The sequence below is a fragment of the Eptesicus fuscus genome, chromosome 8, assembly GCF_027574615.1.
Source record: "Eptesicus fuscus isolate TK198812 chromosome 8, DD_ASM_mEF_20220401, whole genome shotgun sequence".
Classification (NCBI taxonomy): domain Eukaryota; kingdom Metazoa; phylum Chordata; class Mammalia; order Chiroptera; family Vespertilionidae; genus Eptesicus; species Eptesicus fuscus.
This window is the reverse complement of record NC_072480.1, coordinates 12998451-13267809: the sequence shown is the minus strand read 5'-3', so window position 1 is coordinate 13267809 and position 269359 is coordinate 12998451. Positions and strand designations below refer to the sequence as shown.

The 269359-nt window shown below is 41.4% G+C and overlaps 1 protein-coding gene, 1 non-coding gene and 4 pseudogenes across 2 annotated transcripts; 2 read left to right on the top strand and 4 right to left on the bottom strand.

Annotated features, from left to right (window-relative positions):
- The first annotated feature begins 49771 nt into the window (after positions 1-49771).
- WDFY2 (WD repeat and FYVE domain containing 2) lies at positions 49772-263649 on the top strand. Its single transcript, XM_008152072.3, has 12 exons — positions 49772-50138; positions 136611-136678; positions 154573-154646; positions 194284-194338; positions 210148-210298; positions 217960-218072; positions 232749-232875; positions 247151-247256; positions 253061-253162; positions 253978-254108; positions 256403-256511; positions 257562-263649. The coding sequence occupies exons 1-12, from the start codon at positions 50002-50004 to the stop codon at positions 257589-257591; spliced, it is 1203 nt and encodes a 400-aa protein (XP_008150294.2). The 5' UTR covers positions 49772-50001; the 3' UTR covers positions 257592-263649.
- Positions 97491-110513, bottom strand: LOC129150068 (60S ribosomal protein L11-like; annotated as a pseudogene).
- LOC114235343 (U6 spliceosomal RNA) lies at positions 121307-121409 on the bottom strand. Its single transcript, XR_003621527.2, has one exon. It is a non-coding gene; the product is annotated as a U6 spliceosomal RNA (small nuclear RNA).
- Positions 178619-179336, bottom strand: LOC114235336 (40S ribosomal protein S3a-like; annotated as a pseudogene).
- Positions 203910-204488, bottom strand: LOC114235337 (60S ribosomal protein L9-like; annotated as a pseudogene).
- Positions 263650-267227: 3578 nt separating the features above from the next.
- LOC103295615 (60S ribosomal protein L10a-like) lies at positions 267228-267845 on the top strand (annotated as a pseudogene).
- Positions 267846-269359: the final 1514 nt, after the last annotated feature.

Below are 269359 nucleotides of genomic sequence, written 5' to 3'. Positions count from 1 at the left end.
AAAGCCTCTTAAATGTGGGACAGTGAGGCCATTACCATTCGGGTAAAAATGTCCCAGAGAATGTAATGTGTGACCCTGAGTAAGGCTGTTAGTATTTCAGTAGATGCAGTCTTAACCCAAGATAACGAATTCCTGATTTTCAAAGTTTCAGGCTTCAACACGTAACAGGTAAGAGAGGCTTTGGGGTCTTGCCGATGGCAGCTGTGTACTCTACCTACTTAGATGGCTGTTGTGTCTTCAATCTTAGTTTCTATTTTTTAAAAAATTTCGTTTCTTTTTTTTTTTTTAAGTCTCTTCTTCCATAAAAATTTGCCTAGGGTTCTGGCCCCTTAAAAAATACAATCACGTGTAATACTTTGAGAAAAAACACAATTATGAAAATCTTGGGGTAATCTTCCATCCAAATACTTTATATTATCTGAAATTATAAAAAATTAACCACATCCCACTTCCCACATCAGAGCAGAGGGAAAGGGGTTTTGAATCTAACAGTTACTCGTCAGCTAAAATCATTCAGGAAAACAGCCAACATTTAATCAAGTTTAGACAAGACTTTCATGGTTGCTGCAATGCTTTCATGTTAGGCTTCCTTGTCCCATTCCAAATTGTTTACAATCACCCCTCCCTCCCCAGGGGTTTTGGAATGAATCATCAACTTTTCTTTTTCAAGTACACTATTAAATTAGGCTGCAGCCTAGAACCAAACATTTGTTCTTACAAGCCTTCCTTCCATGCCATTGGCTGTAATGGAAACCGGAAACCCAGTAAGCAGTCCTTATCGCCAACAAAGCAGAAGCAGGGACATTCAGGCCACACTTCTGCTGTCACGCACCATCTGGACTAATTTCAACATCGTTTTTAAGGTTTGGAAAATTCATGCTAAAATTAGAAAAGGCCAACTTAAATTTAGATACAAATTCGTAATTTCTTTTAATTCATAAGTAATATAAAGGGTGTCCCCCAAAATGTATACACACTTTAATAGCTGATAGCTCAATTTTGAAAATGAAATGTATTTTAATAAATACTGCCTTTATCATTATTCAAAGTGTGTGTATACATTTTTGGGGGGTACCCTATATGTCATTTCTATTGAGTAAGAAGTTAAAAACAACTTCTTACTCTGAATCTCGATCTTATGAAAGATGCTTTAAAGGACATTCAGACATTAAAATAGAATTTTTCAAGTTCTAGTTTTCAGAACTTAAAGTTGTTTTCAGTCTACTTTTAATTTCAGGAAACAGCAATTGTTTAATATAAAAATACATAGTTGTAATAGTGGCTACCACTTAGTGATATATTCTGAAAATCAGGCTTTTGCGGAAAGATGTCAATGAATACCATATGTAAAAGCACCTATCACCATTCAGGAATTCATTCATCCATTCAACTACTAGTGCAATCAATGAGGCAGAAAAGTTAGAATAGAGATCAAAGGCTTCAAGCTCTCCCCTCCCCTTTTCCATCCTGGCTGGGACATCTCCCGATGTGACTTTTACTGACCACCTGTGCCCCACTTCCCCCTCCCCAGTTTCCTGTAGTTGAGACAAAAATGAGTTTCAACCAGATTCCGCAGCCATATTGACCATCAGGGCCATTATAATATCTTTATAATAAATTTGCATTGTGGTTTCAGACCATACTGCCAATTGAATCGCCCTGACGGCTCCTGGAGGGCCAGAAAAGAAATTGCTGTCTGGACTGGAGGGAGGAAAAGGAGGCACCTGGGCAGTCACACCACCAGCAGGGAAGAGTCGGCAGAGGACCGCCCTATCCCCGTTTAATAACAACCTTCCAGCCAGACCCCATCGGTCACTTTTATCACTTCAAAAGCTATTTGCCCACTGTCACTTTTAAAAAAAATTGATTTCAGAAAGGAAGGGAGAGGGATCAAGAGATAGAAACATCAATGTTGAGAATCATCAATCGGCTGCCTCCTGCACACCCCACACTGGGGATCCAGCCTGCAACCTGGGCATGTGCCCTGACTGGGAATCAAACTGTGACCTCCTAGTTCATAGGTCGATGCTCAACCACTGAGCCACACCAGCCGGGCTCGCTGTCACTTCTTGAGTGCATACTTTCCCTTTAATAAATCTACTGTGCTTTGCTAAACCTCCCCATCTCAATCTTGAATCCTTTCTTGTGCAGTGACAAGAACCTGGACCCCAATATCGGTGCCCCATGGAGGCGTCCCAGGGAGGCCTCCCTCCTCCCCATGTGTTGCTCAGCTTCCTCACTATGCTAAGGATTAATGTTGCAGCAATAAAACATACAAAACCCCCTGTTTTGTGGAGCTTATATTGCAGGGAGGTGGGGTAAGATATAAACAAAACAAATCAATCAATATATAGAAAACAGAGTCGGCGTGGAGACTAGAGAGTGGTGGGATGGGGAAGAAGTTAAATTTTAAATAGGAAGGTTGAGTAAGGTGGCATTTGAGTAAGATCATAAAAGAGATGTGACTTTGCAAAAGAGAACTCCAGGCAGAGGAGACCACAAGTGCAAAGGCCCTGAGGTTGGAGTACCTGACACCGTTAAGGGACAACAGAGTCCAGTGAGGCCTGTGAAGAGTAAGGGATTAAATCATAGGAGTAAATGTGGGAGGGGCGAGCAGATTGTATAAGGCCTTGTAGGACACAGTGAAGACATTGGTTTTTATTGTGAATGAGGTAGGGAGCCATTGAAAGATTTTGAACAGAGAAGTGACAGGGTCTGGCTTAAGTCTCCAAAAGATGATTTTGGCTGCTGTGTTGCAAACAGCTTTAAGAAAGGCAAGGGTAGAAGCAGGAAGACTAGCTGGGTACACACTGGGCACTTCAGAAAAAAACTTGTTTGTTGCTAATTACATTTACATATTAAATTTCCTCTTTTTTACTTATTGCACCCTTTAAATTATTTCCTACTAGAGGCCCGGTGCATGAAATTCATGCACTCGGAGAGGGGGGGTCCCTCAGCCCTGTCTGCGCCCTCTTGCAGTCCAGGAGCCCTCAGGGGATGTCCAACTGCTGTGTAGAGTGGGCCTAAGTGCCCCATGGGAAGCGGGCAGTTGTACATCTTTAGTGCTGCCGCGGAGGTGGGAGAAACTCCTGCCACCGCTGCTGCGCTCACCAGCCATGAGCCCGGCTTCTGGCTGAGTGGCACTCCCCCTGTGGGAGCGCACTGACAACCAGGAGGCAGCTCCTGGGTTGAGCGTCTGTCCCCTGGTAGTCAGTGTGCGTCATAGTGACTGGTTGTTTTGCCATTTGGTTAATTTGCATATTAGCCTTTTATTATATAGGATTCTCCATGTTATTTGGGGTTGTAATATATTCAAATTTGGAAGCAATACAATTGTATTGCTTTGAAACATTGAATACATTTCAGACTTTACACCAGCAAATCAAACTGGTTTCTCATTTGACTTCTCTTCTTTTCCTTAATTTAGGCAGAGTTAAATATTGCTTATTCTCTGTGAGTAGAAACAACTACAAAACAACACAAGTAGCCTTAATTAGTAGCCTTCCTCTAATAGCTAACTAACATATTTCAGTGTTCTGCATACTATATTAGGCACAATGCTAAGTGTTCAACATGAGTTAGCTCATTTAGTCTTCACAATGACTTCCTGAAGTAGATATTGTTATCATTCCCATTTTCATAAGAAAAGAGAAGTTAAATAACCACTTGAGGTTACACAGCTGGCAAATGATCCGGCCTGGAGTGGAACTAAGCCCGTGGGGCTCAGAACTTGTGCAGGTGACCACCACATTATATCACTATTATCTCCCAGCAATCCACTGATATGCCCACACCAAACGACTGAGCAAGAGGGAGGACCTTAGGGAAACTGCCATGTTGTAAAGTAACTCTGGTCCACTGATTTTATTGTATCTATCTGGTTAATGAACAAATGGTATTTCTGTTTATTATTATTCTGTTTTGGCCTTTTGCAAGTTTGGTTTGCCTGGATCAGTACCTCCCCCTCCCCTCTGCCTCCCATCCCCTCACCTCCTACCTGCACTAACCCTCCCTGACCCCCTCCACTGCCCAGAGCCTGGGCCTGGACTACTAAAGGTGCTAAAGCGATTCTACTAAAGCCAGCTTACCCTTTACACACCACGGTTCCAAGTGACTATTTGGAGTTGTTTACAACAGATTTATTTGGGGAAAGGCTTTTGAGTTATTTTTGTATCATGATTTTGATTTATTTAGACTTCTCCCATCTAATTGGTAAGAAGCTTAGTACGTTTTGGTACAAAAATATGATTTGTCATTTTGCATTCTTGATCTGTTGCCTCTCAGGAATGCACAGTTCCTCTTATTTGCCATCTGAGGTAGGGGATGCTGAGGTGGTGGACATTTGTATTTAATGCAGCTAATGTGTATGGATTCTAGATTTATCTCTTGCTGTATCTTGGTGAGAAAAACAAGTTTGGAGTTTAGATAAACTGGTAATTTACAATATTGGAAAAATACCAGACAGTTTTCTCAGCTGCTTCTCTCTTTTTTTGTGAACAGATTCTTTATTAGGCCTTTGCCTTCCATCTGACTCCTTCTCATATAAACATTTGACATATTTTGTATATATTGCATATTTTTATATAGATGTATGTGTGTGTTGTATAGTTATATGTTTTACTTTTTAAAATTCTGCTCTTTAATAGAATATAGTAGTTGCTTGCAGGGAGAAGAATGTGACTAGGAAACAGGTGAAAAGGAGATTTTATTCCACTGTATATACTATTTTTTACCTTTAGAAATCTATATAGTATTTATGAATTATCTATTCAAATTCATTAATGAATTTACTTTTAAAATAAATTCATTTAAGATTAAAATAAATTCTCTACGTAGGGTTAAAAGCACCATATTGTTTATGAAGGAAAAATTAATTTTAAAAATTAGAATAATAAACTGCTCTGGATAAATATTGTTTTAGAAAAATCCCTTCAAAAATTATTGTTTGACAAATATTGTATGATCTCACATCGTATAGGTGGAATCTAAAAAAAATATTTTTTAAATTCATAAATACAGAGAATAGATTGGTAGTTGCCATTGGTGAGGTGGGGGCATGGGGATGTGAAATGGATGAAAGTAGTCCAGAGATACAAACTTTCAGTTATAAAATAAATAAGTCCTGGGGATGTAATGTATACCATGGTGACTATAATTAATAACACTGTATTGCTTAATTGAAAGTTGCTAAGGGACTACTGGTAGATTTTAAAAGTTCTCATCACAAGACAAAAATTGTAACTATGTATGGTGATGGATGTTAACTGGACTTGTTGTGGTAATGATTTTGCAATTATACATATTTTGAATTATTAAAATTGTATACCAGAAACTAATATAATGTTGTATGGCAATTGTATCTTAATTTTAAAAAGAAAATGCCTCATGGTCAGACAGCAGACAGCCAAATAGAAATCTTAGTTCTGCTACATACCTACTGAGTGTGTCTTTGGGCATATTACATAAGCTTTCTGTAACTTATTTATTCCCATCTGCAATTTGAAGATCTGATACTCTCTACTTCACAAGGTAGCTATGAAGAGTAAACGAGATCCTTTGTGTAAACCCATAGCACAGTACCTAATACACAGTAGATTCTTAATAAATGTCAACTACAAAACAAAAACATGCATAATTATTTTAACTAAAGGTTACATTAAAAAAAGATTGTTAAAGAAGACTTCCTCTAATAATATTGTCATATTCAAGTAGATATTACAATAATATATTCTTAAAAAATAATTTTAAAGATGTTTTACTATAGTATCATGTTTTCTCAGCTTATACCAGTAGCAGCAAAATATGAATACAGTAGTAGATACTGAAAGGCATTTATTACTAAACTAGAGGCCCAGTGCACGAAATTCATGTACGGGGGGCGGGGGGGTGTTTCCCTCAGCCCAGCCTGCACCCTCTCCAATCTGGCACCCCTTGAGGGATGTCTGACTGCCCGTTAAATGGGCAGTCGGACATCCCTCTCACAATCCAGGACTGCTGGCTCCCAACTGCTCACTTGCCTGCCTGCCTGATTGCACCTAACCGCTTCTGCCTGCCAGCCTGATCACCCCCTAACCACTCCCCTGCCAGCCTGATTGATGCCTAACTGCTCCGCTGCCAGCCCGATTGCCCCTAACTGCCCTCCCCTGACAGCCTGGTTGCCCCCAACTGCCCTCCCATGCAGGCCCGATAACCCCTAACTACCCTCCCTTGCCAATCCCCGCCCAACTGCCCTCCCCTGCAGGCCTGGTTCCCCCAACTGTCCCTCCCCTGCAGGCCTGGTCCCTCCCAACTGCCCTCCCCTGCAGGCCTGGTCACCCCTAACTGCCCTCCCCTGCTGGCCATCTTGTGGCAGCCATCTTGTGTCCACATGGGGGCAGCCATCTTAGACCACATGGGGGCAGCCATCTTGTGTCCACATGGGGGCAGCCATCTTAGAACACATGGGGGCAGCCATCTTGTGTGTTGGAGTGATGGTCAATTTGCATATTACTCTTTTATTAGATAAGATAGGGAAAAAAGTGTCATACTTGTAGTGGCAAACTAAAAAATTCCCTTAAAAATAAAGAGAAATACAAAGATGATGTGATCACCAGTATTTTTTTAATATCAGACAAGACAAACAATAAGTACAAATATTGTCAAAAAGATAACAAAATTATCATTTGTACATGATAATATCTACTTGGGAATAATAGAGAAATCCATTAGATCTATTAGAATTAATGTTAGGTGGGTAGTTACAAAACATTTAAAAGTCAGTAGACTATGCCCTGGCTGGTGTGGCTCAGTAGTAGAGCATTGGCCTGAACACTGAAGGGTTGCAGGTTCGATTCCCAGTCAAGGTCAGGTATCTGGGTTGCAGATTCATTCCCTGCCCCTGTCAGGATATGTGCGGGAGTCAATCAATCAATGTGTTTCTCTCACATCAAGGTTTCTCTCTCTGTGTGTCCCCCTCCCTTCTTCCGCTCTCTCTAAAAATCAATAGAAAATATAACCTTGGGTGAGGATTAACAACAACAAAAAGTCACTAGACTAAGTAGTGGGACAACAGGATAACCCCATGCAAAAGAATGAAATGGAACCCCTACCTCACACCAGGCACAAAAATAAACTGCAAATGGATGATAGACTAAAAATGAGAGCTAAGAAAAAAAAATGCAGTAGTAAATCTTTGTGACCTTGAGTTAAATAATGGCTTATCAGATATGACACAAAAGCACCAATGACAAAATAAATAATAGTTAAATGAGACTTCACAATGTTAGAAACTTTTGTGCTTCAAAGGATAAGTTCAAGAACATGAAAAGACAATACACAAATAGAAGAAAATATTTGCAAGTTATATATCTGATTTTATCCGATATTCAGAACACATAAATAACTCTTACAACTCAATAATAAAAGATAAATAACTCAATTAAAAATGGAAAAATGACTGAATAGACTTTTTTTCCCAAAGAAGATATACAAATAGTCAAAAAGCACATGAAATAAGCTTATTGCATTTCAATCCCAACTGGATGTACTACAATTCAATCCTGGCACCAACAACCCAGAGTCAGCATAGATCCTGCATGGTACTGAGCACAACACTCATAAGACTGCCCTCGCTTCAGACTTCAGTGCATTTGACCAACGGGCTGTAAGTTCAGGGGTTTCCTTACCCACTTCAGTTTAATAACTCACTGGAATGATTTATGAAACTCAAGAAAGCTATACTTATGATTACAGTTTAACTATAAAGAACACAGGTAAGAAGCCCTGCCAGTGTGACTTGGCTAGTTGAGCACCATCCCATGCACTGAGAGGTTGCCTGTGATTCCGGGTGAGGGCACATGCCTGGGTTGTGGGCTGGATTCCCAGTAGGGGGCATGCAGGAGGCAGCTGATGGCTGTTTCTCTCTCATGTTAATGTTTCTCTCCCTCTCCCTTCCTTTCTCTCTCTCTCAAAAAAAAAATATCTATAAAAACATTAAAAAAAAAGAGAATACAGTAAAGAAGCAACTAATGAAGTGACACAGAGCTGTGGGGAAGAAGATATGGGGAATGATTGCTAATGGCATGGGACTTCTTTTTGGGGTGATAAAAATGTTCTCAAGTAGATAATCCACAACCTTGTGATAAAAAAAACAACAACCATTGAAATGTACACTTCAAAAGAATGAATTTTATATTATGGGAATTATATGTCAATAAATCTGTCATTTAAAAATAAGTCAATAGGCTAGGTAAGAGAGAGTATAATGAAAAAAATATCCCATTTAATAATAACAGTATAACAAATTAATTTAACATGAAACATACTAGGCCTATGTGAAGAATTTACAAGCTCTTACCAAGGGTCATAATCAAAGACCTAAGTAAGTGGAAGAATAAACTATGTTTCTGGATTTTAATATTGTAAAAGTCAATTCTTCCTAAATTAGCATATAAATTTAATGGTATCCCTAAGGATTTGGGTGAGGGGAGATAAAATGTGCCAAAATTAGTATAAAAATATATGAAAACTTCCTTCCTTCCTCCCTCCCTCTCTCCCTTTCTTTCCTCCTTTGTTCCTTCTTTTCTCTCCTCATTCCTTCTTTTTTTAAAATATTTTTTTATTGATTTCAGAGAGAGGAAAAGAGAGGGAGTCAGAAATGTCAATGATGAGAGGATAAATGATGGTAGTTTAAATATTTATATGTAAAAGAATATTTTTTATAACGAGTTCATTAATTATTGGAAGAAAATATAGTTTCTCTTAGATTATTTATATAGTCTTGAATACCAAATGTCTTTCTTTTTTAGCATTGTAAAATAGGCAGGATTATAAAGAAAATTGATAAACTTGAATACTTTAAAAAATCTTTATGCCCACAAAATTAAACTTAAAAGTAAGAAAATTGAGGGAAAACTAGATAGAATACATATAATTTTCTATGTAGAACACACATCCTATCTAATAAAAGAGTAATATGTGAATTAAACATCACTCCACTACACCCACAAGCCACGCCCACCAGCCAATCAGGAGTGAGTATTCAAATAAACCCAACCAAGATGGCTGCAGTCACAGAGAGAACAGGAGGCTTGGGTTTCCCAGGCAAGAAAGGAAGCCAAGCTTTCCGCCCGCTCTGGACTCTAACTCAAGGCTACAAAGTTTCAATTATAGAAGATAAGTCCCAGATACCAGGGCCACCGCTTGGGTTACTGGGTGGCGTGGCCGGCCTGCAAACCACCACAGGCCCCTCACCCAGGCCTCCCCATGCCCCAAGGGAACCCCCACCCTGATTCAGGATACCCTTCAGGGCAAACCAGCTGGCCCCCACCCATGCACCAGGCCTCTATCCTAACTAATAAAAGGGTAATATGCAAATTGCCCATCACTCCAACACACAAGATGGCTGCCCCCATGTGGTCAAAGATGGATGCCCCCATGTGGACACAAGATGGCCACCACAAGATGGCCAGCACGGGAGGGCAGTTGGGAGGGACCAGGTCTGCAAGGGAGGGCAGTTGTGGGCTATCAGGCCAGCAGGGAAGGGCAGTTGGGAGGGACCAGGTCTGCAAGGAAGGGCAGTTGGGGGTGATCAAGCCTGCAGGGGAGGGCAGTTAGGGGTGACCAGGCCGGCAGAGGAGGGCAGTTGGGAGGGACCAGACCTGCAAGGGAGGGCAGTTGTGGGTGATCAGGCCAGCAGAGAAGGGCAGTTGTGGGGGACCCAGGCCTGCAGGGGAGAGTAGTTGGGGGAGACCAGGCCTGCAGGGGAGGGCAGTTAGGGGTGACCAGGCCTGCAGGGGAGGGCAGTTAGGGGCAAACAGGCTGGCAGGGGAGCAGTTAGGCATCAATCAGGCTGGCAGGGGAGTGGTTAGGGGGTGATCAGGCTGGCAGGCAGAAGCGGTTAGGGGCAATCAGGAAGGCAGGCAGGCGAGCAGTTGGGAGCCAGCAGTCCTGGATTGTGAGAGGGATGTCTGACTGCCCATTTAGGCCCCATCCTACTGGGTAGGATCAGGCCTATATGGGCAGTCGGACATCCCTCGAGGGATCCCAGATTGGAGAGGGTGCAGGCTGGGCTGAGGGACACATCCCACGTGCACGAATTTCGTGCACCGGACCTCTAGTATATGTATAAGTATGTAAACAGGGCTCTTAAAATTCAATAGGAGAAATACTAGAACTCAATATTTTCTCTCAGAGGATATGAACAAACTGTTCACAAAAGAAGCAAAATACATGGTCAATAAACATTTTTTAAAAATCAGGTTCACTAGAAATCAAAAAAATGCAACTAAATAAAAGATCCTACTTTTTATCTAATAAATTAGAAAGATGAAAAAGCATGATATACTCAGGGTGACAAGGGTGTGGGGAAAGAACATAATTAACCACTGTTGGTGGGAATGTAAATTGAAACAGTTTAGAAATAAGTGTGTTTTTTTTAATCTTAAATACGGTCACTAATCATCCAAGAGATGCAAATCAAAACAACAATGCGGTACCATCCACACCTGTCAGAATGGCCATTATCAACAAATCAACAAATGACAAGTGCTGGCGAGGATGTGGATAAAAAGGAACCCTTGTGCACTGCTGGTGGGAATGCAGACCGGTGCAGCCACTGTGGAGAACAGTATGGAGTTTCCTCAAAAAACTAAAAATGGAACTGCCATTTGACTCAGTGATCCCACTTCTAGGAATATATCCCAAGAAACTAGAAACACCAATCAGATAGGATATATGCACCCCTATGTTCATAGCAGCACAATTTACCATAGCTAAGATTTGGAAACAGCCTAAGTGCCCATCAGCAGATGAGTGGATCAGAAAATTGTGGTACATCTACACAATGGAATACTATGCTGTGGTAAAAAAGAAGGAATTCCTACTATTTGCAACAGCATGGATGGAACTGAAGAGCATCATGCTAAGCAAAATAAGTCAGTCAGAGAAAGATAAATATCTCATGATCTCACTCATTTGTGGAATATAATGAACAACATAAACTGATGAACAAAAACAGATCCAGAGACAGAGAAACATTGATCAGACTATTAAACCTCAGAGGGAAGGTAGGGGAGGGTGGGGGTAAGGGGGAGAGATCAACCAAAGGACTTGTATGCATGCATATAAGCACAACCAATGGACACAGACACCAGGGGGGTGAGGGCATGAGTGGGGGGCGGGGGGGCAGTGAGGAGGGCAATTGGGGTGGGGGGGTAGGGCCGCATATGTAATACCTTAATCAATAAAGAAAAAAATAAATAAAACCAAAAGTTGGTTTGTTGAAAAGATTAAAAAAAATCTCAAGTATGTACTTGTTTTTTTTATCTAGACATCCCACTTTTAAGAATTTGTCCTAGGGACATAACCAGTCATTTATACAAAGCTTTATTTACAAGTATTTTCATTTACTTATTGTAAATGAAAATTTAATGTTCATAAAAGTAAAAAAGAAAACAATATAAATGTTAATAGTAGAGTATTGATTTAAAAATTATGATATGGCCCTAGCTGGTTTGGCTCAGTGGATAGAGCATCAGCCTGCGGACTGAAGGGTCCCAGGTTTGATTCTGGTCAAGGACACATGCTCGGGTTGCAGGTCCACAGGAGGCAGCTGATCAATGATTCTCTTTCATCATTGATGTTTCTATCTCTCTCTCCCTCTCCCTTCCTCTCTGAAAATAAAAATAAATAAATAAGTAAATAAATAAATAATTGTACTTTAAAAAATTATGATATACCATATTATAAAATATTATGCATCTATTAAATAATATTTAAATAAAATGCATTTATGGACATGGACAATTTTATTGCATGTTGGTGAGTTAAATTATAAAATGGCATGAGTATATTTTATAAAAATGATAAACACTATACACACTATTATGGCAAAAGTCTGGAAATAAATAAACCATCAAGGTTGATTCTGGTTTATTCTGGTGGCAGGATTATGGATAATTTTTTTTTCATTTATCCTATTTTCTTGTTGTTGTTGTTAATCCTCACTCAATGATATTTCCCCCCCATTGCCTTTTTAGAGAGAGTGGAAGGGAGGGAGGGGGAGTGGGAGAGAGAGAGAGATCAATGTGAGAGAGATACATCAATTGCTTGCCACCTACACACTCCCCAACCAGGGCCAGAGATTGAACCTGCAACTGAGGTATGTACCTTTGACCAGGATTGAACTTATGACCTTTTGGTGGACTAGTTGACACTCTAACCACTGAGCCATGCCAGCCAGGCCTATCCTATTTCCATATTTTAAAAATCTTTATTGTTGAAAGTATTACATATGTCCCTTATTCCCCCCACCCCCCATTGACCCCTTCTAGCCCACCCCACCCCAGGCCTGCACCACCCTATTGTCTGTGTCCATGGGTTGTGCACATATGCATACAAGTTCTTTGGTTGATCTCTTCCCATCCACCCTCCCCCACCTTCCCTCTGAAATCTGTTCCATGCTTCTATGTCTCTGGATCTATTTTGTTCATCAGTTCATTTTGTTCATTAGATTCCACATGAGTGAGATCATGTGATACTTGTCTTTCTCTGACTAGCTTATTTCGCTTAGCATAATACTCTCCAGGTCCTTTCAAGTGTCTTCAAAGGGTAAGAGATCCTTCTTTTTTGCTGCTGCATAGTATTCCCTATTTACATTTTAAAAGTAAATATGTAATAAAATGATTTTTAACAAAAAATGACAATATTCAAAAATTGAAAAGGGAATAGAGAGATATAACTGTTTTAAAAAAAAATAGATGACCCGTTCAGCCCCCACCCCTCCTAGGCATCTCCCCTTCTAGAAACCACATATAAGGAACACTGTAAGAATAAAATTTCGAGGCTTGATCAGAAAAAAAAAAAAAAAAAAAAGAGGGAGACTAAATCTCTGAATATAAGTTAGGTTACATTGGTGATGAAAAAATCCTTTAGGCTTTGCCAAATGGTGAACTAGACCTAACAAGTGACCGACCAGAGGGGAAGAGGAGAGCCTGGACATTCTTTATGAAAGTCTGTCTGCATGATTCTATTTTTAAACTTGTTTTGTTGTTAAGCTTCACCCGAGGATATTTTTCCATTGATTTTTAGAGAGAGTAGAAGGGAGGGGGAGAGACAGAGAGAGAAACACAGATGTGAGAGAGACACATCAGTTGGTTGCCTTCCACATGAGTTCTAACCAGGGCCTGGGACTGAGCCTGCAATCTAGATATATGCCCTTGAGTGGAATCGGACTGCAGGCCAACACTGTGTTTATCCACTGATCCAAACCAGCTACGGTGTGGTGCTATTTTTTAAATCTTACTAATGGTCATAAAAGATCTTGAAAAGTGAAAGCTAAATAAATTACACTGATGGAAATGAAGTAATAGAAAAAAATCTATGATCTGGGAATTGTTATATGTATGATAAATCAACTCAGCATCAAAGTCCTATTTTTTAGATGCAGCCACATTCCACTGCTGGGAAACTTTTATGGAGTGCTGCTGAACTGGCTATTTCATTTTATTATTTACTCTTCATTTCTTCCAAGAATACTTGGACTAAAATTGGACTTCCTGTTACTATACTTCTTTAAGAAACAAAAATACATTCTAGCATAATGGGATCAAAACTGGGTTCTTTCTTATTGTAATGAATTCCAAGATCAATCATAATGAGCAAAGAAACTACTCCCTGTGATAGATAAAAACTTGTGGTTCCACATAGGCCTAAGGGAGGGTTTTCTTTCCCATAATGTGAAAAGTGCATAAAGCAAGCCGTTGGCATATCCCATAGTGTATTCTATATTCTGGCCATTATCCATTACATTTGCATTTTACACTGTGTTTCAGTCTACACAAAATGTAGAGAAATCTGCATGATTTGGTTATTTATTTAATCTAGAGGCCCTGTGCACAGATTCGTGCAAACTGAAAGGAAATTAATTAGAAGAAATATTTTAGAGACTGGGGAGGTACCACAGGAGGTTGGCTCCAGGGCATGTCCGGCCCATCTTGCCCAGTCCCTATTGGCCGGACCCCAGCAACAAGCTAACTTACTGGTCAGAGCATCTGCCTCCTGGTGGTCAGTGCGCATCATAGCGACTGGTCAAACAGTCAGACACTTAGCATATTAGACTTTTATTATATAGGATATATAGGATATGCTCTTAATGAGGTCTACTGGTGTCTTAGGTTGGGTCCCCTAGGAAATAGACTCTGAGACAGAGATTCATGTGCAGGAAGTCTACTGGGGAACAACACCTGTAAGGGAGTCAGAGGAGCAGGATAAAGGTAGAAGTCTGGGCTCAGCTACCCCCAGGGGAGCTCAGGAGGTAGATGACTCACCCAAGTTGTCTCATATTGAGACAAGGGAGTGGATCTTTGTACTTGCTCCCCTTTTGTGTCCATCCCTCATTCACATAGCAAGGGGTCCTAAACTTAAAGGAGCTGCTTCCTTCAGGGAAGTCCTTGGGAGGACTCAGTTGTAATCTCAGCAGCCAACATCCCAGGTACCTGGAGGTGAGAGGGCCTTGAACCTGAAGGGGGATCTGGGTTGAGTACTATAGACTGAATGTTTGTGTCACCCCAAATCCATGTGTCAAAATCCTAATTCCTTACGTGATGGCACTTGGATAGGAAACATTTGAGAGGTAGTTAGATTTATATGAGGCCATGATGGGATTAGTGCCCTTGTAAGAAAATGAAGAGACTCATGGGATCTCTCTGTGTGCATACACGCACTAAGGAAAGGGCAGGATGATGGCTCTCACGAGAACCTGGCCATGTCTAATCTCAGACTTTAGCCTCCAGAACTGTGAGAAGTAAGCATTTATTGTTTAAGCCTTCAATCTGTGATAATTTGTTTTGGCAGTCCAAACTTTCTAAGATGCTGGGCATTGCAACAAATACTACAACCAGTAACAGCCTGACTTTATACTAACTTTGGGACATTTTCAAAGTCTGTCCTACTCAGGGTATACACACAAGAGACAAATTATTAGTTGAAGATAAAATTCTTTTAAAAAAATCTTTAAAAAATTTTTTTTAAATTAATTTCAGAGAGGAAGGGAGAGGGAGAGAGAGATAGAAACATTAATGATGACAGAGAACCATTGATCGGCTGCCTCCTGCAAGTCTCACACTGGGGATCGAGCCTGCAACCTGGGCATGTGCCCTGACTGAGGATCCTATCTGTGGCTTTCTGCTTCATTGGTCGATGCTCAACCACTGAGCCATGCCGACTGGGCAAGGTGAAATTCTTGAGAGAAATGTTGCATTTTTACCAAAGATATTTATTTTACTTCTAGAGTGGTAAGGTAGGACAAATTATTACTCTCTACCTCCTGCCCTGTTACCAATCCAGGATATGTAGGACATTATTCTAGTATAAAGTTGTGAATTCAGTATCCAAGAGGAAAAGTTTGAATTATATTTGTTTCCTGTGTTTCTGCCACGGCCCGGTTCTGTCCTTTGGCACTTTGTTTAGGCGCCTGAAAAGCCCATAGTAAATAGCGAAAAAGCTTTGATTCGAACTTTATCTTGAAAAATGAAACGCAAATGATGAAACTATATTTCACCTTATATTTAACAAAATGTAGGATATAATGACAACTACGTGCTTACTCTATATGTCACATGATTGTTTAAAAATTTTAGACAAAATTTTTTCCCAAAAGATTTTATAATAGCACAAATACATGTTCCCTTTATAATTTATTTATGCAGCATGGAAATAAAGATGGGCCTCTATTTGAGGGTTTTATTAGTTTTACTAGGGTCTCTCAGTTCTTTAATTTGAACTCATGGGGAGTTGAACTCATTTTTCCAAAAATCTCTCTAGACATGTTCTTAATGTATTCAAAGCAGAACCCTTGATTCCTGATTTTCCCTGCCCACCCCCACCTCTACCCCATCTTCTCTCCTCTACTTGCTAAAGACAAATATTAGGAATTAACCTTGATTTCTTTCTTTTTTCTTCTTCTCTCACACACTACATCCAAATCATCAACAAGTCCAATTGGCTGTATAACCCCCAAACCAACTCCTTACAAGCTCCACTGCTACTGTCCAGTGCCAACCACCATCAGCCTTGCCTGAACTACTTTAATAGCTTCCAAAATGGTCTCACAGCTTCTTTATATCCCTACAATCACTCTCCACAGAGCAGCCAGAGTGAATTTCAAATGTATTTATTTTTATTAGGTATTACATGATTTAAAAGTCAATATATTATAAAAATTATATGCCCAGTGAAGTCTTGCACCCACTCCTATATTCTTCCCCCTAGCCCTCTAATAATAAGCACTCCCTTCTAGAGTTTTTAAGGCAAATGCAAGTATATACAATATATCTCCCACCTTATTAATCACAAGGTAGCCTACTATATACACTATTCTATACTATTCTACATCATCCTTTTTTCACTTTCCAATATGTCCTAAAATTCTTCCCATATCAGTACATGGAGATCTTTCATGTTCACTTGTGCAGTTGCATATTGTGCCATCATTTATTGAACCAGGCCCATTTTTCTGAACATCACAATTGAGTCCATTTTTTGTTCTTACAAATAATGCAACAATAAATAACCTCATATATGTGGAGATACATCTGTGGGATAGAATCATAGAAATATACACTGAGTAGCCAGATTATTATGATCTCTGAATGCATAATAATCTGGCCACTCAGTGTATATCCTGTATAATAAAAGGCTAATATGCAAATTGTTCCCTTGACCAAGAGTTCGACCAGCAGGCAGGCCGGCCAACCGCCCATGTCCCCTCCCCCTGGCCAGGCTGGCCGGACCCCACCCATGCACGAATTCATGCACCAGGCCTCTAATATATATACATGTATGTATATATATATATATATATATATATATATATACACACACATATATATATATATATACACACACACACACACACATATATATACACATACACACACACACACACACACACACAGAGTGGCCAGATTATTATGCGTTCAGAGATCATAATAATCTGATCACTCAGTGTAATTGAAAGATCATATATTTTAGTGTATTTGCCAGTTCAAAATGAAAATTGTAGAGATGAATCTGATTGTTACTTCTCCTGCTTAAAAGCCTCGCAAAAGTCCCCATCCCAATCAGAATGAAAACCACTGAGACCTACAAGGCTCTCCCTAATCTGGGTTTTGTCTACCTCTTCAATATCACTCACATCTTTCCCTCTCTTTCACCATGGACTAAGCACATTGGCCTTCTTTCATAAATCTCATAAAATTTTGCAGGTTGAATGATTTCAGTTTGCAATTTATTTGCATTGTAATGTACTATATTGTCAAATATTTATAAAAACCTGACTATCAGCCAGAGATCTGACAAAAAAAATTGATTTTAGAAAGGGAGCACCTATACTAATGTTTAATGGAGATGGATATTTGAATGGGTTTTATAACCAGTCATTTGATAAGTAAATATTTCTAGGTTATGATAACTTTTACTCTCAAGGGCTTAATGAATGTTGAGATAACGAGGAAGTTCTATCTTTCTGTATCTATGTCCGTGAATCCCAGACACATAAAGGTAAAAGAGTAACTTTCTGTGGAAATGCAGCATGGTTGGGAAAGAGCACTGTTCTGGAAGTTATGAGTGCTGTGTCCCACTGTAGACTCTGCCACTAAGTAAGCTGTGAGGGAGGGTGTAAGCAGGCCATTTAACCTTTCCCTGCCTCATTTTATTTCTATGAAAAGGAAGAAAATGGAATTCATCATTATTCTCAACCTTTCCACTCCACAGGGATTCCTTTTATTACATACCCCCAATTTTCATAATATGTTGAGAAATTTTGTCTACTAACAATTGTTAGCAATTTATGTTACCATATTCATTGTTAACATATCCATGTTCATTGTTAATTTTTCAAAAATATACATAGTTTCCCATTCTGGTTAGCATTAAATAATTAATTGACATTAGATGAATTGCCCATCAAAAGCAAAGAAACGTCATATTTAATTTGCCTGGCTGGCTTTACCTTGTTTAACTAAGAGGCTGCAGGTTGGGACTCTCTGGTCCCAATCAGCAATGTTTCTTTGAAAGTCTGGAAGCAATGTTATGTATTCAATCATCTAGTCTAATGGTTTTTTTTAGATGATGCTTCACAGTGTCCTGGGGCTCAGCAGAGTGGCTCAAAGCAGAAATGAGGCTGGAAAGAGGAGGTGAAGCAATTTTACCTATTTTATCTAGAGTAACCCACTTTTTATCTAGAGTAGCCCACTTTTTTCTGTTTGATATATTGGGGTTTGCCTAAGACTATTTGAAGAAAGGGTTTAAACTACTAAAAATAATTTGAAAAATTTAACCATTAACTTGATAGCATACATGAGGATGATGAAGCCTAGGAAAGTTAAATGAAAATTGTCCAAGGTTACAGAGCTAATTAATGGCAAAATATTCATTTAGTCTATCAATAAAAATCTATTGAACACTATGGAAATAAAAATTATAAATGTAAAACTGATTCAGTCTTAGTCTAAAAACAACCTGTGGGTCACGATGATATTTAATAAAAATCATTGGGGTGAAAGAGTCTTTTCTTCTTTTTTAAATTTTATTTTGAGAGTACGTTTATCAAAGCTGGGGACATGGAAGGGCTTAGGATAGAAGAAGCAACAGGAGAGCCGAGGCGGGGCTGCTGTGAGCTCACTGAGGAGTCAGAGAAAAGGGGGCTTTAGAGACAGGCTCAGGGGGTCAGCCTGGGATGAGCCGGAGCCGTGGCTGCCCATTGCTGTCCTGGTTGCAAGTCTCCTGGAGTCCCTTAGAGTTTAGGAGATGCAAGTCTGTCTGCGAAGGAGTGGAGGAGGAGGAAGGCGCAGGCGTGCTCCTGGGAAGGAGAGCGCACAAGAATCTTATTTTGATACACTGATGAAGAATTGACATTATGGTGTGTGTCTACTACTGTTCAGTAAAACAAGGAAGAGAGGGCAGGAGAATATTTGCATTCTGATTATCAAAGGAGAGCAATGAACAAAGAGCCGTTAGGAGACAGGCCAGGTGGGGTAAAGGTCTTATTTCAATTTAAATCGATAGGGGCTCTGCCTCTGATTGTCAGACTTTTGGTCTGTTCAGTGTCTCCATAGGAGGAGACAGGAGCTCTGCCTCCCCAAGGTTATTTATAAGGTTTTTGTTCCATTTCCCAGATTGAGCATGTGATTACCACTGAGCTTGGAAAAACATGGTGCTATGAGAAATGTGTCAATTTAATCTATAAAATATATTTGTAAAACTCAATTGGTTGAATTTGCTCAATTTAAGCAGTTAATAAATTCACTGGTAGGATGATAATTTACCCATGACTGGGTATTGGGTATGTTTTCTTGTTAGTCTAAAAACTACAGACCCTCTGGTTCTAGCTTTCTCCTTGCAGACTATTTGAAATAAAGGGTGTCGTTAGCAGATTCGTTACAAACCTAACACAAAGCCTCATTCCTTCTCAGCACCAAATCAAGCACCAGCCCTTCTAGGCATTGAGGATGCAGCAGTGAACACGTGGGGAGTTTCCTGTTTCTGTGGACCAATTGGTTCTCTTGCTTTCTGACCCAATGCTGTTCCCACTGCACTATGCAAAGTTGAAGGCTCATTTTAATGTTTTGCAAATACTTATCATTTCAGAGTATGCGCGTGCTTACATCTCCTCCACATTATTTATTCATTTATTCAACAAATATTTATTGAGTAGCTGCTATTACCAGGCTCTCGGCTAAGTGCTGGGCACACTTAACATGAGTTAGCTCTCAAAATGCTCGCGGGCTAATGGCAACATAGACTTAGAAACAAATTTCAAAGCAGCAGCATAAGAACAACTGTGAGAGAGGAACGAGGTACAGACATACTACACAATAGTGGGAATATGATTAACTCTCTCTGGCATGATATCCAAACTTGGATTTGAAAGGTTGACAGGGGTTTCCAAGGTAAATCAAGGATGGTGGGAGCAGGACTGGCATATAGAAAGGTATAGAGACAAGTGAGAACATGCACATCCTGAGAAGTAAACACTGGTATTGAAGGAGTTTGAAGTACAGGTGGATGCGAGGCAGAAAATTGATGGAATCTTTATCTAATGGTCTCTGTTTGCTCTGTGAGTTAAGAGAGATGGACATTTACTAGTACTTTTATTTTTACTTTTTTACAATGAAGAAGCAGAGGCTGGGTAGGAAGTTTGTAGGGAGGTTTTAAAAAGCTGCTAAATTTTTTATAAGGTAGAAAGGATTGGAAAAAAACTAAAGGTCCATTAATAGGGGACTGGTTTAATAGATTATAGTCTACCTATGCAATGGAATACCCCACAGCCAGGAGAAAAAGACTTGTACTGATATATACTTATATGAAAAGTTCCACAAGATATATTATTTGGTGAAAACAAAGCAAGCTGCAGAACTGTGTGTACTAATTTCACTTTTAGAGTAAAAGGCAGTAGGAAATAAGAATATTTTCTTACTAGAGGCCCAGTGCATGAATTTGTGCACCAGTGGGGTCTCTCAGCCTGGCCTGTGGGATGGGGCCGAAACAGCTCTCCAACATCCCCCGAGGGGTCCCAGATTGCGAGAGGGTGCAGGCCAGGCTGAAGAACCCCACCGGTGCACGATCGGGGTCAGGGAGGGACATGGGAGGTTGGCCAGCTGGAGAGGGACTGCGGGAAGGCTCCAGGGCATGTTCAGCCTGTCTTGCTCATTCCCAATCGAACGGACCCCAGCAGCAAGCTAACCTATGGGTCAGAATGTCTGCCCCCTGGTGGTCAGTGCACATCATAGAAAGTGGTTGAGCAGCCTTAGTATATCATTAGCATATTATGATTTGATTGGTTGAACGAACGACCAGACAACTGGACACTTAGCATATTAGGCTTTTATTATATAGAATATGCATAAAATATCTCTGGAAGAAAGCACAAGAAAATAATAATAGCTTTGATTGTCCATGGGGAGAGAAGATGAATGGCTATAGCACAATAAGGTGAGGGAAGGTGGACACTTTATTCTGTATGGTTTTGAATTTTGAATCACAGGAATGCATTGTTTATTCAAAAATAAATTTAAAATAAAATTTCTAAAGTATTTTTAATAAAATGGAAAAGAGTAATTTCTGAAGGCAATGGAAGATAAAACTAATTAAATATTGACTTCATGGTTATGTTCCTCTGGAAACTTGTACTTAAGCCTAACTTTGGGAAATATTTATTTTCATTAGCAATTCCTATTTGGGAAATGTGAGTTGGTTGAATCACGTAGATCAGAGCAGAAGAGTGTCTACAGAAAAACCTAACCAAGCTGCTGGTTTGGACCCTGAAGCCCGTGTCTCCAACCAGGGCTTCTTCAGCATACCAACAACAGCATTGCTTTGGTTACATCAAAGCAGCACCTCAACAAGGATTCCAATTCCTTTATTGTATGTGTTGGTGCAAACCCGAGTTAAAACAGAACTCTGCCCTTTAGGAGCTAGGAAGTTAAAAGGACACTAATTAGTACTTAATACATGAACAAATAATGAATATGACTGACTTGTGTGTGTGTGGATTGTCAAATCACGTTTCTTATCTTACAGTCATACCACTTTATCTCTAAGCAAATATATAAAGACATCTTCTGGGTATTTGATAATGAGCCTGTGAAGTAGCATCTACCTGCCAGATAATGTCAGGCAATGGTGATACAGGGTTGACCAAACACTAGTCCCTGGTATCTGGGACCACAGAGGGCAATAAAGAAGCGAGACGTAGAGAACATTAGAATAAAATGTGGTTCCATCAGAGAGGCACGAGCAGGTTTCTGTGGGAGCCTAGAGGAAGGAATGAGAGCTCTGCCCAGAGGACTTAGGAAGGGTTTCCTCAAAAAGAAAATCTGTAACCCAAGTTTTATTTATTTATTTTTAATATATTTTTATTGATTTCAGAGAGGAAGGGAGAGGGAGAGAAAGAGAGAGAGAGAGAGAGAGAGAGAGAGAGAGAGAGAGAGAGAGAGAGAGAGAGAGAGAAACATCAATGATGAGGTTAAGCCCGCAACCTGGGCATGTGCCCTGACCGTGAATCAAACCGTCACCTTCTGCTTCATAGGTCGATGCTCAACCACTGAGCCATGCCAGCTGGGCTGTAACCCAAGTTTTAAATGAGACGTTGTGGTTGAGGGAGGATGAGAAGGACATTCCAGGCAAAGAGAATACAATGTGCAAAAACAGCGAAGCTTAGAATAACATGATGTGTTCGTGGGACTCCAAGCAGCTTGATATGACTACAGTGTCAGGTGCTTTTCTGGGAGTGGCAAGTATCGGGCCAGAAAGGCAGGTTCAGACAGGGTTATGAAGTGCCTCATGTGCTAGGCTAACAAGTTTAGACTTTGTCATGTCAGTGAAATACTGTGGTCTCAGTCACCATACTGAGAGGTCGGTACTTTGCCGTTACTGTCCAACCCTCTTTGAAGCAGGCCATCCTTCTGTTGGCTTTCGTAATATGATTAGAGGCAGAATAAGGTTGTGGAAGGCAAATTTCTAAACTGTTACCTCTCCCATTCTTCCCTTTTGCTTTTCTTCCACATCTAATTAGTTACCAAAGTTTGTGACTATTCTGTCACAAATACTTTCTTTGTTTTTCTTAGAATTTACCTGTTTCAGGTACTGGGGTAAGGGCTTTATATACACCATCTTATTCAATCCTCAAAATAGTCCTGTTTTATTCAGGGTTCTTGGTAGCAAACAGCAGGTAACTTAAGCAGAAAGGGAATTTACTGGAAAGGTATCAGGCAACTCACAGAATCCATAGGGAGTTGAAGGACGGGGTTCAGCGGGGAGCCAAGAGAAGAATCAGAGCACAATTTCCCAAGACATGCCCCTCCACACCTCTGGATTCTAATCTCCCCAAGAGTCCTTGAAGATCTCAAACTGACCCCAGTGCCTTTGTATCACTGTCCCCCAGTACGGAGAGGTGTGAGCATCAACTGGCCCTGCTCAGAGCACATGCCTATGCCCTGGATGCCGGAGGCAGGCAGTAGACCCGCTTTCCCTTTGAGGCTCTCACTTACATTTGGAGTCACTCAAATTAGGGAAGATGTTCAGTTACTGGACAACAAAAACGACAAACACCCACAGTGCGTTTTGTAGACAAGGGAATAGACTTAAAGCAGGTAGATTAGTTACCCAAATAACAAAGCTAGTCAGTGGTGGAGCCAGGACTGGAGCCCAAGTCAGTTTTTCTGCAAAGCCCACGCTGTTATGCAATCCTCTGCATGGCTTTCTCTGAACCATTCCAGCTCTATTTCACAGCCCACACACCAGTCCTGCTCCTATCCCCCCGTTTGTATGATTGCCTCCTACCTGGTTGCCCTGCTTTGTGCTCCCCCATCTCAGTTTATTCTCTGCACAGTTGCTAAGATAATATTTTTCGAGTACATCTACATCATGTCAGCCTCTAGTTAAAAAACCTGTGACTCACCCCTTCAAGAGCCTTTCCTGACTAATACCATTCCACACTGATCACTCCCTCAGACAAACAATGTTGCCACAGTACCATAACAGATGTCTAATTTATACTAGACTGTCTTATACTTATTAACAGTCTTTAGCTATCACATTTAAATGTGACTTCACTAAGGTCAAAGAGCCTGGTCTCTGCTGCTTTTACAACTCTAGTGACAGATACTAGCATCTTATCCACAGAGCACTATCATTTGCTAATTCATTATTAGCTTCCCTGAAATTTCCCAGTTGCTTCATATGTTTCTCTGTCACATATACCAAGCCCCACTAACAGTGTGTCAAAAAATTTCTGACAAACAAACAAAAAACACACAAACAATTGCTGACAATGATAATATTTTTTATTTCATTTTTGAAAATGTTGCTTTATTCCATCCTCAGATACTGTAAGTTAAGCAAAGGTAAAAATGATATTCTTTTTTCAGAGCTACGAGGTGAGAGGAAATAATATTTAGAGCAGGCTCCCCCTTTCTGGTTAAGAATAATAAAAGTAACATAAGCATGGAGCATAACATGCAATTGGGTCATCTGGCTGGCCAGGTTAGCACTTTGACACTCCTGTAGGAGAGCCTCTTGCCTGATTCTTGAATTGCCTTCATATGGCAAAGGGCATCATTAGCAACTAATACTACCCTGTACCCTCAAAGACTTCTAGATTCCTCTGAATCCAGACCAAGGAGGCCAAGAACCAGAATGACACAGGCGTTTCACTTCCTATCTGCCTGTGCTCCAGTTACTTTTTTTTGAGAATCTGTCTCTTTTTTGAGTTTATAACACCAGAGGAGGTCATACCTACACACAGGTGACCACAACTTGAGGTCAATGCTTCCAGTAGAATGAACAAAACTCAGAATTTATTTAAAGGATACTCCTATATGCTCTGGTCATTTTATAGGTGTCAAGAGTAAGGATAAAAAAATATAGGGTTTCTGTCTTCAAGGAGTTAACCTTCTATCTGGGGAGACAAATCTATTAAATAAATAACTGATGAACAATCAGATCTGCAATAACTAAGTCTGTACTGGGTATAAGAATGGCCCATAAAATTCTTCGAGTATTTAATGTAGGAGATCAAAATTTCAGTTATGTTATTTGGGCTATCAATAATATCTTGGCCTCCTTCTGTTTGTCTTTAGGACTTCTAATTTGTTCTACAGTTCCTCCAAAGTCTTTTTCTTTTGTTCTTAATTTCTTGTTAATCCTCACCTAAGGATATTTTTCCCCTTGTTTTTTAGAGAGAGTGGAAGGGAGGGAGGTGGAGAGAGAGAGAAAGACATCTTTTGATGTGAGAGAGACACATCGATTGATTGCATCCTGCATGAGCCCCAATGGGGGCCAGGGATCGAACCTGCAACCCAGATATGTGCCCTTGATCAGGAATTGAACCCATGATCCTTTGATGTGTGGACTGATGCTCTACCACTGAAAAACACTGGCCAGGGCTCTATATTTTTTATTGTTGACAGTATTACAGATGTCCCCTATTTTCATCCCCTTTGCCCCCCTCCACCCAGCCCCCACCCCATGCCAGGCCTTCACCAATGGGCTATGCATATGTGCATATAAATTCTTTGATTAATCTTTTCCTGCCTCTCCCTGCCCCCCCCCTCCACTCTGAGATCTGTCAGCCTGTTTCATGCATCCATGCCTCTGGACCTATTTTGTTTGTCAGTTTATTTTGTTCAATAGATTCCACATATAAGTGAGATCATGTGATATTTCTCTTTTCCTGACTGGCTTATTTCACTTAGCATAATAATTTCCAGGTCCATCCATACTATCTGAAAGGGTAAGAGATCCTTCATTTTTATGCACACATAGTATTCCATTGTGTATGTACCACTGCTTTTTTATCCACTCACCTACTGATGGGCACTTGGGCTATTTCCAGATCTTAGCTATTGTAAGTAACACTGCTATGAACATAGGGGTGCATATATTCTTTCTGATTGGTGTTTTGGGATTCTTAGAATATATTCCCAGAAGTGAGATCTCTGGGTCAAATGACAGTTCCATTTTTAATTTTCTGGGGAAACTCCATACTGTTTTCCACAGTGGCTGTACCAATCTACATTCCCACCAGCAGTGTACTAGGGTTTCCTTTTCTCCACATCCTCACCAGCACTTGTTGTTTGTTGACTTATTGATGGTAGCTATTCTGGCAGATGTGAAGTGATATGTCATTGTTGTTTAAATTTACATCACTCTGATTAGTGACATTGAGCAATTTTTCATGTCTATTGGCCATCTGTATATCTTCTTTGGAAAAATGTCTATTCAGGTCCTTTGCCCATTTTTTTTTTTAAATCCTCACCTGAGAACATGCTTAGAGAGAGGAAGGGAGAGAGAGATAGAAACATCAATGATAAGAGAGAATCATTGATTGGCTGCCTCCTGTACGCCCCCTACTGGGGATCGAGCCTGCAACCCGGGCATGTGCCCTTGACTGGAATCGAAACCGGGACCCTTCAGTCTGCAGGCTGACGCTCTATCCACCGATCCAAATCAGCTAGGGTGCTTTGCCCATTTTTAAATTTGTTTGTCTTCCTTTTGCTGAGTTATATGAGTTCTTTATATATTTTGGAAATTAACTTCTTATCAAATGCATCATTGGCAAATATGTTCTCCCATATAGTGGGTTCCCTTTTAATTTTGATGATGGTTTCTTTTGCCATGCAGAGCTTTTTAGTTTGATGTAGTCCCCCTTGTTTATTTTCTCCTTACGTTTTCTTTGCCCTAGGAGATGTATCTGTAAACATATTGCTACGAGAGATGGCTGATAGAATTTTTATGGTTTCATGACTTACATTTAAGTACTTTATCCATTTTGAGTTGATGCTTGTGTATGGCGTTAATGATCTAGTTTCATTTTTTTGCATGTATCTGTCCAATTTTCCTAAAACCATTTATGGAAGAGGCAGTCTTCACTCCATTGTATGCTCCTGCCTCTTTTGTCAAATATCAATTGACCGAAATATCATGGGTTAATTTCTGGGGCCTCTGTTCTGTTTCATGGATCGATATGCCTGTTCTTATGCCAGTACCAGGCTGTTTTGATTACCATGGCTTTGTAGTATAGTTTGATGTATGGTATTGTGATCCCTCCTACTTTGTTATTCTTCCTCAAGATTGCTGCAGCTATTTGGGATCTTGTTTGTTCCATATAAATTTTTGGAATATTTGTTCTACATCTGTGAAATATGGCATTGGTATTTTAATAGGGATTACATTGAATTTATAGATTGCCTTGGGTAGCATGGACATTTTGATTATATTAATTCTTCCTACCCATGAACACTGTATATGCTTCCACTTGTTTGTACCTTCCTCTCTTTCTTTTTTCAATGTACTATAGTTTTCCAAATATAGTTATTTTACCTCCTTGGATAAGTTTATTCCTAGGTATCTTATTTTTTTGTTGTTGTAGCAATAATAAATGGGATTTTTTTGTTTGTTTCTCTTTCTGAGAGTTCATTATCCTATATACTAAAGAGCTAATATGCAAATGGTCATCACACCCTCACATCATCATGCCCTCATGCCATCATGCAGTAACTGCTCAGACACTCAACACTGGGGAGAAAAGAATGGGGACCAGCCAGGCACAAATGAGCTCTTGAGAGAGGAATGGGGACCAGCCAGGCTGCGGCTTGGGAGAGGGCAAACCTGCGGTGGTGGCTGGCCCAGGTGAAGCCAACCTGGGTCCTGGGTGCCTGCGACTGGCCAGAGGAGGGAATCCTGGGTCCCAGGTGCAGGGCAAGGCAGAGGCGGTTAGGGGCAATCAGGCCAGCAGGGGAGCAGTTAGGGATGATCAGGCAGGCAGGCAGAGGTGTTTAAGGGCAATCAGGCAGGCAGAGGTGGTTAGGGGCAATCAGGCAGGCAGGCAGAGGTGTTTAAGGGCGATCAAGCAGGCAGGCAGGCGAGCGGTTAGGAGCCTAGCAGTCCCGGATTGCGAGAGGCAGTCAGACATCCCCAGAGGGGTCCCGGATGGGAGAGGGTGCAGGCCAGGCTGAGGGACACCCCCCCATGCAGAATTTCGTGCACCAGGCCTCTAGTTGGTGTATAAAAATACCATTGATTTCTGGATGTAACTTTGTATGTAACTGCTACTTTGCCAAATTTATATATTAAATCTAGTATCTTTTTGTGTGGAATCTTTAGGGTTTTCTATGTGCAATTTCATGTAATCTGTGAATAATGACAGTTTTATTTCTCCCTTTCCAATTTGGATGCCTTTTACTTTTTTCTACTTCTGATCTGATCGCTGTGGCTAGGACTTCCAGTATTATGCTGAATAAAAGTGGTGAAAGCAGATATCCCTGTCTTGTTTATGTTTTTAAGGGAAATGCTTTTAGTTTTTGCCCATTGAGTATGATGTTGGCTTTAGGTTTGTTACATATGGCCTTTATTATGTTGAGTTATGATCCCTCTATTCCCACTTTGCTGAGAGTTTTTATGAAAAATGGATTCTGGATTTTGTCGAATGCTTTTTCTGTGTCTACTAATATAATCATGTGATTTTTATCCTTCATTTGTTTATGTGATGTATCACAGTTATTGATTTGTGAATATTATACCAACCTTACATCCTTGGACTAAATCCTAGGGAATTATTGGTCATGGTGTATGATCTTTTTAATGTATTTGCTGGACCCAATTTGCTACTATTTTGTTGAGGATTTTTGCATCTATGTCCATCAAGGATATTGGTCTGTAATTTTCATTCTTTGTGGTGTCTTCATTTAGTTTTTGAATTAGGATAATGCTGGCCTCGTAAAAAGAGCTTTGAAGTCTTCCTTCCTCTTGAATTTTTTGGAATAGTTTGAGGAGGATAGGTATTAGTTCTTCTTTGGATGTTTGGCTAAACTCACCTGTGAAGCCATCCCACACAGGACTTTTGTTTGGTGAGAGTTTTTTGATTACTGCTTCAATTGCATTAGTTCTTATATGTCTATTCAGGTTTTCTGATTCTTCCTAATTCAGTTTTGGAAGATTCTAGGAATTTGTCCATTTTGCCCAGGTTGTCTAATTTGTTGGCATATCGTTGTTCATAGTATTTGCCCACAATCCTTTGTATTTCTGTGATGTCAGTTGTTACTTCACCTCTTTCATTTCTGATTTTATTTATTTGGGTCCTGTCTCTTTGTTTCTTGATTAGTCTGGCTAAAGGTGCATCAATCTTGTTTCTCTTCTCAAAGAACCAGCTCTTGATTTCATTGATCATTTGAATTGATTTTTTTTTCAGTCTCTATGACATTGATTTTCGCTCTAATCTTTTTTTTAATATATTGTTATTGATTTCAGAGAGGAAGGAAGAGGGAAAGAGAGATCAAAACATCAATGATGAGAGAGAATTATTGATTAGCTGCCTCATGCATGCCCCCTACTAGGGATCAAGGTCACAACCTGGGCATGTGCCCTTGACCAGAATCAATCCCAGGACCCATATGCTGATGCTCTAGCCACTGAGCAAAACTGGCTAGGGCTACTCTGATCTTTATTATTTCCTTCCTTATATTTAATCGGGGCTTTTCTTGTTGTTCTATTTCTAGTTCTTACCATTTTTGGCTTTGATCATTTATTTAAGGCTTTTCTTATTTCTTGAGGTAGGCCTGTAATGCTATGAACTTCTCTCTCCAGACCTCTGTTGCTGTGCCCCATAGGTTTTGGGTTGTTGTGTGTTCATTTTCATTTGTTTTCAGGAAGTTATTGATTTCTTCCTTGAGGTCATTGGTAGCCATTCATTGTTTAATAACATGCTATTTAACCTCCATGTGTTTGAATTTTTTATTGTAGTTGATTTCTAGTTTCATGCCATTGTGATCCGAGAAGATGCATGATATGATTTAAATTTTCTTGAATGTGTAGACTTATATTGTGTCTTAACATGTGGTCTATCTTTGAGAATGTTCCACATGCACTTGAGAAGAATGTATATCCTGCATCTTTTGAATGAAATGTTCTGTAAATATTAATTAAATCCATCTGATCTAGTGGGTCATTTAATGTCACTGTTTCCTTGTTTATTTTTGGTCTGGAAGATCTATCCAGTGATGTCAGTGGCATGTTAAAGTCAGCTACTATGGCTGTGTTGCTGTCGATCTCTCCCTTAAAGTCCTTCAAGAGTTTTTTCACATCCTACCTAATAATAGACATATATGCAAATTGACCGTACCTTCGCTATGCCTGCGATTGGCCAGGAGGCGCGGGGGGGCGGGACTCGGGGTGGCCGGGGTGGCCGATTGGGCCGGCGGGAAGCTGAGCTCGCGACACCAGCAGCAGCGAGCTCACGTCCCACCGCGGACCATCAAAAGTGGGGGAGCTGGGTACCTGTCCACTCAGGCACCAGGCCTTTCAGAAGCCTCCGCCACACCAGAGGCTTCTGAAAGGCCTGGTGCACCAGCGGACAGGCACCCAGCTCCCCCGCGATCGAAAGTAAAAGTGTGGGAGTTGGGTGCCTGTCCGCTCAGGCACCAGGCCTTTCAGAAGCCTCTGCCGCGCCAGAGGCTTCTGAAAGGCCTGGTGCACCAGCGAACAGGCACCCAGCTCCCCCGTGATCATGAAAGCGAAAGCATGTAGGGGACCCTACACGTGAAAGCAAAAGCGTGTAGGGACCCTACACATGCATGATTCAATCATGCACTGGGCCTCTAGTATATGTATATTTTAGGTGCTCCTATGTTGGGTGCATTTATGTCTACAAGGGTTATATCCTCTTGTTGAATCAATCCCTTCAGTATTATATAGTGATATTCTTTGTCTCTTTTGTGACCTTTGTTTTGAAGTCTATTTTGTCATATATAATATTGCTATCCCCACTTTCTTTTCCCATTTCCATTAGCATGGAAAATTGTTTTGTATCCCTTCACTTTCATCCTGTGTGAGTCTTTTGTTCTGAGATGTGTCTCTTGTAGACAGCATATACATGAGTCTTGTTTTCTTATCTATTCAGCTACCCTATGCCTTTTGATTGGAGCATTTAATCCATTTTCATTTAAGGTTATTATTGACTAGGGGCCCGGTGCACGAAATTCGTGCACTGGGGGTGGGGGGAGTCCCTCAGCCCATCCTGCCCCCTCTCACATTCTGGGAGCCCTCAGGGGATGTCCTACTGATGGCTGAGTGGGGAGCGGGCCTAAGCCGCAGTCTGGCCTCCCTTTGTGGGAGGCAACCAGGCTGATCAGGGGAAGGCACCAGCCCCATCACCCCACTGCTGCAGCCACTGCCAGTCACCACAGCCACCAAGGTCTTTTCATCACCACGGACTCCAGTCCCTTCACCAAGAAAAAATGACAACTTTCTTTAGGCATTTCCAAGATGTGTCTTTCATAGGATATGCATTTCTTTCTTTATTTTTTTTTTTTATCCTCACCTGAGGATATGTTTCCATTGACTTTTAGAGAATGTGGAAGAGAAAGGGAAAGACAGAGAGAAACATCAAAGTGAGAGGAACACTTTGATTGGTTGCCTCTTGCATGAGCCCTGATCTGGGCCCTGGCCAGGGAGGAGCCTGCAACCTAGGTACATGCCCTTGATTAGAATTGAACCCAGACCCTGCTGTTGGCAGGCTGAGGCATTATCCACTGAGTCAAACCGGCTAGGGCAGGATATGACATTTCTTAGCCCTCCAGCAGTGGACCTTTGTTTTTTTCTCCAGAAGTGTGGTGGAAAAACCCTAGATCACCTTTTTGGATTCTTATTACCCAAGTTACTAAGAATATTGCCAGTGGCATACAGGAAGCTTAGCCAATGTGCAGTCAGAAAAGGTGTTTCCTCTATAGTTCACACCAATCACAGGCTGGGCCCTACCCAGGCCGAAAGCCTCTGGCCGAAGCTTTAGGCCTGGGCAGGGGCCCTCCAGCTCCCTCTGATTGTGTGCTCCGCCCCTGCCCAGGCTTGCCCAGGCCAAAAGCCTCTAGGGCAGGAGCGGAGCCCCAGCTCCCTGCCATTGATCACAGGGGGTCCGCTCGTGCCCAGGCGATCGATCGCAGGGTGTCCGCTTTCGGCCTTGTGCAGGAGCAGAGCCCCATCTCCCTGTGATCGATCGCAGGGGGTCTGCTTTCGGCCTTGTGCAGGAGCGGAGCCCCATCTCCCTGCGATCGATCACAGGGGATCTGCTTTCGGCCTTGTGCAGGAGTGGAGCCCCAGCTCCCTGCGATCGATCGCTGGGGGTCCGCTCCTGCTCCAGGCCTTACTTCACAGTGACCTGGGTGCCAGGATGTTCCTAGGACACAGGCGCTGGGCGCCTATGTATGCAAATTAACCGCCATCTTTTGGGGGGTTAATTTGCATAGTCACTCTGATTGGCTATGGGCGTAGCGAAGGTACAGTCAATTTACATGTTTGTCTATTATTAGGTAAGATAGACTAGAGGCCTGATGCATGAAATTCATGCAAGGAGCTCGGCCCTCACAGGCCTCAGCTGGCCCTTGCTGTTCTGGTTGCCCTCGCAGTCCCTCACAGTCTCAGCCAGCCCTCGCAGCCTCGGCTGGCCCTCACAACCCTTCACAGCCTCAGCCACAAGGTTGTCCAGACGGTCGTTCTGCTGTTCGGTTTAATTAGCATATTAGCTCTTTATTATATAGGATACTTATTTATTGCCATTTTTTATTCTTTATGCCTATATTCCTCTCTCTTTCTTCTTATTTTATTTTATTGATTTCAGAGAGGAAGGGAGAGGGGGTTGGAGAGATAGAAACATCAATGGTGAGAAAGAATAATTGATCAGCTTCCTCCTGCATGCCCCACACTGGGGATAGAGCCTGCAACCCAGGCATATGCCCTGACTGGGAATCAAACCGTTACCTTTAGGTTCATAGATGGACGCTCAACCACTGAGCCATGGTGGCTGAGCTCTTTTTTCTTTCAGCAATCCCTTTATATTTCTTGCAATGCTGGATTGGTGGTAATAAGCCTATAGCCTTTTTTTGATCTGGGAAGGTCTTTATTTCACCTTTAATTTTGAATGATAGTCTTGCTGGATAGAGCAGTCTTGGCTTCAGATCCTTACTTTTTATTACTTTGAATACTTCATGCCCTTCCTTCTGGCCTATAGTGTTTCTGTTGAGAAATCAGGTGACAGCCTTTTGGGACCTCCCTTGTAGGTTTCTTTCTTGCTGCCCTTAAGATTCTCTCTTTGTCTTTAATATTTGTCATTTTAATTATGATGTGTCTTGGTGTGGGTCTCTTCAGTTTCATCTTGATTGGAACTTTCTGTGCTTCCTGAACTTATGTGACTTTTTCCTTCACCAGGTTAGGGAAGTTTTTTGTCATTAGTTCTTCAAACTGGTTCTCTATCCCTTGCTCACTTTCTTCTCCTTCTGGAATTCCTATGATGTGGATGTTGTTCTTTTCCTGTTGTCCCAAAGTTCCCTCAAACTGTATTCAAACTTTTAAAGTATTTTTTTTTCTTTTTGCTGCTCTGCTTGATTTTTTTCTACCTTGTATTTAAATTTGCAGATTCAATCTTTTGTTTTTACTAACCTACCTCTAATTCCTTCCATTGTATTCTTTATTTCAGCTCTGTCATTCTTCATTTCTGACTGGTTGTTTTTCATAGTTTCTATGTCATTTTCCATGCTGTTGAGCATTCTGAAAAAAACATTACTTTATACATTGCTTGCCTCCAATTCATTTAGCTTTTTTTTTTCCTGTTGATTCCTCATGTTTCCCCATTTTTGCTGTTTCTCTGTGTTTATTTCTGTGTATTGGATAAGAATGATATGCCTCCTAGTCTTGGTGGGGTGGCCTTATTATGGGAACCAGTTGTATAGTCTCCTTGATCTTATGAGCTGGGTACTCTAAGAATGCCCCTTGTGTGAGTTATGTGGGCCCTCCTATTGTATTTGGGTCTTGATTGATATTGTCCCTTTAGTGGGCGGGCTCAGCCCTCAGGCTTGCTAACTATGAGTCTTAACTCGACCACATCGTGCCAACTGTTATACAGGTGCTAACAGAACAAAATAAGATCAAACCAAAAGCAACAACAAAAGACTAAAAAAGAATATTTTAGATCTACTATTTGTGGAGCTTGCTGGATTTTGCCTCAATGTTGTTGAATCTGGCCCCTTAGTGTGTGGGTCCTGGGAGGTTCTCTGGTGTAAGCCAATGTGAGTCACTGTCACTTCCTAGCCCTGGGTAGGCAACTGAAGCACAGTAGGGTGGATCCCTAAGTTGTGTGGCAGGCAGGGCCTCCATAGCCTAGAGGCAGGGCCTGCCTCAGGTGTTGTACCTTTAATGTCCCTGTTCTGAGCTGTTCTCCCTTTCCCCACAGAACTGGGCTCTGCAGGTGTATCTGGGCCCTGGCCAGGATGGTTTAAACAGACTTGCATTGATGGTGATGCCCATAGCTTGTAGCAGGGCGGGTGAGTATTTCCTATATTTCCAATGCCTCAGCTCTGCCTTGCTTGCTGGCACTCCCTTGCCACCACACCAAGCAGGTGGGGTCAAAATATAAAAATTGAAAAATTAGTCACACTTTGCACTTCAATCTTTGATTGCAGTCAGCCCCCACTGTATGGGGCCTTCACCCAGACTCCCATCAATCCAAATGTCCAAGTCCTCTGCACTGCCAGACCTAGCCACATGGACACAGAATTCCAGACCAGAGTCATTCCTCCTTGCCTTGGGTCACAGCAGGGTTGGGCAGAGCCAGCTGTTCCACAGGTGGGGAAAGGGCCGCCCCCTTTGTGCTCAAGGTGGGCAGGATGGGTCTTCTTTCCTGGGCCACACTGTCCAGCCCCTGTCCTGCTCTCTGCCAAAATTCTTCCAGAGAATAAAGGGTCCCTCAGATTCACTGATGGGTGTACAGGTCAGACTTATTCTTAGCCCCAAGTTTTGCTGCATCGCCCCTCCCACAGACACTGATCGGTAGGCACTTCCCAGGCTGGTGTTGTAACAAAGCAATTGCTTTTTGTCTGAGATGGTGAGGTCTGAGTCTCCCACATGGACCAAATCACCACTGATTCATATCACCCAATGCTATGCGGGCTCCCCTTCCCTTCTTTGTTGCTCTCCTCCTTTTCTATTTATTTGTCAATGCAGTACTTTTCATCATTGAGGCGTTTTTTATTAATTGTTTGTTTTTGCTACCCCCCACTCCCTAGAGACAGAAAGGCAGTTAAAGGATAAGTATAATATTGAGTCAATTGGCACAAAGGCTCTTTTCCCATGGTATGTATTGCTCTTGAGGAAAATTAATCTGATCTTAACCAATTTTACTCAAGAAGAGGCATCTTTGATAACATTTGCCCTGATCTCTTTGGCCTCCATTATTAGCTGCCAAATAAATTCTATTGATAGGAAAAATATGGCTATGTGACTCTTCACTGCTCCATTTGAATGGAAACTGTTCTGCAAAGATATTAAGATTCATTTAATTTTAGTGCTCACTGTCATTACTGAGCCCCTTCATGCCTTTGCACTGTGCTTAATGCTAGGGGCACTACAACAGGAGAGAAAGGCTGGGTTTCTGTTTATAAAAGGCTGAGTACACATTCTGAGGATGGGAAGTGCTTTTCATAAAACCCTGTTCAGTGAGGTTTACACATATACTACAACAGTTGGTTCATATGTACGATGGCTGTGCTGTGTCAATCCTTGAAGCTTGCAAAAAGTTTTTAAAAGTGTCATCAGATATATTCAAAGAGTTTCATATGCCATTTTGCCAGGACTCCTGTGACACCATTAGAGTTTTGTTCATTAACCACTGACCTTCAGTCAAGGTCCTTGAGGATAAAGATGATCTCATCCTTTGTTAACAGAATCATTTATCTTCCCCATGTGTATAATTATAGGTGTAAAATGGAACCAAAAGCAGGTACATGTAGAAAAATGCATTATCCCCAAAAGTTGTCACAGAGACAAAATTTCCATCCCTTAGTAAGAAACTGCAATTACATATCAAAGTTAGGGACTGATTCCTTCCAAATGAATAAATCATTTTGCCTAAATGATATATTTCACACAACACACACAGCCATGTAACTGTTTTATCTGAGGAATATTCATTCCCCATAGATTCCATTTAATTCCTTCATACATTCTATTAAACATTAGTTGATGCAGCAGATTCACAGCAGAACTGACCACATAATTGTGCAACAGAACCTGAGCACAGTCCTGACCTTTATTTTTAAACCTAAAGCTTGTCACACCAAGTCCTCTTTTCTTTTGAAAAAAATATATTTGTATCGATTTCAGAGAGGAAAGAAGAGGGAGAGAGAGATAGAAACATCAACGATGAGAAAGAATCATTGATTGGCTGCCTCTTGCACGGCCCCCTGGGGATCTAGCCTGCAGCCCGGCATGTGCCCTGACTGGGAATAGAACAGTGACCTCCTGGTTCATAGGTCAATGCTCAACCACTTGAGCCACACTGACCAGGCCAAGTCCTCTTTTCTTCTTGCTCATTGTGCCCTAGAGCCAGTGGCCCTCTAATGATGAAATCAAGATATGAGCTGAATCAAGCTTGGGCCTTGTTTTCACAAGAGTTAATCATATCTAGCACCTAGCTCACTCCCTTGCACATAGCAGGAGCAGGCACTGAACAAATATTTGCTGGAAATAAGAATGAACAAAGACAGTGTCCATGGATTTGTAAAGTGGTCTGAGTTTTCTTGGGCTAAACCAAAGATTCTAGTAGATTTATGATCTTCGAATGGCAAACTGATGAGTTTAAGTTTTAATTTCTGCTTTTGAGAAACACCATGTTCTAGGAAGAGTAGATTCACTTCCTCTTGACCAAATGCACTTGGTGTTCCTCTGCTCTAGGTCATCAGTCAGTCCCCACCTCTCACTTCAGTCCAATTCAGGGCTAGTGTATGGGCAGATCCGTGATAGCATGAAAGTTATTAGTAAAGAGGAAACAAAGAAACAGAAATGTATATCCCTTATTCCTTATCTCTTTTCTTTAACTATTTACCCTAATTGTTATATTTTTTGTAAAGTTGGTTTCTACTCCCACTTCATCCTGTCCTGCCCTCTTAGTTCCTCTGTAGAAAATTCTAGGAGAGTTGTTTTTCTCCTGAAATATAGGTGACCTAACTCTTGTTTATTACTGGTGGAAATACAAAATGATACAGCCACTTTGGATAACAGTTTAGCAGTATCTTACAAAAATAAATATACTTTTACCATATGACCCAGTGATTGGCTCCTTGGATTTGCTCAAAGGGATTTAACACTATGTTCACACAAAATTTGAACATGGGTGTTTATAATGGCTTTATTCATACTTGCCCAAACTTGGGAGCAACCAAGATGTCCTCTGTAAATGAATGGAAACATAAACTGTGGTACAGTCAGACAATAGAATATTACTTAGCACTAAAAAGAACAGAGGTACTAAGCCATGAAAAGACATGGTGGAACCTTAAAAGCATGTTAATAAGGGAAAGCAGCCAGTCAGGGAAGGCTACATATTGTATGATTCCAACTATAGGACATTTTGGAAAAGGCAAAAGTATGGAGATAAAAACAAAAAAATAGTGGTTGCCAGGGGGTGGGGGTGGGAGAATGAATGGGCAGCACACAGAGGATTTTTAGGGCAGTGAAGCTATTCTATATAATATTATTATGGTGAACACATGTTATTATACATTTGTCTAAACCCACAGAATGTCCAACACCAAGAGTGAACCTTTGGATGATAACGATGTATCAATATTTGCTCATTTATTGTAACAAACATACCACTCTGGTGGGGAATGTTTATAAAGAGGAAGTTTGTGTATATGTGGATGCACGGGATACATGGGAACACTCTGTTCTTTCAACTCAATTTTGCTGTGAACCTAAAACTTCTCTTAAAAAAGTTTATTTAAACAAATACATAGATATAGAAATTTAGATATATATATAGATGAACCTTAATCCAACCCTTTGTATACATAAAAACCCATTGTTAGCCCAAGCTTGTCTCGGCTAGAGAGAACTAGAGAGGACTGGAGAAGAAGATTAAGAGAAAAGCCTTGCAAACGCCTTGTGCTTACTTCCATTCCAGTACAGGGAAAGCCACAGGCTGTGTTCTGTTACTCGGTGGGGCACACAAAAAAGACACTGGTCTGATCAGAAACACTAGATGCTACCTGTGCAAGAACAAGAAGTTTGGCTAGTCTCTCATGCTGGGAAAGAAAAGGAAATGAGAGATGTGCTCATGGCTGGAGGCCCAGCCCTCCATACTGCTGATCACCTTTTCTGCACCCTTCCATCAGATTCCCAGGTCTGTGGTTCCAAGATTAGACTAGATATCTAGGGCCACTTGCATTAGAATCACCCAAAACGCTTTATAAAAATTCAGATTATCAGGCTAAGTTTCCAGAAAAACAAAATTAGTTGTTTGGTGATAGGGGGCAGGGATCTGTGTTTTTAAAAAGTGCAGCCAGGCTGAGAGGGTCCATGTACCTACTACTGGCAAGGGAATGGAGAAAGGAGAAGGAAGACAAAAGGAGGAATGCTTATATGATGTTCCTAGAGGTAACTTCAAAAATATTCTTCCGGAGAAGTATTATTCGTAATGGTAGGTCTATATCAAGGAACCATTAGTCTTATTTGTAGGGATTTTCGTAAGCATTCCTGGGAACCACTAATGTATATTTGAGTCAGCAAGAAAATTTAAAGTTCAAAACAATGAATTTTAAATTTCTGATTTCAAAAAAGAGTGGAAGTTATCTTTAATTCTCTAGTCTCAGATTTTAGTCATTTGAAAAGTCAGAACTTCTGTTGCAAGAAGGTCTGGAATTGACTTGCGACCCACTTCTGATAATTAGATTTCTCCCTTGTTTTGAGCCTAAATCATCTCCACTTCTTTTCTTTTCTCTATCTGTACGCCGTATGGTTCCTTTTCAACTCCTAGTCTTGCCCCTCTCCCCTTAGAGGAGATACTTGCCAGGCACTGGTCTGTTTCTTCAAATGAATGTTCTTATTCATGTTTCACAAGTCCGTAAGATTGGTGCTGTACTTATTCACGGTACTGATGAAGAAAGGGGGACTCCAATAGCTTAAATGATTTTCTACAGGCCACGGTTAAGTGGTTATACTCAGACCTTGTTCCCTAGCGCTGACATGTAAGACCCTGTCTAGGCCTCCTGCTCAGAACACCAGTCTTGACCTGGGGGCTGGCATTGCTTTCCTAAGTTGTTGCTGCAGATGTGAATCTCCTGCTCTGGACCCTGGCTGGCTATCAAATGTCCCTGATGCTGACTGACTGCTTCTCTGGGTTTCAAACTAGTGACCTAGATTCTTCTCACTATGTGTACATTTCATCTGAGGAAGCCAGGATCCCCTGCTCCCTGCTGAAGAAAAAATCCTCCTCCTGTGTGGCTCCTTTACTCTGACACTACTACCACATGCACAACACTTCTGACACCAGCTGGGTGTCCTACAGTTCAACTTACTGTCTACCTGGAGGTAGCATCAAATCCAGATCAATCCCATAACAGGTTGCTCTTCACTTCAGATGCCATTGCAAGTAGTAAATCCCCAGGACCCAAACTTCTGTCCAGTCTGGCTATCAGTCGGAAGTTCCCATGACCAGCTCCTTGAATTAGAATAATTTGCTAGAACTCAGGGAAACACTTAAGTTTACAAGTTAATTAAAAGATTTGATAAAAGATACAAATGAGTAGCCAGATGAAGAGACACATAGAGCAAGGTCTTAAAGGATCCTGACCATAGGAGTTTCCGTCCCTGTGCACTGGGGGTGTGTCACCCGCCCTACACATGGATATGCTCCCCACCTGGAAGCTCACCAAACCCTACACTACTGGGATTTTATGGAGGCTTCCTCACATAGGCACTATCAATTATTAACTCCATTTCAAGTCCCTTTCCTCTTTCTAGAGAAGTGGGGGAAGGTAAAACTTCTAATCATGGCTTGATCTTTCTGGTAACCAGCCCCCACAAAGGAGCCCACCCGGAGTCACCTCATTAGAACAAAAGATGCTCTTATCATGTAGGAATCTATACATGTTTTAGGGGCTCGTGTCAGAAACATGTCTGTACTTATTCCACATAGTACTGGAAGTCCTAGCCACAGTAATCAGACAAGAAGAAGAAATAAAAGGCATCCAAATTGGAAAGGAGGAAGTAAAACTGTCATTATTCACAGATGACATGATATTGTACATAGAAAACACCAAAGACTCCACTAGTAAACTACCAGACTTAATAAATGAATTCAGCAAGGTAGCAGGATACAAAATCAACAGCCAGAAATTGATGGCATTTTTATACACCAATAATGAACTCTCAGAAAGAGAAACTATAAAAGCAATCCCATTTACCATTGCAACAAAAAGATAAGATACCTAGGAATAGACATAACCAAGGAGGCAAAAGACCTATACTTGGAAAACTATAGGACATTGAAAAAGAAATAGATCAAGATACAAAAAAATGAAAAAAAAAAAAAAAGATACAAAAAAATGGAAGTGTATACCATATTCATGGATTGGAAGAATTAAATCATTAAAATATCTATACTACCCAAAGCAATCTATAGATTCAAAGCAATCCCTATTGAAATACCAATGGCATACTCCACAGAGCTAGAACAAATACTCCAAAAATTTATATAAAGCCATACAAGATGCCGAATAGCTGCAGCAATCTTCAGAATGAAGAACGAAGTATGAGGGATCACAATACCAGATATCAAACTATACTACAAAGCCATTATAACCCAAACAGCCTGGTACTGGCACAAGAACAGGGGTATAGACGAATGGATCAGAACAGAGACCCCAGAAATTGATCCACACCATTAAGGTCAATTAATATTTGACAAAGGAGGCAAGAACATACAATGGAATCAAGGCAGTCTCTTCAACAAATGGAGCTGGGGAAACTGGACAGACACATGTAAAAAGATGAAACTAGACCACCAACGTACACCATAAACAAGAATAAACTCAAGATGGATAAAAGACTTAAATGTAAGGCAGGAAACCATAAAAATCTTAGAGGAGAACATAGGCAGTAAAATCTCAGGCATCTCCCATAGCAATATGTTTATGGATATATCTCCTAGGGCAAAGGAAACCAAGGAGAAAATAAACAAATGGGACTACATCAAAACAAAAAGCTTCTGCACAGCAAAAGAAACCACCATCAAAATGAAAAGGGAATCCACTGTGTGGGAGAACATATTTGCCAATGATACATCTGATAAGTGGTTAATATCCAAAATATATAAAATACTCATACAACTCAACAAAAGGAAGATAAGCAACCCAATTAAAAAATGGGCAGAAGACCTGAATAGACATTTCTCCAAAGAGGACATACAAATGGCCAAGAAAAAAATGCTCAAAGTCACTAACCATTAGATAAATGCAAATTAAAAACACAATGAGCTATCACCTCACACCTGTCAGAATGGTTATCATAAAAAATAATTAACAAACAACAAGTACTGGTGAGGATGTGGAGAAAAGGGAACACTAGTTCACTGCTGGTGGAAATGCAGATTGGTGCAGCCACTATGGAAAATAGTATGGAGTTTCCTCAAAAAATTAAAAATGGAACCATTTGACCCAGTAATCCCATTTATACCATGTAATACTATGCAGCCATAAAGAAGAGGGATCTGTTACCCTTTGGGACAGCATGGAAAGCATGGATGCACCTGAAAAATATGCTACATGAAATAAGCCAATTTGAGAAAGACAAATATCACATGATCTTACTTATTTGTGGAATCTAATGAACAAAATGAATTGACCAACAAAGTAAGACCCGAAGCATGGACCAGACCGACATACCTCAATGTGGGATTGGGGGGACGAGGAGAGATAAACTAAAGAACTTGTATACTTATATGCATAGCCCATGGACACTGTCTATAGGGTAGTGAAGACCAGGGGGCATGGGTAGGGGCTGGGAGGATGGAGGCAAAGAGGGGTGGTGGTGGGGGGGGGGAATGGGAGATATCTATAATACTATCAACAATAAAAATTATATTTAAAAAAATAGTAATGAGAGAAAAACATCATTGACCAGCTGTCCCCTGCACGCCCCCTTCTGGGGATTGAGCCTACAACCTGGGCATGTGCCTTGACCGGGAATCGAATCGAGATCTCTAGTTCCTGGGTCGACGCTCAACCACTGAGCTATACCAACTGGACCTTTTGTCACTTTTTAAAATAGAATAATCTATGTTTTAATTCTAATCTGTAGAAAACTTGTTTGATCCATCTTGTAAGTACACTTGAAATATATTTGCTGATAAAAACAACCAACATTCTGCTTTTACTTTTATTAGCATTTATTTTATGCTGAATTTACTCCCAGTCCATAAGTTTTGTTTCTTCAGTTTCTTCTGGGATATCTTTTTCTCCGATGAAACCTCCTCTGTTTAGAAATAACCTGCTCCTTTTCAGTAAGGATCATCTCAATGTGGCATGAACTCTGTAAGTTCTACACTGCATCTTGGGAGTTTTGTTCACCTGGATGTGCTCAGTGACCAGAGAATGTACATCTAAAGCTTAAGTTCAGCAGTGCTCTGCATTTTTAAGCACGTGCAGCCAAGATTCAGCACTCTTTTGGGGCCACCAGCCCTGTGTCCAGCCCCACTGTTTTGCCTCGGCACATCTACCAACTCCACCATTGTAAGGACAGAATGGCACATATTGCTTCTGTAAAGTGACATCTTTCAGATACCTGGTGGCTTTTCAAATATGCATACCTTGGTGGCCTGGGCAGTTTCTCGAGTGTTCTTAAAGTGAACACGAAGAGTTGAACCTCTTGATTTGCATGATTTTGTGGGGTTTTCTGGGTCAAGTGAATAGTGAGCCATTTTCAGAGGTCACCTTTCTTGCTTTACCAAAATTTATAATTTAAGCCACACATTGTATTACATTAGGTAATAAGAAAAGCATAATTGTTTTCATACTTATTAAAAATTGATAAATTAACTATCTGAGATCTACATAATTGAATTCTTGACTACACTTAAAAAATCCATCTTACAGGATGCATTCCATTATATTTTTACAATATTACTCAAAATACATAATAACATTTATTTATTTGAATGGAAAAATAAAGTCAGAAAGTAAGTTTGTTTTACCTAATTGGTTTGACAATAGAACTTTGACAATTAGGCTATATGGTGGACTTTTTCCATAAAAAGTCTGCAGCTCTAGGATTTGGAGGAAAATATATTTAAGAGTGTGATGAGATAAAAGCATTTTATTTAAAAAACTGTACTGAATTTAAAACATTCTAAATTTTCCCTATTCTCTTTCAATATATAGGGTTAATTGTAAGAATAACAGATAGAAGAAATAGTCATAAAATATGTTTTTGTATACTTTTCAGAAATTGAGAAATAAATTACTTTAATGAATATGTAAACAACTAGAGGCCCAGTGCACGAATTCGTGCATGGGTGGAGTCCCTCAGGGTGGCCTGCAGAGATCAGGCCCCAGCTCGCGCTCCCAGCCTTGCAGCTCCAGCTCATACCCCCAGCTTTGCAGCCTCGCCCTGCCTGGCACCCCGTCTTGGCCTGGCGCCGCCCCCTCACCTGTTCCACCATACCACCTGTAGGGCGATTGATTGGGGCTGGGTTCCCCACCCGGCTCCCTCAGTGCCTGGGAGCCGGGTAGCAGCCCTGCCCCTGCTGCTGCCGCTGGTCGCGGTCTGCAGGGTGATTGGCAGGGCGATCGGGCCCCTGCTTGCACCCACCTTGGCCTGGTGCTGCCCGCTCACCGGCTCCACCATCCCACTGTGGTCCCACTCCTGTTGAAACCCATTCGGGCCAGCAGTGCCTCCACTGCTGCCCACTGCCAGCACCATGTCGCTGACTCCTGCCATGTTTCGCGCTGCCCCTGGTGGTCAGTGCATGTCATAGCGAGCGGTTGAACTCCCAGTCTCCTGGTCAAACTCCCGGTCAAACAACCGCCCGAGGAGACAATTTGCATATTAGGCTTTTCTTATATAGGATTCTTTCAGAAGTCAGGTGGTTTCCAATAGTTTGCTTTCAATAAAATAGATATAATAGAATTTGTCAAGGGATCATAAAAAATAATTTTGGGGAATAAACAACTGAAATCCATATAGCATAAAATTCACCATTTTTAAGTGTACAATTCAATGGCTTTTAGCATATTCACAGAGTTGTGCAACCACCATGAAAATCCATTTTAGAATATTTTTATCCTCTCAAAAAGAAATCCTGCACATTCTTCAGTCAGCATCCTTGGCCACCCTTACACTTCTTTTCCCCACATTCTACTGGCAACCACAAATCTGCTTTCTATTCCTATGGATTTGCCTGTTCTGGATGGAATCTTAAAACATGTGATCCTTTGCAAGTGTCTTCTTTTATTTAACATAACATTTTCAAGGTTCATCCATGTTATAACATGTATCAGTATTTCATTTATTTATATTGCCAAATATCCTATTGTATGAATATAGTGTAGTCCCTCTTTATTTGTGGTTATACATTTCAAGACCCCCAGTGGATGCCTGAAACTTCAGATAGTACTGAACCCTATGTATACATGTTTTTCCTATACATACAAATCTATAATACAGTTTAATTTGTAAATTAGGTCCAGTAAGAGATTAACAACAATAGCTAATAATAAAATAGAACAAGTATAATAATATGCTGTAATAAAAGTTATGTGAATGTGGTCTCTCTCACAGAATATCTTATTGTACAGTACTTCCCTTTTCACATTATAGAAACACTTTATGACTTCTCTTTGGCATATCATAGCACTACTACTCTTGTGCCTGGGTAGGGAGGGTACAAGCATGGGTACACTGGACAAAGGAATAAATCATGTGCTGGGTGGTATGAGATTTCATCATCCTACTCAGAATGGTGCACAATTTAAAACTTATGAATTATTTATCTCTGAAATTTTTCATTTCAAATTTTCAGACACCAGTTGACCTACGGTAACACAAACCTCAAAAAGCAAAACCATGGACAAAAGAGGACTACTATACAATATTTGATCCATTTATCAGTTGATGGACATTTGAATCATTTTCATATTTTGGCCATTATGAATAATGTTGTAGGAATATTCTTGTACAAGTTTTTGTGTAGACCTAAGTTTTCCTTTCACTTAGATATATATAACTAGAAGTTGAATTACTGGATCATATGGTAATTGTTTAAACATTTGAGGAAATGCCATACCGTCTTTTAGGAGGCTGCACCATTTTACATTCTCACTAGCAGTGTATGAGGGGTTCTAACTTCTCCATAATTTTGCCAACATTTGTTATTATCTGCCTTTTTTATTATGGCCATCCTAGAAGTTCTGAAATGTTACATCATTGTGGTTTTGATTTGCATTTCCTTGATGGCTAATGATGTTGAGCATCTTTTCATGTACTCAATAAAAGATCCTCAAGTATAAAAATATCCTATATAATAAAAGCCTAATATGCAAATCGACTGAATGGCAGAACGACCGGTCACTATGACGTGCACTGATCACCAGGGGGCAGATGCTCAATGCAGGAGCTGTCCCCAGCCTGCAGGCCCCAGGCCAGCCAAGGCTGGTGCCAGTGGGGGGCCCCCTGGTCACCCCACCAGTCATTCCGCAGAGGGAGGTGACTGATGGAGGTGGCGGGGTGATCAGGGGTCGGGGGTGGGGTTGGGGGCTGGCCGGTGAGCAGGGCTGGCAAGCAGGGCCGGTGAACGGGCAGTGTCAGGGTGGCCAAGGTGGGTGCCAACGGCCCCCCATCACCCCGCCGGTTGCCCTACAGATCAGCCCTGATCGCCAGCCAGGCCTAGGGACCCTACCCATGCACAAATTTCATGTATTGGGCCTCTAGTTTACAATAAATGTTAATATTTACAAGCCACTAGAACTCAGACTCTTTAAAATATTTATACTTAAATTCTCCAAAATTCTTTACTATATAAACAAAGGAATATGATAATCAATTTTTCTAGCAAGCTACTTCGTTCTGTTCTTGATCGCCACCAAAATGCCCTTTCTTGTGGGTGGGAGAGTGGGGTTGAGCAGTTTTAATTCCTTAGAGCAGGCAGGAGTTTTCCACTTGGGCTTCTGATAGTTTTATGCTTTCTGAAATTGCATGCTAGGCCTTTCTCTTGGATACCAATTACTCTCACCTTGCTACTATCATCTGTCTGTTGTATGTATTCTCCCAAGAGTTTTCCCATCCCAGGATTTAGGGCAAGGTACAGATTCCAGTCTTTCCATTATACTCTAATGGAATAGAGTTAAACAAATTTGAACCTCTTTTTCTTTCTATTCATTCCTTCAACAAATACAGTGTGCCTCCTAACATTCTAGGTACTATTCTAGGGGCTAGAAATATAATAGTGAACAGTCATACAACATCCTTTCTCTCTTTTATTTCTCTTCTAGTGGAGGAAAATTATGAAATAAATAAGAAACAAGCAAGGTTATTTTGGGCAGAAGTACTGTGAGGGAGATAGGAGGGTGATATGACAGTGTTATGAACAAATGGAGCACTGCAGAGGTGGAAGGGTAAGACTCTTTAGTGAGCTAACTTTGTAGCTGAAGCCTGAGTGTTGAGAAGAAAGTAGCCAGGAGGTGAACACAGCTGGTGCAAAGGCCGTCAGCAGGAAGGAGGTTGGGTGTTTCTTGGGAATTTCCAAGCCAGGGCTTGGAGAGTACTGAGTAGAAGAGGTGAAGTTGGAGATGTATTTTATCCCAAGTGCAATGGTAAGCCATTGATGAGTTTTACAGCAGAGGTGTAACTGATCTGGTTGATATTTTAAAACAAAATCCTCTGGCTACTGTGATAAAAATGGATCGTGTAAGTTTGGAAGGTCGGGCTCAAAAAGGAGTAAGGAAAGGAATTAGCTACTGTGGCAGTAGAGGCCATAGATTATGATGACTTGGGTTGGGGTAGAGATGATATAAGTGAGAAAATTCAAGATATACTTTGGAGGTGGTGCTGATAGGGCTTGTTAATGATTTGGATATGAGTTGTGAGGAAAAAGACAAAATCAAGAACAACTCCTAGGACAGTGGTCGGTAAACTGCGGCTCGCGAGCCACATGTGGCTCGTGAGCCGCGGTTTGCCACTCTGTTGACTAATGAGCTTGCCGACCACTGTCATATACTACCCTTTACCTCTTTTCACACAATATGCCACAATTGCCTAATCCTCACAGCTTCCAACTACACGGTAACATTTAGTCTACCAGTGGTTGGCAAATTCATTAGTCAACAGAGCCGCAGTTTGCCGACCACTGTCCTAGGAAATTAGTTTTGAACAATTGTGGGAGGCAACTGATCAATGTTTCACTTTCACATCAATGTTCCTCTCTCTTTCGGTCTCACTCTAAAATAAATAAAAGTACGTTCTTGGGTGAGAATTAAAAAACATTTATAAAGATACTGTCTGGGGATATTTGAAACATTTAAGTGACAAAGTGGAGTAGCATTAGATATATGAATCTGGAGTTCAGGGATGAGGTCAGCGGTAGAGATAAGAATATGAAGTGTAAACCTTGAAGGGAAGAAAAAAAGACATCTACTAAGAAGGGCTCCTGGTGGCTAACTGGGCTCAAATTTTAAAAAAACACACACAGAGCCTAGCAGCCACTTCTGCACAGGGGCCTCTCATGCAAATTGCACTTCACAGAGAAGTCTGCACTGAACCACCTACCTGCACTGTGTTTCTGCTGAGTCACCATTATAGAGGAGTTCCTAGAACCCTATTTCAACCAATAGGACTGAAGCTTTCCCCATTCAATGGGAGCTTCATAGTTCCGACCAACCAGAGTGGATCTTTTCCGATGAATCAAGACAGTGAGTTTTGGACCAATCAAACTGTAAGGATTTGGAGTCCTCATTTGCCTAAGAACTGACCAATCAGAGACTGGCTAATATGGGCCGGGATTTCTGCCCATATTAGCCAGTCCCCCTATGGCTCTGAGTTTTTCCACTGAAAATGGAAGACTGTCTCTCCCTGGCTGAGCTAAAACACAAAAGATGTCTTTCTAGAACAGAGCGAAGCAGGCCCATGCAGAGCAGACCACTGAGGAGCAGAACAGAGATGTCCTATCTGGGACAACCTTACAGCTGTGCTGTTTTCATCCATGTTTAACAATTGAGTTGTTCTGCAGTGTGCTGTTTTCACGGCCATGTCATATCACAAAATTTCCTTCTTCACCACACGTCAAATTAGGGATTCCTGTTGGTGTTGAATTGGTGCCAAGGATGATTGGTTGACAGGAGTCAGGAGCATATGGATAGTATTTAAAACCAAGGTGGTGGGCTCAAAAATGGCCCCTCAAGTATGTCTGTGTCCTAATCCCTAAACCTTAAAGGACCTATTGTGCACAAAAGTACTTGAAATATGTAAGCCTGACAACAGCCACCCAAGATAGGTGTTATTATCCTCCACTTAATAGATGGGAACCCTGAGGCTTAGAGAAGTGGGATGCTTTGTTTTTATAAATAAAATAAAATTTTAATTACAAAATAAAATGCTTTTATTTCCCAAATTGGAAAATACCTCAATTACCCATTCAAGGCCTTAGAGAATTTCTGCAAAGACTGGAGGTGGTAGAGTTGCACTGTGCTTTGAGAGAGGTTCTGTGAGCCAGGTCAGTAAGCCAGGACAAGAAGAACAGGGAAACTGAAACAGATAGTTAAACAGCAGTTTGCAGCCATATAGTAAATCCTATCTTCCCTAAACCAAGGACACTTAAGAGTAAATGGTTTGTACCTCACCCCAACCAGAGGGTAAATAGTTTAAATCCCCCTACTGAGGGAAACAGCTAGCAGAAATCCAAATAGCGCCATTTGCCAACCACACCCAAGGGTAGATCAAGTTAAGAGAATAAACCTAATTTTGATACATTAGCATAAAGCTGATGAACATTCTATTGAGGTCCTCCTCTAAATGCCCAGCCTTTAAAACCCCTCCAAAGGAAGATCCCAGCATCCCTCTTCCTTCCAGGAGCATGTCCTCAGTAGTTTGTCCCAGACAAGCCCCATGAACCTGTCCCCAAGGCCCCCATTTCTCTGACTTCTTAGTGAGCCAAAGCAGACCAGTCTAGGCTCATTTCCCAGCCCTTTGTTTCCCAGTCCCCAGCTTTATTAAATGTCCTCTAAAATTCACCTGGGTTCCTGTTGTGAAAATTTTTCTGCACCAAGTCAAGAACCCACACACTACCAGCTGGCCTTAGGCAAATCTGGTCAGGGCCAGGTCCCCTTTCTGGTAACATAGTCACAATAACTCCATTGTCTCTGGAGCAAGCTAGAAAGGCTGGATTGCTAAGGAATGGAAAGGAGTCAGAACCAGGAGCAATGAATGGGGCCTGGGGTCAAGTTTGGGGGGAGGGGGGGAAGGGGGATATAGCCCTAACTTGGGAGCTAAAGTAATCTTAGGCTAGTAACTACCTATATAGTTCGTTGACACTACATAGGATCTCTAAACTCCCTCAAAAACACTTACATGAGAGTCTCTTCTTTTCTCACCCCTAGAGTTACACTATTAGGGGCAGCGGCCTGAACCAAGGGCATAGGACAGCCTGTTCAGCCCCAGCTGTCCATCAGTTCCCTGCATTTAGAGGTCAGTCCTGGCCGCAACTCGGCCAATGGCCAGGGAGGCTACGGAGCTCCCCAGGCCAGGAGCGCAGAGAATTGGGCAATAGGTCACTTAAAGCCAGGGGAGAGAAGGCTCCGAGAAACTACAACTCCCAGGAGCCCATGCAGTGTCACTCGGTGGCCAGTGCAATCTGAGAGAGGTCAGCCGACTCCCGCCGTACTTCACGAAAGCCGCTCGGGACAGGTAACCTGTGCGCATGCTTAATCACGTCGCAACTACTTTCCCTCCAGCTGGCTTCTTCTTTTTCCGGCCTCGCCCGGGCGCGCTCTTCCTCTCCCCACCCTCCGCCCTCTTTAGAAGGATTTTGGGGCGGGAAGGGGCAGGCCTCTGGCAAGCGCGTTCCCAGGGGTGTGGACATGCGCGGTCACGGGAGATTAAAACGGGAGGGGACTAAGCATTGGGTGTGGATGGTGGCGAGGATCGGAGGAAACCTCAGCGAATAGAAGGCGCATGCGTCCTGGGGAAATGTGCTGCGAGGGTTTGGGAATTGCAGAGGGGCGGGGCGAGCGGGCGGAAATGGGCTAGCGGGCAGACGCACGCGCATTGGGCGCCAGCGCCCCGCCCCTTTTAAGGTTTCCTCCCCTCTTCGTCCTCCTTCACCGCCCTCCGGAAGTGCACCCTCCACCCTGGGCCGGACCAGCGGCCACACCCTGCGGCAGGCCCCGCCCTTTCCCGGCTCCGCCCTCAGCTCTCCGCCCCCTCGGCTGGCGGTGGCGCTGGGTGGCTGCGCCGGTCCCGGCGGTTTCGGGGCTCCAAGCCCGGAGCGCAGAGTCGTTCCCTGAGGCGGCGGCCAGGCTATGATCGCGGGTCCCCGGCGTCCCGCTCGGACCAACCAGAGTCCTTGTTTCAGCGTGCGCCTCTGGCCGAGCGGTCCCCTCCACACCGTCCCACCGCGCGTGTGGCAGCGGCGCTCCCGGCGCGCCCCCTCCTCTGATGGCGGCGGAGATCCAGCCCAAGCCGCTGACCCGCAAGCCGATCCTGCTGCAGCGGGTCGAGGGGTCCCAGGAGGTGGTGAATATGGCCGTGATCGTTCCCAAGGAGGAGGGCGTCATCAGCGTCTCGGAGGACAGGTACGGACCTCTGCCCTTCGGCCGCGAGGAGGGGCGGGACGGGTCGGCGGTCCCCTGACCCGCGTTGGGGGCTGTACCTCCTAGTCGGCACCAGTGTAGACGTGCTCCCTCAAGTTTCTGTTAAAATGCGCATCCCGGTGAGGCCGGTGTCCGCGGCGCGCCGCCGCTGCGTGGCTCGGGGCAGCGGAGCTCGGACAGGGGCGTGATCTCTGGGCTTCCCAGGGGCCGGGTGACGCCCGCCGGCGCCAGGGTGGCCCTGGGACTAACGGTATGCGGGCCCCTGGACCTTGGTCCCGCTCTGAGGACCGGAGCGGGAGAGGAAGGAGCCGCCGGACCCTGCAGGTGTGCGCGTGAGGAGGATGCCCCCAGCTGCCTCTGCGAAAATAACTGAGGGTTTCTGAGTGCTCTGGTACAGTTCTCAGGGCTCCAAACCGGGAAAGCAAATGCCACTCTTCTCCCAGACATTCCCATCGAATCCACATCTACTAGACATCTTAAACGGAAATCAATGAGCATTGCAAGTTGTGGAAAGAGTAACTTGGGGCTTCTGGCCAAAGGAAAAGTGCCTGTCAAAGAAGCGCCTTCTCTCCTTTGCCTTCCTTTTCAGAATTTGCAGGGGACCAGTGCTGCAAATAGCTCTTGAGTTCCTTCCCTTTGCTTGCTTCCTTTCTTTTTTTTTTTGCTTTAATTTTGCTTAATTTGCAGAAGTGGAGTCATTTGTTCTGCCTTTAATATTCTCCCTTATTTGTCAGACAAAAGGGTTTTTTATTTAGTTTAATGTCCGTTAATATGCAGATATTATGTTGACGAAGCTAATGTTCACCGGAATTCTGCTTGAATCTAGTAGTTAGGATATTTTCTGGAATTGTAGTTTTGATGATATCAACTAGCATTCTAAAAAGTTTAACACTGTAGAGGTATATGACAAGGGACTTTAACATTAAAACAGTAGGTTTTCTTAATGTAAGTTCAGATTATGCTGAGGTAGAGAATACCCTAAAATTGTAGGCAGAAGTAAAGCAACAAAGTGTTCATTACTGTCTTTATAGTCATTTCAGCACTTTATTTACAATGTAGCCACAAAAAATTTTCCTGTTAGGTATATCATATCATAGGTTCTTCAGTATAACCAGGATGAATATGTTGTGCTTGTCTACATCATACTGCAAACAAATGGCCAAATGAATTTATTTTCTGTGCAGATCCAATCGAAAAGATTGTAAACATATGTCAATTGCAAGCAGTGTGCAATAAACAGAAGAAATTCATGGCTGAAATGGAATACATTGATGTAGAAACCTTTTGAAATCCACAAAGAAATCTATGAGTGTTTAATTTTTCAATAGAGACACAATTCTATTAAAGAGATTGCTTCTGGACCTAGAAAGTTTTTTGTTACAGAATTGTTTCTAAAGGAATATAGGATAGACATCGTTTTTCTCCATTCTGTAACTACTAGAGATGAAACTGTCAACCTGACTGCTGTTAGGAAATTTGTAAGTAAGTTGGCTGAATCAAGTAAAAGGAGAAAGGTAGTTAAACCTAAGTTCCTTTAATATTAGTTTTGAAACTTTTTGCTTTGGTTGATGGTTTGGGAGTAGAGGTAGGCTTTGAGATTGTTTTTTTTTTTTTTTTTTAACTTCAGAGGGATCTTAGAGGTTATTTGCTCTTAACAACTTATTTTACATATGAGAAAATTTAGGCCAGAGAATTTACCTGCCCAAATTCATGTAGCTGGTGGTAGAGCCAAGCCTAGCTCCTAAGTCAATCTGATTCCCATATCAGTGTGCTTATCTTGAAGGAAACAGCTTTAGTGGGGTGCATTCAAAGTATTTGGAGAAGCTGAAGTGTCATATATGAAAGAAACTTAAAGATAAATTTCATTTGATTATAGAACAAAAGCAATGTGATTTTTAGCTATATACTACCTTAATTTTCACTTTCCTAATTTACAGTGTAAATAATAGAATTTATTATAGAGTTACGGTTAAATATAAAGCCCACTCATAAATCCAGGATTATTCTTTATGTGTATTTTATTATTACATTTTATTATGTATTTCTGTACTCACACATGAAAATAACTGTGTTATTTAGAGCCCAGTTTTGATTATGATCTTCATGAAAGGAGACTGATCTGTATTCTTGCTTTTCAAAATCTAATATCACTGTCACTAAAGATATGAAGATAGAATATTGATTTTTATCTAAACCTACAAAGCCATTTTCATTAACTGCTTCAGCCAGAAACTAGTTGTTTCATTCCCAAACTAAGGTTAAGACACAGATAATGTCCCCATTCTTCAGTGGCAGTGTCCCATAACCCATAAGTTCTTTTGAAACCCTGGTTTCCCTTTTGACCTCAGACTCTGGTAGCCTTTATCTATACCTTTGAAAACTTAACATTTTTCTATTTTAAACAGTATCATGGGTACTTGTTCTTTATCTTGTCCATAAGTTCCCTAAGGTGCTATGTGCATCTTTTTTTTTTTTTTTTTTTTAAGAAAAATTGATTCTTTAATAATCAGTGCTGGAAAAACCAGTTAGTCATTTGGATAAAAAAAAAAAATAAAGCTCAGTGTCATCCTTAATTCTTAATCTGTATTCCAGATGGTACAATTACTTAAAGGTAAAAATTGCATAAAAATGCTAGAAAAAAACATGGATAACTTTGACAGTGAATCATGAAGATATTTCTAAGTTTGGAAATATCCCCAGACACCATAAATTTTTAAAAAATAAATTTCACCTCTTGAAAATTTTATTTTAAACTTGACTATTTAAAAATTTAAATTTTTTAAATGAGAAAAACCTCCAGCTAAAGTCCAAAGGCAAATGACAAAGTGAGAGAAAACATTTGCAACATATATGATAAAGACTAGTTTTCTTTGTGGCATACATTAATAAAATATAGGATTATTCATAGAAAGGAAATAAAAATGGCTGATAAACTTAATACTAATTAAAGAAGAGTAAATTAAATCAAGGAAATACCATGTTTCACCTATCAGATTGGCAAACACTTTTTAAAAAATTGAATTTATTGGGGTAATATGTGTGTCTTATTCATTGTATTATCTTTGGGGTCTAGTATCCTGTTTGGCACACAGTAGGCCCTCAATAAACATTCACTGTCAGTGACTGGTAGACTTATGTTGTTCCTGAAAGCATAGCATTTTAACTATTGTAGACTTTAAAAATATATATTTTTATTGATTTTAAAGAGGAAGGGAGAGGGAGAGAGAAATGGAAACATTAGTGATGAGAGAGAATCATTGATTGGCTGCCTCCTGCATGCCCCACACTGGGGATGGAGTCCACAACCCAGGCATGTGCCCTGACCGGGAATGGAACCAGGACCTCTTGGTTCATAGGTTGATGCTCAGCCATTGAGCCACACCAGCTGGGCTATTGTAGACATTTGATTGACATTTATTGAGTGAAGTTTATGACCACCTATAAAGCACTGTGTGGACAGATATATACACTTGTGAGGAAAAGTTTGGAGTGGGCGATCTTAAAACTTTGGAAGTCAATGCATTACTTCATTCATTCTATCAACAAACGTGGGTTTCTATTGTGTTTCAAGCACATGTGCACACTACATTGGTGGAAATGACAAGGTTCTTTCAGGAAATTTTAGAAGATAATAAAACCACAACCTCTAAGTTTCATTATTGAAAAAAGAATTTTCAGAAGTGCAAGAGTGGTTGAATTCCATAGTTCTTGTTCTCTACATTTTACTTTTCTTTATTTTTGGTCGGTTGCCTCCTGTATGCATCCTAACCAGGGACCAAACCTGAAACCTGGGCATGTGCCCTGATTGGGAATTGAACCGGTGACCTTTCAGTGCCTAGGATGATGCTCAGCCAACTGAACCACACCAGCAGAGGGTTCTAAAGAAAGGTAAAATGGTTCCATAGTGGACTGATAATGTTTTAATCTGCAGGCTCAAGAGTGGATAAAACTGTACCCTGAATCCACCTTAGCACAGTTAAAGAATGCCTGGAACTTTACTGGATACCAAGGGAAGAAATATAAGATATATAAAACAATCTGACTTAAGGGATAGATTTCTGTTGCTATCATAGAACAGAGCTTGTTCCACTGGCTTGTTCTGTTGCTATCATAGAACATAGCTTATTCCATTGGCCTTTTCTGAGTATCTCTGCTTTGGCTTTAATTGGGTTCTATCTCTGAAGGACAAGCCCAGCTTTGGTACTTTGGGTTCCTCATTTTCCAGCTTCTTTCTGGACTGTCTTTTCTGAGTGAACGCCATTTTAACATTATTTGCCATTTTAACATTTCTTGCATAGGAGCTTCCTCCCTGACATCTTAGCTCAAATTTGTTTAAGACAAATCTTAATACAAGTCAACAATCTTAGCATTCATACAGAGAGTTTTTAGTAACTAGATAGTTAGTATTAGACAATTATAGAAAATTGTTCCTTTACCAGGAGTCTATACCCATGCAATAGGTAAAAGGGGGCTTTTATCTCAATAAAAGGAGATGTGCTAAATGAAAACAGTTACAAACATTGTCCTCTGGGGTTGTCCTCTGTTTGTGGTGGTTAGAGAGGAGCTCTGTTCCAGATGGGTCTTGCAGGATGAATAGTTCATGTGAAAAAGCTAGAGTAGAGGAAAGGGCATTCTAGTAGAGGAGGAAGAGAAAACTCCCTTTCATTAGAGGCACTAGAATGGACTGGTTAAGAGTATACTCAGGAGCCAGTATGCTTGAATTCAGAATCCAGCTGTGTCACACTTTGAAGAATCTGGAACATTATTGTCTCCAGATGAATAACTATAATATGAAAATTCACAAAACCTCTGGGTGCAATAATTTGGAATTCTTTTTTGGATAAAAGGCTCTGAGGAGGTGGTGGTGGGTTATAGGGTAGGAGATTCTGGGGAATTACCTCCTTATATTCTGACTTTATTCGGGACCAATTTATGCAACATGGCTGTATTCTGCAAGCCTGGAAGGCAGGCAGAACCTGCAGGTAAAAGGGAGTGAGTTTTTTTTTTTTTTTTTTACCTCCTATAAAGTGATCTGATTCCCAGTGCTTAGCTCAAAGGAGATAGGCAATATATGTCCATTGAATGAAATCAAACACTGGCTGATTAATCATCTGTTTGGAATGGAATTCCAAAGCAGAATGCCACAATTAGCCTAGGAATTCCCTAACGCAAAAAAAATAACTTTCCTTGTGCAACTTTAATAAGCAGTCTCTCTCTCTCTCTTTTTTTTTTTTAAGGGCAGGGGGCATCCTCATTCAAATGTTTCATTTAGTCATTAGTAAAAATTAACTCAGTGGTGTAATAAACTCACAAATAGGACCAAAAAGGAAAAAAAAAGTCATTTACTTGTCTCCTGGCAGGGAGTACTGCAGTGTGCTGTGTGCCTTTAATTTAAGGATTCTTGGAAAAGAACTGGGACTGGGAGTCTGATTTAGCTGTATACTACATTGACTTTGGACATTTCCTAGGGCATCTCATCACTCTAAGCCTCAGTTTCTTCATCTAACAAAGGAGAGCATAGCATTTCTTAGCTGTGACTGTCACTATGATTTGCTCACATAATGACTAGGTAAATGTAATTTCTCTGCATCACATCATCCTAAAACCTCAAATGGTGAAAAGTGCACAGAGGGCAGAAGTGGTACGCACTTTGTGAGGCAACTGTAAGATGTATTTCTGAGCCTTGGGATGGCAGCAGTTATTTATTCCTGGATGAAATATTGAAGAGGTGTTTGTTTTGTATTGGTACCTGATACCTGGTTGAACTGGATTCACTACATTTCTACTTCTTGATGAATCCTTTCATTTCAAATACTGAGTAGTTTAGCTCTGGGTTGTTTGCAGGCCCCCAAGTAGGGCCTGGGTTGTCTTGAGTAATGCTTTTGAAACTTTTTTGATCACAAATCATAGTGAGAAATGTATTTAGCATTGCTATCCAAGACACACACTTTGACACATACACACATATATAACTGAAACAAAAGTTATATAAAATGGTATCTTTTTTTTTTTTTAAATCCTTACCCAAGGATATGTTTTTAATTGATTTGAGAGAGAGAGAGAGAGAGAGAGAGAGAGAGAGAAACATAGATCATTGATCTGTTGCCTCCCATATGCACCCCAAGTAGGGATCAAACCCACAACCTAGATATGTGCCCTGACCAAGAATTGAACTTGAAAGCTTCCAGTGTACCTGATGACACTAACCAACTGAGCCACTAAAATGCCATCTTTTCTTTTTTTTTTTTTTTAATATATTTTATTGATTTTTTACAGAGAGGAAAGGAGAGGGACAGAGAGCTAGAAACATCGATGAGAGAGAGAAACATTGACCAGCTGCCTCTTGCACACCCCCTACTGGGGATGTGCCTGCAACCAAGGTACATGCCCTTGACCGGAATCGAACCTGGGACCTTTCAGTCCGCAGACCGACGCTCTATCCACTGAGCCAAACCGGTTTCGGCAAAATGCCATCTTTTTAATAGGAGCTGCATTGCCGGTATTTTCTGTTCTATTGTAGCCTTTTAGAAATCATGGTTGTAATTCATTCAGTGGATTTCATGACATGTAATGGGTTGAGAACAATAGTTTTAAATACAGTACATTAGAGTAGCGATTTTCAACCAGTGTGCTGCAAGAGTTTTTAAAACATGCAATACCTACTATTTAGTCAGGGGCACTGACCTCTTTTTCCTTAGATTGTCAAGTAAAAAAATGATATCAGCCAGCACAATAATAGCAATCTGATGGGAATGAATCAAAATTATAGGTATTTTTTGTCAGATCGGCAAAAAATAGAATGTATTTTTGGTGTGCCACAATTTTAGTAATCCTACCTAATAATAGAGTAATATGCAAATTGACCGTACCTTCGCCACACCCACCAGCCACGCCCCCCAGCCACGCCCACCAGGATACCGTCGCAGGGATGCTGAGGTGCGGCTGAGCCCAAGGCACCAGCGGGGAGTCTGTACGAATCGCAGGCAACCACCGGGGGTCGGCTCCTGCGATCTGTAGCAGGGAGGCTGGGGTGCAGCCGAGCCCAAGGCCGCCGCCCGGGGCCAAGCCCGGACCCTGAAAGAAGGCAGAAGGCGGTGGCCACAACCAAGGCCTGGGTCCCTGGTGCCGGCAGAAAACTGGTGCAGGCAGCCAGGTGAATGAAGGTCTATTGCATGAATCTTCATGCAAACGGGCTACTAGTTAGTTTATATGTGCCATGAAATGAAACAGGTTGAAAATTGCTGCCTTAGAGAAACTGTTGAAGTTTTGTACCCTCTTTCTCTGTTTGTAATTTTAGTGTTCTAAAAGATGGAAATGCAGTTCAACTTAAGGACCCTCACTCCATCCAGCCTGACTTATCCCTCGCCTTTCTGTATTCCCACGGGGATCATCATAAAATTGACCTTGTCTCACTAGAAGGCTCCAAGTCAGAAGAAAATAAGATAAGCTCTTTCAGCCCAGAGTCAGAGAGAGTTCAGCAAAAAACAGGAGTGCATGTGTTTTGGCTTCCTGTGTTCATTTATTACTGAGTTAGGACTCAGAAATGATGTCTTATGTAAGTTATAAATGTCAGTTGTTAACCTCTCTGTATAACTATATTTTTTAATTGGGCAGATTTACCTATAATATGGAGCTGGTTAGGGATTTTAATCATTTTCCATTAGTTATTAAAGGTTTTAAAAAATATTTTTATTGCTTTTTAGAAAGAGAGGAAGGAAGAGGGATAGAGAGATAAAAATATAAATGAGAGAAACATCGAAAGGCTGCCTCCTACTTGCCCCCTTCTGGGGATTGAGCCTGAAACCTGAGCATTGTGCCCCGACCTGGAATCTAATAAGTAACCTCTTGGTTCATGGGTCAATAATGCTCAGCCACTTAGCCACACTGGCCAGGCTAGTTATTAAATTTTTTTAGCTTTTCAATTTCTGAGGATCAGCTTATATCTTCAGTAATCATAACAGTAATCCTCAGGTATGTTTACATTTTAAATAAAGATAATATAACCATAATAAAGAATAATTGCTTATTAACCTCTTAGCACAATGACTAATTGTACTTTTATATTCTTGCCCCCACTTAAAATTGAGCCACCAGCTATCTAATCTTTAACCATCATTTTGAGAGGCGGTATATTTTCCTTTTCCTCAGTATTTACTTATTTATCTAATGTTTGTGCTATTATGAACTTGGCCCTGGATTTTCCATCATGAACAAGGCAGCCCTCTCTCAAGGTGCTGATAATGTGGTAGGTACATAGTAATTTATCTGTCACTTATTTTTGGCTATTTACATTATTTTCAGTTTTATAAGTGTTATAATGAACATTGTTGTGCATGTATATGTTTTTTCCCCTGATTTTTAGATTATTTCTTCAGGAAAAATTGTAAGAAGATTGCCATATTGCTTTTAAAAAGATTTGTGGCACATATAATATTTATAGTGACATATGAGAATATGAGTTTTGCCACATCTGACCAGCCATGGTTATTATTTAAAAATTCTTTAGAATTTACTTGATAGTGGCACTTCATTGATATTTAATATGTATGTTTTGATTAACTAGTGAATATTTTCCTATTTACTTGTTTACTTATTATTTTTCCTTTTGTGAATTGTTTTTTTCCTGTCCTTTGCCCATTTATCCATTGAATCATCTCGGCTCTTTGAACAATTTCTTGTATATACATTCCATACATATAGTAAGGATGTTAACACTACATCTATTAAAATCCAGGTAAAGTCTTATACTCTATTATTTGCCTTTATTTTTTTACATAGAAAACATTTACTTTTAATTTAACCATGTACTCTTTTTAAATTGAAAAACTTTCATCATTATTTTTTAAAGTAATTCTTTATCCAGAGATTCATTGAATGTTTATTTTTTTTTCATCTTAGTTATATAATTTGGTGAAAAAACTTGTTGATTTATTTGGACTGTATTTTTTTTTAAATATATTTTATTGATTTTTTACAGAGAGGAAGAGAGAGGGATAGAGAGTTAGAAACATCGATGAGAGAGAAACATCGATCAGCTGCCTCCTGCACACCCCCCGCCGGGGATGTGCCCGCAACCAAGGCACATGCCCTTGACCGGAATTGAACCTGGGACCCTTGAGTCCGCAGGCTGACGCTCTATCCACTGAGCCAAACCGGTTTCCGCCATTTGGACTGTATTTTACTGATTGGTATAAATTGAAGATTCTAATGATTTTTAAAAATTTTACTGTTGAATTACTTAAAAATCATTTATTGAATGGCCCTTATGCTTCATATTTATTTGTAAAATTACTTTAATCTCAACATTAAATTCTCATAATGGCCTACTGTGGGTTCTATTATGTTTAGAGGATCTTTGCTTTTTTAAATACTAGTTCCATACTTTTAATTATTCTAGCTAATGAGTTGTTCTTGACTGCTTGCTGTTTTGTGTCTACAATAATAGCCTGAATCTCTCTGGCCAGGTCAGTGAGTTAATGGGAGAGGAATCACTTGACTCCAGATGATCGGCTCTTTCCCACACTTTAGAATTGCAGAGTCTCAGTTTCTGCATCTGTAAATTGGGAATAATGTTTCTTCCTAGGGTTGTTGGGAGGTTTACATGAAATGATATTCCTGCGTTACCTGGCATTGTTCTTGGAGCATATATGTTCATTAGAAGTTTTATGTTTTGTTTATGATATCACTATGCCTCTCAGTAGGCAAGTTTATTTCTGTTGCTGTGGTTCCATTAAGGACTGTCTTAAGAATCTACCCTGGCTACACAAATGGGCGGGGCTGTTGAATTTTTATTTGCTTTTGTATAGTTCTGAGCCCCGTTAGTTCTCTGGATATATAAGGGTGGGGTTACTCTGTCATGTTTTGACTGCCACTTCTGAAACTTACCCTGTGAGAGCCAGTGGTCAGGAGAGGTGTATAGCAGGTGGGTGCTTTGTTGTCCTTTGCAGGCTTTTATCTCTCTCTCCATTTGCCACCTTGTCTTGCAGTAGTGTGTCCAGTGTCCTCACTAGTTTGCTGGAGGGCAGGACTGTGTCTTCCATAGGGAGTATGTTGAGGTAGGGATGAAATTCTAACTAAGCCGCGCTCAACGGGAAGCCTGGGCTTTGTAAACTAGCAACTAATGGGCCAAAGTCCCTCTGGAACAGATTTTGTCCATACACAATGTTTTTAGAAGTTTGAATGAATGGCCAAGGTTTAAATCTCTGGATTTCACATGAAAGTCCATTCTTATATATGTGGAAAAGTGAGGTTAAAGCTGGTGGCAAATACCAGATGGATTTGTTGAGAAAATGGGTCAAAATTTTGAAACAGTTATTTGATATGCACTTTAGCTAGGAGAGTGCCACAATTTGAGAATTAAGTAACCATAATACAAAAGAAATACGTGTTTTTTTTAAATCCTTGCCTGAGGAAATTTTTTCCATTGATTTTTCAGAGAGAGTGGAAAGGAGGGGGGAAGTAGGAGATAGAGAGAGAGGGGAGAGAAAGAAAACATCAGTGTGAGAGAGACACATAGTTTGGTTGCCTCCCACATGAGTCCCCACCGGAGCTAGGGATCAAACCTGCAACCCAGATACGTGCCCTTGATTGGGAATCGAACCTGTGACCCTTCAGTGCCCAGGCTGAGGCTCTAACCACTGAACCATGCCAGCCAGGGTGAAACAAGGTTTTAAGGTTAAGAAAAAAGTTAGCTACTTGGTAATTTATTTCCCATAGGGAATGATTAATTCATATATCACAGCTGAAGTTTTGAATATTTGAATGCAAAAACTCAGGTAAAGTAGTTAGATACTTATAGTTACATTTAAAAAATAATTATACTTCTTTTTAAGGTGATAGTACATGCCTATGTAAATATCATAAAGGCTATCCTGAGAAGAGTTAAGCTCCCTCCCACTTGTGGGTTTCAAGATTTTGTGAAAGGAAAACTGATAGGATTTGCACATGTTCTGACAGTACCCTGATATGGATCTCTGTGGGCACTTCTGCTTTAGCAGCTATAAACTTTTACTTGTAGAACTGCTCTGGGGATTAGCATGTGGCTGCTTCTTCCTCCCTCAGCACACTTTTCATGTATTTATCAAAACACTTCCTCACATGCATTGGTATTTTTTATTTGTCTTATGCTGTGGTCTCCTCATCCCTGTTTCTCAAGGCCTCTAGCTCAGGACTTGGAACATAATAGGCAAAACTGGAGCAATAGAATTTTGTGTTATGTGTTAGTTCACAGTGAGGGAGAGGGTCACTGCAAACAAGTCGCCTTCTAATAATGTGTAATGGTGGAGTCTCTTAGGTTTTCTTGGTACTGTGAACAGAAACCAGCTTTGGCGTTTCCTGGGAGGAAGCTCAAGTATCTTGCAGAATATAAGGACAGACATGCATTTGGGCCTTAGGAATAGAACTAAAAACTGGAGCATATGAAGAACTAGGAAGTTCCCTCTCCTCATGGTTTTCTGTCTGCTCATTCTTCTCTCTTGCTCACACTGACTTCCTGTGTTTCTTACTTAGTAGTCCACATGGCAGAACATGGCTGCCAGCTGCTTCTGAATTTTACCTGTTACAATCTAGATAGGCAGGGAGAGATTAACATCAGGCTCCCAGTCCCAGATCTAGCCAGGGTCAGCTGTCCACTCTGAGATTGTGGCCAGAAGTGTGGTCGTGTTGCAGGCATATGGCAATCACTGTTAAGCCTGTGGATGGGGGGAGAAAGGGTAAGTCTCAGGAAACAGATGAAGGTTAACAATTCAGGATGTGGCCACTGGGTGGTGTGGGCATGAGATGAGCCGATGCCCTTGTAGCTTGGTATGTTGGTTATTGCTCTAGTAGCAGCAGAATAATGAGCACTGACTCTTGCTTTTCTCATGACTTTCATTGCCCTGTTTTCTTTGAAATCTGTTCATATAGCACTTGACATGTTTCAGATAACCATTTTCTCCTCATTTGCTGATTTGACATGTTGACCTCTATTTTCCTTTAGTAAATATAAAGTGAGGAATGGGTAGGTATTTCACTATGAAAGCTTGCTGAGCAAAAGGCATTGTGATGTGACAAATTTCTGAACTAATAATTAGAGTCCATATGGTAACCATATTTTCTAAACTCCAAATCAAAACACATGGTGAAATAAGAGATTTTTTTCTGTTTAAAATATAATATTTAAAATTTAACAAGCAAATTTTAAAAAATGACATAAAACTAGATTCTTAAGCACACATGGACACAGTATGCATCCTATTTCAGGGATGAGGCTGAAAAAATTCAAGGGTATTAACAGTATATAATAATAGCTAACATTTACTGAGTGCATCCCATGCGCCAGGCCCTGTGTTAAGCCCTTTATATGCCTTTTCTTATTTAATCCTCAATAAGATTTTATGAAGCTAGTGTTTTACTCTGATTTGAAAGGTGAGGGATCAGATGTCTGTGCACCCTGGTTCATCTGTCTCCAAAGCCTTTCCATTCATTCTCACTGTGCTACCCATCTCTCAGTCTAAGAAGATATAGAAGGACCAGTATGTAGCCTTCTTGGAAATCACAACAGGCTAACCTAGTTTTTCAGAGGAAAAGCTAGCTTTTCAGTTAACCAATCAACAACTGACAATACTAAGTAAGTAGAAAGAGTATAGACATCCATTTTTACACCTTTGTGATGCCCCTTTTTTCTTTTTTTACCTGCTGTAAGTATTGGTATTACAAAATTGTAGATATGACTGAGTACTACTCAGGAAGACTGTGCATTTATTGATGGAAAACAGGGTCTGTGAATGAGGAAGGCCTTGTAGGCTGAGTGGGGGCATTTTTCAGTTAGGCTTAACCAAGTACAGGCTTCTTTCTCTCACCTAACAAAACGTCTGGAGATAGGTGGTCTTTATCTCTTTCTATTCTGCCATCTCCAGCATGTGGCTTTCATCCTTATGGTTGAATATGGCTCTTTGGCTTTCAGCTTCACATCTGGTCATAACTTTTATCAAACTGATTATAACTCTTCCCCTTACACTCAACTCTGCCACTCTACTATTATTGCAGGACTGCCTTTGTTTGGAACACATTCCCAGATTGGCCTGAATCCTGTAATCTAAATCCTGATATCTGGGATCTGTGGTTTCTTAAGTTCATGAATATAGACCTGATACTTTATGATTAATGTATGTAAGTGCTTTGGCCATGGACCACTCTAAAGTTAATCAATTAATCTGGTAAATAGAAATATCAGGAAGTTTGTCAATTCTTGACAGCCTTTTAGAATCACCTGAAGTCATTCACTTGCTTTTCTTGTTTAGATGCCAGATATTGAACTGCTAGAAGAATTTGTAAATACACAACCACCATGTTTTCTTCTTTTTTTTAAAAAATATATTTTATTGATTTTTTTACAGAGAGGAAGAGGGATAGAGAACTAGAAACATCGATGAGAGAGAAACATCGACCAGCTGCCTCCTGCACACCCCCTACCGGGGATGTGCCCGCAACCAAGGTACATGCCCTTGACCGGAATCGAACCTGGGACCTTTTAGTCCACAGACCGACGCTCTATCCACTGAGCCAAACTGGTTTTGGCGATGTTTTCTAAACTTGCTTTATGTTTTCTACTATGTTTGTTCCAGAATATCTGAATCATAAGTTCCCCTGTGGGGGTTTAAGTTAGAGGTGTGATGAGCTAATGATGCTTTCAGTCCTTAGGGTTGCCTGGTAGGGCTGAGAGCAGCTGGAGCCCCAGGGCTGTGTGCTTTCGGCTGGGAAAACCCCTGACTAAGTTACTCAGAGTGCTGTAAAAAGGTTGGGAAGCCCTTCTCTGGGGACACTCAAGACTTTTGTGTTGTATGTAAAACAACCAAATCATCAAATCTGGCCATATTTTCTCAGTGACATTTTGAGTAAGATATTGAAGGATGTTTTCTTTACATTATAATGTGACTAATTTGCCCCAAATTAGTAGAATCATAGAATTGTTCATGGGCTATTGTCAAGCAGTGTCCTCTGGTAGAAAGAGTATAAGAGGGAATTGTAGGACCTACATTAAAACCACGCTTTTATCACTTAGTCTTCCTGTGAAAATTATTTGTAAAGCAGTTAGGGGTCACAGACTCACATGTCCATGGGCACCAGAGGGAAGCAGCATGCTTTGAGAATAATAATTTACAACTGGTTGGGGTATCAGTGTCAATAGTATAAGAGGGAATAATGGGGATTGTAGCAAACTAGAGAGTGTTTGACTAATGGAAGAGAACAGCTGCTTCTCAACTCTTCGCTGGATTTTTCAATAACTACTAGAAATCCAGATTTTCATGTGAAGCCATTTAATTTTTAGACTTAATGCAAAAATGTTTTAAAAAACTTTTCAAGCCAAGCAAAATACCCACATGGGCTGGAATCCATCTTTTGTGTTATAAACATTACTTTCTTTTGAAAATAATGCATGGCAATTTATAACATTTATTGGCAAAGTTTCCATTTAGTTTAAGTGTTTATATTAGAATTGCCCCCTTCATTTTGTTCCCTCAGAAATTTCTGCTTCATGTTCTTCACTGAAAGGTTCTTCCCTGAACATGTTGAGAGGAGCATCTCATTATGACCTTGCCTCTATCAAATAGAAACTCTTGAAGAGAGGCTCTTTTAGTAGTTAGGATCAGATTAAGTCATAACTTCTATTTAAGAAACAGTCATGCACCCAAAAGCCTAAGGAAAGGGGAGTTTATAGTGAGCTTACAGGACAAAGGGAATGTGGCTGAGCCTTATGATGTCAAGGCTTGGGAATAGGAGAGACTTGAGGACTATGTAGAGCTGTATTAGCTGATGTGGTAGCCATTAGCCAGGTGTGGCCATTTAAGTTTAATTAAAATGAAATAAAATTAAAAATCCTTTAGTAGCTCCAGCTACATTTCAAGTGCTCAGACACCACATGCGAATAGTGGCTACATATTAGTACAGATAATAGAAAGTTTCCATCATTGCATAAACTTCTGTTCGGCAGTGTGGATAGAGAAGCATGAAGTGGGAGGTCAAGTTAAAGGTTAAACTAAATGATGGTGGTGCCTGAACTGAAACATTGGCATTGGAGCACGTTGAGAAGGATTTCAGAGTTACTGAGGCAAGTTACCCTTGGGGAGGCAGCATTGTGCGGGGGTTAAGAATGAGGATTGGGACCTCCTAATATAAGGGAGAAGATTTGACTTTAGGTGGTGGGCCCACGGTGCAATATACAGATCTTGTAACATCGAAACCCACACCTGGTTCATGCTGACTATATCACCCCAATTAATTTAATTAATAAATATTTAAAAAAGAGTGAGAATTGGTGTCAGATTTGAGTCTCTCTTCTATCATTTATTAACTGTATATTCTTAGTCAAGTTAATTAAGGCTCCTAGACTGGCAAATGAGGATTATTGAAGCCTTAGGAATGGATGCAATAATCCAGGGAAAATAGATAGAATGAAAAAGTAAAAATGGAACTGCCATTTGACCCAGTAATACCACTTCTAGGAATATATCCCAAGAAAACAGAAACACCAATCAGAAAGGATATATGCACCCATATATTCATAGCAGCACAATTTGCAATAGCTAAGATTTGGAAATGCCTAAGTGCCCATCAGCAGATGAGTGAATTAGAAAACTATGGTACATCTACACAATGGAATATTACGCTGCTATAAAAAAAGAAGGAATTCTTACCATTTGCAGCAGCATGGATGGAACTGGAGAGCATTATGCTAAGTGAAATAAGCCAGGCAGTGAAAGAAAAATACCACATGATCTCACTCATTTATGGATAATAAAGAACATTATAAACTGTTGAACAAAAAGATAGATACAGAGGCAGAGAAGCATCGAACAGACTGTCAAATTACAGCAAGAAGGCTGGGGAGTGTTGTGGCGGCAGGGGAGGGGGGTAAGAGATCAAACGAAGGACTTGTATGCATGCATGTAAGCATAACCAATGGACACAAGACACTGGGGGGGGAGGTGAGGGCATGTGCTGGGGGGTAGGGGAGACCGGGGGAAGGTCAATGGGGAAAAAAAGGAGACATATGTACTACTATTTGTAATACTTTAACCCTTTGCACTCGCTTGCTTTTTTCTCGATTCCTTTATTCTAATGCTAACCGTGTCGAGTCACACTCAACATCCGAGTGCAAAAGGTTAAACAATAAAATAAAAATTAAAAAAAAAAAGAAAAAGGAAAAGGAGGAGGATTAGCAGTAAGATCATAGAAAATGCTGGGGAAGGTTGCAGGGAGGAATGTTAGTTGGGGAAGATGTCAGAAAGAGATGGATGCTAACCAAGTTTCTAAAGATGAGTGGATTCTGGATTTTAGAATTGGGCAGTGTCCAGTGAAATGGAATTTATCTCAATAGGTTATGAGAATTAGGGGATGATTCATGTAAGGATTTAAAGAGCCTGATATGTAGTGAACACTGAGTAGATGTTAGTTCTTGTTATTAAGAATCCATCCTTGCCCTAGCTGGTTTGGCTCAGTGGATAGAGCGTTGGCCTGTGGACTGAAGGGTCCCAGGTTTGATTCCAGTCAAAGGCACATGCCAGGGTTGCGAGCTCGATCCCCAGTATGGGGTGTGCGGGAGGCAGCCAATCAATGATTCTCTCTCATTATTGATGTTTTTTTTTTTCTCTCTCTCTCCCTCTAAAATCAGTTAAAAAAAATATATATATAAAGAAAAGAATCCATCCTTGAAAAGTGAAAGTTCCATATCACATAATTGAGAATCATGGTGGACGTGGATTGTACAAAGGAGGATTTTCACCAAAACTAATTAAAACTTAAGGGCACCCTGACAGAAATTTTGAATGTGAAGAAAATAATTTTGAGTGTAAGTGAAAAAATGTTGCTTTTATATACACAATTATTACTTGTGGAACTCATTACTCAGAGTCTTATAGAAAAATACATTTAATAAAGTTTAGAATAGTTGGATTCAGAAATGATAAATCCACACTGGACAATTGAGGAGGATGCAGGGGGTATTTGGTGCATCCAAGAGAGGATACCAAAAATGTGGCTCAGTGGTTGAGCATTGACCTATGAACAAGGGGATGTCACGGTTGGATTCCCAGTCACAGGATAGGCTCGGGTTGGGGGTTCCATCCCCAGTAGGGGGTGTGCAGAAGGCAGCCGATCTATGATTCTTTCTCATGGTTGATGTTTCTATCTCTCCCTCTTCCTCTCTCTGAAATAAATTTAAAAAATATATATTTAAAAGTGCAAGAGCCATTTTAAATGTTCTCATTGGGGACTAATGGCCACATGCCTTACACCAGGGGTGGGTAACTTCTGGCCCCCAGGCCATTATAAGGCCCCCCAAATAATTTGGTCTGGTCCTGCCAAGGCATTAGGGATAAGTTCATTAAATGTTTGACCAAATATAGCAGGCTAATTTTGAAGTTGATAGTTTTGTATGGCCTGCCAATGATGTTATAAACATCCACATGGCCGGTGGCAGAAGAAAGGTTCCCCACCTCTGCCTTTCAGGTACCGGAAGCAGACTTTCCCAGCATTTTAGATATTAGAAAATGCATGAATTTAGTTTACATCTCATATTCAAAGTGACTTCCCCCCCCTTTGTTACTTTATGAATTTGTTTTTCTCTTTTATTCTAGCATAATTGAAACAATTATCTTCTCATTTTAAATAAAAAAGTACAAGGCAGAGACCGCAAAAGGCAGTATTGGGTAGTAAAGAAAGCCTGGTAGACTACCTGGATTACATTCCAGCTCCTCCACTTACTAGCTGCATGCCTTCTCTCACAGAGGTTAAATTCATTTTTAAAATGTGCCATGATGTTTGTGAGGATTAAAGAACAGAAGTAGTTGTGTATACAGCTCCTGGCACATGATAAAACTTTTAGATATTAGAAAATGCATGAATTTAGTTTACATCTCATATTCAAAAGTATAGGAGATTTGTTTTTTGGTGGCTACTTTGTATCTGTAGTCCCAACCACGGTGTCAAGTATATTATAAACATCCAATACTGTGCATTAAATTAATAATCTGTGAATTTATGAAATTCTTTGTATATGTAGAGTTATTTAGGGGTAAAGCAGCTATTTCTCTTGCTTATTTACTTTCAATGATATACCCAAATCAGGTATTATTATAACTAGTTATTTGGGAAATGAACACTCTGTAAATGATAGCTATTATGATAATCCAGAAACTAGATTTTAAAGTAACAGAGTAGGAAATTCACCTTTCACAATGTAGCTGTCATTTGACCTTTTAACAAAATATACAGTTGGGGCAAAGGTAGGTTTCTGGATTCTGGATTTTAGAAGTGGGCATTGTCCACATAAGGAAGGTGTGTGGGATCCCTTGTCATGTCCCGCGTGTTTCAGGGTTCCCGTTCAGGTCCGGTTTCTGGAGAAGGCCGCAATCAAAATGAAGAGAAGCTAGAAAAGAATTAATTTGGGAAAATGTGGGGCCAGGTGGGAGCCACCTCTAGTGGGAGGACTCCCAAGCTCTGGCCTTTGCTCTATCCCTTTTATTAGAGTTCTGAGATACACCCATTGCCCTTAGGCAGGTAATTCCAGTAACAGACAGATGATCTTTATCAATATGGATTTACATGATTATTTGGTGGGGAAGTTGCCTCAGTTACCATCGTCTCAATTAGATAGGGAGTGGTTGGCTCTGACCTTTAGCTTCAAGGTTGACCAGCCTTGTCGGGTTCCCTTTTCACATAACTACCAAGTGACAATGTTTGGTTTCCGGCAGGAAGGCACATTGGATTGAGAGCGTGGACATTGAAGTCAGACCTGGGTTCAGCAGAACCAGTTACTAGCTCTTAACATCTAAGTTCTCAATTACCTGGACCTTTGTTTCCTTATGTGCAGAATGGGAAGAGTAATAGGTTTATATCAGTGAGATATGAACAAGAAGGTCACAACAAGACTATAAATGCAGCATTGTAATGAGAGGGATCTAGAACCTCTTTTGTATCTAGAATAATTTTGTTTAAAAAATTACAAATGTAATAATGCTAGAACTTACACTATGACACTGTATTTTCAGTTTTGTAATAAAGCTATACACTTTTAAAAAATATGTTTTTATTGATTTTAGAGAGAGAGGAAGAGAAAGGTAGAGAGAGAAAGAGAGAGTGAGAGAGAGAAAGGAAGGGAAGGAGGAAGGGAGGAAAGTAAGGAAAGAAGAAAGAAAGGAAAGGAAAGAAAAGAAGAGAAGAGAAAAGAAAAAAAAAAAGAAAAGAGAAAAAAGAAAAACATCGATCAGTGCTTTTTGCATACCCCTACTGGGGGAATCAAGCCTGCAATCCGGGCATGTGCCCTGACCAGGAATTGAGCAGGTGACCTCTTGGTGCATGGGACGCCGCTCAACCAACTGAGCCACACAAGCCTGGGCTTTTACTCTTAATTTATGATTCACAGTAACTATTTTAATGAGAAATTAATAATTTTTTTACCATTTAATTCTAGAGGTTGTTAGTTTCTTTTCCATTGAATGGACACGATAATTTATCTTGCTCTAATAATCTGTGGCAGAAAGCAGTATCTCTGCCAGTGATCACTTATTCAGTGATTTCAACTATATGAAAAGTACAGTAACTGAAAACCAGAAAATAAGCAAAAGTAATCTTAAGCAGCCAAAATGTGGCGTAAAAACTCTGCTCACTTTATATCCTCTTCTCATATACATACTGTTTATAGATACCTACTTATATGCTGCTATTACACTGAAAAGCCATATTTCATTGATTTGAAGATCCACATTTTTTTCACTGTTAATGTTTTTTGATGTCAGGATTAGTGGGTTGCAACAATTATTTTTTGCGTAAGATTCAGTGAGTTGGGTGGAGCGGCTGGTAGATCTGCCTGGACTTGTTCACATGGCAGAAAGGCAGCAGCAGAAAGAGAGGGCAGCCCCACTGTGCACGTACTTTTTCCAGCTTCTGTATGAGTCAGTGTCCCATTAGTGAAAACAAGTTACAAGGCCAAACCCAGAGTCAAGGAGTGAAGAAATAGACTCTGCCTCTTGATGAGAGGAGCAGTCAAGTCACATTGCAAAGGAGTGGGATTTCTGAGGGCATTTTTGCAAACAGTTTACCATGATATAACAATGGTAAAGTAAGTATTTTTAGTCAGTATTTTTTTTCTTTCTCAATCATAAATAAAATAAATATGATCCATGGAGTCTTACGGCTGATGAAATATGGTATATATATTGGGTTTTTAATGAATACTATGTATTCAATGTAAGAATCCTATCTAATAAAAGAGTAATATGCAAATTGATCATCACTCCAACACGCAGATGGCTGCCCCCATGTGGTCAAAGATGGCTGCCCCCATGTGTACACAAGATGGCCACCACAAGATGGCTGGCAGGGGAGGGCAGTTGTGGGCAATCAGGCCAGCAGGGGAGGGCAGTGGGGGGGACCAGGCCTGCAGGGAAGGGCAGTTGTGGGGGGACCAGTCCTGCAGGGGAGAGCAGTTGAGGGGGGACCAGGCTGGCAGGGGAGGACAGTTAGGGACAACCAGGATAGTAAGTGAGGGCAGTTAGGGGTTACCAGGCCAGCAGGGAAGGGCAGTTGGGGGCAACCAGGCCTGCACAGGAGGACAGTTAGGGCGACCAGGCCAGCAGGGGAGGGCAGTTAGGGGCAATCGGGCAGGCAGGGGAGCAGTTAGGCATCCATCAGGCTGGCAGGGGAGTGGTTAGGGGGTGATCAGGCTGGCAGGCAGAAGCAGTGAGGGGCAATCAGGCAGTCAGGCAGGCGAGCGGTTGGGAGCCAGCAGTCCTGGATTGTGAGAGGAATGTCCCAGATTGGAGAGGGTGCAGGCTGGGCTGAGGGACACGCGTGCGCGCGCGCGCGCACACACACACACACACACACACCCCATGCACGAATATTGTGCACCGGGCCTCTAGTTTAAAATAATAATGAAAGTGCTTCCCCTCACCCCTTTCCCACATCTCAGATTCTAGAGACATTCACCAAGAACATTTTGGCTGAATGGTACCCCCTCCTCCCAAAAAAAGATGCCCCCATCCTAATCACCAGATCCTATGAATATGTTACCTTACATGGTAAAAGGGACTTGCAGATGTGATTAAGTTAAGGGCCTTGAGATGGGGAAATTGTCTTGGATTATTGGGGTGGGCCCAGAGAGATCAGAACGTTTTTGTTTTTCTTTTGTATATATATATAATTGATTTCAGAGAGGAAGGGAGAGGGAGAGAGAGATAGAAACATCAATGATGAGAGAGAATCATTAATCGGCTGCCTCCAGCATGCCCCCTGTGGGGATCAAGCCCGCAACCCGGGCATGTGCCCTTGACTGGAATCAAACCCGGGACCCTTTAGTCTGAAGGCCAACAACGCTCTATCCACTGAACAAAACTGACGAGGGCAATCAGAAAGGTTTTTAAAAGAGGGAGGCAGGAAGATTAGAGTCAGGATAATGCTATATGCATATGGAATCAGAGATTGGAAGGATGTGACCACAAGGCAGGGAATGCCAGCAGCCTCTAGAAGCTGGAAGAGGCAAGGAATAAATTCTTTCCTGAGGCCTGCAGGAGGAACCGGATGCTGACACCTTGATTTTAGCCTCTTAATGAAGACTCATTTTAGACTTCCGACTTCCAGAATTCAAAGAGAATACATTTGTGTGTTTTTGTAATAATTTGTTACAGCAGCAAATGGAAACTAATATATTTATTTAATTTTTTACTTTTAAAGAAATACATGGTTATTAGCTAGGAATTCAAAGGATAAAAATAAAATCCCTTTTTTTCTCATCAACTATTCCCACTTACTATAGGATACCACTGTTAATAGTTTCTCCTGCATTTTTTCAGAAATAGTAACATTTATTCTCATGTACAAATAAGGTTATGTAGATATGCATATTATATTATACAATTTGCTTATTAAGTATATTCTTGGACATATTTTCATATTGAAATAAAGTGAGCTACCTCTTTCAGTACCATGGTTAATTTTACTATTCCCTTTTTAGGGAACATTTAGGTTGTTTCCTTTTTAAAAATAAAATGTTTTTATTGATTTTTAGAGAGAAAGAGGAATGGAGAGGGTTAGAGAGATAGAAACATCGATGAGAGAGAAACATCACCAATCAGCTGCCTGGGACATCTATATATTAAGCATAAAAAATGTTATTTAAGAAAACAGGAAAGTATTTTAAAAAGAACACCATAAGGATGATTAAAGGAAAAAAATAGAATTTGAAAAGACAACTGTCTGTTACCTTGAAAATTCACTCAGAGAGATTGCCTTAATGTGCTGAGATGTCAAATATATGCATTCATTATATGGTGCATTAGGCAAGTCAACCTTGATTTTTAAAAGCTGAATTGATTTTAAGGGAAGTTCCTAGGGGACTTGATTTAGAGCAAGCCCTGAAATTCTAGTTCTTTGTCTATTCTGTTTTGTAAAACTCTCCAAAGGAGTCCTTTCTGATAAGTGCTGATTAAAGTTGGAATTGAATCTTAGGTATGTATAATTCTTGTGGGGTTTTTTTCTGACTTATACCCAAGCCCAGAAAGTAGCATTAAAAATGGCAAATACGAGTTCCTGCTGTAAGAAAGTCTTGTTTGGGGTGGTGAATGCATGGAAATGGGTATGCCTAGATAGAAAGGTAACATCCCTCATCTGAAAGAGTGGATAGCCGGGAATGTCTTCTGAGTCCGATTCAGAGTTATATCATCTTGGCTGTTTTGCCCCCAATCTTGCTGCTTTCTTTGGCCTGATAGCCAACTGTCTTAATTCCTTCCACTTGATAATTTTTATGGCTAAAGTTTCAGGGATTTGGGAAATAAGAAAAAAGTTAAAACTGAAAGTTTAAGGGAAGAGTAGTAAGAATTTGTTCTGTGCTTGTCACTTTGTGTGTCGCACACACTAATAGGAACAGGGGAAATGGCTCTATTAGCACAAAGTAATGCTTTCACACTGTCCTATACTGAAACACAGATGTAGGAAATAATGTATCTTTCTGAATAAAAAGAGAAAATTTGATATGGCCTTGAGTATTTTTAAAGGAACTAAGTAAAGTGAATCTTTAAACAGCCTAGCTGAACACTTTTTTTAAAGGAAATAGTCTTGAGAAACCAAGATGGCGGCATAGGTGAAACACCTAACCTGCAGCCGAGCACAACAATTTCAAAGGCACAACTAGAGGTCAGAACGGACATCGTCCAGAACCACAGGAGAGCTGGCGGACTGAAATGCCCACAGCTGGGGGCAAGGAGAAGGCCACGGGGACAATCGGGGGAGCCGTAAAAGCCTGAGGTATGGAGAAACTGGCGGAGACACGAGCACGCGCGCCTGCGGGGAGGATGGAGCCGGAGAGGAAGGGGCGGCTGACGGCCTGGCCGGCGTTCACTGGCAGGAAGGAGATAAAGGCTCCGGAGTGCGCTAAGCGCCGGCTCCGACTGCACTGAGCGCCAGTTCCGGGCGAAACCCTGGGAAGCCAGGCGCAGGCTGGGGGAATGAATCTGGGCTGTGGGGCGCAGGCACAGAGGAGCGGGGGAAGGCAGACCTCCAGAGGCGCGCACGGGAAGGGGCGCAAAGGACGGACTGTTGCCTGCGCCACTGAACTGCCCTAGCGGGAAGGAGACATAAGCTCAGGACCGTGCTGAACCCCAGTTCCGACTGCACTGAACCCCAGTTCCGGGCGAAACCCTGGGAAGCCAGGCGCACGCTGGGGGAATGAATTTGGGCTGTGGTGGCGGAGGCACAGAGAAGCGGCGGCTCCAGACGCGCGCACTGGAAGGTGCGCAGAGGACGGACTTTTGCCTGCCCCACTGGGTGGCCCTGCTGGGAAGGAGACAGGGACGCCAGACTGCGCTGAGACCCAGTTCCACTGCACTGAAACCCAGTTCCAGGCGAGAATCTGGGAGTCCAGATTCATTAGGGGAGGGACTGGACTGTTTGGCAGTGGGCGAAACTCCAGGGCGCATTTCTCTCGGGGGTGTTTGCAAGGAATACAGAGGGACACAGACACAGGAGCCTCATAGGGCGGGGCTGACAGGAAGCCAAGGTTGTAGGCTCCACCCTGTAGCTCCGCCCCAGCCAAGCTGAGCAGAAGCTTTTTCCTGCTGAGTGCCTCAGGTAGTGGCTGACCCACACTGCATTGGAGACCCAGAAACGAGGGCATCTAGTGGTTGGTGGGAGATGACACCAGATTTCAATCACTTGCATAAGGGAGGCATTCTAGAGGCAGACTCAGTGAGCGCCAAGGCATTGCTGCATCAAGACCCAGCCCATAAACATGTCTCCTGCACAGCAACTCTTCCTATATGGACAAAGAGGGTCCTCACGGCCAATTGGCCTGGAGGACAATTCCTCCCAGTGACACCAACAACAATCAAGACTTAACTGTACAAAGGAGGACCAAGATGGAGACATAGGGCGGCAGCCTGATCGTTGCCTACCACAACAATATTGAGACTACGACGGGAGAGCAGAGCAGACACCAGCCAGAAAGACCGGGGGGCTGGCTGAGCAGATGCTCTACAACTAGAATAAAAGAGAGGGGTACGCAGGATGATACTGATGCCGGTGACCCAAAGTCCACACTTTAAGAACTATGGCTCAGGCGACACAATGGTGGCCAGGAACGTGCTCGGCGCAGTTCCCCCGGCGGTCTCCGGCTGAGGGGACGGCTCCACTCGCTGCCGAGCACGGACAGACGAGCCCCTGGGAGACATGGGGTGGGAGACTCCGTGCTTGCTGACCTCCGAGTCCTTCAAGAATCTCAATGCCCCGAAGTAGCCAGGTGCGCACGCTCAGCGACAGGCCACCGTTGCAGACCCAAGGGCCGACGCAGCGACACCGGACCAGCCCACCGCCGGGCACCGGGCACACCGGAGCCTTGCCGAGCCCGCCGCCCAACGAGTTCTGCGGCAGCCGCCCTGGAGCTCTGAGAAAATGACCGAAGGAATTGCTGAGAGGGAATTGACCAACAGGAATTGGGATCAAGAAGACGAAACCCCGCTGAGACCCGTGTCCAGGCGAGCCTGCGAGCCTCTGGGCTCAGATGTGGTCACACGCCTCTGGGTCTAGATGAGGCCTCACACCCCTGGGTTTGGGTGAGGCCACGCGCCCCTGGGTCCAGGTGAAGCTGGATTCCGGGTTCGGGTGAGGCCATGTGCCCCTGGGTCCGGGCGAATCTGAACCCTGGGTCCGGGTGAGGCCGTGGGCCCCTGGATCCGGGTAAGGCTGGATCCCGAGTACGGGTGAGGCCGTGAGCCCCTGGATCCGGGTGAGACCACGCGACCAGGGGTCTGAGAGAGGTAACGCGCCCCTGGGTCCGGGTGGCTTCGTGCACCTAGGTCCAGATGAGGCCACGTGCCCCTGGGTCTGAGAGAAGCCACGCACCCCTAGGTCCGGGCGAGACCATGTGTCCCTGGATCCGGGTGGGGCCTCGTGCACCTAGGCCCGGGTGGGGCCGCGTGCCCCTGGGTCTGGGGGAGGCCAGGCATCCCTGGGTCCGGGTGCGACCATGTGTCCCTGGAGCCGGATGAGGCCTCGTGCACCTAGGCCCGGGTGAGCCCAAGTGGCCCTGGGTCTGGGAGAGGCCAAGCGTCCCTGGGTCCGGGTGTGACCATGTGTCCCTGGATCCGGGTGAGGCCTCGTGCACCTAGGCCCGGGTGAGCCCAAGTGGCCCTGGGTCTGGGAGAGGCCAAGCATCCCTGGGTCCGGGTGAGACCATGTGTCCCTGGATCCGGGTGAGGCCGCGTGCACCTAGGCCCGGGTGAGCCCAAGTGGCCCTGGGTCTGGGAGAGGCCAAGCGTCCCTGGGTCCGGGTGAGACCATGTGTCCCTGGATCCGGGTGAGGCCGCGTGCACCTAGGCCCGGGTGAGCCCAAGTGGCCCTGGGTCTGGGAGAGGCCAAGCGTCCCTGGGTCCGGGTGAGACCATGTGTCCCTGGATCCGGGTGAGGCCGCGTGCACCTAGGCCCGGGTGAGCCCAAGTGGCCCTGGGTCTGGGAGAGGCCAAGCGTCCCTGGGTCCGGGTGCGACCATGTGTCCCTGGATCCGGATGAGGCCTCGTGCACCTAGGCCCGGGTGAGCCCAAGTGGCCCTGGGTCTGGGAGAGGCCAAGCGTCCCTGGGTCCGGGTGAGACCATGTGTCCCTGGATCCGGGTGAGGCCTCGTGCACCTAGGCCCGGGTGAGCCCAAGTGGCCCTGGGTCTGGGAGAGGCCAAGCGTCCCTGGGTCCGGGTGAGACCATGTGTCCCTGGATCCGGGTGAGGCCTCGTGCACCTAGGCCCGGGTGAGCCCAAGTGGCCCTGGGTCTGGGAGAGGCCAAGCGTCCCTGGGTCCGGGTGAGACCATGTGTCCCTGGATCCGGGTGAGGCCTCGTGCACCTAGGCCCGGGTGAGCCCAAGTGGCCCTGGGTCTGGGAGAGGCCAAGCGTCCCTGGGTCCGGGTGCGACCATGTGTCCCTGGATCCGGATGAGGCCTCCTGCACCTAGGCCCGGGTGAGCCCAAGTGGCCCTGGGTCTGGGAGAGGCCAAGCGTCCCTGGGTCCGGGTGTGACCATGTGTCCCTGGATCCGGGTGAGGCCTCGTGCACCTAGGCCCGGGTGAGCCCAAGTGGCCCTGGGTCTGGGAGAGGCCAAGCGTCCCTGGGTCCGGGTGAGACCATGTGTCCCTGGATCCGGGTGAGGCCGCGTGCACCTAGGCCCGGGTGAGCCCAAGTGGCCCTGGGTCTGGGAGAGGCCAAGCGTCCCTGGGTCCGGGTGCGACCATGTGTCCCTGGATCCGGATGAGGCCTCGTGCACCTAGGCCCGGGTGAGCCCAAGTGGCCCTGGGTCTGGGAGAGGCCAAGCGTCCCTCGGTCCGGGTGAGACCATGCGTCCCTGGATCCGGGTGAGGCCTCATGCACCTAGGCCCGGGTGAGCCCATGTGGCCCTGGGTCTGGGAGAGGCCAAGCATCCCTGGATCCGGGTGAGACCATGTGTCCCTGGATCCGGGTGAGGCCGCGTGCACCTAGGCCCGGGTGAGCCCAAGTGGCCCTGGGTCTGGGAGAGGCCAAGCGTCCCTGGGTCCGGGTGCGACCATGCGTCCCTGGATCCGGATGAGGCCTCGTGCACCTAGGCCTGGGTGAGGCCACGTGCCCCTGGGTCTTGGAGAGGCCAAGCGTCCCTGGGTACGGGTGAAGCCAGATCCTGGGTCCGGGTGAGGCCGTGCGCCCCTGGATCCATCCGGGTGAGGCTGGGTCCCAGGCCCGGGTGAGACCACGCGCCCCTTGGGTAGGGGTGAGGCCACGTGCCCCTTAGTCTGGGTGACGCCGTACCCCTGGGTTCGGCCGAGACCAAACCAGAGGGAGTCGGACCTCCATTACCACCATTTGTCCACCATCCAGAGCTGAGGGGTCAGTGCTGACATGTACACATAAGGAACTACTGGACATTGAAATTGGGTCTCAAAAGAACTGTTGGTCCAGGGGGAAGCTCGCTACAGATTGATTCATTTGCCTGTCAGCATAACTATTATTGCTCGTCTCACATTCAGTTCTTATCAGTATATATCTAGTGACATATGATCTCGCTCATCTAGGGGAAATGATGAACAACATAGACTGAGGAACAAGAACAGAACCAGAAGCAAGGAGGCATCGATCGGACTATCGGGCCTCAGAGGGAGGATAGGGGAGGGTAGGAGGAGGGTGGGGGGAGGGAGAGAGTTCAACCAAAGGACCTGTATGCATGCATATAAGCCTATCCAACGGTTAAGTTCAACAGGGGATTGGGGCATGCGTGGGGAGAGGGGTGGGATGGGAATGGGGGGATGAGGACAAATATGTGACACCTTAATCAATAAAGAAATTTAAAAAAAAAAAAAAAAAAAAAAAGAAACATCGATGAGAAAAAAAAAAAAAAAAAAGGAAATAGTCTTTTCCCCAAATGTACTTAAGTATTATGTATTTATTGTGTGAAATTATTAGCAAAAATTATTTTAACTAGAACCAGGTGATGGGTACTTGCTTAAGTACACATATTTCATTCTCATTTCTAATTTTTGTGATTCCTAGATATTATATAATTCTATCTTTGCAGATATGAAAAGTAAGGCAACCAAGCCCTCTCTGCATCCAGTAATGCTATTTGTTTGGTAAGGATTGGTGTGAATGTAACATTTACTTGCAAGATTCCCGGAAAAAAAGTATAATGTCAAATCTGTTAATGGACAACAATCATGAAAAACATACATTGTAGATTTGTTCTTAGGGTTCTCTGGTTATCTGTATTTCGTCTGTATTTGATTGTTTTTGGACTATGGTCATGCACCACTTAACGATGTTTCTGTCAACAGCAGACCATACATATGACAGTAGTCCCATGGGATTATAATGGAGCTGACTGGAAGAAATGAGAGGAGATGTGGTTCAGGAGGAATTTCTTTTTTCTTTCATGGAAGCAGTACCTGTGGGGCTTGAGAGATTCCCTCTCACTCACACCACTTCAATTCTGAGTGCACTGATTACATCCCAGGGGGTTAACTGCCCCCCTCCAGGGATGTCCCCCCAGAGTTAAATATTCAGAGGGTACTACAACTTGGTGGTCCTCAGAATACACTGCTGTAAATGCCTTGTTGAGGACCTAAGATCCTGTACAAGGACACAGGTCCACAGGAGCTACCTTAACAGGTTTTAAGTGCCACTGCCACTTCAGTAAATGCCTGCTGCAGTAGTGTGGAGCCAGCCTGCCCCTGTACTTTGGAAATATTTTCAGGTTGTATTGATGTTTTATTTCTTTATTAGTTCAACGCCAGAGAAGCCTGTTGTGCCAAATAGGGTCAATGGAACCAAACACAAATTTTCAGTCAAAATATTGAGTCCTCAGTCTTATACCCTCTCCATGTTAAAATACCATCTTTATTTTTTAAATAAATACCACAAAGGTTCTTAATCTGACCACTGCTCCAACATGCAATAGCCAAAACCACATTGCCATGGCAACCCCCTGTGTTCCTTTGTCTCTCCTTCTTGATTTCTTATTCCTGTGGATTCCCAGGCCACCTTTCGCTCCCTCCTGATAGCCACTATTAGAGTGATTTACACTTTACCTAGCCAATTTCTCCTCAATATTTCCAACCATTCCAGCCCACAAATCCTTTTCATGGAGTAGCATGGACAGCTTCAGTGTTCTATTCTGACCCTGTTGGAAGGAAGCAGTAGGAGGGCTTGTGGGGCAGAGTTTATAAAGCCCACAGTAGTGTGCAGTAATGTTCTAGCCTTCAGATTCACTCACCACTCTGACTCACCCAGACAGAGCAGCTTCCAGTCCTGCAAGCTCCATTCATAAGTGCCCTATATAGGTGTCATTTAAAAATCTTTTACACTGTTCTTTTACTGTGCCTTTTCTGTGTTTAGACAGACACTAATTAAAATTGTGTTACAATTGCCTGCAGTATTCAGTACAGTAACATACTATACAAGTTTGCAGCCTAGGAGCGATAGGCTATACCAATCATATAGCCTAGGAGTGTAGTAGGCTATACCATCTGGGTTTGCGTAAGTGCCTTTTATGATGTTCGCACTATGAGAGAATCACCTAAGACACGTTTCTCAGAACATAACCCCATTGTTAAGCAGTGCACGACTGTACAGATATTGATCCTCCTTTAGCTTTGCCCTTTGCAAGTATCATTTTCAGAAATGAGAGCTGAAATACGATTCTGTTTCTTGGCATTCATTTAGAATTGGGGGTGAAAACAGATGAGTGCCTGTCAAATTCTTTTTTCTAGATTCATGTTTTCATTTTTTGGGGGTATTGTAAAGTGGGAGGAGTAAAAACCAAAGTGTAATTACATGTGTTCTGCTAATTTGAGTTCAACATATATTGATGATCAAGAATGCTTGTCTTCAGAAGTAGTTACACAGTTAAATAAACATCCAACAAGGCAGAGATTTTGCTTTACTCACTTTGATATCCTTAGTGCTTAGAATAGTACCTGGTACATGTTCAGAAAATATAGTTGAATACAGAATGGAAGTATATATGGGCAGTAAAACTTACTGCTATTGCTTTATATTGTCAATCTGCATATATATGAAACATGCATATATTCAGTAGTAGTTCAGAACTTCACCTTCTGTTATGATTTGGATGGTGGTCATTATAGTTTGGTGTTCTGTGAGTTTCCTTTATTTTCAAGGAATCTATTTCATCATTGAGACTTTGGAGAACTATTTTTTCCTCAATACACAACATTCTTGAATGAATAATAATCTCTTACATCTGTAAAGCATTTTCTACTTTACAGTTTTTCATGCTTTATCACTTGATTCTTACTACAGTACTGTTGAAGTAAGGGGTTCCTGACACTTGATTTTCTGTCCAGTTGTCTACTTCATTCCTTCTTGATGGCTGAGCCCCAATTTTGTTCATCCCTACCCCATATGACTCAGAACTAAATCTTGATTAGTTTAAGGCTGTTACAGTAAGTTTTTGTTCTGCCAGGGGTTGCTTTAGGAATAGACACGTGACCCAGTCTGTTGGGGATAAGGGAAGGAGGTCCATTTGGGAAAAGTTTCCTCTCTTTTTGAAAGAAACAAGCCATATTTTTCTGTTGCCTGTTGTCATGAGTGGATGTGACCATCTGGAGCTGCTATAGCAGTTTTGTGACTGTAAGGAGAGGTAGCCTGAAAATAAGTCAACAGCTAAATATAGTGGAGGAGAAACAGCTACCAAATTTACCAACCCTGGAACTGCTCTACTGTTCGACTTCTTACCAAAGAATACATTTTTCTTATTCCAGTTGAGAGCATCCTAACCAATATTGGTATCATTATTGCCATTTTTCCGGCAAGGAAACTGAGACTCATAGAGCTTTAAATGGAATAATCATCATTAGACAATGACTTCATTGTTCGTGCCAGGAGAATTAAAACACATATTCTGTTTCCTCATCTAGCTGTCTTCCTGTTTTACTGTGTATATTTAAACAGCCTTGCCTCCTTGCTTGGGAAGGAACTAGATTATCAAATTTAGGTATTTGTGTTTTGAAATGCATTTTAGACTGTTCCTAATTATTTGGTGGTTTACCTGTGACAAATACTGCTTTGAAGTTCTCACTGATATTGTTGTCTACTTTTAATAACTAGGCTGCATAAATGAGAACTTTATTTACAAATTAACAACTTGAAGAGAAGTTCTTTTATAATTTTTAAAACTGTTTTGTGAATATGCATTTCAAAATGCTTGTTAAGCTCTGCCTAAATTTGTGGATATATATTTCAAAAGTTGTGTTAAATTCTGAGAAGTGATATGGTTCATTTATAAAGGAATTAAAATAATAATTAGCCAAACTATTGGATTGAATGGGAGTAGGGACTTTATGTCTGACTTCAGGAGCTGTGTCGACATTTATTAATATAGAAAGTTGATGGTTGACCATGTACAGGATGTTCTTTGCACTGTTATTCTTTATTGACTGTCTTCTCTGCATTCCACCCCATTCTTCTCTCATCTTTTTCCCCCCTTACAGGTAGAGAGTATAGAGACTGTGATCAGTAGCATATGGTATGTTCCTTCTTATTGCAGAGGCAAATCGGGACAGTGTTCAATCTGAGTAAAGAAGTTCATTCATAGTTGATGAATTCAAATAAAAAACAGTCTGTGGGCTGCAATGTTGATGGCTCTCACCCTCATGACATAGATGACATTAACAGTGGTGCAGTGGAATGCCCAATTAGTTAAGAACTATAAAGCAAAATAGTTCAATTAAAAATCATTTGACACCCCTCCCTCCAAAATAAGAATAAAATAAAATTCCGTGTGAAAGATACTTTGATGGTGGAGGGGAGGGTTAGGGTTTTTGTTTGTTTTGTTTTGTTTTAAGAAACTTATTCTTGGTGGAAGCAGTGGTAGCTGGTAAGAGGAAGCTGCAAAGATGGGCCCCAGTCTCCTGGAAAATATAGCTTCTGTCTCTTACCTTCCCTTTCTTTCCATACTGAAGTGACTGCCATGTTTGAAAGGACCTTTGTGGGGGCCAGAATCTGTTCTTCCCTCGGCCCTTTAGTTCCTTCTTTAGGGTTGGAGGGCTGGCTAGATGAAATGAGAGGCCTAAAATAGGACCAGCATTTTTTTTCCAAGTTTGATATTAATTTTATTCTATTTTTTTTAATAACTTTAAGTACTTAAAGGTTAATTTCCACATGCCCCAGGAAATGAATAGAAGTTACAGGACAATCTCTCTTCCCACCAAAAAACATTGCATATTTTGGGAAGTGCTTGTCCTAGAGGGAAAAGCAGAAATTTACATGAGCAGTGCTGTACAAGATTCTTACATAAGTCTTGAAACTAGCCTGCAGTAGAGATTTTAGTCCTCTGTCCAGGTGCTTAGCAGAAGCCGCAAAGCTGTTGAGCATGAAAGGGCAAAGGGACAGTGAAGATGGATCACAGGCACATAGCATGGAAGGAAAGCCAGATTGCTTAGAATGCTATATTGTTTTTTCTTTATTTTAGTCATCTCTGTATGAAGGTGCTGGGCAGGGGTCCCCAGAAAAGAAAGGGTCCTAGATTCCTTAAACTAGCCTGGGTGCAGGACAATGTCACAGAAGTTGGTACAGGATAACCTACTGTCTCCGATTCAGGCAGAGCCAGGATGGAATCCTCTCTAATAAAGGAGTAATATGCAAATTAACCATCACTCTGCTACATAAGCCACGCCCACCATCCAAGCCACACCCACCAGCCAATCAGGGCAAGTATGCAAATTAACCTCAACCAAGATGGCTACCAGAAGGGAGGCTTGGGTTTCCCCGGTAACAGAGGAAGCCAAGCTTTCCACACACTCTGGTGGCCCAGGCCTCCACTCAAGGATACAAAGTTTCAATTATAGAAGATACATCAATCCCAAGAGAAATGGCTGCCGGCCATGGGAGCGAGCAGGAGGCTTGGCTCCACTCCAGGCTACAAAGTTTCAATTGTAGAATGTAAATAAATTCCAGATACCAAGGCCTCTGCTTGGGTTTTCAGGGGCGTGGCTGGCCTGTAAACCACCACAGGCCCCTTGCCCAGGCCTCTCCACACCCCAAGGGAACCCCACCCTGATCCAGGACACCCTTCAGGGCAAACCAGCTGGTCCCCACCCGTGCACCAGGCCTCTATCCTATGTAATAAAAGAGTAATATGCAGACTGACCATCACTCCAACACACAAGATCAAGATAGCTGCCCCTGTGTGGTCAAAGATCCTGCTCCCATGTGGACACAAGATGGCCACCACAAGATGGCCAGCAGGGGAGGGCAGTTGGGAGGGATCAGGCCTGCAAGGGAAGGCAGTTGAGAGGGACCAGGCCTGCAAGGGAGGGCAGTTGGAGGCGATCAACCCTGCAGAGGAGGGCAGTTAGGGGTGACCAGGCCAGCAGAGGAAGGAAGTTGGGGGCAAACAGGCTGGCAGGGGAGCAGTTAGACATGAATCAGGCTGGCATGGGAGTGGTTAGGAGGTGATCAGGCTGGCAGCCGAAGTGGTTAGGGGAAATCAGGAAGGCACGCAGGTGAGCAGTTGGGAGCCAGCAGTCCTGGATTGTGAGAGGGATGTCCGACTGCCAGTGGGATCAGGCCTAAACAGGCAGTCGGACATCCCTTGAGGGGTCCCAGATTGGAGAAGGTGCAAGCTGGGCTGAGGGACACCCCCTCCCCGCCCCCGTGCATGAATTTCATGCACCGGGCCTCTAGTCTATATATATAAAACCCTAATATGCAAATCTACCAAACAGTGAACGACCAGTCGCCATGACACGCACTGACCACCAGGAAACAGATGCTCAACGCTGGAGCTGCTCTCAGCCCACAGGCCCCGACCAGCGGTGGCGGCGGGGGACGGGGCTTGTGAGTGTGTGGTGCCAGGCCAAGGCGGGTGCGAGTGGGGGGGTCCCGATCACCCTGCCAGTCCCCCCACAGATCGGCCCTGATCGCTGACCAGGCCTAGGGACCCTACCCATGCACAAATTTTGTGCACCGGGCTTCTTGTACAGAATAAAAGGAATGCTTAGAGCAGTGATGGGCAACCTTTTGAGCTTGGTGTGTCAAACTTCGCCAAAAAACTGAGCATAACTCGGGTAGTGTGTCACTTTGAGGAAAAAACATTATTTCGCAAATGTTTCATCCTCAGGAACAGCAAATGTTTCATCCTCGGCATGCGGCCGCTGCGTGTCATCAGAAATGGCTACGTGTGTCAGTGCTGACACCGTGTCATAGGCTCGCCATCACTGGCTTAGAGGAAACAATTTTGCTTGGAATGCTAGATGGCCAAGCTTCAGCCTTTGGTCCAGTGCAACCCTTGCTTCAATTTAGGGCCAGCATTTTGAGACTATTCCTCCTGGTAGCAGATTGGTTAAATAGTTCCTGCAGCTTGTTGTTTTCCTTTCCAATCTAGTGAAATACTTTGAAGAATTTGATCTTGGACAGTAGTGGAGCTTTCAGTGGGTACCTTCTGGAATATTTTCTTAATTTCATTTACAACTACAAGTGAGCCCCAATTCTTGAGAACTGTAGAATGAAAAAATAAAATTTCTACCTTGTGTAATTATTAAGAGTCCCTTCAATGCTGTGATTTTTCTTTTTCACTTGAAAAATCTTTTGTCCCTAATATTTGATTTTACAACTAAAATGAGCTGTGTGGTATATTGACCAGGGTAATTTAACACCAAGATTACCACAGGTAACACACATAAGTGATAAAATAGTAACTATTAAAAAACAAAAAATATGGAGAGGCGGATACTTTTGAAAAATAATATAGATAGTAAAAATTATTGAAACAAAATAGTTAAAGCAATTAAATTAAAATAAAACTTTTTAAATTCCCAGTTTGATAAATATTTTGAAAATTTGACAATATCCAGTTTCGTAAGGATCTAGGGAGAAAAGCCACTGTCATCTGTCATTGGTAGTCCTGTTAGACTGATACCATCATTTTGGAGAGCAATCTGACAGACAGTACCTGTCAAAATGTGAAATGTACATACCTTTGACTCCGCAAACTGACTTTTTGGGGTGAATATTACAGAAATATTTGCATGATTTTACAAGGATGTTTATTGTAGCATTGTAATTAAATTAAAATGTGGGACAAGCCCTGGCTGGTTTGGCTCAGTGGATAGAGCCTTGGCCCGCAGACTGAAGGGTTCCGTGTTCAGTTCTGTTTAGGGGCAGGTACCTCGGTTGCAGGCTTGATCCCCCGCCCTGGTACAGAGGTGTGTGTGTGTGTGTGTGGGAGGGGGGGGTGGGGGGGTAGTGGAGGGAGCAACCAGTCAATGTGTCTCTCTCACATCAATATGTCTTCCTCTCTTCCTCTCTGGCTCTTCACCTCCCTTCCACTCTTTCAAAAAAAAAGTGGAACAAGCCAAAATCAGTAGGGCCATGTTTAAATAAATTATATTGTGGCCATACAATGCAATTAACTAGAAAGCTATCTATGGACTATTATGCAGGAAAGTTGCAAAGTAATATGTATACTATTTTTGTGATACCTCTTCCACTTAAAAAAAAGCATCTATGTATGCATATAAAACAATCGAGGTAAGCAGTTTGATGATTTTTCACCTTTTTTTTTTTTTTTAATCCTCACCTGAGGATATTTTTCCATTGATTTTCTTTTAGAGAAACCTGCCAGGGCTGATTTTTCACTTTTTATATAGGTAGAGGTATTATTTGATTTTTTTGCAAAGGCGAATTAGGTGTGTGTGTGTTTTCTTAAAAAAAAAAAAAAGGAAAGAAAGAAAGACTAGTAATGACTTTTTGTAAAGCAGAATTTTCAAAAATAAAGGAATATATAAATTTTTTATTCTGTAAAAATGCTTAAAATGGTGATTTTTATGCCTTGCTTTCTGGGAGTGGTGGCGGAGCCAATGATGGATTAGTAAACAATCTAAATGATAGAATAGTGGGGGAAAAATACTATCTGGTATGAATCAGGATAGGCTAGATTATATTTTAGTTACAGACAACATCCAAATCTCAGTGGCTTCAACTATTGAGTGTTATTGGTGGGTTTTATTAACAGCTGGTGAGCTAACAGACTTCACCAACTTGGGAAAGGGGCTTGGCAGATCCAGCCCTGGCTTTTAGAGCCTTCTTCCCAGAATTGACAAATATCAGTTCCACTTCATCAGTCAAAGCAAGTCCCATGGTCATGCCCGAATTGAAGGAGGCTGGAAAGTGCTATCCTACCATGTATTCAGAAGGAAGAGAATTCAGAGTATTTGTGAACACAGCACTTGAAAAGGGGTAGTACTGGAGAGGAGCTTCTAGAACAGTGTCTAGCACATAGTTATGTGTTTTCATTTTTATAAATACAGTAATTTACACAAAGCTAGACACATTTTATTTAAATGTATATAAGATATGATTTGCATATTGATGAATCAATAGGCATTTGTTGAGTTTACGTCATTGTACTAAACCTGTGAATGACAAAAATATATTTTTGTTCCCACCACAAAAACATTCTGTAACTGTGTATGGTGATGGGTATTAACTAGACTTATTTTGGTGATCATTTAGCAATGTAGGCAAATATGGAATCATTATGTTGTACAGCTGAAATTAACACAATGTTGTATGTCAATTATACCTCAATTTAAAAAAAATAAATAAAAGGATTTTTAGCTTGATATTTTAATGTGTTTTCAGTCATATGTGTGGATTGAGTGGAGATGGTGCCCTCAGCACTTTTTCTGAAATTGTGTAAGGGAGAGTGAATGTCAGGTCCACTGTCCATTGCATCCACTTGTACAAAAGCCACAGTGATTTTCATGTAAATACCAATGTCTTTGACTGAGTGGCCAGATTATTATGATCTCTGAATGCATAATAATCTGGCCACTCAGTGTATAGCCTATATAATAAAAGGCTAATATGCAAATTGTCCCCTTGACTAGGAGTTTGACCAGCAGGCAGGCCGGTCAACTACCCATGTCCCCTCACCCTGGCCAGGCTGGCCAGACCCCACCCATGCATGAATTCATGCACCGGGCCTCTAATATATACATATGTATATATATATTAGAGGCCCGGTGTGTGTGTGTGTGTGTGCGTGTGTGTGCGCGCGCGCGCACACACACACACACACACAGACAGACACACACACACACTGAGTGGCCAGATTATTATGCGTTCAGAGATCATAATAATCTGGCCACTCAGTGTATAATTAATTAGTGGAATGCTGTCTCTCCTGCAATAGATGAATGATGGACTTTGATTTTATCAGACTCTCCTGATACAATCAAAGAGATCATAAAAAATCATTGTACCACTGAAGTCCTTCTCAGATAATTAAATCAATGGAAGCAACCACCTTATGAATCACCACTTTTAATAAATTTTTATAGGGCAGGTCACCAAACAAGTGTCTTTTACTTTTATATTTATTTCAGAAGAGAAGGAATAGTAGCTTAACATAGTTGAGTAATTCTTATGGGTCAAGTTTTGTATAGGGTTTTAATATCATTATATCATTGACTCTTCAACAACACTCTGAGTTTGTATGATTATCCTCATTTATGAATTCAACAGAATTTTGTCTTGGGCCACCTGGATTTAGTGCTACATTTTGGCAGCACTTTTTATGATTATCAGTAAAGAGAGGATATGAAAGACAATTAACATTTTTTGAGCACTGACCATGTGCCAGCACGTTACCTCATTAAAACTTTGCTCTAGGCCCGTGGTCGGCAAACTGCGGCTCGCAAGGCACATGTGGCTCTTTGGCCCCTTGAGTGTGGCTCTTCCACAAAATACCATGGCCTGGGCGAGTCTATTTTGAAGAAGTTGGTGTTAGAAGGAGTTTAAGTTTAAATAATGTGGCTCTCAAAAGGAATTTCAATCGTTGTACTGTTGATATTTGGCTCTGTTGACTAATGAGTTTGCGGACCACTGCTCTAGGCTAACAGATGGCCTGTCTCTGATCCTAACTAGGAATTGACAGTATGTTGCTTTACTAGTCTACCTCTGCCACCAGCTTCTGAGCTTCTTGAGGGCAGGGACTATATCTTGTTCTTCTGTGTATCCCCAGTGGTTTCCCACATTGTGTAGCAATGAATAAAGCTAGTTAAATGAATGCCTGTAAGTGGATGGATGAATGAGAGGACTCAGTCAGATGTACCACCTGATCTCTAATCTGGAGAACTATGATTAACAGATAATTAATGGGTCTTGAAATGATCATTGGGTATTTGAAGGGTGTCCTGAATGTGTTCAGCCTGTCTACCTTGTATAAAGTAAAAGTACCTCTTCCTGTCACCCTCACTGTTAGTATACCGCATTCTCACAGAACGTTGCTGGAATGCCCCTGGACACAGAACATCACAGTTCTAGATGATGGGAGGCTTGCCAGAGCAAAACAATAAAGGCTTGGAGTGCCCCCTCCCTGCCTGTCACCACTGTGAATACTGGTAGAGGGTGTGTTGCAAATGGAATGAGCAGTGCCACATGCCTTTCATCAAGCAGCAGTCACAAGACTGCTGGCACTTATCCACCTTTGGGAAGGCTAGAAAAGTGAATGAAATATGTGATGCCTTCTGCTGCTCTAAAAATGTTGTTACTGAACAGATATATGCTAAAAAATGACACTAGACCACCAACTTACACCATACACAAGAATAAACTCAAAATAGATAAAAGACTTAAATGTAAGTCATGAAACCATAAAAATCCCAGAAAAAGCCATAGGCAGCAAAATCTCAGACATCTTTCGTAGCAATATGTTTACAGATACATCTTCTAGGGCAAAGGAAACTAAGGTGAAAATAAACAAATGGGACTACATCAAAATAAAAAGCTTCTGCACAGCAAAAGAAACCATCAAGAAAACGAAAAGGGAGCCCACTGTATGGGAGAACATATTTGGCAATGATACATCAGATAAAGGGTTAATATCCAAAATATATAAGGAACTCATACAACTTAACAAAAGGAAGATAAACATTCGAATTAAAAAATGGGCAAAGGACCTAAATATACTACTCCAAAGAGGACATACAGATGGCCAAGAGACATGAAAAAATGCTCAAAGTCACTGATCATCAGAGAGGTGCCAGTTAAAACGACAATGAGGTATCACCTCACACCTGTCAGAATGGCTACCATCAACAAATGACAAATGCGGGTGAGGATGTGGAGAAAAAGGGAACCCTAGTGCACTGCTGGTGGGAATGTAGACTGGTGCAGCCCCCATGGAAAACAGTATGGAGTTTCCTAAAAAAATTAAATATGAACTGCCATTTGACCCAGTGACCCCACTTTTAGGAATATATCCTAAGAATCCCGAAACATCAATCAGAAAGAATGTATGCATCCCTATGTTCATAGCAGCACAATTTACAATAGCTAAGATCTGGAAACAGCCCAAGTGCCTATTAAGTAGATGAGTGGATATGTGGTACATGTATACCATGAAATACCCTGCAGCAATAAAAAAGAAGAATCTCTTACCCTTTGAGACAGTATGGAGGGACCTGGAGAGTATCATGCTAAGTGAAATAAGTCAGAAAAAGATGAGTATTACATGATCACACTCATATGTGGAATCTAAGGAACAAAATAAACTGATGAACAGAATGGATCCAGAGACATGGAAGCATGAAACAGTGTGGAATCTCAGAGGGAAGGTGGGGGAAGGAAGATGGGTGGGTGGGAGGTATTCAACCAAAGAACTTGTATGCATATATGCATAACCCATGGACACAGACAATAGGGTACTGAAGACCTGGGGTGGGGGGCAGGGGGGGGCTGGGGGACATATGTAATACTTTCAACAATAAAGATTTATTTAAAAAATGCTGTTACTGTAATGGTGAGCTGAGAGCTCAAAGTAGGAAAAAGCAAATGGTGCCTCACTTTCTGTGATTTTCCTTTCTCTCCTTTCCTTTCTCAACTATGTTCTCTCAAGATCTACTTCTTCCACCTCCAAAGGTGGACAAATATAGAGGAGATTCTCCTCCTGACCCTTCCAAAATCAAATGATGGAACTGAGGTTCTTTAAATAGGACTGGGGATTATTTTCCTCTTTACCTCATATTGTGGGTCAGAAACAGTGGTTACTTATGGAACACACAGGCAGAGAGAATGATTCCTTCCTTATTTTCTATTCTGGGCTGATCTTCCTTACAAGTCCCTTCCCAATTTGGATATGGATGGGTTGGGTTAGACGGGGGAGACTAAAATAAGTAATTAGTCTGATGCAGGTAATATTAATTTTTAAATATACAAACTTCTGATTTTCACATTTCCTCTCCCTCCCTGTTCTTCACTAAGATGGCATTTGGGTGAAGTGGTGGGGAGTGGTACAGGAGTGGATAGACCCACCTGGTGAGCTCCAGATCCGTTATGGCTCTGCCCTGAGCAGCTGCTCTGGCCTGGTGCATAGACTGGAGATCGCTGAGGGATAACCTCCGTGCCTAGAGTTGCTGCTGAAAACTCTTGCTGGTAGAACTCGTTTTATGCTCGGTCATGTCTGGTGGTGCTCCTGGCAGGCTCCACTTTACTGTGGCTCTTTCGGGCATGCCTACCCTCTGGGTCTGTGCCATATCCTTCATCCAGCTACACATGCTTCTAGTGTTCTGCGGACCACTGGCTCTCTCTAGTTGGTCTCAGGTAAGCTGGAACAGTTTATAAATTTTAAATACTGAACCTGGTAGAGGGCAGGCACCCTCTTAAAATGAAAATTAACGAGTAGAGATTTTGGGATAACATTCGTTCATTTGCATTTATTAAACATTTGCTAACAATATGGCCATTACTGTGCTGGGTTGTGATCTTAGAAACACAGGTCACACAGTTCTGTTCTCCAAGAGCTCACAGTTAGGTCAAGGAAGCAGGAAAGTGAACTGTTAGAGTAGAGCAGTTGTAGTAGAGAAGGATGATTGTATATAGCCCAAACTGGGACAATTTTCTTTAATATATATTTCTATTGATATCAGAGAGGAAGGGAGAGGGAGAGATCAATAGATACATCAGTGATGAGAGAGAATCATTGATCAGCTGTCTCCTGCATGCCCCACACTGGAGATCGAGCCCACAACTTGGGCGTGTGCCCTGACCGGGAATCGAACCGTGACCTCCTGGTTCATAGATCAATGCTCAACCACTGGGCCATACCAACCAGGCTAAACTGGGACAGTTCTAAAGGTAAAGGTACAATTGAAAATGGTTTAAGATGGTACATTTTATGTTATATTCTTTTCCTACAATATACAAAAAAGGTGAAGGTAGGTGCTATTAATGCTCAGGCCAGGACAACAGACATCAATCAGGGCAGTTCTGGGCAAAGCAGATGAATGGACAAGCTGCACTAGAAAGATGAAAGGTTGCCAGGAGGCAGAGACAGAGCAGGGAGAATGATACAGTGCTTTACTTTCCTCATCTCTAAAATGGGGATAATTATGGCACTTCTTTCGTATGGGTAGTTAGGAGAATTCAGTGAGTCAATTCAGGCTCCTGGAATACTGCCTAAGAGTTGTGTTTTTTAAATCTCCTCACTCATTTTTCACTAGTCAGTCACCTGTGGTTTTCCTTCATTGTAGATCTTCAGATTTTTGTGTGTATTTTTTACACAGTAACCTCTCAGCAGATGTTTGTGGTTTAATCTTTCAGACCTCATTATACCCTCATCAGTGAAAATCACTCATCTTTCCAGCACACCACATGTCAAAATACACATTTAGTGAACTTTTGGAAGTTACCTTATTTCCAGCCCTTTCTCTTTTCCTCTAGAAATTCTGAGTATTCTCTGGTGCCTGTCCTTCCAATCTTGTGGTTGTTTTCATCTTTTCACAACAGGCAATTACTACAGGCAACTCTTTTTAAAGGAATGGATCCTTTTTTAATTTATAGAAGTAACTTCTTTACTGCCCCCCCCCCCCAGCTTTTAAAATAAAGGGGCGGAATAAAGAGACATAATTAAATGACTGTGCTCCTACTGTCACCTACTATTCTTTTCAAGAGCAGATTTTGAGGTGATTGAACCTTGTTTTGAGATAACATGATAAAGGATGAAGGATTAGAGAAAAGATCTGGTTGGGAGAAACCAATATACACTGAGGGGGAGGGGACATGGGCAGTTGGCCAGCCTGCCTGCTGGTCAAACTCCTGGTCAAGGGGACAATTTGCATATTAGCCTTTTATTATATAGGATATACACTGAGTGGCCAATTATTATGCGTTCAGAGATCATAATAATCTGGCCACTCGGTGTATAGTGACATTGATTCATTTCAGTAGAGGGCTACTCCAGGCACACATTTACTTGCGATAGCTGTGGACATATTACTGCTGGATTCTGATAGAATTTGCTAAGAGCAGGAGTTCAGATTTCATTCCAGATGCTCTCTCTTGGGCCTTGACTGAGTATTTGTAGTACTGGTCCCAAGAACAGTGGTGTGAGCCATCACTCTTGCATGGTTGTGACTCCTGATTTGCTTTCCTTGGTTCCATTCATCACTGAAAGTGGCAAGAATCTTGTGTATTGGGATCTCTATGTGACTGCATTAGGCTGCGTTCACTTTATGTTAATTTAGCATGTGTTCAACAAATGTTAGTTGAGTTCCTGACTATCAGACACTATTCTAGGCAGGGGATAATATTAGTAAACAAAACAAAGATCCTTACCCCTGTGGAGCTTATATTCTGGGGAGAAATAAACAATAATCATAAAAGGTAAGTAAAGAGGGTGTTAGAAGATGATGAGCACTGTGAACAAAATCAGAGCAGGATAAAAGGACTTGGGAATACAGATACGGGGTGGACGGAGGTGGAGTTTCCACTTTCTGAAAAGGGATGGCTAGTGTAGTTCTCACTGAGAAGGTGATATTTGAATCAAGATTGGAAGGGTGAGAGGATTAGCCATGAAGCTGTCTGGGCATGAATTTTCTTGGCAGATGGAACAGCCAGTGCAAAGGCACCGTGGCAGGAATGTTCCTGATGTTAGGCAGGGAGGCAGTGTGGCTAGGAGGGCAGTGCTAAGAGACGAGGTCAGGGGGGACGTCACAGGATGGAATATTGTGTTACAGACCATTATAAAGATGGTGGCTTTCCTTCTGGTAAAACAGGAGCCACTGCAGGAGGTGATGAGATTTAACTTGTTTAATTGTGTCACCTGATGGTGTGAGAGTCAACTAAGTGCAGGGTTGGGGTGAGTAAGGACAGAAGCTGGAAGACCAATTGGGAGGTCATGGCAGTAGGAGAGGTGATGGTGGCTTTGACCAGGATGATGGTGGCAGAGGTAGTGAGAGGTGGTTGGGTACCTGTCACAGGTACCTATAATTTCATAATTCACACTTAGTGGTTAATGGTCAAGTATATTCTGATTAAACAGCACTTTAGCCACATACATTTCTGGAATTGGTATGATGATTTCTCCTATTAAGCACGCATGTGTATACCATTTGTTCATGTAAACATTTGGGATGCAAAACTCAGGTTTCTTGAGTTTAATCTTGTTTTAACGCTGGAAAGAATGTAGCTATCCTTTAGCCCCAGTTGTGTAATAAAAGTGAAAATGTGTATCTTTACACATTAAAGGTAATAATTCTTAAAAAAAAAGATATTTAGCCCTGGCCAGTTTGCTCAGTGGTTAGAGTTTCAACCAGAACACTGAAGTATCTCGGGTTCAATTCCCAGTCAAGGGCATGAACCTGGGGCTGCAGGTTGGATTCCCAGCCCTGATTGGGGTACGTTTGGGAGGCAACCAATCTCTCTCTCTCTGTCTTCCTCCTCTCTCTTTCACTCTATCTAAAAAAATCAATAGAAAAAATATCCTCGGGTAAGGATTAACAAAAAAAAAATCCTATATAATAAAAGGCTAATATGCAAATAGACCAAATGGCAGAACAACCCAACAACCGGTCGCTATGACCTGCACTCACCACTAGGGGGCGTGCGCAGAACATGGCGGGCGTCAGGCACGGTGGGATGGTGGAGCAGGTGAGTGGGGGCGCCAGACCAAGGCAGGGTGCCGGTTGCTGTCATTGGGGCGAGCCTCTGGTAGTTACTGAAAATTCATTGTTCTCACACCTGCTGCCGACACTGGCCCCGCTCGCACACGCTGCCAGCTCCGGAGCCGCTGCTTGCACTCAGTGCCAGCGCTGGTCCCACTTGTGCCTGCAGCCAGTGCCAGAGTTGCCTCTCGCACCCACTGCCGGTGCCTGGCGCTGGTCCTGATCGCTCTGCGCCGTCAGTGGGTGTGAGCGGCAGCTGCCGGCCCCTATCGCCCCTGAGGGCTTCTCCACCTCCCTCTGCTCCTGAGGGGCGATCAGGGCAGCAGCTGCCCGCTCGCACCCACTGATGGCACCGGCCCTGCTCACACCCACTGCTGGCACCAGCCCCAATCACTCTGCACTGCCGTCAGCGGGTGCAAACGGGGCTGATGCCGTCAGCGCAGGAGAGTGGCAACAGTGGGAGCAGGGATGCCGGCAGTGTGGGGACCGGGGGCCACGGCAGGAGGGGCTGGGAGGGGGAGCGGAGGATGAGCCAAGACCCACCCCTGTGCCCACCACAGCCTTACGGCCCACAGTTCTTTTCAAGGTGCACGGATTCATGCACTGGGCCCCGAGTATATTTGTAACGTACAAAGCAAAATTACTCCACCCTTCACCACACCAATCACTACCAAAATTTGGTACTTATCCTTAATGAGCTAATAAAAATATGCCTCAATTTGGAGGGTTTCAGTTCAGTACAAAAATGGCAGCCATTTGTAGAATAAGTACCTCTGGACTTGAGAACTAAGCAAAAATATTACTGAGGCCAACTAAAATCATGTGGAATTCAGCCCATATTAGCCAGCTCAGTGCAACTAGCCCTAGTTGAGGGCCAGATGCTGACAGGGCAGGGATGAGATGCAGCCAGGACTTCGAAAAGGAAACTGATCTTGAGGGAGGGAATTTTCACCTGACGTAGCATTTAATACTTAGCACTCCAGTGAGTTATTTCTGTTGATTGTTTTAATATTGTCATATGTTGTTCATATGTTTATGAATGAGGCTGGCTAAGAATTTATAGTGAACTCTTCTTGATAGATGGGTGACCCAGAGCCCCTGGCTGCCACACTAGTGCCTAACAGTGAGGATCTGGGGAGGGCTGAAGGGGATGCTGAAGGGGAATTAATATTTTAGAATTTCCTACGAAATCTGGAACTTCTAAGTGAGGGCATGAAGCCCAAGTTTGTCTTTAGAACATAAATTCTTCAACAATAAGTCCTAGATCTTTTCTTGTTCTTACACATTTGTAGCAGCATTTGCATAGTAGGGGGAAGACAGGGTTTCGAATGGAACTGGTCTGGTTCAGATTATTGGTGAGGCTTGAATAAGTTAACTGCCTTTAAGCCTCAGTTTCCTTCTCTGTGCAACTGGGTTTTTTGCAAACCTACTTGTTAGAGGTTTTGTAAGGATCATACCAGGCCATGTAGAGTTATAGGAACCATCATCTGTTGTGCAAGGCTCATTAAATATCCCCTTCCTCTTTTCCACCACTGGCTCAAACCATTAATTTTAATTGATGATTTAACATCATAGGTGTTTATAGTTTAATTTTTTATAATGAAGTATATTACATTTCATAATTTATGTGATTATTGTGGCAGGGCCTAAAACAAAATGAAACAAACCTAACACAAATTCCATTTCATTGAGTTTTTTGTTTACAATTTAATGTTTACAAATTCTTCTCTGTAATATCTTATGTCACATTACTAAAGACAGCAACAAAATAACCAAAAAGGCAGAGATTCATTTCCATTTCTTGTGGCTGGAGACAAGTAGATGCCATTTAGCTACTTTACTCTGCATGTCATGTTTAACTGAGTGGAATTTTTTTACTTGAGGATTTGTAATATCTAAAAAGGGCCTTATAAATTGATTGACTAGCATTTTAAAAATAGGATCATAAGTATCAGTAAAGCTTAAGCAGCAGGATAAATTCTTGCAGGGTTTAGATATCTTCTAAAGACATCTTTCTGTGCTCAGTGGAGCATTTGTGTTCATAACTGATCCATTTTGATGGATTTAAACTGCATTGACAGTTTCCTTGTATATGAAATGAGAAATTTGACTAGATTATTGCTCAGGTGTCCTTTAGTTTAAAATTGAAATTCTAAATTCCAAAATTTTAGTTTTAAGCTAATGAGAAGACAGTCTTGGAAGATGCCTCTGAAATTAGTATCTAAGTGGGAAGCCCCTTGAGCTGTTCTGATTACCTCATGATGTGAGGCAGGTAACAGAAGGAAGTCACTGAAGCACACCAAGTGGATAGTGTAGGTTTCTCCTGATCAGCTTTGGTCTCTATTTAAACATTCATTTTTGCCTACAGTAGATTTAGGAGTACTGATGGTTATTGGTATTAATTAAATGTCTAAAAGAATTTGAGCCCCTTGGAAATTGATGCAATGTAACCACGAGTGTATTTTAATATTATCTTAATGAAATATGATATATGAAAAGAGAATGTTATTGGGATAAATTGTATTTAAGTTTCCCAATTAATGTGATTTTGGGAAAGGCTCTTGAATTATTAAAGCTTCAAGTTCCTCAGTGCAAAATGCTCTATTTACCTATTTTTATTTTTTTCTATTTATCTTTATGGGTTATACTGTATAGTGAATAATGAAATAAAGTTCATGTGATAAGGGCTTTATTAAGTACTATAAAGTGTTATACCCTACATAGACCATAATCATTAATATCCTGAGCTTTTTACACTAAACTGCTGTGCTGCATGTGGTGGAGAATTAGAAAACTCCGATATGTAGTTAATAAATTTGAAAGAATTCTGATTGGAAAACAAGGAGAAAGTACCTATGTCATTATGGCCAAAGGATAATCGAGGTTCTTTCTTTAGCAGCACTTCTCTTTTTAATATTTTGATATATGTATATATTTTTATTTTCTCAGTTTGTACATGTATTACATTTTTATAAAAATAGGTAAAGCACCAAAAAATACATGAAACATGAGGTAAAAAACCACTCACGATCTCACCATCTTACAGCAACCACTGTTAACAGATTTCCTTGAACTCTTCTTTTTCTCTGATTTTAGTAAAGATCATTTTATATATACAGTCTTTTAAACCCCGCATTTGCCTAACATGATGTTTCTCACACACTGGAAGTGATGGGCAGAAATACGGAGCCTTAGCCATATAGGTATTTGAGCTACTGAATCAACCTGGAGTGCCTGCCTTCTAGTCCTTTTGTTTAAATAGATCCTTTTTGTTTAAGTCACTTTAGTTAGGTTTCTTTTATTTGCAGCCCAAACAACCCCAAACTGAGAAAACTGTCTTGAATTTATTAATTCCTCCCATGCATGATTTCTTCCTTTTTTTTTTTTTCCCACTGAAAATATTTTTTTCGCCTTTTGTATTGAAACTGGAATTTATTTGCCAGGAAGGATGATCCCATCATACTTCTGCTGGAACCAGCACATGGCCTTCTCTTTGCTGATTCTGTGTTTGGCCCTAATGCAACCTGTCCTGCGTTTCTTGTCTTCTGCTGAAACCTGGCCTACCAGTACCATATAGACGTCCAGGACGTAGATACCAATGCTTGGGTCATATTTGATCCCCAGATTGAGGTGTTCTGGATCCCCAAACCAAAGTTTCCAGAATCTGAGAAGTAATTTTTTTGTAATTTGTACTCTCACACCTTCAGAACTTTCTCCAAGATTTCTTCTGCCTCAGCCCCATGGACTGTGCAGTGGACAGCAATATTTTCATTTCTCCTAATGCCAAAGGATCTGACAGTGTATCTGGCTTTGGAGAACACACGGGTCTGGCCTGTGAGCTGCTTCAGGACCTTGGCTGCCCGGATCAGTCTGTCTCCACTTTTCCCCACACAGATGTTGAGGCAGAGCCTGTGGATGCGAAGTTCCCTCAGGGGTTCTCCTTTTCCCCTTAATCCTGCGCCTTGATGAGAAACAGGAAGAGATTTCTTTCTTTTAAAACATGTGAATGTAGACTAAATTACTATGAGTGGAATTTGTGGATTAAAGATTATACACTTTATTAAGTTTTTGACCTCTGCGGGATTTCCTTTATTTTCTTGCCAGTTCATCGTGAGATTTTAAAACATTTTTTTTTAATGAAAATTTTGGAGTTTTAAACTGGTAAAGTTTGCTTTTCTTCTTCTTCTTCTTCTTCTTCTTCTTCTTCTTCTTCTTTCTTCTTTCTTCTTTCTTCTTTCTTCTTCTTCTTCTTAAAAATGTTTGATTCACTATAGTGCCTGCAATGTTATTTCTTTATTTATATACACTATTTTTTTAGCATCTACTCTATGCCTGATACTTTAGCACATATTTCCTCATTTAGTAACCCAGTGTGTGTGTGTGTGTTTTAATAGGCATATTTTACTCATTAATATTCACTGAATGTTTGGTCTTACCCATGGCATCTTGTGTTAGGTTTTCAAATTATTATGCTTTCTTATTGTTTACCCTTTTCTGAGTTTTGTCTTGAATTTTCTTTAAATTTCCTTGTGACTTGGAAGTTAAATATGTCTAATTTTTGTTATAATTGTGGGTACGTTTAATATTTGAACTTATCATTGGAGCAGTAGCTGTGGAGCTCCCCTAAACTATATAAGCTTCACCACATTCTTTTCTTCCTTCCCTTTATATCCTAAATTTTGTTTAAATAATTAGAAATATTTGTTCATATAATTTTTTTTAGCATTTTGCTTTCAAGCCTCCTTGCTGAATATTTGTATCATGATTTCAACACCATTAGCATACATAATTTAGATCACTGTAGTTTTGTTACTTTTATTGCTCACTGCTATTTGTTTTATACTTATCTATATCTATACTTTCAAATATCTTCTACTTTCTTGAGTTCTTTTAATTTATTTTTTAATTGATTATATGTGCCCCTTTCTTAAGAATTTTTTTCCAGAAAGAATATGTGGAAAGTACATTGTTATCTTTCTATGTCTATTAATATTTTTCATTTGCTTTAAAATCATGATAATTACAATATTGATACTTTAGTTAAATTTGGGATTCTTACTAGGTCACAGTCTTTTACCTTCCAAGTCCTACAAACCTTACTCCATGGTCTTTTAGCAGTTAGTAGGGCAAGTGAGAAGCCTGATGTCCATCTCATTCATATAGCCTCCCCCCGCCTTTTTTTTTAAAATCTTGGTGGAGGTTCCTATGTCTATTAAATTTTTTTTCTCCTTGACATTCAGAAATTATGGGATGTGTGGATTTTTTATGATTAATTCTGCCAAGTTCTGTGCATAATTTCAGTTTGAAAAACTCATTTTTAAGCCCCCCGCCATTATTTACTTAATTAATATTTCTGCTTTACTTACCTCTCCCTTCTCTTTCTGGAATTCCTGTTATATACATATTTGATCTTCTGGATCTGTTGTTCAGGTTTTATCTTTTTCACTGATAATTTATAGTTTTTTATTATTTTCCTGTGAATTCTGGGAGATTTCATTGAGCACTAATTTTATGCAGTAGCCAGTCTGCATTTCACTGCCTCCATGCTTTAGGCCACTAGTTTCACTTTTTGCTTTCAAATACTATTTCTTGTTACTCCCTTTTCACCTTTCCTTGAAGTAATGTTTGTTATCAGTGATTCACTATCAGTTTGAAGTTCACTGAGAATGTAAATTTTAAGATTTGTAAGCTTATCTTGTTTCTTGCAGTTATTCAGATTATTCCATGTCTCTTAAAATATTTGAGTCTCTTCTATCTAGTTTGCTTGCTTGTCTGTTTGCTCATCTGCCAAGTGAGGTCTAGTTTATTCAGTTTGGGGAACTGAAATAATGCTTTATCGGAAATTGTGTAGACCGTGTCCAGTTCTTTTCATTACAGGCAAACATAGGGTAAAAGTTAGATTTATTGTAATTTCTCATCAACAGCTTAGAGTTCTAATAGTTTGTGTGGGGTAGAGATGGACCTGTCGGCAGTGGGAGACAGCTGCAGGGCAAAGTCCCCCTTTGTTGCCGAACAGTCTCTCTTTTGTGTTGTCTTGGCAGCTCTGAGCCTACTGGAGTAGTTTCCCTTTCCCTTGCATAGCTGGCTGGCCTGGCATCCAGGCAGAACCTCTAGCATGACTCTTTTCCAGCACTGCCTTGCTCCCAGCCTCTGCTTCTACCCAGAAGCTGTCTGCAGGCTCTGAAGATGAGATCCTGGTGGACGTGGCCCCTCTCTGTGTAGTGGAGTTTAAAGTTTGGGACTGATAGCCATTGTGTTCCAATCCTGGCTTTGCTACTATTAGCTGTGTGACATTGGGCATCTTGTTTAACCTCCGAGCACCAGTTTACTCGTGTGTATAATAATATTTAAATTTATTAACACTCTAAGGCACTTAGTAGGGTGTTTGGTTCTCAATAGCTAATGAATGGCGGCAATTTTATTGTTGAGGTTTTGGGAACTGGCTGCTGATTAGGCTCTTTATTCACTACTCTCTTTTCTAAACCATCTCCTGCTCACTCTCCTCAAGGGTTCAGGTTTTGGATGGGGCTCCTGTGAAGTGGTCAGTAGGTGGTGAAGAATTTTCTCTATCATGTCAGTTGGGTCATTTTAGCAAGGAATGATGAGACAAAGTAGTGGTCTTATGCATCATGTTGGTTCCAGGTACTCACATGTAATTCTTTAAACCACTGACTTTTATTTTAATAAATTATGTGAGGTAAGGGTCCACTTTTTGGGAACTAATTAGGGCATCACAATAAAATTATACAAGTTTATTGTATAATTAATCTTTCCCTCACTATAATAACTTTTTAGTATGCTAATTAGCATATATGCTTTTAGTTCTGTTCCATTGGTCAGTCTGTTTAATTTAGTACAGTACCATGATATTTGAGTCTTCCTTCAGTGACAAGAATAATTGTTAAGTGCATAGGGATTGGAGACAGACTTCTGGTTTGAATTCTGACTTCTTTAATGCCTGAAAGGTTAAGTAAATTACTTAATCTCTCTGGACCTCAGTTTTATCATCTTGAAAATGGGCTTAGTGATAGTGTCAATCTATAGGATACATGTAAAGATTAAATCATAATTCTCATAAAGTAATTAAAACTGAGCTTGGCTCAGTGTAAGTGCTCAATAATTGTTAATTATCATTACATCTTAAAATACTGTTCCATGTGTAACACAGACTTTTTAAGAAACATTTAACTTTATTGTTTATATTATTAGAGAGGTCCCCTTTGATTTTTTTTCCCCATTGACCCCCCCACCCCCATCCGGCACTCACCCCTCCAAAGCCTTCACACGCTATTGTCTGTATTCAAGGGCTATGCATACATGCATATAAGTTTCCTATTTAATCTCCCCCCCACCCACTTTCTCACACCCACCTTCCCTCTGAAATTAATCAGAGGTGTGATGGGGGCATCACCTTCCCCTGATCGCCAGGTCGCCTCCCGGGAGGCCCCTGAGGTCTCCCAACTGTGAGAGGAGGCAGGCCGGGCTGAGGGACCCCACCCCACCCCTGCTCCAGTGCATGAATTTTCATGCACCAGGCCTCTAGTTTTTTCATATGTCTCTTGTCCTTCTTTATGTCCACTTTGGAGAAGTATATATTTAGGCCTTTACTCATTTTTTAATTGGATTTTTGTCTTACTTTTGTTAAGTTTTATAAGTTCCTTATATATTTTGGATATTAATCACTTATCAGATGTATCATTGGCAAATATATTCTCTCATGCAATGGACTCTCTTATCACTTTGTTGATGGTTTCTTTTGCTGTACAGATGTAGTTCCATTTGTTTATTTTCTCCTTAGTTCCCTAGGAGATGTATCTGTAAACATATTGCTATGAGAGATGTCTGAGATTTTGCTGCGTATGGTTTCTTCTAGGATTCTTATGGTTTCTGACATACATTTCAGTATTTTATCCATTTTGAGTTTATTCTTCTGTATGGTGTAAGTTGGTGGTCTAGTTTCATTGTTTTTAAAAATATTTTTATTGATTTCAGAGAGGAAAGGAGAGGGAGAGAGAGATGGAAACATCAATGATGAGAGAGAATCATTGATCGGCTGCCTCCTGCACATCCCCTACTGGGGATGGAGCCCGCAACCCAGGTATGTGCCCTTGACCCGGATTTGAACCCGGTACCCTTCAATTCGCAGGCCCACACTCTGTCCACTGAACCAAACCAACCAGGGCTAGTTTCTTTTTTTTTTTTTTTTTCATGTATCTGTCTAATTTTCCCAGCACCTTTTATTGAAGAGATTATCTTGACTCCATTGTATGCTCTTGCCTCCTTTGTCAAATATCAATTATGTGTAATGTCTTGGTTAGATTTCTGGGGTCTCTGTTTCATTGATCTGTGTGCCTGTCCTTGTGACAATACCAGGCTGTTTTGATTACAGTGGCTTTGTTGTGTAACTTGATATCTGGTAGTGTGATCCCGCCAACTTTGTTCTTCTTCCTCAAGATTCCTACGGCAATTCGGGGTCTTTTTTGGTTCCATATACATTTTTGAAGTGTTTATTCTAGATCTGTGAAATATGCTGTTGGTATTTTAATAAGGATTGCATTGAATCTATAGCTTGCTTTGGGTAGTATGGCCATTTTAATGATGTTGATTCTATTAATACATGAACACCGTATATTCTCCCACTTGTTTATATCTTTCTCTATCTCTTTCTTCAATGTTCTGTAGTTTTCCAAGTACAGGTCTTTTACCTCCTTGGTTAACTTTATTCCTAAGTATCTTAATTTTTTTGTTGCAATGGTAAAAGGGATTGTTTATTTAGTTTCTCTTTCTGAGAGTTTTCATTATCCTATATAATAAAAGAGTAATATGCAAATTGAACGTCACTCCAAGACACAAGATGGCCACCCCCATGTGGTCAAAGATGGCTGCCCCCATGTGGACACAAGATGGCCACCACAAGATGGCTGGCAGGGAAGGGCAGTTGTGGGCAGTTAGGGGTGACCAGGCCAGCAGAGGAGGGCAGTTGGGGATGACCAGGCTGGCAGAGGAGGGCAGTTGGGGGAAACCAGGCCAACAAGGGAGGGCAGTTGAGGGGACCAGGCCTGCAGGGGAGGGCAGTTGGGGGTAACCAGGCCTGCAGGGGAGGGCAGTTGGGAGTGGCCAGGCCTGCAGGGGAGGGCAGTTGGGGGGAACCAGGTCAGCAGGGGAGGGCAGTTGTGGGCAATCAGGCCAGTAGGGAGGGCAGTTAGGGATGACCGGGCCTGCAGGGGAGGGAAGTTGGGGGGGTGGGCCAGGCCTGCAGGGGAGGGCAGTTGGGGGTGACCAGGCCTGCAGGGGAGGGCAGTTAGGGGTGACCAGGCTGGCAAGGGAGGGCAGTTAGGGGTGACCAGGCCAGCAGGGGAGGGCAGTTGGGGAAGACCAGGCCAGCAAGGGAGGGCAGTTGTGGGGGACCAGGCCTGCAGGGGAGGACAGTTGGGGGGACCCAGGCCTGCAGGGGAGGGCAGTTGGGGGGGACCAGGCCTGCAGGGAGGGCAGTTGGTAGAGACCAGGTATGCAGGGGAGGGCAGTTGTGGGCAATCAGGCCAGCAGGGAGGGCAGTTAGGGGTGACTAGGCCAGCAGGGGAGGGCAGTTGGGGGGGACCAGGCCTACAGGGGAGGGAGTTTGGGGGGGGGGGACCAGGCCTGCAGGGGAGGGCAGTTTGGGGGGGACCAGGTATGCAGGGGAAGGCAGTTGTGGACAATCAGGCCAGCAGGGAAGGCAGTTAGGGGTGACCAGGCCAGCAGGGGAGGGCAGTTGGGGGGGGACCAGGCCTATAGGGGAGGGAAGTTGGGGGTACCAGGCCTGCAGGGAAGTTGGGGGTGACCAGGCCTGCAGGGGAGGGCAGTTAGGGGTGACCAGACTGACAAGGGAGGGCAGTTGGGGCAACCAGGCCTGCACGGGAGGACAGATAAGGGCAACCAGACTGGCAGGGGAGGTCAGTTAGGGGTGACCAGGCCGGCAGGGGATGGCAGTTAGGAGCAATCGGGCCAGCCAGGGAGCAGTTAGGTGTCGATCAGGCTGGCAGGGGTGTGGTTAGGGGGTGATTAGGCTGGCAGGCAGAAGCAGTTAGGGGCAATCAGGCAGGCAGGCAGGTGAGCGGTTGGGAGCCAGCAGTCTTGGATTGTGAGAGGCAATCGGACATCCCTCGAGGAGTCCCAGATTGGAGAGGGTGCAGGCTGGGCTGAGGGACACCACCACCCCCCCCCTCCCCCCAGTGCACAAATTTTGTGCACTGGGCCTCTAGTTTGTGTATAAAAATGCCAATGACTTCTTGGTATTGATTTTGTATCCTGTTATGTTGTGGAATTCATTTATTGAATCTAGTAGTGTTTTGGTGGAGTATTTAAGGTTTTTATGTACAATATCATATCATCTGCGAATAATGACAGTTTTACTTCCTCCTTTTCAATTTGGATGCCTTTTATCTCTTCTTCTTGTCTGATCACTGTGGGTAGGACTTCAGTACTATGTTGAATAAGAGTGGTGAAAACATGAATGCCTGTCTTGTTCCTGTTCTTCGGGGAAATGCTTTTAGTTTTTGCCCATTGAGTATGATTTTGGCTGTACGTTTATTATATACTAGAGGCCCGGTGCACGAAATTCGTGCACTCGGGGGTCCCTCAGCCTGGCCTGTGCCCTCTCACAGTCTGGGAGCCCTCAGGGGATGTCTGACTGATGGCTTACTCCCCCCCCCCCCCACCCCCCTCGTTCCTGCTGCCACAGAGGTGAGAGGCTCCCGCCGCTGTGCTCGCCAGCTGTGAGCCCGGCTTCTGGCTGAGCGGTGCTCCCCCTGTGGGAGTGCACTGATCACCAGGGGGAAGGTCCTGCGTTGAGCGGGATTGGGCCGAAACCGGCTCTCCGACATCTGCCATGGGGTCCCAGATTGTGAGAGGGCGCAGGCCAGTCCGAGGGACCCCACCAGTGCACGATCATGGCCGGGGAGGAACGCAGGACATTGGCCAACCAGGGAGGGACCGCAGGAAGGCTCCAAGGCATGTCTGGCCTATCTCGCTCAGTCCCAATCGGCCAGACCCCAGCAGCAAGCTAACCTACCGGTCAGAGCATCTCCCCGCTGGTGGTCAGTGAACGTCATAGAGACTGGTCAGTTGGTCAACTGTCTGCCCCCTGGTGATCAGTGCACGTCATAGCGAGCAGTTGAGTGGCCTTAGCATATCATTAGCATATTAAGCTTTGATTGGTTGAACGGATGACTGGACAACTGGACACTTAGCATAGTAGGCTTTTATTATATAGGATGGTCTTTATTATGTTGAGGTATGTGACCCCTCTAATCCCACTTTGCTGAGAGTTTTTATCAAAAAAGGGCATTGGATTCCTAGCCAGTTTGGCTCAATGGATAGAGCGTCAGCCTGTGGACTGAAGTGTCCCAGGTTCGATTCCGGTCAAGAGCACATACCTTGGTTGCAGCCTCCTGGTCGGGGCTTCCGCAGGAGGCAACCAATCCTGTGTTTCTCTCACATCAATGTTTCTCTCTCTCTCCCTCCCGCTCTCCCTAAAAATCAATGGAAAAATATCGTCATGTGGATTAACACCCCCCCTCCAAAAGGGCGTTGGATTTTGTCTAATGCAGAAAGCATCAATTGATATGCTCATGTGATTTTTGTCTTCCAATTTGTTTATGTGATGTATCACATTTATTGATTTGTTTTTTATTGTGTCAGCCTTGCATCCCCGCAATAAATCCCACCTTGTCACGATGTATGATCTTTTAAAGATATTGCTGGATCTGATTTGCTAATATTTTGTTGAGGATTTTAGCACCTATGTTCATCAGGGATATTGGCATGTAATTCTCTTTCTTTATAGTGTCTTTGTCTGGTTTTGGAATTAATTAGGCTAATGCTAGCCTTATAAGAAGAGCTTGGAAGTATTGCTTTCTCTTGGAATTTTGGAATAGTTTCAGGAGGATGGGTGTTAGTTCTTCTTCAAATATTTGGTAAAACTCCCCTGTGAAACCTTCTGGACCAGGGCTTTTGTTTGCTGGGAGTGTTTTGATTACTGCTTCTACTTCATTAATAGTTATCGGCATATTCAGGTTTTCTGATTATTCCTGATGGAGTTTTGGAAGATTATATTTTTTCTAGGAATATGTCCATTTCATCCTTGTTAGACTATAGTTGTTCATAGTATTTTTTTTAGGATCCTTTGTATTTCAATGGGGTTAGTTGTTACTTTCCCTCCTTTGTTTCTGATTTTGTTTATTCAGGTCCTCTCTTTGTTTCTTGATGAGTCCTGCTAATGGTTCATCAATCTTATTTATCTTTTCAAAGAATGAACTTTTGGTTTTATTGATCTTTTGTATTGTTTTTTTAGTCTCTAGTCATTTATTTCCCCTCTGATCTTTATTATTTCCCTCCTTCTACTTTGGGCTTTTCTTTTTGTTTTCTTTCTAATTCTTCAAGTTGTAGGGTTAGATAGTTTATTAGAAGTTTTTTCTTGTTTTGTGATGTAGGCCTGTAGTGCTATGAACTTCCCTCTCAGGACTGCTTTCACTGTGTCCCATAAATTTTGGGTTGTTGTGTATTCATTTTTATTTGTTTCCAGGAAGTTTTTATTTGTTTCTTGATCTCTTTGATAACCTATTCATTGTTTAATAACATGCTATTTAGTCTTCATGTGTTTGAATGCTTCTGAGTGTTTTTATTGTAGTTGATTTTAATTTCATGCCATTGTGCTCCAAGAAGATGCTTGATATGATTTCAATCTTCTTGAACTTGTAGAGACTTAGTTTGTGTGCTCACATATGGTATATCTTTGAAATGTTCCATGTGCAATTGAGAAGAATGTATATTTTATAGCTTTGGGGTGAAATGTTCTGTAAATGTCAATTAATTCCATCTCATCTAATAAGTGTGTGTGTTTTTCTTGGCAGAATAAAAAGGTGACAACCCTATGTTTAACACTTTTAGTTTTAGTTTCTGTTTGTTTTTTCTGACCTATGAAATCCAACAAAAAGTATGCCTGTTGACTGAGTTAGAGAACTAAGAGTAGTTTGGATAGAGTATTGGGCAGCTGGGGTGGGTGGGGCTAGAGAAGCAAACAGGAGTCAGATCCTGGGGAATCTCATAGGCCATAGAATTGGACTTGATCCCCAAATCATTGAAGATTGTGACATAATTGGATTTGCATTTTAGAACGATGACTTCTCAGTGGCTGAGTGAGGGATCAGAGAAGGATGAAAAAGGAAACAGGAGACCAGCCGGAAAGCTCTTGTGGATATCAGTGAAAGTGTGACTAAGACAATGTAGATAGCAGAAAGAGGATAAACTTAAGTTACATTAAGGAGGAGGAATTGACAGGAATTAGGAACCTATTGGATGGAAGAGATAACTTTACATTACTTAAATTATTCTTTAACTATATTTTGGTGAATTTTGAATGCCCAAGTAAGTGCAATCAGCACAATTCTCAGAATTCTTAAATGGATTAATATAAATTACTATTGAGTAGAGTCATTGAACATCTGTGCAGTGTAGTCCCTCAAAGACAAAGAGAAACTCATTAAAATGAGATTAGAGAGCTAATCTATCTTCATACTTAAATACTCATTCATGAAAAGCTATGATGTGTGAGTCAGAAAATGCTGATTGCACATTTTATTACATATATAATTCCTTGGAGAATGCTGTCTAGTGGAAAGATTGGGTACTTCTAAACTTTTCAGACTTTGATTTTTGCAGGGATTAATTCAATACTGCTGCATATTATGTAGAGCAATAATTTACATATGCTTGCTTTATAAAATAGCTTTTGGTAGAGGGGCTATGTGGTATGTCAGCCTTAGCTCAAGATTCTTACAAATTTAAGAACTTTTTTGTAAGTATCCTGAAAGGAATATTAGAAAATAATTTAGTTTTGGCCATTATTTTTACCTGAAAATCCCCACAAAAACATAAATGAGTATTGACTAATAAGCAGAAGGTTTTGTTTCTCTGGCTTCTCTGTGAATTGAATGAGTTTACATGTAAGCTTTTCTGTTGGCATGGCTTAAATCAAGCATGCTTTCCAAGGGAAGTCAAGACAGTGAATTATTTGTGGTAATAGACTTTTCTTCAACCAACATATAAAGAATTTTTGCTATTGTAGGTTCATCTGCACTTTGTTGCATCATGTACTTTGATACATCAAGGCAATTCTATGGAAGCTTATGGGGGACATTCAATGTGGAAGGGAAGTCCATGTGATTTTGATTTATGGGATTTATTAACATTCATGAGTATGTATTATGTATCTCAAGAACCCACAGGAAGAATGGCTGATTATAGGAGGAGAAGATATTTGTATATGGTGGGTTTTTAAAAGGTGATGAGATTTTTCAACCATTTATGCCATTTAGTGTTTCCCAGTAGTAAAGGGAATTTAATCTCCTAATGAAATACATTTAAGCACTACAGAAAATAGACATTCTCATCTACTGTGCTAACTTCAAAGCAGTCCATGTGCTGTTGTCTTCTTTATCATTGATATATACTATGTAATTTATATATTCAGAATATTTAGCATGAGAACTTAAAAACTTTTTCTAGCTGGATATTCTGATACTTTGTATCAATTTCTTTTGGGCATATATGCTAGATAATTTGCCTCAGCTATACCTTTTAAAGCATAACTTTTTAAAAGTTGTTCATTCATTTTAGAGGCCCAGAAATTATCTATTCTCTATAAATAGTGTTTCATCTATGAACTATTTATTAATACCAACAGGGGATATTAAACCAATTCAAATTGCTAAGTGGATGACAAAAGTGTCTAGTACTTTTGTGAATTAATATCCACTACTATTTCTCTATTCATAAACTGTACTCTCAAAGGAGGCTATGTTTTTCTATGACATACAATTATATATAGTTATTGGTATGAGCCAAGACCTCAAGGTTAAAAAAAATTACAATGGGCAATTTCAAACATAAATAACACACAAAAATAACCATGCTCGAATCACCCAGCTTCAATGATCAACCTTTTGCCAATCTTGTTTCAAATATCTTCCCACCTCAGTTTTTGTTGGGAGGGGTACTGGGATTTACTTTAAATGAATTTTAGTTTACTATAGTATTTCACCTGTTAATACTACAGAAAATATCAATAAATGATAACTTGTTCTGCATTCCATAATGCCATTGTCGCATAGAACTAAATTAATAATAATTTTCTTAATATTATCATCATCGTAGTCTGATCAGTTCATCTGGGAGAGGAAATGAGAACTTTGACTTGATCTGGGATAATTTCCTTGTCATTCATTGCCTTCATTTCAACTTTAAGATCTCCTTGAAGTTGAGCTCCTCTGGAAGACTGGGTTTACTTTCGCTTCTCACTGGTTACCTGAGGACATTATTAGTCTAGGTAAGACCAATTAAAATTAAATTCTCCACATGAGGCTTTTCAGATGACACAAGTAGATCAAATATATACTTTTTTTTTTTTCATGAGGGTCAGCTGGTGGAAAACAACTTAATTAAAAAAATTTCCCCATTTTTATCCAGACAAGTTTCCATGCTGTTCCATTTCTGCATGGGAGGATTTATTTCTTATAAACTCTTATACTAAGGGTGTAGTCTTTGGGATCCCAGTTTAAATAGAGTATTTTATTAGATTCCTCATGTTGGCTCTAGGCCTTTCACCCTATATCCCATGCCCTCTGCAGTATTTAAAATGAATACTGAAGCATAGCTGGTTTGGCTCAGTGGTTAGATTGTCGGCGCAAAGGGTCGTAGGGTTAGATTCCGGTCAAGGGCATGTACCTCGGTTGCAGGCTCCACGGCAACCAGTCGATGTGATTCTCTGACATCGATGTTTTTCTCTCTGTGTCTCTTCCCCTCCCTTCCATTCTCTCTCTCAAAAAAAGAAAAAGAAAAAAAAGCCAATGGAAAAAATATCTTTGGGTGAAGATTAATAAAAACAAAAACAGAAAACTAAACAAAAAAATCCCCCATAAAATGGATATCCAAGAACTCTGGGACCCATCAAAATCTCTTAAGAAACATATGTTTCTTCTTAGAAACATATCTAGGATTTGGTTCTTCCTCCTTATTCCCCTGCCACTACTGCATTCTAACATGTTGATCACTATAGTAGACTCTCAATTGGTCTTGCAGCCTTTAATTTTTCTCCTGTCTAATCCATGTTGCTCATTACTGCCAAAGTAGTCTTTTGAAAACATCCCCTTTCATTATGTAACCTTACCCACTTACACATGATTCGGAAGTTCTCCTTTGTTCCTTTTTTTTCATAGGATATCAATTCTAATTCCTCCAAACTCTTAAGTTAAGTTGGATTTGAATGCTGGATGAGTACCCTGCTGCCTTACCGTGCAGCGTGCTGCAGTGGACAAGTGAATTCCTTTTACACATTCTCAGGGTCAGTCTGTTGACAGTGTCTTCTAATTGCTGCATCTTTGGCAACTCTATGAAGATTGAGTTTTAGAGAGAGTCCTTTTTCTTTCCTTTTAAAATTAAAAGAAAATTTTTATTGTGATAAAATAGATACAACATAAAATTTACCATTTTAACCATTTTAAGTGTATAATTCAGTGACATTAAATATTTTCAGTGTTGTGCACCATCACCACTTTCCCAAACGTAAACTCCATACTCATTAAACATTAATTCCCTATTCTCCCCTCCCTGCAGCTCTTTTGTGTTTTTAAAGTGTGAAATTCTTGGTCATTTTGCTACATTTAACTACCCTGGAAAAGAGCAGTTCATTAGTCCACAGATTCAGAACAGTGGCAGCCAGGGGCATTCTCTGACTCACTGCTCTTTCAGTCTGCTATTTCATTAAGTCCCTGTTGAGCATTATCACGCACCTGCCTGCTGTAGCAGGCTGTAGGACTAGAGTGGTAAGTAAGCTGATACAGATCGTGCCTTCCCACTGCATACAGAGCCAAGCACTATATTTAAATATATATTGTTCTTCTAATGATTCCATCCATATTCCTCCTAATGGGTAATATTGTTGAACACTCTCATATTGTTGAATTGCTCAAACTAACAGTTCAAGGCTTGTACTCAACATTTCTCTTTTCTGTGAGGGACTCTGGCTGAGGAACAGATGGCATTGCTGATGGTAATAACCAGGAACCATCCATCCAGTCTCACTGATCTTCTGGTGCATTCCTAGTGCTTCCCTATGGGTTATTCTTTATCATTGTACTAGGAATGTGTTCATTTTTCTCTTCTCTTTTATTTTCCATTCTTTTTTTCTTTTTATCTATTTATATGACCTCTTCAAGCAACTCCAATGCTAAGTACCATATGTATTCAAAATAAAAATATTGTAGGTATTAAAGTTAGAAATGAGTTACTCAAGATAAAATTTTTAAAGTCCTCAAGGAATTTATCGGCTCATGAGGAGATGGACTTGCTAATTGGCATTGACAGCTAATATCACTGTCCTAATATATGCAAGATACAGTATGATCCTGGAGTTTAATTTGCCTGAGGAATCCTGAGGCTTGAAGGGAAATTATGCTAATATGGGAGAGTAGATATGCAGGCAATGCTGGTAAGAGGGTGGGAGTCTGGGAACTCTTAAAACCACAGCTATGCAAGGACAGGAAGCTGTGATTAAATAGCCACTAAGAATTAAATCACCAAGAAAACAAAATCTTCAAAACAAGTCTCCAGTGCGAGGAAACTATTTGCAGACACAGAGTAGTGCTTTTTAGTAATAAAACTTATCAGAATAAGGCCTTGTGGTGGCTTCTTTTTCTCAAGCCTCTTACTAATGACTGATAAAGACAGCAACTCCATGTATTTTGTGTGTATTTATAATTTTTCACCTAGCATATGGGTCCATTTAATTTCATTTTATAGTTTTAAAAACAATGAAGATATTGCCTCTTGGTTGTGATTTTTAAAATTCTAAATGACAAAGGTTTCCACACCTTTGATTTGAGAGAGATGACCCTGCTGGTTAAAATGCCAAGGGGAGATCTGTAATTATTACACCTGGCAGAAGCACATGCCTGCAAATGACCAGAATGGTGGTTACTATTTTTAAAGCAGGAATGTCGTTAAAAGCTCAGGGTTTTGAAATATAAAACAGCCACATATCTTCTCCAGCTTCTGATTGCTAGGTTGCTTTGTTACAGTTATGAGAAAAAATCCAGGTGTCTGTGATTCTGCAAAGTAGTTTAGGTCTGGTATATAATGGGGTTATTAATGCTTGGAACTGAGCTACTTGGCAGAGTGGTATAGAAGCTGGACAGCATCCAGCTTGAGCCCTAAACCCTGGATGCTTAATTCACGCCACACAGCAGCAGCCTCCTTCTATTCATGGAGACACTCTCAATACAGAGATACATAGTGTTCTGTAGGAGATTAGGTTTAGTTTATTTATGACATGTGATCTGAATGCATATAATGAGAATCTGGCTGGCAGTTTGTTTTTATTACAAATTATCATAGAGTAATAGGGCTTTTCAAAACATCTTTAATCTTTCAGGTATGTTTTCCAAGAATTTCTGCAACATTCTCTGCAATAGAGGCATTTTCCCCCCTTTAAACAAGTGACTGAAAACTACAGAAAGACATTGACTGACAGACATCCCTTTGCTCAAAGTTTTCCTATGTTTGCAGATCCCTAGAGACTGCCTTCTGTTTGTATTGAGGTTGAAATGTGTGATCTATTACAAAAGCATTCCCTGAAAATAGAGGGTCTTCAAAACACAGTAGGTTTTACTCTCCACACCCCCCACACCCCCCTTACTTCAGTGGTGGCAAAAATAACAATTGTCCCCTGGAAAATGAAACTCATTGCTATGGTAACTAATGAAGGTTGCATCATTCTAGCACACATTTTTTAAAGCCTAGATTTCAACATGGGTAGACGCCCGTCTTATTTTATTCGGTAACTTAGCAACCTGTGGTATACTGTTTGTCACCACCCCTAATTTTTTCTCTCAGAAAAGTGACCTATATAGTGTTTTTTTTTTTTGTTTTTTTTTAATTGTAGCTAGCCCTAGCTGGTTTGGCTCAGTGTATAGAGAGAGCATCAGCCTACGGACTGAAGGGTCCCAGATTCTATTCCAGTCAAGGGCGCATGCCTGGGTTGCGGGCTCAATCCCCAGTGGGGGGCATGCAAGAGGCAGCAGATCAATGATTCCCTCTCATCATTGATGTTTCTATCTCTCTCTACTTCTCCTTTCCTCTCTGAAATCAATAAAAATATATTTAAAAAAAATTGTAGCTATGTTTTTCTGTGAATTTGGTTCATTTCTTAGGTATGTTTATAATGACCTTATTTTCCGGCCCCAAAATTAGGACATGTGGGATGCCTGAGAAGTAAAGGGTTTTTCTTCTACTTCCTTGGTGTCTCACATTAAGGTCTTCACAGGGCTTTGTTGTTCTACACTTCTTAACTGTTGTTATTCAGCGGTTTGTCTTTGGCCCTCTTTTTCTAATTCGTGTATTAGTATTTATTAATTATTGTATTATTTTCTTTTTTATTATTTATAAATTTTTTATTAAATTTATTAAGGTGATGTTGTTTGATATGATTTCAGTCTTCTTAAATTTATTGAGACTTGTTTTGTGTCCTAATATGTGTTCTATCTTAGAAAGTGTTCCATGTACACTTGAAAAGAACGTATATTCTGCTTTGGGGTGAAATACTCTGAAGATATCAATGAAATCCATCTGATCTAGTGTGTCATTTAAGGCTGCTGTTTCCTTGTTGACTTTCTGTCTGGAAGATCTATCCATTGATGTCAATGGGGTATTGAAATTCCCTACTATGACTATATTATTATCAGTCTCTCTATGTCCATCAAGATTTGTTTTACATATTTAGGTACTCCTATGTTGGGTGCATAAATGTTTACAAGGATTATATCCTCTTGTTGGATTTCTCTTTTTATCATTATGTTCTTTATCTCTTACTGTAGACTTTGTTTTGAAGTCTATTTTATCTGATTAAGTATGGATACCCCAGCTTTTCTTTTCATTTGCATTTGTATGAAGTATCTTTTCCCACCTCTTTACTTTTAGTCTGTGTGTATCTTTTGTTCTGAGGTGGGTCTCATGTAGATAGCATATATATGGATCTTGTTTTCTTATCCACTCAGCTGCCCTTTGTCTTTTTTGTTGTTGTTGTTTTGTTAATTCTCACCTAAGGATATTTTTTCCATTGATTTTTAGAGAGAGTGGAAGGAAGGGGATGGGGGAGATGCACATCGATTGGTTGCCTTCCACAGGCACCCCAACCAGGGCAGGGGATAGAATCTGCAACCAGGAATGTGCCCTTGACTGGGAATCGAACTCATGACTCTTCAGTGCACGGGCCATGCTCTGGCCACTGAACCCACCTGCCAGGGCCTCTAGTCTTTTGATTGGAGCATTGAAGCCATTTACATTTCAAGTGATTATTGATAGGTACATATTTATTGCCACTTTATTCTTTATAACTGTGTTCCTCTATTTTGTTTTCTTTTCCACCACCACCTCCTCCTTCTCACTTCCTCCTCCTCCTCCTTCTTCTTCAGAAGACCCTTTAACATTTCTTGTAATACTGCTTTTGTGTTAACAGACTCCTTTAGCTTTATCTTGTCTTGGAAGCTCTTTATTTTTCCTTCAATTTAAAATGATAGCCTTGCTGGGTAAGGTAGACTTGTAGGTCCTTGCTTTTCATGACTTTGAATATTTCATGCCAGTCACTTCTGGCCTGAAATGTTTCTATTGAGAAATCAGCTTATAATCTTATGTGAGCTCCCTTGTAGGTAACTATCTGTCTTTCTCTTGCGGCTGTTAAGATTCTCTCTTTGTCTTTAACCTTTGCCATTTTAATTATGATGTGTCTTGATGTGGGTCTCTTTGGGTTCATCTTGTTTGGCACTCTGGACTTATGTCTTTCCTTTACCAGGTTAGGGAAATTTCAGTCATGCTTTCTTCAAATAGGTTCTAGATCCCTTGCTCACTCTCTTCTCCTTCTGGTTACCCCAATGATGTAGATTTTGTTACGCTTCATGTTGTCCCAAAGATCTTTAACTGTCCTCATTTTTTAAAATTCTTTTTTTCATTTTGCTCCTCTGACTGGGTGTTTTCTGTTACCTTGTATTCCAAATTGCTGATTTGATACTCTGCTTCATCCAACCTACTATTTATTCCTTCTAGTGTATTCTTCATTTCTGATTTCTTTTTAATGGTTTCTATGTCTTTTTTTATGCTTGCTTTCTCTTTTTTGAAGTCCTCACCAAGTTCCTTGACCATCCCTATAACTATTTTTTTGAATTCTGTATGCTATAAGTTGCTTGCCTCCATTTAATTTAGCTGTTTTTCTGGAAATTCTCCTTCATTTGGGGCCTGTTTCTTTGTCTCCTCATTTTACCTTTCTCTTTGTGTTTATTTCTCTGTGTTAGGTATATCTTCTAAGACTCCCAGTCTTGGTAGTGTGGTCTTATGTAGTAGGTGTCCTGTGAGCCCCAGGGTTCAGTTTCCTTGATCACCTGAGCTGGGTGCTCCAAGAATGTCCCTTATGTGGGTTATGTAGGCCTTCCTGTTGTAACTGCATCTTCCTTGCTCTTGGTCCATTCATATGTGAGGTTGACCCTCAGGTTGGCTGACTATGAGGATCAACCTCGACCACAGCATACAAGTTGTTCTACAGATGCTGACCCCATGCTGAGCCTGGTACCTGCTGAGATCTCCCTTTGGATCTAACTTGTGAAGCTAACTGTATCCTGCTCTGATGTTATCTGAAGCTGGCCACTGGGTGTGTTGATTCTGGGGCCTTTGGGAGGGACTCTGGTGCAGGTCAATGTCAGATGCTGTCTGTGCCTGGCCTTTGGCAACATATTTGGAGCTACCAGCAATCCATAGTTTGTGGCTGCCTCTGCTGGGCCCGAGTGTGCACAGGAAGTATCAAGCTGAGCACCGAGGCTAGCTTTCACCAGCACTGGGCCCAGGAGCAGGTCAGCAAAAGTCCCAAGACACCCTGAAGTCTGCTTTCACCGGCCTCTACCTGCTCAGTTGCTGAAAGAGCCTCTGGTGGTATGCGGTACCACCTCATGAATTGCATAAGGTAGGTTCCCAGTGAGGCACCAGGTAGGGGTGAGTGGTGTTCACCAGATTGATACAGGTTCAAACTCAGCGCCAGTGATGGGTCTGAGGCCCTTCAGCAAAGGTCCCAGGTCTACCTGTCACCCGCCAAGGGTCCACAGACCTCTGTGGTGGGGTAGGGTCTCAGGGAGTTGTCAGGTTGAGTTGCCAGGTTGAGCAGAGTCTATCAAGCCCAAACAGTCCCAAGATTTGGCAGCCTGAAGAGAGGGCTCTGCACTGCTTGGGAGTGAGAGGGGAAAATGTCCCCCGTTCTAAAATCACATAACTCTGTCCAAGAATTTGCCTGGATCCCTTGCTCAACAGTGTGGAGCTGCTGTGAGTTGGGAGGATGGGGCCAGGGGATCTCTGTGAGGGGAAGGTGCCAGTGATGCTTGGGGGAAGGTGGGAGGAGTGGCCCCTGACCCAGAGCCACACAAATCAGTTTGCCCCAGATTCTTCCCTGACCTTAGCAGGGTGGGGCCTGGAGAACAGAAGGTGGGGTTTGAGGGCATAAGCCAGTCAGGTTCATGAAAAAGTGGGGCGAATGGCCCCCACTCCAAAGCCACACCACTCAGTCACTGACACCCCCTGAGTCTGCCTATATCTCTCTGCCCTGTCCCTAGTAGCTGACTTCTCAGCAGGGAGTCCAGAGGGTGGGGCTATTGCATTCCCCTAGGCTGATGCTATAAGGAGGGGAGTGTTCCACTCAGGAAAGATGAAGTCTGTGGTACAGAAGAGTGACTCAGCACAGGAGTCCCAGCAGCTGTCCCATTAGCTCTCTCCCTAGAGCCACAAACCCCAGTCTCTTTACTCAACTGCAGTCCGTTCTCCCGTCCTCTGTGCATTGACTCTTTAGGAGGGTACCTGTTTCCCTAGCAGACTTCTGTCTCTCCCTGGCATACAGAATTCCCACTGACTTTCTCAGCCAGATGTTATGTGCCTTCCCGGCTCTGGTGCTCTGGGCTGGAGAGTCCGTAGGGGGTTGAGACCTTACAGTCCTTAGGGGGAGCCTTTGCAGCTGAGATGTCCCTCTGGAATCTCACATCCATGGGAGTGAGGCCAGCTCTTTTCACACCTCCACCTTTCCCACTAGTCTTGATATGGCTTCTTCCATAAATCCTTGGTTATATGACTTCTATTCAGCTAGTCTTCAGTTGGTTAATCAGGTTTATTGTTCTATATTTTAGTTGTAATTCTAGTTTGGTTTTGGGAGGAGTGTAACATCTACCTAGTCCACCACTATTTTGGATCCTTCCGACCTGGAAAATGGGCCTGTTGCAGCACTCTTTTAGGAGTAGCTAAGACACTAGACATGGAAGAACCTTAAACAGTAATGAAATGCAACAACAGAGGCTATTAATGCCAGGTACCACATGAGTCTTCAATCTTACCAGTCCTCTTTTATACTTATTCACCAATGACTTAGCTATTGCTTATGTGCTGGTGTCTCTCACATCTTAATTTTCAGCTCAGGTCTTGCTGCTGGACTTCAAGTAGGTAGTTCAATCCTTGACAGCCCTAACTGGATCATCTCCAAACTCTGCAAGTGCAAATGAAGTCAACATTGTCTTCCAAAAAACTCACTTATTGATGAATGGCACGCAGCACCCTACTTCCAATCAGCCCCAAGTCCAGAGGCTTCTTCTTTTTAAATGCTCTAATATGTGTCCTCTTTCTTCTAGGCCTCATTCTTTTTTGTCTGGTTTACTACCTACATCATTGTCCCGGTTACTTCAGGGTAATGAGGCTTATTCCAGGTGTAAGGGCAGAAAAAATAATTTTCCTCCCACATTTCTAACTTCTTCTGCTGGACTAATAATCAAATTAACAGGAGAAAATGACCAGATTTATTATGTATATACATATGGAGCTTCCATAAGGATATGAGATATGAAGGCACATTGGGCAGTTGAGCCTTGTATGCCCTTCTGGACAAAGGAGAGGGAAGTAGGGGTCTGGGACTTCAAAGGGAAAGTAGGCAATTCACAGGCTGATGAGAAAGAGCAAACATGGAAATCAAACCAACAAACTTGCTTGGATCCTTCCTGTCTGCCACACTTAATTCACAGATTCTGAGGCGAATATGCTAAAGTTTCCTTCCTGAAGCAGGTTTATCTGAATTCCTTGAGGCAGGTAAAGGGGGAGGGTCAAAGGTTCTTTCTGAGTCTTTTGTTTCTGAAAAATAACCAGCTTAAAATATTCACTGTCTCAAAAGGCATATTTTGGGATGGCAAACTCTAGTGCCCTTCACAGGCTTCTCCCAAACAAACAAAATTATGGTTTTATGAGTGGCTGCTTATCCTCTAGCAGCTCCGCATTGTCCTCAAAGTAAAATCCTGACATAGAAAGCCCTACGTGGCCCTAGGTGGCCCCCTGCCTGCTGCTTTGTCCAGCTTGATTCTCATTGTTACCACCTTGCCCCCTCCCTGCTTGCTCTTTCCTGATAGGAACATGCTACCTCTCCCTTTCCTCCTTTCCTCTGGTAAGTGCCTCCTTATCCTGTATTTCCGACACCATCACCTCTGGGAAGCTTTCTCTAACATTTCCTAGCCCAGGCCATGTCGGCTACTGGGCTGAGGGCTGCCTGGAAGGAAGATATACCCATTCTAGTTAAGATTGTAGCTTAGGGAGGCACTAGATTCAGTTCCTTAGAGGGAGTTGGGGTGGAATGGGAAATAGCATGGTAATATCATTCCCTTTCTTATTTCTTTAGGGATGAAATAGATACTGGAGCTGTAGAATAAAGGCTTTATTGAAATATATTTTATTGACTTTTTTACAGAGAGGAAGGAAGAGGGATAGAAGAGTTAGAAACATCGATGAGAGAGAAGCATCGATTAGCTGCCTCCTGCACACCCCCCACTGGGGATGTGCCCGCAACCAAGGTACATGCCCTTGACCGGAATCGAACCTGGGACCCTTGAGTCCGCAGGCCGACGCTCTATCCACTGAGCCAACCCGGCCAGGGCCGTAGAATAAAGGCTTTATAGTTCCTTCCCATTATCCTACCCAGCACAGTGTAAAGATATTTTGGTGTCAGCCCAGTTTCTTTGCTGCCATGTCTGCACAAGGCCTCTGTGCAGATGTAATTAGAGAACTTCCTGATAGTGGACAGATGGGAGGTGAGTGACTATAGAGAGGGATTTTTAAAAAAACATCTTTATTGTTGAAAGTATTACATATGTTCCATTCCCCCCCCCCCCCCCCCGCATTGACCCCTTCTAGCCTGCCCCAGGCCTTCACTGCCCTATTGTCTGCCCACGAGTTATGCATATATTCATACAAGTTCTTTGGTTGATCTCTTCCCACCACCTACCAATCCCCTCCTTCCCACTGAGATTCGACAATCTGTTCCATGCTTCTGTGTCTCTGGATGTATTTTGTTCATCAGTTTATTTGTTGACTAGATTCCACAGATGAGTGAGATCATGTGATACTTTGTCTTTCTCTGACTGGCTTATTTCGCTTAGCATAATACTCTCCAGGGACCTCCATGCTGTCTAGAGAGGGATTTTTGACTGATTCTTTTGATCTGTCACAAACAATGAGCACCACTTTTGGACATGGTGTGGGGCTTGGCCCTGGGTAGATGCCAAGTATGATAAAATGTGATTCCTTCTCTGATTTTATTTAGAGCTCAATGAAAGAGCAAACCAGCTCGGATCATAGTGGAGATTTGATAAATGCTACAATTGATCTATTTTTACCTTGGAAAAAAAGGGAAACTTTTTTAGGTTTAAGGACTAATATTTAAGGCTAATATTTAAAAGTAATTTTTTTACTTGTTGACATGTAGTCAGCTGGGTCCAACACAATAAGATTATGCTGTTTTCAAAATAGCCCAGCCACTGGCTTACCTTGCCTTCCTGTTTTTGAAGTGAGCATTGCTTCTCTCTCCCAGCTCTCCTGTTTCTTGAGGGAGAGGATGAGGCGGGGAGAAGAAAACAGGACCACACAAGGTGGGCAGTGCATTGTATGTGGTCCTGTCAGGCTTTGTGTCGGGGGTGAATGTAGTTGCCCTGCATTTCAGCTTGGTCTGCATTTTTCTTCTCCAATACACTGACCTCTACTGGCTTCACGATGACTCTTAATCACAGCTGTGTTTTTTTCTGAAATTTCTTTTAAGGAAAAAGATTTTCACTCATTATTAAAAGCTTTTTGTTTTGCTTTTTAAATATGATTTTAAGAAAAATTAATACTTACATGCTTTGTATACTGGAATTTACATTTATCTAGGAAATTCCAGCCATCCCAATTGTATATTTGACCTCTCGGATGTAATACCTTTTTTCTTTTTAAAATTTCCATTATACATCTAAAGTTAAGGGAACAGATACTTTTCTTGAAATTTTTATAGATTGTAAAATTTATCAATTGTTCTAATGTTGTTCTAATGTTGGTGTAAGGAAGGTAGTATGCTTATTTATTTTATTTTTTAAAGAGATTCTTTTTCTTTCTTTTTTAAAAATTGGTTTGAGCAAGAGAGAAACATTAATCAGTTGCCTCCTGAACATGCCCTGACCAGATTTCAAACCCACAACTTGGGTATGTGCCCTGACCGGGAATTGAACCACCCACCTGTTGGTGTGTGGGACTATGTGTTCCAACCAACTGAGCTACACTGGCCAGGAAAGAAGAGCACTGAATTTAAAATGTAACTAGTGAGCATCAGTAGTTAGGGCAAATTACTTAAGTTCTATGGGCCTTAGATTTTCACCTCTAAAGGATGATTTTGTTTCTTAGGGCTATTTTAGGGATGAAATGTATAGGCAAAGTGTTTCAGGGGCTATTTCTATAGAAAAAAATTTTACTATTATTAAAATTCAAAATTAATATTATCCTGCCACTCTTTTGACCTATATAACTAGTTTTTAAAAATCTTAAAGCAGCACTGACTGGGTGGCTGAGTTGATTGGGGTGTTCATCTGTGTACACAAAAAGGTGGGGAGTTCGATTCCTGGTCAAGGCACATACCTAGATTCTGGGTTTGATCCCCGGTAGGGGGGCATACAGAGGCAACTGAATGATGTTTCTCTCTCACATCGGTGTTTCTCTTTATATATAAAAAGAAAGAAAGAAAGGGAAAATCAGTGGAAGCATCCTTAAGTGAGGATTAAGAAAACAAATTAAAACAAACCTGCACTAGTTATATTTATGCGTAACGCTTCACAAATTTGTGCATCATCCTTGAGCACAGGCTGTGCTAATTTTCTTTGTATCATTTCAATTTTAGTATATGTGTTGCGCAAGCAAGCATGAGGCGTACTTTCTTTACTGGGATTTTTAGAAACACTAATGTATATTTTAGTATATTTATATACACTAATATATAGGGTGTCCCCAAAAATGTATACATACTGTATAGCTCAATTGATGTTTCTTTCTTTTCAGATTTAACCCATTGGAATTAATAATTATTTGAAGTTTGTATACATTTTTGGAAATACTCTGTATATCTTCTATATAAATAAAAATGTAAATGTTCGTTTGTTCAAAATCTTAAATCCCCGAAAGTTCTTCACCGATTGCTTTGAAATTTTGACACAACGTTGCATTCAAATACACGCGTGTTATTATGTACCTTATACCTACTATTATATAGATGTCACACCTGTGACAGGTAAAAACATGCTTTTTTTGAAAAACAGCGCCATCTGTTGGACGTAAAAGCAACACACACTATACTAAATATTTTACGATTCCATTTCAATGTTGATAATGATTGAAGATTTGTGCTTAGAAATCGCGAACAAAGTTCTCAATCAATTGGGAATGCCATCACCAAATCGATCTGCTGTTGCTTCGTTCGATGTAGAATTGCGTCGTGAACAAAATCCAACATGAGTGATCTTTTGTCGTATGTGCAATCAAATATTCCTAAGCTAACAAAAAGGCATTTATGATCAAATAATGCAAACTGTCAATAACGGGGTTGGAGAAATCTTCTTCTTAGATGCGCCAGGAGGAACTGGTAAAATGTTCCTAATTAGATTGATTCTGGCAGCAATTTGATCCCAAAATGACATAGCCTTAGCTCTTACGTCTTCCGGAATAGCTGCAACATTGCTACCAGGTGGAAGAACTGCTCATTCCGCTTTGAAATTGCCATTGAACATGCAATTCATTGAAACTCCCACATGCAACATTTCCAAAGCATCTGGCATGGCAAAAGTATTGCAGAAATGCAAACTTATTGTTTGGGATGAATGCACAATGATGCACAAAAAATCGCTCGAGGCTCTTGATCTATCATTGCAAGATTTGCGTGGAAACATCAGACCATTTGGGAACACATTAATATTGCTTGCAGGAGATTTCAGGCAAACATTACCTGTAATTCCTCGATCGACACCAGCGGATGAAATAAATGCTTGCCTGAAATACTCTACTTTGTGGCGACACGTAAAGACGTTAAAATTAACTACAAATATGCGTGTCCAGCTGCAAAACGATCCATCAGCTGAGATATTCTCACATCAATTGCTGGAAATTGGGAACGGAAAGGTGCCAGTTGATCTGACCTCAGGACGAATTTCATTGCCTCATAACTTCTGCAATTTAGTGACATCAAAAGAAGAATTGGTTGAAAAAGTATTTCCCAATATTCAAACCAATTATAAGATCACGATTGGCTGAGTGAACGAGCTATTCTTGCGGCCAAGAACAAAGACGCCTATGAACTTAAAAATATTATTCAGTCTAACATTTAAAGCGAAGCAGTCACATACAAGTCCACCGACACTGTTGTGGAAGCAGATGAAGCGGTTAATTATCGAACAGAATTTTTGAATTCACTCGATCTGCCAGGGATGCCACTGCAAGTACTGCAATTGAAAATTGGCGTGCCAATTATCATGTTGCGAAATATCAACCAGCCAAAGCTTTGCCACGGCACGCGGCTTGCAGTAAAAAAATTAATGAGCAACGTCGTAGAAGCAACAATCTTGACAGGACCTTTCAAAGGTGAAGTTGTCCTCATTCCTCGCATTCCTATGATTCCAATGGATACACCATTTCAATTTAAGAGATTGCAGTTCCCAATTCGATTGGCGTTTGCAATCACCATCAACAAAGCTCAGGGCCAATCTTTAGAATTGTGCGGTTTAGATCTAGACAGGGATTGCTTCTCACATGGACAATTATATGTTGCGTGTTCTAGAGTCGGCAAACCAGACAATCTCTATATTTGCACAGACAAAGGAACAACAAAAAATATTGTATACCCACAAGCATTGTGCAATTAAACATATTAGAAACGTGAGCCTTCTCTTTTCTTTCTTTTCCATTTAACCAGACTGAACCATAGCACACGTGGCTGGGTACAGCTAGTAAGACACATATTCATATGTATGTATATATACACTGAGTGGCCAGATTATTATGACCTCTGAACGCATAATTATCTGGCCACTCAGTGTGTGTGTGTGTGTGTGTGTGTGTGTGTGTGTGTATGTGTGTATTAGAGGCCCGGTGCATGAAATGTGTGCACTGGTGGGGGGGGGGGGGTGGTGTCCCTCAGCCCAGCCTGACCCTCTCCAATCTGGGACTCCTCAAGGGATGTCTGACTGCCCTCTCACAATCCAGGACTGCTGGCTCCCAACTGCTTGCCTGCCTGCCTTCCTGATTGCCCCTAACCGCTTCTGCCTGCCAGCTCCCCTGCCAGCCTGATAGATGCCTAACTGCTCCCCTGCCAGCCTGATTGCCCCCAGTGCCCTCCCCTGCAGGCCTGGTCACCCCTAACTACCCTCCACTGCAGGCCTGGTCACCCCTAACTGCCCTCCCCTACAGGCCTGGTCCCCGCTAACTGCTCTCCCCTGCAGGCCTGGGTCCCCCACAACTGCCCTTCCCTGCAGGCCCAGTTGCCCCTAACTTCCCTCCTCTGCCTGCCTGGTCACCCCTAACTGCCCTCCCCTGCAGGCTTGATTGCCCCCAACTGTCCTCCCTTGCAGGCCTGGTTCCTCCCAACTACCCTCCCCTGCTGGCCATCTTGTGGTGGCCATCTGTGTACACATGGGGGCAGCCATCTTTGACCACATGGGGGCAGCCATCTTGTGTTGGAGTGATGGTCAATTTGCATATTACTCTTTTATTAGATAGGATAGAAGTCTGGTGCATGGGTGGGGGCTGGCTGGTTTGCCCTGAAGGGTGTCCTGGATCAGGGTGGGGGTTCCCTTGGGGCATGAGGTGGCCTGGGCGAGGGGCCTGTGGTGGTTTGCAGGCCGGCCACGCCCCCCCGGTGACCCAAGTGGAGACCCTGGTATCTGGGATTTATTTATCTTCTATAATTGAAACTTTGTAGCCTTGAGCAGAGGCCAGGACCAGCCAGGGTGGGTGGGAAGCTAGTCTTCCTCCATCGCTGGGGGCAACCCAAGCCTCCTGCTTGCTCCAGCTCCATGGCTGCTGCCATATTTTTTGGGTTAATTTGCATACTCGCTCCTAATTGGCTGGTGGGCATGGCTTGTGGGCGTAGCAGAGGTACGGTCAATTTGCATATTTCTCTTTTATTAGATAGGATATATTAGAGGCCTGGTGCATGAATTCATGCATGGGTGGGGTCCAGCCAGCCTGGCCTGGGGGAGGGGACATGGGCGGTTGGCCGGCCTGCCTGCAGGTTGAACTCCTGGTCGAGGGGACAATTTGCATATTAGCCTTTTATTATATAGGATATACACTGAGTGGCCAGATTATTATGTGTTCAGAGATCATAATAATCTGGCCACTCAGTGTATATCAATATCATAAATATGTAACTGTAGATCATTTGAATGGCAATTACATGTGGAGCTATGTGCACATAGGTTGTTATACTACTGTGATGTTAGATGAATCAATGCTCATCTTTCAGATGTAGAAATTATAAAGTGACATGTATCATATATCATGTATATCGTGCATGTCAGGTACATCATGTATATCACATGTCTCATATATATATATATATATATATCATCTTGTAATTTAACTGCTGTAAAGGAGGAAGAAGAGATGTATTTCGTGTAGGCAACCAGCAGTCTCTGCTACCTTGGACTAACACCTACTTTTATTCATCCAACAAGTATTTTTCATATATTTTCCATATACCATACACTCTGCCAAGTTCTGGGTAGACAGTCTTTGTCCTCATGCTTATTTTCTAGTGGGAGAATCAGATAATAATTACGTTTACATGCATGTAGATCACATAATAGATTGTGGCGAGTGCAGTGAAGGAAATAAATGAAATAGGTAATGCCATCCCTCCAGAGTCATTGCTTCCTAATCCTTATGCCCTTCCCTACCTTTCCTACATGGCCTTACATAGATATATAATAGCTCACAGCTTTTATCTCTAATCCCTTATCTCTAATCTTTTAATGATATGTTTACTTATCTGTCCACATAGAACTCCTGCACAATGCCTGGGACATCACAGATGTCTCAGTACATGTTAATGAAATGCATAAAGGAATGGATAAATAATTAATAGGACACCTTTATAGATTGAGTATAAAATACCTTATATCAAGGATTAAAGTGTTCAATATGTTGACAAAGCAGGAAAAGTATTGGATCTTGGATTTTCCCATGCTTTGGCTGATTAATTCATTTTTAAACAATAGTGATGATAATGACAATGATATTTGTTGGCAAAAATTGAATGCTTGCTGTGTGCCTGTGCTCTCTTGCAATCCCTGAAGGCCCAATCCAAACTCTCCTTTAGTTTTAAATGTTCTATTTAATCTTCACAACTACTTCACATAATAGGTTGTAATTATAATTCTCATTTTTCATTAATTAGGAACTCAGTCAAAGACACATCCAATATAAATGTTAAAAAGTGAACTAATGACTCTCACCCATAATCTAGTCTTTTTTCAGTATTCCTCATCTCAGTGAATCGACAGCATCATCTGTGTATTTGGAAAAACCCAAAACTTAAGGAAAGACACTCCTTTCCTTTACCTTCTCTATCAGTTAACATTTATTCAGATCCTGGTAACAAAATCTACCTAACAGTGGCTTAAGGTAAAAGGAGATAAAATTATTTCACAAACAAGTCTAAAGTTAGTCTAAAGATTGTTTGATCAGTGTTGTTATTGAGGCCTGGCTCTTTCTGGCTTTCATCTCTGCCATCTTCAGTGCATTGGCTTTTGTCAAGCTTGTTGTCACATCACTGAAAATGATTTCCTCAACTTTAGGCAAAGCCTTTATTGATTATTCTTTTAAAATTTTTATTGTGCTGAAATTTATAATAACATACAATTAACCACTTTAAAGTGTATAATTCATCTTGATGTTTAGTGCATGCATTCATGGTTGTGCAACCACCAGCTCTCTAGTTTAAAAACTTTTTCATCACCCCAGAAGAACACTTTATTACCCATTAAGTAATCACTCCCCATCCATCCCTACCTTCATCCCTTGGCAACCTCTAAACTGCTTTCTGTCCCTATGGATTTGTCAATTCAGGACCTTTCATATTAAAGGAATCATCCAATATGTGATTTTTAAAAAATCTGGCTGCTTTTATTTAGCATAATGTTTTTGAGATTCATCAAAATTTAACATATATCAGTACTTCATTCTTTTGAATGGTCATTATATGTATACACTAGAGGCCTGGTGCACGAATTTGTGCACCAGTGGGGTCCTTTGGCCTGGCCTATGGACATCCCCCGAGGGGTTCCAGGTTGTGAGAGGGTGCAGGCCAGGCCGAGGGACCCTACCGGTGCACGATTGGGGCCGGGGAAGGACCACGGGAGGGCTCCAGGGCGTGTCTGGCCCATCTGGCCCAGTCCTGATTGGCCGGACCCCAGCAGCAAGCTAATCTACAGGTCAGAGTGTCTGCCCCCTGCTGGTCAGTGCATGTCATAGCTACCAGTTGAACGGTAGAACGGTCGCTTAGGCTTTTATATATATAGATGTTGTGTTTTTATTTTCTTTTATCTCAAAGTATGTTCTAGTTTTCCTAATGAGTTCTCTTTTATTCATTAGTTGTTTAAGGTTATGATGTTTAATTTCTACATATTTGTGATTTTTCCAGTTTCCCTCATTGATTATAGTGTTTCATTTATTTGTGGTTGGAGAGGATATTTTCTATGATTTCATTCTTTTGAAGTATATTGAGAATTGTTTTATGGCTTAACATATGGCCTGTTCTGGAGAATGTTGCATGTGCACTTCAGAAAAAAGTGTGTTCTGCTTTCATTGGGTGGAGTGTTCTCTATGTCTGTTATGTCTAGGTGGTTTATAGTCAAGTCATCTATTTCCTTTTTGATCTTCTGTCTAGATGTTCTGTTCATTATTGAAAATGGTGTATTGAAGTATCCAATCATTATTGAAGAACTATTGATTTCTCTTTTCAATTTGTCAATGTTTACTTGATACCATTTTTTACTCTGTTTTTTGGCACATACATATTTACAGTTATAGTAGCTTCTTGATGAATTGGATGTTTTGTCAATACACAGTGTCCTTCTTTATCTCTTGTAACAATTTTTGACTTAAAAACATTTTGTGTGTTATTAGGATAGCTCCTCTAGCTTTCTTGTATTTCACCTCTTTTCAAAAAAATTTATTAAATTACTAGCGTTCCCGTTGCAGGAAAAATCCTGCAATAGGGTTTCCTGCTGCACTCTACCCTGCCCTGCCTGCTTTCCTCCCTTGTCCCCCACCCCGCCTTCTCCGCCAGCCCCCCTGCTTTTCTCCCTTCTCCGCCAGCCTGCCCGCTCTTCTTCCCTCTCCCCTGGCCCCGCCTCTGCTCTTCCCTTCTCCCCCGGCCCCGCCTGCGCTCCTCCCTTCTCCCCCGCCCCGCCTTCTCCGCCAGCCCGCCTGCTTTTCCCTTCTCCCCCGGCCCCGCCTGCGCTCCTCCCTTCTCCCCCGCCCCGCCTTCTCCGCCAGCCAGCCTGCTTTTCCCTTCTCCCCCGGCCCCGTCTCCGCTCCTCCCTTCTCCTCCCCCCGGCTTGCTTGCTTCTCTGCAGCTTTGCTCCCTTCTGCAGCTCTTGGCTTCTTTCTATGCTGTCTTGATATGCAAATTAGCCTCCATCTTTGTTGGCTTGGCTGGTGGGCGTGGCTTGGGTGTAGCGAAGGTGCAGTCAATTTGCATATTTGTCTATTATTAGGTAGGATTAGGGTGACATTTATTAATAAAATTATATGTTTCATATGTCAGTTCTATAATGCATCATCTGTATGTTGTAGTTCACCACCCCAAGTCAAGCCTCCTTCCATACCATTTATCTCCCCATTACCCTCTTTACCTCTTCCCAATACTCTTTCTCTGGTAATTACCATACTATTTCTCTGGTAATTACCAAAACTCTATGCCTATGAGTTTTTTTTTTTCTTTGCTTAATCCGTTCACCTTTTTCACCCAGCCCCCCAACTGCCCTTCCCTCTGACAGCTGTCATTCTGTTCTCTGTATCTATGAGTCTGTTTCTAATTTATTTTGTTCATTAGTTTCCACATATAAATAAAATCACATGCTTCTTATAATTCTCTGACTAGCTTATTTCACTTAGCATAATACTCTCCAGGTCTATCCACACTGTCGCAAAAGGTAAGATTTCATTCTTTTTTTTTTTGCATTTGAGTAGTATTCCATTATATAAATATACCACAGGTTTTTTATCCACACCTCTACTGATGGACACTTGGCGGCTCCCAAATCTTGGCTATTGGAAAAAATGCTGCTATGAACATAGGGATGCATACATTCTTTTGAATTAGTGTTTTGGGTTTCTTTGGATGTAGTCCCAGAAGTGGAATTGCTGAGTTATAAGGCTGAGTTATATTTTTGTGTGTTAATCCTCACCGAGGATATTTTTCATTGATTCTTAGAAAGAGTGGAAGGGAGGAGGAGGGACAGAGAGAGAGAAACATCGATGTGAGAGAGACACATTGATTGGTTGCCTCCCACATACACCCCTACCCAGGCCAGGGATCAAGCCTACAACTGAGGTACGTGCCCTTGACTGGAATCAAACCCAGGACCCTTCAGTCCATGTGCCAATGCCCTACCAACTAAGCCAAATTGGCTAGGGTGACAATTCAATTTTTAATTATTTGACTTAACTCCATGCTGCTTTCTACAGTGGCTGCATCAATCTGCATCCCCACCAACAGTGCATGAGGCTTTCCTTTTTCCACATTCTTGCCAATACTTGTTGTTTGTTGATTTATTGATGGTACCATTTGGACATGAGTGAGATGATATCTCATTGTTTTTAATTTGCATTTCTTTGATGATTAGTGACATTGAGCATCATTTCATAAATCTATTGGCCATCTGTATGTCCTCTTTGGACAACTGTCTATTCTGATCCTTTGCTCATTTCTTAATTGGATTTTTTTATTTTAATGTCGAGTTTTATAAGTTCTTTGCAAATTTTGAATATTAATCCCTTATCAGATATGTCAGCAAGTATGTTCTTCCATTCAGTGGTTTGTCTTTTCATTTTGTTGGTGTTTTCCTTTGCTGTGCAAAAACATTTTAGTTTGACATAGTCCCATTAAAAAGTTTTTTTGTTTTCCTTGCCTGAGGCGAGATATAAGAAAAAATATTGCTAGGAGAAATGTCTGAGATTTTACTGCCTGTTTTCTTCTAGTATTTTTATGGTTTCGAATCTAACACTTAAGTCTTTAATACATTTTGAGTTTATTCTTTTGTATGGTGTAAGAAGATGGTCTCCTTCCTTCCTTCCTTCCTTCCTTCCTTCCTTCCTTCCTTCCTTCCTTCCTTCCTTCCTTCCTTCCTTCCTTCCTTCCTTCCTTCCTTCCTTCCTTCCTTTCCACCTATCTGTCCAATTTTCTCAGCACCATTTATTGAATAGACTTTCTTTACCCCATTGTATGTTTTTGCCTTCTTTATCAAATATTATTTGACTATAAAGGCATGGGTTTATTTCTGCGCTCTCTATTCTGTTCCATTAATCTATATGCCTATTTTTATGCCAGAACCATGCTGTTTAGAGTATAGTTTTATGCCAGTACCATGCTGTTTGTAGTATAGTTTGATATCGGTTAACATGATACCTCCAACTTTGATCTTTTTTCTTAAGACTGCTGTGGCTATTCGGGGTCTATTATGGTCCATATAAAGTTTTCGAATATGTGTTCTAGTTATGTGAAATATGCTGTTGGCATCTTGATAGGAATTGCACTGAATCTGTAGATTGTTTTGGATAACATTTTAATGATGTTAATTCTTCCTATCCATAAACATGGTGTATGCTTTCACTTATTTGTATCTTCTTCAGTTTCTTTTTTATTATTTTATTAGAGGCCTGGTGCACGGATTCATGCACCAGTGGGGGTCTCTCGGCCTGGCCTATGCTCTCTTGCAATCCCTGCAGGCCCAATCCAGACAGGGGGGAGCCCAATCCTGTGTGTTGAACGTCTGTTCTCTGGTGGTCAGTGCGCATCATAATGACAGGTTGACCAGTCTGTTTGGTCGTTCGGTCGCTTAGGCTTTTATATGTATAGATAGTTTTCCCAGTACTGATCTTTTACTTCCTTGGTCAAAATTTTCCTCGGTATTTTTTTTTTTTAAAGCAATTGTGAGTGGGATTATTTTCTTAGGTTCCCTTTCTGACTATTCATTATTGATGTATAAAAATGCAACTGATTTCTGAATATTTATTTTATATCCTACTTTACCAAATTCATTTATCAGTTCTAGTAGTTTTTGGTGGAATTGTTAGGGTTCTCTATATGAAGTATCATGTTATCTGCAAATAATGACAGTTTTACTTCTTTCTGTCCCATTCAGATGCCACATTGGCTAGGGCTCTCCATTAGTTTTAAATGATATTTTTGATGGAGAATGTAGTCTTGGTTGTAGGTTCTTGTTTTTCATCACTTTGAATATTTCATGCTAATCACTTCAGGCCTGAAATGTTTCTATTGAGAAATTAGGTGACAGTCTTATGGGAGCTCCCTTGTAGGTAACTGTCTTTCTCTCATGGCTTTTAAATTTTTCTTTTTATCTTTAATCTTTGACATTTTAATTATGATGTGTCTTGGTATGGGTCTCTTTGGGTTTATATTGTTTGGGACTCTCTGCACTTCTTGGACTTGTGTGTCTTCTTCCTTCAACCAGTTAGGGACATTTTCAGTCATTATTTCTTCAAATAAGTTCTCAGTTCATTACTCTTTCTGTTCTCCTTCTGTAACCCTATGATGCAGATGTTGTTGTGCTTCATATTCTTCCAGTGGTTCTGTAAACTATCCTCATTATTTTTAATTCTTTTTTTATTTTGCTTTTCCAATTGGGTGTTTTTTCTACCTTGTCTTCCAAATCACTGATTCGATTCGCTGCTTCATGCAACCTAGTGTATTCTTGATATCAGATATTTTATTCTTCACTTCTTTCTGGTTCTTTTTTAAAAAATGTTTTCTATGCCCTTTTCCATGCTCTTGTGGTTCTCACTAAGTCCTTGAGCATCCTTATAACCCTTAGTTTGAACACTGTATCTGATTAATTGCTTGCCTCCATTTCATTTAGCTCTTTTTCTGGAGAGTTCTGTTTTCTTCATTTGGTGAGTGTTTCTTTGTCTCTGTGTTTTGGTTGCCTCTTTGTGTTTGTTTCTATGTAGTAGTTAGATCTGCTATGACTCCCAGTGTTTCGTGGGTTTCCGTATATCATAGGTGTCCTGTGGTACGTAATGGTGCACTCCCATTGATCACCTGAGTTGAGTGCTCTAGGAATGTCTCTCTTGTGGCTTATATGGCCCCTCCTATTGTAATTGAGTATTGATTGCTATTTGTCACTTCCTGCATGGGGTTGACCCCTAGGCTGGCTTTGTGTGAGGCTCAACCCCAACCACGGCACGCAAGCTGCTCTGCAGGTTGTGACACCATGAAGCAGAATTCACTACAGCAGAGTCTGGTGTCTGGTGAGATCTCCTTTTGGATATGCTGTTTGTGAAGTTAATGGATGCTGCTCTGATGCTGTCTGAAATTGGCAACTGCGTGTGTTCTTTCTGAGTGTCTTAGGAAGGACTCTGGTGCAGGCCAATGTCAGATGCTGTCTGTGCTTGGCCCTCAGAAACCTGTTTGGAGCTACAAAGTGGTCCAGAGTTTGTGGCTGCCATTGCTTGGCTTGGTGCATTTTCAAAGGACCAAGCTACACACAAATGCTCTTTTTTTCTAATACTGGGTCCAGGGGCAGGTCAGCAAAAGTTCCAAGGCACCCTGATATCCACATCCACCTGCCTCCACCTGCCGGCTGCTTGTTAGGCTCAGTCAATGCAAAGAGCCTCTGGCTGAATGGGGAGGATGGTGCTAGTGGATCTCCCATGAGGGAGAGGTGCTAGTCAGGCTTCCAGGGAGGTGGTGCATGTGGTCCTGGCCCCAGAGCCTTATGACTCAGTCTTTCCTGGACTTTGTCCCACCTTGGCTGGGTAAAACCAACTAGGATTTGGGTGGGTGGAGCCTCCAGATCTCTGAGCTTGAGTCTGCTGGAAGCCAGGAGGGTGGTTCTATTGGATATCTTGAGGGGAAAGCTCCAGTCAGCTTCATGGGAAAGTGGAGGTAATGGCCCCTTCTCCAAAGCCAGACAACTCCATCACTGACACCCCCTGCATCTGCCCAGACCTCTACAACCTGGCCAAGGCAGCTGACTACTCAGCAGGGCCTAAGCTCTACAGGGTAGGCTGAGAGGGAGTCTAGAGTGTGGGGAAGTTGCTTTCCGCTTAGCTGGTGCCACATGAAGGGGAGTCCTCCACCACAGAAAGATGGCATCTGTGGTATGGAAAAATGACTCAGCATAGGGATTTCTGGGGTCTGTCCCTTCTGCTCCCTCTCCAGAGCCACAAACCTCAGACTCTCCTCGGGCCATCTAGTCCACTTCACCCTCCCACCAGAGTCCAAGGTGAGTGGCTGTGCACAAAATTATGTGTGTTGGCCCTTTAAGAGAGTGCCTATGTCTTTAACGCTCCCTGGCGGACAGAAATACCACTGCTTTTTACAGCCAGATATTATATGGGTGACTCTTCCTGGCTCTGGTGCTCTGAGCTGGGAAGCCCAGTTTCTGGTTTAGGCCCCACTCTTCTCAGGGAAACCTCCCACAGCTGAGATATCTTTCTGGAACCTCATCTGCTGTCTGTGGGAGCAGAGCCAGCCGTTTTCTCATTTCTGCTTTTCCTACCAGTCTCAATGTGTCTTCTTCAATAAGTCCTTGGTTGTAAGACTCCTCTTCAGCTAGTTTTCAGTTAGTTATTCAGGATGACTGTTCTTTAATTTAGTTGTAATTCCAGTTTCATCCTGGGGGAGTTGAGTGTAGCTTCGACCTAGTCCACCACCACCTTGAAATCCTCCACCAGTGATTTATTTATTTATTTATTTATTTATTTACTTATTTAGAGTGTGTGTGTGTGTGTGTGTGTGTGTGTGTGTGTGTGTGTATACACACACTAGAGGCCTGGTGCATGAAATTCCTGCACTCGGGGGAGAGGGGTGTCCCCTCAGCCTGACCTGTGACCTCTTGCAGTCCGGAAGCCCTCAGGGGATGTCCGACTGAAGCCGTCAGTCGGACATCCCTAGCGCTGCCATGGGGGTGGGAGAGGCTCCTGCCACTGCCACTGCGTTTGCCAGCCGTGAGCCCGGCTTCTGGCTGAGTGGTGCTCCCTCTGTGGGATCAAGTTGAAACCAGCTCTCCGACATCCCCAAAAGGTCTCGGATTGTGAGAGGGCACAGGCCAGGCTAAGGGACCCCACTGGTGCATGATCGGAGCTGGGGAGAGATGCAGGAGGTTGGCCAGTGGGGGAGGGACCCTGGGAGGGCTCCAGGGAGTGTCTAGCCCATCTTGCTCAGTCACGATTGGCTGGACCCCAGCAGCAAGCTAACCTACCAGTCCGGGCATCTGCCCTTTGGTGGTTAGTGCATGTCATAGCGACCGGTCGACTGTCTGCCCCCTGGTGGTCAGTGCATATCATAGCCAGCAGTTGAGCGGCCTTAGCATATCATTAGCATATTAACCCTTTGCACTCGCTTGCTTTTTTCTCGATTCCTTTATTCTACTCGGGATTTAATGCTAATCGTGTCAAGTTACACTCGACATCCGAGTGCAAAATGTTAAGCTTTGATTGTTTGAACGGCTGACTGGTCGACTGGACACTTAGCATATTAGGCTTATATTATATAGGATATGTTGTTGTTGTTACTCCTCACCTGAGGATATTTTTCCATTGCTTTTTAGGGAGAGAGGAAGAGAGAAGGAAAGACAAAGAGAAATATCTATGTGAGAGAAACACATTGATTGGTTGCCTCCTGCATGAGCCCCAAACAGGGCCCACACTAGGGAGGAGCCTGCAACCACAGTAGGTGCCCTTGACCAGAATCCAACTCAGTACCTTTTGGTCCTCAGGCTGATGCTCTGTCCACTGAACCAAACCGGCTGGGCTGATTTCCTTTAATACCTGGATTTCATAAAGGAAATAAAGGTTTTCTGTCCATTTAAATTCTTTTGACAGACATTGCCTGGGGCCCTTCAGCCCTTCTGGATTCAAACAATGGCCAGTCTCTTCTCTAGTCTTTCAGTGAACTGCCAGCAAATCACAACACACATCCCCAAATTTTGTGAGGGCAGGGTTCCCGCTTTGGTATCAGCAAACCACTATGAACATGGGCCACTGTCCCTACAACTGCCTGCTACAGGAATAGTGCATGCATGATGGTAGCTACTAGCAAAACATGAAATTCACTGACATACCAGCTTTTTACTTCATCAAGCATTCCCTTGTGTCCTGCGAGTATGTAACTAGACTTTAGAGTTTTTTGTTTTGTTCTTAAATATTTTTTATTGATTTCAGAGAGGAAGGGAGAGAGACAGAAACTTCAATGATTAGAGAGAATCAATTGGCTGTCTCCTTCATGCCCCACACTGGGATCGAGCCTGCAACCCAGACATGTGCCCTGACTAGGAATCGAACCATGACCTCCTGGTTCATAGGTCGAAGCTTAACTACTGAGTCACGCCAGCCAGGCTAGACTTTTGAAATAGTGATTCTGACAGTTCTTGCCATCTCAACAGTTGATTTGGTGTAGGGTCTGATTCCTGGAGCTTCCCACTGTGACATAGTTATGATGTCACTCCTGCATTCATTTTTGTTGAGGTAATCTCCATATTAAAATGTAATGGCATATATTATAAAAATAATTTAAATGAGGACTGATATGTGTATAAATAGTATATGTATCAAATAATTTTTTAAAATTATTTACCATTATGCCTGTCCTTCTTAAAAATTAAGATAGTTGAGCAGAAGGATGGGATTTTGTAAGTATCTGTATTGTTACTATATATCACTACACTGTATCTTGTGTTCATGCAGAGATAATGACATTTATTTTGTCTGTAGTCAATCTAGTCTTTTTCCTAATATTTCTTATAGATGACCTACTGATTAATTGGGAAAAAATCTAAAGTATTTAAAACTTAGTCTATGTAGTATGAAGACTTAAGTAGTTTGTTTAGGTAGTGTTCAACTCTCTGAGGAAAATATGTACTTTCTTTGTCTTATTTTTATCCTGGATGATTTAAGAATATGGAGTGTAGGTGTAACATATATGTTACATATATAACCTACTAGCAGTGGAGAACTGCTCATTTCTCTTTGATGTCTGCTACTTTCTGTGGTCTATGGAGCACTGTCCCTTTACCTCTTAGTTGTGTTTGCCTTGGTGACTTGTGCATATGATGTCATGGCTCATGTAACTCATGGTGGGGCCACTGGTCAGAGCCCAATGGCCCACTCTTGACTACTTCTTTCTTTCTTTTGCTCCTCCTCTCTGAGCTCTCTATCTGGCCAGCTGGCCTGGAATGTCACTCATAGCCTTTGCTACGGGATTTCATTGTTTCATGGTGGGCCCAATGACTGATTCTTTAGCTCAGGAAATGTGATTCTTAGAGTTTACAATTGCCAGACCATGCTTGGAAGAACTGTCTCTCAAGACAGTGGCCTGGCCTGGCCTGGCCTGGCCGGTAAGACTATGTAATTTACTATGTATTTACTATGTAATCCTTCTCCGTGTGTCAGATACTGCATATTGCTTCATTTTATCTCCTTGCATTTCTTTCAGTAGTAAAACCTAGTAGCTCCCAGGCACATGAATGTTTCCAGCAGACTAAGGGGGAAAAATCATAAGCACGGAGAGGCAAAACAACAACAAAAATAATAATAATTTTCATTATCACCATTACATGTGCTCATATAGACATATAGGGGGATATTTCAGGAGTCATATATAATTCTTAATGTATACAAGCCTTAAATTTAGGATCTTTAGAGAGGCATATGTGGTATATTCACATATATGTGTATATATTTTATATAGTTAAGATATATATTATGTATAGTTAAGATGTTTCATATAAATATGTATATGTGTGTATAATTAACAGGTTTGGTTTTTATCAAAATTTTCCTATGACTAAAAATACTTATTTTAAAACACATTTTCTTTTGTTACAGGACAGTTCGCGTATGGTTAAAGAGAGATAGTGGACAATATTGGCCAAGCATATATCATGTGATGCCTTGTAAGTATTTGGATTTCTGTCTAAAAAACTAAACATTGATTTCAATTCCCCTTCCTTCTGAGATTGCCTTCTCTGTATTTTCTTCTTGAGTAGTGATGCCTGAGGTTGGGATTATCAATGGAAAGTACCATAGTAAATCACTTTAGATTTTCTAAAGCTCTCAGTATGTAAAATAAGAAATTTGTTCTGAAATTGATTATATATGCATAGTTTCTGAATGAGATTAGTGGAAGGACTACAGCATATAGACTGATTACAGCAGTCTCACTCTGTTCTCTGACATTTTGTTTAACTTTTTTGTAAAGTACTTCCTTAGACAATTCAAAATTTTGTCCAGTGATTATATCTGTGAAGTAAATTTGTCCTTGCATTGTTGTTATGTTATTTGTTAAAATTCAAGACATTCAACATTGAACATTCAGTTCTTAAAAGAATTTGCTTAGGATTGAAACAATCTAAATGGAAGTCAACCTCATTTCCCCAAGATCTTAATGAGAAATATGTCCTTACACTGATAAATAGCAAATCTTTCAAATATACTTTAGAAAAAGATATGACTGATTCTTAGATTCTTACACTGATAGACATTTCCCTTGTAGGGAGAGAAGACCTAGCTCTCCAAAATAGGAACTTTCTTTTCAGTTAGTATTTTATCATTAAAATTAATGAAGTTTGGGCATCCTATTCCATGTTTGCTTTAGTGTAAAACCATTATTTACATTCGTCATCAATTATATTAGTAAACATTTCCCTTATTCCCCTTCTTTCAAATCTTAATTAAAATTGACATCCTAGAAAAATCCCTCAGATTTGATGTTCGGGCTCATATACCCTCTGGCTTGCTACAGTTTGCACCTTTTTTCTTGATACAAGTATCCCAGTTTGAGAACTATATGCTATAAAATATAACTAAAGTAAATTCATGCTAAATTGTAGATGTGATTATGTTTATGCCTCTGGCAAAAGAATGCTGTAATAACATAAATAACAATTTGCCTGATTATGAACAAATGAATTATTAAGGATGTAATGGCTTTCTGTGATTTTGAAATTATCTGAGGTTTTATGTGTCTAGAATTTTGTGTCATAACCACGGAGTTGAACAAAGTACATTAGTGAAGAAGAAACTTCTTGTAATTCTGAGTACTTACATTTGTCCCTTACCTATTGTACCTCCAGCAGACACCATTATATGTAAAGGCGATAATGGGGACTTAGGTATATGGAAAGGGAAATGAATTCTCTGATTGATTTTTTCTTGACTTTTAAATGGTATGAACCAGTCTGATAATGGTCTTGCTTTTTCATCAGACTTGTTACAACATCTCACTGAAAGAGATGGGGAAGGTCTATAATCCAAAAAATTGAAGTTGATCCCAGAGACTGGTCACTTCCTTGACTGCGAAGGCAGAGGAGAGGCAGACCTGGGCAGAATGGTGAAGGCTTGGGATAGAAAGCAAGAAATGTACTTGAGATAAACATTAATAGGAACCTCATGATGGCATAGGATCCTAAGCAATAATTTATAGAACCCCTTACCATATATACATTCATACACATTTAAGTGTCATTCTCTGATGCTCTCTTTATTTGAATATCACTGAGAATACAGAAGAAGCCTTGAGTTGCATTTTCATCATTTATTAAGTTGTCTGCAAGAATGCCTAAAAGGCCGCTGTAGCTTCTGCACCTGGCATACGTGCTCAATAAATAAATACTATTGAAGACTTGAATCTGTTAATAAAGATGAGTTTCCCTGAGAACATTATCGTAATTTTCGTAATGACTGAGCACAGTCTTTGAGAAGAAGGACCCTCTAATTATTTGCATACTTTACCCATGGTGTTCTAGTATAAGGCGTAGAAAGGGATTACTTGGACATTAAAATGGAGCCCGTAGACCAGCAGCATCAGGATCACCTGAGAACTTATTAGAAATGCAAATACTGAGTTTCGGTCTTGATCTTCTGAATCAGAATCTGTGTTCTAAAAAGATCCCTAGCATCTTACAGTTTGAGAAGATTGTCTTGTGGCAATTTATACATTTATATGAACGCATGAAAAGCCTCGGGCATATGTGGTGTTGATTTGCAAATACATAGGTAAAAGTATACATTCTAGTCAAACATTTACTGTGCACCTACTAAATACAGACCATCAAGCTAGGTGCCAGGATTTGTAGATGAACAAGGCATACATATGGTCAAGATGATGTCTATAATCTTTTGTTGGATGGTTCCATTACCATGGAGAGATAAAATAACAAAAGGCTGTGTTCTTTATAATTGGTTAGAAATTTGCTTTTATGTCCCTAGGAATCATATGCATTTAGATAACATAGTCACTGATGTCTGAGCAAGAATTTAAGTTTTGTTTAACTTGAGAGAGGCATAATTTTATTGCATAAGGAAATATGCTACATTTTTGGTTAATTAGAAAACCTGAAATAGTTTTTAATTTCCAACAAGTTGTTTTGCAGTCCTTTCTTTTTAAAAGTGTTTTTGTCAATATTATCCTTAAATGACAGGTATGTGGTATTAGTTATAAAATAAGTGAAAAGGTACAGTATATTTGGATGCTGTAATATGGACACCACTCAGTGGACATGACCACATTGTGTGTTTATAGTGGTATCCAAATAAAACAAAATATCTTGTACATAAAATAATGGCTTATTTTGTCCATTAAAACATCTTTTTTTAAAAATATATTTTATTGATTTTTTTACAGAGAGGAAGGGAGAGGGACAGAGAGTTAGAAACATCGATGAGAGAGAAACATCGATCAGCTGCCTCTTGCACACCCCCTTCTGGAGATGTGCCCGCAACCAAGGCACATGCCCCCAACCGGAATCGAACCTGGGACCTTTCAGTCCGCAGGCCGACGCTCTATCCACTGAGCCAACTGGTTAGGGCCATTAAAACATCTTTTAAATATAGTATTTGTCATGTTCTGGGTAGCACTGAGAATTTGAAGTTTAATGGAGAGAAGGAAACAGAAGGCATTAGATGAGAAAGAATGACTACTGAAGGCTAAGTTTGATGGCAGTGAGTGAGCCTAAAAGGCAGTGTGATAAGGCTGAGTGAACTTGTGGGAGTGGAAGACAAAAGAAAGATGCGTAAACTCATCCTGATAGCAAACACAGCTATTGCTTTGGGAGTGTCCTCATACCCTCCCTGTCTTTTCTGTGGAACTCCCATGTCCTCTGTAGGAGGGAGCCAGGAGAAACCAGACTTGCCTGGTTAAGGCTGTTTGCCCCTGAGCCAATCTGATTTTCCCAGGAATTTAGAATTTCAAGTAGGAAATGCTAGTCTCAGTGTAGGCTGGTTCCTTGAGCTGGGAACATGTATACCCTAGAGCTGTGAGGCATTTGTGTACTTGAAGAAGCAGTGAAAGCTGATTTGCTGAAAGGAAAGTGTGAACAAGGAAGGAAGGACTACTTGGTTCACAGGTAGATAATCCTGAGCCAGTGATGCTGAAGGTTTTCCTCATCATCCTCCTAACCCCCAGAAACCTGGCTTGGCTTCTTCCTTTGAGTTCAAGAGATACTCCCTCTCTTACTGGATATTGCCCATTTGTGCTTAAGTTCTCTCCAGCGGGTTTCTGTTCCTTGCAACTGTAGGAATGTGACTCAGCCTAGCCCTGATTGGAATTAGTATACCTCCTCCCCTCTGTTCAGTTTTTCTTGGATCTCTATAATTCTTAGAGAGAACGGACTGAGCCATGTCCCTGTTGCTGTCACTGTGATGTTAAGCTGATAATAGTCTGGGAAAAGTGAGGGCAAGTAAAGAACAGTATAAAGAAATATTTATCCTATTTTCTTAATTTCTGTGGGTAGCCCATTCAGCAGATTTTAAATGTTTCTTCTGTACTAAACACCATGGATATGGTGGTTAAATATGGCAGATGATTCCTGTCTTCATGGTGGGGAAGGCAGACCTAAAGTAAGTACCACCTATGATGCACGGTGAGTGTTAAAACACGGGAAGTAGGCATAATGGAAACATGGTCACAAAAATTCCATTTTAAACCCCTGCTGTCTTTAGAGAATTTGGGTAACTGGTTACCTGTTTTATAGTTTCCTAAATGCTGATTTTTATGGATGGGTGAGAAGTAAGAGCATTTCCTTATCGAATATTCTTTCAAAAAGTAAAATCATCAATAAAGATAAATTTTTAAAAATAATACCCTCTTGCCTAGCCGGTGTAGTTGAGTGACCCATGCACCAAGAGGTCGACAGTTCGATTCTGGGTCAGGGCACATGCCCAGGTTGCGGGCTCAATCCCAGGGGAGGGTGTGCAGAAGGCAACCAATCGGTGTTTCTCTCTCTCATTAATGTTTCTCTCTGTCTCCCTTCCTCCCTCTCTAAAATCAATGAAAAATATTAAAAATATATATATATCCTCTTGGCATATCTCACATAGTACCTATATGTGGTACTATATGGCATATCTTGTCATAGTACTGTTATTGCCTATGACAAGATCAAGTTACAATCTACTCTCCTGGGACCTGCCTGGGTTTGGAAACCAGAAAGGGGCCTTCATGACGGTACAGAGTTGAGGTTTCTGTTGTGTCCATTTGTGTGATTATTTGTTTCAGGCATCTAATACATACCATTTCAATCACCACATTGCATCACACTACACATACACATGAAAAGCACAGGCATTTCTATTTTCATGGTTGGGATATTTTAGATTTACTTTACCAACTAGGTCAGACAAAGGAATGAAGGGGAGAGATCTCAAGCAGGAGCCAGGGTGGCAGGTATTTGAGATTTTTCTTACTCTGTTAAAGTATCAGGTATCATGTCTGGGCCTTTGTTGCCAGCTTTTCCCGTTGGGCACAGAGCATAGGTAAAACAGCTCGTCTGCCAGTGATGTAGTGAATAGGAAGTTAAGAGGGGCAAAGCCTCAGGACTAGGGTGTGTTGGATAATAGGTAACCTCTGTGGGTTCTGTTGCTGCCAGGACAGGCAGGTGGAATTTACTTTGGCTCCTAAGTGTTTATAACTTTGTTCCCAAAGCAAAACAGAAGACAGTTTTTCAAAGATTAATTACAGATAAAAGGCACACCTAACAGAGCCATCAAATGACCTCTTTTGTCATATTTCCAGCTTTCTGCCGTGGCCTGAGGGGATGGTTTGTCCAGTCTGAAGTAGTGGTTGGGCCTCTCAGTTTTCACACAAGTCTGGTCACTTTACCACTTACTTAGTTAACTTATTTTATCTCTCTCTCTTTTTAAAAAAATACTTTTATTGATTTCAGGGAGGAAGGAAGAGGGAGAGAGAGATAGAAACATCAATGATGAGAGAGAATCATTGATTGGCTGCCTCCTACAGGACCCCTACTGGGGATCCAGCCGCAACCAGTGCATGTGCCCTGACTGGGAATCAAACTGTGACATCCTGCTTCATAGGTTGATGCTCAACCACTGGGCCACTTCGACTGGGCTCTCTCTCTCTCTTTTTAAAATTAAATTTATTGGGGTAACATTGGTTAATAGGGTTGTAAAGGTTTCAAGTGTACATTACTATGATACATGATCTGTATTTTGCATTTTGTACCCACCACCCATAGTTAATTTATCATCCGTCACCATATATTTGGTCTCCTTTACCCTCTACCACCCACCACCCCTTTCCTTCTGGTAACCACCACACTGTTTTCTGTGTCTCTGTTAACTTTTAAAGTATAGGAACTCTAGTTCTCACTGGAAAACATAATTTTTAACTGTTTACTTCCCAGTTTTTATCTAAAGCCTGGTTGAAAGTCTATTTATGGTGGCATCATGAAGTTCGATTATTCATCTGTATTTTGATTTTTCCCACTCTGTGTTAGCCCTGTGCAGAAATGCCTTCATTCATTATGCTCTCATCTCAGACTGATGTGGACATTATTGCTATTTTTGAAGTTATTGTCTACCATAATGCTCAGTGTCCTTTTGATGAGAAGCATTAAGCAGTAATATTTTTCAAATAAGAGAGTGAGAAACCCTTTGCTTTCTCTAAGGTGGAACTTCCCAGCATGAACACTACAACATACTAGGATGGCCCAAATGGCTTACTGGCTCTGAGAACTGATCCCTGTAGCAGAGCAGGGGTAATCTAGTCATCTTGGCCCTAGTATTCTCTTCTTTCACTCCAGTGGCATACAAATCTAATTTTCTGTATCTACCATGACGTGAAAGGTTTGGAGGAACAGTTCTAAGGACCTGTACATGGTTCTAAAGGATAATGTGAAATGTGAAACCTATTTTGTTTCCTAAGAGATCTATATTATAATTTCTTTCTGTTCTTATGTATTTTCTTAGTCATGACTTTTTGCTTATTCCTAGTGTTTGGTTTTATTGTATCTGGTTTTTTTTAAGCCATTTCAAATTCTTCATGAAATGAGGTAGGGAATGCACTAATTAAGTGATCTTAGGTAAGACAAATACAGAGATGAAGTTTGAACATAGTTTTGCTGTTTACATTAAATTCACCCAAAGATAGGAATTGTTTAAGATTGGAGTAAAGCCCGGCAGTGTGGCTCAGTGGTTGAGCATTGACCTGTGAACTAGGAGGTCACAGGTTCGATTCCTGGTCAGGGCACAAGTCTGGGGTTGCGGGCTCGATCCCCAGAGTGGGGCATGCAGGAGGCAGCTGATCGATGATTCTCTGTCATCATTGATGTTTCTATCTCTCTCTCCCTCTCCTTTCCTCTCTGAAATCAGTAAAAATATATTATGTAAAAAAAAAAAAGATTGGAGTACGGTAGTCCTCCTTTATCTGTGGTTTCACTTTCCATGGTTTCAGTCAGTGTGGTCAAACATGGTCTGAAAATATCAAATGGAAAATTCCAGAAAAAAACAATTCATGAGTTTTAAATTGAGCACCGTCCTGAGTGGTGTGATGAAATCTCTCCCTGTCCCACTTGGGTCATGAATCATCCCTTTGTCCAGCTTCTCCCGGCTGTACATGCTCCCTGGCCTTTAGTCTCTTAGTAGCCCTTTTGGTGATCAGATTGAATGTCTCACGATGCCAGTGCTTATGTTGAAGTAACCCTTATTTTACTTAATACTGAACCCAAAGTAAAAGAGAAAGGTGCTGAGCCCGGCTGGAGTGGCTCAGTTGGTTGAGCACTATTCTGTGTACAGAAAGGCTGCTGGTTAGATTTTCATTCAGGGCACAAACCTGGGTTGTGGGTTAGGTCCCAGGGAGGGGTGCGAACAGAAGGCAACGAGTCGATGTTTCTCTCCCCCTCTCCCTTCCTCTCTCTCTAAAATTAATAAAAAATTGTATTAAAAAATTATTTTTAAAAGAGTAATGGTGTTTGGCAATTAACATAAGTCAAAGAGAACCCATAAAGTACTTCCTTTATGAAAACATATGTGTATATAGGAAAAACATAGTATATATAGGGTTTACATAGTATGTATATGCATTTTCAGGCATCCATTGGGTTCTTGGAATGTATCCCTTGAAGGTAAGGGGAGAGGGGAACTACTGTATTCAAAATACCTTGTAGGTTAGAACCTATACCTGGGAGGGAAACTGGTATTTGATTTTCATTTTTGCTACCAATTTGCTGAGTCAGCTTTGGGGGAGACCTTTACATTTTCTCTGGTCTGAAATCTAACAGATAAACTGTCCATTTTCTTGTTATGAGATATCTACACTAATAAAATAGAAAGATGCAAATTGACCATACCTGTGCAATGCCCACCAGCCAATCAGGAGTGAGTATGCAAATTAACTCGACAAAGATGGCAGGCGCAGAGTGACCTGAGTCCCTGGAACATCTTTGGGACCCAGGCCGCTCCTAGCCTATGGGCCTGCGCGTAGGCCCTGAGCTGCCGGGGTCTCAGAACACCCCAGCTACTCCGGGCCTACGGGCACAGGCGCCAAGTGGCTGGGGGTGGGGCAGCTGCTTGTGCGTGTGCTGGTGCCAAGCTGTGGCCCGGGTCCATGCCCCCAGCCCGGTGCCCACAACACGGGGCTGGCTGCTGGCCTTGGGGGTGTGCGGACCTGGGCCACGGGGACACGCCCCAGCCCAGTGGACACAATGCAGGGGTTCCTCTGTGCATGAGTTGCAGAGGAAACGCCTTTTTTTTTTTCTTTTTTTAAAAAATATATTTTATTGATTTTTATACAGAGAAGAGGGGAGAGGGATAGACAGTCGGAAACATCGATGAGAGAGAAACATCGATCAGCTGCCTCCTGCAGGACATCCCCTGAGAGCTCCCAGTCTGTGAGAGGGGGCAGGTTGGGCTGAGGGACCCCTCCCCTAGTCCTATATAATAAAAGGCTAATATGCAAATTGTCCCTATGGGCGGGAGTTCGACCTACTGGGAGTTAGATGTATGCTGACCACCAGGGGGTAGCGCGGAACATGGCAGGCATTGGTGACGGGGCGCTGGTAATGGGCAGCAGTGGAGGTGCTGCCAGCCCTGATGTGCCCCGAAAAGAGCAGGACCATGGCAGGATGGTGGAGCAGGTGAGCGGGCGGCACCAGGCCAAGGTGGGTGCGAAGGGAGGCCCTGGCCAGCAGCCGGCAGCCAGGGGAAGGAAGGCCCCAACCGGCAGCCTGAGGAAGGAAAGCCCCGATTGGCCCTGATTGCCGGCCAGGCCTAGGAACCCTACCCATGCATGAATTCCATGCACCTGGCCTGTAGTATCAAATAAGTATTTGTAAAGTCCTTTCAGGTTATTGGTTTAGCAAGGTATACATTGCTGATCTTAACCCAGAGGGATTAGGAAAGATTTGCTAATTTGTGAGGTTTTGACTAGATTGGTTTCCTTTTCCTGTTTGTTGGAACTGTAGTCTTAGAAAAGCGATTTTCAACTGGTGTGTTGTAAGAATTTTTTTTAAATATATTTTTTTAATTGATTTTGAGAGAGAGAGAGAGGAAAAGAGAGGGAGAGAGACATATTGATGTGAGAGCAGGACATCGATCGGCCGCCTTCTGCATGCCCCCCGCTGGGGATCTAGCCTGCAACCCAGGCATGAGCCATGACCAGGAATTGAACTGGTGACCTCTCAATATTCGGAACAACATCCAACCGACTGAGCTACACCGCCCAGAGCTGCAATAATTTTTAAAACATGCAATAACTGGCTATTAATCCAGCACACTGACCTCTTTTTCCTTAGACTCTCAAATTAAAAAATGACAACAGTCAGCACGTTAGCCATCTGGTGTGAATGAATCAAAACTATACCTACTTTTTTTGTCAGATTGACAAAAATATATTTTTTGGTGTGCCACAGAATTTTAGTAGTTTATGTGTGCCATGAGATGAAAAAGGTTGAAAATTGCTCCCCAGAGCAACAGATAACTTGCAATTGAGGACTTAGAATATTAAAACTGTTAATATTTCATATGCTTTTTATCTGGGAAGGAAATGAGTTATTCTGTATGTAAATTGCCAACGGGAATTTTCCCGTTGGTGAAGTCAAACAACAACTTTTAATATTTTAGGACTGTGAAAGTAGTTCATGTGTTATCCCACTTCTTCTGTTGGGTTTATTGAAGTTTGGGGAGGAAATTCATGTAGTTACATTCATGATAGAAAGATATTGAAAGTAATGGATTTGGCAGTTCTGATTTTATAAGCTAGTGTTTGTTTTGGTCACTTTTAGATAATATCTTTAATTGGATTGAGGGAGTTTCTTGGCAGATGGTGGGGATATAGGAAATGCTCATCCTGTTGTTTATACCTTATTTCAAATAACTTCTTGGTTGCTCGTTATGATGTATATTGTTCCTTTGTTGGTTTCTATTTTATATAGGTTATATTATGGAACCATGTGTAAAAACAATGTATTGTTTATAGTATTTACATTTTTTAAAATAATGTTATCTTTTCATTTTTATATTTACTAAGGTACCTAAGGAACTTTTGATTTTTAATGGAAATGAAGGAAAACAATGATTATTTAAACTGAAGATAACAGATATTAATCTGAGTAATTAAGCCATTTATTTAGCATACTCTTGTGTGATTTTCATCGGACAGTAATTTTATATTTGCTGTAGTTATTAGATCACTTTGTTATAACTTACAACTTGTCAGGGAGAAAAAGTGACTATTGATAATTCACTGTAATTTTGTTGATGTCACTCACTAAATTAAAAGAAAATAAATGGTTCATTTTGTTTGAGTACATAAAATATTTGACTTAAATGAAAAAATGCTTTTAAACACTAGGCACTCGAAGTCATAGATATAAGTGTTCTTAATAAAATAAAACATGGGTTGAATATTGTAAACATAATAGAAACTATCTTGTGACAAACAGGGCTGAATGAAGTAAGATCAGGAAATTAAATCTTTGCTTTGTGGTGGTGGGATGCTCCTTGAAGGCTCTGTATTCAAAGCCCTTTTAACTTAGAATTTTGATATTTAACTTCACCAGGATGCCTTTAACAACTGAAGTTTTATTCATGGAAGTAATGTTGTTTACTTAGTTTTAAAGTTCCCACCAGAACATTCCATGAAGATTCATGTTTCCTGCCAAATAATGCCTTTAGCTTTGTAAAGCAGTCAGTGTGATTGAAATTCAGGCTTACCCGTCAGTGAAACTTCTGTTGATTTGAGCAAAGTTCAACCGATCAGCAAAGGAGAGAAAATAAGTCATAAACTGAAAGAATTATAGGTATAAATAATAGAAATTAGGAAACTTTTCCCCAAGTAGAAGTATTGTGAGAATCCTGCTCTTAACAGGATTTTTTTTTTTTTAAATCAAGTACAATATTTTTTTAAGATCAGGGATGGAAACCATTTTTCTGCCAACGGCCATTTGGATATTTATAACATTATTTGTAGGCCATACAAAATTATCAACTTAAAAATTAGCCTGCTATATTTAATTAACTCCCCCCTAATGCCTTGGCCAGGTCAGACCAAATGATTTCTCAGGCCTTATACAGATGTTCCCCACCCCTGACCTATGGGGTAGAAGTATTAGAAACGCAAGTGGACAATTTCTAATCCACTTAAATATTGACTCTGTTGAGGTTGATGTTGGTCTCTTGAGTTCCCTTTTTCTAGGACTTGCATCTCTTGAGCTTTTCCCCGTTCAAATTATGTAGTTATTGATATAATTGCCCAGGTTGGAGTTTTTTCTTATTTTATTTTCTTCTAACCTTTAAGCTGAATACCTGCCTGAAACTACAAAGATTTACGTTTAAAAAATACTCAGTAACAGACTTAATAAATGAATTCAGCACTGTAGCAGGATACAAAATTAACACCCAGAAGTCTATGGCTTTTTTATACACTAATAATGAACTTACAGAAAGAGAAACTAAAAAAAACAAACAATCCCATTTACCATTGCAATAACAAAAAAATTAAGATACCTAGGAATAAATTTAACCAAGGAGGTAAAAGGCCTGTATTCAGAAAATTACAGGATGCTGAAAAAAGAGATAGAGGAAGACATAAACAAATGGAAAAATATACCATGTTCTTGGATTGGTAGAATCAACATCATTAAAATGTCCATACTACCCAAAGCAATCTATAAATTCAATGCAATGCCCATTAAAATACCAATGGCATACTTCGAAGACCTAGAACAAACTCTCCAAAAATTCATCTGGAATAAAAAAATACCCTGAATAGCTGCAGCAATCTTGAGAAAGAAGAGCAAAGTTGGACGGATCACAATACCAGATTTCAAGCTATACTACAAAGCCACTGTTCTCAAAACTGCCTGGAACTTGCACAAGAACAGACATATAGACTAGTGGAACAGAACAGAGAACCCAGAAATCGACACAAGCCATTACACTCAATTAATATTTGACAAAGGAGGCAAGAGCATACAATGGAGTCAAGACAGTCTCTTCAATAAATAGTGTTGGGAAAATTGGACAAATACATGCAAAAAAATGAAACTAGACACCAACTTATACCATACACAAAGATAAACTCAAAATGGATAAAGGACTTAACCCTTTGCACTCGCTTGCTTTTTTCTTGATTCCTTCATTCTACTCGGGATTTAATTTTTTAAATACCCCAGATTTTACAAAGCGCGGCAGTAGAATAAAAAACTGGAGTTTCTTTTCATACAAACTTATTTATTTGGATTTTTTTATATTTCAAATTATTGATACATTCAATACAATTCGACATACGAGCTGCTACCGATGCTAACCGTGTCGAGTCACACTCGACATCTGAGTGCAAAAGGTTAAATATAAGATGGGAAATCATAAAAATCTTAGAAGAAGCCATACACAGCAAAATATCAGACATTTGTCGTAGCAATATCTTTACCGATACAGCTCCTAGGGCAATGGAAACTAAGGAGAAAATAAATAAATGGGACTACATCAAAATAAAAAGCTTTTGCACAGCAAAACAAACCATCAACAAAACAACAAGAAAGCCTATTGCATGGGAAAACATATTTGGCCAATGTTATCTCTGATAAGGGGTTAATCTCCAAAATTTACAGGGAGCTCATACAACTTAACATAAGGAAGATAAACAACCCAATCAAAAAATGGACAAAGGACTAAATAGACACTTTTTGAAAGAGGACATACAGAAGACCAAGAGACATATGAAAACATGCTCAAAATCACTAATCATCCGAGAGATGCAAATCAAAATGACAATGAGGTACCATCTCACATCTGTCAGAATAGCTATCATCAAGAAATCAACAAACGACAAGTGCTAGAGAGGATGTGGAGAAAAAGGAACCCTCGTGCACTGCTGGTGGGAATGCAGACTGGTGCAGCCACTGTGGAAAATAGTATGACATTTCCTCAAAAAATTAAAAAGGGAACTCCCATTTGACCCAGTTACCCCACTTCTAGGAATATATCCCAAGAAAACAGAAACACCAATCAGAAAGGATATATGCACCCCTATGTTCATAACAGCCAATTTACAATAGCTATGATTTGGAAACAGCCTAAATGCCCATCAGCAGATGCGTGGATTAGAAAACAGTGGTACATCTACACAATGGAATACTACGCTGCTGTAAAAAAGGAATCCTTATCATTTGCAGCAGCATGGATGGAACTGGAGAGCATTATGCAAAGCGAAATAAGCCAGTCAGAGAAAGATAAGTATCACAGGGTCTCACTCATTTGTGGAATATAAAGAACATCATAAACTGATGAAGAAAAATAGATACAGAGACAAAGAAGCATCGAACAGGCTATCAAACTACAGTGGGAAGGCAGGGAAGGGTTGCGGGATGGGGAGGGCGGGTAAGAGATCAACTGAAGGACTTGTATTCATGCATATGAGCATAAGCAATGGACACAGCCGCTGGGGATGGGGAATGTGGGCATGTGCGGGAGGGTAGGTGAAGCCGGGAGAGGTCAATGGGGGAAAAAGGAGACATATGTACTACTATTTGTAATACTTTAATCAAACAAAACAAAAATACTCAGTAAGTGTTTAATTTTAAAGATAAGATTTTGGCAGGCCATGAAGGTATAAAGTAAGAGAATGATTATTTCCCATTGCACATAGCCTGCACCAATTTCTTTTCTGTCTTATTTTTACCTTTCACTATCTTAAAATATTGCCAAATATACTTCCAGTATACAAATATACTGTCATAAGTCTGAGACAGAGAATGGAGATGGCAACTCTTAATCAGATAGCATGTAAAATGAGTTCTTGTACTATTTTATGAAGACATTGGAATCAGTTTTTTTCTAGATTTCAATAAAAATGGTGAGAACATAGGAAGCTAGAAAAAAAATAGGATATGACATCAACAAGACTTGTGGCAAGGCTTTGAATTTCAGTTATTGGGGGGAGGGGAGGTGGAAGCAGTCTCAGGCAAACTACACATAGCATGTATCAAATGTAAACAAAGCCAACCAGGTCTTCCATCACCAAAAAGGATATATTGAGGATAAAGAAGGGATTGCAGTCCAGTACATGCAGCCATGGTGAGCCACAAGCACACAGTGAAAGAAGTGGAAAGCCCCTTTTTTACTGAGGGGAAGAGGAAGTTCAGGGGATTATAGAACCATAGAGTTCTGTTGTAAACATTTCTTTCTGTAGGACTTTCATACTAACATAGGGTATGGGATCTCTTCCCACAGGCCCTCCTGATCCCTGTCCAGGTTGCAGGCTCCATACATTTTGACACATGGTATACATGAGAGGCCTTAGCAAATGGGGGTCACCCTACAAAGATTACTCTGATGGTTTTCCTTTCTTGTGGGGAAACAGTTAAAGGTGGGGGAAATAAATATATCTTCAGGTTTTGTATCATGCTGTATTTATTTCAATTTGAATTCAGGGACACAGTTTTGATAGTCATAGAGGGAAGCTGTATTATAATTTTATAGTTCTGCTCAGCCTCTGGGGAATGCAATTTTAAGGTAAAAGAGTAGAGTAGTCTCTCAACCAGTTCATCTCTGATGAACTTTCAGCCATCAGAGAGACCATTATTTCTTATTGACTTACTAGAGGCCCGGTGCACGAAATTCATTCACGGGGGGTTGGGGATGCCCCTCAGCCCGGCCTGCACCCTCTCCAATCTGGGACCCCTTGGGGGATGTCCAACTGACGGTTTAGGCCCAATCCATCAGTCAGACATCCCTCTCACAATCCAGGACTACTGGCTCCTAACCACTCGCCTGCCTGATTGCCCCTAACCGCTTCTGCCTGCCAGCCTGATCGCCCCCTAACCGCTCCCCTGCCGACCTGATTGATGTCTAACTGCTCCCCTGTCAGCCCCATTGCACCCAACTGCCCTCCCTTGCCAGCCTGATGGCGCCCAACTGCCCTCTCCTGCCATCCTAGTCACCTCTAACTGCCCTCCCCTGCTGGCCATCTTGTGGCGGCCATCTTGTGATGATGTGAGGGAGGCCATCTTGTGGTGGTCATCTTGTGGCGACGTCACGTGAGGGTGTGATGCCACCTAGGCTTTTATTATATAGGATGATTATTAGTTTTATAGCACTGAAAACTGAAATATTTATGAAACATCACATTTTTGTAACCTCACTACAAATATTGCGCTTACATCATATTTTATTTGTTTCCTCCCTTATTCTTCTTGCCAGAGGATTACCTTTACCATCCTATCTAATAAAAGAGTAATATGCAAATTGACTGTACCTCTGCTACACCAACAAGCCAGGCCCACCAGCCAATCAGGAGCAAGTATGCAAACTAACCCAACCAAGATGGCTGCGGCCATGGAGCTGCAGCAAGCTGAAGGCTTGGGTTTCCCTGGCAGTGGAGGAAGCCAAGCTTCCCTGCCGCCCTGGCTGGCCCAGGCCTACACTCAAGGCTACAAAGTTTCAAGTATAGAAGATAAATAAATCCCAACAAAAATGGCTGCGGCCACGGAGTGAGCAGGAGGCTTGGCTCCGCTCAAGGCTACAAAGTTTCAATTATAGAAGATAAATAAATCCCAGATACCAGAGCCTCCACTTGGGTCGCTGGGCAGTGTGGCCAGCCTGCAAACCACCATAGGCCCCTCACCCAGGCTGCCCCACGCCCCAAGGGAACCCCCACCCTGATCCAGGACACCCTTCAGGGTGAACCAGCTGGCCCCCACCCATGCACCAGGCCTCTATCCTATCTAATAAAAGAATAATAAGCAAATTTGACCATCATTCCAACACACAAGATGGCTGCCCCCAAGTGGTCAAAGGTGGATGCCCCCATGTGGATACAAGATTGCCACCACAAGATGGCCAGCAGGGGAGGGCAGTTGGGAGGGACCAGGTCTGCAAGGGAGGGCAGTTGGGGGTGATCAAGCCTGCAAGGGAGGGCAGTTAGGGGTGACCAGGCCTGCAGAGGAGGGAAGTTGGGGGTGACCAGGCCTGCAGGGAAGGGCAGTTGGGTGGGACCCAGGCCTGCAGGGGATAGCAGCTGGGGGGATCAGGCCTGCAGGGGAGGACAGTTGGGGGTGACCAGGCTGACAAGAGAGGGCAGTTAGGGGTTACCGGGCCAGCAGGGGAGGGCAGTTGGGGGCGACCAGGCCAGCAGGGGAGGGAAGTTAGGGACAATCGGGTTGGCAGGGGAGCACTTAGGTGTCAATCAGGCTGACAGGGGAGTGTTTAGGGGGTGATCAGGCTGGCAGAAAGAAGCAGTTAGGGGCAATCAGGCAGGCAGGCAAGCGGTTAGGAGCCAGCAGTCCTGGATTGCGAGAGGGATGTCCCAGATTGGAGAGGGTGCAGGCTGGGCTGAGGGCCACCCCCCGACGCCGTGCACGAATTTCATCCACTGGGCCTCTAGTATTTAATAAATTATTCAATTTAAAAATTGTAACAGGAATAGCAAAATACTAAATAAAGACAATGTTAAAGAAGTAATCTTGTTACTTTAACAAACTATATTTAGCTTTTCTGTGTATATTTTTATGTGTTTATGTAGATTATGTAGTTGTAATCACAATGTATTTTTGTTTGCTCTTTTCAGCTAACATAATTTTTCATGAAGTCATTGGATTTTAATTTTACCCATAATATGGGATTATGTTACCTGGCATCTTAGCATCTGTGTAGAAATTTTGTCAACATAGTTTGTAGGCCACGGGCAAGTAAGACTTTCTTAGGGCAGTACATTAAATACCATTTGATTACTCTTTTCCAGCAGTGTTCCTTTGGGAATCTAGTTTAATTTGTGGCTAAAGTGAAAGAAGATATATTGCTGTACTAGTAGAAGTTCATGGGGGAAATTATTTTTTGTATGTTTCTATTTTCTAACTGTATCATGATTGAAAATTAGAAAAAAGTGATTATGTAGTTTAGAAGATCTTTTTATTGTGGTTCAGGGCCCTTTTATAGAGAGTGAAAAAAAATATTACTAATTGATGTGTTTATGAAATAGCTCTGTTAGTGTAACTTGAAGTTCTTTTATAGTTTAAAGATATCTAAGTTAGATGTTTGAAAGTAGGACTGTGTTTGAGTTATGTCTTTGAACCTTTTCCAGCTTTTTCTTCCTGTGTGACCTTGGGTAAGACATTTAATCATAACTGTATAAAATAGTAATAAAAATATCTGATGCCAGTTATGATTATGAATAGCTCATGATCTACAGCACTACTGTGAAGATAGGGGGGATTTTTAAAAATTGTGTAGGACTCTTTAGAACAACTATTTCAGTGTAGGACAAATTGTCAAAAGGCCTCCATTCTTACAAGCAAGCATAGGTCGATAAGGCAGGCACCTGGAAGCTGACTGTTTAGCAAGCACTTCATGGCCACACGTGGCTTCCAGACATGCTTAATTTACTTAAGCTGAGGTCATTCTTGCAGAACCAGATAGCCCTGTCCAGGACAGGGTGAACTGGCTCACCTGGTTTCTCTCCTGGAGAGCCTGGCCCTGTGTCAAGTTGGTTTTTGTTTAGATTGAGACAAATCCTCAGTCTTTTTCAATTAGTAGCTTCCAGCATATCCCTTGAATGCTGAGGATAAAAGATTTCTGCTAGTCTTCATACCCCAAATCAATTGTGATTGAAAATAGACTTTTATACTAGTGGGGGGATAATGAGATCTTTCTTTTGTTTAACTACTTCAGAAAAGATAGGTTATTTTTCTATTAAAGTTGGGGTTTGAGTGGAAGAGACAGATAGGCTGGTGACAGAGGATTACACAGCACAAAATATTATTAATCTAGTCAAGCAAACTTAGACTTGATTTGGACAGAATAGCTAAGACCAAGTCCCTTAGAACTTGTATAGTTGAGAATATCTTATTTGTTATATTGATTAAAAGGGTAACTGAAAAACTAGGGTTGGCTGTAAATTTACTGTTTTCATTTTTGGTGAGTGGGAGTTAAATGAACTGTTATTCAGGAAATAGTGGCAAAAAAAAAAAAATAGCCATACACTTTTAGCTAGTCACTCCTGCATCGATGAGAATCATTGTTTTGTTAACTTCATCAACATGTTCATTTCTTTCAGCTCCATGTTCATGCATGTCTTTTAACCCGGAAACAAGAAGACTGTCCATAGGTCTAGAAAATGGTACAATCTCAGTAAGTACACATAAATAAGATTTCCAGTTAAAACAATTCCCTTCCTGTGGAATATGTATGTATGTATTGTGATGAGAATTATTTATTAGTTATTTTTCAAATTAACATGAATTTTCTTGCTAAGTAAAGTAAAAATTGCAGTGCAGCAATTTATGTTGAGGTATAGGGAGAGCTATCATTAGACTCGACTCAATGCTGATAAAATTCAGCTTGATTTACAGTGTACACAGCGCCTAGAATAGGGGCATTATGAGGCCAACAAGTGAACTACACGAGTCTGTGTGTTAGTGGGAACAAGCTGTGATACTAGTGGCTTTGACCAGATTGTTAATAATGGTGTCATATGCTTCCCCACGCAAGTGACAGAACACAAGGGAAATGACATTTTTAGACCACACATCTGATCTTGTCTTTGATATTCTATGTTTTCTCCTTCCCCTCTTTCTTTTGTTCCTCGTTGTTCTCTTAACTCCCTGTAGCATGTGAGTTGAATTTGGTAAATTTGTATGAATTTTTAAAGAAAACACAGAATCTACATTTAGTCTGAATAGTAGATCCAGGTAAATATTAGACCCTTCAATTGTAGATCTTGAGGGAACTGAAGTTATTAAAGATTGGGATCTCAGATTTTACTACTTACTGTAATCTTCTTTTTACATACAGTCAAACCTCATTTCTCAAACATCTCCCATCTAGAACAATTTGGCTCTTGACCAAGTTGTTCATAGAAAAAAATGTCTCGGTGTCAAACCAAACTTCGGTGTTCGAACTGGCAACCCTTTCAAGATGATACCTCATCATGACAAAAAAGTGTCTCTCAGGCAATAAAAGAGAGAATGCTTTTGCTGGCAAAACTGAAATCAAAGATTAGCAGAATTTTAAAACATAAAGAGGCCATCAAGAGTGCTGATGATGCTAAGGGTATGAAAGAAAAAGTGATCACAATTGAAGAGGTAGGAAAACTGTTGTTGATTTGGATAAATGAAAAGCAGCCAGTGCCAGCCATGTCAGAGGCAGTGTGATATATGACCAAGCAAAGATGCTGCATGCTGACCTGAAAGACTGCCCTGGACCAGATGCTAAAAGTGATTCACTTAAGGCTAGTATTGGTTGGTTCGAAAGATTAAAGAAAAGAAGTGTTTATTTATAGGTTAAACAGTACATTAGACATGTACTGTATGTAAGAAAGATTAAAATGGAATCATTTGGGGGTCTGGAATGAATTAATTCAATTTACATTATTTCTAATGGGAAAAAAATGACTCGGTTTTCAAACAAATCCCTTCTCGAATAGCCCCCTAGAACGAATTCAGTTCAAGAACTGAGGTTCCACTGTGTTTATTTTCCAACTTGTATATTAACTAGTAATAAACTGATCTGATAAATTCTCCAATTTGGTAAATTACCCAGTATGTATTACCTTTCGTTCTGGGCAAGAGAGGCCTTGCTTTGGGACCGTGAATTAGAGGACTCTATTCTGGCCACACTTTGCCATAGGATGAAGGATCTGAAGAGCCAAGGAGGTGTGCCCACCTTAAGCCCTCACTCTGTCCATCTCCATGCTCTGGGTACTGTATAAAATTAGTAGCCTTAGCCTGAAGGGTGGCTAGGGTTTAAAGTGGTAGGATGTCCACACGTGTGAACAAGCCCCCTCAGGTTGTTGATTGAACTGGGGAATGGGAAGAGAAGGGTGTGGGCTGGCACTCCCATGTCACTGCACCATAGTGTGGAACTTCAAGGAGCCTAAAATTTCTAACTTAGTATCAGTACCTCCAGGTGGTTGAAAGTATATTTATCAAGGCTGGAGGAAGAGACCATATTTTATTTAATAGTTTAACTTGATTTATAACTTGAATATTTAGATGTATGCAATGTAGGTCTCCATTTGTAGTCTTGACTTGACCCCTACAAGGAGTCTGAAGAGGTGGACCTGAAATTTTCAATTTGTTCCTTAATCAAAACATTTGTTTGGTGACCTTAATATTGTTAAGTATAAATTAGCCTATTGACAAATATTTATGGAATTTCTGTAATATTCAATGCATTTGGTAGCTCTGTAAACTCTATTCCTTAGAAGAACAGAAGAGAAATTCATGGTAAAGATCTTGTCTACATTAAGAAGAGCTATTTAAAAAAAAAAGTGGGATATAGTTGGAATAAATCTATTTTTAAAAGATATAAAGCAAGATAGTTGGATTGCTTAATGAAGTAAAGTGTTTATTACAAAGGAAATCTGAAAAGGTGAGCAAAGACCCACATATTGCTCAATAATTCACAGAATAGTATGTGTAACACTCACTGTTTATTAAAGACTTACGTGTACATAACATATGGGTGGTTCTTGGCATTTTTTAAATCAATGTAAGTGGTTAACAGGTGCTGATAAATTTGGCTTTGGAGTCAAGAAAGGTAAACAACATAAGTTATGGAGAGTTCTAGCTATGTATTATATTATAAGAGGAGAGACCATCTTAGCCATTCTTTTGTTTTTGTTTTGTTAATCCTCAGCTGAGAATATTTTTTTCCATAGATTTTTTTTTCCCTCTTTAGAGCAGTGGTTCTCAACCTTTCTAATGCCGCGACCCTTTAATACAGTTCCTCATGTTGTGGTGACCCCAACCATAAAATTATTTTCGTTGCTACTTCATAACTGTAATTTTGCTACTATTATGAATCGTAATGTAAATATCTGTGTTTTTCGATGATCTTAGGCTCTACAGCAGCGGTTCTCAACCTGTGGGTCGCGACCCTGCTAGCGGTTCTCAACCTGTGGGTCGCGACCCACAGGTTGAGACCCGCTGCTATAGAGCCTAAGACCATTGGAAAACACAGATATTTACATTACGATTCATTAACAGTAGCAAAATTACAGTTATGAAGTAGCAACAAAAATAATTTTATGGTTGGGGGTCACCACAACATGAGGAATTGTATTAAAGGGTTGCGGCATTAGAAAGGTTGAGAACCACTGCTTTAGAGAGAGAGTGGAGGTGTGAGGGAGACAGAGAGACAGACACAATTATCAGTTGCCTCCCGCACATGTCCTGGTCAAGGGCATGTACCTGGGGTGCAGGTTCAATCCCTAGTCTTCAATCCCTAGTCCCAACGGACTAGGGATTGAACCTGCACCCCAGGTACATGCCCTTGACCAGTTATTGAACCATTACTCGTTGGTGCACAGGCCGACACTCTAACCACTGACCAATACTGGCCAGGGCATTAGGCGTTATTTCTTTAGTAAATGAAATAGCTGGAGAACCAAACATGAATCAAAGATTGGACTGAGACACTTCTCTCGGTGTGTCAGTACAGTGTCAAGATATCAAACCTTACCTTATCCTGGGTCTTCTAAAAAGATTAAGGGCCCAGCATGAATTAATTTCCTTAAAAATACCTCTTTTATGTTGCTGAAGAAGAAGAATTGTATACCTACCTATTCTCATCTGAAGAATTGTAAAGGAGCTCTGAGTTTTGGAAAGATACATTGAGAGACAGCATGTTTAAGGTTCAGAATTCTCACTGATAACTACAATAGCAATTTATTTACTGAAAATACTTACACAGAGTTTCAACTGTTTAATAGTTAACTCTCTGGGAATGAGAAATCCATTTAGAGACAGTACATTCTCTGTTCCCTGAATATAGCAAATAAATTTTAAAAAGAAATACTGGTTAACTTTTTTTAAAAAAAAGAAAGAAAGTGGGAAATTAGAAAGTATATCCTTATTTCATTTATTTTACTGAAGAAAAAAGATTTTAACCTTATGTAACTGAGTAGTGAATTAGAAAATAGAGATAAATATAGACCATTCTTTCAAAAATTTGGCCACAGAAGGAAGAAGAGTTATGGTGAGCACTGGAACACGATATGGTAGTAGACAATCAGCAAAAGGGTCAGGAACAACTTGGAGAATTTAGCTTTGGTAAAGGGTGGGGAGACTTTTGAGATAGGAGGGAAAGATAGAGACAGTTTTGAGATGTAGGAGAGGAATGCCCTTTCATTTTCCCCATGAATTAACAAGTTAGATCACTGACTAACAGAAGCTAAAGTGGGGTGAGGGCATATTTTCATGTCTATTATTTGCTTTTTCTGTTCTTATAGCCCTAAACCCCTTCTGCCATCTTGGTGTACAAAGTCTCAATTATTTCTTAAGGCATTGTTCAAATGCTATTACTTTCTGTTCTTTCTTTTTCCTTTTTCTTTTTGGACCGGAGGTTTCTGAGCCGTACCAACTGAAATTATACACACAGTACTCAGTAGGTTAGCTATATTTTATTACTTATTTAACTTGTTTTGTAAAAAGTTTTTAAAAAATATTTTTTATTGATTTCAGAGAGAGAGAGAGAGAGAGAGAGAGAGAGAGAGAGAGGGAAACATCAATGATGAGAGAGAATCATTGATTGGCTGCCTCCTGCACATCCCCCACTGGGTATCAAACCTGCAACCTGGGCATGTGCCCTGACCGGGAATAGAACAGTGTCCTCCTGGTTCATAGGTTGATGCTCAATCACTAAGTCATGCTGGCTGGGCTGTAAAAAGTTCTGAAGTCTGTCTCTTCCATTAAATACAGTATTGAATGTTGAGGACTTGGTCAATCTTTTATTCATCTCCTCTCCCAGCAGATATTAGTGTGGCTCCTTGTACAAGATAGGGATACAATGAGTAATTTGTTCAAGTTGTTAGCTAAAGTACAAACACTATTATTATATCTAATAAAAGCTATATAATACATAATAAAAGCTTAATATGCAAATCAACCGAACGGCAGAATGACAGGTGGAATGACGGGTTGCTATGACATTCACTGACCACTAGGGGGCAGGCGCTCAATGCAGGAGCTGTCCCCAGTCTGCAGGCTCTGACAGGCAGCAGCGGTGGTGGCAGAAGGTGGGGTCGGCGAGCGGGTGGCGCCAGGCCAGCCAAGGCAGGTGCCAGCAGGGGCCCCCTGATTGCCCTGCCAGTCGCCCCTAGGGACTCCACCCATGCACAAATTTCATGCACCAGCCCTCTAGTCTATATATATATATAAAAGCTTAAGCGACCAGTGGACTGGTCGCTATGATGTGCACTGACCACCAGGGGGCAGTCAACTTGGACAGAGGAAAATAGAAACAGGCGATTGAGTCTAGGAAAGATCGCAAGCAGGTGGGGCTGAGCTGCAGTTCGCATTGGGAGGCCAGGCTACCGGCCCAAATTCTGCTGCTCCCAGGTACCACTCCAACCCTTGTCAACCCTTCTGGCCACGTCCTCCCCTGGAAGCCAGGACCAAGGGATGGAGGGAGGGGAAAAAGAGACCACCAACTCCATCTCTAGCGCCTGCCTCCTCTTATCAGACCAGAGCCACCCCAGGACTTGCAGGACAGCATGTGAAGTGGGCAGCCTCAACACGCAGCTACTGTGACTCCCCGGTCTGCCCCAGGCAACCCACTTCTTCGAACCTCAGTCTGTACTCCTAGCAAGGCTGCGGGAGCTCTACCCTAGTGACCCACTTCTCCATAGCTGGGTGCGACAGACCAGGAGATGCGAGGGGCGGCGGTGGAAGATGGGGGCAGATGCTCAGCTGACTGGAATGAATGGGGTGGGATGAGTGGGAGCGGCTTCTCCTCGGCTGCCTGCCACTTCGCACACACTACTACATCTCTTGGGAGATGTTGGATGCTGGTTTCAGCACTATCACCGCAGGTCACGCTGAGGGACCCCACCGGTGCACAAATCCGTGCACCAGGCCTCTAGTTTAATATAGCTGGTTGTAATGAGTGCTTGCTTAAATTCTGAGATAGTTTATTTGTATAATTCTATTGTTCAAAAATATTTTTCACAATGAAATTATTCTCTATAGGAGAAGAAGTTATGCCAATAGTTTAATTCATCTTGAGATTTCAGAAATGCTTTCTGTTTTTTTTTGTTTTTTTAAATGTATTTAATTGATTTTTTACAGAGAGGAAGGGAGAGGGATAGAGAGTTAGGAAACATCGATGAGAGAGAAACATCGATCAGCTGCCTCCTGCACACCCCCTACTGGGGATGTGCCCGCAACCAAGGTACATGCCCTTGACCGGAATCGAACCCGGGACCTTTCAGTCCGCAGGCCGACGCTCTATCCACTGAGCCAAACCAGTTAGGGCTGTTTTTGTTTTTTAGTTAACCCTCACCTAAGGACATTTTTCCATTGATTTTTAGAGAAAGTGGAAGGAAGTGGGGAGAGACAGAGAGAGAGAGAAACATTAATGCGAGAGAGACACATTGATTGGTTGCCTCTGCAACCCAGGTATATGCCCTTGACCGGAATCAAACTCACGACCCTTCAGTCCGAGGGCCAATGCTCTATCACTGAGCCACACTGGCTAGGGTAGAAATGCCTTCTGTTTTAATGTTAAAAGAAGTCAGTCCAATTGTGTTAATTGCTATTTATACTGATGTAGGACTTTAAAATTTTCTGTCATAACATCTCATGTATTCTAGCCAACTAACAATTATTTAATATCAACTGTGTGTAAAAGATTATGCTAATTCCAACATGTGACTCCTGGTTTCAAAGAACTTATCTTTCAGTTGGGGGGAAATGAAGTTAAGAAATAAGTAACACAAAATAAAAATAACAGCATAAGTAGCAATACATCAATGTGTGATGTAGGCAAAGCTGAGATCAGAAGAGAGTGGGAGAGTGGTCTGGTCTGGATCAACTCCATGTGAGCTGAATTTAGAAGATGACCTGGAATTTAGTTAGCTAAAAATAGGAGGTATTTTAGGCAAAATGAATGGCATTGGGGAAAAAAAAAACATGGAGGTAAGAAAGGGCAAGACATGTTTGGAGGAAATTGGCACGAAATCAGTTTGAGGAGAGGACTAATGGGAGTATACAAAATAAAAGATAATTGGGGGTTGATTATAAAAAGCTAAACACAGGATGAATAGTTAGCATTGTGTAAAGGAACTGAATCCCTAAAAGGGACATCTCCCCTATCACTACTTGGCAAGACTCTCTAAGGTATTCAGAGGGGAAAATAGACTAGTGAAGAAATGTCAAAACACAGAAATTAAAGAATTTCCATTAAACTAATTTTCACCAACCTTACTAAATAATAGCTATAGAGGAATATATATATGTGTGTGTGTGTATATATGTATATATATATATATATATAGTCAGTCTTTATAAATATATTTTTTTCTTCATCAAAACTATTAGTGAACCAAAATTTTTATTAAAATCTTGCCAAGATAAATGCATAGTCATTGAAAATTTTTTGAAAAGGCCCCAAAATGATAACATCTCTGCTCTCCGAAGATTAATTTCATGTATGTGTTATGGGAAGTTTGATTGGGACAAGAGGAAAAGATTGATCTATATAAAGGTTAACATTCAGAACAGTGATGATTGTATAACAATAACTGACATTTTGTCAAATATATTTTAATATATATTTTTATTGATTTCAGAGGGGAAGGGAGAGGGTGAGAGAGATAGAAACATCAGTGATGAAAGAGAATCATTGATCAGCTGCCTCCTACACGCCCCACACTAGGGATCAAGATCCAAACTCAACCTGACTGGGAATCAAACTGTGACCACCTGGTTCATAGGTCAGTGCTCAACCACTGAGCCACACTGGCCAGGCCTTTGTCAAATATTAATTGACCATATGGCATAGGTCAATTTCTGGGGTATCTGTTTTGTCCCATTGCTCTATATGTCTGTCTTGTGCCAATACCAGACTGTTGTGATCACAGTGACTTTACAGTATAGTTTGATATCCAGTATAGTGATCCCTCCAACTTTGTTCTTATTTCTCAAGATTGCTGTGGCTATTTGAGGTCTTTTTTGGGTTCCATATACATTTTTGGAATATGTGTCCTAGATCTGTTAGATGTGTTGATGGTATTTTAATTGGGATTGCAATTGAATCTATAGATTGCTTTCTGTATTATGGATATTTTAATGATGTTAATCCTTTCAATGGTATACATTTCCATTTGTTTGTATCTTCCTCTATGCTTTTTTTAATGTCATATGATTTTCTGAGCATAAGTCTTTTACCTCCTTGGTTAGGCTTATTCCTAGGTATCTTATTTTTTTGTTGTTGTTGCAGTGGTTAATGGGATTATTATTTTATCTTTTTTTAGTTTCTCTTTCTGAGAGTTTATTATTGGTGTATAAAAAGGCCATCAATTTCTGGATGTTAATTTTGTATCCTGCTACTTTGCCAAATCCATTTATTAAATCTATTAGTTTTTTTGTTGGTGGAGTCTTTAGGGTTTTCTATATAAATATCATATCATCTGCAAATAATGATGGTTTTACTTCCTCCTTTCCAATTTGGACACTTTTTTTTTTCTTCTTGTGTGAACACTGTGGCTAAAACTTCCAGTACTATGTTGAATAAGAGTGGTGAAAGCTAAGAACCCTGTCTTGTTCCTGTTTTTAAGGGAAACACATTTAGTTTTTGCCCATTGAGTATGATGTTGGCTATAGGTTTGTCATATATGGCCTTTATTATGTTGAGGTATGATCCCTCTATTCCCACTTTGCTAAGAATTTTTATCATAAAAAGGAGGACAAACAATTCAATTAAAAATTGGGTAAAGGACCTAAAAGATTCTTCTCCAAAGAGGACATACAGATGGCCAAGAGACATATGAAAAAATGCTCAATGTCACTAATTACCAGAGAAATGAAAATTAAAACTACAATGAGGTATCACCTCAAATCTGCCAGAATGGCTACCATCAATAAATCAACAACAAGTGCTGGCGAGAATGTAGAGAAAAGGGAACCCTAGGGCACTGCTGGTGGGAATGTAGACTGGTGTAGCCACTGTGGAAAACAGTATGGAGATTCCTCAAAAAATTAAAAACGGAACTGTCATTTGGTCCAGCAATTCCACTTCTGGGAATATATCCTAAGAATCCCGAAATACCAACCAGAAAGAATATATGCACCCTTATATTCATGGCAGTGTTATTTACAATACTAAGATCTGGAAACAGCCCAAGTGCCCATCAGTAAATGAGTGGATAAAACAGTGTTTCTGCACAGCAAAAGAAACTGACAACAATACAAAGAGGCAGCCAAGCAGTTAGGAGCTGGTATTTGCAAACAGTAACTCTGACAAAGATTTAATTTCCAAAATATATAAAGAACTCATAAAAGTCAACACCAAACAAACAAGCAACCCAATAAAATAAAATGGGCAGCGGACGTGAACAGACACTTCTCCCAAGAAGACATACAAACAGCCAGTAGATACATGAAAAGATGTTCAACCTCACTAGCAATTAGGAAAATGCAAATCAAAACTACAATGAGATACCACCTCACACCTGTTAGAGTGGCTTTTATCAACAAGACAAGCAATAACACGTGTTAGAGAGGTTGTGGAGAAAAGGGAACCCTTTTTCACTGCTGGTTGGGATGTAGACTGATACAACCACTGTGGAAAACAGTCTGGTGATTCCTCAAAAAGTTAAGAATAGAGCTACCATACAACCCAGCTATCCCACTCCTGGGACTATACCTGAAAAACTGGAAAGCATGTATTTGCAAAGCTATATGCACCCCTATATTCATTGCAGCAATATTCACGGTGGCCAAGACCTGGAAACAACCAAAGTGTCTCATAATAGAGGACTGGATAAAGAAGCTGTGGTATACACTGAGTGGCCAGATTATTATTTGCCAGTTTGTAGGCAAATTAGCCATACACTGCATCGTATGGGATATGGAAGCCAAAGGCCTGTTCGAACACCTTTGCTGTCTGCAGTTACCAAGATAAAACGTCTCCAATTTTCACAGGAACGCAAGGAGTGGACAGTTGAGCATTGGAAAAAAGTCATGTGGTCCGATGAATCACGTTTCCAGTTGCATCATGCAGATGGCAGAGTGAGAATTTGGCAGAAACAGCATGAAAGCATGCACCCCACATGCATGAGTACAACCCTTCAAGCTGGTGGGGGCAGTGTTATAGTTTGGGGCATGTTTTCCTGGCATGATTTGGGCCCTTTAATTCGTGTGGAACAACGTCTGAATAGCACAACATACCTAAGTATCGTTGCTGATCAAGTTCATCCTATCATGTTGATGGCGTATCCCAATGGAGATGGCTTCTTCCAACAAGACAATGTGCCATGCCACGGTGCTCGTATTGTGCAAGAGTGGTTTCAAGAACATGAGGGAGACTTTACCTTGCTTAGGTGGCCCCCACAATTACCAGATCTCAATCCAGTTGAGCATTTGTGGGATGAAGTTAAAAGAGCCATCGGGTAGCTGGTTCCACAACCATCAAATCTCACAGAACTGGACAGTGCTATTCATCAGGCATGGTGTCAGATTCCTTGCATCACCTTTCAACATCTCGTGGAGTCAATGCCAAGAAGAATTGCCGCAGTATTGAAGGCAAAAGGTGTCCCAACGAAGTACTGATGGGGTGGCCATAATAATCTGGCCACTCACTGTATATCCACAATGGAATACCACTCAGGCATAAGAAAATATGAAATAGTGCCATTTGTAACAATGTGGATGGACCTTGAGAATATTATACTAAGTGAAATAAGTCAGACAGAAAAAGCTAATAACCATATGATTTCACCCATATGTGAGATATAAAACTGAAACCCTTGGAAACAATACAAATAGCAGTATGGTGGTTGGCAGAGGGAAGAGGGGGTTGGGGATGAAGGGGTCCTTATATATGGTAACGGGAGATTTGACTTTGAGAGGTGGGCACACAATGTAACATATATGCCTTGTAACATGGAAACCCACACCTGAAACCTGTATGATCATATTAACCAATATCACACCAATAAATTTAGCGAGGGGTGGGGGGGGAGAAAGACTGTCTCATAAAAAAAAGTGGTTCCTTTACACAGTGGAATACTATGTAGCTATAAAAAGAAAGGATCTCTTACCCTTTGAGACAGCATGGAAGGACCTGGAGAGTATTACTTGAAGCAAAATAAGCCAGTCAGAGAGAAACAAATATCACATGATCTCCCTTATATGTGGAATCTAATTAATAAAATAAACTGACAAGCAAAATAGGTCCAGAGACATGAAACATGGAAAAGACTGACAAATCTGAAAAGAAAGGGTTAGGGAGGCAGAAAGAGTAGCCCATGGATACAGACAATAATGCAGTGAAGGCCTGTGTGTGTGTGTGTGGGGGGGGGGGGGGGGGGGGGGGGCAGGGGCGGGAGCCAGGTAAAGGTGGCAGGGGATGGGGGACATCTGTAATACTAGTCTAAACAATAAAAATGAATTAAAAAAATAAATGATACTTAACTTGTATGGATTCTTGTTGTTTTGATAGTTCTGTTGGCTATTATATTCTTACTAGAGGCCTGGTGCACAAAATTTGGGCACGGGGGGGTTGTGTCCCTCAGCCCAGCCTGCACCCTCTCCAATCTGGGACCCCTCGAGGGATGGCTGACTGCCCGTTTAGGCCCGATCCAGGTAAGATTGGGCCTAAACAGGCAGTTGGACATCCCTCTCACAATCCAGGACTGCTGGCTCCCAACTGCTCGCCTGTCTGCCTTCCTGATTGCCCCTGACCACTTCTGCCTACCAGCCTTATCACCCCCTAACCACTCCCCTGCCAGCCTGATTGCCCCTAACTGCCCTCCCCTGCAGGCCTGGTCACCCCTAACTGCCCTCCCCTGTAGGCCTGGTCACCCCTAACTGCCCTCCCCTGCAGGCCTGGTCACTCCTAACTGCCATCCCATGAAGGCCTGGTCACCCCTAACTGCCCTCCCCTGCAGGCCTGGTCCCCCCTAACTGCTCTCCCCTTGCAGGCCTGGGTCCCCCCAACTGCCCTCCCCTGCTGGCCATCTTTTGGTGGCAATCTTGTGTCCACATGGGGGCAGTCATCTTTGACCACATGGGGCAGCCATCTTGTGTGTTGGAGTGATGGTCAATTTGCACCTTACTCTTTTATTAGATAGGATAGAGGCCCTGGTGCATGGGTGGGGGCCGGCTGCTTTGCCCTGAAGGGTGTCCCGGATCAGGGTGGGGGTTCCCTTGGGGCGTGGGGTGGCCTGGGCGAGGGGCCTGTTGTGGTTTGCAGGCTGGCCACGTTGCCTGGCGACCCAAGGTATCTGGTATCTGGGATTTATTTATCTTCTATAATTGAAACTTTGGTATCTGGGATTTATTTATCTTCTATAATTGAAACTTTGTAGCCTTAAGCAGAGGCCAAGGCAGGCCAGGGCTTCGGAAACTTGGCTTCCTCCATCGCCGGGGGCAACGCAAGCCTCCTGCTCTCTCCAGCTTCGTGGCTGCTGCCATTTTTGTTGGGATTTATTTATCGTCTATAATTGAAACTTTGTAGCCTTGAGAGGAGGCACGGCTGGCCAGGGCAGGTGGAAAGCTTGGCTTCCTCCAGTGCCAGGGAAACCCAAGCCTCCTGCTCTTAACGTGTTTGTAGCCATCTTGTTTGGGTTAATTTGAATACTCGCTCCCCATTGGCTGGTGGGCGTGGCTTGTGGGTGTGGTGGAGGTATGGTCAATTTGCATATTACTCTTTTATTAGATAGGATAGTATACTAGAGGCCCAATGCACGAAATTTGTGCAAGGGGCTTGGCCCTTGCATCTGCGGCTTGCTTCGGCCCTCATAGTCCTGGCTTTGTCTGGAAGGTCATCTGGAAGGACATCTGGAAGGTCGTTCAGCTGTCCAGTATAATTAGCATATTATGCTTTTATTATTATAGATAGTACTGTGAGTTCACATAGATTATCCAAAGGAATGAAAACATAAGGAAAATTAAATATTTATTGGTAGCTACTGTGCACCAGACACTCTGCTTTACATACATCATATCATTTCAGCTTTACAATAATCATCCCAGGGTATTATTACTCACATTTCTCAGATAAGGACACTAAGGCCTAGAGAGTACACATGTCTTTTCTGGCTTACTTAATCAATTAGCATCTCTCAGCAGAGCTAGGAGCTGTCTCTCTGTGCCTTGAAGCCTGGGCTTTTTCCTCACCCCAATTTATTCTCCTGGAGTCATTTCTGCATCTGTAAAGAATTCCTTCTAAAGGCTTTCCATTCCCTGCCTCTTACCTTTTTTGTTTGTTTAATATATTTTATTGATTTTTTACAGAGAGGAAGAGAGAGGGATAGAGAGTTAGAAACATCGATGATAGAGGAACATCGATCAGCTGCCTCTTGCACAACCCCTACTGGGGATGTGCCCGCAACCAAGGTACATGCCCTTGACCGGAATCGAACCTGGGACCTTTCAGTCCGCAGGCCGACGCTCTATCCACTGAGCCAAACCGGTTTCGGCATTACCTTTTTTTATTTATGGATCTCTTTTACTAGATTGTGAACTGCCTGAAGGCAGAGACCATGTCTGCTTCAGTGTTGTGTCCTAACAGAATTCCTAGGCCACTGTAGAAGCTTTGTAAAATGTCTGTTGAATGAAGGAGAGAAGGCATTTCCGTTTAAGTCATCAGGATGCTAAAGCCCAAGTTGGGCACTTAGCTGGCAAGATAAATTGCTCTCAGCAGTTGACACAATATGAGTGAATCCTGTGTTTAGGTGACTGCTTTGGGTGGTCATTTAAGAATTTTATGCTTAACTCTGGTATCTGAAATTTATAAACAGATATATGAAGCAAGCAACTAAGAAACTTAAGTAGAAACATAATGGGCCTAGCCGGTTGGCTCAGTGGATAGAGTGTTGGCCTGCAGACTGAAGGGTCCCGGGTTTGATTCCGGTCAAGGGCACATGCCTGGGTTGCGGGCTTGATTCCCAATATGTTTCTATCTCTTTCTCCCTCTCCCTTCCTCTCTGAAATCAATAAAAAAATATATTTTTTTAAAAAGTAGAAACATAATGGGTTCTTGAGAGTTTGTGGGACCTAAAATATGCTTTAATAAGGCTTTCATTGCCTCTTTTTCAGGCAAGACTAGAAATCTGATGAACTTTTGGGATTATTGAAGGAATATGTCTTCTTTATCATTTATTATTACTTGGTGATTCATAATTTACAATTAGATTAACAACTTTACAATGGCATTACTTTGTGTCATTCTATTTCACTAGTTGTATTCCTTAATTTTCTAAAATTGCTTCACATGATGGAATTCAGAATGGTGTATGTCTTGGCAGAATCTTAGATGGGGAATTAGTGTCAGAGATTATAGTCATCACTCAGGCAGAAGAGTCCTTGTTGTAATAGGGAAGCAGAAAGTGTCCCCTTCCTGTAGCTTCAAGGGAGAGGAATGTAGTTTCTGTAAGAGGGGATATTACTTTTCTAAATAAAAGGTAATTACCTCTTTTAAAATGACCTTTAACAAATAACCAGATATAATTTTCCAGCAAAATGGATTTGTTTGAGAACAACAAAGAATAAAATGTGGGACATGCATTCAAATGGTGAAACAAGCACAAACAAAGTAGGAAAACACCCTTTTATTGCACTTGGGAGGAGCTGCTTTAAACAGAGAGTCCATTAGAGGAAACTGAAAGTTTGAAGTATAGTGATTTTTCCGTTGGCTCCATTATGTCAGTCTCCCATTGGCTGAGCTGTTACTGGACAAGGAGGAATCGTTTCTTCCTTCTGCTAAAGTAGTAGCACTTCCTGTCAGAAATGCAAGGTACATCTCTTCCTGTTGTGGTTAGTAGTGTGCATTGAGTAACGTGTGTATGAGAGTTCACTCTCTTTTAACCTCCCAACTCCATTTTTGTACAAAAGGAGGCTGCAGAGGGCAGGAGCAGACATGGCAGGATCACACAGGCCATGTGAAGAATTTTGAGTTTCTATTTATTAATTTTCAGCTTCCATAGAAGGAAATTTAAGAATCATCATATCTGTTATTATCACTTGAACCCGGGATCTTGAACTCTAAGTGTTTTATTACATTCAGGAGGTCCAAGATACTGTAGTATTTGTAACAGTCTATGTATAGGTTGTCCCCCAAAAATGTATACACACTTAACAGCTCAATTGATGTTTCTTTTTCAAATTTAATCCATTGGAATTAATAATTATTCGAAGTGTGTATGAATTTTGGGGGGACACCTTGTATATTGCCATGACAGCCAGATGAGTCCTCACCAGTTGCAGCATAGCAATACCTGCTATATTACTTTCCTAGGGCCACTGTAACAAAGTACTGCAAACTGGTGGCTTTAAAAAAGAATTTGTCCTCTCACAGTTCCTGGGCTTATACATCTGAAATCAAGGTATCAAAAAGGCCAGGCTAGAAAGAAGAAGAAAAAAAAAAGACAAAAGACCAGGCTCCTTCTAGAGGCTCTAGGAGAGAATCCTTTGCCTTTCTGGAGCTGCTGGTGGTTGCTGGAAATTCTTGGCATTCCTTGGTTTGTAGCTATTTCACTCCAGTCCCTGCCTCCATCTTTTCTCTCCCTCTTCTTTGTCTCTGTGTCTTCACAAGATACCAGTCATTGGATTAAGGGCTCATTCTAATCCAGTTGTGATTTCATTTGAACTAATTACATCTGTGAAAACCTTAGTTCCAAATAAGATCACATTTGAGATTACAGGTGGATATAAATTTCAAGAGGACACTATTCAATTTAGTACAGTTGGTTATATTGTACCTACGGTGTTTCCATAATAGTGTTCTAACTGTTGATTAGGAATCAAATTTGTGAGTGTGTAATATGATGCCTTCAGGAAGAGGTATCCAAAGATATTAAAAGAGGATGATTCAAAATCCCCTTGGGGGACATAAAATATTAGAATTGAAGGGCCTTAATTTTAATCTAATGCCATCCTCCCCTAGATTAAGTGATCTTTTGGGTAGGTCACTGCCATCAAGACAGTGGTGGCAGCTAGGACTTCCCTGAGCCTTGGATAGATTTTCTTATAATATCAAGCTGATTTCTTCATACAACTAGCACAGTCCAATGGCAAGAATTGCCTTAGGATGGACAATAATAAATTGGAAGCTGTGTTATTCCATGCATCAAGCCATTGCTAAAAGGATTTTTTAAAGAATTTAATGTAATGAGGTGCTTTGGATGAGTTGTTTATTTTTGTGGGTTATATGAGCCTACAGGGAGTGAACCCAAATGGTGAGATCACATTCTACAGTGATGAAAAGTATGAACCCTGAGAAAGAAGACACCTACTAGAAAGGGCTCTTGGTGGCTAACTGGACTAAAGTTAAAAACAACAAAACAGAGTCTAGCAGCCATTTCCACCCAAGAGCCTCTCACGCAAACTGCACTTTAGGGAGAAGCCTACACTGAACTGCTGAACTGCCTGTGTTCATTGTGTTCCTGCACTCTGAGCCAGCCCTTACAAAGGAGTCCTGGAATCTTATTTCAACCAACAGGACTGAGGCTTTTCCCACCCAATCAGAGCTGCACAGCTCCAACCAACCAGAGTGGCTCTATTCTGACCTAGCAGGACAGTGCTTTTTGGGCCAATCAGACTGGGAGGTTTTGGAGTCCTTATTTACATGAGGACAGATCAATCATGGACAAGGGGCAGGGATTTCTGCCCATATAAGCCAGCTCCCCTCTGGCTTAAGGAGCACATTTTCCCTTTCTAGGAAAGACTGAAGGCTGCATTTTCCCTGGCTAGTGCTAGAACTGAAACACCAAGAGCAGAACAGAGTGACTCGGGAGCAAAGGGGCAGACCAGAGCAGAGCACAGCTGAGCTGCCTAGCTAAAGAAAGTCATGGCTGAAGAAAGTCATGGCCCCTCACAGTCTAGCTGTTTTCACAGCCATGCTGTACATTGAGCTGTTTGTACTGAATAAAGTTTCCTTCTTCACTGCACCTCATATTGGGGATTATGTTGGCATTGAATTGGCGCCAAGGACCATCCGTTGACACAAGTAACATATGAATGAGGCACTTCTCTTGTACCCAAATGGAACGTACAGTTGGGCCACTCGTACTGGAGAGAAAATATTTTGAAAACCTTCCCCCTGATTAGCTCAGAGATAGCACTGCTAAAGCTGACTTGTCAATCGTGATGCAATCCAAATTTTGTTCTTACAGAAGAATTAATATAGTTTCTGGAATATTCTTGCTTTCTAGGATTGCTAGTGTGACACCATACATGAATATACTATCCTAATCATGAGGTCAACACAGAGTTGATTTGAAGAAAGTTCCCGGAGGTCCTGTGTTCAGAGAAACGTGAACCAGGAATCTCTAGTGCCTCCTTCTTTTAAACTCTTACATAACTTCACTATTATTTATACTAACTTATGATTCATTATTCCATGGTTTCTACCACAAAAGACCATTTTATCATTTTATGGCACTGGACTTTCTAAAGTGAGTTCTTTTTATATACTGCTACATAATTATTCTCTTCTGAGTTTGTGCTAATTGCAATGAACTTAAATATAAAAATTAGAAATTTACGCATATATGGCTTTTTCTGCTTAGCTGCAAGAGTCCTAGGGTGCCGCCCTGGCAGGTTTGCTCAGTGGTTAGAGTGTTGACCCACAGACCAAAGGGTCGTGGATTGGAATACCGGTCAAAGGCATGTACCTCGGTTGCAGGTTCAATCCCTGGCCCTGGGGAGTGGGCAGGAGGCAACCAGTCAATGTGTCTCTTTCACATCAATGTTTCCCTCCCTCCCTCCCTCGCTCCCTCCCTCGCTCACTTCCTCCCTCCCTCCCTCCTTCCCCCCACTCCCTTTCACTCTCTAAAAATCAATGGAAAAAATATCCTTGGGTGAGGATTTAAAATAAAAAAGGAGTCCTAGTTTGCCAACATGCTAGTTTCTTACTGTTTATTCATATAACATAATTCCTTGAAGATGGTTTTATCATGGAAACCACTGTTTTTGTGAGAGTTAGTGTGCCTTCAATATTTATGTGGATCATAGAGCTTTTGAGAACCTCTCAAGGACAAACCTATTTCCTCTAGTTATGTCACTGTACATGTAACCCTGATGTCTATTGTTCAGTACCTGCATGTCATCTAAAAACTTGGTCAAGTAGTAGTGAATGCAGATGCCAAGAGCATTCCGTGTCCCAAGACACTTTTGTGGTACCTCCCTGCCATTATAAAATTCTGAAGGTCCTCTTGATCCCACTTTTAGACAGATTCTATAGCATGAATACCCATAGCGGCACCAGATTGCCCTGTATTTTAAATTGGGTGCTGAGGAGATCCAGTGAATTGAAATTATTTATATACTAACTACAGGAGTTATTTGCCACATTAGATGTCCTTATAGGGACATTGTGTTACTGTTTCAGAAGGTGGTCATCTTCTTATTTTGGCCATATCAAGCAGCATATCCATGCTTCAGAAAGGCAATGGCTAGGAATTGATGAGTGTATTATTTTTCAAGTTACTTTCCCTTAGTGATATACCTTAATAACTCCTGCTCAACACCTTGGATTCTTCACATTGGCTTTTAAACACACTCAAGTTTCTTTTTATTGGAAACAAAGGCTAAAACATCACAACTCCCTTTCCTATTCACCCAGTGTTCTGTCTCACTTCTCTTCTTATAATCAAACTTCCCAAAAGAGTTGTCCATAGTCACTTCTTATATTTTCTCATTTCCCTCTCTCAGACCACTGCAGTCTGGCTTCTAGTTTCATTAGTCTGCCCAAGTAGCTCTGGCTGTGGTTACAAAAGACCTCCAGCCCTATCTGGTTTAGTTCAGTGGATAGAGCGTCGGCCTGCGGACTGAAGAGTCCCGTGTTCGATTCCGGTCAAGGGCATATGCCCAGGGTTGTGGGCTCGATCCCCAGTAGAAGGCGTGCAGGAGGCAGCTGATCAATGATTCTCGCATCATTGATGTTTCTCTCTCTCTCTCTCTCTCTCTCTCTCTCTCTCTCTCTCTCTCTGAAATCAATAAAAATATATTTTAAAAAAATAAAAAGACCTCCATGTGGATCTATGTACCTGACATTTTTCAGTCCTCATCATGTTTGACTTCCCTGCAGCATTTAGCTCTGCTGTTTCTTTCTGAAATATTCTCTTTATAATGCATCCAATAGCACAATACTGTTCTGGTTTTCCTCCTCCTCTCTGGCTGTTTTGTCTCTGCATCATAGAATGTCGTCGAATGAGCTTTGATTCAGCGTTGGAGTGTATCTGCTCCTAGGCCCTCGCTATTTCTCTCTAGACAGTCTCATCCATATCACGGCTTTATATTTGCTACTCAACTCTTGATAATAGCTCAACTTATTTTTTTTTTTAATCTTCACCGAGGATATGCTCTTGTTTAATTGGTTTTAGAGAGAGAAAGGGAGAAGGAGAGAAAGGGAGAGAAACAAACATGTTCTCTGAAGTTCCAACTTCCTTCTTAATATTTCCTGTTGATTATCTCAAAGGAACCTCAAATTCATCAGGTCCAAAATCAGACTCATTGTTCCTCCCTACAAACCTGGCCTTTCTCAGTGTTCCTATTTTAGTGGCTGTAACCACTGTTTACCCTGTTGGAAGAACCAGGGATTTTTGGAGCCATCTTCCTTCCTCATTTCTCGACTCTATCCAGTCCATTACTTAATTGATTTTTACCTTCTAAATACTTTTCAGCTTCCATCCCTCTTCATCATCAACATCATCATCATTATCACACCCCCACCCACCAACCAGCACCACCATTGCCCTGTTCCATCGTCTTCTCCTTGGACCCTCGGTTGACCCCCTCCCTGGTCATTCCATATCCCTTCTGCTTCCAATTTGTTTTCTATATTGGAGCTAGAAGGATCTTTCAGAAACACATTTTACCTTGTTATTTCCCCTGCCAAGCATCTCTAGTGTCTTTCCCTTGCTCTTAGGGACACAGGCCAAAATTCTTCACGTGGCCTATGCGATCTTGTCATGTCTGCCCCTGCCCTCTGCAGCCTCCTTTTGTGCAAAGCCCTTCCTCTTGGAGTTTCAGCCTTAGTGGCCAACTTTTAACCCCTTATACTCACTATGTTCCCTCCTTTCACAGAGCCTCTCTGTGAATATGCTTCCTTCCGCTCTTCACCTACTTAAGCTATCGTCATTCAGATAGTGTACTTTTTATTTCCCTAGTGAAGTCTTCCCCAACCTTCCAACATGTCCCTGGATTATAACTGCTCATAGCATTGAGTGTCCCTCCTCTGTAGCAGTTGTCTTAGTTGCCATTTTATACTTATTTGGGTGATGATTTGATTGGTACATATATTCAGCATAAGCTCCACAAGACATTGGCTGTTCTGCTTGACTCTTTGTTATATCCTTGACACCCCAGTACAGTGTCCATGAATTGTAAGTAAATATTTATCAAATGAATTAATGAGTGAGTTAATTAATATAGTCAATCAAGTTGACAGTATAGATAGGTTAAGAGCATAGAGTCTGAATCCAACTACCTGAGTCAGATCACAGCTCTCACTCTACCAGTTGTGTCACCCTGGGCAAGTTGCTTTATTCTTAGTTTTCTTATTTGTAAAATGAGAATAACATTTCCGTTTTATAGAGTTGTTGTGAGGATTATCTGACATAATATACATTAAGCTTTTAGAACAATGCCTGTGTATATCAAGTGCTCCATAAATGTTAGCTCCTGGCAACATTATTGTCATTAGCAGCAGCATCCTCCACTGGTGGTAACCAGGAAGCCTTGGTTATAATCTATGTCATGTGGATTTAGTTGGCCGGTTCCAAGAAGAGGAAGTGGCTTCATGGTGGCATACTCCTTGATTATTTAACTTATTCCTAGTCCCATTTTCATTCAGTCTTTGCTGCCTTATCACAGTAATTTGCAAAATGTGGACTGTCAAATACAAATTTTTTCTGCAAAGTTTTTTTTATCCAGGTTGTTGCCATTTTAATTTTCATTACCCTCAGGAGAAGGTTGGGCTCGGTGAATTGTGCAAATTTCTAATGATACTCTGAATGGGTGACTGGAGAAGATATAGCAAATTTCTCGTCACAAGAGACAACCTTACTCACTGGAGTAAGAGTATAGAGCTATCTGTGGTCCTACAATTTTTTTTAACACTAGGAATCTGTCACAAATCTTTTATAATTATTTCCATGTAGACATGTGAAAATAATATCTTCTGTGTGCACAAATATTTTTCCAATTTTTATTTTAAGTTAATTATTTACACAAACTATATATTGGGCCATGGTTCTCATGTCACTGTCCTTTAGATCACAAGGTTCAGAGCCTAGAAGTGCTGATATGGTATTCCATGTCAGTCACCTTTGAAGGCATTCCTCCCAGAGTACCTTGACAACAACAGAGTCATGAAACTACCCCCAAGGAGCCATCTACCATTTATTCTTTTTCTATAAAGCTTGAGAACTTGAGCCAAAATGTGTGAAGGACACAGTTTTTCTTTTATAGTCCCTTTGTCACTGAATTGCCATCATCTCGTGTTCCTACATCTACTCTGCTCTGAGAGAGTCTTGAAAGCAGGCTTTTTTCTAGCCTTGCTGCCTAGAAGCTTATATTAGAGAAGGGAGTGGCATTGAGTCTGCCCTGATCACGGGTGCAGTGCTGGGGTTTGCTGCTGGGCTTGTGTTTCTTTGTTTTGCTGCAGTTGGATGCTATAGTGACTCAGGGTGGTGGTAACCCAGAGGAGGTTTTGTTTACAAAGTGGGCTCCCCTCCCTGTTTATTTATGGCTCCTGTAGCACTACACCTTGAATGTAGGGGCCACAAATCACAATTCACTCATCTATTCCCACAGATGGGGGATAACTCTACTCGCAGTTACCAGTGAATATGACATTTTCATCAATACTCTTAGTATAGGAAGAAAACTATCAGTGTTACACATTAACCTCATTGAGGCAGATTACACAATTGCCACAAGACTGCTAACTGTACTGGCATGTAGAACAGCACAGCTTTTCCATCAGCAGCAATCACTCAGGTCCAACTGGTCACTTGGGTTGGAAAGGTAGGGCAGGTTCTTTTGCCCAGAGCTTGTCTGTCTTGGCTAGAAGAGAAAAGAGCTGAAAAGGTGCCTTCCAGTGGGTTGGGTAATTAGTGTGCTATTTTCTTTTCTTTTTTCCTGTTTTTCTCAACGTCTTTTTATTATATTGTTATCTACCGTCATAGCCTGTATTCTTATGCTTTTATCAGTTCTCCTATTGGTTTGAATTATGGAATCATTTTACCATACTGTCAAGCTCAGTCCCTAGTAAATCTTCATTTCTTCTTATTTTTTCTTTCTTTATTTAAAAAAAAAATAATTTTTATTGATTTTTTACAGAGAGGAAGAGAGAGGGATAGAGAGTTAGAAACATCGATGAGAGAGAAACATGATCAGCTGCCTCCTGCACACCCCCTACTGGGGATGTGCCCGCAACCAAGGTACATGCCCTTGACCAGAATCGAACCTGGGACCTTTCAGTCCACAGGCCGCCGCTCTATCCACTGAGCCAAACCGGTTTTGGCTATTTTTTCTTTATTGATTAAGGTATTACATATGTGTCCTTATCCCCCCCATTGCCTCCCATCCCCACCCCACCCACTTGTGCCCTCACCCCCCTGGTGTCTGTGTCCATTGGTTAGGCTTATATGCATGCGTGTGCTATTTTCAATTTAGTAAACCCCAAGTTCTCTCCAGATGTTTTTTTTAATTTTTTTGATATTTATTTTATTATTATTTCTTAATCCTCACCCGAGGATATTCTTTCATTGATTTTTAGAGAGAGTGGAAAAGAGAGGGAAAGACAGAGAGAAATATCAATGGAAAGAAACACATTGATTGGTTGCCTCCTGCATGAGCCCGGACCAGGGCCCAGGCCAGGGAGGAGCCTGCAACTGAGATACGTGCCCTTGACCAGAATTGAACCCAGCGACCCTTTGGTGGTCAGGGAGACGCTCTATCCACTGAGACAAACTGGCTAGGGCTCTCCAGATGTTTTCACTGGCTCTTCCTTCTCTGGCAAAGCCTTAGATGTCAGTGGTCTCCAAGGTTCTGCCTTGTGCTGCAAACTTTCTTGGTGATCTGCGCCTGCAGCTTAATTATCCTACATCTACAGTTCTCAAGATGGCCCATCTGTCCTCCTGAGCCTGAACTATGACTCCTAGCTGCTTACATGGCATTCCTACCTGGGAGTCTCTAAGACTTGTGATTTAGCATATTCTAAATAGAAATAATTCTCTTTTCCCCAACATATGCTCTTTTTCCTTCCTTCAGTAAATGACATCACTGAGAAGCCACAACTAGAAGTAGGAGTTATAGTAGATCTATATTTCCCCCTCAAATCTCACAGCAATCAATGCCCTGGCCTACTGACTTACCTCAGAGCTGTCTCCAGACTCCTTTTTTGCTTATTTTCACCAATACTTTAAATCTTTCTGTCCCTCACAGCATTTGCTTGGACTGTTGCAGTAAGCCCCTGACTATTCCTACTGTCTCTTATCTAGTTTCCTGTAGATACTCTGCCATCACATATCTAAAATTCTAGTGTAATCATGCCACTCCTCTGTGTATAGACTTTCAACAACTTCTGGAAGAATATAATTTACATTTCTTAATTCCTGCCCACTTTGTCAGTTTCATTTATTACAAACCCTCTTACCCAAATATCATACTTGTATGGTTCACACATCCATGCCCACATACATGGAGTCCCCTTGCTAAAAGAGGCTGTTACCCTTACCGACCTCCTGCTTCCTTCCCCCTGAGGAACTCCTCTCATACCTTCAACAATTAGCTTAAAGCCCCAAACCCATTCTTATGAGAAGCCTGTCCTCTTCCAGGGCAGGGTTAAAAGGCCCTTCTTAAGGCCTCTCATAGCATTTTGTTGAAATTTCTACTATAATATTTATGTGTAATTAATTATTAGTTTATATGTATATTACATACATATTAATTTATATGATTGTATATTAAGTAAGATAACACATAGAATTCCTCAAAATAGTAAATAGGAGAAATTTAGTACGTTCTAATTTCCTTGTTTTCTTTTTTTTTCCCCTATTTATTCCACCTTCCCCCCCTCCCCTCACAAATAGGATTTTTATTTGTTGCCATTAAATGTCTGCATTTTAAACATATTCTTGGACTGGGGGCTCATTCAACTTTAGCACCTGTCTCATTCCCAGTAGGTTTTCTAGAATTGCTACCTTCACCAGGAAGCTCCGTGAATTTTCTCAGTTCAAACTTGGGCTTCTTCAGCACTTTACTTTGCTAAGAAAGACATCATGGAGTGGATAAATAGTTTGGCAATGCTATCTGGAATCATTTTATTGACCAATTCTTTCAAGTCATTTCTCATCGTCTTCTTTCAGACATGGTGGACCTGTTGATGCTGAACATAATAGGTCTTCTGAACCTGAATATTGCTTTTTTTTTTTTTTTTTTAGTAAAACCAACACAGAATAGATGAAGCAAATAATCATCAGTAGTCTTGACATCAACATGAGCTTCAGTCATGGTCTGCCATTTTTTTACCATGGAGCTTATTTTTCATGGGGAAGAGTAATGCTATGGAAATTAGTCCGGTAGTTTTTGTCCTGAACATCCTCAGTAATTAGCTTGAATTTTCTAAATGCAGCTTCATCATTCTGCAGATCAGTTAGGTTCACTTCAAAAACATGACCCTTGAAACCATCATATGTGATTTGGGTTCCTTGAGTTCTCGTGACTAGTGCTTTTCTGTATTTCGTATATTGAACATATCTGGTGCTTTCACATCACACCAATCTTCCTTAGAAAATGGATCAACCACTTCTGTTTTGGCTCCTCTTTTTCTGCCTTTCATAAGGTGCTTGTTCTTGCTGATCACCATGGTGCTGCACAGAGAGCCAAAAGACTAATTTCCTTGTTTTTTTTTGTGTGTTTGTTTGTTTTTAACCTCCATTAGCCTGAGCAACTTGAAGGCAGGAAACATTGCATGCATTGGTATTTCCAATACCCAGTAGAGAGTCTTGCACAAATTGAAACCTCAGTAATAGTTTTCAAGTGAATGAAAACCAAGCTAGTTGCATCTGTGTTTCCTTCCAGAGTTTCTTTATTCTTTTACTTTCATTCTTACATTCTAGTCATTCTTATAGAAGCCCTTGTTTCCCACCAGCTGTGATATGGAATAAGTGATTGTTTTATTTTTCTATCCCGTTATCAGAATTCATGGGAGAAATCATTGTTAACACACTTTGCCTCAGATATCAGGGGCAGATATCCTGGTTGTTGAGGTATGAACTGCTCCCAGAGAAAGCTGCATCTGAATTCCAGCTCTGTCATCTTTTAGCTGGATAATGACATACAAGTTGGTTAACTTCACATAAGGCTCAATTTACTCACTGTAGATTAGGAAGAATATGTGCCTCACAGGATTGTTAAGAGGATTACATGAGGTAATTTATATAAAGGCCTCAATAAATATTATTATTTTATAGCAGAAATTCTGTTCATTTCAAGAAAAGATGAACTTTAATTTACTTTTTGATAAAGTTAATAATTTTATCTGAAATTAAAGTTTTTGACATAATTATTTGCCATCTCAAGTTTAAAGAAATTTTTAAAAACTGAATTTTTAAGCCAGTTTGTTTCTTGTGAGCACCATTTTTGGCTAGTAAAACTGGGTTGAATAGGTTATGTTTGCTCATTACTTGCTCTCTGCACACTTATTGGTTTAAATAATGTTCAGGCTGAAAATCTGTTAGTTTAAATCCAGAAAAATGTAACTTAGCATTTTAGCACAAAGACCATGGTTAGCACCAGTTAACTTTATAAAACAATTCATCACAGTGAATACAAATATCAAGTCATTATTTTGTACACCTGAAACTAATAAAATGTTATATGTTAATTGTAAAAAAAAAACAACATATTATGGTGTTTTCCTATTGAACAAGGAAGTAAAACATTGATTAGTCCTGAGATTTGAGTCAAAACCAAGTGCTCTTTTATTTTTTGGCATCAATTACAAAAAGTACTATCTTTAGCAATTAGGCTCTCTTCCTTTTTTCTTTTATTATTTGAACTAGAGGCTTGTTGTAGGAAGATTCCTGCAAGAATAGGGCTTCCTGTGGCCATCTCCGCCGCCCTGCCTGTCCCTCCCATCTCCGCCGCCCCGCCTGCTTCCCTCCCTTCTTCGCCACCCTGCCTGCTTCCCTCCTGTCTCAGCCACCCCACTTGCTTTTCCGCAGCTTTGCTCCCTTCTGCAGCGCTTGGCTTCCTTCTACGCTGTCTTCAGTCTTCGCTCTGTGCCTGGATATGCAAATTAACCGTCATCTTGGTTGGGTTAATTTGCATACTTGCTCCTGATTGGCTGGTGGGCATGGCTTGTGGGTGTAGCAGAGGTACGGTCAATTTGCATATTTCTCTTTTATTAGTGTATATGTCTGGTGATTGTATATATTTTTATTCAAACCTCTTGTGGTTAGCATTGAACCCCCGAATTGAGGAATCTAGTTCCCACTTCCAAGCCTACTATTTTTTTTTTCCTGATTTAGGCTTGTTTTATTTTATTACTAGAGGCCCAGTGCACGAAATTCCTGCACTTGGGCGGGGGGAGGAGTCCCTCAGCCCAGCCTGAGCCCTCTCACAGTCTGGGAGCCCTCAGGCCTAAGCTGTCAGTCAGACATCCTTAGCACTGCCGTGGAGGCGGGAGAGGCTCCCACCACTGCTGCCATGCTTGCCAGCCGTGAGCCCACCTTCTGGCTGAGCGGCACTCCCCCAGGGGGCAGCTCCTGCTTTGAGCGGGATCAGGCTGAAACTGGCTCTCCAACATCTCCCGAGGGGTCCCAGATTGCGAGAAGGCACAGGCCAGGCCAAGGGACCCCACCAGTGTACAATTGGGGCCGGGGAGGGACATGGGAGCTTGGCCAGCTGGGGAAGGACCGTGGGAGGGCTCCAGGGCTTGTCTGGCCCATCTCGCTCAGTCCTGATCAGCCGGACCCCAGTAGCAAGCTAACCTACCGGTTGGAGCATCTGCCTCCTGGTGGTCAGTGCACATCATAGTGAGTGGTTGAGCAGCCTTAGCATATGATTAGCATATTACACTTTGGTTGATAGGCCGACCAGTCGACTGGACACTTAGCATATTAGGCTTTTATTATATAGGATTTTTTTAAAATTTCTCTTTATTATTGAAACTAGTTCAGGTGTCCCCCTTTTTCACCATTCCCAGCCTACTGTTGATGAGGAAATCACTTAATCCTTTTTTGATGTCTTCTCTATGTAAAAGCATAAACCTAACGACATACTTGTTTGCTGCACCCATACTAAAACGTTGAAGCAGCTGCTATATGCCAACCAGTGCTCTAACTGCTTTAAATACATCAATGAACTCTCCCCTTTCCCATTCCTCTTCTTTTGTATGTTTCATTTAGTAAACAAGAAATATAAAAACTTATATATGTTAGAAGGTAATAGGTGCTATGGGAAAAAATAAAGCAGAGTAAGAGGGACTGGGAATGTGAGGGTGGAGTAGAGGAGACCGATTGCAAATTTTAAGAGGATGGACATATATGTTAGGCCTCATTGAGAAGGTCTCATTTGAGCAGAGAAATTGAAGGTTGAGGTAGTGAGTCGTGCTGATATCAGGGGAAAGAGTGTTCAAGGTAGAGGAACAGACATTGCTAAGACCCTGAGGTAGAGTGTTTATAATATTAGTACAATTAAAATTTTGACATGATAAAAAACCAAAATGAATGTTTACTCCTTTATAAATATTTACTGATTACCTCTCCTACATGGCATATTGAGGGAAATTCTGGACATATGGGAGACACATGTATTAAGAAAGAAAACAAAAATTCCTTTTTTTCTATTTAAAAATCTATAAGGAAAGATAAAATAATGTGATCATAGATAGCTCTAATTAATGCAGATTGTGATCAAGATCATAAAAGATGAGTCTGTTGAATTTCAGCAAAGGTAAGATTCATTCTGCCTGGTGATCATATGAGCAGACCATTCAACCTTCCCTAGAAGGGTTAATATGAAAAGTGATGGAGATTGGGGAAAGGGAACAGTTTCCTGCAAAGGAGAGACTAGTACAAAGGCTAGGTAGTGGGGTGTGCAGGCCACTGTTAAGCACAAATGTAGTTTAGTTGCAAGTGCATTGGAAGGGATGTGGGTTCAAGAAGGATGGTAAAGTTCTGATTACTAAATATGTAAGAGAAATTGACTGGAGAGAAAGGATAGTTGGCAAAGATACCTCCCAGGCCAAGCTCGTTTTTAGTCAGTATACTACCAAATAGTATACTGACTGTCAATGTCCATGGCGTACCCGTTAGTAGTGTTTCTAGGCAATAGACTTAGGTAACAGAAAATGAGGGAGGCATGAGTTGTACTTATCTTTCTTTTGTGTTATATGTATTGTCATCTGGATTTTCTGAAATGTGCAGTGATTTCAGAATTCGCACTGAAATATTTTCCTTTGCTCACAGAAATTCAATGAGACATTCACCCAGGTTTCAATATCCTTTTGAAGAGGCGTTTTGAGGTTTGTGTGAATCAAAAGATCAGTAGATAAAAAAGAATGAGTCATTGTACTATGCAATTTCTAAGACCCCTTACAAACTCTAAAATTCCAAGAAATCTAAAACCTAACAACCAAAGGTCCAAATTTCTTTCACCAGTTGCTTTCATAAGTTAGAACAGTAGTTGCCAGCCTTGACTATCAGGCTAAATTTCATGACATCAGCTCTAAGTAATTTTCAATTTTAGCAGGCAGCTTTTTTGTTCAGAATAATTTTGTCAAAAGGTTTGAGCCATTTTTTGTTTAAAAAATAAGTATTACCAATTAGAGTTTATGTAAACTGATCTGTCATGTAATCTGCTGTTTAATATAATAGCAGAACTTTTATTGTGTTTAGAAGTTATTTAAAATATGCAGTCTCTTTCACTATCTGTGAAGGGTAATGAAGGCATAGTACTTTAGTGGCTTTGTTGTGTAATACATCGTTGTTCTGGCTTCAGATTGTGGCCTTGAGCAGGGTAAATTCCTCATTTGTTGAATAATTTCCAAGAGCATCTGTCCTTAAAATTCTGAAATTTGCAGTCTTGGAAGTAGTTGATTTCAAACCTGTGTGTCATTTTTTCTTTTACCCTCTCCCTTCCATCCTTTTGGGAGAGGTATTGTAAAATCAACTGCGTCTGGTTAACTTGCATTCAGTGCTGGGGAGTTTGGGGGTGGGGAAGTGTAAAACCATGTTACCATTAAAGCAGTGGTTCCTGACCTTTTTTTTGACCATGCCCCACCTAAGCATCTCTAAAATCCTGATGCGCCACCCACCCCCGACATATAATTCTTAATATTCAAAAAGTGAACTCCTATTCACGTGGAGGAAGCCTAAAAGGTCATTAACTTGTTCATGTGGCGCCAAAGAACATGGCGCCTATGAAAGAGAAAAAGAACAAAAGGACAATTGAAGTACTGAGGAAGAAATTGTTAAAAAATAATAATAATATCAAGTGATATGAAAAAATAGCAAATAAAGTTTCAGAACATATAATAGAGAACTGAAATGCATAAATATGTCACAATATATATTTATATACTGTATATGAGGCCCCTAGAACCATAAGAAATGCAAAAATTTCACTGTTAATAACTCATTCTCTAATTGCTCCCCTTAAAAGTCAAATTGCCCCCCTGTGGTGCATGTGCCTCACTTTAGGAACCACTGCATTAAAGAAAAACGATGTCAGGTAAACTTTAAGTTAAGCATCCAGGCAAACCTAGAGAGAGAACAGATTATGTGCTGAAAGACCTTGAAGTTGCATTTGTGTGTTTTGTTTATAAATCTGAGTTTGAATGAGAATTTATCAAAAGAATTTGTAAACCTGAATTTGTTTCTTTGTATGGAATGTTTTGAATCTAGAGAGGCTAACAGCTGCTCTTGTTACACAAGCCTCAGTTATCATTTCTCTTGCTTTTATATGCTTCCATTTATTGTGACACATCAGTCTTTTAGATATATGACTAGGGGTTTCTTACAAAGTTCAGAGCTGAGGCTGGGGATTTGCAACTAAAGCATTCCTTCCTCCCATTTCTTAAAATACTGAGGTCAGAAAAGATTAGGGTCCTGCCCAGCCTGTGTGGCTCAGTAGTTGAGCATCGACCTATGATCCAGGAGGTCACAGTTTGATCCCCGGTCAGGGCATATGCTCGGGTTGAGGGCTCAATCCCTGGTGTGGGGCGTGCAGGAGGTAACCAATCAATGATTCTCTCATCATTGATGTTTCTTCTCTCTCTCTCTCTCTCTCTCCCTCTCCCTTCCTCTCTGAAATCAATAAAAATATTAAAAAGAGCCCTAGCTGGTTTGGCTCAGTAGATAGATAGTCAGCATGCAGACTAAAGGGTCCCAGGTTCGATTCTGGTCAAGGGCACATACCCGGGTTGCAAGCTCGATCCCCAGTAGGGGGCATGCAGGAGGCAGCTGATCAATGATTCTGTCATCATTGATGTTTCTATCTCTCTCCCTCTCTGAAATCAATAAATATATATAAAAGAAAATAAAAGATTAGGGTCCTTAGGCATTACAGGCACTTAACCCACTTAGTTCCTGGATGGGAGAGAATGTTCCATTGTTTGGTAGCCATTGAAGCCTCTTTTCATAATTTATAAACAAACAAGAATAATTCTTTGAAGTCTGCAGGCAGATTGACAGAATCTGAAATGATGATTAATCAAAACCAAAAGTCAGATCAGAGAGAATCAAGATGGCTGCATATGTAAACGCTTGTACTTGCTGCCTCCCACAACCACATCAAAATTACAGCTAAAATACAGAACAACCATCATCCATAACTGCTGGAAAGCTGCCTGAATGGAAGTCCTACAACTAGAGAAGTTAAGAAGAAAGTACACTGAGACTGGTAGGATGTGTGGAGACACAGAACGGCTGCTTTTTTAATCAGGAGGGAGATTGTCTCTGTGGAGGCCACCCAGAGAAGCAAGGGGTCCCAGCCCCACACCAGACCCCTAGCCCAGGGTTCCAGAGCTGGGAAAAGAAGTCCCCCTAACTATGGGCTTTAAAAACCAGTGCCGATTGGAGCTCAGTGACACAGAGGCTGCTAAACTGAATTTACAAGGTCCTGCTTCCTCTGAGCTCCAGCACCAGGGTGAGGCTCTGGGGGACATATTTGTCTGGCATGGGGGCAAGAACTTAGAGGTGGCTTTCTCCCAGATGGAGGTGCTCACAGGGATCATTGTTCCTATGCTAGGACCTCCTCAGTTGCAGGGCTGACAGGCAGCCACTTCTGTTTGCTCCACCCTGGTGATTCCCTAAGACCTCACCTCATCCATTTTACAATCCCACACAAACTGTCTGCAGTGGCTTTTGCATATGAATGGCCTGTCCTTGAAAATCTCAAACAAGCTGCAGCTGGATCAGGGGTCCCCAAACTTATCAATAAAAGACCTAACATCTGGCACCAGCACCAACCTGCCTTGCTTTATAGCAGGGCCTTGTCTGGGAACTTCCAAACCCAATACAAAGAGGAGGAATCGGCAGATCTCTCTGTAGCTCCTGCTGAGTGGCCCCAGGCAATTGGCTGACTTTGCACCTATCTAGAGACCCAATAGCCAGTGTACCCAGTGGTCAGTGTCAGACCATACCAGATTACAACTCTATACATCCATAAGCAACACACTCAAGGGGAAGACTCAGTGAGCACCAAAGCACCACTGAAGCAAGTCCTGCTCCGTAGGGGTGTCTCCTGCACAGCAGCTCTCCCACTGTAGTCACAGTTGGTCCTCACAGTCAATTGGCTTGGAGGTCAATTCCTCCCAGTGACACCAACAGCAATCAAGTCTCAACTATAACAAGACTATGAACACAGCCCACACAGGGGTGCACCTAGAGTGCCCAGCTCAGGTGACTGGGAGGCTGAGCCACTGGGCCCCATAGGACACATACTACACAAGCCCATTCTACGAAATCAAGGAGACAAAGCAGCTCTCCCCAATACATAGAAATAAACACAGGAAAGCAGCCAAAATGCAAAGACAAAGAAAAATGTCACAAATGGAAGAAAGCAAACTACTGGATATAGAGTCCAAAACCACAGTTACTAATATAAGGCTACTCAAGAATCTTCTAGAAACCTCACGGACTTAGTGTGACTTCCAAGGATCTTAGTGAGAATGCCAAACACATGGAAAAAGACCAGTCAAAAATTAAGCATACACTGACTGAAATAAAGAATAATATACAGGGATTCAACAGTAGAGTAGAAGATTCTGAGAATCAAATCAATGATTTGAAATATGAAGAAGCAAAAAACACCCAACAGAAGAGCAAAAAGAAATAATCCAAAAATATGAAGATAGTGTAGGGTGCTTCTGGAACAACTTCAAGCATACCAATATTCGCATTATGGGGATGCCAGAAGAAGAGAGAGGGCAAGATATTGAAAATCTATTTGAAGAAATAATAATGGAAAACTTCCCCTACCTGGTGAAAGAAATAGACTTATAAGTCCAGGAAGCACAGAGAGTCCTAAACAAGAGGAACCCAAAGAGAACCACACCAAGACACATCATAATTAAAATGCTAAGGGCTAAAGACAAAGAGAGAATCTTAAAAGCAGCAATAGAAAAGCAATTAGTTACCTACAAGGGAATGCCTATATGACTGTCAGCTGATTTCTCAATAGAAACTATGCAGGCCAGAAGGGAGTAGCAAGAAATATTCAAAGTAATAAATAGCAAGGACCTACAACCAAGATTACTCTACCCAGCAAAGCTATCATTTAGAATTGAAGGTCAGATAAAGAGCTTAACAAACAAACAAACAAACAAAAAAGCTAACGGAGTTCATCACCACCAAATCAGTATTATATGAAATGTTGAAGGGTATTCTTTAGGAAGAGGAAGAAGAAAAAGAAAAAGATAAAAAATATGAACAACAAAATGGCAACAAATACATACCTATCAACAATTGAATCTAAAAATTAAAATAAATGAGTAAGAAATCTAATGAACAGAATAAACTGGTGAATAAAATAGAATCAGAGACAGGGAAATGGAACATACTGACCATCTCAGAGAGAAGGAGGATGGGGGGATGGGAAGAGATTAAACAAAGATTTTATATCCATATATGCATTACCTATGGATACAGACAATAGGGTGGCGAAGGCCTGGGGCGGGGCGGGAACCAGGTTGAGGGAGGCAATGGGGGGTATGGGAGAATGGACATCTGTAATCTCAACAATAAAGATTGAAAAAAAAAAAAGGTCAGTACTGAACCAGTACTCTCAAAGTATTGTCTGTGAGGTCACTATTTTCATAATATTAACATATGATTTGCCCTTTGTACTCTTATTTTTTTTTTTAAATATATTTTATTGATTTTGTACAGAGAGGAAGAGAGAGGGATAGAGAGTTAGAAACATCGATGAGAGAGAAACATCTATCAGCTGCCTCCTACACACCCCCTACTGGGGATGTGCCCGCAACCAAGGTACATGCCCTTGACCGGAATCGAACCTGGGACCCTTGAGTCCGCAGACCAACGCTCTATCCACTGAGCCAAACCGGTTTCGGCTGTACTCTTATTTTTTAACAAGCGTACAGATGGAATGCAGAAGTAGAAATGAAGACCCAACTGTCTTCTTCTATTAATCAGATTTGCAAAAATGAAAATTCCACTTTTGGATAAATTTTTTTATTTTGTAAAATATTCTTTCATAATGAATGTTACTTATAGTAAGGTAATAAATTTATTATTATTTTGATGAATTAATATTTTTAAATTTTCTTAGTTTTAATTTTTAATATGATAAATAACAATAAATGCAACCTATTGATGCTGGATGAATTAATGGGCCAGATTTCTCAGACATGAGTGGAAATGAGGCTCTTGCAATATCTTCAGAAAATTAACTTTCTAAGATTTCCTGGGAGGATGGGATCTGGAAAATTATTTTATTTTTGTGGAGTTACACTTCTCAGGTTCCAAAGTCCCATGCCCTTTAAGCCAGTCCTGGAAAAGGTGCAGTTGGGAGGTCAATAAAGCCAGAAATAGGGCAAGTGTTGAGAGTTTCTGCTCCATGTTGCAGCCAGGTGTAGTTCAGTATTTAGGCCAGATTAAAGTCTGGTAGTCCATGTGTGGAGCCCCACATGGCCATGAGCCATGTGGCCTCAGGGGAATGTGCCCCTGCATAGGAGTTCCAGGAGCCAGGTGCCTTGGAGCCAAGAGAAAGTGGCTTCTTTGTTTAGAAGTTATATATTTAGATTGTATGCTTCCGTGCCTGTTTCCAGGTGTGATTGATAGGCAAGCATTTCCCACATCACTCAGACCTTACTGGGTATGAGTCTAAACTGCTTTTGTCTAGTCCCTTCTCCCATCAATCAGCAGGGAACAGACTTGGAGAGTGTTAAATGCAGCTTTTTTGCAAAGCTGTATCAAGGGCATGCCTATATTATCTGGTCCCCCCTTTCACACCTTTCCTGTTAAATAATAACCAGGCTATTACAAGGCATCACTATGGGATTCTTCAATAATTTTTAAGAGTAAAGGAAACCAAAGACTCAAAAGTTGGAGAACTGCTGATTTAAACAAACAAACAAACAAACAAAACAAGTAAGAGGTGCAAATTCCAGTCTCAGCCTTTTCACATCTTTAAAAGGATTAGGATATAAAGGTATTTACTTACATTTAAATATTTGAGCTGAAGTCATTACTTCTCTGGAATTTCTTTTCAAAATTCTAAATTTCTCAATAATTTTGAAACACGGCAATTTTATAGCATAAAATAGCCTTCAAAATAGGGTCAACTTCTGTAAAATGTAGAAGTAAGTTTATTTGATTTGTTTTTGCTCCATCTGAATTCAGAAACTTATCACACAAGCTTGCAAGAATATACATAATAAAAACAAAAGTGAAAATAAAAATTGGAGACAAGGCCAGAGAAAATATTTGTGTGTATGTGTGTGTGCGCATACACACGCATGAGTGTTCTCTTGTCGTGGTTATGTAAAGATGGACCAGATATGTTACACATGATGTCTTCCTCTGTTTAGCCTCTTCTATGGTAAAAGAACTGCCCTCTGTAGGCCCTGATGAAAAGGTGACTATTTTCTTTTAGTATTTATTAGTTGAGCTGAGATTGGATGCTTCGCCAATGACTGGCTAGCCTCATGTGGACTAGCAGGGTCCTGGTGAGAAAAGATGTGTAGGCTGGTTAGATTCCTGCCTGAATTTGAACCTGTAAATATTAAGAGAGAAAGCCAGTGGTTAGAAAATGAAGCTGAAAGGTTACGTTAGAGAGAGGCTGAGATGGCTACATGCAAGCTCCAGTTGTGAGGAAAAAGAAGCTGAGTTTTCAGAAAAGACTAGTTGGTTGAGAAAGGATAATAGATTGCATTTAGAGAAAAATACTGAGATGCAAGGAGAGAGGTCCTGAGCCTGCAAGAGAGACAGAGTGGGGTGAGTGCAGCTTCAGTGGCCAGTAGCTCTCCCACATGGCCTCTGTCTCTTTACAACAAACCCTCTCTTCTTCACTGGTTTGAGTTCCTGACAACCGAAAGAGCCTGAGTGAAACCTAGAATAGTACATGTATCCAGATTATGAAGACTAGCACAGGTTGTATGATTAAGACTTTAATTTGATTCTGAATTACCTGGTAGCCAAGGCAAAAAGGAGACACAGTTAATTATGAAACTGTATAACAAAAAGAAAGCAGTGCCCAGCCAGTGTGGCTCAGTGGTTGAGCATCAACCAATGTATGCACCAGGAGGTTACAGTTCTGTTTCCCAACCAGGGCATATGCCCAGGTTGCAGGCTTGATCCCCAGTGTATGGCGAGCATGAGGCAGACGATCAATGATTCTCTCTCATCATTGATGTTTCTATCTCTCTCCCTCTCCCTTCCTCTCTAAAATCAATAAACATATTTTTTTAAAAATGAAAGCAATTTTAAAGGTAATAATAGTTTTCTAACACTGAGTTTAAAATCAATCAACCTCTTATGCATTATATATTAAAAATAGAATTACCATATGATCCAGCAATACCACTTATGAGTATATACCCAAAAGAATTCAAAGCAGGATCTGGAAGAGAGATTTGCACATTCATGTTCATTGTAACATTTATACAAATAGCCAAGAGGTGAAAGCAACTCAAGTTTCCATTGTCAGAAGAATGGCTAGAGAAAATGTGGTATGTGCATATAATGGAATATTGTGCAGCCTTAAAAGAGAAGGAAATCCTGTCACATGCTTCAATAGTAATGAACGTCAAGGACATTTTGCTAAGTGAAATGAGCCAGTCATAAAAGGACAAATAGTGTATGATTCCACTCAGAAGCAGTATCTAAAATAGTTAAAATCATAGAAACAAAAACTAGAAAGGTGATTGCCAAGGGCTGGGGGGAGGGAGCATTAGTGTTTAGTGGGTATAGAGTTTGTTTTGTAAGATGAAAATATTTCTAGAGATCTGTTGCACAACAATGTATATACTTAACATCACTGAACTATATACTTAAAAATGATTAAGGTGATAATTTAATGTTATCTATTTTTACCACAATTAGTTAAAACAATCACCCTCATGTAAATTAATAATTGAGACACAAAGCAATATATTTGGCAATATCCTGAACATTTTAAAGCAGATCAGAAATGGATATATATGGAAATGTAAACTGAGAAATTTACCAATATAGCACCTCTCAAAAAGATTTTGGCTTTAGATCAGTTTCTTTTATGGAGGCAGATGAAGAAAGACCTCTATTCCCACCCAGAAATATAGGACCTTTGAGTTCATGAAACTTATTATGTTTGTATCTCCTCTCTTCAGTTTATGGCTTTGCGTAGGCACACATGCAAGAGTACCCGAATACTTTTGCTGGGCAGTTAAGCAGATGTCAACATTCCTTCCTTCATTCTTTAGTGTATTTGGGCTGAGGTAAGAGGTCCTGTTTAGTTTTTGTATGACCTTGCTGATTGGTTTGTGATGTACTTTTTTCTGAGAGGAGAAGAAAACCTATATAGAGACTCTAATTTAGTTTTCTTCATAAAACTTGGGTTTATCAAGCATTAAATCAATTTATATGCTCTGATATGTGACAAATATGACAAATAACCAGTAGTTAATAATCTAATTTTAAATTATATTTTTATTCCCCAAGTGGTGCTATATTTTAAGAAATAAGAGATCATTTCAACTAAAGCAAGAAATTGAAAATTGATATGCATATTTTTTATGTGTAAAGGAATCATGGTTCTATTATTTGAATTCTTTAGGATCTATTTCATTGAACCTTAATAGGTGAGCAGGTAGACCTTGCTTAGAACTGTGTAGCAGCATTCCTTTATTGTAAACTCAGAGTGGAGAGTCAGGGTAACCATGGGGGTAGCAGAGGAGCAAAGCTCATTGCCTTTTAATTTAAGTATTATTGACTAGAGGCTCAGTGCACGAATTTGTACACCAGCGGGGTTCCTTGGCTTGGCCTGCAGGGATCAGGCCGAAACCGGCTCTCCAACATCCCCTGAGGGGTCCTGGATTGCAAGAGGGTGCAGGCCAGGCCAAGGGACCCCACCAGTGCATGATTGGGGCCGGGGAGGGATGCAGGAGGTTGGCCAGCCAGGGAGAGACCACAGGAGGGCTCCAGGGCATGTCTGACCCGTTTCACTCAGTCCTGTTTCACTCAGTCCCTATTGGCCGGACCCCAGCAGCAAGCTAACCTATGGGTCGGAGCATCTTCCCCCTGGTGGTCCATGCATGTCATAGTGACTGATTGATCTGTCGACTCTCTGCCCCCTAGTGGTCAGTGAACATCATAGTGAACAGTTGAGCGGCCTGAGCATATCACTAGCATATTACACTTTGATTGGTTGAACAGATGACTGGACACTTAGCATATTAGGTTTTTATTGTATAGGATTGTTTAAAAGTTCTTATATTTTGCAGTGGTTGAATATTACTTTGAAAAGAAAAAGAGAGGGGATCAGATTGGTGGACACAGACAAGGAAATGGAAGGGAAGGGAAGGGAAGGGAAGGGAAGGGAAGGGAAGGGAAGGGAAGGGAAGGGAAAGAGGGAGAGAGGAAGGAAGGGAAGGTGGGAGGGAGGGAGGAAGGAAAGGAAAGAAAAGAAAGAAAGAGAGGAAGGAAGGGAAGAAAGGGGGAGAGAGGGAAGGAGGAAGGAAGAAGGGAAGAAGGGAAGGAGGGAAGAGAAGGGAAGGGAAGGGAAGGGAAGAAAAAAAAAGAAAAGAAAAGAAAAGAAAAGAGAAAAAAAAAGAAAAGAAAAGAAAAAAGAAAAGAAAAGAAAAGAAAAGAAAAATGAAATGAAATGAAACTTGGCCCAGGTGGGGGCTGCTCTGTGGCCCTGGGCCTTACTGTGCTCCTGTCTTGCCTGGTTCCTTGGATTGAACCAGAGCTACACCATTGTGCTCTGTATCCTAGTCTTCTGTTCCATTACTTCCCTAGTTTCACAGAATAATCTAGGACATCTCTGGGAGCTTGTGATGGGTTGGAGTCTAAGGATGACCAGAAAAGAAATCCATACCTTTCATCTGAGTGGAACATGAAGTGTACTGCCTTTCAACTTCTTACTTAGACTGAGAAAAAGCTGAGTATCAACCTGACTCAGTTAAGATGACCTCTGATACCAGACAAGAGCTGTGGTATCTACTTGACAGATATAGTTTTATAAACCAATAGGAAAGAATTGTTCTTGTGAAACACACAAGGGGGTTGAGGATGGCATGCTTATAAACAAGCACGGGTCTTGTATATTCTTCAATGGCAGAGCATGCCAGCAACTTTTCAGTATGATGTTGCCCAAATAAAGTAATATTACCATCTGATTGACTCATTCTGCAGGACCTGGTTTTTATAAAAATCCAGAGACAGGAGCAATAGTGATAAACAGAATAATAAACACTAAAAATAAAGCCCATTTCTTTATTTATATTTCTGAATCTGAAATTCAAGTAAACAAATTAGTAAAAATATCGAATATTTGAAAAGTATCGTCAAGTTTCATTAAATAGATATACAAATAGATCATGAACTTTGGATAAAAAGCACTTTTCTCATATCTACAGAATATATTCAAAATCATTAATATCTTGACCATGAATACAATCTTTTTAATACTTCGAAAAGAGAAAGAGAGGGAACAGATTGGTGGACACAGACAAGGAAAGGGAAGGGAGAGACCACGGGAGGGCTTTCTCAATATAAGTCAGTAACACTAGAAATTAGCTACAAAAGATAACCATAAATATAACTGCTTATAAATAAGAATTTTTTCTAAATAACTGCTAATTTAAAGAGAAAGTCAACATATGAATAATGTTTCTGTAATATAGTATTCCTTCCTTTTCTGCAGAGGCTATGCTGCAAAACCCCCTGTGAATGCCGGAAACCGCTGATAATACAAACCTGTGTATACTGTGTTTTTTCCTATGCATATATACCTGTGAAAAATTAGGCACAAAAAGAGATTAACAGTAATAACTAATAAGAAAATAGAACAACTATAACGATATTATAGTGAAAATTGTGTGAATGTGTTCTCAAAAATCTCTTATTGTACTGTACTCACTCTGTGATTACATGAGATGACAGAATGTCTGCCTGATGAGACGAAATGGGGTGAATAAATAGGTCCAACACACACTGAGTTGATTGGCAAAATACTAAAATACAAAATAGAATTAGATGTAATTTTATGATGATGTTTGCTTTATACATTCTGGTTTTACCGAAACATTTATTCACTTAAAATTTTTTCCTTTTGCTTAATATTTTTCTTCTTTCTTGTAGGAATTTATTTTATCAGAAGATTATAACAAGATGACTCCTGTGAAAAACTATCAAGGTAGGAATGAGAGCAGTGCTTTCATTTACCTTGACTTTGAAATGTTTCTTTTTTTTTTTTTTTAAATATATTTTATTGATTTTATTACAGAGAGGAAGAGAGAGGGATAGAGAGTTAGAAACATTGATGAGAGAGAAACATCGATCAGCTGCCTCTTGCACACCCCCTACTGGGGATGTGCCCGCAACCAAGGTACATGCCCTTGACCGGAATCGAACCTGGGACCTTTCAGTCCGCAGGCCGACGCTCTATCCACTGAGCCAAACCGGTTTCGGCTGAAATGTTTCTTGATGGCTTCCACTGCCACAAGAGAGGCCTTACTTTAAAATAGTCAGGGGGAACAAAACTTGAGCAATTTGAAGTTAATGTTATCCCAGTTTTAGAAGTAAGATGCTGAGGCCTAAGAGGTAAGGTGACTTGCCTGTGGTCCTTTAGCTGGTAAAGTGCAGGACCTGACCTGGTCAGTGTGACTCCAGAGCCCACAGCCTTTGTCCTTTGTTTTCCTCCATTAGGCAGGCATGGAGAGTGGGGCAGTGTTAGGGTGAGCTGCTTTACATGAGGCTCATTTCTTTTTTGGTTAAATGTTTTAAAAGGCTCAGAGTGTTTATACTATCTAAGGGAGGGAATTGTGGTTGTATTGTATCTTCAATATTGATAGTGTACCACAAGCCATTTCTATCCTATGGATTAGGAATAATTTTTGTTAAGGATTATCCAGACCAACAATGTCATGGGATCAGAACATTAGAGGTGGACCTTTTAACACTTAGAAGTCATTTCATCCAAATCTCTTGATCTCGTTCATCCTGCATGGTCATCTAGCATTTCCTCTAATACCTCCAGAGACATAGCAACCCATCCTGATTTGGGAAAATGCTGTGAATTACATTCTTTAGTTTTATATTTTGAACCAAAATTTATTTCCCTATAGATTTATTCTTTAATCTTTTCACATATTACTTATCAAATACTTGTTGATCACTTGTCAAGTATTTATTGAGTACCAGTCATTGTTCCAATAACTGAGGATTATAATAGTGAATAAGACATATGTACTATCTGCCTATAATCCTAATATATAAAAACCCAGGGTCCATCACGACCGGAGGCTTGACCAACTGGAAGTCAGTCCTGCAGTCAGCGCTGGGTTGCTGTGGCGACCCAGCACTGACTGCAATGGCAGCAGGCGTGGTGACCCAGCGCTGACTGCTGAGGGGGCTGAGAAAGCAGGCCCGGAGAGAGGCCTGAAGAGAGAAGCAGGGTCTGATCCATAGCCTCTGTGGCAGCTGTTGATCAGCACTTGCCTCTCTCTTTCTCTCCAGGCCGGGCCAGCAGCCGCGCCTCCATTTCTCTCCAGGCCTCCACCAGGGCTGCTGATCAGCCCCACCTTTCTGATCAGGCCCCATTCATAGGACCAGAGATGCTGACTGGCATAGAAACTGACCAATCAGAACCAAATCTGGGTCAACTGTGAGGAGCCAATGGTTGCCTAGGAGGCAGAGCTTTTGACGCTGACTGGCACAGAAACTGACCAATCAGAACCAAATTGGCCGGCAAAGGAGGGCAGATGGGGGTGAGATCAGGCCTGCAGGGGAGGGCAGAAATTCTCCTGAAATGACAAATGTTTACTGTTTTAAGTTGGAGGCGAGATCAGGCTGGCAGGGGAGGGCAGTTGGGGGTGAGATCAGGCCGGCAGGGGGCAAGATCAGGCTGGCAGGGGAGGGCAGTTAGGGGTGATCAGGCAGGAAAGGCAATTAGAGGCAATCAGGCTGGCAAGGAAGGGCAGTTGGGGGTGAGATCAGGCCGGCAGGAGGCGAGATCAGGCCGGCAGGGGAAGGCAATTGGAGAAAACTAGGTCGGCAGGGGAGGGCAGTTGGGGGCAAGATCAGGCTGGCAGGGGAGAGCCATTGGGGGCGAAATCAGGCCAGCAGGGGAGGGCAGGTGGGGGCAACCAGGTTGGCAGGGGAGGGCAGTTGGGGGCTAGATCAGGCTGGCAGGGGAGGGCAGTTGGGCATGAGATCAGGCCAGAGGGGAGGGCAGTTAGGGGTGATTGGGCAGGCAGAGGCAGTTGGGGTGAGATCAGGCCAGCAAGGGAGAGCAGTTGGGAGCGATATCAGGCTGTCAGGGGAGGACAGTTAGGGGCAATCAGGCAAGCAGACAGAGAGGTTGGGGCGATCAGGCAGGCCGGCAGAGGCAGTTAGGGGAGATCAGGCAGGCAGGCAGGCAGATGAGCAGTTAGGAGCTAGCGGTCTCAGATTGCAAGAGGGATGTCCAACTGCCAGTTTAGGCCCGATCCCACAGGGGCCCCCGATTGAAGAGGGTGCAGGCTGGACTGAGGGAACCCCCCACCCCTCCGTGCATGAATTTCATGCACCGGGCCACTAGTAGTTTATAATCATGTGGAAGATACAAACAGGTAAACTGACCATTAAAATGTTATGTGACATAAGGGAACATTTGAGATCTTGCTCCCTGGCATATGTTGTCAGTTTGGCTCAAATAAAGTCCTATAAAAATAATAATGTTAAGTGATAAGTGCTAGAATATTCCCCTATTGGTCTTTTCTCAGCCTATTAGAGCTACAAAAACTAAGTATACTCTCTCTTAAAAGAGCAATGAAAATTCCAACGCCTCTCCTTTTTTCCTTCTCTTTTTCTAGCCAAAGCAATTTATATTTTTCTTTACATGACCTGAGTTTTTGTTCTTTAAAATTTTTTAATTATTATTTTGGCCACAAATCATGATGTACTATTGGGACCATTTTTTAAAAAGTGACACATTGTGGTATGCAGTCTCTAAGATGTCTCCTAATGATTTTTGCCTCATGGTATTCATGCCCCTCTCCTTGAGTGTAGGCTGGATCTAAAATACAGCAAGAATTGAATATTATTTCTGAGATTAGATTATAAAAAAACTGGGGCTTCCATCTTGCTTGTCCTCTGCTGCTCTCTTGCTTTCCTGTTCTGATGGAAGCCAGCTGGCATGTTGTGAGCTGCTTTGAGGAGAAGCCCAGGTGGTAAGGAACTGAGTGGAGGCCATGTCAACAGTCAGTAAGGAACTGAAGCCCTCAGTTTATCAGCCTATGAGGAACATAGTCATGTCAACAGCTGTGTGAGAGGGCTTAAAATCAGCTCCTCCTTTTATCAGGCTTTCAGATGAGAGCACAGCCCACACCTTGATTCCATTCTGTGAGAGACTTTTCAGCAGAGACACCAAGATTTGTGATTCACAGAAATTCTCCTGAAATGACAAATGTTTACTGTTTTAAGCCACTAAGTTCTGGGTATAATTTGTTGCATAGTAGATAACTAATACACACATATAATGTGATAAGTACAAAATCATATTTCCTTCCTCTCCTGGGCATTGTTCTTCTAATATCAAGGGTAGCAGCCACTTTACACTGTGAGCTCATGTGAAGCAATCAAGTCATCCCCTCAACAGTTCTACTTGAGTTGTTATCATGCTGCATCCCCTATACTTTTGAAGCTGTTTCCTGTGGGGATTTTGTTATTTTTTTATTGTTTTTAGCTTAAATGCTTGACTTCACATTCTGTTATTCATCTCGTTTTGTTTAGTCCATCTCTTAGCTTATCAAGATATTTTGAAATCCTGGTTGTCATTTAACTCCCACTTAGTTTTGTATTTTTCTAAACATATAATCATAAAATATATCATCCCTAAGTCTTTGTTAAAAATAGTGATTAGCCCCAAAGATGCACAAATGATGAGCATATCACTAAAAACCACTCTTCATATGTCATTATTCTTTGGATCTCTTATATCCAACTTGTTTTATATACACCTAACTATATCAAAAGATAGCTTATTTATTTTCATTTTGTTTACAAGGGGTTATAAAAAATTGACAACTAGATCACTGAAGAGACCCTTTCATCATAAACACCTAGAGAAATGGTAAAATGACACTTTTTGTTGCGCTTTTTTTTTCCTTTAGTTAATCCTCACCCAGGGATATTTTTTCCATTAATTTTTAGACAGAGTAGAAGGGAGGGAGACACAGAGATAAACATAGATGTTAGAGAAACACATCCATTGGTTGCCTCCCACACATGCCCAGACGGGGCCTGGGGATCAAGCCTGCAATCAAAGTACATGCCCTTGATTGGAATTTAACCGGGAACCCTTAAGTCAGAGGGCCAACACTCAAACCACTAAGGCAAACCGGCAAGGGCTTGTTGCTCTTTTTAGTGCACTGCTCATGAGATAAACAAAAGGAATATTTCCATGTTCCAGAAGCACAGAGAAAACACGAAGGTCAGAGTGATACACATATGACCTGACATTGCAGGTGCCCTGGGGAGATTAAAAGAGCCCCAAATTTCTTGAAGCTTTTGTATGAATGTTCAGTGAGGGACAAGAGATGAAGCCTAGGGCCTGAGTGAGATAGAAAATTGTAACTGAGATTTTCACATAAAGCTGAAATCCATAAAAGGAAATAACCCCATGAAATTGAGAGGAACAAAACCCTTCTGATATTGGCTTAGAAAACTACAGGGAAATTTATTCCTCATCTCAAATCTGGATAGAGGAAAGTCTCCCATGAAAAATCAAAATTTCAACTTTTAAGGTAAAAAACTTCTGATCTTAAAAGTTCTTATAAGAAAAAAAAAGTGTAATTATGTGAGGTGATAAATGTTAACTAAATTTAGTGTGGTAATTATTTCACAATATATTTGTACAGTGGAACCTCAGTTCTCAACTTTAATTCGTTCCAGAAGGCTGTTCAAGAAGTGATTTGTTCGAAAACTGAATCATTTTTCCCCATTAGAAATAATGTAAATTGAATTAATTTGTTCCAGACCCCCACATGATTCCTTGTTTTAACCTTTTTTATATACAGTACATATCCAATGTACTGTTTAATCTATAAACAAGCACTTCTTTTGTTTAATTCCTTGTAGCCTTAAAGGAATCATTTTCAGCATTCATTCCAGGGGTATCTTTCAGGAGGTCAGTATGCAGCATCTTTGTTTTTTCACATATCATTGCCTTTAAAATGCTGTCACCTAACTGCTTTTCATTTATCCAAATCAACAGCAGTTTTTCTATCTCTTCAATCGCCTGTGATCACTGTTTCTTTCACACCCTTAGCAACATTAGCATCTTGATGGCCTCTTTATGTTTTAAAATTGTGCTAATTGTCCATTTCACCAGCAACAAAAGCAAAAAAAAAAAAAACCCACAAAAATATTCACAGCACAACTTTCTGAAATGTTAACAACAGGAGGTAAACTGACTCTGTAGATAAACTTATTCTGGAATTCTCTCCTTTGTGGACTGAGAAATACTTTTTGTCATGCTGATGTGTCAGCACAACTGAAAGGGTTGTCAGGTCAATAACTGAAGCATGGTTCAACAACCAGACATTTTTTCTGTGAACAACTTGGTCGAGAACTGAATTGTTCAAGATGGGATATGTTTGAGAACTGAGGTTTGACTGTATGTCAAATTATTACCATAAATTAAGACACTGTTATATGTAACTTTATAAAATGTTTTTGCATTTAGAGTACAAATTTAAAGCAATCATGTGGTGCTGGGAGCTCCAAATTAAAAATTTAACATAAAAATGTGCCAAGAATCTTATATAATAAAAGGGTAATATGCAAATTGACTGAACAACGGAACAACCAGTCACTGGAACAACCGGTCTTGATGATGCACACTGACCACCAGGGGGCAGACGCTTAATGTAGGAGCTGCCCCCTGGTGGTCAGTGCGCTCCCACAGGGGGAGCTCCTCTCAGCCACAAGCTAGGCTGACAGCTGGCGAGCGGGAGCCTCTCCCGCCTCTGCGGCAGCACTAAGGATGTCCGACTGTGGCTTAGGCCCGCTCCTCACGCGGGCCTAAGCTGTCAGTCGGACATTCCCCAAGGGCTCCCAGACTGTGATAGGGCACAGGCCAAGCTGAGGGGACACCCCCCCCCCCATTGCACAAAATTTTATGTACCAGGCCTCTAGTCTTAAATAATGATCAACAATCTGAAGGAGACCATTTCATCTTTTAAAAGATTTTTAAAAATCAGAGAAGATGGAGAAACCAGAAGGAAATTATAAGCCTATAAAAAAATAGGTAGAACTTTTATATATAAAAAAAAATTAGTGGGTAGACTAGACACAGAGTAAATTCGTGAAATGGTAGATAGATTTGATATCGGTGGAACAACATCTTTAAAGTACTGAAAAACAAAATTGCCAACATAGAATTCTAGACCTGGTATAAGTATCTTCGAAAATAGAAGTGAAATAAAAATTTTTCCAGACATACAAACTCTGAAAGCATTTGTCATTCATTGACCTACACTGAAAGAAATGTTAAAGGAAATCCTTCAGGAAAAAAGGAAGTGATGTCAAAGGAAAATAAGGATCTGCACAAAAGAATGAAGAAAGAGCACCAAACATGATAAGAATTTCATAAGAACTGCAGTCAACCCTAGATATTCACAGGAGTATTGATTGCAGGACTTACCAGATACCAAAATGATACCAAAATCTGCAGGTGCTCAAGTCCCTTATATAAAATGGGATAGAACAATGAATACAGTTTGCAGATCAAAAATATTGTTTTGACTAGTGGCTGGTTGACTCCATAGATGTAAATAAAACCCATGGATACGGAGGGCTGACTGTATTTATTGAAAAAATTCCACATATATATTATATAAGTGAACCATGCAGTTCAAACCCATTTGCTTAAGAGTCAACTATAGATGATCTTTTTTTATTATTATTTAAATTTCTTTAAAAGACAACTGGCTGTTTAAAAATAATGACAAAGTAGCATGATGTTCATAACACTATATATATATAAAATTTATATGTATGACAATCTAATCTAATAATAGACAAATATGCAAATTGACCACACCTTCACTACACCTAAACCACGCCCACCAGCCAAGCCACGCCCATCAGCCAATCAGGGTGAGTATGCAAATTACCCCAACAAAGATGGCAGCTATTTTGCATATCAAGACAGTGTCGAAAGAAGCCAAGAGCTGCAGAAGGGAGTAAAGCTTCTAAGAAGCAAGCAAGCCGGGAGGGGCGGGGGGAGGGAGGAGAAGGGAGGAACGAAGTCAGGGCCGGGGGCGAAGGGAAAAGCAGGCGGGCTGGAGAAGACGGGGCGGGTGACAAGAGTGCAGCAGGAAATCCTATTGCAGGATTTTTCCTGCAACGGGAACGCTAGTAATAGTATAAATGCCAAGAGGTAGAGAGAAATGGAAGTATACTATTGTCAGGTTCTTATGCTATACATAAAGTGATATAATATCACTTGAAGGAAGACTGTAAGTTAAAGATATATACTACTAATTCTAACACAACCAATAAAATAAATCAAGATGTTAGAACTACTAAGCCAACTAAAGAAATAAAACAGAATCATATGATAATTCTCAGTTACTCATGGAAAAAAACAGTAAGAGGGAAAAGGGGGAAAGAACAGATGGGAAAATAGAAAACTAGTAGTAAGATGATAAATTGAAACCTAACAAGTTATCAGTAATCACATTAAATGTGTATGGACTAAAGCCAATTAAAAGGCAGAGGCCATCAGATATTGTAAAAAAGGGAGACCCAAATATAAACTACCTACAAGAAATGCACTTGAGCTATAATAACAAATAAGTTAAAAGTAAAATGATGGAAGAAGATAAACCATGCAAACAATAATCAAAAGAGCCGAAACCGGTTTGGCTCAATGGATAGAGCGTCGGTCTGCGGACTGAAAGGTCCCAGGTTTGATTCCGGTCAAGGGCATGTACATTGGCTGCGGGCACATCCCTGGTAGGGGGTGTGCAGGAGGCAGCTGGTCGATGATTCTCTCTCATCGATGTTTCTAGCTCTCTATCCCTCTCCCTTCCTCTCTGTAAAAAATCAATAAAATATATTAAAAAAATAAAAAAAAAACAATAATCAAAAGAAATCTGGAGTGGAGCAGCTCTGTTAGTATTAGTCAAAGTAGATTTCAGAGCAACGAATACTACCAGAGATAAAGAAGATCATTTCATAATGATAAAGTGCTCAATCCCTCAGGAGGGCTTAACAATCCTAAATGTTTATGCACCCAATTAACATAGCTTTGAATTTTTAAAGTAAAACCTGATATAGCCCTAGCCGGTTTGGCTCAGTGGATATAGCATTGGCCTGCGGACTAAAGGGTCCTGGGTTCAATTCCGGTCAGAAGCACTTGCTCAGGTAGCGGGCTCAATCCCCAGTAGGGGGTGTGCAGGAGACAGCTGATCAATGGTTCTCTCTCATCATTGATGCTTCTATCATTCTCTTCCTCTCCCTTCCTCTCTGAAATCAATAAAAATAATAAGTTAATAAATAGATAGATAGATAGATAGATAGATAATAAAAATATTTTTAAAAACTGATATAACTTTAGGAGGAAAAATAGGCACATTCATAATTATAGTCAAACTTTAATACTTCTAAATAATTTATTGAACATAGCAATAATTGATAGAATAAACATGCAGGAAATCAATAAGTTATAGAAGACTTGAACAACACATCAATGTTTTCATTGACATCTGTAGAACATCCCATTTAACTGAAACAAAATATACATTCTTTTCAAATGTGCATAGAACATTTCAAGGTAGGCCATATTCTGGGCCATAAGACAAGTCTCAATAAATTTGGAAGACTTCAAGCCTTGCAGGGTATGTTCTTTGATCAAAATGGAATTAAAGTAGAGTCAATAATAGATCTCTGGAAAATCCCCAAATACCAAGGAAGCTAATAACCCACATCTAAATAATCCATGGGCTACAGAAAAAAATCATAAGAGAAATCAGAAAGTATTTTTTACTGAGTGAATATGAAAACACAATGTATCAGAATTCATGGGATGCTGCTAAAGGAGAAATTTATAGCATAAAACACCCATGTTAGAAGAGAAGAGGGTCTCAAAGCAGAGACCTCAGCTTCTACATCAAGAAACCAGAAAGAGAAAAAAAGGAAACCTAAGCTGAAGCAGAAGAGAGATCATATCAGAAGTTCATGAAATAGAAGGCAGAAAATAGAGAAAAGTCAATGACACCAAAAGCTGTGGGGTTTTTTGTTTGTCTGATTTTTGTTTTCTCAAATCAATACATGGCTTTTATTGTATCTTTAAAATACCATAATAGCCCTGGCTCAGTGGTTAGAGTGTCAGCCCAGGCTCCGAAGCATTTGATTCCTGATCAAGGGAGCATCCCTGGGTTGCAGTTTTAATACCCAGTCCCTTTTGGGTGTGTGCAGGAGGCAGCCAATTGATGTGTCTCTCTCACATCAATGTCTCCTCTCCTCTCCTCTCCTCTCCTCTCCTCTCCTCTCCTCTCCTCTCCTCTCCTCTCCTCTCCTCTCCTCTCCTCTCCTCTCCTCACCTCTCCTCTCCTCTCCTCTCCCTCTCTCTTCCTCTCTCTGTCCCTCCCTTCCACTCTCTCTAAAAATCAATAGAAAAATATCCTGCAGTGAGGATTAACAAAATATATATGTCACAAATAAGTCTAAGGAATCATTCGGCATCTTGCTGGTGCTATAGCTGGACAACTTAGATCTTATTCATCAGCCTGCTGAACTGTTCCTTTTTCAGAAATGTACATATCATCCAAAATTTTTCTGATATCCTCGTTTTTAACTGTTGAAGCTTGCTCAATCAAAGCAGCTGAATTTCATACAAATTAAGTGTTGTTCCTTCAAGTATTAACTCATCTTTCTGGGCTTGAGAGATTGACCAAGCAATGCCTGACCTCATCTGAACCCTGTGGTTATATTTTTCACCCAAGGAATTTCTTATTTCAACAAGAGAACCATTCTCCTGAATAACAATGTTGATGGGGAAGTGAGCATACACAGACCTCATCTTGTAACGGAAGCCCATGATCATGTTCTGTCCATGACTGCAGATAGTGTAAATGGTGGCCAGTTCCTTTCTGTTTGCCCACCATTTGTCAATCCGGAGCCTCTTCTTTTTCCTTCCAAGGAGACTGAGTTCTACATTGATGTGATTGAAGTCCCTCCACAGGGTGCCTCTGGGGCCCTTCACAGTAACTGCATCCCTTCAGAGTGATAGTGACATTTTCTGAAATGCAGACAGTTGGATTGCTGAGAATGGTTTTCATCCTCGCAGAAGATGAGGCAAAGCTAAGCTGTGTTTATGTTTTGAGAAGATCAATAAAAATGATAAGTCTCTAGTCAGACTTACCAGAGACAATGCAAAATACCAATATTAGGAATGAGAGAAGTGATATTATTATAGACTAGAGGCCTGGTGCACAAAATTCATGCACTGGAAGGGGGGTATCCCTCAGCCCAGCCTGCACCCTCTCCAATCTGGGACCCAACAGGGATTGGGCCTAAACCGGCAGTCGGACATCCCTCTCACAATCCGGGACTGCTGGCTCCCAACTGCTCACCTGCCTCCCTGCCTGATTGCCCCTAATTGTTTATGCCTGTCAGCCTGATCACTCCCTAACCACTCCCCTGCCAGCCTGATCGACACCTAACTGCTCCCTCGCCGGCCCGATTGCCCCCAACTGCCCTCCCCTACCGGCCCGATCGTCCCCAACTGTCCTCCCCTGCCGGCTCGGTTGCCCCCAACTGCCATCCCCTACTGGCCCAGTTGCCCCCAACTGCCCTCCCCTGCTGGCCTGGTCGCCCCTAACTGCCCTCCCCTGAAGGCCTGTTCACCCCTAATTGCCCTCCCCTGCCAGACTGGTTGCCCCCAACTGCCCTCCTCTGCAGGCCCAGTTCCCCCCAACTGCCCTCCCCTGCCAGCCCAGTCACCTCTAACTGCCCTTCCCTGCCATCCTGATCACCCCCAACTGCCCTCCCCTGTCAGCCCGGTTGCCCCCCTCTGCTGGCCCAGTCACCCCTAACTGCCCTCCCCTGTCAGCCTGGTCACCCCTTACTGCCCTCCCCTGCAGGCCTGGTCCCCCCCAACTGCCCTCCCCTGCGGACTTGGTCACCCCCAACTGCCCTGCCCTACTGGCCTGGTCACCCCTTACTGCCCTCCCCTGCTGGCCATCTTGTGGCAGCCATCTTGTGATGACATAGGGGTGGCCATCTTATGATGACATGGGCGTGACAATCTTGTGACAATATGGGGCAGCCATCTTTTGACTACATGGGGGCGGCCATCTTGTGACCACATGGGGGCGGCCATCTTGTGCAAGGGTATGATGGTCAATTTGCATATTACCTCTTTATTATATAGGATTCTAGAGATATTTAAAGGAAAATAAGGAATATTATGAACAACTTTATGCTAATAAATATTACAACTTACATGAAATGAACAAATCTTTGAAAGTACAAACTGCTACAGTCACTCAAGAAGAAATAGATAATCCTAATAGTCCTATATCTAGTAAAGAAATTAACTCTATGATTAAAATCTTCCCACAAGGTAAACTCCTGGCCCAGATGGCTTTACTGGTGAATTTTGCCAAACAAGGAAAAAACAATACAAACTCTGAGAAATTGAAGAAATAAAAGTTTTTAACTCATTTTATGAATTCAGCATTAACTGATACTAAAACTAGACAGAGACAGTTTAAGAAAAAAAATCTGCAGACCAACATCCCCCATGAAAATAGATGTAAGAAATCTAACCAAAACATTAGCAAATCAAATTCAGCTATATATAAAAAGGATAGTACATCACAGCCAAGTGAGGTTTTCCCAGGTTTACACCCAAAGAAATGAAAACAGGAACTCAAACAGGTATTTGTATACCCACGTGCATAGCAGCATTATTCATAATATCCAAATGGTGGAAGAAAATGTGCTATATGCATATAAAGGAATTTTGACATGCACTACAACATGGATGAACCTTGAAGACATATGTTAAGTGAAATAAGCCAGTCACAAAAAGACAAATATGGTATGATACAACTTATATGAGGTACCTAGAGTAGTCAGACTTGTAAAGGCAGGAAGTAGAATGGTGGTTGCCAGGGGCTGGGGGAAGGTAAATGGGGAATTAGTGCTTAATGGGTACAGAGTTTCTATTTGGGAATATGAGAAAGTTCTGGAGAGTAGATGGTGGTAATGATTATACAATAATGTAAATGTATTTAATGCCACAGCATGGTACACTTAAAAATGGTTAAAATGGTAAATTATATGTTTTATTTTACCACAATAAAAAAGAGATTGCATATATAAAATTTCTTAGTACAATATCTGAAACATAGTTCATCGGTTCATAAATATTAATTCCTCTCAAAAAAGGTGGAGGGGGAACTAGTGTTGACAAAGATGTGGAAAAATTGAGACCCTTATACACTGCTGGTGGGAATGTAAAATGGTGTAGCCACTTTGGTAAATAGTTTGTCAGTTTCTGAAAGAGTTAAACATAGAGTCACCTTGTAACATAGTATTTATACTCCTAGTTATACAGGGGTTGGCAAAAGTAGGTTTATAGTTCATAATAAATAATACAGGATTAATAAGTAATAATACAAGAATAAACTCAGTTTCATGTACTTACAGCTGTAAACTACTTTTGCCCACTCCTGTATACTTACGAGAATTGAAAGCATGTATTCACACAAAAACTTGTACACAAATATTCGTAGCAACATTATTCATAATAGCCAAAAAGTGAAAATAGCCTAAATTTTCATCAGTGGTGAATGGAAAAATAAAATATGGTATATTGATACAATGAATTATTATTTGGCCATAAAAATAGGAATGAAGTACTGATACATGCTATAATATGGATGGACTTGAAACCATGCTAATAGAAAGAAACTAAACACAAAAGATCATATATTGTCTGATTATATTTATATCCTATCTAATAAAAGAGTAATATGCAAATTGACCATCACTCCAACACACAAGATGGCCACCCCCATGTGGTCAAAGATGGCTGCCCCCATGTGGACACAAGATGGCTGCCACAAGATGGCCGGCAGGGGAGGGCAGTTGGGGGCGATCAGGCCTGCAGGGGAGGGTGACTGGGCTGGCAGAGGAGGGCCGTTGGGGGTGACCAGGCCTGCAGGGGAGGACAGTTGGGGGGGGGACCCAGGCCTGCAGTTGAGGGCAGTTGGGGGGGACCAGGCCTGCAGGGGAGGGCAGTTGGGGGGAACCAGGCTGACAGAGGAGGGCAGTTAGGGGCAATCAGGCTGGCAGGGGAGCAGTTAGGCATCAATCAGGCTGGCAGGGGAGTGGTTAGGGGGTGATCAGGCTGGCAGGCAGAAGCAGTTCGGGGCAATCAGGCAGGCAGGCAGGCAGGCAGGCAGGCAGGCAAGCGGTTGCAAGCCAGCAGTCCTGGATTGTGAGAGGGATGTCCCAGATTGGAGAGGGTGCAGGCTGGGCTGAGGGACACACCCTCCGCCTCCCCCCCCCCCATGCACAAATTTTGTGCACTGGCCCTCTAGTGAAATAATAAAAAATATGAGAATCCATAGAGACAGGAAGTAAATTAATGGTTTTCCAGGTATGAGAGAAGGGGAAATTGAGGATATGAGTTTATTTTAGGGCTGAGGGTGATGTTCTGGAAAATTTTTCATGATGACTATACAATATATAGTTAATATATGTTGTATATTATACTACAGACCACTGAATAGTTTAAATGGCTAATTCTATATTATGCGAAATTTATCTCAATAAACATTTTTTAAATGAATCAGTGATACCAAAACCAAAGACATTGCAAGAAAGGAAGACTACAGTCCCAGTATCTCTCAAGAACATAGATGTAAAATCCTCAAAAAAATACTAGTAAACTCAATAATATATAAAGAGAATTATACACCATGACCGAGTAGGATTTATTCCAGATATTCAAGGCTGGTTCAGCATTTGAAAATTAGTGTAATCCATTCCATCAAAAGGCTAAAAAAGAAAAAATCATATGATCATATCAACTGATGCAGAAAAAGGATTTGATAAAATCTGACATCCATTCATAATTAAAAAAAAAACTCTCAGCAAATTACAAATAGAGGGGAACTTCCTCAACTTGATAAGGAGACATGGACAAAAAAAAACGCACACCTTTAGTTAACATCATACTTACTTGTGAGAAACTAGGTGCTTTCCCTTCAAATCAGGATCAAGGCAAAGTTGTCCTTTCTCACCATTGCCATTCAAGAAGTATAGGCTTCAAGCCCAGGTTTCTGAAGCTTAATGATATGTATGGACCTTTAAAGGATTTCTTTTTGAATAAAAGAATTCTGTCACCCTAAAAAGAGTATGTGTTTGATTTTGGGGGGTTGTTTTTTGTTTCTTTTTCAGAGTCATAGCCTGACACAGAGAAAGAAAACCAACTTGGCCGAGAGACTAGGGTTTTAATTCCAGCTTCGTCACTCATTGGTTGTCTACCTTTGAACAAATCACTGAACTCCTCTTTCTCCTCTGGCACGTGATGGCAGCTCAGAGGGCTAACATTCCCCCCGCCCCGCCCCACCAACTCCCCTTACCTTGTGGGCCACTGTATCCCCTTGGACTTAGAAAGTAATAAATAGGAGGTCAAAGGTTCCTTCATGAGAAAAAGGGGCAAAGTGCTGGGAGCCATGTTTTGCCTAAAATAGACGCAGGTACACTTGGACCCATTAGAGCAGCGGTTGCCAACCACTGGTCCATGCGTTCTGAAAGGATGGCGACCACTGCATTAGAGAGTGTGCTTTTATCCCATTGTTGGTGGAACTTAATTAGACATCTGATGACACAGACATGACAAAATCTTCAGAGTTTCTCCAGGAAGTCACTCTTTTAGTTAAAGTTGTTTTATCTTGATTGTGGCTTATACTCTGAAAGGCAGACATTTACTGTAGAGAAGTCATGATATTGCTTCTATACCTTTTTTGTATCCCTTTAGGTTCTCATGCTTCAAATACCAAATTTTAAAACATCAGGCATTTGGTGAAATGACTGTCCTGTGGGTATTCACTCTGGTTCTGAGTGTATTGTTCGGGAGTCAATCTAAAAGGGCCATCTTTCCAAGGCTAAGTAATGTCTGTAAGATGAGGCAGCCCCCCACTCTTGCAGGGTCACTATAACTGAGGTAATATATTTAAGTACATGGTACTTGTTAGACACACAGAAACGGGCAGCTGATCAAAATGGGGAACTGCTGTCTCCTCCGTCATTGCATCACACCTGTGATCAGTCTACTCTCACTCACCGGACTGGACCCAGCAGGCCCAGGTTCCAGGATGTTAATCTCCGTTTATTCCCGTCAGCTCTGTTCAGTGGCCACAGACCCCTCTTCCTTACCCTCTGGGATTGTATATTAAGAAGAAAGCAAATATTTTACTGATTTTATTTGGTAATTGTGAAGCCACTAGACCCCGACCAAAATACTGAACTGTATTGTGCCTCAGTTCCCCAGGGAGATGGAGAAAATGACATGAGTGGTTTCTTCTAACTCTGAAGTTGTCTGATGCAATAATTCTATGATGTTGTTGCTCTTGTGTATGAGCAACCCTGGGAAATATGTTCTCATTATCACATATATGTACTTTGACATAAGGGATATTTCATTCACTTTTATTTAGCACTTGGGCCTAATTCTGCCCTCCATTCCAAGTGTTTGATTTCTTACAGACAGTTGATCTAGAACTTTGTTGTATATTTATACGCCAGACTTCATCATATAAGAACGGGGACGTGCCCCTTTATAGTGGCATGCCCTCACTGCTGCTGAGAACCTCTTTTCTACCTGTGTTAACTTGTTCTGGGAGGGGAGAAGAGAACAATGCATCTCTGTGGGCCATGCTGTACAGCCTCCTTTAGGATACTTTATGGGTTGTTTTCTTGCCTCTTGGTTTTCAGCACATCAGAGCAGAGTGACGATGATCCTGTTTGTCCTGGAGCTGGAATGGGTGCTGAGCACGGGACAAGACAAGCAATTTGCCTGGCACTGCTCTGAGAGTGGGCAACGCCTGGGAGGTTATCGCACCAGTGCTGTGGCCTCGGGCCTGCAGTATCCTTTGCTGGAGAAAATTCCTTGGTGGGAACTTAGCTGCTGACTTCTTTCTTTCAAGAAAATTTGGGGGATGTGCAACTTGAAAGTTTTTTTATTTGCTGACTTACCCTGCTGATTAAGATACTCATAGACTTTTCTAATGAACAAATCCTCATGTAGGAGGAGTAAAGTGAGCTTAGTTCACCTAAAGTAGGTTGTGATCTACTATGATCCAAAGCCCGACATCTAGTAGAACACAGCCCAGATTGTGAGTCTCAGCTGTCAAAAGCAATTGCAGAACATGGGGATAAAACCATCACTGAAATACAGTCCTTTATTTTTGTACAGAAGTAATTTACACATAGATACTAAGGTTGTGAACATGCCCTTTGGTGCCTGGCAGAAGAACCACAGTATTCCTGTTCATTTAAAAAATATTTGAGAGGCTACCGTGCCAGGACTTGAGTCGGTCAGCTGGTATCTATCTTTGTTACAGGTCCAAGACTTTTCAGGATATGTAGAATGGTATTATTTCTGTCTCCCAAGTCTCAGGACCCATGTGCTCAGTGTGAACACCTGCTAATGCTGAGTAATCCTCACATCTGGGCTCCAGCAAGCACAGGCTTAATAAGTTTGGATGATGCTACCATTGTAAGGAATAAAGAACCCTGCCTTTGATTTAAAAGACGTAGACCTCTCTTCACCTTCTGGCAAGTAAGAAAATAGGTGGGAACAGATCACTTGTCAGCCAAAGTAGGAAGAAATAGTAAGACTTGTTTTCAGATTTTCACCTTATTTGTAAACTTGCTTATTCAGCAATTCTCAACAGTCTGAAGAAATACTTTACTGTTTCTTTGCAGTAGCTGTATTTTTGTGTGTATGGGGTAATGTCACTTTTTTTTCCTCACTAGAAGGGCAAGATGAAGAAATTAAGAATAGCTTTTATAGAAGGTTGTAAAGTGGCAAATTACCAAGAAGACCAGAAGTAAGGACAATAAGAAATGAAGAGCAGAATCAACTTATCTTTGAGAGGGTGGTACCACCTGTTAATAAAAGAAATTCCAGAGTTTACTTTTTAAAGTAAATGAATTGGCATGAATTCTCTTGCCAATACATTAAAGATTTCTTATAGCGTTAGAGCTGAAAGAGCCTGAGATCATCCAGTCCAGTGCCTCATTCCCCAGATGAGTCAGCTGAAGCCCAGGAATCATCATGGGCCCTATGTGTGGCCACCCAGCTAGGATGTAGGAAAATCACCGCTAGAACCTAATTCTGCTTGGACCGCTGTTTTCCCCCATCATACTGCATTACTCTTTTGAGAACAGAACTAATGGTACCAAATAATTTGTTCTTAATATGCTGGCTTCTCTATTACTAGCCACACCTAGTGATTTCTCTTCTATATCACTAACCAAGCCAAGGAGTAGAGAAATATAAAGATCTTGCCCTTAAGAAGTTTTTTACTGATTTTAGAGAGGGTGGGGAAGGGAAAGAGAAACATCTATCCACTGCCTCCTGCACACCCCCTACTGGGGATTGAGCTGCACCCTGACTGGGAATCAGTGCACGGGATGATGCTCAACCACGCCACACCGGCCAGGGCTAGTTTACTTTTTAAACTATTTGAAAATGAAACACAGAAACACAGAGTTAAACTTGACTTGACTTTGGTAGTCTTTGTTCCTTGTTTTTTGACTGTTTCCTTTGGCCACAACCATGTGGTTTTATCAAGCAAAGTGTGTGTGTGTATGAAAGCCTGTGGCTTCATTTCCCAGTATCCATGACTATCCAGTTTAATCTTGCTATTAAAGTGGAAGGGAATTGCAGTACTACAGACAGACCCTTGCAGAAGATTCCGTTACCTCCACCAGCTCTGCCTCTCTAGCTCCAATTTTGGAGCCACAGTGCCAGCCAGCTTACTCCTAGGAGCATATCATTCCTGATAATTTTCCAGTGCTGCACATTGATGGCATAACAGCGCTGCCCTTGCCAGAGTCTCTCTTCTTTTAGGCCTCTTAAGGAGAGTAAATATGCAATGAAGTAGAGGGATAAAGGAAGACAGAGAATGACCAGTTTGCAAATTGAATTCTTTCTGAATAACTTCAAAATCTTTGATTGTGTTGGCTAAAGATCTGAATCTTCAGATATTAAGTGCTCTAAATAATAATAATGCAGAGAAGGATAGAAAAAGAATAATTTACATTTGCAGTCCCTGAGGGCTTATATAGTGTTTCTATTTAATGTTACTTTGTTCACCAGGAATACAGTAAGGTAAAGTAAAAACAAAAAAAAAAAGAACTAATTCTCAACTTTCATAATGTAGAAACTAAAGGCTCAGAGAGGCTCAGATAGCTTACGTGACTCTCCGAGGTCACATGACTGTTACCTGAGAACCAGGAATAGAATTTGAGTTTGATAACTTTTAGCTACTTCTCTGCATAACCGGATACAGTAAAATGGAACTATTTCTCAGAAGTCCCATGGCAGTTGAAGTTAGGAAATGGAACCGTTTCCCTCCCTACTTCATAGTCCGTAAATTTGTCAATACTTTATCCAGCCTCACCTGGCAGTCCTGTCATTTGGCCATTTTTTTAATCACATTTTCCACAAAATAGTTCAGATACTCTTCATTTTAACATTCTGTTCATGTTGGAGATATTTTCAAGATGTCACCCTACATAGTGAAATGTCTTTCCACCAAGTAGTCTCTTAGATCTATTCCTGTTCTAGGAAAGAGTACTGAAAAGCTATTAAGGTTATCTTGGTTTTCATATTTCCTCATGTCATATTTAATGCCAATCACTCTGGCTTTGAGGTTGTACTATAATTTTATTTCAGCCCTCTTCCAAATAGCTTTTGTTGAGTTCATATTTTTTAAAGAAAGTTTTATTATTTACAATAGTAAAGACTACTGGGCTTTTTTTAAATCTCTGTTCTTATAATCAATCAAGATAAATATAAATGATCTTATTTTGTATAAGTCTTTTTTTTAATCCTCACCTGAAGACATGCCTTTATTTATTTATTTATTTTTTTACTGATTCTTTAGAGAGAAAGAAAGGAAGGGGGGTGGAAAGAGAGAGAAACATTGATGTGAGAGTGAGACATCGATCGTTGCCTCCTGTACTCATCCCCGGACCAGGGATTGAACCCAAGACCTTTCAGTGCATGGGAAAATGCTCAACAAATTGAACCACCCCAGCCAGGGTTATCTATACTAATAAAGGGGTGATATGCTAATTAGGGCGAAAGTCTTCTGGATGACCTTCCGGACGTCCTTCTGGACAAAGCCGCAGCGGCTGCGAGGGCCAAGGTGCGGCTGTGAAGGACCCAGGCTCAGGCAGCCACAGGTGACTGTGAAGGGCCGAGGTGCAGCTGCAAAGGGCCCAGTTTCAGGCCGGCAGTGGTTGCAGCAGAGGGGTAATGGGGGCGGTGCCTTCCCCTGATCCTCCAGGTTGCCTCCTGCACAGGGAGGCCAGACTGCAGCTTAGGCCGGGAGCTGAGGCAGAGGCAGTTAGGGGCTATCAGGTCTGCAAGGGAGCAAGTTAGGGTCAATCAGGCCAGCAGAGGGGCAAGGTAGGGGCGATCAGGTCGGCAGGCAGAGGCAGTTAGGGGCCATCAGGCAGGCAGGAAGAGGGGTTAGAGGCAATTAGGCAGGCAGGCAGGCAGGCGAGTAGTTAGGAGCCAGTGGTCCCGGATTGTGAGAGGGATGTCCCAGATTGGAGAGGGTGCAGGCTAGGCTGAGGGGACCCCCTCCCGTGCACGAATTTTGTGCATTGGGCCTCTAGTTTCATATAAATAATAATAGAGTTTCACATATATATACTTGTTTGGAGAATATAACTTTTCTCCCTTGTTCTTGAGGCTGGAAAAATTTGTTATGCTGTTTTCCTTCACTATTTTAAAAAATGTATTAATATGAAAATTTTCAAAATATGTACCATATCGGAAAAGAGATAATATAATGGACACCCACATATTTATCACTCAGATCCACTGTTAATTCTTCTATCCTTTTTTGCTTTCTCTCTCTTTTTGCTGGAGTATTTTTAAGCATATTCTAGACCTTATGTCATTTCATCCTTACATTCTTCATTGTGCACCTCTAAAAATTATGGATTTTCTTTCAATAATTATAATGATATTACTGCTAAAAATTTATAATCACTCCTTGATATTATTGAATAATCGATCCATTTTAAAAATGTCACTTACTATTTCTAAAATGGCTTTTTGCAGTGATTTTGTTTTATATTGGGTCCAGACAAGGGTCAGGTTGTCATATCTCCTCAGTCTCAATCTAGAGCAGTGACTCCACCTCCCTTTTTTTTATGCCACTGTGGAGGTACTGAATCAGTTCTCCTGTAGACAGTCCCATATACTAAATTGATCTATGCTTCCTCATGTTGTCATTTAACCTGTTCCTCTACTTGCCTACCCATGTCCCATATTTTTCTGTACACTGAAAGTTGCCTCTGAAATCTTGATTCAGTTCAGATTCAACTTTTAAGTATAGTTGGTAATTGTGTTGTGCTCCATGTTGCTTCACGACCAGAAGCACATAGTGTGGGCTTCTTGCCCTTCCAGTGAGGCCAAGATTGATCAGTAGTTCAGATGGTGACAGCAGTCAGTCCTTCCCGTTAGCTTTTCATGTAATGGTTTCAATTACTGATCTTTGCCTGAACTAGTTCTTTCATTGATGTCGCAAAATGGTGACTTTGTAATCCTATTGTTTTTGCACATGTATTAGTTGGAATTCTTTTATAAAGTAGAACTTTACCTCATTTAACTAGGGCTATTTGGTTATCCTGAAACACAATTAGCACAGCAAAAGCAACATAAATTCTTAATTATTTCTCTAGTTGCTCATTTTCAGATAGAGATTTAGTGCCATGGATACCTCCAGTGGAAATCTTTTATAAACTCTTAGGTTTTGTTTGTCTTTTAAACAATATATTAATTATATTTCAATAAATTGCTTTTTTTTTTAATGCTCTTATTGTCCCATCTTTGGCCAGTAAGAGCCCCATCATATTGATTCCTGTGTCTTTTTTTTTTTCTTGATAAATAAAACCAAATGTTTATTTACACCAAAGAATTCTAACACTGGATCTTTTACATATGAAGGACAAAGTATTATATATACACAGACAAGGGGTGGCAGGGCTGTAACAAGAGTGTATAGTTTCCCCACAATTACAGGTCTACCATTTCAGTTTTAGTGGAGACAGTGGCTCTGCTCCTACCTCTCAGATACATTTACAAGACTGAGGGGCAGGTCTTCTCACTGATGGCATGTGAGGAAAGGGGAAGGTAGGAGGAAAAGAAGGTAGAAAGCTTAAAACGAAGCAGTGTGGCCACACCTTTCACCAGTTCTTAAAGCATTGCTAACATGAAACCTATATAGACATTTTTCTTTTGTACAAAGCAATCAAGTTTACCCAGTAACTAACTGAATTCAAATTGAAAAAGATTTTGCCTTCCCCCTCTTACCAGCTATAGAGCATGTTGGGAGATGAAAGGAGAGAGGACCAAGGTAAAGAGCCTGGGAGGGAAGGTTATTAAAGTTTTCAACTAAAGTGAAACTAAACTTATAAGTGATTTGGATTTAGGGTTAGGCCAATAAGACATGATTCATCTCTGTGTCTTTTTTATACCCCCATAGCTTCTGATTGTTTCCTTGCTTTTTGGCACAACTGTCTTAAGTTCATCTTGTACCTTCCCATCCCTCTCCTGCAATCAGCCACTTCTTTTAGTGAGGAATAGTATTTAGAGATAGCTAGAAAATATATGGATGTGTATTTTTAAAAAGAAAATAAATTATCAGAGCATATAGTATTATTTCAAAATAATAGTTTTATTATAATAACAAAACTACTGGATGAGGTTTTAGATTTCTTTGCAGTTCTCATTGTCCTTAAATATGTTCTACAAAAGATGCACAGTCGAAATGCTGTGCTTTGAAGTCACTTGAAATAATTGTGTTAACTACGTGGTTATATCACCAATTTGATAATTAGGTTCATTCATTTTACATTATTGTCAATTTGGGGGATTTTTTAATTTTATAAATATTTTTAATGTGTAAACGAATTACAAGATTATAAAATGGAAATGCTATAACAAGAGAGAAGTCTCACTCTCATTTCTGTCCCCTCAACTTGTTTCTCCCTTCTCCATAAGCATCCATTTTTGTTAGATCTTGATTTATCCTTCCAGGGTTTTCTTTTCTAAGTATGAGTATGCACACACTTATAGTAGTATTTATATTTTCTCCCTTTTTTACACAAAGGTAGTAAAGCATATAACTCTTACATACCTTGTTTTTTTTCCCCCCCACTTAATAATATATCCTGAAAGTTACTCCATGTCAGTTTGCTTATGGAGGTCTTTTTTTCCTCCCTCTGCATGGGTATGTCATAGTTAAATTAATAAGTCCCCGTTTCATGGGCTTTTGGGTTGTTTTCAAACTTCAGTTGTTACCATAATACAGAGTGAGTAGCCTCTGTCATGTGTCTTGTATTTTTGCCAGTGTATTTCTGGATAGATCTCTAGAGGTAGGATTATTGCTAGGCATTATCAACCAGGAAATCTCACTAGAGACTCAGCACCTTGGACTTTTACTGGAGGCTGGTCACATAGGCAGCCTCTGCGTGGCATGTACCAAACTTTCAGACTCCCATAAGGAAAGTGGGTGTTCGTCATGAACCATATTATTTGTGCAGTTAAGGCACAGTTAGCCACTCTTGTCTGTTAATGGCGGAAACCCTCCTGAAATCCAAGTTCCCAGATGCCATGTCAGCCTTTTAGACAACCTTTCAAAGGATAGCAGTCAGACCTGCTAGGTTAATGCTTTTTTTCCATAGCAACATTTTCCTTTCTTGAACTATTCATATATTTTGCCCATTTTTCTGTTAGGCTTATGGTGTTTTTTTCTTGATTGCTCTTTTTATATATTAGAGATTTGGGCCTTTTGTGACCTAATTTGCAAATATTTTTTTTCCAATTGGTCTTTTAGCTTTGCTTATTGTATTTGTTTGTTGTTTGTGTTTTTGATAGTAATAGCTTTTTCCATTAAGGTTATAAAGGAACTCTTCCATCTAGAACTTATATATTTTTTTAATCTTTTACGTTTAGATCTCTAATTCATATGGAATTGACCTGGTATATAATGTGAAATACAAATCCTATTTAATTTTTCCTTTTAAAAAAAAAATCCATCTTTATTAGTTGAAGAGCCACCTTTAGTAGACATGTAACAAATTTCTCTATGTTTTTAGGTCTATTTCTATACTTTCTGTTCTATTCCAATGGTCCATTTGTCATTTATGCATCTGTGCTGCACTTTTAATTAAAGAAACTTTATAACATGTTTTAACATCTGATAGGGCTAGCCTTCTCCATCACATGCCATATTACTGTTATTTTCTTGCTTATTTGTTTTTCTTTAGAATCAACATATCTAAATCCAGGAAGAAAACATGTTGATATTTTTATAGGAATTATATTAAATTTATAAATTCATGTGAGAATTACCATCTTTATCATGTTGAGTCTTACTGTCCACTAATACTGTCTTTTCATTTTGTTATGTTCACTTTTGTATCTTTCTTATATTTATTGTTTTTATAAATCCCTCCACTCAATTTTGAGAAAAATCCTTAATGCTTATATGATAGATTCGATGTTGAAACCCGGCATGTGTTTATTGGTGACCATTCAGGCCAAGTAACCATCCTCAAACTGGAGCAAGAAAACTGCACCCTGGTCACAACATTCAGAGGACATACAGGTGGGACTGAAAGCAAAATCCATGTGCCACTCGCTCTCTCAGGAGCTCACATGTGCTGCATGTTCTGGTTTCAGATAAGTTGTGAAAGTGACAGGGTACACTTTGGGCTTATACAAAGATATACATGATATACTTAACTGATTTCAGAATGGTTCATTAGAATCTAATGTCAAAAATTTTCAACATCAATACAAACAAAAGAGGACTCAATCTGTTTTGAAAACGTTGGTGATTTGGTTCTTTATCATATTGCCCCGGAGACAGCCAGGGTTGGCACATGTTAATGAGACATTGTTTGAGACTCTGTGGCAGCTGCACAAACCCCTGGAAGCCAAAAGGACAGCTGCCTCAGTCTGTCCCTGCCATCATTGGGTCTAGGAGATGGCGGGCAAGACTGACTCCCACTTCCAAGACAAGTGAAATGAAAAGTATGTTCATCGTGGGTAACCAGGTTGTATGAAAAGGTAAAAGTCCTTAACTTCCCTTCCTTTGGGGCTCTTTCCCATTTAAAACCCAAGGCTCCCTTTATGTTACTAGCCTGCTCAGAGTCATTTAAACAAGGTCATATAAAATATCCACACAGCCTTTGAAAGTCTTGAATAGGTGATGATGATTAATTTTTTACTCGTATTTTTAATGTGTGATGTTAACCTTGGAAAATAAGTCACTGCCTGTTTTCATGGTTTTTAATGGGCTTTATCCTCGGCAGATTACACCCATGGTTGAGTACACAACATGGTTAATATTGAGTTTAGGCATCATATAAGAACAAAAGTAGGTGAATGAGAGTGTAAAAAGGGATAGTACCGAGGTCATAAGAGATTTTCTAAAGGGAAAAAAAGGAATGGGAGAAAATTGAACCCAGAGAAAAAGATTCTTAAAAGATCATCTGAATTATCTCTACGTTTGGGAGGAAGAATACACAGAAACATATCCCCTGAGGCTAGGACTCAGTTCTCTCTGATTGGATTACTCTTTTTAGTCACTTAGACCCTGGCCAATCCTGGCCTGGTAGGGATCCAGAACTCTCCCACCTCAGGAATCTTAAACGTATGTATTTCACTGCTAACTTCAGTCTCCTAATCTTTTACTTCCCTAAACCCTTATTCCAACTCCACTTGCTCTTCCCCTTGTTGAGAAGTCCGGTCCTTGATCCCTCACTGCCCTGTGTTTCCAGCCCATCTTGTCTTCCTTCCCAGTGTGCAGCCCCTTTAGCCATGTGCTTCCCAGCATGCTCAGCTCAGGACCCCTTTGTTCTTCCTCTGTAAATTTTGTCCGTGATTCACTCACTATCCACGCTCTCTCCTTGTGCTGTCAGCCACTGACTGGGTCAGGACTCAGCTGCAAGTTACGCTGGGAGTCTTAGCCCATCATCGCAGGTTCGGATTCATCATCCCAGTGCAGAGTCAGGAACTGCCTCTTAACCCTGCACATGATTACTGATCCTCAGCACACTCCTCTCATTCCCCTTAACACTTTCTCAGACCTTCACCACTTAACCTCAGCCCCCACTCCCTCCCATTCCAGCCACTTCCTTCAAAGAAAAATAGATATTATCAGGTAGAAGCTTAAAAAAATATTTTTCTTGCCCACCCATATTCTCCCCAACAAACTTCTCTACCCGCTCCTTCTGTCTTTCCCTTCTGCCTCGAGCAGGAGCTTGCTGTCCGCTGGCCCTAGGCTCAGTCTCCTCAGGGTCTCCGCATTAAAAGTCATTCCCTCTTCTCCCTTTTGACTAACTCACTCTTCTCAATTTATTAACATGCTAAGGTTTCTTGCCTCTCTGATAAAAACAAACAAAAACCCTCTCAGTCCATGTCCTGTTGTAGCAATGTCTTTAATAGCAATGTTTTTTCTCTTCTTAAAAAATTGTGGTAAACTATACCTATTCTTAAATTTACCATTTTAATCATTTTTTACTGTGCAGTTCATTGGCATTAAATACAGCCACACTTTTTTGCAACTATCACCCACCATCTATCTGCAGAACATTTTTCATCTTGCAAAATGGAAACTTTGTACCCATTAAACACTAACTCCCCTCTTTCCCCCAGGCCCTGGCAAACACCATGCTGCTTTCTGTTGTCGATGAATTTGACTACTACCATTCCTCCTGTGAATAGAATCATAGTATTTGTTTTCTGACTGGCTTATTTCATTTAGCATAATCTTCATGTTGTAGCAAACAGCAGTGCTTTAAAAGAATAACCTTTTCCTCACTGCTTCAAATTCTTCATCTCCCATTTCCTTTCCAACCACCTGCCATTTGGCCTGTCTCATCACTCCACTTAAACTGCTTTCCCCAAGGTAGCCAGCCGATGGCCTGCTGGTTGCCAAATCCAGTGAACTTGTTTGAAACTATGTCCTACTTAAGCCTTTCAGCAGCGGCACTTCACGTTGTGGCGATTCCTTCCTGCGTGTACCTGGCCTCCTTTGGCTTCTGTGACACATGCTGTCTCCCCGTTTCCTTCTGCATCTCCAAGTGCTCTTTCTCCTCTCCTTTGTGTCTCTGTGCTTTCTGCCCTGGACCCTTGTCTCTTTACACCTGTGAGCTCTCTGGTTGATCTCAGCCACTATTCTCAGTCACAGAAACAAAAGGCACCATCACTGTCCTAAAATTTCTTCCAGCCCAGTGAGGGAGACAAAAGCTAAACCAGTAGTTCTAGTGCCTGGTGGCAAGGACGGTGGGGAAGCAGGCCTAAGTGCCTCCGAGAACAGAGAATGGGCACCTCGCTTGGATGCCAGTGGGAGTTAGGGAAGGCCTCCCCAGGGAAGATGTGGTTTGAGCTTAGATCTTTGGGGGAGGAGGAAGTGTTGACTTCATGGAAAAGTAAGAAGAACAATCTAGGCAGGAAAAAAATCCGCATGGTCCAAGGCATGGAGATTTGCAGGAGTGTGGCTCTCTTGGGAACACCTAGTAACTCTTTTGGGCTGGAACTCTGAGTATGAGGTAGGGGCAGCCAGAAATGAAGTGAGAGTCAGCTCAGATCATTGAGGGCATGTCAGTGAGACACCATTAAAGAGGTATTTGGGGGGTTTTGTTTGTTTGTTTGTTTTATTGGTTTTAGAGAGAGGAAGGGAGAGAGAGAGAAACATCTATTTGTTGTTCCAGTTACTTATGCATTCACTGGTTGCTTCTTGTATGGACCATTAAAGAGTTTTTAAAAGCAAATATGTTAATTTGATCAAATTTAAAAGATTGTTCTGACAGTGAGTAGAGAGTATAATTGGAAAGCTAGTACCTAGAAATGTGGTAATGTGAAAGCAAGGAGTGGATGGACCTAAGGTAAAAATTTAGGTGGTGAACTCAGCAGCCATAATGGGCTGGCTAATTCCCAGATTTGGTTTAGGTGGAGGTGGTGTTGAGCCTGACCTTTTGGCTCTTTAGTAGTTAGGCGTTCACCATATGGTGGCTGATAGGAGTGCTCTGAATTCTTTGTTGCTGCCTTTAGGTCAGAAAAAAGGTAAGTAGCTGCTTCTTACCGCTATATGGTGAACCAGATGTGGCCCAAGGGTTTCATGTATTGCGAGTTAGTTCTAATCCTATATAATAAAAGATGTAATATGCTATCACCCCACCATCTATCTGCAGAACATTTTTCTGCAGATAGATGGTCGTTTATGCCGTGAAGCGAAATGACCGACCACGTAACGACCGGATCACGGATCAGCAGGAGGGTGGGGCAGCGAGCTATAAGCCGGCGGCGGAGAGCTACAGGAGCAGGCAGGGCAGCAAGCTATGAGGGGGGCGAGGGGAGCTACAGGAGGGCGGGGCAATGGGCCGAGAGCTACTGAAGGGCAGCAGCGAGCTACTGGCAAGCTATTGGCTCATGGATTCGTGCTCAGGGCTACTAGTATAAAATGTTACCTTGACATTGTGTCTTGTCTTTCTCAAAATGTTTAAAGCATTTTCATGTAATTTTATCATAAGGTGTCTTTGAGGAAGACAGAATATGGCCCAGGAAGGTCACTAACTAACATGAAGGCAAATGTAGCAGGTCATATATTTAACTTGCTATTATTCCTGGACAATAGTATCTACCCATTGCCAGTCTGGCTATAGCACAACTCATTTAAAGCTAGGATGTCTAAGAAAGTCCATGGTGGTTCAAGCATGTTACCGAGTTCCTCCTATGTAGTAGGCCCATTTTGGCCCCTGAGAGGTCCCAAACTTGGGCAGACACAATTCTGGAAAAGGGGTTTTTGTAAGGATTTATTTAACCTCCTTCCTCCCCTATCCCATAAACAAAGACCTTAAGATGAACCCAGATCCATTATAAAGTGATCTTGGAGGTCTGGTCAGTCCAGATCCAAACTCCGAAGCAGACAAGTTTTTGGTACGTGTGCAGAGCCATAACATTCCCCCGTCACTCTGTTATAGTACAGAAGATCATAAAAATGTGGGTTGTGATGGAATCAGCCTAATAGTCATACTCAGAGGCTCTGACATAGCATTTACTAGTCTAAGGGGACTTAATAAACTAGTTTTATGTTCTTATGCTTCCTCTGCTGGTTTTATTTCTAGACTCTAGAGCTAAATGTCAAGTATTATAGTGTTTTGCTATTTCTGCAGAAATTAGAATATTTTTCTACCAAAAAGTCACACACTCACTTGAAGGGGAAAATATCAGATTTTGACCATTCATAGTATCAATTAATATTTTTTCTTTTACTTTTTAGAAACTTTTTTATTAGTATAAACATATTAGAAACCGGAGGGCTTAAATGTAAATCTGCCAAGCATACTAATTAATGAAAAATTAAATACAAACTTTTTCATTAACTGCTAGGAGAATTATTGAAAGTGAAACGGTAACTAACAAATAACAAAAACAAGGAAAGACATAGTTCAGTACAAATATGGAGATTCAAATAATTGAAAACATAATTTCTGTTTACAATGGAGACTTTCAATCAATCTAGTTTATATAAAATGTAATAGATGGATATTTTCATCAAGAGTCTCTATTTGATGAGTGCTGGATTACATAGGTGAAAACAAGCATAATGTTTAGTTTAGCCGACTTCCAGTCATGGGAATATAAGCATTAAACCAATACTTGCAGATAATCAAACATGAGTGTAGCAAGTGCTGTGGAGCCTGGATGCCAGGCATAAGCTGCATTGGAAGACAATAACAAGAGAGCTCTCCTTGTCCAGAGAGTTAAAGAGAAGCTTTCGAGGAAATGGCGCATAAATGACACCCTAATGAAAAAGAGGTGGTGGGAATATTCCAGGCCCCAAATGTGTGAAACAAGTGTGACGCCTGGCGTGGGAAAGTGTGAACAGCTGCATGAAGTCAAATGGCCCGTGTGGAGAGCCAGGGGAGAGTACAGGCTGACCTTTCAGGCAACGTTAGGAACCTCAGACATTGTTCACAGGCAGTGGGAAACCAGTGATGAAGGGTAAACAGGGTGGGAACAGGCTCCATTTTAACCAGTCTCTGGCAGCAGTGGGAGTGGATGGAGTGGGGACAAGAATGGATGTGAGCAGACTGTTTAGAAAGAAAGCAGCTGCTGGTGTTCCTAGAAAAGGTGACCTTTGTTTGGACTTAGGGGTGGCAGTGGGCGTGGGGAGAAGAGGGATTCAATTTAGGAATCTGTTCAGGAACCTGACAGGCTCAGGGGAGGCCTGCACCATGGCCTTAAAAACTCAGAAGCATAGAGTAACCCATAAGATGGTCTGAAATTAAAACATCCTAACTAAAAGCAGTGCATGGTGGGTAGTCATGTCATAGGCCAGTGTTTTTTCCTAACAAAAGGCAGTCTTTGCCTTTAATAAAATAAAAACCTGTTTAGGACATGCGGATTCAGCAGCACTTGGCAGTTGCAGTAGGAGTGGCTCCAGGTTTCTATCTGGAGCACTTGGGTGGGCAGTGATGCTATTTACTGAGACCGGGAATATTTGAGGTAGAACAGGTCTGGGAGAGAATATCACGGTGCTTTAATCTGGACATGACCAAGAGATGCCCCGGGGGCAAGGAGACAGCTGGATGTCCATTTGTGGGTCTCAGGAGGAAGGTGTAGCTTAGAGATAGAGTTTATTTACTAGTAGCTTTATCAAAACACTCATCACTTCAACCTAGAGCAAAATGCAGTAACTGAAAGGTCAACTATTTCATTCAAGAGGCTTCATGGTCTGAGGACTTACTGTGACTCTGCTTTAGGCACCTTTAGCCTACATACCTTCACCTTGCATGGTGTGACTGGACGCTCAAGTGAGGTATCAGTCATGTACTAGTGAAGAGAGACCCAGCAGTTTCTAGCCCTGATTTTTATAGCACTCCACATAGTCTAGCTTTTGTAAGATTGGTTGTAAGTCTCCAAAAAATTTTGTTCACTAAGCATTTTGGTAACATGTATTAAACTTTTTAAAATGTTTATACTCTTTGTCTGGTAACACATTTGGGAATCTCTTCTAACTAGTCAGAAATGTGAACAGAGTTTTATGTTTAAAAATATTCATCTTAGCAAAATTTATAAAGTTAAAAGTTGAAAAAATCTAACAATAAGTGAACTAAATTCAGGTATGTCTTTGTATTGGGATATTATGCAGCCATTAAAAATTACATTTATGAGAGTATATAATAGTGCAGATAAATTTTATAATGATTAAATAATTCTATTTTTAAAAATAAATTTATTTATGTTAAAATTATTCTGTAGGTCATAAGGTGGAGGTCAAAGGCAGGGAGATGCATATAATAAAACCTTGAAGGGGAGCGGAAAGGTGGAAGAAATGATTTCTGTCATTTAAAGCATCACAAACCCTGGAAACCAACAACCATTGCAGCCCCTGGCTCTCATTCTCCTAGTTACGGAGGGCAAGGAGGATGGCCTGGGTGTGGGTCCGAGCAGAGGTACCTGTGTCTGCATTACTGTGGAATGCAGGCTGGCCAAACGGAAGTGGATGCCTTCCCCTGCTGCCAAACGTGTTCAGTAGAAAGACTGTTCATCAGGAAGCTCTGTCTGCTGATAGATGCAAGAACCCACCTGGGAAGGAAGAGACTGTTCCCAGCCACATTTCTCTCCATCTGTCTGTGCCCCTTCCATGGCTCTTAGTGCGCTGTCTTCCTGCTGGGCCCCAACTCCCAGGCTCTGCCGAATGTCTCTGTAGTGATGCTTTATTGCTCTGGTTTATTTTCCTCCCATTCCTTTCTGCCATCCACTCAACAGGAGTAAACATTTATGGAGCACCTACTGTGTACCGAGCACTATGCACTGTGCTTGAATACAAAGATACAGAACCTAAAGTCTATGGGAACAGATTTATAATCCATTAAAGCTACAGCGGGTGAGTGTGACAATGAAACGTGCACAGAGGTGGCAAGCTCACCTAGATTAGGAACGTGGGGGGAGGGTTGGGAGAAAGCTTCCTGCAGGAGAGGACACCTGAGCTGCACCTTGAAGGAGGAGGAAAAGGTACTTGGATGATAAAAGGTAGGACCAGCACTCCAGGGAGAGGGAGTAGCCACATGTCCCTGAGTGAATGGCTCCACCAAACACAATGTGCATGTCCTTCTTGTTCTCAGAGCTAATCCCATCGTCTTATCATTATACATTTGTGTTGGCATTAGGTCTGAGTTTTACTTGATTTGATTATATCCACAGAGCTTAGCACAGGGCCTACCGTATAAAAGATGATCAATCCATGCTTTTGGAACTGACATGAAATGAATGCTGTGGTTAGCAATTTATTAGCCAACCTCCAATGGACCCTATGGTTAGGACATGTACATAGAGCTTGGATGGGACCCTGCAGTTATTTGTTTTCCCCAGTCTCATTCTCTTGCCTGTCTTTTAGCTTTTCCTTTCATCTTTTCCATTCTTATTAAAGAGTGGTGTAATACTCTCAGCCTTGGGAGGGTGCTGAGTATACCCTGACATGTTTTAGCCTAATTATCTTTTTCTTTTCTCTTCCTGACTCTGTGTTATGAAGAACTCCCCTTCTCAGCTCTGGCCCCTTACAGCCTAATGCAGTGTGGAAAAATTAGAGCTCGAACTTGTTTCTAAAACTTTAATTGATCTCATAATGACTGGGGGAGCAGTATGAGATGCTCTGAGGGAACAAGCTGGTCACTGCCTGAAGGCTGGCTCAACAAAGGATACTGTCATAGAGATGGTATAGATGAGGTCTCCTGCACTATAATAATAGCTAACATTTATTGAGTGTTTCCCATGTGCTATGCACTATTCTGTCCTTATAATATATTAACTTATTTAATCTCAACAAAATTATCATCCCTGATTTACAAAGCAAACTTCTGAGGCATAAAGACATTGAATAACTTGCCCTTGTCACATACTTAACAAAGACAGACCTGTATTTGAGCCCAGAAACTGATTCTAGAGCTTGTGTACTTAAATACCATAGCCAAGTGTCCAGTTTCTTCATCATAAACTATCCACATCCTGTAGTCACCAACAAAGAAGGCCAGAGGGCCTTATGGTGCAGTGTTTGTAGATGTGGATGTATGTTGGAAGAAGTTGCAAGGTATTCATCATGTGGCACTTAGTAAATTCTATTTAAGTGTTTCCATGTTTTTTCTGATAGGATGCAAAACCTGTCTAAGTCTTGAAGTCAAATAAACCTTTCTAACCATTCTTTTTATCGATGACCACCACTATTTAAATCTGACATGTTGCCTTAGAGAGCCTGGGTTACCCATTTTATATGTTGTCTTTGTCTGGGCTGCCCTAACAGACTACTATAGGCTGGGTGGCTTATGAACAAAAGACATTTATTTACCACAGTCTGAAAACTTGGGAGTCCAAGATTAAGGTGCTGGCAGATTTAGTGTTTGATGGGGCCCAGTTCCTGGTCTATAGACTGCTGCCTTCTCACTCTAACCTCACTTAGCAGAAAGGAGTGAGAGAGCTCTCTGGGGTCCCTTTCATAAGGGCACTGCTCTTACCATTCTTCAGGGCTCCACCCTTATGACCTAAACACTTCCAAATATTGAGGATTAGGTTTCAACATAAGAATTTGGGGCGGGAGACAAACATGTTACATAGGGGAAATCATGCTTTTGTCATCTTTCTCTTTTCTATCCCCTTAATCCTAGTGGCTTAACCAGTCAAGCAAGACCATCTCCAGAGCTTCTCCTTCAGATGAGCATTTCCTGGCTTAAAAGGTGTGAGTAATAGAATAGATAAAGGCTATCATTTAAACAACACTGGTTAGACAGAAAAAGAGATGTCATATGACTGTTTTATGTGCTAAGAACAAAGCAAAGAACATTCATTCATGTACTTTTTCCTTCATTTAGTCGTTTGCTCATTTGTCTGAGCTTATTGAGTGCTTACTATATAAGGTAGAATTCTAGGTCTAGGGATACTATGGTGAATAAGCCAAAACCAGCCCTCCTAGAACTTATGTTAGGGCAGCAAACAGTAAATAAATATGTATTGTTATGCCAAGGAAAAATAAAAGAAGGAGAGAGGTAGGAGTGGTGAAGGAAGATCTCTCCTAAGGAGGTGACATTTGAGCAAGGACTTGTGTTAAATGAGAGAATGAGCCAGTGATAATGTAGGGAAAGATCACAAGCAGAGGCAACAAATTGCAAAGACCCAGAGTGGAAATGAATCTGGCATGCTACAGGAACAGCAGGCCTAGATGGAGTGAGTAAGGTGGAGGAGGGGAAGCCCCACGACAGGAGCTAGATCATGAAAGGCCATGGACAGTGGTATGGGAACCACAGGAGGGATTGGAGCAAGGGTGTCAGAATCTACTTTGTGTTCTTCAGTGACCGCTTTGGCTACTGGATAGAGAATGGACAACAGGAAAAGGAGTGGAAGCAAAGAAACCTTATAGGAGGCTATTATAATAGTACTAGGTTTTTTTGTTTGTTTTGTTTTATTTTTACTTTTCATTTGAAATAACTTTTGACCCATATTCCCCAGATGTTAACATCTTTGAATATTACAGTATAAATATTAAAATCAGGAAATTAACATTGATACAATACTGTTCTCTAATCCACAGACCTTATCCCCAGTTCTCCAGTTATCACACTAATATCGTCTTTCTGGTTCAGAATCCAACCCTGGACCACACACTGCATTTGGTTATAATATCTTCTTAGTTATCTTTAATCTGGAACACTTCTTTAGTCTTTCCTTGTCTTTTAAGAACTTGGCATTTTTGAGTACTAGCTAGAATGCCCCTCCCTTGTAGAATGTTCCTTCCTTTGAGTTTGTTTGATGTTTCCTCATGGTTAAATTCAGGATATGCATTTTTTATAATACCCACAAAAGTGATATTATGCTTTTTAAGTAGTGCATCATATCAAGGTACACATGATTTGCCCTGTTACTGGTGACGATAACTTTGATCACTTGGTTAGGGTATGTGTCTGCCAGGTTTCTCCACTTTGATCACCCTTTGTAATTCACAAGTATTTTATGAAGAAATAGTTTGGAACTATGTAAATATTGTTTCTCATTATATTTCTGCCCAATAACTTTAGTATCCATAGATGATTCTTACCAGAAACAAGTATGACTGTGGTGATTGCCAAATTGTTTTTTCTATTAGCATTATTCTTTCTACACTTTTTAGTTGGAATTGTACTATAAAGAAAAACTTTTACTTATTCCCTATTTATGTATGCAATTGTTTATAGTGGAATAGACCCACAAGTTCTCACTAATTTCTGTGTGAGGACCTTGTACTACCATTTATTTATTTTGTTGCTCAAATTGTCCCAAATTTGGCCATTAGGAACCCTTTCACATTGGCTCCTGTGTCCTTTTTCACATGTCTCCATCATTTTTTGAGCACGTCTTAGTTTTTGGTACCACATAATGTTCCTGGCTCAGCTTGTACACTGCTTGCTGCAGCCATTTTAATGGCTGCATAATATCCCAACACATAGACATACCTGAATTTAGTTCACTTATTGTTAGATTTTTTTCAACTTTTAACTTTATAAATTTTGCTTGGAATCAGCCATCCAAGCAGCTCTTGTTCCTTCTATTAGTGACTAGTATTTAGAAGCCAAAATTTGGGTGCTGTGTGTGCTCATTGTTGATGGGATGTAATTGCTTCTAGGCTCTTTCAGTAGACAAAGCTAAAAAATACATGTGTACTCACACATCTATAATTATATATTTTTGTGATTTCATACTGATAAGTCCAATCTAACAAAGAGATCATTCTAACCTTCCTCCTCTTATTTATAACTCCTATTATAATAGTGAGAAACTCAGCTCTCATTATCCTCAATACATTTATTTAGTTAATCCTAGAATACACATAGAACAGTTCCAGAATTGTTAACACATAGCCCTGTGAAATACAAGCCTGTTAATCAGAGTACAATTTTCGTGTACAAATCTTTTTATATTTAACTTTATTACCATTTTCCAAAGTCACTTTTATCACTTCTCCCCATGCCCTGCTTTAGTGTGGTTGTATCAATCATTTGTAATACAGCTAGGTTTTTCTGTTTACTGTATATTCCATTTTGGATACACCACACACACCTAGTTGATTTTTATTATTTGCTTGTTTTGAGTATGTAAAACATATACATGGTTCTAAAACTCAGAACCAAACAAAAAAATATATACTATGAAAAATGTCACTCTCCTTCATCCCTGCTCCATTCTCATTCCGCAGCCTTTCCCACACACCTGCTATTAATAAAGCTCTTTAATTTCTCACTTACTCTTATTTTCTTAGGTAAAAGTTGTTTTGCACTTTGTCTTTTTCGCTTTACAGTACATTCTGGAAATCACTTTCTATCCATCCAGGAGATCCTCATTCATTTTCAGAGCTATGTAGTACTGTGTGTAAGTGTAGCATGGTTTATTTTCCCACTCTCTTACATGAGTATTTAGGCTGTTCCCAATGTTCAGCTATTTCAAACAATACTGAAATAAATAGCCTTGTGCATGTATATTTTTGTATTATTTGGTGGGAAAGGGGGCAGTATCTTCAAGATAAATTCCTAGAAGTGAGATTGCAGGATTAGGAGCTAAGTGCATATGTAGTTTTGTTAGATGTGACCTTCCCCACTTAACTGGTTTGCATTCTCATCATCAATGTATATAAGTATTGTTTTCTTCCATAGCCTTTACAACAAAATGTGTGTCATACTTCTTAATTTTCCTTGTATGATAGTGGCTCATACAAAGATAGCAGTAGAGATAATGAGAAGTGCTTAGATTCTGGATATATTTTGGAGAAAAAACGAATTCAAGAGTTTATGATGGATTGCTTTGGAGGCTAAATTCTGTTTAAATATTAGGCATCAAGATTAACAGTCTAAACTAGTAACTTATTTTCATTTGTTTGACATTTATGAAGCTTTTGGTGGCTCACCTTCCTCTTGAGCTGGCCTTATTATAATAGTCCAAAAATATTGTAAAAGGCAATGCTAACTGCTCTAACAAGTCATTTCCAACATTTTTGTGCCTTAATGCAGCAGAAGTTTATTTATTGCTCATGTAACAATCCAGTATAGGTGTTGCTAATTTACAGTTCTTTCCATGTGGTGATTCAGGCTCCGAGGCTCCTCCTAGAATACATTTTCTCCCTGTCCTGGGGTCTGGGAGATCTCTAGCAGGAAGTGGGAAAGGGACATCTTAACTGCCCTGGCCTGGAAGAGATGCAAATTTTTTCCACCTACTATCTGGTTTCCTTTAGGGGCTCTGTTGCTGAGAACTGGTCACATGCCACTTGGATGTAAGAGGCCTGGTAAATGTGGTCCTTGCAGGACAGCGGCTTTCCAGGGAGTACGCTTTATATGAAAGAGGGAATGTGAAGTTAGATGGACAGTTAGCTAATTCTGCTACAGATATTTAACAAAATAAGCCATTTGGGTACTATGTGGGAACAAATAACATGTTTTGCAGAATGGAATGCTTGTCTTGAACTATTACATGGCCAAATACTGAAGGATGTTTTTTTTAAAAAAAGTAGAAGCATAGAGTTTAATAGCAGGGAAAGATGATGAGTTCTACAGGAGGAAATATTTAGCATTGAAAGGTTAAGTAAGCATCACAGAGGAGTTCCAAGTAAGATTTATGGATTTTTAAAAATCTATATATATAAAAAGCCTAAGTGACCAAACGACCGGTGGACTGGTTGCTTTGACGCACAGGAGCTGCCCCGTGGTGTCAGTGCGCTCCCACAGTGGGAGCGCCGCTCAGGCGCCAGATGCAGGGCTCACAACTGGCCGCTGCAGCCCAGAGACCTCAGCGGAGTGGCCACGAACCTACCGAGTGGCAGCAGCAGTGGCAGCAGGCGCAGCGGGACCTGGATGAGCAGGAGTGGCAGGCGGCATTGGACTGCTGGTTTTGGCCCAATTCCTGCAGGCCCCGCCAAGGGACCCCACCAGTACACAGATTCGTGTTTATATATATTTGTGTTTTCATTCATCTCCTTCATTCATTCAACAGACAATAATACTAGGGCCTGTCTGCTGCTGGCTGTGTGCTTGGTACTAGTGTGTGTGTGTGTGTGTGTGTGTGTGTGTGTGTGTGTGTGTGTGTGTCAGGAAGTGGTGAGGGAAGAGGAGGTGGGAGCTGCAGGGGGTATTTACCATATGTGTACCAGGGGAAGTGATGTTAATTACATGGACAGAAATATATATAAGCAGAATGCTGTGCAGATACAGGAAGAAGCTATTAAACACGATTCAGTATAGTGGGTATTTTTTTCCTTTTGATCTTGAAAAAATCTCACACAATTATATAAGGGAAACTTTTCTAAAACCTTTTAAAGTAAAGCACTTTATTAGAACAAATTGATAATCTAAAGGAGAAAAACATCAGATTGCAACAAATAAGAAGCTATTTTATGTTGTTTTTAGAATATAGTATTTTTCTTTTCTTTTTTTAAAGAACCGTACATTTTAGAATTTTTCAATAATGTAAAAGATGAGTACTTTTCACATTCTTAATTATTTGTAGGTTTTGTGCTCATATGTGAAAAGTTAATACTATACTCAGTGCACAGTTTGATTTATAAGGGTACTGCCAAAGAAGAAAATCTGTCATATTTTATAGCCACACCACTAGAGTGGTCCTGTGTAATTGATCCACCCTGATTCTCATACAATCAGATGTTGTAGGTGACGGCTAGGTTGTTGTTATCAGTAGTAGTAGTCATCGTATCACCATCCCCATTTTAAATAGTTGAGGAAACTGACACTTAAGGATGTAAATGATTTTCCCAGAATCTGTAAATTTAAATTTGCAAGAAAATAAAATTTAAGTTCAGATATTATAGTCTAATTATAGCTGATATTCAAGATAAAAAAAATCTAATTGAACTTTTTAAACCTAATAAGTTTTCACCTTTTGTGGGGGTAAGGAGGTAGATAACAATTTTAAAAATATGGCTAATATTTCTAAACCGTGCAATATTTTCCATTCTTCTTAGAATTATGACTGTTGTTTAAAGGTCAATTGTCATTTTCATTGTCTTTGGTCTTAAGAGAAATTTATTTTATGGTGCATTTAAATTCTTGGAAACTACTTTAAAATGTGGAATTCTTATTCTCAGAGCCAGTCATTCTCTCTTTGGGGACTTATTGTTTACTCTTTCAACAAAAACATTATTGTATGCCATGAACTGCACAAGATCCTGACTCATTTGCATTCACATTTTATTGGTGAATAATATTGTTACTCTGTGACTAATGTTCCACTGTGTCTGGTCTCTCAGGTGGGGTGACTGCTCTCTGTTGGGACCCGGTCCAGCGAGTTTTGTTCTCCGGCAGCTCTGATCACTCTGTAATCATGTGGGACATCGGTGGGAGAAAAGGAACTGCCATCGAGCTCCAAGGACACAAGTAAGGCTGTTGGTGCTTTATAAAGAACTCTTGAGAAAAAATTCCCAGCTGAAAACTGGAACAAAGGAGTGCGGTTCAGTCTCTATGGCAGGATCTTAGCATGGGAAGGAACAGGGTAGGAAAGCAAATAATGGCCACTGTGATTTATGTCTGTGTGTAAGTAAGTATGTTTACTTATTTATACCCCATTTTATTCCATAGAGGATTTGAGAGCTCTTACAGAAACCATAAGATAAAATAATGGCAGCAAATAAATAAAAGGTAAAAGTTAGAACCAGAAAGAATATAAAAGTAAAAATTTGAGCTTGAAAGAAGAGTTTAAAAGAACAAGCCATGAAGGCCTACAGAATTTCTGTAATTGAGGTCAAATGTGGCATCAAGATTCCTGACAGTTTAAGGAAAATACAGGAGATAATATTCTTCCTTACACAGTACATTTTGTACTTCACCAAGTATTTATCAGGCTCTTCCTTAGGACAGATTTCAGGGGGCTGAGAGGAAGAGCTGAGAAACCTTTGTTGTTTCCTTGGAGCAGTTCTCAAACTTGGCTGGGCAAGGAGAATCCCCGAGGAATTGGTTTAAAGTAGGGCCCTGTCTTTAAAGATTCTGGTCACTGGTCTGGAGCTGAGGGCATCTGAATGGTAGCAGGCCTCCCATCCTAGGCAGCTCTCTGCTGGTGAACCTCAGCTCACACTCTGATTTGTCCTACACTGTACTGCCCACAGTCCCTGGGGACAAAGTCTGATCATGCTGCAGAAAAGAACTTTAGATGTGCTGTGGAACTCTAATCTAGATTGATTTTAACTTGTGAAGTTTTCCAAATGATATTGAGAGTGACTGCAGACTTCCATAAACAAATCAGTAATGTCCCAATGAACTGATTGGTTTTAGCTCTTCCTATAAATCTGCTTAGAAACAGTAGTTTTAAAACAGTCTCCTAAGTAGTTAAATCTGCAGTTTAGGATTATTGAACTAATTCAATTTTGAGGGCCCATGCACAGATAATTATTTTAGTGTTATAGCTTAGTGTTGGAGAAGTAGCTACTAAACCCTTCTTTCCCATATTAGAGAGCAGACTGGTTGTCTGGGGCCACAGCTGGCTTGTGGGGCCACTTGGACCTTGTCATCTGCTCATTAGAGGAATAGTTCCCAAATATTTCTCTCCAGACAAGGTGACATGCATCAAGATCCTGTAGGAGTTGACATCATCCATGTTAAGTGAAGAAAGAAATCAAACACAGTCCTATTTAATAATACTTGGTTATTATCTAATCTGCCAGATAATTCCTGTCACATAGGCTCTCGGAAATAAAATGCAGGTTTTGAATGAAGGTCAGTAATATTTGTTGGACTCATTCAGATGAGCTTATAACTAGCTTTGTTTTTACACAGTGGTTGATGAAGACTGCAAGCAGTCTTGAATGACCCGTCCACAGGGTGGGAAAGTGTCACAGTGCTCCATGCCAGCATTACTGTGTGCTGAGCGCCCTGATGGAGAGTGTTGTTCTAGGACACTTACACCTACAGTTTGGTAAGAGGAAAACTATAAAGTTGAGGTACAGTCTCTCAGTCCCAGAGAAAGGAAACCTAAACTAATAGGTTCTCTAGTTTCTAGTAAATATAGACTTGGTCTTTTAGAAAATGAAACAGATCATAGTTGGAGTTTATCCTGAGAGGATCACACCCTTAGAACTCAGCAAGGCAGGTTGATGAGATTAGGAGCCACCAGTGAGAACAGCTTCAGATAGGAACAATGGCAGAAGGCCTTTGTTGGGTACTTTATTTAACTCAAGTTTAGTAATAAAGTCAACTCTATGAGGAGCTCTCAGGTCTTCGCCTGAGAGGGGTTGCCCTGCTGTCAGAGAGCTAGAAGTAAACTCCTCAGCATCAGTTGGTGTCACCCTGTTGGAGTGGTTTAGTTGTGAGTGCCTGAGGGGAGTCAGGGGAACTGTTGGAAGTAGAAGGATGGGATTCACAAAGAAGGTGTGGGAAAGAAGGGGCCAGGGTATCAGGCAGGAAAGGAGAACTCATGGGCCTCCTTGCACAGCAGCATTCCTTTGCCCTGAAAGTTGGCCACTGGATCAGTGTTCAGTGATTCTTGTATTTAAATAATGCCTAATATTTAGTAAAGAGCTTTCAAAACTCACAGAAACCCTCCCCCCAACCCAGTTTAATCTTATGATAACCCTCTGAAAGAGAGAAAGCAGTTATCATTTTTTTAATCTTTATTGTTGAGAGTATTATAAATATCCCTCTTTTTTCTCCCCATTGCCCCCCTCCACCTGGTTCCCACCCTGCCTCAGGCCTTTGCAACCTTATTGTCTGTGTCCACAGGTAATGCATATAAGATCTTTGTTTAATCTCTTCTCCCCACCTTCCCTCTGAGAATCATCAGTCTGTTCCATTTCCATGCCTCTGATTCTATTTTATTCACCTGTTTATTCTGTTCATTAGATTTCTTATTCATTTATTTTGATTTTTAGATTCAATTGTTGATAGATATGTATTTATTGCTATTTTATTGTTCATATTTTTTATCTTTTTCTTCTTCTTCCTCTTCTTAAAGAATACCTTTCAGCATTTCATATAATACTGGTTTGGTAGTGATGAACTCCTTTAGCTTTTTCTTATCTGTTAGGCTCTTTATCTGACCTTCAATTCTAAATGATAGCTTTGCTGGGTAGAGTAATCTTGGTTGTAGGTCCTTGCTATTCATCACTTTGAATATTTCTTGCCACTCCCTTTCAGGCTGCATAGTTTCTTTTGAGAAATCAGCTGGCAGTCATAGGTGCTCCCTTATAGGTAACTAACTGCTTTTCTCTTACTTTTAAGATTCTCTTTGTATTTTTCCCTTGGTATTTTAATTATGATGTGTCTTGGTGTGGTTCTCTTTGGGTTCCTCTTGTTTGGGACTCTCTGTGCTTCTTGGAGTTGTAAATATTTCTTTAACCAGGTAGGGGAAAGTTTTCTGTCATTATTTCTTCAAATAGGTTTTCAATATCTTGTTCTCTCGCTTCTTCTGCACCCCCATAATGTGAATGTTGGTATGCTTGAAGTTGTCCCAGAGACTCCCTACACTACCTTTATATTTTTGGATTATTTTTTTCTTTTTGCTCATCTGATTCTGTGTTTTTTCCTTCCTCGTATTTCAAATCGTTGATTTGATTCTCGGATTCCTCTAGTCTACTGTTGAATCCCTGTATATTATTCTTTATTTCAGTCAGTGTGTGCTTAATTTCTGACTGGTCCTTTTTTGTGTCTTTGGCATTCTCACTAAGATCCTTGAAAGTCTCACTAAGTCCCTCGGAGGTCTCATGAAGATTCTTGAGTAGCCTTATAACCATGGTTTTGAATTCTGTATCTAATAGTTTGCTTCCATTTCTTTCATTTGTGACATGTTTCTTTGTCTCTGCATTTTGGCTGCTTCCCTGTGTTTGTTTCTATGTATTGGGTAGAACTGCTATATCTCCTGGTATTGGTAGAGTGGCCTTGTGTAGCAGGTGTCCTATAGGGTCCAGTGGCTTATCCTCCCCAGTCACCTGAGCTGAGCACTCTAGGTGGGCACCTTTGTGTGCTGTGTGCACAGTCAAGTTGTAGTTGAGACTTGATTGCTGTTGGTGTCATTAGGAGGAATTGACCTCCAGGCCAATTTGCTGTGAGGACCAGCTGGGACTACAGTGGGAGAGCTGCTGTGCAGGAGACACCCCTATGGAGCAGGACTTGCTTCAGTGACGCTTTGGTGCTCACTGAGTCTGCCCCTTGGATGTGTCACTTATGGATGTAAAGAGTTGTAATCTGGTATGGTCTCACACTGACCACTGGGTACACTGACTCTTGGGTCTCCAGGGAGGTGCAAAGTCAGCCACTGCCTGGGGCCACCCAGCAGGAGCTACAGAGAGATCTGCAGATTCCTCATATTTATATTAGTTTTAGAAGTTCCCAGGCGAGGTCCAGCTCTGAAGCAAGGCAGGCTGCTGCTAGTGCTGGGTCTTGGGCCTTTTATTGATAGATTTGGGGCACTCTGGCCCAGCTGTCACTTGTTTGAGAGATTTTAGCAAAGTCTGAAGCTTGAGCAAGGACAGGCCATTCATATGCAAAAGCTGCTGCACACAGATTGGGTGGGGCTGCAAATTGGATATGGTGGGGTTACAAGTAATCACCATGGTGGAGCAAACAGAAGTAGCTGCCAGTCAGCTCTGTTACCGGGAGGTCCCAGCACAGGAACAATGACCCTGCGAGCACCTGCATCTGGGAGAAAGCTGCCCCTGAGTTCCTGCCCAGATGCCAGACAATCCAGTTTCTCTTTGTATGTGTCTGGGTCACCAAGAGCCTCGTCCTGGCGCTGGAGCTCAGAGGAAGCGGAACCTTGTAAGTTCTGTTCGTGTACCAGCCCTTTAAGAGGAACAGCAGCCTCCTTGTCACTGAGCCCCAATCCCTGCTGGTTTTTACAGCCCAAAGTTATGGGGACTTCTCTTCCCAGCTGTGGGACTGGGGGTCTGGTATGGAGCTGGGACCCTTTGCGCTTCAAAGGGGGCCTCTGCAGAGACGACCTTCCTCCCGATTAAAAATGTGGCACACTGAGATGCTGGTCCAGCCCATTCTGTGCCTCTGCCCCTCCTACTAGTCTCAGTGTGCTTGCTTCTTTACTTCCCTAGTTGTAAGACTTCCATTCAGCTAGCTTTCAGGCGGTTCTGAATGATGGTTGTTCTGTATTTTAGTTGTAATTTTGACGTGCTTGTGGGAGGTAGCGAGTACCCGCCTTTACCTATGCCACCATCTTGGTTTCTCTCCCCAGATATCATTTTTTAGATAAGAATACTGAGCTACCATCCACAAAGACTCGGTGGCAGCTTAAGTCTCCCAAACCTTAGTGCAGTTCGAAATAAGGAAGCTATTCAGAACCTTCTTTGTTTTCAGCACTGCACTAGGCACCAGAGATAGAAAAATAAAGATTGAATAACACATGGTCCCCACCATGCCATATGATGTTTTCTCTTTTCTAATTTAGAGGCCAAAGAGTTTCTGCTTAGGGCCTGAGGCCGCCCTTTTTTCTGTCCTGCACTCACTCATTTTCCTACCTTCCCCAGGGTGACTAGTGGGAGTCAGAGTTCCAAATCAGGGACCGAAATGGTCAGCTGGGGAACTGGGGAGAGCAGATAGTGCCAGAGCTTCCCGTCCCTCATGGTGGGGAGACTGCCTTCCCCTTTCTGGAAACGTCCAACCATAGGGTGGAGGGCAGCTTCACATGGCTTTGTCCCGAGTTCTATAGCTTCATACCGTCCTTCAGCAGCAGAAATACAACATTTCAGTAACTAGTTTGATTTTGTGGGTAAGCACCCCATCAAAACAGAGATAGCTTTAACACTAGAGTAACTGATTGATGACAGCAAAAATGTTTCCAAGTCCAAGGGGGAAATAGGCTAAGAAAGTATGCTTCTATACAAATTATTTTTGCATTGCAAGAATTTTGATAGTTTTGTTCCCTGCAACAAAGGGAACATGATTATGTGCTAGCTCTGGAGAGGGAAAGGCAAAGGAAAAGGTCCAGTTTTAGGGGCCAGTTATGTTTTTCAAGTGTCAGTTAACAGTTGGATGAATTTTATTGAAGCACAAAACTGGACATTTATTGCCCCATGCCCACCTTGTCAAATCCAATAATGGTACAAGGGCTTTTTAAAAAAAAAAACATTTTTATTGATTTCAGAAAGGGAGGGGGAGAGAGAGAGAGATAGAAACATCGATGATGAGAGAGAATCATTGATTGGCTGCCTCCTGCACTCCCCCTACTGGGGATCGAGCCTGCAACCAGGCATGTGCCCTTGACCAGAATCAAACCCAGGACCCTTCAGTCCACAGGCCAGCGCTCTATCCACTGAGCCAAACCAACTAGGGCACAAGGGCTTTTTAGATCCTTTTTTATTCTTAGATAATATCTATCATTCCATGAGCAACTTTAGGACCATAATTTTTCTTATAACAATGTTTTCCTAGGCTTCTAAGACTTTTTGGCAATTTAATTTAATGGTAACTTGATTTAAAGTACAGATAAAAAGTCTGTGTGGTCCCTTGTGATGGGTCCCTCCTTGGGATCTACAGGTTGCCTGAGGCTTGGTCACAGCCATGACCCTTGGTACTCATGGCTTCTGTATTTGCTTCCTATTCTCACAACCACAGCCGTAGGTTTCTCTCTTCCTACTCACTTACCATGTGTATGACTTTTGTTATAAGCATCCTCAAAGTCCCCCATACTATTAGGGGATGGAAGAGGGCCTAAGCTGACATTTGGGCAGATGTTAGCCTGTGCCTGAAAATCTGTTTCTGTAAAGAGGATAATGGCTTCTTTTCCCTTTTGCTTAAGAAGCCTCAGACACAGGACCAGCTTCATTGGTTCTGTAACCTATGTAGCCACACAAGGCCCCATGCTTAGAAGGTCCTCACACTTACTTTAGTGCTCTCCTGTCACTGTATTGTAATTCTCAAATTTTTAACAAGGGGCCCTGTATTTTCATTTTGCAGTGGGCCCCCCAAACTATGTAGCTGGGCCTGATCAGATATATGTTACCTCTAGGGCTGGTGAGAAAGGAAATGAAGCCATCCCACCGAGTAGAGTCTTTGTGATGGGCAGATACTGGTGGCTGTGGAAAGTGGGGTTTTTATGCAGGTGTAAGATCATTGGCATCGCAGCACTCATCCATGAAATAATAACCAGTTTTGAAATGCTTTCTAGTATAAATGCTACCGTGATGTCAGATGAAACAATTAATGCAAGAAGGCATAGTTTATTCTTTATAACCCTTAATCTGTGAACCTGGGGGTGTTCTCTCACCTTGTTTTTAACTGTAGGGTGGTTGTATTTTGAATCAGTAAATCAAGAAGTCCCTGAGCTGCTTTGTTGCAAAGCTTGGAATCCAGCATTCATCACTGTGTTCCACTCTTCTGTGTTGGAATGTTAATAGTACTGGAGTTCCATAAATAATGTATTTGTTGCTGAATGTTGCTGCCAGTTATGAGTGGCAGTACAGTTTCTTCTGGAGCTTATTTTGGTTTTACAACCAAATCAAGGTGTCTTAACAAATAAAATGTAGTTCAAATCATAGGGTTACGAGTCTGTTCAACTAGATAGCTTTTCCTTCTTGCACCTGAGTGTCAGAATGGTGGCACTCCATACTTTAAAATGTAGAAAATAACCAGGACAGATAGAAAACAATTGATTTTTTAAATGACTATGTGCCAAAGATTTTATATTAGTCATTAATTAATACAGGAAATAATAAGATGTTACAACCAGTTCCAAGGAAAATCCAAAGAGTAGATAAATGCATAGGCAATGGAAAATGTGGCAATAAATTTGTTAGTAGAATCACAATTGACTACTGCCCTGGGAGGGTTGGGGCATGGAGATTAGTTGTATCTTCACTGGACAAGATTCATTTGCAGTAATAGCAGTTTTCTATAAATTACTGAGTTATAAAATAGTTCAGTTAAAGGTGCAGACCCCTTTAAAAGCAGATAATCCAGAAGGGTGTGCTAGACAACACCTAATATTCCATTGAACAGATATCCAGTAATTTCGTTCTGCCCATTTCAAAGTCACAGTCTACCTGACAGTTTTCCCCCTCCTCTTCTGTAATCATAATAATCTCAAAGATTATTGTTAATCACAAAATAGGGCCAGTCTCATAAGGCTTGGCCTAATTATTTACATTGGTGAAGTAAGAGTGGTAATTAGCATATTGGCCTTCTTGGTTTGCTTTGCAAATATACAGTCATACAGTATTAAACAACTATTAAGTAGCCTACAAAATTAATTTCTCTCTGGAAGTTTTCATAAGGAATCTTGAGTTGAGCTTTTCTACCCCAAGGCTAGGAAATCAAACCAAAGAAACTCTACACCATATTTCTTTCACTTATAGTAAGCATAACCTTGGTTGAATTCCTCGAGATTTCCCACATTTGCTAGGTGCCTGCCTTGGTAGCTTTTTTTACCACCTGTAAGGCCAGGACGCTGCAAAACCAGGTACCAGGCCAGTTTCCTGGAAGAACTTTGTAGGCTTGGCTCCATTAGTTCTTAAAGTGGCTAGTCATATCTGATTCAATGAGCATCATTTTCTAATGATATTCTAGGTAAGGGCTTGGTTGCTCAATTACATCCTGCAGGTAGATTCTAACTGAACCTATGAAATAACTATATTGCCATGGAAATTAAGGAGACTCAGTGGCAGTTTTTAATTCTGGGAGTTCACTGAGAATTGGATATCATTTTTAAATGTTTTCATTTAGCTTCTAAAAGCAGAGTTTACTAAATCGTAGGTTAGAACTAGCATAAAAAGTAAAAGAAAAGGCATCCTTACATACCCCAAAAATAGAACATTAAAACATTAACAGTATTCCAGAAAACATAGTGAGATTTCCTGCTTTGGTTCATTCAGTCCTTTATAATTAGTTCTTGTTCTGCGAGTTCTTGGTTTAGTAGTCCACGTTCATGAAGACATCTGCATGCAGACTTAAAAGAATATAGAAATCCAAGGAAATCCTTATTCAGTCCACTTGCACATATTAAAAATTATCTCAGCAATGTATTAAAAAATGTCAGCTATTTTAAACTATCAGGTATTATTGTATTTTTTAAATATTCATATTGTTTAAATATCTGGTATGTATAGTCCTTTTCCACAGAACACTGAGATTCCCCTTTCTGCCCTGTCACTCATAGCAAAGCCTTTAGGCAAGCATCAGAGTAATACAAAGTTTATCTATAGATTATAGAAATGAAATGGTTGATTTTTTTTTTTTTTTTTTTTTTTTACTGTGACAATATAAGAATGGAGAAGAGTAAAATTCTTTAGTACGATACCTACATAACTATTTCCTGATAGTTTTGGTCAATATTTCCCCTGAAGGTAAAAACATATTATAGGCAATGAGAGCATTCATAAATCTCCAGGGCCTTCCCATAAAATACACAATTTCAGAAATACTTGTGTAGTATTAATAGCATTTTACCTATACTGATCTAACCTAAGGAAGACTGAGCATTTCTTCTGATCTGGTAACTCTTCCCATGCAACTCTTAAAATAGTAACATTGCAAACAAATGCAATTATTTATAGCATCTCCCGTTTTATAAAACAAAGGAACAAATCTTTATGATTTTCCAGCTCCTTTTCAGGAAATCTCAAAGTTTTGGGTGTAAAAGTATCATAAAATTTTAAATATAGGGCTTAATTGAGAAGGCAAAAACAAAAGAAGTGGCAGGTGCCTAAAAACAATACTTGGTTATCTAAATAATTAAAGTAACAATAAAACATTTGTAATGAATAATAACAAAAATCTTAACTCTTTTCACAAGTGACAGCCCTTTTTTTTAATATTCAAGGACTAATCAAGTCAACATAAAGCTCTGAAAATAATTTTGCTGAGACAAAATATCTACTAGCTAGGCTGATTCCAGAGAAGGGTGGAGAACACCTTTTTGCATTGTAGTCAAAGGCATTAATCAGTAAACCAAGGAAATAAGCCATCAAAACTATGCCAAAATTTTAATGTATTTTATAAGCTTTTTTTCAGGCTCAAGTATTCTAAACCAAAGCAAATAAAATTCACTTTCCAAGTTTTGTCCTTTTTTTTTCTCTTTCATATTCTGGAACAAATTTGTACTTTAATTTAGAATTGCCTATTTTCTCCATACGCTCTCAAAAGTATGCACGGGAGTTCTCCAGAGGCTGCACGATGAGAACATCAGAACAAATGCAGAACGATGAGCATCCGGCTCTCTCCTGTTCAGCCAGACATGACAAAGACTTGTAAAAATGTTAAGCAGTTTTTGTCATCAAAGTATTTTGTTTTGGGAAATACAGTTATTTTTCATAAAATATATATGTTATTTATTTTAAAATGAAATGGATTCATCATTGCAATTTTCAAATGAATCAATGTTTTTTTAATTTCTTAGTTTTTATTTCAAATGCAATAAATATTGATAGTTATCACTCACTTAAACAGCTCTTGGGGCCCTCAAATAAGTTTTAAGAGTGTCAAAAGGCCCTGTACCAAAAAGTGTGACAACCACTGCTTTAAGACAAAGCTACTCTTTTTCTTTCAAAAAGTAAATATGCAAATAAACACATGACAAGATGTTCAACATCATTAGTTAATTTGAAAGTACAAATTAAAACTACAATCTGATGCTGCTATCCATATGTTATATGGTTAAAATTTAAAAGTCTGATCAGACCAAATTTTGATGAGGCTTTGGAGGAATAAGAACTTGCACTGCTGGTGGGCATAGAGACAGTATACCACTTTGGAGAACAGATTAGCAGTCACTTAAAAATTAATGCATCTGCCATGTAATCCAGCCATTCTGGAACCATCCTATGTACTTGGTATCTGTCCATTCAAAGACTTGTACTCCAAAGAACATGGTTTTGTTTTTTGTAATCACTTCACCCTGGAAACAGCTGAAATATCCATCAATTGAAGAATGGGTAAATAATGAATAAAATACAACTCAAAAAAAACTGTCGATACAACCGAACAAGAAAAATAAATCTTAAAGTAATTACACTGAGTAAAAGAAACCAAACATTTTTTAAAAGCCCATACTATATTATTCTATTTTTATAAAACTCTAGAAAATGCAAGCTAATCTGTAGTGACAATGTTTGCCTGGGGAAGGGCTGGGGAAATTGGGTGGGAGAGATTACAAAAGGACAAAAGAATACCTCTGGAGTGATAAATCATCCTGCTTGTGGTGACAGTTTCATGGATCAGTTGTACATTTCATGTATGTGCAGCTTATAGTATGTCATGCATTTCTTAATAAAGCTACTAAAAATATTTTTTAAATGTAGAATAAAAATTCCTCACCTAATCACCACCAAAAATAAAGTATATATACTATTGTATTTTTTTTTATTTGAAACTGGCAGTCTCAACAACCCATTTTAATTATAATAATTAACCAAAGAACTAACCTGTATTTCCTCAGGAGGATGTAGATAATTAAGAACTATCTATCAAATGCAGGCATTTTAGCAGACTAACAAAGCTCACAACACATATAACAAATTTCTATTGCAACACACACATCACTTTTCATCCCCTTAAAGTGGCAAAAATGAATCCATTCATTGACATGACTCACGTAGCCTGTCTGTAGAAAAATAAGAAGCAAATACATATAAACTTAATATGTTTTGTAATCAAAGTTTCAGTATTCTAACTTGGAAATTATCTAACTAGGTTGGTGTCCAATAAAGTGGTTAGCTCAAGTTATTAGTCTTTTTTAAGTTACTTAAAGATCTTGGAATTATCTCTAAGTTGATATGCTATGAAACATAATTGCTATTTATATAAAAAGTTTATCACAAAAAGTTTTATATTTAATTGAACACAAATGTATATTTTTTATAATCTTAAACATACAAGCATAATATTAGCTTATTTAGCCCATTATCCTATATAAATTTAGGAGAAAGCAACCCAAATAAAATAAAATGTACAGTTACATTATACTTAACACTGATAAATCAGAGAAAGACAGCTGTGTTTAAAACTTATACTAGTCTCATTTTCCAAAGAGTTACCTTAATTTTGTGAACTTGGATTCTAAAATTTTTATTGAGTTAAATAACATTTTCTGTAAAATAATATTTATTTTTAAGTCTAGTAAATTTAAAGTTGTAGGGGTTCAATTTTCTTATTTTATGTGAAATTTAGGAATATTCCATTTGTAAGTACTTGTTATCTTTATTAACCAAACAGAACACATTTTATAATTTAAAATGTGCTATAATCTAATTTATTGATATGCTTTGGGAATAGGAAAATGTTCCATATACTACAAAAGATAAAAGCCTTGCCGGCTTGTGTGGCTCAGTGGTTGAGCTTCAACCTATGAAGGGTTCAATTACCAGTCAGGGCACATGCCTAGGTTGTGGGCTTGATCCCCAGTAGGGGCATGTAGGAGGCAGCTGATCAATGATTCTCTGTCATCATTGATGTTTCTATCTCTCTCTTCCTCTTCCTTCCTCTCTGAAATCAATAAAAATATATATTAACTAGAGGCCCAGTGCACAGATTCGTGCACTGGTGAGGTCCCTCAGCCTGGCCTGCGCACCCTCTCGCAATCCGGGACCCCACGGGGGATGTTGGGGAGAGACCCAGTTTTGGCCCGATCCTAAGGGACCCCATCAGTGCACGAATCTGTGCACTGGGCCTCTAGTATGCATATAAGATCTTTGGTTAATCTCTTCCCACCCTCCCCCCTTCCCTCTGAGATTCATCAGTCTGTTCCATGTTTCCATGCCTGTGCATTGAGCATCTGCCCCCGGTGGTCATTGCACATCATAGCTACTGGACGGTTGGATGGTCGCTTAGGCTTTTATATATATAGATTAAAAAGATAAAGACTTTTCTGAATTGTAGGCACAAACACATAGAGCTTAATAGCTTCAGTTCTACAGCTTCATCCATGGGACAAAAGTAAACATAAAACATTACCAGTCCATATTTCAAAGTGCTGCTCTTCTTCCCGGGGGCACAGAATTCTTAATTGATTTGAACTCAAAATAGAACAACATTCAAACAAAAATGACCAAGAACTCAGATTCCCTGCTCTCTCCCACCCAACAAAAATTATATCTCTAGAATTTTTTGTTAGTCATCATCAGCTTGTCAGACCATAAAACTGAATTCTCCATCATGGCTGCCACCAAGAGGGAATGATTTGTCAGCCATGCATGGACTAGAAAGAAAAATAAACACAAGTCAGTAAAGAGGGAATAAAAACTAGAGAAATAGAGTCAGTGTAGCTCGAGTCTGGTGCTGCTGAGGATTCGCTCTGGGAGCCAAGAAATGGCTTGCCTGCGAAAGCCACCCATGGCGTGCTGCTCACCCCAGACAACAGGGTCCATCTGGCTCTGTCGGGTTAAATCTGTATCGATAACCTCCAAAACTTTTAAAAATACCTTTTTTAAATTAAATATTTATTGTTGAAAGTATTACATATGGCCCCTTTATCCCCCATTGGCCCCTTCTAGCCGGCTCCTTACCCCAGGCCTTCACCACCCTATTGTGTGTGTCCATGGGTCATGCACATATGCGTACAAGTTCTTCGGTTGATCACTTCCCACCCAACTACCTTCCCCTGCCTTCCCTCTGAGATTCTGCAGTCTGTTCTATGCTTCTATGTCTCTGAATATATTTTGTTCATTCATTTATTTTGTTCATTAGGTTCCACATATGAGTGAAATCATGTGATACTTGTATTTCCCTGACTGGCTTATTTCACTTAGCATAATACTCTCCAGGTCCCTCCATACTGTCTCAAAGGGTAAGAGATCCTTTGTTTTTTTACAACTGCATAGTATTCCCTGGTATAAATGTACCACAGCTTTTTTATCCACTCATCTACTGATGGGCATTTGGGCTGTTTCTAGATCTTAGCTACTGTAAATTGTGCTGCTATGAGCATATGGGTGCATATATTCTTTCTGATTTGTGTTTCAAATTTATTAGGATATATTCCCAGAAGTGGGATCACTAGGTCAAATGGCAGTTCCATATTTAATTGTTTGAGGAAATGGCATACTGTTTTTCATAGTGGCTGCACCAGTCTCCATTCCCACCAGCAGTGTGCTAGGGTTCCCTTTACTCCATGGACTCACCAGCACTTGTTTGTTGATTTGTTGATGGTAGTCATTCTGACAGGTGTGAGGTGATACCTCATTGTGGTTTTAATTTGCATCTCTCTGATGACCGGTGACTTTCAGCATTTTTTCCTGTGTCTCCTGGCCAGCTGTATGTCCACTTTGGAGAAGTGTCTATTTAGGTCCTTACCCATTTTTAATGGATTGTTTGTCTTCTTTTGTTAAGTTGTATGAGTTCCTTATATTTTTTGGTTATATAAAAGATACCTTTTTAAAAAGAAAATCATGACTCTTGAATAAGTATAACATGAACACATGCACATAATTATTTATATAATCATTTAGGGAAAGAACCAGTAATACGTTACAGCCAATTTAACAATCAGTTTTTCTCCTTCCATGAAACAAAAATTGGCTGGCCTCAGGATCTTAAATAAGCATTTTGACTTTTAAGCCTTGAGTACACTCCCCACAGTTGGCATATGGACGCTTCCAGCCCATTTCTAAGGTCTGCACTTGGGGCTCAGCAGTGAGTGTGCTCATTCCCTGACTGCTGAGCTTCCTTCCCTCTGGGCTTTCACTTGCTCTCCTGCACTGAGGCTAACTCCTGTTTTCTTTCACAGTGACAAAATCCAGGCCCTCTCCTATGCGCAGCACACGCGGCAGCTCATCTCATGTGGCAGTGACGGTGGCATAGTCATCTGGAACATGGATGTGGAGAGGCAGGAGGTAGGTACACGGCTGCTGGGCTGGGTTCTGCCATTCTTGGCTATGCTGAAAAACAGCTCAGCCGGCCCTCTATTGATTTCTTATTTCTTTTACAATTAAACCTTGAAATAAGACATGATATGTTAGAGGGAAAAATTATAGTAGAAAAGGAGTTTTTATTTTTTTTGCCTCTCACAAATTGGCATTTAACATTTAAGTGATGGATATTTCATAAGAATTTAGACTGAGAGTAAGCTGTGTAGACTTTAAATGTGTTGCAACATTCACAACAAAATTTCAGGTGAGAAAAAGGAACCTTCTATTTTCAGATGATTAATCCTTGGGTATAAAGTGCCCTATGAAAACAGAAAACTCATGTATTTTATGTCTTGATAGAAATGATTACTCGTGTGGGAGAAATAGTATTTGATAAAGTAAAATTCTTTAGTTATTAATAGAAATATTCAAAATAATTATTTTATGCTTCTTTATGAGTCATCTCCTAGATAGTTCTCCAGATATAAATATATACTTTGACATTTTAAGCATATATTACTAAGTTTTACCTTTCCTTTTCACCTTTGAGTATCTTAACAACTGATATGTTTACTGAATCCCCTTTGACAAGTACATTGAAGGTAACTATATATTCTCATTTCCCTAGAATGATGGTGGGCAAACTTTCCCATTGGCAGTGTATGCTTTTTATGTTTCAGAAAAGCAACACTTTAAAAAAAGACAAAAGCAATTTCCCAACTTCTTTCCCTGCCCTCACCCAATCTCATTTCAAGAAAATGTTACCCACAATCTAATGCCTTTCAAATGTCAGTAATTAAATGCTTCAGAAGATTAAAACTTGTTTTGCTGAAACCATAAATCCACAGGAGTTCTATTAGTAATTAATTAAAATGATCATTATTATTAGGAAGTAGGGAATTATGGAATATTGCTTTTCAAAGTACCCTTTGGCCCCATCAGTATAAAGGCATGGAAATCAATGCATTGTGTGCTAGCCATGCTGGCCAGGCTGTCCCTTTGAGCGTGGTTCTGCATGGAAGTTGCTGAAGGTGAGGCACAATCAGAGCCAGTCTGCCCGGCCTCTTCCCTGGCCTAATTGGCCTGACCCGGGAGGAGAGGACCAGTGGGCTCTTTCCCCTCAGTGCACTGTGGGAGGAAGAAGCGTTCCTCTACCCCCAAGGTCTTTCAGTTGGTCTAAGTTCAAATAGACGTGGAACAGACTAACAAGATAAAATAACCGAATGTGACACATACATATGTATGGAAACTCCACATATATGAGATTCAGAGAACTTACATACATGAGAGGTTCAAAGACAGAGAGGGAAAATGATGTAATAATGATATTCTAAGCTAGGAATCACGTTGGGGCTTCAGAAGGAAGGAAGGTCATTGTAGGACAGTAAGAAGAGCATGTTCAGTGATTAGAGGTTTGCCCTACTCTAAAGACATTCTTTAAGGGACAGATAAAAGTTTATGTTGGCCTTGCAGGGTCTCAAGTGCCTTTAGCTCAAAAGAATCCCAATACCATCAAGGCACTTCTTGGTGTGAGGGGTGACTCATTCTGAGCAGCAGCAGGTTCTGCCCGGGATGGACAAAGGCCCAAAGGAAGATGACGAAACCAGGTGGTTGGTGGGCAGTCTTTAGAGCAGTGATGGCGAACCTATGACACGCGTGTCAGCACTGACACGCATAGCCATTTCTGATGACATGCAGCCGCATGCCGAGGATGAAACATTTGCTGCTCCTGAGGATGAAACATTTGTGACTAGAGTCTTGGAGTTAGTTTTTTCCTCAAAGTGACGCACTACCCGAGTTATGCTTAGTTTTTTGGCAAAGTTTGACACACCAAGCTCAGAAGGTTGCCCATCACTGCCTTAGAGCCATCTTGCTTAAAATGATGCCTTTTGACATCCAGATATATGAGCACTCGGTACTTGTTGACTATTTTAAATCTTATTGAGTTATTCAGAACTCTAAATGAGCAGTGGAGATGGTTCCATCCATTTTTTTGCAAGTGTCATATAAACAGAAATCCCGAGATGTATCTGTGGAGCGCCTTCCTGGTATGGTAAGTGCTGTGCAGTGCTCACCTGGGGAGGTCTGAGACTGATGAAGCAGTCCCTGCCCTGCAGCGCTGGCAGGCTTTCTAGAAGAAAAGACATGTGAGAGAAAACTTAAGAAAACTATGAAATGGTACAAATGAATTAATTGCAGTAGACGTAAGATAGGGCATTAGTTCTGGATATTTAAGAAGGGATGTTACTATTGTCATCTGATGTTCTCAGAGAAAGGTGGGGGAAGGACATAGTTCTAAAAGATTGATGGGGTCTGAACGTGCTCTGACCAGGACAAGAAACAGCAAGAGTAAAGACCAAATGAACATGAGCCATCGCAAATGGAACATTGGTGTGCATGCGCAGGGGAAGCTGACAGAGACAGAAGGCTGGCTGGGGAGTGGGGCAGACGATGAAGACATCAAGTGGCTGATCGCATTTGGGGTTGATATCCCATAGGTTAATAAAATCCATTTTTTCAAAATTTTATCATTTTTTCAAAGTATCCTATCTAATAAAAGAGTAATATGCAAATTGACTGTCACTCCAAGACACAAGATAGCCACCCCCATGTGGTCAAAGATGACTGCCCCCATGTGGACACAAGATGGCCACTACAAGATGGCTGGCAGGGGAGGGCAGTTGGGGGCAGTTGGGGGTGACCAGTTCAGCAGAGGAGGGCAGTTGGGGAAGACCAGGCCAGCAAGGGAGGGCAGTTGGGGGAGACCAGGCCTGCAGTGGAGGACGGGGGGACCCAGGCCTGCAGGGGAGGGCATTTGGGGGGGACAAGGCCTGCAGGGGAGGGTATTTGGGGGGGATCAGGCCTGCAGGGGAGAGCAGTTGGGGGGGTTCAGGCCTGCAGGGGAGAGCAGTTGGGGGGAACCAGGCCTGCAGGGGAGGGCAGTTGGGGGGAACCAGGCCTGCAGGGGAGGACAGTTGTGGGGGGACCCAGACCTGCAGGGGAGGACAGTTGGGTGGGGGGGACCCAGGCCTGCAGGGGAGGAGGGTTGGGGGAGACCCAGGCCTGCAGGGGAGGGCAGTTGGAGGGGACCCAGGCCTGCAGGGGAGGGCAGTTAGGGGTGACCAGGCCAGCAGGGGAGGGCAGTTAGGGGTGACCAGGGCAGCAGGGGAGGGCAGTTAGGGGCAATTGGGCTGGCTGGGGAGCAGTTATACGTTGATCAGGCTGGCAGTGGAATGATTAGGGGGTGATCAGGCTGGCAGGCAGAAGCAGTTAGGGGCAATCAGGCAAAGGCAGGCGAGTGGTTGGGAGCCAGCAGTCCTGGATCGGACCTAAACGGGCAGTCAGACATCCCTCAAGGGGTCCCAGATTGGAGAGGGTGCAGGCTGGGCTGAGGGACACCGCCCCCGCCCCCCCACACACACACACGAATTTCATGCACCGGGCCTCTAGTATGTAATAAAATACACTTTGTAGAAAATTTCAGAGTGCTCACTAACAAATAGAATGCAGTTACTCATGATACCACACCCAGAAATATCACACTTAACAATAAAGTATTCCTCCTTATCCTTTTCTCTACATATACACATATGGAAGATTTTTTTTAACAAAAAATGAGATTGAATTATACTACACATCACATGGTGACTTATTTTTTTCCCTTCCCCGATACTTACTCCCAACTCCCTCCTCATTCATAGACACCACTGTGATGCATTTGATATGCATCCTCAACCTTGCATGCTTCCTTGTACAAGATGCAGTGATGTATTTATGTTAAAGTTTTCTGTGAATCTTCCTGCATCAAAACTGTTCTAAAAAATCACAACATAAGTATGACTTTTAGGTGTAAAATGTCTTTAGCTAAAACCTTTGTATTTTATTAAATATGTCTTTAAATTGACTAAGACATGAAAATTACGAAGCAACTTAAGGCTACTTTCTTCGGTTTTGGCTCGGTTGGGTGTCGTCCTGTGCACCGGGAGGTTGCTGGTTTGATTGATTCCTGGTCAGAGCACATGCCTGGGTTTTGGACTTAATCCCCTGTGGGGAGTGGGCAGGTGGCAGCCCGATCAATGTTTGGCTCTTACATCAATGTTTCTCTCTCTCCCTCCCCTTCCTCTCTCTCTAAAAGCAATAAACTATTCTTTAAAAAAAGAAAAAAGGAATTAGAGCTCTTAAAATGTCACCCTTTTACTTTTCTTTTGAGAACATATATAGCTTTAGGTTTATTTCTGCTTGAAGGTAGGAAAATAGGCTAAATCCCTAACGCTGTTCCTTAACAGGTATTCCTTAGAAAAGGATTACATCAATAGAAAAAGGCCTTCACCCTAGCCAGTTTGGCTCAGTGGATAGAGTGTTAGCCTGTGGACTGAAAGGTTCCAGGTTTGATCCCGGTCAAGGGCACATGCCTGGGTTGTGGGCTTAATCCCCAGTGTGGGGCGTGCAGGCGGCGGTCAATCAATGCTTCTCTCTCATCATTGATGTTTCTATCTCTCTCTCTCTCTCCCTTCCTCTCTGAAATCAATAAAAATATATTTTTTAAAAAGAGCAGTTTCAAAAAGAAAAAGGCCTTCCTAGCCTTTTTTATGATGCTGTCTATTATGAATCTCAGAGAGGAAACAGGCTGTTGTTTACACGTTTCACAAACTTGTTTGAGCTCATGCCTCTTTTACATTAAGAGACAAATGGGAGTTCCCTGGAATTCACTTTTGGGAAACCCTGGGATTGGGTTTATTTTTCAAGGCTCCTTGGGTTTGGTGACATGTGGAAAGAGATCAGTGCCTCTGCCAGGTGATGAATTTACAGAGATGAACATGGAACTATGGAAGCAAATGCAGCGTCACTATAAGCCTAATCTATGAAGATTTACTAGAGAATAGCTTTAAACTTAACACAACTTTTAAACCTGTTTGAGCCCTAACTGGTTTGGCTCAGTGGATAGAGCGTCAGCCTGCAGACTGAAGGGTCCCAGGTTCGATTTCGGTCAAGGGCATGTACCTTGGTTGCGGACACATCCCCAGTGGGAGGTGTGCAGGAGGCAGCTGGTCGATGTTTCTCTCTCATCGATGTTTCTAACTCTATCCCTCTCCCTTCCTCTCTGTAAAAAATCAATAAAATACATATATTTTTTAAAAAAAACACACACCTGTTTGACATAGTTTAGAGTATTCGTGATGGGGCTGGGAAATAGGGAACGAAGTCAGACTATTGTGTGACCCATGAGGCAAGGAGCAGTTTCAAACCCTGCTGGACTGTGCCACGAGTGGACAGGGACAAGTTGCATCTCTGAGTACCTACCGTGGTCAGGTTCTGTCCCTCCAACACAGATGGCTGTGTGTACGTGTAATGTGCAATTACATAATTGTACACAAAGCAAATATAATTGCATACAGAGAATGAGATACAGTCCTGAAGCCTCAAGGTAGCTGTCAAGACTGCTGATAGAGCCCCAGCTCCCCCTGAACACCCCTGAACTCTGACCAGGTCATAGCACTCAGCACTCTGTGCTTCTTTTCAGGCCTTTGCACTGATACTTATTTAAATAGTTATTATTAATAATATTTTCATGTTTAGCCTACCATGATGCTTCTCCATGAGATTCTTTCTATTCATCACTACATCCCTGACACATAATAGACATTTATAAATATTTTTTAAATGATTGAGAAATTGTGCTTCTGTTTCTTATAAGCATATCCTGATTCTGTTTCATCACTGTAACTTATATCAAGTAACCTTAGGTTACTGTTTCTCACTGTGACCTGCTGTGTGTTTTATTTGACAAGACCCCTGAATGGTTGGACAGTGATTCCTGCCAAAAGTGTGATCAGCCTTTCTTCTGGAACTTCAAGCAAATGTGGGACAGTAGGAAAATTGGCCTGAGACAGGTGAGTGGTATGGCTGCTTCATCAAAATGTAATAGTGTGGAAATAACTTTCCCTTGTGATCTTAGAAGAAATAGGGGGAAATTATTATCATGGAGTCTCTTTGTGAGTGCACATTAATTTGTTCCCTTTATCTGCTATAGCTCATTTCTACTGGATTCAGTTTTATAGAGATTTGTCCCCAGTAAGTAGTTAAGGTATAGGACTTTAGAATTCTGCTGACATCTATTGAAATATACCTTAAAGTTAGAGGGATCATGCTTTAGCTCATATTGGTACCAAACCATGCAATTATAGAAGTGGTATTTATTAATTCTTAATAATTTCGCTGGTCCTTTGTCTTAGTTTTAGTTATTTGGATCTACTTATAATACGACATTTCAGTCTGATTCCATGCTTGGGTTTGGTCATCCCTAAAACACCAAAAGTTGATTTCGTTGCTCACCTAGATCAGGCGTGACTAGAGTATAGACAATGGATTGAAGCAGGTTTCATTCCAATTCTCCTTCATGAGGCAGCATAATCTCTGGAGATGGCACTTCCTAATTACACTCAGCTTTAAGATAACCTGACTGCTGGGTGTTCCTCTAGAAATCAGAGAGAGGACCAAGAATGGGGTAAGGAGGCAGAGGGGAGGTGGCAGTCAGGTGTGTTTCCCAGCAGTCTTCATTCTGAATAAACACAACCGGTGTGTTCCTTTCAGTTTTGGGGGGCAACCTTGTTTAGCCTCCTCAGCTAAACGCTGTTGATCACTGCTGAGCAAACCCCGAGACGCCGAGGCCCGGCCGCCCTAACAAGTCCCGGTTCTCTCTCTGCAGCACCACTGCCGCAAGTGCGGGAAGGCCGTCTGCGGCAAGTGCAGCTCCAAACGTTCCTCCATCCCCCTGATGGGCTTCGAGTTTGAAGTGAGGGTCTGTGACAGCTGCCACGAGGCCATCACAGATGAAGAGTAAGTTCCAGCAGTCTGCAAAATGGTCAAGGTTAAGGAGAGAATGTGAACTGAGAGCTGCACCCAGCACCACAGTCGTGACTACTGATGCCCTGTTCCTGCTGGTTTAGAATGTAGATCCTGGCAAGTGGGCAGAGCCCACCTTTCCACCAGGAGATTGTGTTCTCTTTGACTTGGGAGGGAAGCGTACACACCAGGAATGCATCCCTGTGCTCTTCTCACCCCCGGGGTGTGTGCACTGCAGATAGGTATTCCTCAAGCAGAGCCTTCTGTATACTCATTTTCCTGAGAAGTGCTCAGGAGTCCAGGGTCAAGGATTCCTTTCTAGCCCAAGCTGGTATCTTCTACAGGAGCCAAATCAGCCTTAGGCTCTAGAGCAAGCATGTCAAACTCGCGGCCTATTGGCCGCATGCGGCCCACAATGAATATTTTTGCAGCCCAGCCAATATAACGGTATATAAGAAACATTTTAATAAAAATTTTGTAACTTAATTTTTACAATATCCTGTTGTACATAATTATTAATAACGAACTACAACGTTCGCTAATGACTGATTACTATAATTGTGTTGCATTCATTTCCCTTACACGCCTTACGCGCAGGCGCATTTCTCTCCACTAATACTAGCAGCGAATATTTTAGCAGCCGATTGCCATGTCATTAGTCTTGTACTGACTTGTTTGGTGTGCACAATAGGAAATAAATCACTTTCGGAGAACAAGAAAAATAGGTTTATTTGTGTTACACTTATTTGTGCAGTTACTCGGTGTCTGGTAAGTTAATGTTCAAGAAAAAATATTAATTTTTATTAAAATGTTCTATTATTTTATGTTACCGATTACTCATTTATTTCAGCCCTTTGTATTCAGCATGTCTCTATCAAAATAAACCTCCGTTTCTATGAAAATTGAAGCTTTTGTTTTTTTGTGGCCCACATACACTTAAACCTTGTTTATTTGGCCCATGTTAGCCTTTGAGTTTGACATGCTTGCTCTACAGGTTTCATTTTCCAGGAAGAGCTAAGCCCTTTACCTAAGAAACAAATGCTACCAGTTGCCCAACTACTGAGTCTTGCTGGTCAGTCTTGCCCAGAAACCCAGACCTTAGGTTGCTGTGTCTGTGCTTAGTAAAGGTGGGACAAATCTATGCTGTCTCTTTAGTGTTGGCTAATTAAAAACTGTCCCAAATGTAAACAGAATGCTCTGCAACAAGTTTTTTTTAGTGAATTACAGCAGGATTTCATAGGAAAAGGGCTGCCTAATGCCCCCACCCCCACATACTTCCAGCGCCTTGTATATAGTAAAATCATGTAAGTACTAGATGGGTGTCTTAAAAGATGCATGTAAATAGAAACATTTAAAATGCACCAGAGTAAATAAGCATTTAAAGGGAATTCGTGGCAAATTAATAAAGTATTCTTTTACAAATAACCCTAACTTATGTGTTTTCCATGATTATTTATCCATATCATATATAAATTAAAATGCCCTTCCAGAAGTATTTCTGTTCACTGATTATTTTCCACTCATCATACATGATGAAGTGAATATGAGTTCTCATTAAATTAGAGGGCTGCATGTGATCTTAGAGATACTCTAGCCTAGTTCTTCATTTTATAGATAGATAAAGACACAATCCTAGAGGATCTAAGGGTCTGCAAATTAAACCTAAATCCTTAATTCTAAATATTTTAAACTAACCATTTTTATTATGCTGAAGATGTATTTAGATTTAGTTATAGATTAAAAGTAGAAAACAAACGTCTTCAGAAAGCCCACTGGAACATTGGAGAAAAGCTGTCTCCTTCCATGTCCCTGACGCCTTTCCCACATCACTGCTCTGCCTCTTCTCGTGCCTTCAGAGCGCCAGGGCAGTTGACAGAACTTCTTACTAAAAAATATGCACAGATTAAAAAACTGCAAAACAGATAACAGTGTTTGGTAGACTATTTACCAGCAAGTCCTGAGATCAGACTTAGCCAAAGCACTGAGGTATTTTGTTTTCTTTTTTAATTTGTCAGAAAACACAGAGATTTTCATGGGCTCTATTAGAGCAACAAGTAATCTATAAGGGACTTTTGCATCTCTTTCCCATTTTGGAGAATATCAGAATCCTTTACTTAAAAAAACTTTTTTACCAGGTCACCAGGGAATAAAGGTAGATCTGAGCAACATTTCTAACAGTGAGGCTGTTTAGCCATTTGGCTAAAAATTAGAGTTTAATGTCACTCTAGATATCCTTCATTCCTATGTCATGACTTTTCACTCTTGGAAACGTTCTTTGCTTCCTCCAGACGAGCGCCCACGGCCACTTTCCACGACAGTAAACACAACATTGTGCACGTGCATTTCGATGCAACCCGGGGATGGCTACTGACTTCGGGAACTGACAAGGTTATTAAGGTAGGGTGCGCTCTCACATTAGGAGCTTTCCATGTTTGGCCCTATGTGAATATACAGGAGCACCAAGGCTACGTGAAACCTGCTCAGGAGGGCTCCCTTGGCAGTGAGCATTTATACATACAAGGCCCATGCCAGGCACTGGGTGTACACGCCAAGATAAAGACATGCTCTTGCCTGCAAGGAACAGCTAGTCAGTTGGAGACATACTCTTAAAAAGACAGTTAATAATAGGTCACATATGCAGTGGCCAGAAGAGCAATACAGACAAGAATTACTTTAAGAGTTCCATAGAGGGAGACGGTGCTGCTGGAGGTGGCTCTGTGAAGGAGGAGGGATTTGAGATGAGCATTGAATGAACGGTAGAAGTTGATAAGCCAATAATTAATAAACAAGACCTTTTCCCCGTGAGATCAGTTAGTCCACAAGCATTCCTCCAGGGTCCCTCTGAGGACCACAGCCGAGGTCCCGGATAGAAGGGGCCACACCTGCCTCGTTTTCTGAGAAACACGCAGGCATATAGCACAGGCTTGCCCAGCGCACTGAGCTCTGCTTCCCAGGCCCATTCTGGTCCATTCTTAGAGGCAGCAGCAGGATAAGTTGGTTTAAATAACCCCTTTTGGAAGCTGCCAGGCCTCTGAAACTTTAAGCAAGTTTACCTTAAACTCTGGAGTCTCGGATCCTTTATTTTTTAAAATGGACCCCTTGAATTGTTTGGAAGATTAAATGTGATAAGATATTGAAAGGACACAGCAATCCTTGGCACCCCTTTGCTGCCTAATATAGTGTAGTCCCCTCCCCCGTAAACGGCTCTGGTCTGCTTTTAGTCTCCATTAGCCGGATGAAAATGTCCAGCTGCCATGGTCATGGTTTTGAGGTTCATGTTATAGTACTTTTTGATGGAAAATACTATTTTAAAGATTTCAGAATCATGTTAGTATAATTCGTTGCTTCTTAAATTAAAAAAATTTACTTGAATTTAATTATAAGGATTGGTTATCATCAACACAATGTAATTCTAGTTCATTGTATAGCTTCTTTTTCTTTTTACAGTTGTGGGATATGACCCCAGTAGTATCTTGATGACACTCCCAGGCATCTGAAAGATAGTATTTACTCAAGAAATGATTCTTCTAATCCAAATCGTTCCTGGAGCTGTAAAGCAGACGTGTGAGAAGAGAGAAACTAAAGGAACTAGCTGAGTTTGCGTATTACCTGCGCACAGTGGGGAGCCAGTGAATGAACACGTGGAGGGGACTCTTTCACCTTGTTCATACAATATAAAAGAAGATATTTTTTTAACAAATGGTTTGTACAATCTGGCTTGCTGCATTGTTTGAGTATACTGTAAACTCTGTGGAGTGCTTAATTTTTATATTTTCAATACTTCATTTTAGTTGTTGCTTTGTGTGTCGGAAAAATGAGGGAAATGTCTGTTCAGGGTATTTTTGGTCATTTTAAAGCAGTTTCCATGTTTTCTTCACTTGGGCACGGATCACGTGGTCAGCATCTTTTTCTTCTCTATGTATCTACTCTCACCTTCATCTGCTTTTCACCAGAGTGTATGTATTTACCCTGCTTATAAACAGTGTTTCTGTTTTCCTTGAAATCCTCTTCAGTTGAGCGATTTGGAAAACCATTCATGTGGATTTACCAACTGACTTCTTGAATCACCTGCAGAACGATGTGTAATGTCTAACTTACTCATGTTCTTACATTGAGTAGACATGGCCTGGTGTTTCTGCCTCCGTTTTCTCTGTCTTTCCCACATTAAAAACGCCGTGAGAAAGCTGTTCCCAGCCATTGTCATCATGGGAGTAGATGGTTATAACTCAGAGCTTCAAGTATCAGTGCCTGGATCGTTTCTAATTCAGTTGGAGCCTTCTGAGCCTTTCGTGTTTTAGTTTTATTGGCATAGCTCTCCCTCACTTGTATTAAAAACAAACAAAATCCTATGTCCTTAAAAAAAAAAAAAGGGTGTCTTTAAGCTATGTTTTTGTGTGTGACATCACCTCTGAACTTGACCATGTTCATTATGTGAAGTTGAATCCTGTTCTCTTCCTCACCATCTGTATTTTCTCCCCCTTTAACAACTAGAACACTTTGCGCAGTTATACTAAAACTGTGTGGTCTGAGACATAAAAGGTACTGAATCTTACAGCTCATGATGTCTTCCTGTTGGAAATGTAAAAAGGGGCTTTTGAAAATCAGTCTGAAGAACTCTGATTTTAAGGGAATCCAATCAAATTTGATAAAAGTGAAATATTCTGTGTTTTAGTGACTCAACTCAAGATATTGAATTCCTTTTTTTTTTTTTTTTTCTTATTTTCACCTATAAAAATAGAATTTAAATGAGTGGGCAAGCATGCGCTATGTGCCTGCCCCATTCTAAGCACGTTACATGGTATCACCTCATTCAACCCTCACCTGTTGGGGGGTTTTGTGGGAATCACTAAGTCTCTTGGGGATTACTACCAGGTTAAATAAAACTTTCAGGTAAACAGACCAATTGCTTGCCCATTCTCTCCAAGTCCTACCTCCACAGTCTCCTGTTCACTTCTGATTTGACAATTTTTTAGTGGTAGTATTTTAAATCCTCCTGATTTTTTTTCTCTTTTACTGGAAAGCAAATTTTTCACTCGTGATCATTAATTACTTTTCTTTCTAACCAAAACAACTCCTACCAACCAAACTTCGGTACCACCCCCAATACTGACCTAGCGTGCTTCCTGGAGTGACCGCTGCAGCATTGATGCTCCCCCGGCAGCCACGGGGCACGACAGTCATCAGACCAGCCCACGTGACCAAACTCTAAGCTCAGATGCACGCGTGTGTGTGCACAGAAATGATTACCAGTTGTCCCTTCACTGGCCCCTTCCACATTACCCTTGCTTGCTATCAAGCTGTTAAAGTCAGAGTCTTTACTGCATGATTGCTCTGTGAGAGAGCTTTAAAAAGGGAATTAAATTAAAAATATCCAGGTGTCTGTTTTGTAATTTATTACTAGAACCTGCAGCCATTACTAAGTTGTACATAATGAAGAACAAATGTTGGAAATGAATAATAGGGATGGATCGCTCTGTTTTCCAGCTTTTGGGACATGCAGAGAGGAAGACACAGTGTTAGAAAGGCAGTAGGTCAGGCACCCAGCATGCCTGGCATGGATCTGAGTCAGGTCTGGATGAGCTCACACCCCATTGGGAAGGTGATTGTCCCTTTGGGATCACATGTGCACCCCGGTGGCTCTGTCTGTGACCCTGCACGTCACTATAGCCATCTCCCTCCCAGCATGGCTGTACCCCAGCCCATAGAGCCACTCGGAGACTGAAACCACTTGGCACTTCATTGGTGAGGAGAGTCGCAATCACAAACCACAGCTATGTCAAGACATCCATTGCTCTGCCCTTCTCTTTCTCCTCAAGTAAATGGGTGCTTGAATTTGTATGTTTGTAATACTGTGAATTATGTTGAATCTCCACTGTTTTTGTAACTCAGAGATCTATGTGCTGGTGTTGGGTGTCTTCCAAGCATTTTATGGAAATGGAGGCTTCATTCACAAGGGAGGAAGCTGGCACCCGCACTTGCCTTTCCTCCTGTCTAGGTGAACTGTCATAGTTCTTGCTTTGCCCTATTGGATTTGCACTTTTCATACATTTTTCTGTATTACTTCAACACACAACAGCTCTGGCAAGTAATGCCTAGCATGGCTATGTTGGGAAAGTGGCAGAACTGCACATAGTTCTTTCTTTGGTAGGATAAAACCAATCACGTGCTTTCGGTTTCTCCAAAGAAATGATATTACTGGAACCTTTAACTGCCTGTATGTCTCCACAGTAGCAAAGGTGGTTTTACATTAAGCCCTTGAAGTTGTGTGTCTTTTATATGAGGTCAGTCAACCATGATATATTTGTTTGAATTATTCAAAGAATCATAAAATCATAAAACTGGAATGGATCTTCAGAGATCTAGAATGTTCCATGCACAAAGCACTAGTTCTACCAGGCAGTTAGACTAGCTGAGGTGTAAACAAGAGAATCTAAAAGAAGGATTTTCAAGCAACAAATGCTTTTGAACATTACCTGGTAATGGCACGATCAAGGGGAGTGACTTCAGTGCCTTGAGACAGGGTGCCTCAGGAACCAGGTTTGTTCCTTATCGAGCAAATCTGACACTTCTTATGCCCCCGGCCCTGTGGTTATGAGTGGGGCGTACCATGTAGTGAGGCAATTATTGCAGGTCTTCATCAGTATAAACTTGCCTGCACTTTCCCCACAGACCACACAGTGGCAATACTTAAGTGGGAATCCGGGGGCATTGTAAGTGCACCTCTACCCCATTTGTCTGAAGACTCTTAACAGGTTGGCCTTGAGTGAGTTGCTGGGCCTACAGCATTTGCCCTTCCTATGGAACATTACGTGTTTTGAGATTAATTTTTTAAAAGCATAATTTATTTTTGCTTAACATTAATCTATTTTTAAAGCCTGAATTTTGACTTTTAAGCAAAGAGATATCTCTAAACTATGTATCAAAGTTACTGAATATAAATATTCATTAAATGACACTCTTGGTTTTGCCTTTTCATATAATTTATTGTATAAAGACCTTGTTCACTAAAATTTACATTTTAAAGTGAAAGGAAGCATTTTGCTAAGTTAAATAATGCTAAGTTAAATTTTTCCTGATGTGAAAGCATGGATATCTAGCAATTTGATTGCAAAACACAGAAATTAAGTTCCTTTTTAACACTCAGTTATCTGGATAATCCTTGAGATTCCAGTCCATTTCGACCAACCATTTGGTGAGTGCTCACTCTATGCCAGGCTTTGAACTAGGCCTGGGATGACCAGATCCATTTCCAGGCCAGGGCAGAGGCCACACAGATGTGAAGATGGGTCATTTCAGTACAGGGTGGGTGGGGCCAGAGGGACTTCGCTGAGGAAAGTCTTTGCTGATCTGAGAGCGAGCAGAAGGGTGAGTTGAGGGAGGAAATGACTTTCCAGGCTGCAGAAACAAAGGCCCATGATCTGGCATCAGCCTGCTGCATCGGCTGCAGGTGGTTTGCAGTTGCCAGAGAAGATCAAGTTCTGGGCTGCAGTCCTGGAGCCTGAGCTCTCCTCACTTTGAGGCACAGATGCTCATGACTGCAGAGAGGGAGGCAGCACATAGTTGGCCTTGAGGCGTTTGTTTACTTGGAGGCTCATCAGTTTTAGAGTCAAGGTTTTCCTGCCGTCCAGGCTAGTATCAGAGTTTCTTCTTCTTTGGAAATGCCTCGAATGTTATCTTAAAAAGACCCATGGTAACTAATTTCTGAACTTTCTGGGTACACAGCCCCTCACTGGAGGCATTGAGGTGGATAGAGCTGGAGACCACACATGCATGGACATGGCCTGGAGGAATCTAATGGCACAATTACGTAAGTGGGCTGAGCTAGCTTCTCCCCTTTGCAAAAGGAACGACCTTGACCTGAGCAGGAGGAGAGTGTTCTAGGCAGCTGGCATCACACTAATACGCAGAGCCAAGCCGTTTGGTACAGAAGCAGCGTCGTCTCAGTGCCGTGTGGCAGATGTGATAACTCCGCATCGCCTGGCCCTCTCCAAGCGAAGGGAACCTTTTCCTCAATTAGTGACGGTGAAGGGGCTCAGCCCAGGCAGGGGCACGCCCCGCCTCTCACCGTGGGGCTTGGCACTTCCTAGTTCTGCTGTTCCATCCATGTGCCTTTGTCCTTCAGAACCCAAGTATCGTATGTCCATAACTTAGTTTCAAAACATCCATGTTCATATTTAAACTTTAACTTAACTTTACAACCATGTATTATCTACTACCGATTGAGGGGTTTTAATTTTGTCTTTAAACATTGTCCTTCCCACTGAGAAGCATATTTAGGCCTAACACACCAAAGAAATATCTACAAATTAGATCTGTCCAAAATTGGAATGGGATCCCTCCTTTGCGTTTCCCATGCCAGGGAATGGAAACCGTATGGCCCCTTGTCAGTGATGTGGGAAGGAGATTACGCCTAGAATAAGGGTCGAATTTGATGATTGTTCTTAGGAACCCTCCCAGTCCCAAGATCCTGTGATTCCATGAATGTTACCATATTTATTATTGAACTGACCTAGACTTTTATCAGTGGCCGAACCTCACGCGGCTGACTTAACTCAGATAAATGGGAGCATATTGCAACACCTTTGTCTTCTGTTCTGCCTTCAAATGTTCACGTTTATGAGTCAAAAGTGTACCTGACTTTCTTGGAAGAGAAAGTGTCAGGGAACTACAGGTTGGTTTAAAAGGTTAAATTTAGCATCTGACCTTGATATTCATGATTCTTTCCTCCTCCCCTTTCCCCCCCTTGGTTCTCTGGGAAGCACGAGAGGGAGAACTGTACCATAAAAAGGGAAATGGTTTGAAAAAAGTGTTTCACTTACATACACTTTTTTCCCCGTTTAAATGGATGACAACCTTATGTCAGTAGCATACACCAATATGAAGTATGGACCAAAATACTGTGTCATTGGTAACCATTGTACTCTCATATATATTGTGTTTTATGCCACTTGCCTTGCTTTTAAATGACTTTTTTTTTTTCAATGTACTGTTTTGTGAAAGAAAATCCATGAAAAGTAAGACTGTTATTAACTGGACAACAGGGAAGGTGCTAGCCCCACCTCATGCCTGTCGACCACTGTGGCCATAACCAGGGGCGTGGACATTTCTCCTCTGCACGCCCAGCCGTCTGTGGCCACGCCAGAGCCTGGCTGCAGCGGGCATGTTACTTGAGGATATTTTTTTCTTTTTGAAGTGAGATTCTTCTCCAAGGGATCCAGCTGAAGATGTAAAAAGCCTGAAGATAGAACAAGTTTCTCAAGTGTGGTTTCTGTCACTGATTCCACCAACCAAACCAAGCAGCCTTGACATTGACTTCCTGAATGTGATCACGTGGGACTGAGCAGGGATTCCCTACAGTGTTAAAATGTCTATTCAGTTCTACTTCAGATGCTGCTGAATGTTGGGAATGTTTCTAAACTCTGCTCACTCTCCCACTGTGCTTCCCTCCAACTGAACTGTACGTGTAGCCATTACCAATGTACGTTAGCAACGCAAAGTCGCCTCCATGGTTTAAAATAAATATCTGTGGAAATTATCCTGCCTCTGTGGCCCCATCGTTGCTGCTGTCCAGCTATAACACATGGCCATGTACACCCCAGCAACCTGCTTTGGGGTTAGCCACGGGGGTGGGGGTAGGTCTCCAGCCCACTCCTGCTCAGCTGTCAGGACCCCTAGGAGAGCAGCGACCTGGAGACAAAGGTGAGCCACCATTCACCCCAGACTCAGCACAGCAAATGGGCTGTAGCATGTAGTCCTTTCTATGTTCTCTTTTACCTGTGGTTAAACTTTCCACGTGAGGACAAAGGGCTTCAGGGCAAAGACAGCCAGGGAAGGCCTCTGAAGTCATTAGGCCCATTTTATGGACAAGAACGTAGGCGGGAAGAAATCAATGGCCTGCACAATGTCCAACAGCCAGTGAGTGGGGTGGCTGGGAAACACTTCACCCCAAGCCCCCTGCCCCTGGTGGCGCCCCTCCCTCAGCCCACCTGTGCCCCCAAGCCTCCCCCACACCCAGCCTCCAGAGGCCCGGCTTTCCTCCTTCAGAAAAAGAGAGGTGGAGTCCATGCTTGCTGGCCTTTCCAGCAGACACACCCAGAAAGCCTCCCTCCTTGGGCTCCTTGGCTGAGAACCTGAATCAGCACCGCCAAGTTCACACCTGTGCCTGGCTGAGCGGTGCCCACCTGGGTTTCCCTCCGCTGTGGGTGATCAGTTGTGTTTCTGTCGCCTTGAACACCAAGACGGTATGTAAATATATTCTAAATCTGTTCATTGGTTTGTTACAACTTTCCCTGAAGTCACTAGGAAGTAAAATGGTGTCATTTAGAGGTTTCATCCAACCATAGCACTAGCATGCTAGGTGCGTTATTGAAGCCACCCCTAATCTTAAGCAAATGTAAACTAGGCCTCATGTAATTGGTTTATGTAAATTGGCACTGTCCCTTGGTTACGCCCTCTGCTGATGCACGGTGCATTCACTCCTCCCACCTCTGCTCCCCTCAGCCTGACAGTGTGGGTTCATCTTAAATGCAAAATTCTAAAGAAAATCACTTTCTCAGATAAATGAGAGATTGATACAGGAAAAGCACCTGTGTAAATCCCTGGAAGATGAAGGCTAGCTTATTCCCAGCCATAGTCGTATTTATTTTAAAATAAAAGCTCCACCTTGTAGGTTCCTCATTGTAACAGGGGCATCTTTGGGGGGAAGGGGAAGTGAAGTATGCTTTGTCCCCGCTCTGCACCTTCTCATGTTTTCTGGCTCCTGGACTATTTAAATCTCTGGGCCAGCTCTTCCAGGGTTTCAATTACTTTCTCCTCCTCAGCTGGTGAGGAGGATGTTCTAGCGAGAGGCAAGTGTGTGGGAACTGATTTCTGATCTAAAAATGAGAGGGGGGGTGGACAAAGATAGGAACATTGCAGCAGCCTGGCCTGGCCTCTGTCTGCCGTGCTTGGGCCCCAGGTCAGTCATCCCACTGACACCTGCCAGGGAGCGGCCCTCAGGGGAGTTGTTCCTGCCCGAAGGGTCCCACAGAGTGTCGAGACTGCTACAGAAGGGAGACGGGGAGAGGGGTGGACGACCGGAGCTTTGCAAGTGGCTGAGGGAGGGTCTTCAGGCCTGTCTCCTAGCTGGGAGGCTTGGGGTGGGGAGTGTGGTGTGTTGGGGCCTGGTGGGCAGTAGCCAGGGCTGGGAAGGAGCACGGTGGGAGAAGGCACCCCATCCTCCACGCTGCAGGGTCACCAGCGTTTCATAACAGCTCGAGCTAGGGTGGTTCTCTGTGATGGGAAAGAGAACCAGAGAGAAGAGCCTAGCTTCTACCCAGGTCTCTTCTGCTGCTGCTTCTCTCAACACGCCTCCTCTCAGAGCTCGCCCTCAGGATCCTGTCCAGATAGAGACACAAACCTGAACAGACACAGGGAAGCAGGGTCACAGGGCTTGCTTCAAGTTGCTGCTCTAGACAGCCCATTCCCCCGGGAACACTCCACCCAGTGCCCACAGGAATGCCTCTCCCCAGACCAGGAATTTAATGACAGGGATCACAACCTGAGCACGTATGTCCTCAAGGCACCTACTGAGTTCAGAAAAAATAGATGAAAAACAGTGTGTGTGTTTGGGGGGGGGGGGGGGGGGGGCCCCACAGTCAGGTGAAATGCTTCACAAAACTCACCTGATAGGTGAAGGGCCATCTTTCCAAGGAAGCCCGGGCACAATTCCACTCCCACCCCAGGTTTCATGGGAAGGAGAGTCCACCTCAAGAGACCGCTAGCCTGTGGTTTTAGGGAAAGAAGGTATCAGCTGCCTTCACACAGGGTGCAAGTCACCTTGAAAGAACAGGCCACTGGGCTGCACAGTGGCGACAGGGTAAGCGCCAGCCTCAGGATGGTGTCCACCCGCAGGGCCACAGAGCACAGCCGCCCTTGAGCCTGGCATGGACAGCCTCACAGCTGCGAGAAGGGATGGGGACACAGGTCGATCAGTGCAGCGGTCTCAACTGAGGAGATTTTGGTTGGCTTCTTTTTAGTACCAGGATAATAATGAGGAATGGGGTCATAGATTGCTTTCTTTCTACCTCAAAAATAGCATTTATCCAGTGGGCTCAGATTCCACAGATTCTTATTTTTAAAAACTCTGGGATCCAAGTGAAAAGTGCTGCTCACCAGATTATGAGAGTGTTAGGTCTCATGGCCCCCAGGCTCCAGGTCACAGGCACCCAGCCCAGCCCATTTCCTGAGAACAAAATCAACCACAGAGCCCCCTCACCCCCTCCTTCTAGCCTAGGAAACAGGGGCTCTGCTGAGACCCCCACCTCCTGGGTTAGCATCTCTCTCCAATGATTCTGACCTCTCTAAGGGTCCTGGCTGATGGTTTCTTGGGCTGATATAGTGTTTTCTTCCTTTTAGGGAGAAGCAGAGTAAGAAGGGATAGAACTTTACTTCCTCTGCCAAACTCCTCTGCTTCTTCCTCCCTCTGCATGCTCACCCCAGGCTATATAAACGTTCCTCACCTAGTGTTCCCTGGCCAGGCCCCATGGCCCATGCCCCTCAGCCTGCCCCTGTTGCAAGTGGCCCAGACCTGGCTGCAGGCTACACCCCAGACCTTGGGAAACATACTAGTGTTGTCCCTACAGTGAGCACATTGGAAAATGAAATCATTCTTTCATGAAGCCAAAGAAAGAAAAGAAACCAGAGAGAACAACATTTGAGAGCTGTAATGAAATCAGGGGATTCTACAGACAGGAAGAATCATCTAATTTAAGGCTCTCATTTTTTAAATAAAAAATAAACTTTTTGTTTTTACAGAAGCTATAATTGTGCAAAATTAGGAAACACCAATGAACAAAAAGAAAAAATTTGGACTTCTGGTCAAGATGGTAGAGTACGTAGATGCTGTGTTTGCCTCCTCCCATGACCACCTCAAAATTACAACTAAATAGAACAACCACCCTTGAGAGCCACCTGAATACTAGCTGAATGAACTACTATAACTAAGGATATAAAGAAGAAACCATGTCAAGACTGGTAAGAGGGGCAGAAATGTGAAACTGGCTGGCCTCACACCATATGTGGTGGTTGAGAATCAGGAGGGAGTTCTTTCTGGGTTTTGTGGCTCAAGGCCCCATGAGCAGCAATGTCTCCTGTGACATCCTCTACGAGGCAGTGCGGGAAGCCTGCATGGGAACCAGTACAAGTGCTGGAAGTTTTTGGAGACTGTGGAGCAGCAGATCAGCTTGACCCTCAGAAGGACAAACACTCTGGGTTACCTCAGGCTTAATTCCACTCCCCGCCCCAAGTTCTCAGTATATGTTCTGGGAGACCAGCAGCACTGTGACAAGGCCAAGGTTGTGGATATCCCTGACATGAAGAAACTCAACAAGAGTAAGAAACTGGCCAAGAAGTATAATGACTCTTTGGCTTCAGAGTCTTCTGATCAAGCAGATCCCACGAATCCTGGGCCCAGGCTTAAGTAAGTTTGGCAAGTTCCCTTCCTTGCTGACTCACAATGAGAGCATAGTGGCCAAAGTCAATGAAGTGAAATCCACACTCAAGTTCCAGGTGAAGAGAAGGTGCGTGTCTGGCAGTGGCTCTTGGTAATGTTAAGATGACAGATGATGATAAGCTTGTATACAACATCTACTTCACTGTCAATTTCCTGGTGTCATTGCTCAAAAAGAACTGGAAGAACATTGGGCTTTATACATCAAGAGCTTCCTGGGCAAGCCCCAGTGTCTGTACTAAGGCACAGCTTAATAAACCATACTACTACTATTAAAAAATAAAAGAATCAGGAGGGATATCTCAGCTTCTAAGGTCCCCACCGAGGATCAAGGGGTCCCAGCCCACAACCGGCTCCCCAGTCCACAGCACCAGTGCCAAGAAGAGGAGACCCTACAACCCTTGGCTGTGAAACCAGAGGAATTTGTGGCTGACTGAGATGGAAGGCTCCTGGAGTCCTAGGCACACTTTTAAAGGGCCCATGCATAGACTTCCTCCCTTCCCCCCTCTCCCTCCCTCCCTCTCTCTCCCCCTTCCTTCCTTCCACTCCTAATCACTGATGGACTCACTTACTCTGAGCCCCAGTAACAGCTTGAAAAGCTGCAGGGACATACCGAGAGGAACTGAATTGTCTGGCTTCAGAGTGATGGCTTGAGGGGCAGCTCTCCCAGACAGAAGTGCAGGTAGGTGCCATTGTTCCTTTTCTAAGCCCTCCACCCACTCGGCACATGCTGGTGCCATATCTGAGTCTCCATCAAACTGTCTAGCATCTCTCACACCACCCTGGCGATTACCTGAGACCCCTGCCCCACCCAACTCATACACAGGCCCAAACCTCTTTCAGCAGTAGTTCCTCACAAGTGGCCAGCCACCACCACTCTGTGGACTTCCCTAATATCTCTGAAAGGTCCACAAAACCCAAACACAAAGTGGCTGCCCTCGGTGTGCCATGTGCCTCTTGCTAAGTGGCCCCCAGCCTGGCACTGGTGGCAACTGGTTTCAGTTCAAAGTATAGCCTCTCTTAGGTGCCTACAAGCCCAGCACAAGCAGCTACCAGCACAGGCAGATCACTTTGTTTCTCCTACCAGGTGGCCATGGGTAGGGCAGAGGCAGCAGCTGACCTGGGCCTACACCAGAGAACCTCCTAAGAGGGCTCGAAACCAATACACCTGGTGGCCAGTTTCAGACCATATCAGCACACCACCCAATTAACTCCACCAATGACACACCCAAAAGGTGGATTAAGCAACAAAGCCCTGCTAGAGCAAATTCCACTCTGTGAGGCCAGACCCCATACAACAACTTGTCTGCTATAGCCTGAGGGTCAATCCCACCCACTGACATGCCAACAGCAATCCAGGTTCAACTACAACAGGAGGCACACAAAACCCACACTAAGGACACCCCTGGAGCACCTGGCTCAGGTGAACAGGGAGACTGCATCACGGGGCCCCACAGGGTACCCATTACACATAAGGCCACATGGCCATGACTGGGAGATGTAGTAGGACCACCTACATACGAGGCAGCCAAAATGAGAAGACAAAGAAACATGTCCCAAGTGAAAAAACAGGACAAAATTCCAGAAAAACAACTAGACAAAATGGAGACAGCAAGCAATTTAGCAGATATAGAGTTGAAAACACTGGTTATAAGAATGTTCAATGAACTTATGGGAAGAATAGATGAACTCACTGAGAATTTATGCAAAAAGATAGAAACCAGAAAAAAGAACCGTGAAAAATGAAGAGTATAAT

Coding starts and splice junctions, on each gene's coding strand:
- WDFY2 (XM_008152072.3), top strand. CDS start 50,002: ATGGCGGCGGAGATCCAGCCCAAGCCGCTGACCCGCAAGCCGATCCTG. Junction 50,139..136,610: donor ATCAGCGTCTCGGAGGACAG/GTACGGACCTCT, acceptor CTTTTGTTACAG/GACAGTTCGCGTATGGTTAA. Junction 218,073..232,748: donor AACATTCAGAGGACATACAG/GTGGGACTGAAA, acceptor CTGGTCTCTCAG/GTGGGGTGACTGCTCTCTGT.